General features: G+C 45.4%; 3 protein-coding genes across 10 annotated transcripts; all 3 read right to left on the bottom strand.

Moving 5' to 3' along the window:
* Positions 1-13,542: 13,542 nt before the first annotated feature.
* On the bottom strand, positions 13,543-52,623 carry LOC143767953 (uncharacterized). Of its 3 annotated transcripts, XM_077256516.1 has the most exons (8): positions 52,585-52,623; positions 29,255-29,436; positions 24,152-24,293; positions 23,843-24,022; positions 23,637-23,760; positions 23,456-23,553; positions 23,167-23,257; positions 13,543-15,011 (listed from the first exon to the last, which is right to left on the bottom strand). In XM_077256516.1, exons 3-8 carry the CDS (start codon positions 24,227-24,229, stop codon positions 13,738-13,740), a joined length of 1,845 nt encoding a protein of 614 aa, XP_077112631.1. In that variant the 5' UTR covers positions 24,230-24,293; positions 29,255-29,436; positions 52,585-52,623; the 3' UTR covers positions 13,543-13,737. The 3 variants fall into 3 exon arrangements, with proteins under 3 accessions (XP_077112631.1, XP_077112632.1, XP_077112629.1); XM_077256517.1 differs by lacking the exon at positions 29,255-29,436 and having other exon boundaries at positions 52,585-52,621; XM_077256514.1 differs by lacking the exons at positions 29,255-29,436; positions 52,585-52,623 and adding an exon at positions 26,942-27,115.
* A 78,351-nt stretch (positions 52,624-130,974) lies between these two features.
* LOC143767939 (uncharacterized) lies at positions 130,975-253,742 on the bottom strand. 6 transcript variants are annotated; one of them, XM_077256481.1, is made up of 7 exons: positions 253,555-253,742; positions 251,899-252,048; positions 251,590-251,769; positions 157,190-157,313; positions 157,009-157,106; positions 156,723-156,813; positions 130,975-134,217 (listed from the first exon to the last, which is right to left on the bottom strand). In XM_077256481.1, the coding sequence occupies exons 2-7, from the start codon at positions 251,974-251,976 to the stop codon at positions 132,437-132,439; spliced, it is 2,352 nt and encodes a 783-aa protein (XP_077112596.1). In that variant the 5' UTR covers positions 251,977-252,048; positions 253,555-253,742; the 3' UTR covers positions 130,975-132,436. The 6 variants fall into 6 exon arrangements, with proteins under 6 accessions (XP_077112596.1, XP_077112594.1, XP_077112595.1 ...); XM_077256479.1 differs by lacking the exons at positions 251,590-251,769; positions 251,899-252,048; positions 253,555-253,742 and adding exons at positions 157,819-157,998; positions 158,374-158,523; positions 173,162-173,203; XM_077256480.1 differs by lacking the exons at positions 251,590-251,769; positions 251,899-252,048; positions 253,555-253,742 and adding exons at positions 157,819-157,998; positions 158,374-158,523; positions 171,575-171,679.
* On the bottom strand, positions 201,507-247,120 carry LOC143767972 (uncharacterized). Its single transcript, XM_077256558.1, has 2 exons — positions 247,032-247,120; positions 201,507-206,404 (listed from the first exon to the last, which is right to left on the bottom strand). The coding sequence occupies exon 2, from the start codon at positions 206,370-206,372 to the stop codon at positions 205,143-205,145; it is 1,230 nt and encodes a 409-aa protein (XP_077112673.1). The 5' UTR covers positions 206,373-206,404; positions 247,032-247,120; the 3' UTR covers positions 201,507-205,142.
* Positions 253,743-288,358: the final 34,616 nt, after the last annotated feature.

Below are 288,358 nucleotides of genomic sequence, written 5' to 3'. Positions count from 1 at the left end.
GGACCAGTAGAGTCATCTCTGAGGTTCATTCTTCTGCGTTGGCAGGTCATCCTGGAATTTTTGGTACCAGGGATTTGGTGGCAAGGTCCTTCTGGTGGCCTTCCCTGTCACGAGATGTGCGAGGCTTTGTGCAGTCTTGTGACGTTTGTGCTCGGGCCAAGCCTTGTTGTTCTCGGGCTAGTGGATTGTTGTTACCCTTGCCTATCCCGAAGAGACCTTGGACGCACATCTCGATGGATTTTATTTCGGATCTGCCTGTTTCTCAGAAGATGTCTGTCATCTGGGTGGTGTGTGACCGTTTCTCTAAGATGGTCCATCTGGTTCCCTTGCCTAAGTTGCCTTCTTCTTCCGAGTTGGTTCCTCTGTTTTTTCAAAATGTTGTTCGTTTGCATGGTATTCCGGAGAATATCGTTTCTGACAGAGGGACCCAGTTCGTGTCTAGATTTTGGCGGGCATTCTGTGCTAGGATGGGCATAGATTTGTCTTTTTCGTCTGCTTTCCATCCTCAGACTAATGGCCAGACCGAGCGGACTAATCAGACCTTGGAGACATATTTGAGGTGTTTTGTGTCTGCGGATCAGGATGATTGGGTTGCTTTTTTGCCTTTGGCGGAGTTCGCCCTCAATAATCGGGCCAGCTCTGCCACCTTGGTGTCCCCGTTTTTCTGTAATTCGGGGTTTCATCCTCGATTTTCCTCCGGTCAAGTGGAATCTTCGGATTGTCCTGGAGTGGATGCTGTGGTGGAGAGGTTGCATCAGATTTGGGGGCAGGTGGTGGACAATTTGAAGTTGTCCCAGGAGAAGACTCAGCTTTTTGCCAACCGCCGTCATCGTGTTGGTCCTCGGCTCTGTGTTGGGGACTTGGTGTGGTTGTCTTCTCGTTTTGTCCCTATGAGGGTCTCTTCTCCTAAGTTTAAGCCTCGGTTCATCGGCCCGTACAAGATATTGGAGATTCTTAACCCTGTGTCCTTCCGTTTGGACCTCCCTGCATCCTTTTCTATTCATAATGTTTTTCATCGGTCATTATTGCGCAGGTATGAGGTACCGGTTGTGCCTTCCGTTGAGCCTCCTGCTCCGGTGTTGGTTGAGGGTGAGTTGGAGTACGTTGTGGAAAAGATCTTAGACTCTCGTGTTTCCAGACGGAAACTCCAATATCTGGTCAAATGGAAGGGATACGGTCAGGAGGATAATTCTTGGGTCACTGCCTCTGATGTTCATGCCTCCGATCTTGTCCGTGCCTTTCATAGGGCTCATTCTGATCGCCCTGGTGGTTCTGGTGAGGGTTCGGTGCCCCCTCCTTGAGGGGGGGGTACTGTTGTGAAATTGGATTCTGGGCTCCCCCGGTGGCCACTGGTGGAATTGAACTTGTGTGCATCATCCCCTCTGTTCACCTGCTCCCATCAGGATGTGGGAGTCGCTATATAACCTTGCTCCTCTGTCAGTTTCATGCCGGTCAACAATGTAATCAGAAGCCTTTCTGTGCATGTTCCTGCTACCAGACAACTCTCAGCTAAGTTGGACTTTTGTCCTTGTTTGTTTTTGCTTTTTGTTCCAGTTCACAGCTGCTGTTTCGTTACTGTGTCTGGAAAGCTTTTGTGATCGGAAATTGCCACTCTGGTGTTATGAGTTAATGCTAGAGTCTTAAAGTAATTTCTGGATGGTGTTTTGATAGGGTTTTCAGCTGACCATGAAAGTGCCCTTTCTGTCTTTCTGCTATCTAGTAAGCGGACCTCGATTTTGCTAAACCTATTTTCATACTACGTTTGTCATTTCGTCTTAAATCACCGCCAATATTTGTGGGGGCCTCTGTCTGCCTTTTGGGGAAATTTCTCTAGAGGTGAGCCAGGACTGTATTTTCCTCTGCCAGGATTAGTTAGTTCTCCGGCTGGCGCTGGGCATCTAGGGATAAAAAAGACGTAGGCATGCTACCCGGCTACTTCTAGTTGTGCGGCAGGTTTTAGTTCATGGTCAGTATAGTTTCCATCTTCCAAGAGCTAGTTCTCATATATGCTGGGCTATGTTCTCTCGCCATTGAGAATCATGACAGGAACCCCACCATAACATCCTTAATGGCATCAGAGAGACCCTCTCTGAAATTCGCCGCCAGGGCGCACTCATTCCACTGAGTAAGCACAGCCCATTTACGGAATTTCTGGCAGTATATTTCAGCTTCGTCTTGCCCCTGAGATAGGGACATCAAGGCCTTTTCCGCCTGAAGTTCTAACTGAGGTTCCTCATAAAGCAACCCCAAGGCCAGAAAAAACGCATCCACATTGAGCAACGCAGGATCCCCTGGAGCCAATGCAAAAGCCCAATCCTGAGGGTCGCCCCGGAGCAAGGAAATCACAATCCTGACCTGCTGAGCAGGATCTCCAGCAGAGCGAGATTTCAGGGACAAAAACAACTTGCAATTATTTTTGAAATTTTGAAAGCAAGATCTATTCCCCGAGAAAAATTCAGGCAAAGGAATTCTAGGTTCAGATATAGGAACATGAACAACAAAATCTTGTAAATTTTGAACTTTCGTGGTGAGATTATTCAAACCTGCAGCTAAACTCTGAATATCCATTTTAAACAGGTGAACACAGAGCCATTCCAGGATTAGAAGGAGAGAGAGAGAGAAAGGCTGCAATATAGGCAGACTTGCAAGAGATTCAATTACAAGCACACTCAGAACTGAAGGAAAAAAAAAAAAAAAAAAAAAAAATCTTCAGCAGACTTCTCTTTTCTCTCCTTTCTCTGTCAATTAATTTAACCCTTTGTGGCCGGTCAAACTGTTATGGTTCTCAATGGCAAGAGAACATAGCCCAGCAAACATAAGAACTAGCTCTTGGAAGGATGGAAACTAAACTGACCATGAACTAAACCTGCCGCACAACTAACAGTAGCCGGGTAGCGTAGCCTGCATTTTATCCCTAGACGCCCAGCGCCGGCCGGAGGACTAACTAATCCTGGCAGAGGAAAATATAGTCCTGGCTCACCTCTAGAGAAATTTCCCCGAAAGGCAGACAGAGGCCCCCACAAATATTGGCGGTGATTTTAGATGAAATGACAAACGTAGTATGAAAATAGGTTTAGCAAAATTGAGGTCCGCTTACTAGATAGCAGGAAGACAGAAAGGGCACTTTCATGGTCAGCTGAAAACCCTATCAAAACACCATCCTGAAATTACTTTAAGACTCTAGTATTAACTCATAACATCAGAGTGGCAATTTCAGATCACAAGAGCTTTCCAGACACAGAAACGAAACTACAGCTGTGAACTGGAACAAAATGCAAAAACAAACAAGGACTAAAGTCCAACTTAGCTGGGAGTTGTCTAGCAGCAGGAACATGCACAGAAAGGCTTCTGATTACAATGTTGACCGGCATGGAAGTGACAGAGGAGCAAGGCTAAATAGCGACTCCCACATCCTGATGGAAACAGGTGAACAGAGAGGATGATGCACACCAGTTCAATTCCACCAGTGGCCACCGGGGGAGCCCAAAATCCAATTTCACAACAGAGAAGCCTTTTATAAGAAGCAGTCCAAGGACACTCTTATGGCCTTGTGCATGTCACAGCAGATTGACTGTACCAACAAAACCAGGGCTCAAATGGTCGCTGAACTGGTGCAATTTGAAGCAGACCAAGCCAGGCCACAGAGCCCAGAGGCTGCAGAAGCCGGCTGCAGCAGAGGTCCAACCACTGAATACGGGCCCTACTGGCAACCAAGGGGGCGCAGACCTCCTCCTGCAGCTGGCTCTGCAACAATGCCCCGCAGATGACCTAGAGAGACGTCTGCAGCTGATCCAGCAATACCAGGACCGAGCCGAGCGAGAGGCCCAGGCCCAGCGTGCCGAGCGAGAGGCCCAGCGAGAGGCTGAGAGGGCCGAGCGCCAAGCCCAGCGGGAACATGAACGGGAGATGCTCCAGCAGGGGAGAATACCCTCCACCGCCCAGAGCCATGAGCCCAGCAGCGCTCAGACACCAAAGCCCCGGCCCGACCACTTTCCTGTTATGGAAAAGGATGGGGACTTGGACACTTTTCTGCGGGCCTTTGAGAAAGCCTGCAGACAGTACAAGCTGCCTACACAAGAATGGGCACGATACCTGACACCAGGGCTGAGAGGCAAAGCTCTGGAGGCGTTTGCTGCCCTCCCTCAAGAACAAGATGGTGACTATGAGGCCATCAAGCAGGCTGATAGCCAAGTACCAGCTTACACTCGAGGTGTACCGTAAGAAGTTCCGGACCCTCCAACGTGGCCCACATGACAGTTACAGTGATGTGGTGCATGGACTGGGGACCCACTTTGACCAGTGGACCCAAGGACTGTCAGTGACCACCTTTGCACAGCTGCGCGACCTGATGATCAAAGACCAGTTCTTCCATCTTTGCCCAGCTGAGGTGCGACAGTTCGTGATGGACAGAGAACCCAAAGACGTGACGAAAGCAGCGCAGATTGCCGATGCCTATGAGGCCAACCGTAGATCGGAAGTGTGGAAGCCAGTCACCTCCAGCTGGAGAGGGGGTAAGCCTGCATCCAACGCCAGTACCCCTGCCAGCCAACACACCAGAGGTCCTGTCCCCGTGGCCAACAGCCCCAGACCTACCACCGAACTTCGCCAGTGTTACCACTGCAGACAGCCTGGTCATATCAGTACCTTCTGTCCAACCAAGCAGAAGAACCCCCCAGCCAAGGCCCCAGGGCCGAATGCAGCAGTTCTTTTGGTGGGTGGTGTGGTTGGGAGGGTGTGTGACAACGTACAGCCCGTCACTGTGGGAGGTCGTGTTGCTGCAAGCCTCAAAGACACCGGGGCTGAACGAACCCTCATCCGACCCAAACTGGTGGCCCCTGAAGAAATCCTTCCGGGGAAAACCCTAACTGTCACTGGGATTGGGGGCATCAGCTGTCCCTTACCGATGGCCCGGGTTTATATTGATTGGGGTGCCGGGAGTGGGGTGAAGGAAGTGGGGCTGTCTGATAATTTGCCCACTGATGTTTTGTTGGGGACTGATTTGGGGAGGTTGGTGGCACACTTCGTCATTGACACCCCTCCCCAATCTACTAATGAGGGTAACGTTAACCCTGATGATGATGATGATGATGATGGGAGATCGCATGTGTTACCTGACCATGCTTTATCTTGTAATGATGCATCTGTTAACCATTTTTTTCCCTAGGATCGATGGTGAAAATGTTGTACCTGTGCCAACTGAATCTGATAATGATGTTTCTGTGCAAGTTGATGTGTCCATAGGTACAGGAGTGCTCAGCCACGTCGCTCTGTGGGGTGAGACGGCTGAGGAACCCCTAGCAGGGGCAAGTGTCGGTGCTACAAGAAATGGGGAGATACATGGGAACCGTGAGGAAGGTGATGTCATGCAATTGACCAGTGCCACCGAGGAAGGTAACTGGCCCATAAGTAGCAATGCTCCTGAGGTAATGGGGGTGGATGGGAAGGTAGAACCCGTAGCAGCGCGGCTGATGGGTCTGTAGAAACCCCCGGGGAGACAGCCTACGTAGCTGCTGTCACCCGCAGTCAGAGTGCCCGGAACGCAGATAACTGTCTGCCTCCCGGACCCTCCTCAGTCATCATTATGACTGAACCAGAGGTGGACCCAGAGCAGGTCCCAGAGGGCTCCCGTGGGGAAGGGACCCTGACGTCACTTCTGGCTTCCCCTAGCCAGGAGTTTCAGGCCGCTCTGCACACAGATGCGAGCCTAGAGAGTTTGAGACAACTCGCCGGGACGCCATTCTCCGAGACTGATAAGGAGAAGGTGTTCTGGGAAGGAGGAAGGTTGTACCGGGAGACAGTACCCGGAGAATCACAAAAGGAGTGGTTGAGGGAAAGACAGCTGGTCGTCCCGCAGCAATTCCGGGGTGAGTTGTTGCAGATTGCCCATGAGATCCCGCTAGCTGGACACTTCGGGATCAGCAAAACTAAGGCCCGGCTGTCTCAACACTTCTATTGGCCTAAGATGGGGACAGATGTGTCAAACTACTGCCGCTCCTGTGTCACCTGTCAAAGAGTAAGAAAGGCGGGGCCTGCTCTTAAGGCTCCCCTGATTCCTTTGCCAGTGATAGAGGAGCCTTTCCAGAGGATTGCGGTGGACATTGTGGGCCCGCTGGCCGTCTCCAGCAGCTCTGGAAAGCGATATATTCTTACTGTGGTAGACTACGCTACCCGGTACCCAGAGGCAGTAGCTCTGTCGTCAACTAGGGCAGATAAGGTGGCGGATGCCCTGTTGGCCATCTTTTCACGTGTAGGATTTCCCAGGGAAATGCTTACTGATCAAGGGACCCAATTTATGTCTCACCTAATGGAGGCTCTCTGTAAGAAAATGCAGGTGAAGCACCTGGTTTCGAGTGCGTATCACCCACAGACCAATGGCTTGTGTGAACGCTTCAATGGTACCCTCAAACAGATGCTACGCATGCTGGTTGAGACACAAGGGCGCGACTGGGAGCGGTACCTCCCACACCTGCTGTTCACTAAGGCTAGTTTCACACTAGCGTTAACTGCAATACGTCGCAAATGCGTCGTTTTTGCGAAACGCCGCATCCAGCAAAAGTTTTTGCTGGATACGTTGTTTCGTCATAGAGTAACATTAGCGACGCATTTGCGACGCATTTGCGACGCATTTCCAAACGGTGAATGCGTTTGGCGGCGTTTGGGCGTATGGTAGCGGTCCGTCGGGAGAAAAAAACGTTACATGTAACGTTTTTTGCTCCCGACGGTCCGCTTTTTCCGACCGCGCATGCGCAGTCGGAACTCCGCCCCCACCTCCCCGCACTTCCCCGCACATCACAATGGGGCAGCGGATGCGTGGGAAATATGCATCCGCTGCCCCCGTTGTGCGGCGGAGAACACACTAGCGTCGGGAACGTCGGCCCGACGCGCAGCGACGGGTTGTTCCCGACGCTAGTGTGAAAGTAGCCTTACCGAGAGGTTCCGCAGGCCTCGACGGGGTTCTCCCCCTTCGAGCTCCTGTACGGCAGGCGAGTCCGGGGACCCCTTGGGTTGGTAAGAGAATCCTGGGAAGAGGAGCCGAACCCTTCGGAAGTGTCCATAGTGGAGTATGTCATGCGCTTCCGTGACAAGATGCAGACCTTGACGCAGTTGGTGCATGACATGACGCAGGCTCAGGCTGATCAGAAGCACTGGTACGACCAGAACGCCCGGGAGCGGACCTACCACGTGGGTCAAAAGGTGTGGGTGCTGGTCCCCGTACCAATGGATAAGCTTCAGGCAGCCTGGGAGGGCCCGTACGTCGTCCACCAACAGCTCAACCCGGTCACCTACGTGGTCACGCTTGACCACGCTCGGGGTAGGCGAAAGGCCTTTCACGTCAACATGATGAAGGCACACCACGAACATGAACCTTTCGTCCTACCGGTCTGCAGCTTACCTGAAGATGGGGAGGAAGGCACCCTCCTGGACATGCTGGCCCAAGCCAAGGCCGGTGGGTCCATGGAGGACGTGGAGGTAAGTGCCTCGCTAGATGAACCACAGCGGTTGCAGTTGCAAACCACACTGGAACCCTTCCGGGTCGTGTTCTCCAACCGGCCTGGAAGGACTGAGTTAGCCGTCCACGAGGTGGACACCGGGAATCACACCCCACTACGGCGAACACCCTATCGAATCTCTGACCAGGTGCAGCAGATTATGCGCCAGGAGATCGATGAGATGTTACAGCTGGGGGTGATTCGATGGTCAAAGAGCGCGTGGGCCCCACCTGTAGTTCTCGTGCCAAAAAAGGACCGGACCACCCGGGGGCTCAACGCCATTACAGCCTCTGACGCGCACCCAATGCCGCGCATCGAGGAGCTGCTTGAGAAGTTAGCTGGTGTCAAATACCTGACAATAATGGATCTGAGTCGCGGATACTCACAGATTCCCCTGAGCCCCGAGGCGCAGGAGAAGTCCGCCTTTATCACACCCTTTGGACTGTACGAGTCCACGGTCATGCCCTTCGGCATGAAGAATGCCCCTGCCACTTTCCAGCGGATGGTCAACCTCCTGCTTCAGGGACTGGAGAAGTACGCAGTAGCATACTTGGATGACATTGCCATCTTCAGTCCCTCCTGGGATGAACACCTGCAGCATCTCGAGGAGGTGCTCAGGCGAATTCACCAAGCAGGACTGACTATCAAGCCGGGAAAGTGCCAGATGGGCATGAGGGAGGTCCACTACCTGGGGCACCGGGTAGGCGGAGGCACCCTGAAACTGGAGCCTGAGAAAGTGAGCGCGATTGTGAACTGGCCCACTCCTGGGACCAAGAAACAGGTGATGTCCTTCCTGGGCACTGCAGGGTACTATAGGTGCTTTGTGCAGCACTATAGTAGCCTGGCAAAACCTTTGACGGACCTCACCAGGAAGAAGCTACCCCACATCATCAACTGGACAGATGGCTGTGAGGGGGCCTTCCAGGCATTGAAAACAGCACTGTGTAACGCCCCTGTGTTGAAAGCAGTCGACAGCAGTCGACCGTTCTTGGTACAGACTGACACCAGCGAGTTTGGCCTTGGTGCTGTGCTCAGCCAGGTTGACTCGGAGGACCAAGAGCACCCCGTGTTGTACCTGAGCCGGAAACTTTTGCCGAGGGAAGTGGCCTACTCCACCATCGAGAAGGAGTGCCTGGCCATAGTCTGGGCCCTGCAGCGCTTGCAGCCCTACTTGTACGGTCGCACCTTCACTGTGGTAACCGACCACGACCCTCTGCGCTGGCTAAGCACCATGTGTGGAACCAATGGCAGGTTGCTACGCTGGAGCCTTGCCCTTCAGCGATTTGACTTCACCATTAAACACAAAGCGGGCAAAGAGCATTGGAATGCAGATGGCTCTCCCGCCAGGGTGAACCCACGGAGGTGCACATGGAGGCATACCGAGAGGTTCTGCCGCCGTAGCGCCCGCCAAAAGGGGGAGGTGTCACGGTATGGTATGAAATATCATAAGTTAGTTTTCTTGCTAGCATGCGGGGGCTAAACCCCCCTCTCTCTGGTTCTCTTTGCTTCCTTGTGAGTTTCTGAATCTAAGGCAGAAGGGGGTTTTATGGCCGTGCCATAAATTCCAGGCTCTGAAGAAAGTTACTCGCCCCCTCCCAAATGCTCTAGCTGGAACTGTTAGAGAAGATTCCGGAATCATGGAAGTCCTTTGTTCCATTTTTGTAAAATATTAGGCAGACGATGTAAGATAGGAAAATGGTAGATATATCTTCTTATTCTCCCTCGGTGGATCTACGCATCACTCTAAACACGGGCATCTAACTCCATCGGGTGAAGAAGTAGGGATTGCTCTGTAACTAATAGGACATATTTGATCTCATTAGAAAGCCCACGGTAATCTGAGATGAATGCTGGGTTTGTTACAACTATGATATGTTCAGTAGCAGAATTACAAGTCTTAGAAAGATTTAGCTTATACTTAGTCAGAATGTAGAGAGAGGAGGGTCTGGATAAGCCAGCCTTTCTGTGATGTCACTAGCTGCAGGTTTTAAGTTTGTGGCAGGATCCCCAGCTCAGTCTTCTTGTTATTTCCTGTGAGCCCTGAGCACGTCCAATGAGCTGGGACGTATGGTTGCCTGCAATGCAATGATCTGAGAATATGTGAGTGTTATATTTTCTTCATTTAATCCTTTTATTTTCATAATTACCTTGTACATATTTGCAATTGTCTCATTTGTAACATCTTTGTAAAATAAAATTACGCTACTGTGTTGGGTTAGCTTCGGACCCGTTTAATCGAAGCTGGTGGCAGTAATACCGTGTACTGTGCAGGCCTTTGGGTGTCACTGTAGCGACTGCGGCTTGATAATTATTGTTCCTGCCTGAGTGGGAGTAGTTTATCGCATCGCTGCAGCGTGCCCAATAGCCAGTACATAGCAGGCAGCCTTTCTGGCGATTAGTTACCCTAGGTGCAGTACCTAATCTGACCTGCAAGTAAGGGGGGCGCCAGAGAGCTGCAAGGTTTAAGTGGAACTGTAAGCGGGATATACACAAATCCCTGCAGTTCATGGTATATTGAAGAGCAGTGGGATACCTAAAATAAGCCCCTGCTGTAAACTAAGAGGTCAATAGCCTTGTGTGTATTTTTTTCATCACATTGTGGCAGTGGAGGGATAACCAAGATAAGCCCCCCTGCACATGTGATAGCCGTCTGTTGGTCTAAAGTCACCCCAATCCGTGACCTAATGGTGGCAGTGGTCAGGAATCCCTGTGGATTTCGTGACAAAATGCTGGCCGCGGCTAAGGGATCATGACAGTCACGGTGTGAATCGTGACAGTCAGAGAGGCCCAGTGCCTGCGCACTGCAGTACTTTGCTCTGCCCTCAACAGGACAAAGTACGCCTGCGCCGGAGCCACAACGTGAAGACAAGAGGACGTAATCCTATGAAGATGGGAGGCCTTGGACCGGACCGCGACGCCCATCGCAGCGGGACTGCCCCTGGGTGAGTATAATATAACCTCTTTTTCTCATCTTTCAGGATACATCGGGGACTTATCTACAGCATTACAGAATGCTTTAGATAAGCCCCTGATGCCAGTGGGCTTAGCTCAACTTCCATTTTGGGGGTGACAGGTTTCCTTTAACCAGTTTATTAACATTTCAACAAGTCGATGTAAGAATAGACACTGTTCCAATAGTCAGAGATATTTTAATTGGTCTCTCTAATAACCGCACACAGATGTAGATATAACTATCATCAAATAATTTTTAAACAGTAACGTGCTGGGATCATATTAAAAGTCTCCATCTGAAGCATAAAATTCAGTGTTAATACATTAAACTCTTCAGATTAATATGGATTTTCATTACTGTCTCTGGCTCCTTTCTCTCCCGGAAATCCACTCCTCTGCTTCCGCTGGATTCAGAAAGAAAATAAAATTACTCTCTCACCATCTACCACCATTAGCCTGGCTTGGTACGCCATTGAATAAATAATATTGGAACTTTTCAGGCGTCTCTTAGTTGATATAAATGAAGCTCTCTGTTTCTGCAAATCAGCTGAAAAATCCGGAAACCACACAGTGTGTCCTCTCCACCCCCTATGCAGCAGAGAAGGTGGCTCCCAGAAATAGATCATGAATTCGTTTTTCCACAAAGTCATAATTTTTTTGTAAGCACATTTCCATTTTATGTTCTGTCACTCGGATACATTCTGGCCAGAGCACCATTTGGTCCTCCAGACTTGAGATTCTGTCCTCCACCTGTTGAACTTTCCCAGATTTGACACGTCATTGCGGAGGAGTCCCAAATCAGCTTTAACCTCTTCAATTTTCCCAGTCAGGGAAGCTGTGCGGCTCTGAATGGCAGTTAGCAGTTGTGCGGATACCTGTTTCAGAGTGGGTTCTGAATCCATATCCTCTGGTTCTTGTGACATTGATGTCTCTCTTTGAGACAATTTGTTTAAGGGTTTCTGAATTGTCGTCAAATTCTTTCCCCTGGCGTAGCTCCTCAGCTTGACAGCTGCAGATTGTGATTTATTAGGACTCATAATGCTTTCCCCAAATTATCTATGCAATTGTCATGTCGGACGCTATTCAGACCAGGTCGTTCGACAGACAGCGGTAATTCCGCTTTTGACCACTATGTGCTCATTGGCGTCGGCTAGATTTTATCTAGCTGTTCCTGGGTTAATTTACCGATTGGAGCTCCCTACGGTGTATAAGATACACAACGTGTTCCACAGGTCTCTTCTAAAGAAGGTGGTGGGTTCTGTGGACGCGGCGCCTATGCCACCTCCAGTCTTGGTGGATGGTAACCTGGAATTTGAAGTCTCCAATCGGTAAGCTACTGGGTTAATGACGGCGGTGACCCGAAATGGACCAATAAACCGTGGACCCAATTTAAGGGACGGTATTTTGTGTCTTTGCCTTTGTTGCCTAACGAGAAGACTCTGGCTCAGGTATTTGTGCAGGAGGTGGTCAGACTTCATGGGGTTCCATCTGACATCGTGTCTGATAGAGGGTCTCAGTTTGTGACAGTAATATGAGAGTAAGTCTTATGACTGGTTATTCAGTATGAATTGATAGGATAGCGTTAGAGGTTCGGATATTAATAGTAAGAGGGTTACAAAGTCATGTCCCTACTCAATTTTGCTGAATAATTATGTGCAACAGGCACAATTCTCAAAAAGAGCACTATATGGCATCAGCGCCCTGCAGCCTGCAAGTGCATAGAGTTTTATCACACTGGCCAAGTGTCTCCAGCTTGCCCCAGGAAATCACTCCACACAATGAGGGAAGGGGGGGAAGAGAAGTTTTTTACCTTAGTCTGTAAACCCCCGTACTTCTGCTGCAGCTAGCCAGCTATCTTCCCCAGTTGTCTCAGGATCTCCTGCCTGCCTCGTCGTGTCTCTCCTCGAACTCCAATGTCTTCTCCACGTACCAGTTCCTGCCACCAGCGGTCCCACGTCTCCAGGGGACCCAGGCCTCAGCACCCAGCCCATAGGCGCTCACATCAGCCCCCTCGATGTCTTCAACTCACCCGGGAATCGACCTGCAGGTGAGTCACTGACCATGCATAGAAGATGCCTGTCAACTCCGAGCGCATTCAGCATGCCGCTGCCTCAGCTCTGCACGTGTGCAGTTTTCTGGGACAAATGCAGACTCAAATCCTTCCTGTCGGCTCCCTGGTGTCTCCTCCAGCCGTACTGAGACAGAAACCTGCCGTTTACTAGGCAGGAACCCGATGTTTGTGAAAATGATGGGGATAGCTCAGTGCTGCACGTCTGCTCTCTTCAGTGTGTTAGCCACGCCCCATCTGAGTTATTTTTGATGGTCAACAAAATATGATTTTCTAGTAATTTATTTTTCACACTCTACTGTAGGTATGATAATGGTTTCTCTCTGTGTGATATTTTTGATGTTTAAAGGGGATATCCACTACTTGGACAACCCCTTCTCACTGGAATGGAAAAGATTTATCCAGCTTCTACTCTACAATTCCAAGACATGTTTAAAGTTATGAAATCTTTATTTTTTCAAAGTTAAAATATATATTATTTTTTTCTTTCTTGGTTGAAACATGCAGGGAAAATGTATTTAAAGATCATAGAAAAGATAGGGAAAAGACTAGTAGAATTCCAAATGCTTTTTGAAAGCAAGTGCATTCTTAAACTTGGTTCACCATCTTCACTTTTTGGACACATTAAACAATAAGAGTAAGCCAGAGAGCAGCCGCAGCCTTGGCTTCCTGTTGGTGTTCAATACATCCGAAGGCAGGAACAGTGAATCAATCAGCATGGGAAAACGGGTAAAAAGGATTTTTACAGTGCTCACCAGAGTATCACAGGACCACGGGTGCCAGGTTCAATGTCGCTGGAGTCCACTTGTAAATGCAGGCAAAAAAGAAAAAAAGAGCACCAGGTGATTTCCATAAAAATTCAAATTTTGTCTTATTTAATCCATTGTTTGTGAAAAGTTAAAAACATACATGTTGCCTGCAGGAACAGTGAAGCCAGTGCTGATTCTGCGCTGGGCTTGTGTTATGTAACAACCTCACAAGAGCCCCGGGAACGTGACTGCTAAGACCCTTGAACAGCACAGGCATATAAAATGAGTATGAGTGTTTTTATTTGAAAGAGGACAAACATGAGGAATGACAAGGTGTTGTTCTAGTAATGGTCAACCCCTTTAAGAAATACAATTTTCGGTTAAAACATTTCCAACATTCTTAACATAAAAAACGCTTCTCCCCTTTGTGACTTCTCTGATGTTAAAGAGTTGATTTTAGTGTAAAACATTTCCTACATTATGAACATGAAAAAGACTTCTCCCCTGTGTGGGTTCTTTGGTGTATAACAAAACTGCATTTCTTTTTAAAACATTTGCCACATTCTGAACAGGAAAAAGGCTTCTCCCCTGTGTGGGTTCTCTGGTGCGTAACCAAAACTGATTTCTCATTAAAACATTTGCCACATTCTGAACATGAAAAAGGTTTCACCCCTGTGTGGCTTCTCTGGTGCCTAACCAAAGCCGATTTCTTTTTAAAACATTTCCCACATTCTGGACAGGAAAAAGGCTTCTCTCCTGTGTGACTTCTCTGGTGGTTAAACAAAGTTGATTTCTGATTAAAACATTTGCCACATTCTGAACAGGAAAAAGGCTTCTCCCCTGTATGGGTTCTCTGGTGCGTAACCAAACCTGATTTCTCATTAAAACATTTTCCACATTCTGAACATGAAAAAGGTTTCACCCCTGTGTGGGTTCTCTGGTGCGTAACCAAAGCCGATTTCTGTTTAAAACATTTCTCACATTCTGCACAAGAAAAAGGCTTCTCCCCTGTGTGGGTTCTCTGGTGCGTAACCAAAGCTGATTTCTCTTTAAAACATTTGCCACATTCTGAACAGGAAAAAGGTTTCACTCCTGTGTGGGTTATTTGGTGTAGAACAAGATTACATTTCTGGTTAAAACATTTCCCACATGCTGAACAGGAAAAAGGCTTCTCCCCTGTGTGGGTTCTCTGGTGCTTAACCAAAACTGATTTCTCATTAAAACATTTGCCACATTCTAAACATGAAAAAGGTTTCACCCCTGTGTGGGTTCTGTGGTGCGTAACCAAAGCTGATTTCTGTCTAAAACATTTTCCACATTCTAAACAGGAAAAAGGCTTCTCCCCTGTGTGTCTTCTTTGGTGTCTAACAAGATAAGATTTATGTTTAAAACATTTTCCACATTTGGAACAAGAAAATCTTTTCTCCACTGTGTGAATTTTTGGATGTTTAAGAAAAGACTTTTCGATGGGAAAACTGTTTCCATATTCTGGACATGAGAATGGCTTCTTTGATTTAGGAGTATTTCCGTTTTTAATGCTTATTTTGTGACTCCGATTTTCCTTAGTTATCACCAATGAATCAGAAGACAGGACCTGTTTCAAAGGATCAGATGATAGGTCTTTGCTGTGAAGGGATGATGGTATAGCTGGAGTAATGGCATTAACTTCAATTGTATCCAGTGGGATCTGAAAATCATCCGATCTAAAAATTAAAGACGTCAGCTGTTCCTCTGATCTCCCGTTACAGTCATCTGCCAAGATATAAACTAGTTATTATTTTTGAATAAAATATCTTAAATGTCATTTACCATTTCTACTTCAACTGTCTGTAAAAATGGCAAGTTATGTAAAAACATTGAATTTTTCACCAAGACAATGACAGCTCACAATCTAATAGAAAATCTTATAGGATGAACCAGTGGAGCGTGGTGTTCAACTGTTTGTTCATTCTGCCTCCCAAATATGGAACAAAAAGCCACACAGAAACATTATGTTGACGAACCTAACACCAATAAAAACTTCTATTCATCTAACAAAAAACAAGTCCCCACTCAGGTCCATCATCTGTCACTGGAAAAACAGGAGGTTTCCACCTTATTAGTGGCTCAAAGGCTCTTAAAAATTAACATGGCTTCCATTAAATAAATCCCTCAATATCCACTCTCCCAAAGTCGAATTTCCCCCTCACCTCTGAGCCTTTCAATATGCCCAAACCACATGTATTTGGCATTACTCTAGTGAGAAGAACCCACTTAATTTACGGTGTGTGTGTCTCCTGGAGCACAATCAGGGCACTATGTGTTGGGTAATAAAATGGCATATTTACATTTTTTTTCTCCTACATCCACTGTGTGCTAATTTCTGGAAATTGCCTATGGAATCAAAAATTGCCACTATTCCAATAGATTAGTTCTCTGAGGGTTATAATTTCCAAAATGGAGTCATTTTATGGGGATTCCTACAGCTCTGATTTTCTGACATTTTGTCATATTAGGGCTTCTGCAGATAATGTGTCACATCTCTTCTAGGATCTGCCCCTATGTTGTCAGCAGACTTGTCCTTGTTCATATGACTGGCTGGGCTAGAAATGGAGTAGATGTTGGTACCAGAAGCTCTGGTGACATAGGCTCGATTCAGCCACTAAGATTAGGGTGCATGGGACAAGTAGTACCTGGCAGTATGGGTGTATGTGCTGTCCAGCTGAAGTAATCTGCTCCCTTATACAGCCAATTGGATAGCACCATATTCTACGAAATCTCGAAGCATATTGAAGGAAGCTGCCAGATACAGCCTTGTTCTTCTCTGGTTCGGTCCTCTATGTTCAGTTCACGGCTTGTGTATTTGTTTCCTGTTGTGATCCCGGCCTGTTTGCTGACTACTCTTATGTCTTCTGATTTTGTATTTTCTCTGCCTTACTGATTCTGACCCGGCTACCTGACTATTGTTCTTTCCATTTCACACCACCGAACAGCAGGCAACACTGTGGGCCAAGCCAGGTGGGTCTCTATGTAAGTCCAGATCCATGTAGAGGTGTCAAGGGTAATGAGCAAGACAATCCCTGGGATTAGGAGATGGAGTAGATAGTGCCAAGCTTGTTTGTGGTGGCCATCTTTTGAGCTGATAGGTGGCCACAAACACTGCTCCTAATACTATGTGTCTGCAAGCTATTCCAGTAAGATCTGGATTCAAATAGCTAAATGGCGCTCTTTCCCTTCTCAACCCTTAAATGTGCCCAGACAGTAATGTACAACCATATATAGGGAATTGTCGGATACAAGAGAAGTTGCAAAATAATGTGTGAGGTCTATCTGTTTGCTAATACCCTTTGTGAAAGTGAAAAAATGTGGGCTTATATTTTGTGAAGAATTCTAAAATTATCACCACATGAAGTGACACACTTCAGATTTGAAAAATGGACCCTGATTAGGAACATAAAACTGGCTGCGGGAACTGGTTATCAGAGTATTTTTGGGAACTAACTACTGTAGTCAAAATCTGTGACTATAGACAATAACACATCTACTGAAATGATCAAACTCAACAATCTTCATTAGTTAAAAATGAGTGATCAGAGGTGAAACCTCTCTGGTGCAGTTACAGTATGGGGCTTGGTGGTTCTTGGTAATCTAAATTATCTTAATTTTCTGTCAGATGAGTTTCAAGAAGAAATATTAGATAGTCAAAGATAAGAGAATAGAAAGTATTAGTGCTCCCCATTTCAGGAGAGATTGTGCAGTAATCTGAATTCTTTAGGATTGAAAACAAATTGAAATTTATGACGTGGAGTGAATCCATGAAACCAAGGCTCGAGCCATGTCAACATCTTCTGCAGACGTGAATAAATGTACAGTATATTACAACCATCAGCCACGCACAGCTTAGAGATATATCATGGGACTGGTGTAATATTTTGTGTGTAGTTTATCATAATACTCCTTGAAGTTAGTTATTTTTAAAGAAATTGAAAAGTCATGATGAAGGGAAACTCTGATGTTATTGTACAGAAATTCACACTTGGCCCTGACTGCACATTTAATGTTGTTGATCATAAAAGCAAAGTATGACCAGAAAGACTGGACCTGGTCTTGTAGGGACCAATAAGAGAACATTCAGCAGCACAGAAGAGGAAGAAGGTAAGTTCATCCAATAAGATATCAGGATTCTAGGAATCCAACACCATCATTACCCTCCGCTTTCTCTTACAGGCCCATTATAATATTTTTCTTCAAGTGATTTTCTTACTTGTTAGCACATTCTACGTCATTTGGCTTTGTAGTTTACAGATCTGAGCACGTAATGGTCAGTGACTACTAATCCCAGGAGGGTAGGTGGATACTCCAGGTTATAATTTCTATAGAAAAGGATTTAATTTCACAAAGTAATTTCAACATTTCCAAATAGAGCAGAATGTGGTCTATAGGCAAAATGATGATCACACGATTGTGATACGACCAGAACAGACTATCGATAAATCAGCCACAGCTGGTGACTGAGAAGAATCTGTGACTTCTCTGCATTTAATTGTGTCTACACCATAATACTCACCATATATATTTGTATAATCTATATCCTGGCTGCTGCATTCACTCACATTCACCGCCCTTGCATAAACTCTTTACACTCCATCCATATCGGCCCCTCTGTTCTTGCCTCTCCTATGTATAGCACTCATGCTCTGTTCACATTGCTTAACAGCGCAGATCCATTCAGTCCCACCAACACAAGAGACGCTCTCACAAATCACTTAATCATCTGCTCACTCTTTCTATCCTCCTTCTCCTAGTTGCTGGAGACATCTCTCCAAACCTCGGCCCCCCATGTTATAGCCAGTCAAACCTCCCAACTGCTACACCCAGAAACCCCTCTAACCTTATTAATATTCCATGCATGCCTTCTGTCTCTTTCAATTGTGCCCTTTGGAATTCTCGCTCTGTGTGTAATAAACTCTCCTTCATTCATGACTCTTTCATTTCTAACTCTCTTAATCTCCTGGCTCTTACTGAAACCTGGATCCAGCAGTAAGACACCACCGCTGCTGCTGCTCTTTCATATGGTGGACTACACTTTTCTCATACCCCAAGTACAGACAACAGAGCAGGTGGAGGCGTTGGTCTGCTCCTTTCACCCAAATATACCTTCCAAGTTATCCCCCAAATACCCTCACTTGTCTTCCCTTCCTTTGAAGTCCATGAAGTCAGACTCTACGTCCCCTTCTCCATGCGAGTGGCGGTGGTGTATCGTCCTCCCGGCCCCTCTCATCAGTTCCTGGATCACTTTGCCACCTGGCTTCCACACTTTCTTTCCTGTGACACCCCCACCCTTATGGGTGATTTCAACATCCCCATTGCTTCTCCCCTCTCCCCATCTGCTTCTCACCTTTTATCTCTAACCTCCTCTTTTGGCCTCTCGCAGCATACTAACTCTCCAACGCATGAAGATGGAAAATCCCTTGACTTGGTCTTCTCCCGGCTTTGCTCAGTGGACGATTTCACAAACTCCCCTCTCCGCTCTCTGACCACAACCTTCTTTCATTCTGTATCAAGAACTGCCATCCCGCTCAGGTCACCCCCACTTTCCACACTTATAGAAACATACAGGCCATTAGCACCCAGAAACTTATGAAGAACTTGCAGTCCTCATTGGCCCCAATCTCCTCCATCTCATGTCCTGATTCTGCTCTGAAGCATTACAATGAAACCCTGCAAAGTGCCCTGGATGAAGCTGCACCTCCTATACATAGAACAACTTGGCACATACGGCGACAACCGTGGCACACGCTGCAAACACGTTTCCTGCAGCGGTGCTCCAGGTGCGCCGAACGTCTGTGGAGAAAATCTAATCTACCCGAAGATTTCATCCATTATAAGTTCATGCTAAAAACATACAACTCTGCCCTTCACCTCTCCAAACAAACCTATTTCAACACCCTCATCACCTCGCTGTCCAATAACCCTAAAAGTCACTTTGACACTTTCCAGTCCCTACTCAACCCAAGAGAGCAGGCCCCAACCACGGATCTCCGCGCTGACGATCTGGCCAATTACTTCAAAGAAAAAATTGACCACATTCGACAGGAAATCATCTCCCAATCTCTTCATACCATGCACTGTCCTCCCTCCCCCACTGCATCTAGTTCACTCTCTGACTTTTAACCAGTTACAGAACAAGAAGTAATCAGGCTCCTTGCATCTTCTCGCCCGACCACTTGCACCAGTGACCCCATTCCGTCACACCTCCTCCAGTCCATTTCCCCAGCTGTCACCTCTCACCTAACAAAAATATCCAACCTTTCTCTCACTTCCGGTATTTTTCCCTCCTCATTTAAGCATGGCATCATACATCCATTACTTAAAAAACCCTCCCTCGACCAAAACTGTGCTGCTAATTATAGACCTGTCTCTAACCTTCCCTTCATCTCCAATCTCCTCGAACGCCTGGTCCACTCCCGTCTTACCCGCTATCTCTCAGATAACTCTCTTCTCGACCCTCTTCAATCTGGCTTCCGCTCTTTACACTCTACTGAAACTGCCCTCACTAAAGTCTCTTATGACCTACTAACCGCTAAATCTAATGGTCACTACTCCATGCTAATTCTCTTAGATCTCTCCGCAGCATTCGATACTGTGGATCATCAGCTCCTCCTCACTATGCTCCGCTCCATCGGCCTCAAGGACACCGTTCTCTCCTGGTTCTCCTCCTATCTCTCTGACCGATACTTCACTGTATGTTTTGCTGGTTCCTCTTCCTCTCACCTTCCCCTTACTGTTGGGGTTCCTCAAGGATCAGTCCTAGGCCCCCTCCTCTTCTCTTTGTATACTGCCCCTATTGGACAAACAATCAGTAGATTTGGTTTCCAGTACCATCTCTATGCTGACGATACCCAATTATACACCTCTTCTCCTGTTATCACGCCGACCTTTTAAGAAAACACCAGTGATTGTCTTACCGCTATCTCTAACATCATGTCCTCCCTCTATCTGAAACTGAACTTGTCAAAAACTGAACTCTTCGTGTTCTCTCCCTCTACTAACCTACCTTTGCCTGACATTGCCATCTCCGTGTGCGGCTCCACCATTACTCCAAAGCAACATGCCCGCTGCCTCGGGGTCATCCTTGATTCCGAGCTTTCATACACCCCCCACATCCGATCACTGGCTCGCTCTTCTTATCTGCATCTCAAAAACATTTCTAGAATTCGCCCTTTTCTTACTTTCGACTCTGCAAAAACTCTTACTGTTTCACTTATTCATTCTCGTCTGGACTACTGTAACTCTTTACTAATTGGCCTCCCTCTTACCAAACTCTCCCCGCTCCAATCTGTCCTGAATGCTTCAGCCAGGATCATATTCCTCACCAACCGTTACACCGATGCCTCTACCTTGTGCCAGTCATTACACTGGCTACCCATCCACTCCAGAATCCAGTACAAAACTACTACCCTCATCCACAAAGCACTCCATGGCTCAGCACCACCCTACATCTCCTCTCTGGTCTCAGTCTACCACCCTACCCGTGCCCTCCGCTCCTCTAATGACCAAGTTAGCATCCTCAATAACCCGAACCTCCCACTCCCGTCTTTAAGACTTTACACGTGCTGCGCCGATTCTTTGGAATGCACTACCCAGGTTAATACGATTAATCCCCAATCCCCACAGTTTTAAGCGTGCCCTAAAAACTAATTTGTTCAGATTGTCCTACCGGCTCAACACATTAACCTAACTATCCCTGTGTGGCCTATTTAAAAAATAAAATAAAAAAAGAGATATGTATATATATATATATATATATATATATATATATATATATATATATATATATATATATATATATATATATATACACACAGTGGGGCAAAAAAGTATTTAGTCAGTCAGCAATAGTGCAAGTTCCACCACTTAAAAAGACGAGAGGCGTCTGTAATTTACATCATGGGTAGAACTCAACTATGGGAGACAAACTGAGAAAAAAAAATCCAGAAAATCACATTGACAGTTTTTTTATCATTTTATTTGCATTTTATGGTGGAAAAAAAGTATTTGGTCAGAAACAAACAATCAAGATTTCTGGCTCTCACAGACCTGTAACTTCTTCTTTAAGAGTCTCCTCTTTCCTCCACTCATTACCTGTAGTAATGGCACCTGTTTAAACTTGTTATCAGTATAAAAAGACACCTGTGCACACCCTCAAACAGTCTGACTCCAAACTCCACTATGGTGAAGACCAAAGAGCTGTCAAAGGACACCAGAAACAAAATTGCAGCCCTGCACCAGGCTGGGAAGACTGAATCTGCAATAGCCAACCAGCTTGGAGTGAAGAAATCAACAGTGGGAGCAATAATTAGAAAATGGAAGACATACAAGACCACTGATAATCTCCATCGATCTGGGGCTCCACACAAAATCTCACCCCGTGGGGTCAGAATGATCACAAGAACGGTGAGCAAAAATCCCAGAACCACGCGAGGGGACCTAGTGAATGAACTGCAGAGAGCTGGGACCAATGTAACAAGGCCTACCATAAGTAACACACTATGCCACCATAGACTCAGATCCTGCAGTGCCAGACGTGTCCCACTGCTTAAGCCAGTACATGTCCGGGCCCGTCTGAAGTTTGCTAGAGAGCATTTGGATGATCCAGAGGAGTTTTGGGAGAATGTCCTATGGTCTGATGAAACCAAACTGGAACTGTTTGGTAGAAACACAACTTGTCGTGTTTGGAGGAAAAAGAATACTGAGTTGCATCCATCAAACACCATACCTACTGTAAAGCATGGTGCTGGAAACATCATGCTTTGGGGCTGTTTCTCTGCAAAGGGGCCAGGACGACTGATCTGGGTACATGAAACAATGAATGGGGCCATGTATCGTGAGATTTTGAGTGCAAACCTCCTTCCATCAGCAAGGGCATTGAAGTTGAAACGTGGCTGGGTCTTTCAACATGACAATGATCCAAAGCACACCGCCAGGGAAACGAAGTAGTGACTTCGTAAGAAGTATTTCAAGGTCCTGGAGTGGCCTAGCCAGTCTCCAGATCTCAACCCTATAGAAAACCTTTGGAGGGAGTTGAAAGTCCATGTTGCCAAGCGAAAAGCCAAAAACATCACTGCTCTAGAGGAGATCTGCATGGAGGAATGGGCCAAAATACCAACAACAGTGTGTGGCAACCTTGTGAAGACTTACAGAAAATGTTTGACCTCTGTCATTGCCAACAAAGGCTATATTACAAAGTATTGAGATGAAATTTTGTTTCTGACCAAATACTTATTTTCCACCATAAAATGCAAATAAAATGATTAAAAAAACAGACAATGTGATTTTCTGGATTTTTTTTTCTCAGTTTGTCTCCCATAGTTGAGGTCTACCTATGATGTAAATTACAGACGCCTCTCATCTTTTTAAGTGGTGGAACTTGCACTATTGCTGACTGACTAAATACTTTTTTGCCCCACTGTATGTATATATATATATATATATATATATATATATATATATATATATATATATATATATATATATATATATATAATAAAACATAATCAGGTTCCTCGCATCATGTTCTCATGCACGTTATGCAGTTAATAGCACTCTGTGTCTGTACTGCTACATACTTAGGCAGTTAACTGGTTCATGCAGCTTTACATGAACATCCGAGCCTTACACTATGGCTGGTCCAAATAACTAAAGCAATTGTTACCATCCACCTCTCCTGTCTCCCCCTTTCCTCATAGTTTGTAAGCTTGCGAGCAGGGCCCTCATTCCTTCTGGTATCTATTTTGAACTGTGATTTCTGTTATGCTGTAATGTCTATTGTCTGTACAAGTCCCCTCTATAATTTGTAAAGCGCTGCGGAATATGTTGGCGCTATATAAATAAAAATTATTAATATTATATTATTATTTCTACTCACCTGGGTAGTCATATGTGGGAATCTCCTCTTTACACCACTCATCACCCATCACATAGATCTCTGCAGTATTAATATGGGTCAGATCTTCACCCTGAAACAAATATTGTAAAAGTCACAGACAGATGGAGAAGTCACATCTATGATCAGCTCTAATCCTGCCATCTCCACCGCTCTCATTACACAAGTATAAAACATATAATACTGGTGGATAAAACAAAGCTCAGCACAAGACCTTTACGGCCATCTACACATCATAGGGAAGATCTCATGACACCTTCTCTCCATCTACCTGATGATACTGAGGAACATTGGGATCTTCTTGTTTACAGTCCTCTGGAAGAAGAGGATGGGGACATCTCTCTGGTGTTGTCCTCTTACTGGATAGATCTGAAGGAAACACATACAAGGGCTGAATTCATTATTTACATACAGATAATTATAGGCTGTGTGCATTTAGTCCTGTCTATTACCTTGTGATGTTAGGGGTTGAGGAATCTCCATCATGATTTCCTTGTATACATCTTTGTGTCCCTCTAAATACTCCCACTCCTCCATGGAGAAATAGACAGTGACATCCTGACACCTTACAGGAACCTGACACATACAATGATACCGTCATCCCCTGATCCCTTTATAGCGCTACTGTATAATGTCCCAGCATTCCCAGCAGTGTCACCTCTCCAGTCAGCAGCTCAATCATCTTGCAGGTGAGTTCTAGGATCTTCTGGTCATTGATATCCTCATAAACCAGGGGGTTACATGGAGGCCTTAGGACTGGACTCAGGGGTCTTCCCCGTCCCTCAGACACAGGGTCCTGACAGCGCTCACTAGAGGTCTTCTTCACTACTGTGTAATTCTGGTTATGGAGAGACACATTAATAAATCTCACTACAGACATTTCCAGAGTCCTCACCTCTCCAGTTCTGTCCATCTGTTATTCTCATAGATAAGAATGATGTAATGTGACGTCATCAGAATCTCTCACCTCTCCAGTAAGCCGGAAGAGGATCTCTAGGGTAAGGTGTAATATCCTCTCCGCCATCTTGTCTCTGTCCATATCCATTCTTGATGGGTAATTCAGGAAAATTGTCTTATATAGATCTTCACTGCGAGGATCCAATATTGACCTGAATGAGAAGAAGATGAGCCGATGTAACATCATAAAAATCCTGTGTAATACAATTATTGGAGATAATAAGGGAAACACATGAGGAGATAGAACGTGTAGATGCTGTATTCTCTAGTCTTTCATGGACTGGAATATAAGTTGAATTGCTGGTTAAGACATCTCCATGCTCCCAATGACTGGCTATGTTTCTTACTGCTTCAGCAACTGATTGGCTGTAGGAATCACAAGTTCGTTGGGAATGACAAGGAAATTCAGAGACTGGCGGGGGACCCAAGCAGCAATGGTATTTTTTATTATTTTACAACATACCGCTTTCTTCCCTGACATCTACTAATAAAACCTATATATTTAGGCCACAGACAACAAGCAGTTTCTCCCTCGGAGTCGGCAGCTGAATACGTTCCTCATAGACTCATCTTCCATAACGCTAATTCTCGCCTCATTTACCGACACTGAAATCGGCATTAGCAATACTGCAGGAGATATTCATTACACAGGACATGATAAATAACTACTTCATGATGAGGACGACATCTTCATCTTCTACTACGGCTCTAGAAACAGATTTGTCCAGAGTCCGTCACTGACTCCATCACCACCAGCAGTGGCGTAACTACAAAGTTATGGGCCCCGGTGCGAACTTCCAAATGGGGCCCCCCCCGCCATAAAATTCAATGTAAGCCCCATAGAATACAATGCAGCCCCCCTCATAGTATAATGCAGCCCCTCCATACAGGGGCAGTGACAAAGACACGAGCAAATGGTGACGAGGGGGCAGAGGAGAGGGAACAAGGGGGCAAGGAAGACAGGCACTAGGGGACACATGGGGGCTAGGAGGCAGGGGAGAAGGATACAAGGAGTCTAGTGGGCAAGGGAGACTGACACAAGTGGGCAAGGGATACTGACACAAAGGGCACACGGGGACTAGTGGACAAGAGAGACTGGCACACGGGGACACGGACTAGTGGGCAAGGGAGACTGACACACGGGGAATAGTGGGCAAGGGAGACTGATACAAGGGGACTAGTGGGCAATGGAGACTGACACACGGGGACAAGGGACAAGCACAAGGGGACAAGGGAGACAGGCACAAGGGGACACATAGGGACTAGTGAGCAAGAGACTGACACAAGGGAACAAGGGATACAAGCACAAGGGGACACACAGGGACAAGTGGGAAAGGGAGACTGACACACAGGGACTAGTGGGCAAAGGAGACTGACACAAGCACAAGGGGACAAAGGAGACTGACACAAGCACAAGGGGACATAGGAGACAGGCACATGGGGACACACAGGGACTAATGGGCAAGGGAGACTGGCACACGGGGACACAAGCATAAGGGAGACAGGCTCAAGGGGACACACAGGGACTAATGGGCAAGGGAGACTGGCACACGGGGACAAGGGACACAAGCATAAGGGGACAAGGGAGACAGGCACATGGGGACACAAGCATAAGGGAGACAGGCTCAAGGGGACTCACGGCCCCCTGACCTGCCAGAGCCGCTTGCAGCTGCGACCGTAGTAGTTATGCCGCTGCCTCACACACACACATACTACAGATATCACACACACACACTACAGATATCACACACACACATCATACTACAGATATCACACACACACACACACATCAGTTATTACACACACTACAGATATCACACACACACATCATATTACAGATATCACACACATACTACAGTTATCACACACACACACTACAGATATCACACACACACATCATACTACAGATATCACACACACACACACACACACTACAGATAACACACACACACACACACACACTACAGATATCACACACACACACATCATACTACAGATATCACACACATACTACAGTTATCACACACACACTACAGATACCACACACACACACACACACACACACACACACACCAGAGATACCAGCTCATATACACAACTCACAATCTCCTCTCTGGTACAGGGGTGGCTGATGTAAACCGGCTGCAGCTCCTCAGCTTCTCCTGACTAAGGCTAGTTTCACACTAGCGTCGGGAACAACCCGTCGCTGTGCGTCGGGCCGACGTTCCCGACGCTAGTGTGGTCTCCGCCGCACAACGGGGGCAGCGGATGCATTTTTCCCACGCATCCGCTGCCCCATTGTGAGGTGCGGGGAAGTGCGGGGAGGTGGGGGCGGAGTTCCGGCCGCGCATGCGCGGTCGGAAAAAGTGGACCGTCGGGAGCAAAAAACGTTACATGTAAGGTTTTTTTCTCCCAACGGTCCACTACCACACGCCCAAGCGTCGCAAAACGGACGCGACGTTTGGCAATGTGTCGCAAATGCGTCGCTAATGTTAGTCTATGACGAAAAAACGTATCCAGCAAGAACTTTTGCTGGATGCGTATTTTCGGCAAAACGACGCATTTGCGACGTATTGCAGTTAACGCTAGTGTGAAACTAGCCTAAAGCGGCTCTGTCCCGCACCTCCCCCCTGCTCTCGCCTTCTGTCCTGGGGTTATTTTGGCTTTCTCTTAAAGGGAACCTATCACCCCGTTTTTTCCGTATGAGATAAAAATACTGTTAAATAGGGCCTGAGCTGTGCATTGCAATAGTGTATTTTGTGGACCCCGATTCCCCACCTATGCTGCCGAAATACATTACCAAAGTAGTCGTTTTCGCCTGTCAATCAGGCTGGTCTGGTCAGATGGGCGTGGTGTCTTCCCCCAGATCTTGCTTAGTTTTCCGTTGGTGGCGTAGTGGTGTGCGCATGCCCAAGGTCCCGAATCCACTGCACAGGGGAGTGAAAATAGCGTGATGTGCGACATTTCATTGGTGATCGGTGGGGGCGGCCATCTTCCTTTGGCCGCGCGTGCGCAGAAGCGGCGCTCTGCTGGCCGCGGCTTCAGGAAAATGGCCGCAGGATGCCGCGCGTGCCCAGATGGAGATCGCGGCGGCCATTTTCCTGAAGCAGAGATGCGACACCTCGTACACACCCGACTCCGCTCCGTACACACACGGCTCCGCTCCGTACACCTCGTACACACACGGCTCCGCTCCGTACACCTCGTACACACACGGCTCCGCTCCGTACACCTCGTACACACACGGCTCCGCTCCGTACACCTCGTACACACACGGCTCCGCTCCGTACACCTCGTACACACACGGCTCCGCTCCGTACACCTCGTACACACCCGGCTCCGCTCCGTACACCTCGTACACACCCGGCTCCGCTCCGTACACCTCGTACACACCCGGCTCCGCTCTGTACACCTCGTACACACCCGGCTCCGCTCCGTACACCTCGTACACACCCGGCTCCGCTCCGTACACCTCGTACACACCCGGCTCCGCTCCGTACACCTCGTACACACCCGGCTCCGCTCCGTACACCTCGTACACACCCGGCTCCGCTCCGTACACCTCGTACACACCCGGCTCCGCTCCGTACACCTCATACACACCCGGCTCCGCTCCGTACACCTCATACACACCCGGCTCCGCTCCGTACACCTCATGCACACCCAGCTCTGCTCCGTACACCTCATACACACCCGGCTCCGCTCCGTACACCTCATACACACCCGGCTCCGCTCCGTACACCTCATGCACACCCGGCTCTGCTCCGTACACCTCATACACACCCGGCTCCGCTCCGTACACCTCATGCACACCCGGCTCTGCTCCGTACACCTCATACACACCCGGCTCCGCTCTGTACACCTCATACACACCCGGCTCCGCTCTGTACACCTCATACACACACTGCTCTGCTACATCCACCCAAACCCCTCCTGACCTCACACAAAAGCTTACCCTCCTCCAGCATGATGACAAACAGCACTGCACTACTGTCCTGCACTACACGGAAGCCCTTGATCATGTGACTCCAACTCCTCCCCTCCTGTGACCTCATCACAGGTCCTGTGCGCACAGAGCAGTGGCAGTTATAGTAGTGGTGTGCGGCTCTCTGCGGTGGAGGGGCTCTGCTGCGGGTCAAGTGCAGTCCCACCCGTGATCGCGAGTGCACGCGCAGCAGGGCCTGTAAGGAAGAATTATTTAAAGGGCCGGCGGCCCATTTTGTAGCTTAGAGTTCTTAGGAGCCCGCCCAGTCTGCTGGACTGGGTGGGCCCCTAAGCACTGCGGGCCCCGTCGCAATTGCGACCCCTGCGACCGCGGTAGTTACGCCCCTGACCACCAGCCATCTATATGAAGGTTTCCCGTCTTCCCCCCACTGTAATCTTCTATCATGTTACATCTCATGTCTGATTCACACACAGAAGTTTGAGGCTTTTTATAAAAGCTTGTTTGACGTCAATATCTCCATGTACAGTGTTTTATTTTCTCTTTATATTAGTTTTTTAGCTTTTTTTGTAGGCTTCTTTATATTACATGAAAAATACCCTAAAAAAATTGGGGATGCAGGTACTGTGGAAAAATTATACTGTGTGTGTGGGGCCAAGAAACTGGCACTGTACGGTATCAAGAATGGGATAAGTGAGGATTTATTATCTAGAGGTTTGGGTGGAAGAATATTGTGTGGGACATCTTGTACTATCATAATCTGTGGGGAATACTGTGGGAACATTATACTGTGCCTGGGGGCCAAGAAAGGGGCACGGTACTATGAGAGTAATACAGGTTTCCTTGGTTCCCGTCTTTCATAGTTGGGTCGTTTGTATCTATCAGCGGAAAAGGAACAAAACCATTGTGATTCTTATAAGGAGACAACACAAAACACCCCTAAATATAACATTTTATAACAACCCCACAATCTGTGACTCTTCAGGGTAAACGCTATCTCACCATTGGATTAGGGCTGATACTATAAAGCTAAAGTGACTAAACAGACTTTCTGTCACATCCATAGTGGGGCAGTTTTCCGTGTTTGTCAGAACTGTCCGAGGATTATTAGAGGTAATAGTTCCCCCCCCCCCAATAAGAAGGGACACCTGTGGATATTGGGGTCTTTACCTGCTATATTTCTTGTGGGATTTACTTGGTGAAGTGCTGGAATGACTTTCCCACAAAGGGTTAAATGGCGTCTGTAACTTCAATGTCTTTCTATGAAGCTTCTTCTCGGGACTTTCTTTCTCTGTTTTCTCCCGTATTTCTATTACTCTCCGAAATCAGGAATGTATTAAGTCCTATAGAAACTGTGGAGAAAGAATTATTTCTAATTCTGTGTTTCCAGGATTCTTCTTGTGGGAATTGGCTGCCATATCCCCTGTGCAATATATTTCTAGGATTATTGGTTTATAATACAGTAATTCATAGGACATGAGATGGTTGTTTGTTTATGTCCCTTTTCTCTTGTTTTCTTGTGTCATGTATTATTTTTATGTAACGTATGTACATTTGTTCTGACATTTGACATCTGATGGATCTTACCGTATGTCACGGATTTGACAGGATCTTCTTCTGAATTATTTAATAGGACTTACAGGTGGAACCAGTCCTGAAAGCACAATATCCAGCAAGTATTTGCCATATATTCATGCAAATTCCCTGAAGTGTCATCAATTGTATCTAGTAAAATGTTTAAGTTTTCGTTACTCGAATCCAGTAGGTTGGAGAGGTTTGACTCGAGTACCAAGTATAATGAAAGTCAATGAGAAACTCAAAAATTTTTCCAGAAGACCTTAACAAGAGGGCAGGAAAATCGCTGAAATGGATTGAAAGAGCGCTCAAATGGAATAGGAACAGCATTGAGAAGATACCTGGACACATCTCTGACTTCGCGGTCACAGTCTGACCGGGAGTGATCTATGAAGCGTCTTTCTCAGAACAAGGCTCAAAAGGTTATCTTATATTAACCCAGTGACACGATGCGGCCAGTCAGTCACAGTAAAGCCAACATGGCTACGGCATTACCGTATATGGCAGGCAATAATACAGAAATAACATTTCAGGAGTATAAAGATCTAAATAAGAAATGTAAAAAAGAAATCAAGCTAGCAAAGTTATCCAAAGAGAAGCAAATTGCCAGCTACATTAAACTAAATCTCAAAAAATGTTTTAAATCTATTGTGATGAAACAGCTTTTTTTCTTAATTAACCAAACATCTATTTTCAGCAAGCCGGGAAGAATAGACTGTTATCTATTTGTTGACTTTTAAATTTTTGTGCTTCTTTCTTGTTGGTCAAAAAGTCTTAGTTACTCACCGGTTAACGGTGTTTTTCGGAGTCCATGACAGCACTACGGAGAGGGGATCCGCCCTTCAGGAACAGGAAACCTACAGATACATAAGGACGGCACCTCTCCCACGCATCAGTTGGTTTACAGAGCACAAGAGGACCACCAAGGTTAATAGCATACATAATAAACAATGATACAATAACTAACTATTCACTACCTGTGAATTATATAAATAAAGGAAGAGGTGTACACCCAGAACTTAAGAAGACGGGAGGGTATGTACAGGTGCTGTCATGGACTCCGAAAAACACCGTTAACCGGTGAGTAACTAAGACTTTATCGGTCGTCCATGACAGCACTACGGAGAGAATTACAGAGAGTAACTAACTAGGGAGGGACTACAGCTTGCAGCACCCTTACACCAAAGGAAAGGTCAGAAGAGGCACCCAAGTTCAATCTATAGTGGTTATAGAATGTGTTTGGGGAAGACCAAGTAGCAGCCTTACAAATTTGGTCGATCGACACCTCCAATCTTTCCGCCCACGAAGCCGCCATAGCTCTAGTGGAATGCGCTTTCAGACCTTCAGGCGCCGGCTTGCCCTTTGAGATGTATGCCAGCGAGATAGCCTCCCTGATCCATCTAGCTAAAGTAGATTTTGATGCCCTATGACCCTTCCTACTACCCTGATAGGACACAAATAGGGCATTATCTATCTTCCAGGGATCAGTTACTGCCAGATATTCCAGGATACATCTTTTTACATCTAAAGTGTGTAGCTTCCTTTCCTTATCGTTAGTAGGATTGGGGAGGAAAGATGGAAGAACTATTTCCTGTGTTCTGTGGAACCTGGACACTACTTTAGGAAGATATGCTGGATCAGGGGATAGTATCACTCTATCATCCCTAAGCTGCATGTAAGGGGGAACCCTGGATAATGCTTGGATGTCGCCTATCCTACGCGCCGATGTTAGGGCCACCAGGAAGGCTACTTTAAGGGATACATTTTTAATAGAGGCTGATGCAATTGGCTCAAACGGGGCCTCTGTCATGGCTGAGAGGACTAGGTTCAGGTCCCATGGCATGACCCTATTCTTCACCATTGGCCTAGACCGTTTTGTCGCTCTGATGAATCTGCTGACCCAGTGATTCTCAGCAATGTTGCAGCCAAAGAGGGCCCCTAAGGCTGATACCTGCACTTTAAGTGTATTTGGGGATAACCCCATATCCAACCCCTTCTGTAAGAATTCTAAAATCTGGTCTATTGGTATTGACTGACCAGCTAGTACCCCCGAGTTTTGAAGGAACTTCTTCCAGATCCTAACATAAATCTTTGTGGTGATTATTTTTCTGCTCTTCAGCAGAGTGTTAATGAGGCCCGGAGAGAACCCCCTATCCTTTAACAGCGCCCGCTCAAAATCCACGCCGTCAGATGAAGGCCAACCGCCCGAGGATGGTAGACTGGGCCCTGGGATAGGAGATCCGGGATGTCTGGCAAGACCCATGAGTCGGATATCAACATAGCCCTCAGGCATGGAAACCACGTCCTTCTGGGCCAGAAGGGGGCAATTATTATTACTGTGGCTTTGTCCTTCCTGATTTTCCTCACCACCAGAGGAAGTAGAGACAGGGGAGGAAAGGCGTAGGCTAGCCTGAAGTTCCAGTCTATGAGGAGGGCGTCTACTGACAGAGGATTTTCTCTGGGGTTGAGAGAGCAGAATTGTGCCACTTTCCTGTTTTCTTTTGTGGCAAACAGGTCTACCTCTGGTTGACCCCATCTTTCCACGATGAGGTTGAAGATGGAGTCGTTCAGGGACCTCTCTCCCTGCCTCAATGTGTTGCGGCTTAAGAAATCCGCCGTAGTGTTTTCTGCCCCTCTTATGTGAAGAGCCGTCAATGAGAGAAGATGTTGCTCTGCTAGATGGAATAGACGATCTGCTACGCACATTAAGGATTTGGAACGAGTCCCGCCTTGGTGATTTATGTATGCCACGGCGACCCGATTGTCCGAGAATACCCGCACGTGGTGGCCCTGTAGATAGACAAGGAGTGATTTAACTGCCTGTTCCACAGCCGTTAACTCCTGTAGGTTGGAAGACATTTCTATCTGATCCCGATCCCAAAGCCCCTGGACCAACGTATCCCCCATGTGAGCCCCCCACCCAGAAGGGCTAGCGTCCGAGGTGACTATACGAGTTACATTATATTCCCAGGGGACCCCAGTGGACAGGTTCTCTTGGTCTAGCCACCATCCGAGGGACATAATAGCGTCTTGGGATAGGGTCATCAGGCTCTCCAGACATCCCCCCCAACCTTTTTTGTTGTAACAGCACCTCGCCCTGAAGTATCCTCGTATGATACTGGGCCCATCGGACCGCTGGAATACAGGACGAGAGAGAGCCCAGCAGAGACATGGCTCTTCTAAGGGACATGGTGGGGTTTTTAGAGGCATTCAGCACCTGAAGGTGCAGGCGATCAATTTTCTCTTGAGGCAAACGGCATTCCTGAACCTGGGAATCCAGGGTCAGGCCTAAAAATCGCTGCACCGTCATGGGCTGTAAGCGTGATTTTTTAACATTTAGCATCCACCCCAGACGCTCCAGAGCAGACATCACTTTATGTAACTGTTCCAGACAGTGATCCGCCGTTTTACCTACGATAAGGAGATCGTCCAGGTAGGGGATTATTAGAATGTTGGACTCATGCAGGTGTGCCATAACTTCCGCCATAACTTTGGTAAACACTCGAGGGGCGACCGATATACCAAAGGGGAGGGCCCTATACTGGAAGTGTCTGATTACCCCATCCAACCTTACCGCCACCCTCAGGTATCGTTGGTGACCTGCATAAATAGGGATATGGTAATAGGCGTACTTCAAATCCAATACTACCATAAAGCAGTTTTTAAACAGCAGCTTTATTGCGGTATTAATAGTTTCCATCTTAAATGATTGGACGGTCAGGAAATTATTAAGAGCCCTAAGGTTAATAATTGTTCTGAAGGAGCCATCAGGTTTACTTATTAGGAATAGAGGAGAGTAGAATCCTCTACCCTGTTCTCCTTCCGGAACCTCTGACAGGACATTCTTATTGAGCAGATCGTGAACTTCTGCTTCCAGGGCCGCCTGTTCTTCTGGAGAGGACCTGAGTGGGGTAACTCTGAAGAAGTTCTGAGGGATGGAAGAGAACTCTAGCTGCAGACCCGTAGCTATTAACCCCAAAATCCAATCACTACTGGAGATTTTGGACCAGGCCGGGTAGAAGGCAGATAGTCTACCTCCCACCGGGGCGACTAGTCATTGGGGTGGTTTTTTGACCTCACGGGATGGCTCCTGACGTCCTCCACCTCCAAACATAAATCCAGTACCTTTCTTCTTTTTCTCATCCCATCTGCTCTGGTCTCTGGCTGGTCTCCTCCGAAAGAATCTCTTCCCTGCGAAGGGACGCCTGTAAGAGGTAGTTGGTAGATTGGGAAACTTTTTCTTCTCGTCTCCAGCTTTCTCCAGCAGTTCGTCTAGGACTGGACCAAATAGGTATTCCCCTTCGCATGGGATAGAGCACAGAAGGGATCTGGATTGAAGGTCACCCGGCCAACATTTCAGCCATAGGGCCCTGCGTGCTGCGTTTGATAGTCCGGCCGCCCTAGCCGCCATTCTTGCCGAATCCGCAGATGCGTCCGCGAGAAAGGCAGCGGCATTCTGAATTGTTGGCAGGAATTTCAACATAGAATCTCTGGAAACACCGCCTTCCAACTTAGACCCTAGCTGATCCAGCCAGACCATCATCGATCTGGCTGCACATGTTGCGGCTACAGCAGGTCTCAGGGCACCTGCCAACATCTCCCATGTCCCTTTAAGGAATGAGTCAGCCTTCTTATCGAGAGGATCCTTTAGGGAAGCCATGTCGTCGAAGGGGATAGATGATTTTTTAGACGCCTTAGACACCGCTGCGTCCAATTTCGGCGCCTTATCCCATGTATTCACCATGGGGTCCTCAAAGGGATATCTGCGTTTAAAGGCAGGTGGAAAAGAGCCTTTCTTCTCTGGTTTTTTCCATTCCCTTTTGATGAGGTTCTGGACCTTGTCATTGAGCGGAAAAGACCTACGTTTTTTAGGGTCTAGACCGCCAAACATTAGGTCCTGTGTAGAGAGTTCTGGCCTTTCATCAGCCACACCCATGGTGGATCTAACAGATTTAATTAGTTTGTCCATTTGGTCCAATGGGAAACAGAACCGGTTAGACTCCTCTTCCGAAGAGGACGCTGAGGAGACAGAGGCGTCTGACTCATTCTCCCTACTAGGGCCAGCGGACGAATCCGAATCTGAGGCGCTAGGCTCCCTTCTTCTTTTGGAAGGCTCCCGGGACAGGGATTTCAGGGAATCTTTCACCTCCTTCCTGATAATCTCCCTAAGGTTTGATGTGAAATCAGGAGACTCTTCCGCCACCTATGGGAGCGGAGAAAAAGGCTATGTAATTTATCTGGCGCTACCGCTATCAGAGTCCCCATCAATTTATTTCCTACCGTCTGCCGTACACACGACTGACAAAGTCTCTTAGGGTAGGCGTCTGGCAAAGGGCAAGCGCATAGCGCGCACTCCTTGTTTTTTGTTTTACCAGCGCTTTTTTTCCCCTATGGAAATAAACATAGGAAAAGACTGCATCAGGGTACATTCACGAAGATCTCTTACCCAGGCAGTAGCGGTAGGTACCGGATTACTGGGGGTCGGTCCAGATCCTTCTGTTAATATCTGCGACCGGGCTGGTTACTGCGTCCGCGGGCCTTCGGCTGGGGGTTCGCATGGGACTTCTCCGGGGATCTGTCCTGCTCCTGCTCCAGCAGACCGACGGCAGCTTCCGGCTCATCCATAGCTGCAGATGGGCTCACAAGCAGCCCTGCAGCGTTATGCTCGGCTATATATAGCCCACCCCCGAATCCGGAACATGTGCAGGTGTGTGGCCAGAATCTTTTCCCCCACATGCAAATCCGTGCCCCCCCCCCCCACCTCCAACCGCAGCCCCCCCACCTGCCGCATGCAGGACAGTGGTGATTTTTGCAAAAAAACCGGCCGGCATCCAACTTCCGGTTTTAGCCCCGCACCCTGCGCGTCACTTCCGGTATCGGCCTGAGGGCTCAGGAGCGCACCCGGAAGCCGGGGACAGCGTCGCCGGACCCCCTAGCCGCCCGCCGCTACACCACCGCCGCCCGTGGCCGCAGCAGAGTGGCGAAAGCGGCAGAAGCCGGCGCCCGACCCCTGGCCTGCCGACCAAAAAGGAGCGCACAGGGCGCCGCACCACACCGCACTGCACCGACGGGGACTAGAGGCGGGGAAGACCGAGGCTCAGGAGGGTGAGCGGACCCCGGGGGGGCATACTCACCTCGCTGACCACTGGGGATGGACCTCCTCCAGACGTTGCTCCACCCTGCACTGCTCACTGTCGTGGAGTCCTACCCGGACCCACCGTGGTGCTTCCAGGGACCCGCACTGCCCGAGGTAGGAGACCCCCTCGCTACCTGGGTCAGACAGCCAGCCTGGGTATTGATAGGAGAAACAAAGTCGTATCTGCAGGGAATCCTGTCCTCCAGGAACAGGAAACCAACTGATGCGTGGGAGAGGTGCCGCCCTTATGTATCTGTAGATTTCCTGTTCCTGAAGGGCGGATCCCCTCTCCGTAGTGCTGTCATGGACGACCGATAAACACAGTCTTTTGTTTGTATAAGCCTGTAATATTGACTTGTAAGTTGACATTTGATGTAACATATTGTGCTGTTATCCTGGATGACTAAATACACATGATAATTGAATAATGATGTTTTCTGATATGTTGATTACACATTGTTCAGGCCAGATAGCTTGTTGGCTTACAAAACAGAGAAGGAAAAAATAAGCAAATAGATAAATAATCAAAATAAGCAAGTTAATTTCATCACTATTCTTCCCCTTTACCTGTGAATGCTGGCTTGAATGATACTTGTTAACAATAAAAAGAGGTTAGGTGTCTCTGTAACATGAGACAGATATTCAGCCAAGACATCCAAAGAACCAAAGACTCTCTACAGGAGAGCATCAAAGACATCATAGCTTCATCACAAGGGATACAGAATTGTCATTCTACAGGATGCCAGCTTAGGTGAACATGGCCCCTGTTGAAAGAATGCAGGTTTGCTCCATTGACCATCACTGAACAATGGATACATTTTGGGAAGTCAGGATTTGGACCCTCCGGTAACTTGAGCCTCATGGATACATTTGTGAAAGCCAGGAATGGAACTCACTGGTCATCTGGCTCCATGGAGATTTTCTGAGAAGCCAGGTTTTGAATCTCGGGTTAACTGGCCTTGTACCTAAATGGACTGTCATCTTCCTAAGCTTAGGAATGCTGTTGGAGAAATCAGCACAAATAGGGGCTTATCCAATGCAAAGCGAATTGATATAATAAAATTCTACTCATCAGATGGAGCTTTTGATAAAGCATATAAAGTTATCCGCTGCAGCAGATCCACGGGTCAGCAAGTGACCATGCTGTAAATGAATAAACGGTTAATGTGGATATAATCTGCGCTGCTGAATAGATGTAGGTCCAGATGTATTTAAAATTAAGAAAGCATTATACTGCCTCTGTACAAATCCCTGGATAGACCACACATGGAGTACTATGTACAGTTTTGGGCACTGGTGCTCAGGAAGAATATGATAGAACTAGAGTGAGTACAAAGGAGGGCAACAAAATTAATAAAGCGGATGGGGAACTACAATACCCAGAGAGATTAGCAAAATTAGGATTATTTAGGCTAGAAAAAAGATGACTGAGGTGCGATCTAATAACCATGTATAAGTATATAAGGGGACAATACAAACATTTCTCCAAGGATCTGATTATACCAAGGAAGGTGACGGTCGCAAGGGGGCATTCTCTGCGTCTGGAGGAGAGAAGGTCTTTTCACCAACATAGAAGAGGATTCTTTACTATTAGGGCAGTGAGAATCTGGAATTTCATGCCTGACGAGTTGGTGATTGCAAACTCAGTCGAGGGGTTCAGAAGAGCCCTGGATGTCTTCCTGGAGCGTAACAATATTGTATCTTACAGTTATTAGGTTATTTAGAAGGACGTAGATTTGGGGATTTATTCTGACGAAATGTCTTTCTTCGGCCTTGCTAACTATGTTACTATGTAAAGCTGGTTTATTCAACACGTTTTGAAGTCTAAGCGACTTCTTCATCAGGAAATACAACACGAATACAGAGTCAGAAGTAGGATACTGTCTAAGGCTAGGTTCACATTGCGTTAAAGCAGCCCGTTCAACACATGCGTTAAGTTAACGCAGCCCGTTGAACGCAAGTGCCTACATGATATAGAGCTAGCGCAGATAGAACTAGCAGATACTCTATCTGCACTAGCGGTGATGGACCCGTAAACACTGCACCCCGCGTCCCAGGGTCCGTCACTCAATGGCGGCACATCACTAGCGCATGCCCATTTTGGGCGTGCCCTAGCGATGCGCCCGAAATAGAGCTTAATGGCAGCTTTAACGGACTGCGTTAGGCCGGTTTCACACGTCAGTGGCTCCGGTACGTGAGGTGACAGTTTCCACACGTACCGGAGCCACTGACACACGTAGACACATTAAAATCAATGCATCTGTGCAGATGTCATTGATTTTTTGCGGACCGTGTCTCCGTGTGCCAAACACGGAGACATGTCAGTGTTCGTGGGAGCGCACGTATTACACGGACCCATTAAAGTCAATGGGTCCGTGTAAAACACGTACCTCACACGGACGTTCTCCGTGTGGCGTGCAGGAGACAGCGCTACAGTAAGCGCTGTCCCCCACATGGTGCTGAAGCCGCGATTCATATCTTCTGTGCAGCAGCGTTTGCTGCATAGAAGATATGAATAATAGTGTTCAAAAAAAAGATCTATCTGTCTGCCGCCCCCCTACCCCCTGTGCGCTCCCCCGCTGTTCTGAAAATACTCACCCGCTCCCTCGTTGGCTGTCGCTGCTTCCTGTCCTGGCCGCGGCTTCTACTGTATGCTGTCACGTGGGGCCGCCGATTACAGTCATGAATATGCGGCTCCACCTCCCATAGGGGTAGAGCCGCCTATTCATGACTGTAAATGAGCGGCCCCACGTGACCGCATACAGTAGAAGCCGCGGCCAGGACAGGAAGCAGCGACAGCCAACGAGGGAGCGGGTGAGTATTTTCAGAACAGCGGGGGGGCGCACAGGGGGTGGGGGGGCACACAGGGGGTGGGGGGGCACACAGGGGGTGGGAGGGCGGGGGCAGGGCCGGCGTCAGCACCCGGCGTACCCGGGCAAGTGCCGGGGCCCTGACAAGACAGGGGGGCCCACTCACGCAGTCATAGATCCATCTGGCCGCTTTAACCCTTTCTACCCTTTCAATTTGCGCTGCCTGGCACAAGCATCTTCTCAGTCAGTGCAGGGCCAGGCACATAGGGGTTAAGGACACAGCCAGCGTGACATTGTGGGCGGAGAGAGCACGTTCTCCTGCTCTGCTCTCCTGGCTGCGTGCAGTGCTGAACTTATCAGGCAAAGGCAGATTCCGGACTGGAGGAGCTCCTACCGGCGCCTGAGTGAGTGCCATGCTATCGTTGTATGTTCTGACAGTCTGGGTGACCTGGGGCGGCCATGGGCTGGGCGGCTGCAGCTGATATATATATATATATATATATATATATATATATATATATATATATATATATATATATATATATATATATATATATATATATATATATATATATACACACACACACACACACACACACACACACACACACATACTACAGCAGCCGCCCAGCCCAGGCCCCCAGCACAGCCTGTATAGATACAGTGTATATAATATATATACAGGACAGGTGCTGGGGGCCTGGGCTGGGCGGCTGTTGAAGTATATACACTGCACAGTACCTCTCCCCTGTATATATACACCGCACAGTACCTCTCCCCTGTATATATACACCGCACAGTACCTCTCCCCTGTATATATACACCGCACAGTACCTCTCCCCTGTATATATACACCGCACAGTACCTCTCCCCTGTATATATACACCGCACAGTACCTCTCCCCTGTATATATACACCACACAGTACCTCTCCCCTCTATATATACACCGCACAGTACCTCTCCCCTGTATATATACACCGCACAGTACCTCTCCCCTCTATATATACACCGCACAGTACCTCTCCCCTGTATATATACACTGTACAGTACCACTCCTCCTGTCCTGTATATATACACTGTACAGTACCACTCCTCCTGTCCTGTATATATACACCGCACAGTACCACTCCTACTGTCCTGTATATATACACCGCGCAGTACCACTCCTCCTCTCCTGTATATATACACTGCACAGTACCACTCCTCCAGTCCTGTATATACACTGCACAGTACCACTCCTCCTGTATATATACACTGCACAGTCCCACTCCTCCTGTTCTGTATATATACACCGCACAGTACCACTCCTCCTGTCCTGTATATATACACTGTACAGTACCACCCCTCCTGTCCTGTATATATACACTGCACAGCACCACTCCTCCTGTCCTGTATATATACACTGCACAGTACCACTCCTCCTGTCCTGTATATATACACTGTACAGTACCACCCCTCCTGTCCTGTATATATACACTGCACAGTACCACCCCTCCTGTCCTGTATATATACACTGCACAGCACCACTCCTCCTGTCCTGTATATATACACTGCAGAATTTACAATAGCTTTCACTCATGTAAGTTATATATACACACACACATACTACAGCAGCCGCCCAGGCCCCCAGCACAGCCTGTATAGATACAGTGTATATAATATATATACAGGACAGGTGCTGGGGGCCTGGGCTGGGCGGCTGTTGAAGTATATACACTGCACAGTACCTCTCCCCTGTATATATACACCGCACAGTACCTCTCCCCTGTATATATACACCGCACAGTACCTCTCCCCTCTATATATACACTGCACAGTACCACTCCCCTCTATATATACACTCCGCACAGTACATCTCCCCTGTATATATACACTGTACAGTACCACTCCTCCTGTCCTGTATATACACTGCACAGTACCACTCCTCCTGTCCTGTATATATACACCGCACAGTACCACTCCTACTGTCCTGTATGTATACACCGCACAGTACCACTCCTCCTGTCCTGTATATATACACCGCACAGTACCACTCCTCCTGTCCTGTATATATACACTGTACAGTACCACTCCTCCTGTCCTGTATATATACACCGCACAGTACCACTCCTCCTGTCCTGTATATATACACTGCACAGTACCACTCCTCCTGTCCTGTATATATACACTGCACAGTACCGCTCCTCGTGTCCTGTATATATACACTACACAGTACCACTCCTCCTGTCCTGTATATATACACTGCACACTACCTCTCCTCCTGTCCTGTATATATACACTTCACAGTACCATCACGCCCCTGTATATATACCGTGCACAGTACCATCACGCCCCTGTATATATACCGTGCACAGTACCATCACTCCCCTGTGTATATACACTGCACAGTACCGCTCCTCGTGTCCTGTATATATACACTGCACAGTACCGCTCCTCGTGTCCTGTATATATACACTGCAGAATTTACAATAGCTATCACTCATGTAAGAAGTGAAATCTGGCATTGTACTATACCTATATTTCTCTGCTGTATCTGGGCATCATGAATCGTGGTATGTGTTAAAGGGGCCCACTGAGACTCTTTCGCCCGGGGCCCTCAAAAACCTGGAGCCGGCCCTGCTTGCTGGGATTTGTAGTGCTCTGCACCACCAGCAGGAGAAGTTGATACCATGGTAAAGTAGCATTTATACATTTCTGTTCCACGTTGTGTTGAAAAAAACTGAGTTTACTATTCCGTATGCTTTCCACAGTGTGTGTGTGTGTGTGTACAGTGTGTGTACAGTGTATATACAGTGTGTGTGTATGTACAGTGTATGTGTATACATTGTGTATGTATACAGTGTATGTGTGTGTAGTGTGTGTGTATACAGTGTGCATGTAAGGCTACTTTCACACTAGCGTTGTTTGGTGTACGTCGCAATGCGTTGTTTTGGAGAAAAAACGCATCCTGGAGAATTGTCTGCAGGATACATTTTTTTCTCCATAGACTTTCATTAGCGATGCATTGCGACGTATGGCCACACGTCGCATCCGTCGTGCGACGGTTGCGTCGTTTTTTGGTGGACCGTCGTCACAAAAAAAGTTCCATGTAACTTTTTTTTGTGCGTCGCGGCCGTCTTTTTCGACCGCACCCCCTCCTCCCCGGACCTTACAATAGGGAAGCGGATGCGTTGAAAAACTGCATCCACTGCCCCCTTTGTTCATTTCTTTCACAACGTGCGTCGGTACATCGGGCCGATGCATAGTGACAGCCCCGCACCGCCGCTAGTGTGAAAGCAGCCTTAGCATAGTGCTTGCAGCATGCCTTTATTTTTATGAATTACAATCTTATACAGCACCAACATATAGCACAGCACTTACTAATTCAGAAAGGACGTGTACAAAAAACGGCACATATTACAAAGTAATACAGGTTAGGCTGGATTCACATTGCGTTAATGGTGTCCGTTAGAAGGACGTTACAGAGCGGCATAAACGCGGTGTAAGATAGTCCGTTACGGCCACCATTGACACTCACGCTGTCAGAGATCCATCTGGCCATTCAATTTGTGCTGGCACAAGCATCTTCTCACTGTCAGTGCAGGGCCAGGCACATAGGGGTTAAGAAGGCAGCCAGCGTGTCAATGTTTGTGGGCAGAGAGAGCACATTCTCCTGCTCTGCTCTCCCGCCTGCCCCTCCCTGGCTGCACTCACTCACTGACTGGTGACTGCTGAACTTATCAGATTCAGGCAGCCACAGATTCTGGAGGAGCTCCTAACCGCCCTGAGTGAGTGCGATGTATCGCTGTATTCTGACAGTCTGGGGGTGACCTGGGGCGGCCACAGCTGATATACTGTATATTATATACTTCAGCAGCCGCCCAGGCCCCCAGCACCTGTCCTGTATATGTATATACTGTATCTATGTAATAGAGTGCAGGGTAGAGTATGTCACCACGGAACAGACAGACCAACTGTTGAAGGGGATTTATTAACAGGGGTAGAATTCTCCTCGCAGGGAGTAAACGGGGTTAATAGAGTCAAGTAAAACAGTAAACAGTTAAGCGGGATCAAAAGGGTTAACGAGTGTTCTTGTAACTTATCAGCCCAGGGAGATCCTGACTGGAGGGTCCTTTTACCAACATGGATACAGTCACTAGCAGGGCTTGAGATTCTGGTCTTTTCTGTGTCTCCTGGAAAGTCCGGGGTTAAGTCTCTGCAGCCTGTTCTTCTCAAAGTGAAACTGGAACCAGGAAATAACACAGTCTCTCGTCACTGCTGCAAGAGTCTCCGTAAGCCTGGCAGCTTCTCTGTAATAACGATGTCACACACACACTGGGCAGTTACTTATCTCACTCAGGGATCTTTGCTTGTCACTGCGGTCACCAGGGCTGCACTGAGTCACTGTCTCTGCACTGTCAGGGGAAGAGTCTTCTCAGATTATGGAGGCTTCCAAGTCCCCACTCTCACTCCAGCCTTAGTGCCCTCACGGGGAGCACTCTGTCATGGGGAGCGCGGCGCTGCAGCCTGCTTTTCTCTGGCACGCTGTCCCCTCTCTGGCGCGCTCTCTCTCCCGCACTTTTCTGACCACTCCCCTCTCTCTTCCCAGCAGTCCCCTGGTCCCCTCTGTCCAGGGCAGAAAGTCTTCCCCCCAACAACCCAGCTGTCTGACTAAGTGGTTCCAGGCAAGGAGCAGGGAAAGCAACCTCCTTACATCTATACAGCCTGTATGACAGTATATATAATATATATACAGGACAGGTGCTGGGGGCCTGGGCTGGGCGGCTGTTGAAATATATATACACTGCACACTACCGCTCCTCCTGTCATGTATATATACACTGTACAGTACCATCACTGCCCTGTATATATACACTGCACACTACCGCTCCTCCTGTCATGTATATATACACTGTACAGTACCATCACTGCCCTGTATATATACACTGCACACTACCGCTCCTCGTGTCCTGTATATATACACCGCACACTACCGCTCCTCGTGTCCTGTATATATACACCGCACAGTACCGCTCCTCGTGTCCTGTATATATACACTGCACAGTACCACTCCTCCTGTCCTGTATATATACACTGCACAGTACCACTCCTCCTGTCCTGTATATATACACTGCACAGTACCACTCCTCCTGTCCTGTATATATACACTGCACAGTACCACTCCTCCTGTCCTGTATATATACACTGCACAGTACCACTCCTCCTGTCCTGTATATATACACTGCACAGTACCACTCCTCCTGTCCTGTATATATACACTGCACACTACCGCTCCTCCTGTCATGTATATATACACTCACCGGCCACTTTATTAGGTACACCATGCTAGTAACGGGTTGGACCCCCTTTTGCCTTCAGAACTGCCTCAATTCTTCGTGGCATAGATTCAACAAGGTGCTGGAAGCATTCCTCAGAGATTTTGGTCCATATTGACATGATGGCATCACACAGTTGCCGCAGATTTGTCGGCTGCACATCCCAAAGATGCTCCATACAAGGCAGGATGGATCCATGCTTTCATGTTGTTTACGCCAAATTCTGACCCTACCATCCGAATGTCGCAGCAGAAATCGAGACTCATCAGACCAAGCAACGTTTTTCCAATCTTCTACTGTCCAATTTCGATGAGCTTGTACAAATTGTAGCCTCAGTTTCCTGTTCTTAGCTGAAAGGAGTGGTACCCGGTGTGGTCTTCTGCTGCTGTAGCCCATCTGCCTCAAAGTTCGACGCACTGTGCGTTCAGAGATGCTCTTAGGCCTACCTTGGTTGTAACGGGTGGCGATTTGAGTCACTGTTGCCTTTCTATCAGCTCGAACCAGTCTGCCCAATCTCCTCTGACCTCTGGCATCAACAAGGCATTTCCGCCCACAGAACTGCCGCTCACTGGATTTTTTTTCTTTTTCGGACCATTCTCTGTAAACCCTAGAGATGGTTGTGCGTGAAAATCCCAGTAGATCAGCAGTTTCTGAAATACTCAGACCAGCCCTTCTGGCACCAACAACCATGCCACGTTCAAAGGCACTCAAATCACCTTTCTTCCCCATACTGATGCTCGGTTTGAACTGCAGGAGATTGTCTTGACCATGTCTACATGCCTAAATGCACTGAGTTGCCGCCATGTGATTGGCTGATTAGAAATTAAGTGTTAACAAGAAGTTGGACAGGTGTACCCAATAAAGTGGCCGGTGAGTGTACACTGTACAGTACCATCACTGCCCTGTATATATAAACTGCACACTACCGCTCCTCGTGTCCTGTATATATACACCGCACACTACCGCTCCTCGTGTCCTGTATATATACACCGCACAGTACCACTCCTCGTGTCCTGTATATATACACTGCACAGTACCACTCCTCCTGTCCTGTATATATACACTGCACAGTACCACTCCTCCTGTCCTGTATATATACACTGCACAGTACCACTCCTCCTGTCCTGTATATATACACTGCACAGTACCACTCCTCCTGTCCTGTATATATACACTGCACAGTACCACTCCTCCTGTCCTGTATATATACATTGCACAGTACCACTCCTCCTGTCCTGTATATATACACTGCACAGTACCACTCCTCCTGTCCTGTATATATACACTGCACAGTACCACTCCTCCTGTCCTGTATATATACACTGCACAGTACCACTCCTCCTGTCCTGTTTATATACACTGCACAGTACCACTCCTCCTGTCCTGTCTATATACACTGCACAGTACCACTCCTCCTGTCCTGTCTATATACACTGCACAGTACAGTACCACTCCTCCTGTCCTGTATATATACACTGCACAGTACCACTCCTCCTGTCCTTTATATATACACTGCACAGTACCACTCCTCCTGTCCTGTATATATACACTGCACAGTACCACTCCTCCTGTCCTGTATATATACACTGCACAGTACCACTCCTCCTGTCCTGTATATATACACTGCACAGTACCACTCCTCCTGTCCTGTATATATACACTGCACAGTACCGCTCCTCCTGTCCTGTATATATACACTGCACAGTACCGCTCCTCCTGTCCTGTATATATACACTGCACAGTACCACTCCTCCTGTCCTGTATATATACACTGCACAGTACCATCACTGCCCTGTATATATTGTCACGGGGAGACTAGGTGGGCGAGAGATAATAACCCGGGCCCCTGCAATTTCCCTCAGACTAGGGAAATGCTGACTGACCCTCTACCTGAAGTTTACACTGATGGTGTGCATGTCCAGGCCTCGAACCTCACCCTGCCTCCTGTTACAACCCTAAGCTGAAAACCTTCCGCCCTCCACCCAGTGAATGCAATACACCAATACCCACAGTTAGCACAGACAAGGATAAAGGAAAATATACACCACGCCGCAGTCACTCAGGAATACACTATAAATGTGCAGGGCAAAATAAACACAAATATAGGAAGGAGTAAATAAGACAAAGGAAAATACACCACCAGCAACGATTCTCTAACAACCAGCTCTCCACTCCAGACCGAGATAACAACACAAGACAGAAGCTATAATCGGCGACGCCCATTGAACAGGAAAGCTATTTAAAGGCAATGGGCATGGCCCAGCTTCCAATCCGAGGATCAGGTAAATTAACCCCGGAACAGCTAGACAAAATCTAGCCGACGCCAATGAGCAAATAGTGGTCAAAAGCGGAACTACCGCTGTCTGTCGGACGACCTGGTGTGAACGGCGTCCGACATGACATATATACACTGCACAGAGCCACTCCTCCTGTATATATACACTGCACAGTACCACTCCTCCTGTATATATACACTGCACAGTACCACTCCTCCTGTCCTGTATATATACACTGCACAGTACCACTCCTCCTGTCCTGTATATATACACTGCACAGTACCACTCCTCCTGTCCTGTATATATACACTGCACAGTACCACTCCTCCTGTCCTGTATATATACACTGCACAGTACCACTCCTCCTGTCCTGTATATATACACTGCACAGTACCACTCCTCCTGTCCTGTATATATACACTGCACAGTACCACTCCTCCTGTCCTGTATATATACACTGCACAGTACCACTCCTCCTGTCCTGTATATATACACTGCACAGTACCACTCCTCCTGTCCTGTATATATACACTGCACAGTACCACTCCTCCTGTATATATACACCGCACACTACCACTCCTCCTGTATATATACACCGCACACTACCGCTCCTCCTGTCTTGTATATATACACTGCACAGTACCATCACTCCCCTGTATATATACACTGCACAGTACCACTCCTCGTGTCCTGTAAATATACACTGCACAGTACCACTCCTCCTGTCCTGTATATATACACTGCACAGTACCACTCCTTCTGTCCTATATATATACACTGCACAGTACCACTCCTCCTGTCCTGTATATATACACTGCACAGTACCACTCCTCTTGTATATACACTGCACAGTACCACTCCTCCTGTCCTGTATATATACACTGCACAGTACCACTCCTCCTGTATATATACACTGCACACTACCGCTCCTCCTGTCCTGTATATATACACTGCACAGCGCCACTGCTCCTGTCCTGTATATACACACTGCACAGTACCACTCCTCCTGTCCTGTATATATACACTGCACAGCGCCACTCCTCCTGTCCTGTATATATACACTGCACAGTACCACTCCTCCTGTATATATACACTGCACACTACCACTTCTCCTGTCCTGTATATATACACTGCACAGTACCACTCCTCCTGTATATATACACTGCACAGTACCGCTCCTCCTGTCCTGTATATATACACTACACCGTACCACTCCTCCTGTCCTGTATATATACACTGCACACTACCGCTCCTCCTGTCCTGTATATATACACTACACAGTACCACTCCTTCTGTCCTGTATATATACACTACACAGTACCACTCCTCCTGTCCTGTATATATACACTACACAGTACCACTCCTCCTGTCCTGTATATATACACTGCACACTACCGCTCCTCCTGTCCTGTATATATACACTGCACAGTACCATCACGCCCCTGTATATATACCGTGCACAGTACCATCACTCCCCTGTATATATACACTGCACAGTACCACTCCTCGTGTCCTGTATATATACACTGCAGAATTTTCAATAGCTATCACTCATGTAAGAAGTGAAATCTGGCATTGTACTATATCTATATTTCTCTGCTGTATCTGGGCATCATGAATCGTGGTATGTGTTAAAGGGGGGCCCACTGAGACTCTTTCGCCCGGGGCCCTCAAAAACCTGGAGCCGGCCCTGGGCGGGGGACAGATAGATCTTTCTTTTAAACACTATTATTCATATCTTCTATGCAGCAAACGCTGCTGCACAGAAGATATGAATCGCGGCTTCAGCACGATGCAGGGGACAGCGCTAAACTTTAGCGCTGTCTCCTGCACGCTCCGTGTGGTACCCACTCGGCACACGGATGGCACACGTGCGTCGCACGTATGGCCTACGTGAGCTCACGGGCAAACGGACACGGATAACTCCGGTACCGATTTTTTCCGGTACCGGAATTATCTGGACGTGTGAGACTGCCCTTACACCGCGTTATAACGCAGTTCGTCTAACGGACTGCTGAAAAGAAATGTGAACCCAGCCTTATGTATACAACGGACTGCTGAAAAGAAATGTGAACCCAGCCTTATGTATACAACGACTAAATATAATGGTAAGGAAGGTGCTCACTAAGTGAAAGGTGCTCAGGAAAAGTAGCAATAATATGAAAAACTCCGGCACACTCTTGACAATGGAAAAGTCTCTCATTCATTAATTATTTTTATTTAAAAAAACAGCGGTGAATTTTCAAAATAATATTTACTCATATTTCAAAACAACGATGGGATTTCCAAAAATATTTTTCTCACACTCCGTATGGACATAATAATAAATCCTTTCTATCTCAACGTTTCGGCTGTAAAGCCTTTTTTCAAGAGATTCAATGTCCCTCTGCAATACATGTAAACAAATATGATAAAAAAAAGTATGATAAAAAATAAATATAAGAAATAGAGCTTAATGGCAGCTTTAACGGACTGCGTTACACCGCGCTATGCCGCGGTGTAACGCAGTCCGTCTAACGGACTGCTGAAAAGAAATGTGAACCCAGCCTTATGTATACAACGGACTGCTGAAAAGAAATGTGAACCCAGCCTTATACTGTATATACAAAATTTCAAATAATGGCGCCAATGGAATCACCTGACAAATATTTAAACATTGAAATTTCATGGTATTAACCAAATTTTCCAAATTTTTCATCTTTGCACTATGGAATAGGAAAATTTGGTTAATACCATGAAATTTCAATGTTTAAATATTTTACTCAAATATACATCAATTCTTGAATATGTCATGTGCTGTATCTGTGAACTCTGACATTGTCTGTTTGTCAGGTGATGCCAATGGTGCCGTTATTTGAAATTTTGTATATAGAAGACAGTATCTTAGTCGCATAGACTTCGAAACACGTTGAATAAACCACCTTTCTTTATGAGAAATACATCTGGACCTACATCTATTCAGCAGCACAGATTATATCCACATTAACACGCTCATTCATCTTCCTAAGCTTGTCATTACCTCCTCTCTGTGTGCGTGCCACAGGTGGGGTCGTTGGCCCTGGAAGCTCTGAAGTAGCAGCTGCTCTTATCCTGGCGAGTCAGCATAAAGATGAGACTCTGTAATGTGCACCATTTTCAGTATTTTGCTGGGACTATTCTATGTATTATTTGCCTGTTTTGTGGTTAAATAAATTATTGCCACACTGTTTTACCCTCACTCTGTGCTGTCTGAGTAGTATTACGCCCATGGTAAAAGGAGAGTGGGCGTTCGTTAGGATGATCCCTAGTCCGTGTAGTTTCGTCTCGGGAACCAGAGCACCGCTGACCACCCGTTTCTCTACATTAATCAATGCCAAGGAGAAAAAAAAAAGAATTTTGGCCCCTTAAAAACGCTAACAAGATAATTGTTATAGAAGACAAAGAAAAGGCTGAAATATTAAATAGGCACTTTTCATCCATGTTCACCAACGAACCGTCTGTTTCAGTTATCATTCAACAAGGCAAAAATTTAAGTTCAACATCTGAAATAATAGTTAAACACAAAAAGAAGTACTCATGTGTCTGAGCAATTTGAACATTGGAGGATGGCTGATGTGGTACCGATATTTAAGAAAGGTAAGAAGGTGGATCCAGGTAACTACCGTCTGGTAAGTCTGACATCAATAGTGTGCAAAAATTTTGAGGACATCATATGAGATGACCTGCAGAGATATATTGCAGAGAATAATATATCTGACAACCAGCATGGACTCATGAAGGATAAGTCGTGTCTAACTAACATGCTGTATTTCTATGAGGAGGTAAGTGCAAATCTGGATGTTGGTAATGATGGGATTTATCTGGACTTTGTAAAGACGTTTGATTCTGTACCACATAACGGCCTTACACTGATGCTACAGAAGCAAGGACTGGGGGCACTATATGCAGATGGGTAAGGAATTGGGTAAATGACAGGAAACAAAGAGTTATTATCATAAATGGTACGTTCTCTAAATGGGATATAGTCAGCAGTGGATCTGTGCTAGGACCAATTCTTTTTAACCTCTTCATTAATGACCTTGCTGATGGGACTGAGAGTAAAGTGTCAGTCTTTGCTGACGACACCAAACTGTGTAGGATATTAAAATCTGACCTTGAAATTACAATAATAAAAAATGATCTGGATAAGATCAAATGAGGTTTAATATTGATAAGTAGTGTTGAGCATTCCGATACTGCAAGTATCGGGTATCGGCCGATACTTGCTGTATCGGAATTCCGATACCGAGATCCGATATTTTTGTGATATCGGGTATCGGTATCGAAACAACATTAATGTAAAAATGTGTAAAAGAGAGAATTAAAATAAAAAATATTGCTATACTCACCTCTCCGACGCAGCCTGCACCTTACCGAGGGAAGCGGCAGCGTTCTTTGTTTAAAATTCGCGCTTTTCTTTCCTTTACGTGAGTCCCGGCTTGTGATTGGTTGCGTGCCGCCCATGTGACCGGGACGCAACCAATCACAGCAAGCCGTGACGTAATTTCAGGTCCTTCAGGATTTTAAAATTACGTTCCGGCGTTGTGATTGGTTGCGTCGCAGTCACATGGGCGACGCAACCAATCACAGCAAGCCGTGACGTAATTTCAGGTCCTTAAGGATTTTAAAATTACGTCCCGGCTTTGTGATTGGTTGCGTCGCAGTCACATGGGAGACGCAACCAATCACAAGCCGTGACGTCACGGGAGGCTGGACACGCGCGCATTTTAAAATGGGCACGTGTCCAGCCTCCCGTGACGTCCCGGCTTGTGATTGGTTGCGCCGCGATCAACCAATCACAAGCCGGGAGGCTGGACACGCGCCCATTTTAAAATTTTAAAATGCGCGCGTGTCCAGCCTCCCGGCTTGTGATTGGTTGACCGCGGCGCAACCAATCACAAGCCGGGACGTCACGGGAGGCTGGACACGCGCCCATTTTAAAAAGCGCGCGTGTCCAGCCTCCCGTGACGTCACGGCTTGTGATTGGTTAATGGCGGCCATGTTGCCGGGACGCGGACCAATCACAGCAAGCCGTGACGTAATTTCGTCACGGCTTGCTGTGATTGGTCCGCGTCCCGGCAACATGGCGCCGTGACCAATCATAAGCCGGGACGTCACTGGAGGCTGGACACGCGCGCTTTTTAAAATGGGCGCGTGTCCAGCCTCCCGTGACGTCCCGGCTTGTGATTGGTTAATGGCGGCCATGTTGCCGGGACGCGGACCAATCACAGCAAGCCGTGACGTAATTTCGTCACGGCTTGCTGTGATTGGTCCGCGTCCCGGCAACATGGCGCCGTGACCAATCATAAGCCGGGACGTCACTGGAGGCTGGACACGCGCGCTTTTTAAAATGGGCGCGTGTCCAGCCTCCCGTGACGTCCCGGCTTGTGATTGGTTAATGGCGGCCATGTTGCCGGGACGCGGACCAATCACAGCAAGCCGTGACGTAATTTCGTCACGGCTTGCTGTGATTGGTCCGCGTCCCGGCAACATGGCCGCCCTGACCAAGTAAAAGCGCGAATTTTAAACAAACAACGCTGCCGGTTCCCTCGGTAAGCTCCAGGCTGCGTCGGAGAGGTGAGTATAGCGATATTTTTTATTTTAATTCTTTCTTTTACACATTTATATGGATCTCAGGGCCTGAAGGAGAGTTTCCTCTCCTTCAGACCCTGGGAACCATCAGGAATACCGTCCGATACTTGAGTCCCATTGACTTGTATTGGTATCGGGTATCGGTATCGGATTGGATCCGATACTTTGCCGGTATCGGCCGATACTTTCCGATACCGATACTTTCAAGTATCGGACGGTATCGCTCAACACTATTGATAAGTGTAGAGTAACGCACCTAGGACGGCAGACACTATAACAGCTTTTAAAAAATGGCTGGATGATTTCCTCAGTACAAGTAACACTGTGGGTTATAGATAAATTAGTGACAAAATGAACAATTGGTGGAGAAAGGTTGAACTTGATGGACCTAGGTCGTAATTCAACCCATGTAGCTATGTTTATTGGCTGTCTAACAGCCGTGAAACATACGGGGCGGGTTCTTGAGCATAGCGCCAAAGCACACATGATACTCGCTCAAGTGCCGAGCACGCTCGCTCATCACTAATATCTACATTATTGTGCTGGAGCGGAACTAGGAGAGAAATCATCACATTTTCTGAGAACTTCTTTGGGCTTCTGTCCTCTCATCCTGCAGTTTTCTGAACGGATCTAATGTGGATTTGGGAACCAGCGAAGCCGCATTCTGTCCACAGCTGTTACGTCACTGTTCGCACCAAACAGAGACCCCAAAAGAGTCTTCGTGCTGAAGGGGTTAATGTCCCCCGCGCTCAGTAATGGGGAATCTCCACCACTTACCTCCACCTTCAGAGCCGCACTCCACATATATGGCTGCTCTGTGCGCACACAGGACCTGTGATGAAGTCACATGAGGGGAGGAGTCAGGGGTCACATGATCAGGGGCCTCCTCAGTGTCAGTGAATGATATCCGGAGGGTAGACGCTATATGGAAACTTCTCCTCAGTGATGTTTCCGCCATTATTTCCCCTCACTACTGACACAATTACCTCACACCGCCTTTTCTACACAATGTTAAATGTGGACTGTAACGTATTATTTCTCTGCTTGGAGACAAATAGACCCCACACGAGGGAATTATTACCAGTTACCGGACGTCTACTACAGCTCTGGCAAAAATTGAGAGACCACCACATCAAAACCCTGTCATGGGCAGACGTGAACCCCACTGAAAACCTCTAGAATGTAATTAAGAGGATGATGGATAGTCGCAAGCCATCAAACAAAGAAGAACTGCTTAAATGTTTGCACCAGAAGCAGTGTGAAAAACTGGTGGAAAGCTGCCAAGACTCATGAAAGCTGTGATTAAAATCATGGTTATTCCACAAAATATTGATTTCTGAACTCTTCCTGAGTTAAAACATTAGTGTTGTTGTTTCTAAATGATTATGAACTTGTTTTCTTTGCATTATTTGAGGTTTGAAAGCAGTGGGTTTTTTTTTTTTGTAATATTGACCATTTTTCTTTGTCAGAAAAAAATACAAAATGTATTGCTCGGAACTTCGGAGACATGTTGTCATACGTTTATAGAGTAAAAGAACAATTTACATTTTACTTAAAAATCTATAATATAACGCTGGGAGCGTCACTCTGTCCGAAGCCTTTATAGACTGCGCAGGCGCGACACTCCTAGCGTTACATTATAGTGTCAGGAAAAAAAAATGGCGCCGGAAGGCGTGGACTGCCGGGAGCAGGGGGTCGGGAGCAGGGGGACATCGTCCACATATTTTCGCCCTGATTATGCTGTGGCACTTCATGCCACAGCAATTTATTACGTACGCCATTCCTTTCCTTTCATTGTCTTGCTCCTCCTGGTGCCGGAATCGGCGCCTGCGCAGTCCGCATTCCGGCGCCATTTTCTTGAAGACACATTGCAGTGTGTCTTCAAGAAAATGGCGCCGGAAAGCGCGGACTGCGCAGGCGCCGATTCCGGCACCAGGAGGACACAGAAATTGGCGGCGGAAATGAATCAGGTAGCGCAAGTAACAAATTGCTGTGCCATGAGGCTGTGGCACTTCATCCCACAGCTATTTGTTACTTACGCCACCTGATTCATTTTCGCCGCCATTTTCTTTCTCCTCCTGGTGCCGGAATCGGCGCCTGCGCAGTCCGCACTTTCCGGCGCCATTTTCTTGAAGACAAGATTCCGGCACCAGGAGGAGAAAGAAAATGGCGACGGAACAGAATCAGGTAGCGTCTTCACAGGATCCCGCCCTCATTACGCTGTGGCACTTCATGCCACAGCGATTTCTTACTTTTAGGACCCCTGACTCCGGCCAATGAATGTCTCCCTTCTCCTGCAATCGGCGCATGCGCAGTCCGCGCTTTCCAGCGCCATTTTGTGGGAAACCTCAGTGTGTCTTCAAGAAAATGGCGGCGTAAAGCGCAGACTGCTCAGGCGCCGATTCCTGAAGCACCAGTCTGCACAGCCGCCCGCACTCAGCACCGCCACGCACAGCCGCCCGCACTCAGCACCGCAACGCACAGCCGCCCGCACTCAGCACCGCAACGCACAGCCGCCCGCACTCACCACAGCCATGCACAGCCGCCCGCACTTACAACAGCCACGCACAGCCGCCCGCACTCACCACAGCCACGCACAGCCGCCCGCACTCAGCACCGCCACGCACAGCCGCCCGCACTCAGCACCACCACGCACAGCCGCCGGCGCTCAGCACAGCCACGCACACCCGCCGGCGCTCAGCACAGCCACGCACAGCCGCCGGCGCTCAGCACAGCCACGCACAGCCGCCGGCGCTCAGCACAGCCACGCACAGCCGCCGGCGCTCAGCACAGCCGCCGGCGCTCAGCACAGCCACCGGCACTCAGCACAGCTGCCCGCGGGCAGTAGAGCCGGAGAGAAAAAGATGGGAGCAACATATGGCAGAATGGAAACAGGAACAGGCAGAATGGGTGCAGCACATTACAACAGAATGGGGGCACAGGATGGGAGCAGCACATGACAGAATGATTGCGCACGATGGGAGCAGCACATGACAGAATGGGGGTGTAGGATGGGAGCACATGACAGGATGGGGCGCAGGATGGGAGCAGCACATGACAGAATGATTGCGCACGATGGGAGCAGCACATGACAGAATGGGGGTGTAGGATGGGAGCACATGGCAGGATGGGAGCACATGACAGGATGGGAGCACCACATGACAGATTGGGGGCACAGGATGGGAGCAGCACATGACCGAATGGGGGCACACACATGACAGGATGGAGCAGCATATGACAGGATGGGGGGCGCAGGATGGGAGCAGCACATGACAGAATGAGGACGCAGGATGGAGCAGCACATGACAGGATGGGAGAGCAAGATGGGAGCAGCACATACCAGGATGGAGACCATATACCAATATAAATGATCGCCACCCGGGCGTAGAACGGGTTGAATAGCTAGTATACCTATAAAGAGAAAAATCTGACAAACTGAACATTTTGCAGTGGTCTCTTAATTTTTTCCAGAGCTGTATGTGGCGGCATATGATTGTGCTATCGACTCCATACTAGGAGATATAATGTTGACATCTTGTTTATTTAACGCCTTCCAGGGAGGATGGCCTTAATAGACTATATTCAAAAGAGTCCGGCTAAGGGTCATATACGGCCATCCACCTCTCCAGTCGCCGTGGGTTTTTTTGTTAAAAAAAAGGATGGAGGGTTGCGTACATGCAAGAGATTTATAAAATCACGGTTCACAATCCCTGTCCTTTACCCCTTATACCTGACCTGTTTAACCAATTATCTGAAGCTAAATGGTTTTCCAAACTTGACTTGAGAGGGGCATAAAACCTTAGCCATCTGTTCCCAAAACATTATTCCTGATTAAGGGGTTACATTTCTTAGCGTTTGGCTTAGTTTTTGTTCCAGATTGAGCATCAGGCTGTCTTTTTCCTCAGGCTATCATCCAGAGATTAAAGGGAACCTGTCACCCCGTTTTTTGAAGATGAGATAAAAATAGCGTTAAATAGGGGCAGAGCTGGGCGTTACATTAGTGTCTTTGTGTGCCTTTATTACCTACCTATGCTGCCGAAATACCTTTGTAAAGTCGCCGTTTTGGGCTGTCACTCATGCTGGTCTCGTCATATGGGCGTGGTGACAATGCTGTTTCTCCCCCAGATCCTGCTCATCATTCCGTTGGTGGCGTAGTGGTGTGCGCATGTCCAACAGGCGAATCCACTGCCCAGGTGATGAAAAAGAGCGCGATCTGCGCTATTCAGCCGTTTGCCGGTGGGCGCGGCCATCTTCCTGTGGCCGCGCATGCGCAGATGGAGCGCTCTGCTGCCCGGGGCTTCAGGAAAATGACCGCCGCGATCTCCATCTGCGCACGCGCGGCATCCCGCGGCCATTTTCCTGAAGCCCCGGGCAGCAGAGCGCTCCATCTGCGCACGCGCGCTCACCGGTAAACGGCTGAATAGCGCAGATCGCGCTCTTTTTCATCACCTGGGCAGTGGATTCGCCTGTTGGACATGCGCACACCACTACGCCACCAACGGAATGATGAGCAGGATCTGGGGGAGAAACAGCATTGTCACCACACCCATATGACCAGACCAGCGTGAGTGACAGCCCAAAAGGATGACTTTACAAAGGTAGCATAGGTGGGTAATAAAGGCACACAAAAGACACTAATGTAACGCCCAGCTCTGCCCCTATTTAACGCTATTTTTATCTCATCTTCAAAAAACGGGGTGACAGGTTCCCTTTAATGTAAAAACAGAATGGACGAACCAGGAGGTACAGCAGTGTTTAACAGGTTTTGTTTCTTCTAAATATGAAGATTGGGTGGAATTTCTGCACCTTGCCAAGTTTGTTCTTAGTAACCATTCCTTTACAGCAACTGGGACCTCGCATTTTTTGCTGCAGGGGTTTTCATCCACTGTTTGGTAACTTTTCTGGGGTGCAATCCTCCATGCCAGAGGAAGAGGGATTATCTTCCAGATCAATTAAGGTCTGGAAGAAGGTCAAAAGGGGTCTTTTGGCAGCTGTCGATCGGGCCAAGAGATGTTCTAACCACAAATATAGGAAGGCTCCTGTCTTTTGGGTGCTTGTCCTCAAAAACATCTACTCTTAAAGGTCACATCTAGGATGCTTGCTCCTAAATTCAGAATATGATGGGGTAGGTGCTATGATATGGCACTTTTGCTGTGCAGGCGCCGCTGCTTTGGAGTTTGGTTGTGCCTGTACAGTTACTCCATTGTTAAACCCGACAATATTTGATGGGCTAGGTGCTGGGATTCGGCTTTCTTGCTGTGCAGGCACTGATGTTTTAATATAATATAAGACCCGTGGAAGCGCGGCAGCGCGAAACGGCCGTTGTCTTGTGGAATCACGTTTGTTCCCTGATTCGTCCTGCCTTTTGACTACATGTCATAAAAGAGAAGTGGATTTTAGCGGATGGTGAGTGCTCGCATTTTTTAATAGACTGATGTTTTAATATCTGACTGCACCTGCGCAGCCTTACCACTGTTGAATCCAGGCAGATTTGATTATGATATATACCCCAAAAAATATTTACTAAATAAATGAATCAATTATATCATATTATTTTATTAACATAAAAGGCGATATGACACAATACATAAATTAAAAAGCAATATTTTATTAAAAATAATTCAAATTAATAACAATTGAATAAATTCTGTATGTGGGGGGTGGGGCACGTCAGACTAATTGGTAAAAAATATATATATATAAAAAATACAAAATATATAATTTAAAAAAAATATATATATAGAATAATATATATAATACAATAAAGAATATAATAATTGTAAGAATTAATAATAAAATATAATGAATCTCACATGACTGGATAGAAAAAAATAAAATAATAAGGGGTAGAAAAAACAATTAACTGCAAAATCCTCTCAATATTTCATATTAAGATAAAGTGCAAATGGCAATAGTGCAATAAAGGTATATATTGGCAGCCAAATACATTCAGTATTCCATATAAAGATAAAATCCAATCTTTAAAGTGCAGTGATATATGTAAATGAAAAAAAAAAGTAAAAAGGCAAATAATACTGTGCAAAAAATAATACTCTGCAAATATACACTCACCGGCCACTTTATTAGGTACACCATGCTAGTAACGGGTTGGACCCCCTTTTGCCTTCAGAACTGCCTCAATTCTTCGTGGCATAGATTCAACAAGGTGCTGGAAGCATTCCTCAGAGATTTTGGTCCATATTGACATGATGGCATCACACAGTTGCCGCAGATTTGTCGGCTGCACATCCCAAAGATGCTCCATACAAGGCAGGATGGATCCATGCTTTCATGTTGTTTACGCCAAATTCTGACCCTACCATCCGAATGTCGCAGCAGAAATCGAGACTCATCAGACCAAGCAACGTTTTTCCAATCTTCTACTGTCCAATTTCGATGAGCTTGTACAAATTGTAGCCTCAGTTTCCTGTTCTTCGCTGAAAGGAGTGGTACCCGGTGTGGTCTTCTGCTGCTGTAGCCCATCTGCCTCAAAGTTCGACGCACTGTGCGTTCAGAGATGCTCTTAGGCCTACCTTGGTTGTAACGGGTGGCGATTTGAGTCACTGTTGCCTTTCTATCAGCTCGAACCAGTCTGCCCATTCTCCTCTGACCTCTGGCATCAACAAGGCATTTCCGCCCACAGAACTGCCGCTCACTGGATTTTTTTTCTTTTTCGGACCATTCTCTGTAAACCCTAGAGATGGTTGTGCATGAAAATCCCAGTAGATCAGCAGTTTCTGAAATACTCAGACCAGCCCTTCTGGCACTAACAACCATGCCACGTTCAAAGGCACTCAAATCACCTTTCTTCCCCATACTGATGCTCGGTTTGAACTGCAGGAGATTGTCTTGACCATGTCTACATGCCTAAATGCACTGAGTTGCCGCCATGTGATTGGCTGATTAGAAATTAAGTGTTAACAAGAAGTTGGACAGGTGTACCTAATAAAGTGGCCAGTGAGTGTATATATATATATAATACTGTGAAATAATTATATATTAATATTAGAGAGGTGAAAGTGATAGATTGTTAGTTTTTAAAAGAATAAAAAATATAAAAAAAATGTATGAAATATATATGTGTCACGAGGAGACTAGGTGGACAAGAGCTAAGAACCCGGCCCCTGCAATTTTCCTAAGACTAGGGAAATCCTGACTGACCCTCTACCTAGAGTTTACACTGATGGTGTGCATGTCTAGGCCTCGATCCTCACCCTGTCTCCTGTTTAAACCCTAGGCTGAAAACACCGCCCACCACCCAGTGAAAAGATCATACACCAATACCCACAGTTAGAATAGACAAGGATAACGGAAAATATACACCACGCCGCAGTCACACAGCAATACACTATAAATGTGCACGGCAAAATAAATACAAATATAGGAAGGAGTAAATAAGCCAAAGGGAAATACACCACCAGCAACGATACTCCAACCACTTGCTCACCGCTCCAGACCGAGATAAAAACGCACAAGACAGAAGCTATAATTGGCGATGCCCAATGTTCAGGAGAACTATTTAAAGGCAATGGGCATGGCCCAGCTTCCAATCTGAGCAACAGGTGAATTAACCCCGGACCAGCTAGATAAAATCTAGCCGACGCCAATGAGCACATAGTGGTCAAAAGCGGAATTACCGCTGTCTGTCGAACGACCTGGTCTGAACATCGTCCGACATGACAGTACCCCGCCTTCTATGAGAGACCCCAGGGCCCTCATGGTCTATAGGACCCGGCTTGTCTGGATGGCAACGGTGAAAAAACCTGACCAGCCGATCCGCATAAACGTCCGAGGCTGGTACCCAGGACCCCTCCTCAGGCCCATAACCACGCCAGTGTACCAAGTACTGTAAAGTGCGGCGCACTACACGAGAGTCAACCACCTTGGAGACTTCAAATTCCAAATTACCATCCACCAAGACTGGAGGTGGCATAGGCGCCGCATCCACAGAACCCACCACCTTCTTTAAAAGAGACCTGTGGAACACGTTGTGTATCATACACCGAAGGAAGCTCCAATCGGTACGCTACTGGGTTAATGACGGCGGTGACCCTAAATGGACCAATAAATCGTGGACCCAATTTAAGGGATGGTATATTGAGTCTTATGTTTTTTGTGGATAACGACACCCAGTCATCCACACTCAGGTCCGGACCTGGCACACGCCTACTGTCAGCCACACGTTTGTACCTAGCACCCACACTCAACAGGCGCTGTTTAACTCTCCTCCAGACTGATGACAATTGTGCTCCTAACTGGTCCTCCTCCGGAACGCCGGAAGAGCCCCTCTGACTAAAAGTACAAAATTGAGGATGTAGCCCGTAAACACAAAAAAACGGAGACTCCCCAGATGACTCCTGGCGGTGATTATTGGTGGCAAACTCAGCCAAAGGAAGAAAGGTAGACCACTCCTCCTGGTTATCAGAGACAAAGCAGCGTAAGTACTGTTCCAAATTTTGGTTCATATGCTCAGTCTGACCATTTGACTGAGGATGAAACGCCGAAGAATGAGACAACTTGATCCCCAGCCGTGAGCAAAATGCTTTCCAAAATTTTTGCCACAAACTGAGTACCCCTATCAGACACGATGTCAGACGGGACCCCGTGAAGTCTGACCACCTCCTGCACAAATACCTGAGCCAGAGTTTTAGCGTTAGGCAAAGAAGGCAAAGACACAAAATGCGACATTTTTTAAAACCGATCAACAATCACCAAAATGACCGTGTTCCCAGCTGAGGAAGGCAAATCAGTGATGAAATCCATGGAGATTTCCGTCCATGGCTTACTAGGTACCTCGAGAGGAAGTAGTGTGCCTACAGGACGGGAGCGGGGCATCTTAGCCCTAGTGCACGTGGTACAAGCTGACACGTATGATACCACGTCCTGTCGGACCTTGGGCCACCAAAACCGACGTAACACCAACTCCAAGGTACCTCTAACCCCTGGATGACCAGCCAGGACAGCATCATGATGCTCCGCCAAAACCTTTAAGCGGAGATGAAGCAGTACAAAAGATTTGTTGATGGTAAGCTCAGATGGTACCTCCTCCTGAGCCTTGGCAATCTCAGCCTCAACCTCGGTAGTGAGAGCCGAAACCACAACACCCTTTTGGAGCATAGGTACTGGATCCTCCCGAGGTTCTCCCCCCGAAAACACCTGGACAGAGCATCCGCCTTAGTGTTTTTAGACCCCGGTCTGTAAGTGACAACAAAATTGAACCGCGTGAAAAACAATGCCCAGCGAGCCTGCTTGGGGGACAGACGCTTGGCTAGCTCCAAATACAACAGATTCTTATCATCGGTAATAACAGTAACCTGATGTACCGACCCCTCTAAGAAGTGTCGCCATTCCTCAAAGGCCAACTTGATTGCCAACAATTCCCTGTTGCCGATATCGTAGTTACGTTCGGTGGACGACAGTTTCTTGGAGAAATAGGCGCATGGACGCAAATCACTCAAAGATGAGCCTTGTGATAGTACCACCCCCACACCAACCTCAGACGCATCGACTTCCACAACAAAAGGTTTTGATACGTCTGGCTGCACAAGAATGGGGGCTGAAACAAAACTGTTCTTAAGAAATTCAAATGCGCTCACAGCAGCCTCAGGCCAAACGGAGAAATTGGTACCCTTTTTAGTCATGTCAGTTAGCGGTTTAGCAATGATGGAAAAATCCTTGATAAATTTCCTATAGTAGTTAGAAAACCCAAGGAACCACTGACGTGCTTTCACATTATCAGGCCATTCCCAATGCAGCACCGCTTGCACCTTAGCGGCGTCCATTTTAAAACCAGAAGCAGACAGAATATAACCCAAGAAAGGCAACTCTTGACAAGAAAATACACATTTCTCAAGTTTAGCATACAGCTTATTCTCTCTGAGAAGCTGTAACACCTGCCTGACATGATCTAAATGAGTATCACGGTCGCAAGAATATATGAGAATGTCATCTAGGTACACGATAACGAATTTCCCCAAAACATGCGAAAACACATCATTAATGAATTGTTGGAACACTGCAGGTGCGTTAGTCAACCCAAATGGCATCACCAAATTTTCAAAATGACCCTAAGGCGTATTAAAAGCCATCTTCCACTCACCTTGACGGACTCTTATGAGGTTGTATGCCCCCTGAGGTCAAGTTTGGTAAACCATTTAGCACCTGCCACCTGATTGAACAAATCTGGTATCAGTGGCATAGGGTATGGATCACGAACCGTAATCTGGTTCAACTCCCTGAAATCCAAACACGGGCGTAATCCGCCATCTTTCTTCTTCACGAAGAAGAACCCTGCTGCCACAGGCGAGGATGAAGGCCTGATGTGCCCTTTGCTCAAACTTTCAGCAATGTAATCCTTTAATGCTTGTCTCTCCGGACCGGAGATGTTAAACATTCTTGCTTTAGGCAATTTGGCCCCTGGTTTAAATCTGATAGTACAGTCATAGGGGCGATGTGGCGGCAACTCTGAACAACCCTTCTCAGAGAACACATCCACAAAATCCAGAAGTGACTCCGGAAAGCTTGAAGTCACAGCAGACACACATGTGGCCAGGCAATTCTCCTGGCAGAACTCACTCCACTTAATTATGTCCTGAGTAGTGTTGAGCGATACCGTCCGATACTTGAAAGTATCGGTATCGGAAAGTATCGGCCGATACCGGCAAAATATCGGATCCAATCCGATACCGATACCCGATACCAATACAAGTCAATGGGACTCAGGTATCGGACGGTATTCCTGATGGTTCCCAGGGTCTGAAGGAGAGGAAACTCTCCTTCAGGCCCTGGGAACCATATAAATGTGTAAAAGAAAGAATTAAAATAAAAAATATCGCTATACTCACCTGTCCGACGCAGCCGGGACCTCGGCGATTGTAAGCGGCAGCGTTGTTTCTTTAAAATTCGCGCTTTTACTTGCTTACGTGAATTCCCGGCTTCTGATTGGTCAGGGCGGCCATGTTGCCGGGACTCGGACCAATCACAGCAAGCCGTGACGAAATTACGTCACGGCTTGCTGTGATTGGTCCGCGTCCCGGCAATATGGCGCCGTGACCAATCACAAGCCGTGACGTCACGGGAGGCTGGACACGCGCGCTTTTCAAAATAAGCGCGTGTCCAGCCTCCCGTGACGTCACGGCTTGTGATTGGTTAATGGCGGCCATGTTCCTGGGACGCGGACCAATCACAGCAAGCCGTGACGTAATTTCGTCACGGCTTGCTGTGATTGGTCCGCATCCCGGCAATATGGCGCCGTGACCAATCACAAGCCGTGACGTCACGGGAGGCTGGACACGCGCGCTTTTCAAAATAAGCGCGTGTCCAGCCTCCCGTGACGTCACGGCTTGTGATTGGTTAATGGCGGCCATGTTGCCGGGACGCGGACCAATCACAGCAAGCCGTGACGTAATTTCGTCACGGCTTGCTGTGATTGGTCCGAGTCCCGGCAACATGGCCGCCCTGACCAATCAGAAGCCGGGAATTCACGTAAGCAAGTAAAAGCGCGAATTTTAAAGAAACAACGCTGCCGCTTACAATCGCCGAGGTCCCGGCTGCGTCGGACAGGTGAGTATAGCGATTTTTTTTATTTTAATTCTTTCTTTTACACCTTTTTACATTAATGTTGTTTCGATACCGATATCCGATATTACAAAAATATCGGATCTCGGTATCGGAAATTCCGATACAGCAAGTATCGGCCGATACCCGATACTTGCAGCATCGGAATGCTCAACACTAGTCCTGAGTTTTCCAGTCAATTACCGGGTTGTGCATAGACAACCATGGAAAACCCAAAACCACCTGAGCAGGAAGATTCCTGAGCACCTTACATGTAACCTGCTCAGAATGTAGAACCCCAATGTGGAGTTTCACCTCAGCCTCAAACTCAGTAATCTCCCCCTGTGAGAGAGGAGCAGCATTAATGGTGACCATGTGGATAGGATGAGGCAGTTTTTCAATCCTAAAACCTGCTGTGCGCGCAAACTCCTCATCAATGAGATTTGTGGCTGAACCACTATCCACAAACACAGTAATTGGCAGCTCACTGCCAGCGATTATAACCTTAGCAGGGAGCATGCATTGAGAAACCACCATAGAGGATATACATAAGCTCAGATTGGTCTCCTCCACACCCTCTGAGCTTAGAAGTTTTCCGCCATTGCGTTTTTCTTAGACAGTAGAGGACAGATGTTAATAAAATGACCAGTTTTACTGCAGTAAAAACAGGCTCCCTGCTTCCTGAGCTCAGGGGCTCGACGCTTCACATGTGACACCCCTGCGATTTGCATAGGTTCCGTGAACTCACCTGCAGCGACCACACGTGAACCTAAACCCTCTCCCATAGGCGGTGTCTCATGCTCCCCTTGACGCAAACGGCGATCTATGCGGACAACCAGACTCATAGCGGAATCTAGAGAAGTAGGAGTCTCGTACATCAGAAGGGCTTTTTTAACCCTTCCAGAAACCCCATGAATAAGCTGACTCCGCAACGTTGGATCATTCCACTGTGTATCGATCGCCCAGCGATGAAATTCAGAACAGTAATCCTCTGCAACTCGCTCCCCCTGGCGAATAGCGCGTATCTTAGATTCTGCTAGAGCCATTCTGTCTGGCTCGTCGTAAATATTTCCAAGAAAGGAAAAAAAACTCTCCACAGAGTCAAATGCAGCAGAATCAGATGGCAAAGAAAACGCCCATGCTTGGGGATCCCCGCTTAACAATGACAACACCAGGCCCACACGCTGAGCCTCACTACCTGAGGAGATTGGGCGCATACGGAAATATAGTTTGCAAGCTTCACGAAAAGAAACAAATTTACTGCGTTCCCCAGCAAATTTTTCAGGCAAAGGAAACTTAGGCTCAGCAACTCTACCAGTCGCTCCAGCTTGCACATTAGATACTGCTAGTCCCTGTTGCTGCACTGCCCCCCTCAACTCAGTGACCTGTAGGGACAGCGCCTCCAACTGGCGGGTTATGAAAGTCATGGGATCCATGACAAAACAAAAAAGGAAACCCCTTTTTTTTGTTGTTTTAAAGGCCGATTATAATGTCACGAGGAGACTAGGTGGACAAGAGCTAAGAACCCGGGCCCCTCCAGTTTCCCTAAGACTAGGGAAATCCTGACTGACCCTCTACCTAGAGTTTACACTGATGGTGTGCATGTCTAGGCCTCGATCCTCGCCCTGTCTCCTGTTTAAACCCTAGGCTGAAAACACCGCACACCACCCAGTGAAAAGATCATACACCAATACCCACAGTTAGAATAGACAAGGATAACGGAAAATATACACCACGCCGCAGTCACACAGGAATACACTATAAATGCGCACGGCAAAATAAATACAAATATAGGAAGGAGTAAATAAGACAAAGGGAAATACACCACCAGCAACGATACTCCAACCACTTGCTCACCGCTCCAGACCGAGATAAAAACGCACAAGACAGAAGCTATAATCGGCGACGCCCAATGTTCAGGAGAACTATTTAAAGGCAATGGGCATGGCCCAGCTTCCAATCCGAGCAACAGGTGAATTAACCCCGGACCAGCTAGATAAAATCTAGCCGACGCCAATGAGCACATAGTGGTCAAAAGCGGAATTACCGCTGTCTGTCGAACGACCTGGTCTGAACAGCGTCCGACATGACAATATGGTGGCCACTGAATATATTATATGAAATAAAGAATAATAAATGGATATACATTAATTTAAAGGTGCATAGTGCTGAAAAAATCAATAATGGAAATATGGTTAGAAGGTGAATCTATTAAAGCATGAATCAGTGCATATAATTCATAGGTATAATAGAGGATAATGTTTATATATACATGTATCCTAAAAAAAATATATCCAGAAAAGAATATAAGGGCCAGAGGAAGAAATTACATCAGTTAGAGATAAAAAAGCCAGTCATGTGTACCAACCAAAATGACATGCCGCAACCCCCGCACACACCACTCCAACGCACGTTTCGCAACCGCTTCGTCAGGGAGTGGCGTGTGTACGGTGCGACATCATTTTATAATGCCAAAACAGCTGCCGATAATTGCAAATGAGGGACGCTATAATTATATGGCGCCGCATCAGAGCACACGTCCACTGCCGCCACAGAAGCCGGAACCGGAAGCGAGTCACCGAGTGGGGCCATAGGTCACAGTCAATGACGCGCCAGCTCAATCCTCGGCCCCCGAGACGGGGCGCACGCATGCGTGGTACAGCGCACAGCGCACCCGCAGCCATGTTTGGAATGGGATAAGGAATTATATGATAAGGGCAAGAGCGAAATAAAGTGGAGGGGATGGGTAAACAGCACAGAACATACACACAATTAAATAAAATAAAAAATAAATAAGAAATACATATGGAAACAATTAATAACTTAAAATAATTAAATTATGTAGTGTAGAACCAATATAGAAGATATTGAAAATAAATTAAATTAATTAGAAATATATGTATGGTGTATACAAACCAATATAAACATGATGAATATGAAATGATTATCTATAAATAATATAATAAATAAATAAAATAAAATATAATAAAGTGCCAAATGTGATGTGCAAAATATAAAATGAATCATAATATTAATAGTCACCAGAATATATATACGCCACATGCCAAAAATGTGCACCATATATATTGTAGCATAGCGCCTACTACGTGTCTTGGGGGACACTCGCTTGGCAGCAGAATCAAAGCACTCGGGCACGGTTTTCTATCAAAAACACAGTCTTTTAGGTTTATTTTACACTACATAAACCACAGGAACTTGGTAACAGATTAAACACCGTCTGCAAATATTCATCTTTACCACAGTTCGTCTCTGACCCCAATCAGCCTTATACACGGTTTTCAGACCATTACCCGTTGGCAACCTTCATGGGTTCCTGGACACCCCTTGGCCTCCGAGGTGCCCATACACAATGTCTCTTACTCTGACCCCGGTCAGTGTCACACGGTTCCTTCCCGTTACCTGTTGGTGCCGCACAGGTTTCCCAGATCCCTCTTCTCCACAGAGGTATCCATCAGACGTTTCTCACTCTCACACTGACTTCAGGTCAGTCCCAGGTCCTCAACACAGACCGTCCAGGTCTACGGTCTCCAGGTGCTCCCAGGGCGACTCCACTCGCCGGAGCCTCCAACACCAACCGTCCGTGCTATGTCCAGCACGCAGGCTCTCCAGCCTGGAATGGTCACTGTGTGCTTTCAGGACATCTGTCCCCACCTGGGACCGTCCAGCACACAGGCCACTCTGCAGTATCCTGTCAGGACACACGGGAGTGTGTCCACCCTGACAGACACTCACTCACTAACACTCACATTCCCATTCCACCATGTGCTCCACACACCTCCTTTACATAGGTGTAACCACACCCAGGTACCTGTCACATGGCTAGTCAGGTGAGCGTGACATCACCACAGGTCCTTGCACACCATATACATGCCTCAATGCACATCTCAAGGAGCACACACAGCGCCCCCTATCTGCCACAGGGGTCGCTATACCACAATATATATAAAGGCTAACAAACAGCATAGTAGAATCGTGTATATCTGTGTGCATATAAGCACATATACACAAACACACACAAACATATAGGGACACATGCCCACACCCATACATACACAATACATACCTGCAATAAATCACTAAAAGATACAGTATATATGAACATATAGAAAGATGTTATCTACATTACTGAAAGATATATATGTACAGATAGAAAGATGTCATCCACATTAGTGAAAGATATATCTAATATATAAAGCTGAATGTGTGTGTGTATGTGTGTGTGTATGTCCGGGATTGGCATCTGCACCGTCGCAGCTACAGCCACAAAATTTTGCACAGTCACACGTCTGGACCCCGAGAGCGTCATAGGCTATGTTGTGAGGCAAAATTTTAACCCCGCGCATTTCAATTCACCAAACAATTTTGCCCCTATCTACATAATGGGGAAAAAGTGAAAGGAAAAGTGTTGGAGGCAAATTGACAGCCAGGAGGAGAAGGCATACAGGTATATACTATATACAGGGGAGATGATATACAGCTATATATTATGTACAGGAGGAGATGACATACAGGTATATACTATATACAGGGGAGATGACATAGACGTATATACTATATACAGGAGGAGATGACATGCAGCTATATATTATATACAGGAGGAGATGACATACAGGTACAGTTAGGTCCATATATATTTGGACAGAGACAACATTTTTCTAATTTTGGTTATAGACATTACCACAATGAATTTTAAACAAAACAATTCAGATGCAGTTGAAGTTCAGACTTTCAGCTTTCATTTGAGGGTATCCACATTAAAATTGGATGAAGGGTTTAGGAGTTTCAGCTCCTTAACATGTGCCACCCTATTTTTAAAGGGACCAAAAGTAATTGGACAATTGACTCCAAGGCTATTTCATGGACAGGTGTGGGCAATCCCTTCGTTATGTCATTCTCAATTAAGCAGATAAAAGGCCTGGAGTTGATTTGAGGTGTGGTGCTTGCATTTGGAAGGTTTTGCTGTGAAGTAAACAAGCGGTCAAAGGAGCTCTTTATGCAGGTGAAACAAGCCATCCTTAAACTGCGAAAACAGATAAAACCCATGCGAGAAATTGCTACAATATTAGTTGTGGCAAAATCTACAATTTGGTACATCCTGAGAAAGAAAGAAAGCACTGGTGAACTCATCAATGCAAAAAGACCTGGGTGCCCACAGAAGACAACAGTGGTGGATGATCGCAGAATAATCTCCATGGTGAAGAGAAAGCCCTTCACAACAGCCAACCAAGTGAACAACACTCTCCAGGAGGTAGGCGTATCAATATCCAAATCTACCATAAAGAGAAGACTGCATGAAAGTATATACAGAGGGTTCACTGCACGGTGCAAGCCACTCATAAGCATCAAGAATAAAAAGGTTAGACTGGACTTTGCTAAAAAACATCTAAAAAAGCCAGCACAGTTCTGGAAGAACATTCTTTGGACAGATGAAACCAAGATCAGCCTCTACCAGAATGATGGAAAGAGAAAAGTATGGTGAAGGCGTGGTACAGCTCATGATCCAAAGCATACCACATCATCTGTAAAACCCGGCGGAGGCAGTGTGATGGCTTGGGCATGCATGGCTGCCAGTGGCACTGGGTCACTAGTGTTTATTGATGATGTGACACAGGACAGAAGCAGCCGAATGAATTCTGAGGTATTCAGAGCCATACTGTGTGCTCAGATCCAGCCAAATGCAGCCAAACTGATTGGTCGTCATTTCATACTACAGAAGGACAATGACCCAAAACATAAAGCCAAAGCAACCCAGGAGTTAATTAAAGCAAAGAAGTGGAATATTCTTGAATGGCCAAGTCAGTCACCTGATCTCAACCCAATTGAGCAGCATTTCACTTGTTAAAGAGTAAACTTCAGACAGAAAGGCCCACAAACAAACAGCAACTGAAAGTCAGTGAAGGCCTGGCAGAGCATCAAAAAGGAGGAAACACAGCGACTGGTGATGTCCTTGAGTTCAAGACTTCAGGCAGTCATTGCCAACAAAGGGTTTTCAACCAAGTACTAAAAATGAACATTTTATTTAAAATTAATGAATCTGTCCAATTACTTTTGGTCCTTTTAAAAATAGAGTGGCACATGTTAAGGAGCTGAAAGTCCTAAACCCTTCATCCAATTTTAATGTGAATACCCTCAAATGAAATCTGAAAGTCTGAACTTCAACTGCATCTGAATTGTTTTGTTTAAAATTCATTGTGGCAATGTCTATATCCAAAATTAGAAAAATGTTGTCTCTGTCCAAATATATATGGACCTAACTGTATATACTATATACAGGGGTGATGACATGCAGGTATATACTATATACAGGGGAGATGACATACAGGTATATACTACAGTATATACAGGAGGAGATGACATACAGGTATATACTATATACAGAGGAGATGACTTACAGGTATATCTAATATATAAAGCTGAATGTGTGTGTGTATGTCCGGGATTGGCATCTGCACCGTCGCAGCTACAGCCACAAAATTTTGCACAGTCACACGTCTGGACCCTGAGAGTGTCATAGGATATGTTGTGAGGCGAAATTTTAACCCCGCGCGTTCCAATTCACCAAACAATTTTGCCCCTATCTACATAATGGGGAAAAAGTGAAAGGAAAAGTGTTGGAGGCAAATTGACAGCTGCCAGATGTGAACAAGGGGGACTTAAAGAGTGAGAGCGATGGCGCCAAAGAGTATATACCGTACAGTTGCTAAGGTAGGGCCCCGACATGGGATAATCACCACACCACCACGGGGATATGAACACACACACAAAATGCGCCACACACTACCATGTGCTTGAACACATATACCACCCTCAGCACACATTTCACCACACATACACCAACCTTGCCACATAAAAGTCGAAACACAAAAGTCGCCACTCAAAACTCGCCACGCGCAAAATTTGCCACATGCAAAACTCGCCACATGCAAAACTAGGCTCACGCAAAACTTGCCACACGTGCAAAACTCACCTCATGGAAAACTCACCACATGCAAAACTAAAAATGTCGTTTATCAAAAGGCTCTCGAATAAGTAGTAGAAGATTACTTCACATTACTTGGCCAATTTAGTTAAATCTGTGTGGAGTATCTCTGGTGTTGAAATATATGTTGTGAAATGTTTCTAATAGCTTAGTTTTTGCCTTTTAATAATTACATTTCTATCTATTTGTTTTGTGTTTTTTGTGTGCAGAATACATTTTTGTTAACACATTCTATTTTGCTAACAGCAGTTATTAACCTGGGCTAAGCCGGGTAGTACAGCTAGTATAATATAAAGAGAAAATAAAACACTGTAAATGGAGATATTGATGTCAAACAACTCCTGTCTTGTTGTTCTTACAAACAAGCAAAAATAAAAGCCTCAAACTTCTGTGTGTGAATCAGACCTGAGCTCTAACGTGATAGAAGATTACAGTGCGGGGAAGACGGGAAACCTTCATATAGAGGCCGGTGGGGATGGAGTCAGTGACGGACTCTGGACAAATATGTTTCTAGAGCCGTAGTAGAAGATGAAGATGTCGTCCTCATCATGAAGTCGTTATTTCTCCTGCCACGTGTAATGAATATCTCCTGCAGTATTACTAATGCCGATTCCAGGGTCGGTAAATGAGACGAGAATTAGCGTTATGGAAGATGAGTGTGATTCCTACAGCCAATCAGTTGCTGAAGCAGTGAGAAACATAGAAAGTTATTGGGAGCATGGAGATGTCTTAGCCAGCAATTCAACTTATGTTCCAGTCCATAAAAGACTAGAGAATGCAACATCTACACGTTCTATCTCCTCCTGTGTTTCCGTTATTATCTCAAATAATTGTATTATTACACAGGATATTTATGATGTTACATCGGCTCATCTTCTTCCCATTCAGGTCTCTACAATATCAGATCCTCTCAGTGAAGATTTTCTATATAAGATAATTTTCCTGAATTACCCATCAAGGATGGATATGGACAGAGACAAGATGGGGGAGACGATATTACACCTCACCCTAGAGATCCTCTTCCGGCTTAATGGAGAGGTGAGAGATTCTGATAACGTCACATTACATCATTCTTATCTATGGGAATAACAGATGGACAGAACTGGAGAGGTGAGGACTCTGGAAATGTCTGTAGTGAGATTTATTAATGTGTCTCTCCATAACCAGGATTACACAGTAGTGAAGAAGACCTCTAGTGAGCGCTGTCAGGACCCTGTGTCTGAGGGGTGGGGAAGACCCCTGAGTCCAATCCCAAGGCCTCCATGTAACCCCCTGGTATATAAGGACATCAATGACCAGAAGATCCTAGAACTCGCCTGCAAGATGATTCAGCTGCTGACTGGAGAGGTGACACTGCTGGGAATGTTGGGACATTAGGTTCCTATAAGGTGTCAGGATGTCACTGTCTATTTCTCCATGGAGGAGTGGAAGTATTTATAGAGACACAAAGATGTGCACAAGGACATCATGATGGAGATTCCTCAACCCCTCACATCACCAGGTAATAGACAGGACTAAATATACACGGGCTATTATTATCTGTATGTAAATAATGAATTCAGTCCTTGTATGTGTTTCCTCCAGATCTATCCAGTAAGATGACAACACCAGAGAGATCCCCCCTTACTCTTTTTCCAGAGGACTGTAAACAAGAGGATCCCAATGTTCCTCAGGATCATCAGGTAGATGGAAAGAAGGTGTCAGGAGAGCTCCGCTATGATGTGTAGATGCCGGTGAAGGTCTTGTGCTCAGTCTTGTTTTGTCCCCCAGTATTATATGTTTTATACTTGTGTAATGAGAGCTGTGGAGATGGCAGGATTAGAGCTGATCATAGATGTGATTTCTCCATCTGTCTGTGACCTTTACAATATTTGTTTCAGGGTGAAGACATGACCCATATTAATACTATAGAGACATATGTGATGGGTGATGAGCGGTGTAAAGAGGAGATTCCCACATATGACTACCCAGGTGAGTAGAAACCACTAAATGCAGAGAAGTCACAGATTTTTCGATAGTCTGTTCCGGTCGTATCACAATCGCGTGATCACCATTTTGCCTCTAGACCACAACATTCTGCTCTATTTGGAAATGTTGAAATTACTTAGTGAAATTAAATCTTTTTCTATAGAACTTACAACCTGGAGTATCCACCCATCCACCTGCGATTAGTAGACACTGACCATTACCTGCCCAGATCTGTAAACTACAAAGCCAAATGACGTAGAATGTGCTAAAAAGTTAGAAAATCACTTGAAGAAAAATATTATAATGGGCCTGTAAGAGAAAGTGGAGGATAATGATGCTTTTTTGGCTTCCTAGATCCCTGATATCTTATTGGATGAATCTACGTTCTCCCCCTTCTGTGCTGCTGAATGTGCTCATATGGTCCCTACAAGACCAGGTCCATTCTTTGTGGCCAAACTTTGCTTTTATGATCGACAACATTAAATGTGCAGTCAGGGCCAAGTGGAATTTTCTGTTCAAAAACAAGTTTCACCTTCATCCTGACTTTTCAATTTCTTTAAAACCAACTAACTTCAAGGAGGATTATGATAAACTACATACAAAACATTACCCTTATCCCATGATATATCTCTAAGCTGTGCATGGCTGATGGTAGTAATGTACATTTATTCACGTCTGCAGAAGATGTTGACATGGCTCGAGCCCTGGTTTCATGGATTCACTCCACGTCATAAATTTCATTATGTTTTCAATCCTAATTCAGATTACTGCACAATCTCTCCTGAAATGGGGGGTGCTAATACTTTCTCTACTCTTATCTTTGACTATCTAACATTTCTTCTTGAAACTCATTACACAGAAAATTAAGATAATTTAGATTGCCAAGAACCACAAGGCCCATGCTGTAACTACTTCAGAGAGGTTTCACCACTAATCAATAATTTTTTAGTAATGAAGTTTGTTGAGTTTGATCATTTCAGTAGATGTGTTATTGTTTATAGTCACAGTTTTTGACCACAGTAGTTAGTTAACAAAATACTCTGATAACCAGTTCCTGCAGCCAGTTTTGTGTTCCTAATCAGGGCCCACAAGTGTCACTTCATGTGGTGATAATTTTAGAATTCTTCACAAAATATAAGCCCACATTTTTCACTGTCACAAAGGGTAATAGCAAAGAGGTGGCCCTTACAAATTATTTTACAACTTCTCTCATTTCTGACAATACCCTATATATGGTTGTACATTACTGTCTGGGCACATTTCAAGGTTGAGAAGAGAAAGAGCACCATTTAGCTATTGAATCCAGATCTTACTGGAATAGTTGGCAGACACAATGTATTAGTAGCAGTTTTTGTGGCCACCTGTAAGCCACCACAAACATACTTGGCGCTATCTACTCCATCTTTCTGATCCCAGGGATTGTCTTGCTCATCACCCTTTAAAACCACAACATGGATCTGGACTTACATAGAGACCCCCCCCCTGGCTTGGGCCACAGTGTTGCCTGCTGTTCGGTGGTGTGAAATGGGAAGAGCAATAGTCAGGTAGCCGGGTCAGAACCAGTAAGGCAGGGAAAATAGAAAATCAGAAGAGTAGTCAGCAAACAGGCCGGCATCACAACAGTAAACAAATACACGAGCCGTGAGCGGAGACTAGAGGACTGAACCAGAGGAGAGCAAGGCTGTATCTGGCAGCTACTTTCAAAATGCTTCGAGCTTTCGTAGAATATGGTGCTACCCAATTGGCTGAATCAGGGAGCAGATTACTTCAGCTGGACAGCACATACACCCAGGTGACTGGATGGTACTACTTGTCCCAGGCACCCTAATCTTAGTGGCTGAATCGAGCCTATGTCATCCAGAGCTTCTGGTACCAATGTGTACTCCATTACTAGCCCCACCTGTCTTATGAATAAGGACACTCCTTTTGACTTCATAGGAGCAGATCCTAGAAGAGCTGTGACACACCATCTGCAGAAGCTCTAATATGACAAAATTTCTGAAAATCAGAGCTGTAGGAATCCCCATAAAATGACTCCATTTTGGAAATTATAACCTCAGCGAACTAATCTATTGGAGTAGTGACAATTTTTGATTCCACAGGCACTTTCTGGAAATTGGCACACAGTCGATGTAGGAGAAAACAAAATTGCAAATATGCCATTTTATTACCCAACTCATAATGCCCTGATTGTGCTCCAGGATACACACACACCGTAAATTAAACAGGTTCTCTCACTATAGTAATGGCAAATACATGTGGTTTGGGCACACTGAAAGGCTCAGAATCGAGGGGGAAATTTGACTTGGGAGAGTGGTTATTGCTGAATTGGTTAATGGTAGCCATATTACTCAAGAAACTTTGAGACACTAATAATGTGGAAACCTCCTGTTTTTCCACTGATAGATAATGGACCTGAGTGGGGATTGGTTTTTTGTTAGATGAATAGAAGTTTTTATTGGTATTAGGTTTGTCAATGCAGCGCCCCAGAGTCCTGGTCGTTGCAGTACTTTTGCTCCGCCACTAAGGGGGGCTATGGTACGTCTGATGGCACTGAAGGAGTTCACCTGACCAGGTATCACAGACACCAATACACTTCACAGTCTGGCCTCCAGGGGGAGCTAAGAGTGCTATGTATTAGGCCACTCCTCACAATCTGGTAAAACTGGGGGTTAGATAGGAAGTTAGAGGAGAAGCTCACTGGGAATCGAACAGGCAACACCCTGTGGCAGAGGGTGTTGCAGGGAGAGACTCAGGGGGGTCCCTGTCAGGGGTGGGATCCTGACAGAGGCCTAGCGAACAGAGAGAACGTTACGGGACCGCGCCTGCACTTCATCGCGGCGGTACCCCAAGAAAGGACAAGAAGCGAGGTTTATTGTGCTGAGTGAGAAATGAGATCAACGCAACAAGGAGAAACACCAGTAGGAGTCGTGCTGTAAGACGAGGCAACATCCTACTGAGGCGCGTAGCCGGTGGCCGGAACGCCGAGGAAGTATTAGGCTCCAGGCAATACTTCAAACCTCAACAGGAGGAAAAAAAGAGGAAAAAACCTCCACTATTCTAGAAAAAACACAGAAAAACAGGCAAAGGTGCTTACCTGTCTAGGCCTCAAATCAAATGCACTCTCATGGTGCAGTGGGCCCCAAGTAAAGATGGCGACTGCACAGGTGTGGTATTACCAAATGAGACAGCCAGCCTACAGTCAGGGATTGGCCGCTGGGCACACCAGTGCAAACAATAATCTGCAGCAATGTTCACACAGAGTATGCACAGCAACTGGATCCTAGCCTATTAGTAATGCCATGTGGCGGGCTGACCAGTGCTAACTGTAATGCGTCCTGTATGAACAGAGGCCACAACTTACAAAGCCATCAGGGCCCAACTGCACCTCAAAAAGTAAAAGTAAAAAAAGTGCACAAGAACATATCGAAAAATGTAAGGTATTCGTTAATATTATGGCCACAATACATAAGCTGACAACCCACGTCACGGGTCCTCACGCTTGCCAGTCCTAGTCTAACAGCAAAAACCACAACAGGAGGAAAAAAAGAGGAAAAAACCTCCACTATTCTAGAAAAAACACAGAAAAACAGGCAAAGGTGCTTACCTGTCTAGGCCTCAAATCAAATGCACTCTCATGGTGCAGTGGGCCCCAAGTAAAGATGGCGACTGCACAGGTGTGGTATTACCAAATGAGACAGCCAGCCTACAATCAGGGATTGGCCGCTGGGCACACCAGTGCACATAATAATCTGCAGCAATGTTCACACAGAGTATGCACAGCAACTGGATCCTAGCCTATTAGTAACGCCATGTGGCGGGCTGACCAGTGCTAACTGTAATGCGTCCTGTATGAACAGAGGCCACAACTTACAAAGCCATCAGGGCCCAACTGCACCTCAAAAAGTAAAAGTAAAAAAAGTGCACAAGAACATATCGAAAAATGTAAGGTATTCGTTAATATTATGGCCACAATACATAAGCTGGCAACCCACGTCACGGGTCCTCACGCTTGCCAGTCCTAGTCTAACAGCAAAAACCACAACAGGAGGAAAAAAAGAGGAAAAAAACTCCACTATTCTAGAAAAAACACAGAAAAACAGGCAAAGGTGCTTACCTGTCTAGGCCTCAAATCAAATGCACTCTCATGGTGCAGTGGGCCCCAAGTAAAGATGGCGACTGCACAGGTGTGGTATTACCAAATGAGACAGCCAGCCTACAGTCAGGGATTGGCCGCTGGGCACACCAGTGCAAACAATAATCTGCAGCAATGTTCACACAGAGTATGCACAGCAACTGGATCCTAGCCTATTTACTTCAAACCTACGGCAGGACAGTCAGTTATAGGCGGGCTGTCTCACTCAAATCACCTAAGAAGACATAGGGGGCAACATTTGGAGAGGGGCGACACTAGGGTCCCGGAAGAGCTCCGAGCCTACCCGTCATACGGGTGCGTCCTAGCCATAGCATCTGGGGGACGAAGAAGAACATCATAATCGAGTTGTAAGGTAACTTAAGAAACAGACACAACAGTTGTGGGGACTATCCCGTAAGCACAGCAGGGGAGGACCACAACACACAAGCGCTAGAAGGTAGGCACCGATTTCCACCTGCAAAGGGAACTCTGGAGGTGCCATCGGACCGGCCGGACTTGCGCAGCTCGGTTAACCGTATTCCGCTCCATCAACATAGCGTTTCTTTGTGGCTTTTTATTCCATATTTGGGAGGTATAATGAACAAACAGTTGAACACCACACTCCACTGGTTCATCCTATGAGATTTTCTATTAGACTGTGAGCTGTCATTGTCTTGGTGAAGAATTCAACATTTTTACATAACTTGCCCTATTTACAGACAGTTTAAGTAGAAATATAAAAGACATTCAAAGATATTCTATTCAAAAATAATAATTGGTTTATATCTTGGCAGATGACTTTACCGGGAGATCAGAGGAACAGCTGACATCTTCAATGTTTTAATCAGATGATTTTGAGATCCCACTGGATACAATCGAAGTTAATGCCATTACTCCAGATATACCATCATCCCTTCACAGCAAAGACCTATCATTTGATCCTTTCAAAAAGGTCCTGTCTTCTGATTCATTGGCGACAGCTAACGATTCATTGGAGATGTCTTTTTCCTGTTCAGAATGTGGGAAATGTTTTAATCAGAAATCAGGGTTGGTTAACCACCAGAGAATTCACACAGGGGAGAAGCCTTTTTCCTCTCCGGAATGTGGGAAAGGTTTTAATAAGAAATTTAATCTTGTTATACACCAAAGTACTCACACAGGGGAGAATTTTTTTCATGTTCATAATGTAGGAAATGTTTTACACTAAAATCAACTCTTTAACATCAGAGAAGTCACAAAGGGGAGAAGCCTTTTTCATGTTCAGAATGTTGGAAATGTTTTAACCAAAAATTGTATTTCTTAAAGGGGTTGTCCATTACTAGGACAACACCTTGTCATTCCTCATGTTTGTCCTATTTCAAATAAAAACACTCATACTCATTTTGTATGCCAGTGCTGTTCAAGTGGTCTTGACCCTCACGTTCCCTGGGCTAATGTGAGGTTGTTACAGAACATGGAGCCCAGCACCGAATCAGCACTGGCTTCACTGTTCCTGCCTTAGGATGTATTGAACATCAACAGGAAGCCAAGGCTGCAGCTGCTCTCTGGCTTACTCTTATTGTTTGATATGTCCAAAAAGTAAAGACAGAGAACCAAGTTTAAAGGGAAGGTACCGCGTTTGTAGATTATTAATAAATCACCTTAATGTAGCATAACATGCTGCTATAACCAAGTTTTAAATGCATGTGAAACAGATTTCGTGTGTTATATGAGTTTAAAGAAGGCACTGGGGGCTGACATCTTGGTTTCACAGCAGTTCACGACACTATCAGTGTCATTTTACGGCACCCCATGGACATAGGAGATAATAGACCGGCGCTGACCCTATCTCTTAACATTGCAGCAGCATTAGCAGTGAGCTGGGCACGCCTCTGTGGGTTGCACAATTCACTGCTGTAGGTGTGACTAGCAGCCATTTTATTATAGCCCAGTGCTATCTGCCCAGCTCCGCTTACTCTCTATCGCAGGAGAGAAGCACTCACTGGAGCCGGAGGATGGGGAGTGCGGGTGATTTACCTCCATGCTCCTCTGTACTCCAGGCACTGGGCAGACATCCTCTGCTCTTACACGCTGCCCTCCCTGTGTGCTTCTCCTGCTCTGTCTCCGCCTCCTCACACACAGTCCCGTAGATCTCCGGTAAGCTGCATTCACAGCCTGCAGAGAGGGAGCTCTCTCTCCCATCAGTCTTTCTCAGCCATACCAATGTATCTCCCCCCTCCCTCCACATTGCCTGGCCATTCACTGCAGACCTGGAGCTCCTTCTTATCTTATTGAGGGATGAGTCACAGACAGCTCTGCTCAGATAATGCTGCTCCATACATAAACACCACATGTCTTCACTCTTCCTCCAGTCCACCATGCTGCTGAGCCCACTGTGTTCTGGTCTTTTGTAAACTCTGTAGCTGTGTTTCTGATGCAGTAACTACTGGTGATAGCAGATCACAGGGCAGTCACACACAAAATGGCTCTGCCCTGTGATGCTGCTCTTCATTCTGCCCCAGGGATATTAGACCACCCAAAAGGGGAGGGAAATGTTGATGTCAGCAGTTACTGCCCCAATTTTCCAGCTAACAGTAAAGCTGGTAAGTCTTACTATAGCTGCTTGAGGTCTAAAACGGAAAATGCTCCCCCTAGTGGTCAATATATATTTTTGTAAGAAAATATATAATATTTTTCATATAGAAATGTTTGCAAACAGTGCAAACATTGCATTAATACATTTTCTTTACTATTTTAAGCTTAATTTCACAAAAAAACAAACTACAAAAAAACTGGTGGCACCTTCCCTTTAAGAATTCACTTGCTTTCAAAAAGCATTTGGTATTCTATTAGTCTTTTACCTATGTTCCCTATGATCTTTAACCCCTTTCTGCCATCGGACAGAATAGTACATCTGATGGCAGAACCCCCGCTTTGATACTGGCTCCGGCGGTGAGCCCACATCAAAGCTGGGACATGTCAGCGCACCGCTGACCCCGTCACGTGATCGGGGGTCAGTGGTGCATCAGCATGACAACCAGGGGGTCTCCTGGATACCTCTATGGTTGTTGATGCCAGATTGCTGTGAGCACCACCCGGTTGTCGGCGCTCATAGCACTGCTGTAATTCAACTACGTAGGGGCAATCTGAGCATCGTCCCTATGTAACAGAGCTGATCAGGCTATGCCAGCTTCTAGCCTCCCATGGAGGCTATTGAAGCATGGCAAAAGTAAAAAAAAAGGTTTTTAAAAATATGAAAAAAATAAAAAAATATAGTTCAAATCACCCCCCTTTCGCCCCATTCAAAATAAAACAATAAAAAAAATCAAACCTACACATATTTGGTATCGCCGCGTTCAGAATCGCCCGATCTATCAATAAAATAAAAAGAATTGACCTGATCACTAAACAGCGTAGCGAGAAAAAAATTCAAAACGCCAGAATTAAGTTTTTTTTGGTCGCCCAGACGTTGCATTAAAATGCAATAACGGGCTATCCAAGACCGTATCTGCACCGAAATGGTATCCTTGAAAACTTCAGCTCGGCACACAAAAAAGAAGCCCAACCCAAGATTGGAGACAGTACAGGTATCGGAAAATTGAGCAATTTTTTTTTTTAGCACAGTTTGGAATATTTTTTTTACCACTTAGATAAAAAATAACCTAGACATGTTTTGGTATCTTTGAACTCATAATGACCTGGAGGATCATTATGCAGGTCAGTTTTAGCATTTAGTGAACCTAGCAAAAAAGCCAAACATAAAACAAGTATAGGATTGCACTTTGCAATTTCAACGCACTTGGAAAAACCAATGGTTCGTTCAAAAGTACAACTCGTCCCTCAAAAAATAAGCCCTCACATGGCCATATTGACTGAAAAATTAAAAAAAGTTATGGCTCTGGGAAGGAGGGGAGCGAAAAATGAAAACGCAGAACCGACGAAAGCTCTGGGGGTTAAGGGGTTAAACATGAAAATGCCACAGTAATGTTGTTTCTGGACTTTTCAGCTGATTTGCAGAAACAAAGAGCTTCATTTATTTCAATTACGAGACGCCTGAAAAGTTAAAAGGTGATTTATTTGATGGCGTACCCAGCCTGGCTGAGGGTAGTAGATGGTGAGAGGGCAATTTTCTTTCAGAATCCGATGCAAGCAGAGGAGTGGATTTCCAGGAGAGAAAGGCACCAGAAGCAGTAATGATAATGCATGCCAATATGGAAAAGTTTACCGTATGAGCACTGAATTTTATATTTCAGATGGAGATCATTGACTTGATTCCTGCAACCTGTTTAAAATTATTTTGCGATACTCATGTTTATAGCTAAGCACAAATTTTCCCCAAAGAGGACATCAAGAGATTATGCATTGAAAAGAACTCAAAATATCAATACCACACAACAAATCCTATTTGGGTATGAAAAACCAAAAAGGAAGGGTCAAGAGTATAGTTACCAAAATGTTATCAATTTATTAACCCCTTCCCGACATGTGACGGAATAGTACGTCACATGTCGGGACCCCCGCTTTGATGTGCGCTCCGGCGGTGAGCGCACATCAAAGTCGCGACATGTCAGCTGTTTTTTACAGCTGACATGTGCGCGCAATAGCGGCGGGTGAAATCGCGATCACCCGCCGCTATTAACTAGTTAAATGCCGCTGTCAAACGCAGACAGCGGCATTTAACTACCGCATCCGGCCGTGCGGCCGGATATGAGCGCATCGCCGACCCCCGTCACATGATCGGGGGTCGGCGATGCTCCTCCATTGTGGTCGGCGCTCACAGCACACCTGCATTTTAGCTACATAACAGCGATCTGATGATCGCTGTTATGTAGCAGAGCCGATCGGGCTGTGCCTGCTTCTAGCCTCCCATGGAGGCTATAGAAGCATGGCAAAAGTAAAAAAAAAAAAGTTTTTAAAAATGTGAAAAAAATAAAAAAAATAAAAAAGTTTAAATCACCCCCCTTTCGCCCCAATCAAAATAAATCAATAAAAAAAAACCCCAACCTACACATATTTGGTATCGCCGCGTTCAGAATCGCCCGATCTATCAATTAAAAAAAAGCATTAACCTGATCGCTAAATGGCGTAATGAGAAAAAAATTCGAAACGCCAGATTTACGTTTTTTTATGGTCGCCACGACATTGCATTAAAATGCAATAACGGGCGATCAAAAGAACGTATCTACACCAAAATGCTATCATTAAAAACGCCAGCTCGGCACGCAAAAAATAAGCCCTCACCTGACCCCAGATCACGAAAAATGGAGACGCTACGAGTATCGGAAAATGGCGCAATTTTGTTTTGTTTTTTGCAAAGTTTGGAATTTTTTTTCACCACTTAGGTGAAAAATAACCTAGTCATGTTAGGTGTCTATGAACTCGTAGTGACCTGGAGAATCATAATGGCAGGTCAGTTTTAGCATTTAGTGAACCTAGCAAAATAGGCAAGCAAAAAACAAATGTGGGATTGCACTTTTTTTGCAATTTCACTGCACTTGGAATTTTTTTCCCGTTTTCTAGTACACGACATGCTAAAACCAATGATGTCGTTCAAAAGTACAACTCGTCCCGCAAAAAATAAGCCCTCACATGGCCAAATTGACGGAAAAATAAAAAAGTTACGGCTCTGGGAAGGAGGGGAGCGAAAAACGGAAAAAGCTCCGGGGGTGAAGGGGTTAATGTTAAAATTATACAAAATTACTTTAATCCAGAGTAGCACTACCAAAGCAGGTAACATGGATTTTGTGAATCAAAGTGTGGCATTGTTAACAACTGAAAAAATAAATACAATAGATTGCAATTACTATGCTCTGTAATTAATGTGAGAGCACATTGAATACATAGGAGTCACCATTACCACGTTCCAAGTAGTCCCATAAGGGGTCAAACTCCAAATGGAGAGGAGACATGGATATAAATCACTCATTTGCCTCAGTGCATATTAATTAAACAGAGTATCCACAGACAAAGTGCCAGCGCCATAACTTACTTGGTATATCACAGAATTTGAGCCTGGCCCTGCCGCCTCTACGTGTGTTTCGCCCATCTTCGTCTGGAGGCGTGGCTAACAGTCATGTGTGTCAGTATATGATGGCCCACTACATCCTTATTCCATTATTTTTTAATTCATTTTGCCCATATTCATAATTATTTCCTTTTATATTTTGCCTTTTTCAGTCACCCCTCCACACTTTCATAATTTTTACCTGTAATTCATCTATTGACTCCCCTTACATGGTCAGTGCGCATGCTCGTGCCTCGCTACACCCGGGCCTTCCCGATGCACTCCACTGGCATGCATGTGATCCCCGCTGCCTAGCAGCGGGTGGATTGTTTGCATTCCATGAGTGCAGGAGTAAGTGCCGTCACGTGGTGTGGTGACGTTCACGCATGCGCCATTAATTGACCTGCATCACCAATTACTGGACCCCTCTGATGGGTACAAACCCTTCATATACTGACACACATGACTGTTAGCCACGCCTCCTGATGAAGACAGGCGAAACGCGCATAGAGGCGGCAGGCCTGGGCTCAAATTTTTGTGATATGCCAAGTAAGTTATGGCGCTGGCACTGGCACTTTGTCTATGGATACTCTGTTTAATTAATATGCACTAATATGCACTGTGGCACTTTATTTCAAATGAGTGATTTATATCCATGTCTCCTCTCCATTTCGAGTTTGACCCCTTATGGGACTACTTGGAATGTGGTAATGGTGACTCCTATGTATTCAATGTGCTCTCACATTGTTTACGGAGCATAGTAATTGCAATCTATTGTATTTATTTTTTCAGTTTTTAACAATTCCACACTTTGATTCACAAAATGCCCATGTTACCTGCTTTGGTAGGGCTACTCTGGATTAATGTAATTTTGTATAATTCCAATATTAATAAATTGATAACATTTTGGTAAATATACTCTTGACTCTTTTTGTTTTTTCATGTTTATAGCTGTTTTGGGTTATTGTAATGGCTAATTGAAATATTTCTAAAAGAGTATATACCCACATAGACTGGTTAAAATGTTAATATAAAAGATGTCTTCCCCCCCCCCGAATATATTACCTAGGAGGATTGACAGTTGTATGTATTGGAAAAATGGGATCCATGATTTGTGTATATACCTCCCCAAATTGGTACCTCTAAGAAAGGTTAATGGAAATGATTAAGAATCTGAAATGGGATGGAGACAGGCACCCATTTCTGCGGGTGCTAACGTCTCGATCCTTGGCCCAAAAGCTAAGTTACCTCTAGGGTTCAGCAAAAGCTGAGTGGTAGGACCAACAATTCTGTAGATGCCTTTTGTGAAAAAATTACTTTAGGGGTATGCATTGAATCTTTTGTAACTGTTATTAGTGGTTCGGATAGATAGAAAAGAATATAAGAGTTTCTACTTATGCCTATCCTTAAGTTTAGGGAAGTTTAAAGGCATCCCCAGTTGTATTTCTATGGCCTTTATTGGTCAATGGTTCTAGACTTAATTGCAATTTCAGATGATTATAAGCATTGCATCTATACTTTATCGTCCAAGGGTGGTCTGTATATGATGAATCTAAACACTCTAGAAGTGAATAATATCCTGTCTTTATGGCATCACTTAAACTTCTTTCATGGAACATTAGTGGGCTGGGAAATGCCAGGAAACGGAATATGGTATTCTTCCAAATAAATCGCAGGCGCTGATAATATGTCAGGAAACCCATTTAACACCAGACACTATATCCAGAATGAATAAAACTTGGGTACAACGGCAAACGCACGCCACACATACTTCCTATTCTAGAGGGGTAGTCAGTCACTATGGTGCATAAGTCACTGACATAGCTGGTTCAAGAGGTTAAAAAAGACCTGGAGGGTAGATTTATTTTTATATACGCATAAAATGATATTGTGCCTTATGTACTGCTTAATATTTACAACCCACCACCAGCCAAAATGGATATACTCCAACAGGCAGCGATTTTTGTATCACAGTACCCTGATGCCAAGATGTTACGTATGGGTGATTTTAATATGGTTCTCAATGTACATTTGGATATAATTAGCATTGGAAATTCTAGGCCTGGTAATCAAGACCCCACCGCATTACATACTTTCATAACAGAAATGGGCTGGTGTGACGCGAGTCACTATAGTAAATATTAGTCCCAGAAATGGAGAGAAAGACTAGAATACAGATAGTAAAAATATATACTACTTACAGAATAAGTATCGGGAGGTCAAACAATCTGAGGTCAGGTTCAGGAAATGGCACAGTACAACAAGGGGAAGTCAGAGACTAAATCCAATTCACAAGCCGAGGTCAGGAAAACCAGAAAGACAAGACAGTTTACAGGGAGCAGGTACAAGAGAAGTCAGGTCACAAGCAAATGGTCTAAGTCCAGGAAGAGAATCAAGTCAAGCTGGGTCAGGCACAGAGCACAAAGGGATCAGTCTTACACAGGCAGCATCAAGTGTATGATTGACACTGGATGGAGGAGCTAGCATGCTTAAGTAGAAGACTAATCAAGGAAACTGAACACAGATCATTGCAACACAGACCCAGCACAACCAAAACAGAATGACAGCCCCTACACAAAGTAACATACCAGACAGGAACAGAGTAGAGATCGTGACAGTACCCCCAGGTTTCCCAGGAAACCTCAGATGAAAGGCCTGGACCAACCGATAAGCCCTTACAGAATGAGCTGGACCCCGGACCGTTCCTCAGGTCTTTACCCCTTCCAATGTACCAGATATTGAAGGGAATTCTGGGCCATTTAGGAATCAATTATCCTTTGTACCTCATCTTCCAAGTTTCCCTCAGTAGACACCGGAGGAGGCTGGGGCAAGGAAGACAGGACAGGGGGAATAAACTCCTTCAACAACGACTTGTGGAACACATTAGGAATATGAAAAGACCGAGGGAGCTTTAGTCGGAAGGCAATTGGATTGATCACCTCCAGAATTTCATACGAACCAATGAATCTAGGACCCAAATTCAGCAGGGGCAACTGCAATCTAAAATTTTTAGAGGATAACCATACCTTATCTCCCACTTTGAAGGCGACCCCTGATGAGGCATTCCTATCGGCCTTCCGCTTCTGCTGATGCTGAGCCACCCCAATGTTCTTTTTAACCTCCCTCCAGACATCCCCCAGCTCTTGAATGGTGACATCCACCCCAGGACGCCCAGAACTTATTCTGGAGAACTCAGGATGAAACCTGTAATTACAAAAAAAGGCGAGGTCCCCAAGGATTGATTAACCCGACTATTAAAGGCAAGCTCAGCCAGAGAAAGAAATTATAACCAATTCTCCTGCTGATCGGTGACAAAACATCTTAAAATTTGCTCCAAAGACTGATTTGTCCTCTTTGTCTGACCGTTAGTTTCAGGGCAATAAGCAGAGGAAAAAGACAAATCAATCCCCAATTTTCTGCAGAAAGCCCTCCAAAATCTACAGACGAACTGTACACCCCTATCCGATATAATATTTAGAGGCATCCCATGCAATCGCACTACATGGAGAGAGTTTGAGCATTGGGTAACCCAGATAATGGGATGAAGTGAGCTTGTTTGCTGAAGCAATCAACTACCACCCAAATAGCAGTCATCCTCCCAGACAGCAGTAAATCTGAAATTAAATCCATGGACAAATTAGTCCAATGTCTTTCCGGAATTGGCAAAGAAACCATTTCCCCGGCCGGCCAGCAATGCTGTACTTTGGCGCACAAGTTTCACAAGCAGACACAAAATCTCTAATATCCTTATGCATTGCGGACCACCAAAAAGTCTAGTAACTGCCTTCTGGGTGGCAGTGACCCCAGGATGACCACTCAAAACAGAATCATGGAATTCCTGCAAAAGCGTAATCTGAGACACACAGGGGTACTGGAAGGAGCCAAGGACTGAGCACCACGAATTTCAGCTTCCAGCTCAGCGGAAACCATGGCCGCAACAATACCCTGAGGAAGAATGGAGGAAGGAGGTTCTAGAGGAGACAGAATCAAGAATACGAGACAGGGCATCTGCAGAGCCTTGAGGTCGCTGGGTTAAACCCAATTAATGATGGCCTGAACTTTCCCAGGATCCATCTTAAACCCAGAGGCTGACACAATGAAACCCAAGAATAATATTTCTTAAACAGAAAAGATACATTTTTCAATTTTAGCGAACACACAATTATCTCTCAACATTTGCAGAACCTAAATGGACATGTTTATAATGTGAATCCAGGTCAGGTGAGAAAATTAGAATATCATCCAAATAAACCGCAATAAATCTCCCAATATAATCCGAAAAATATCATTTATAAAATTTTGAAAAACCAAAGGTGCATTCGTTAGACCAAAAGGCATGACTGGATTTTCAAAGAGACTGTCAGATGTTAAAAATGCAGTCTTCCACTCATCACCCTCACGAATCCGTATCAGATTGTATGCCCCTCTGAGATCCAGTTTGGAAAACCATTTGGGCCCGGAAAGGTGATTATATAGATCGGGGTTAAGTGGAAGTGGATAAGTATTTTTAGCCATTATTTTTTTTAACCCCTTAGTGACGGAGACAAATTTTTGAAATCTGACCAGTGTCACTTTATGTTGTAATAACTCTGGAACGCTTCCAAAAATCCCAGTGATTTTGAGACTGTTTTTTCGTGACACATTATACATTTTGATAATGGTAAATTTAGGTCAATATGTTTTGTGTTTATTTATAAAAAAAATCAGAAATTTGAGAAAAATGTTAAAAAATTAGCAATTTTCAAACTTTGAATGATTATCCCTTTAATTCAGATAGTCATACCACAGCAAAATATTAATAAATAACATTTCCACATGTCTGCTGTACATCAGCACCATTTGTAAAATGTTCTTTTATTTTGTTAGCATTTTAGGAGGTTTAAAAATGTAGCAGTAATTTTAAATTTTTTCAAGGAAATTTACAAAAAATTTTTTTTTAGGGACTTTGAAGTGACTTTGAGGGTCCTATACAGTACAGACAAAGTTTGGACACACCTCATTTAAAGATTTTTCTGTTTTTTCATGATTATGAACATTATACATTCACACTGAAGGCATCAAAACTATGAATTAACACATGTGGAATTATATACAGTACAGACCAAAAGTTTGGACACAACTCATTTAAAGATTTTTCTGGATTTTCATGACCATGAACATTGTACATTCACACAGAAAGATTTTTCTTTTTTTTCATGACTATGAACATTATACATTCACACTCAAGGCATCAAAACTATAAATTAACACATGTGGAATTATATACTTAACAAAAAAGTGTGAAATAACTGAAATTATGTCTAATATTCTAGGCTCTTCAAAGTAGCCACTTTTTGATTTGATGACTGCTTTGCACACTCTTGGCATTCTCTTGATGAGCTTCAAGAGGTAGTCACTGGGAATGGTTTTAAATTCACAGGTGTGCCCTGTCAGGTTTAATAAGTGGGATTTCTTGCCTTATAAATGGGGTTGGGACCATCAGTTGTGTTGAGCATAAGTCTGATGGATACACAGCTGATAGTCCCACTGAATAGACTGTTAGAATTTGTATTATGGCAAGAAAAAAGCAGCTAAGTAAAGAAAAACGAGTGACCATCATTACTTTAAGAAATGAAGGTCAGTCAGTCTGAAAAATTGGGCAAACTTTGAAAGTGTCCCCAAGAGCAGTGGCAAAAACCAGCGCTACAAAGAAACTGGCTCACATGAGGACCGCCCCAGGAAAGGAAGACCAAGAGTCACCTCTGCTTCTGAGGATAAGTTTATCTGAGTCACCAGCCTCAGAAATCGCAGGTTAACAGCAGCTCAGATTAGAGACCAGGTCAATGCCACACAGAGTTCTAGCAGTAGACACATCGCTACAACAACTGTTAAGAGGAGACTTTGTGCAGCAGGCCTTCATGGTAAAATTAATGCTAGGAAACCACTGCTAAGGACAGGCAACAAGCAGAAGAGACTTGATTGGACTAAAGAACACAAGGAATGGACATTAGACCAGTGGAAATCTGTGCTTTGGTCTGATGAGTCTAAATTTGAGATCTTTGGTTCCGACCACTGTGTCTTTGTGTGACGCAGAAAAGGTGAACAGATGGACTCTACATGCCTGGTTCCCATCTTGAAGCATGGAGGAGGAGGTGTGATGGTGCCTTGCTGGTGACACTGTTGGGGATTTATTCAAAATTGAAGGCATACTGAGCCAGCATTGCTACCACAGCATCTTGCAGCGGCATGCTATTCCATCCGGTTTGCGTTTAGTTGGACCATCATTTATTTTTCAACAGGACAATGACCCCAAACACACCTCCAGGCTGTGTAAGGGCTATTTGACCAAGAGTGAGAGTGATGGGGTGCTACGCCAAATGACCTGGCCTCCACAGTCACCAGACCTGAACCCAATCGAGATGGTTTGGGGTGAGCTGGACCGCAGAGTGAAGGCAAAAGGGCCAACAAGTGCTAAGCAGGTGCTTATCAGGAATTAATGCAAAGTGGCATGACAGAAATGAAAATGTGTATTTTTACCACCTAAATACCACTAACTTCTGAACAGATTACAATAGCTGTCAGACTCTAAGGCCACTAATTAGTCGTGAATTGCCATGGCAAACACCAGGACCACACACTCTTTATCTAGGGGCACCAATTGGGATAAAGAGGAAGCCCCCACACTCTGTTAACCATTTATAATGATGTAGTCACTATTGACAGCAGAATCTAAGGGGTTAAACAGATTTGGATGGTGCGAACAGTGATCGTGGCTATAGTGTACAGCTGACAGCTGCTGGATTGTTACCTGTATGAGGATGCTATTCTCTTATATCTCAGGTCAGTTAAAAGAAGTAATGGCGGTCATTAAGGGGTTAATTCTCAGAAATCGAGACAGGGACAGAGACCTCCATCTTTTTTTTAACAAAAAAGAATCCGGCAGCTACCGATACCTATACTTTCGTTAATATAAACTTTCATGGCTGAGCGCTCAGGGCCAGACAAGTTACACAAGAGAGCCTTGGGTAATTTGGCATTAGGAATGAGATTAATAGCACAGTCATATGGGCGGTGAGGAGGTAATATCTCAGACTCTTTCCGAAAAGACATCTCTGAAGCCTTTCAGGTATTCCGGAAGATCCTCCAGACTAACGGAGCAAACATGCACAGGTTTAAGACATTTTTCAATACAATAAGGACCCCATTTGACAATATCTTTCCGATTCCAGTTAATAATTGGATTATACATATGCAATAAAGGAATACCAAATACAATTGTCCAAAACATAACAGGAGATTAATTCCATATGAAGAGGCCCCACCTTGAGTGTGAACTCCACCATAACTAACCGAATCAGATTTTTGAACAATGGCGTTCTATCAATAGACACAATTTCAATAGGGATTACTAGCTTACCTGTCCCTAATCCTAACTTCAGAACAAGTCCTGCATCAATGAAATTAGCAGCAGATCCGCAGTAAATAAAGGCAAATGTGAACAGACACTGTTCTTGAAAAAGAAGTTCAGCATTCAACAACACTTTATCGGAGGAGTAAAGGATTGCTTGGAACAACCTACAGCAAACAAGCCTTCAGGAACATAGGTTGTTCCAAGCCATCCTTTAAGAAATGTCCAGCTTGGCCACAATAGAGACAAATGGCATCTCCTCTCCTTAATCGTTGAGCTGGCAGCACCAACCTCCATAGTTTCTACCTCAGGTGAACGAACCGGGCCATTTGGACAAAATGGAATCTCTTGTTGTACCTCACATCTCTCCCACATCCTCCGATCCATGCGGATAGCCTGAGTCATGGCCTCCATCAAACAACCAGGTGGAGCATGTAGAGCTACAGCATCCTTTAGAAACTCCGAAAGACCCCTGAGGAATTGGCATCTGAGAGCTGCATCATTGCACAGGACCTCAGAAGACCACTGACAAAACTTGGTACAATAGTCTTCTGCTGTGCGGTTCCCCTGTGTCATGTTAATGATCCTTGTCTCTGCCACCTTGACCCTGTCAGGTTCATCATAGATCTGTCCCTGAAGTGTCAAAAAAGGTGTCCACTGAAAGAGGTTCAGGAGCATAAGAGGGTAGGGAAAATGCCCAGGTATGAAGACCCTCCCCAGCAATAGTAACATTATAATTCCCACCCGCTGTGACACATTCCCTGATGACTGGGGGCACAAGGTAAACAATAATTTACAACTCTCTTTAAAAATTCTGATCTGATCTTTTTATCCTGAAAATTTGTCAGGGAGTGCCCTAACAGGTTCAGGGGGGCTCAAAGATTCGTCAGATGGTTCAGAAGTCATAACAGCGATATGAGGAGAGAGAGACTGAGGGACAGTAAGAGTACCAGAAATCTGGCCATGTAACTGAGCCTATGAGAATGCCAGATTGTGTTGTTCAATTTTGTGTAGGCCAAATTTTGGACTAACTGAGTCAGATTCGCCCCCTGATTAACATAAACGGACCTTCATCAGTAAATGCAAAGGTCATAAACAATGTAAACAATACAACCTTATGCCATAATGTCCTAAAAGGCAAGATTTTTCATCATCCACATTCTGGCAAAAAGTACATTAAGGACTTTTCCTCATACGTTGTATACCTGGTTAGGTGTCCCTGCTGTCTATTATATGTCGGAGATACGACACAATCCGTCAAGGACTGCATCTCCAAACATAAGTCTACTACTATCAGGTTCAAAAACATGCTACTGCCATTACTATATCATTTTATCACAATGGGACATAATATCTCCCAGTAGGGTTGAGCGACCTTGCCTGTTTTAGGGTCGAGTGGTGTTTCACGAAACCCGACTATCTGAGAAGTCGAGTCGGGCGAAATCGGCCGATTACTGTGAAAATTCGGGGATCGGCCGGAACACGAAACCCAATGCACGTCAATGGGGAAAAATTCTCTCTCTCTCTCTCTCTCTCTCTCTCTCTCTCTCTCCCCTTCGTCCCGTCCCAGCAAAGAAAATCTCGTGTTACACATTGCAAATCCATACTGCGCACAAGCGCTAAAATGGCGATAGGCGTACACGCCCCTAACCCCTATGTCATCACTCTGCCCACGCTCCTTCATTGGCTGAAAAAATGGCGCTAAACGCGTCATACGAAACGCGACTTTGGCGCCAAGTTCGCGTGCCGCGTGGCCGACCCCACACAGGGATCGGGTCGGGTTTCATGAGACGCCGACTTTGCCAAAAGTCGGCGACTTATGAAAATGACCGATCCGTTTCGCTCAACCCTATCTCCCAGTTTAAATTCCAAGTAATCAAGCAGGTACCTGTACCCAGACTCGGGGGCGATCGCATGCGCTCCCTGAAGAGGAAAGAGGTATTTTGGATCCATGAATTGCAGACCCTATCACCAAGGGGTCTCAATAGGGAGCACAACTTGTTATCATTTATCTAATTCTATTTGATGTCACTTCATCCTGTTATCATTATCTTTAACTATCCTACTTATAACATTTCTTCCTTCTGTCTTATGAACTACAGTTCCTGTTTTTTCATAGTACTGAAGATCTGAATAGATCTAACATAACTATGTGTACATATATATGTGTACAAATATGTTCTTTTATATATACTCCGCTGGTATTTATTCCATCCATCCGGCTTGTTGACCATGTGCTGTTGGCTATTTCTCTTAGAGTTGTATTAAGACATTCATTTCCGTCATTAAACTTTAATTAATCAATTTGGCTTTTTCCCACAGAGCTGTTTGTACTGATCAAGTCTCACAAATCACTACCTGAATTTTCTTCCCCTTGGATTTCCCTGCATCCTCCCTCCTGCTCAACTGCCATAGGATTCTAATAGCTATCTGCAGCCAAACATTCCTTCCTCTCTCCTACACGTCCTTTTAGATCATTAGTAGTACATAACGTGTACTTCCTATCAGAGAAACGCATATATTGCCGCCCGGTGGAACGCATACGTACACTTCCTAGCAGTGGAACACATACATCGCTGCCCGGTGGAACGCATAGTCGCGTCACTTCCGGTGACACATTTCCGGTCATAGAGTGGATGCTAATCTCGCCCCCGACTATTTTGAAAGACAAAAAACAGACTGGCACATCTAGACTAGTGTGAATAGGTGCATACTAGGAGGAGCTACCTCCATATACAACATACAAAGAAAAAAGGTTGCACTCTATCATGCTAAAGTATGTCAATTTGGAATATGGGAAATTTGAATTACAATATAGCTTTGGAGGATTAGGAAAAAATATAAGGCGCTTAGCATATTAAGTAGGGACCTGCTGTAATTTTTTTTGTATACCTTGACTAGTGTTGAGCGATACCTTCCGATATCGGAAAGTATCGGTATCGGAAAGTATCGGCCGATACCGTCAAAGTATCGGCCGATACCGTCAAAGTATCGGATCTAATCCGATACCGATACCCGATCCCAATGCAAGTCAATGGGACGAAAATATCGGAATTAAAATAAACCCTTTCTTTCCTTGTAGGTTCATTCTACATGAAGGAAAACAACTAAGAATAATGTAGGATGTATTGGGGGAGGTGGCGGAGACATTAAAGGCACAGAGGTTTAGCCCAATCAAATAGAATAGCAGGAATTTTATTTTTTTTATGACGTTCGGCGTTAGAAAGATTTTGACTATGTTATTTTTTTTTTATTTTGTCAGATATTGATGTTTCACTACTTCCACGCCCTTCACCTTCTTTTTTACTTCTCCCACACTTTCTTCTTCATTATCCTCATCATCAGCTTCTTTGACATCAACTTCTTCACCTTATTCATCTTCTTCATCTTCTACCTATTATTTTTTTTGCTACATTGTTCATATATTCATTCATATTGTTCATACATTGTTCATATATTCTTTTTATTTAACTATTATTCTTCTTCATATTCAACTTCTTCATCATATTCTTATTTGTGACAGGCATTCCCGTAGTTGTTATCTATAAAAGTTTGAAGATTACACCTTCCGTTCTGCCTGTCACAAAAGAGTTACATTTGTCCGCTGTAAGGTTTCTCTTACTGAGTGTGTTGGGGGACACTCACTTGGCCGCAATATTCAAGCACACGGCACGGGTTTATAAATAAAACAGTCCATACGGTTTATTAAAGTGCCATAAACCGGGTTACGCACAGTTCATTACTTGTATCACATAGAACACAACAGGCACCAATAGTCTCTTTGGTACCTGACGGGAGCCACTGCTCCACCTTGCCGACTCTTCTAACAGCCTTTGGGTAAGCTGCCTAACGGGGATCACCAACTCGCCTGGTCAATACACAGTAGTCAGTCTAGACCTCACCGAAGGACTCCAGCTTCCCCACACTCTGTTAACACTCTTCCGGGTAAGCTGCCTAATGGGGGTCCCCAACTTGCCTGGTCGGCACCCAGTAGTCAGTCCAGACCTCACCGAAGGACTCCAGCTTCCCCACACAGTAACTGTCCCTGGCCCCGCAGATCCCGGTCCTCACCTCGTGCTATTCAGGGATCCGGTCCTCGTCGCAGGACCTCCCAACACCCAGGTAGCCAGGACCCTGCCTGGTGGCCTAGTCCGGGTATTCTTCAGGACGTCCTTCCCCAGCCGGGAACGTCCAATACCCAGGCCACCCGAAGCCAAGTCTCACGGTCTCAGGTGCTTGCAGGACCCTAGTCATTCCTAGGACAATCCAGCACCATCCGTACATCAGGTTCCTCGGTCTCAGGTGCTCACAGGACCCTAGTCATTCCTAGGACAATCCAGCACCGACCTTCTCAGGTGCTCACAGGACCCTAGTCATTCCCAGGACGATCCAGCACCTTCACCGGTCAGGTCCATACACAGGTTCCACACAGGAACCACAGAGGACCTACCGGACACACCTCTCAGCTCCACACACAGGGAGCTCACATCCACATTGACCCACACCCTGGTCACGTTACATACTGGTAACCACTCCCCTGGGTGGGAGTGTATGTGTGGCTAGTCTGACCCTCCCATCTCTCATGACTAGCCTAGTAAGTCACCCAAACTTAACTAAACACATTACACGAACTCTTGAGGGACTACAGGTCCCAGCATAACCACAATACATCAGACTTACCACGCAGACTCCCTCTGCGACACATATCGGCCATTCACAACACTGCCGATTACAGGTTCACCAGTATTACCACAACAGATACGCCTCCATGTATATCTCACAGAGCGCACAGAGCGCCCCCTAGCTGCCAAACTTTCTCTCTATACCATCACGTATCCAAGCGCATACTGGGGAGATCAAGCAGCGCCCCCTACCTGTTACAGGGGTTACTGCATCACATATATCACACCGCGTTCAGTTTGGCCTGCAGCATCAGGCTTTATCCAGGGGCACCACGAGGAGGAACGGACTCACCCCCATACACTGCTTAGTCTTCTTCTGCTTATAATTTAGATAATATATTTTGCTCTGATATTTAGTCTTATGCTTAATGTTCTTCTGCTCTTTGTTCTGCAGCCTCTTGTTCTTCTGCTTCTCGGTCTTCCAGGTCGTCGTTGTCTCCAGGGTCGTCGTCTCCGGGGTCGTCGTCATCGGGGTGGTCTTCAGGGTCATCGTCTCCAGGATCGTCGTCATCTCAGTGGTTGTCGTCTCTGGTGTCGTCGTCATCTTAGGGGTGGTCTTCCGGGTCATCGTCTTGAACTTGGAAATGTAGCAGAAGGTACAAGAAGGCTGAGAAAATGCCGAGAAACAGCTGATGGAACTGGAACTCGGATGGCTACCCGAAGGTCCAAGAGCCAATGGAACTACCGAGGACCAGCTGACGTTACTGGAACCCGGTTACTAAGCAGGACGTACCCGTGCCTGAAAGCACTACCAAGTACCACCTGACGTTGGTGGAACTCGGATACCCAGAGGGAGGCACCTAAGCCAAAGGCTCTGCCCGGAACCAGCTGACGGTACTGGAACCAGGATGGGGAGCAGAAGGTACAAGAGCAAAAGACACTGCCGAGAACCAGCTGACGGTACTGGAACCCGGATGGGTAGCCGAAGGTGCAAGAGCCAATGGAACTACCGAGGACCAGCTGACGTTACTGGAACCCGGTTACTAAGCAGGAGGTACCCATGTCTGAAAGCACTACCAAGGACCACCTGACGTTGGTGGAACTCGGATACCCAGAAGGAGGCACCTAAGCCAAAGGCTCTGCCCGGAACCAGCTGACAGTACTGGAACCAGGATGGGGAGCAGAAGGTACAAGAGCAAAAGACACTGCCGAGAACCAGCTGACGGTACTGGAACCCGGATGGGTAGCCGAAGGTGCAAGAGCCAATGGAACTACCGAGGACCAGCTGACGTTACTGGAACCCTGTTACTAAGCAGGAGGTACCCGTGCCTGAAAGCACTACCAAGGACCACCTGACGTTGGTGGAACTCGGATACCCAGAAGGAGGCACCTAAACCAAAGGCTCTGCCCGGAACCAGCTGACGGTACTGGAACCAGGATGGGGAGCAGAAGGTACAAGAGCAAAAGACACTGCCGAGAACCAGCTGATGGTACTGGAACCCAGATGGGTAGCCGAAGGTCCAAGAGCCAATGGAACTACCAAGGACCAGCTGACGTTACTGGAATCCGGTTACTAAGCAGGAGGTACCCGTGCCTGAAAGCACTACCAAGGACCACCTGACATTGGTGGAACTCGGATACCCAGAAGGAGGCACCTAAGCCAAAGGCTCTGCCCGGAACCAGCTGACGGTGCTGGAACCAGGATGGGGACCTATTCAAGCTTGTCTTCCTAGAGCCGCAACTAGCAGTGTTGGAGCAAAGGGTCAGCAGGGGGAGCAGAGTGTAGGCCGAAGCCTGTACTGGCGGCAGCTTTAGGTCTGTTGTGTCTGCGTGGCTGTTGCAGGACACGTTGCCGGCTACACAGCAGGGGAACAGCTGGCGGTGCTGAACCCCACTGACACATTGGCGAGGTGTTTGGCTCTGTGCAGCCAGCACTTCCGGACAGCAACTAGCGGTGTTGGAGCCCGGGCTCTGCAGGTGGAGCAGAGTGTAGGCCGAAGCCTAATTGAACCGATTTTAAAGGTAACCTTTAACCCCCCCTCAGGGGTTAAAAACTACAAGAGCCACAGCTTGGGCAGCAGCAATGCTGCACAAGTCAAAGGTTGCTCTTTTAATTTTGCTCCTTGCACACGCTGAAAGAAACACGTATAACATTTAGGCCCTTAAACAGTCAAACTGTTTTGGAGGCGTGAGTTCCCTTCGTAATGAGACGCAGCACAGCTGGCAAACATGCCACCTTGGTACTTGGCGCGGCCTCCTAAGCGTCGTTATTTGCTGCACAGGAGTCTGCGCTGTTGTGTTATCCCTTGGCCTTGCGCTGTTAGGGCTGCCCGTCTTCTGACATCATTTGATGTCGGCCGGTGCGGTTCGCGATGCTCATGAATCCCAGCCCCGCAGTGTCTTTACATTGTTCAAACACTGCGGGGCTGGGATTCATGGCCTTGCGCAGTACATATGTTCGCCTCTCACACTCGGGTCCTTACACCTGCTTCGGACTGTGCGGCGTCAGCTGATCCCTTATTGCATGCCACGGCCATGAAGCCGTACAGTCTGAAGAAGGCGGAAGGAGATGAGTGACAGGCGGGCGAAGATATGCACTGCTCCTGCACGTCAATCACACCCTCGCAGTCAAAATAAATAAGACACCGAGGGGCGTTGTGTCGGGCAGGGCGGCCGCAGAGGCGCAGCCAGCCAAACAATGATGTCAGAAGACAGGCAGCACTACCAAGGAGGTTGTTGCGTGTCATTACAAAGGAAAGTCACACCTGAGGGACGTTTTAATGGTCTCAGGGGACACATTTTAGACGTGTTGCGTTCGGCGTGTGCAAGGAGAATAAGTTCATTATGAGCCACCTTGCACACATGCAGCATTACTGCTGTACAAGGTGGCTGTGAAACATACAAACGCCTGGGGGAGGGGGGACAGGTTCCCTTCAATTTCAGTTCTTGTGTCTGCGTGGCTGTTGCAGGACACGTTGCCGGCTACACAGCAGGGGAACAGCTGGCGGTGCTGAACCCCACTGACACATTGGCTGGTGTTTTTCTCTGTGCAGCTAGCACATCTGGGCGCCAACTAGCGGTGTTGGAGCCCAGGGTCAGCAGGAGGAGCAGAGGGAGCATAGTGTAGGCCGAAGCCTGCACTGGCGGCAGCTTTGGGTCTGTTGTGTCTGCGTGGCTGTTGCAGGACACGTTGCCGGCTACACAGCAGGGGAACAGCTGGCGGTGCTGAACCCCACTGACACATTGGCGAGGTGTTTGGCTCTGTGCAGCTAGCACATCTGGGCGCCAACTGGCGGTGTTGGAGCCCAGGGTCAGCAGGAGGAGCAGAGGGAGCAGAGTGTAGGCCGAAGCCTGCACTGGCGGCAGCTTTGGGTCTGTTGTGTCTGCGTGGCTGTTGCAGGACACATTGCCGGCTACACAGCAGGGGAACAGCTGGCGGTGCTGAACCCCACTGATACATTGGCGAGGTGTTTGGCTCTGTGCAGCCAGCACTTCCGGACAGCAACTAGCGGTGTTGGAGCCCAGGCTCTGCAGGTGGAGCAGAGTGTAGGCCGAAGCCTAATTGAACCGATTTTAAAGGTAACCTTTAACCCCCCCTCAGGGGTTAAAAACTACAAGAGCCACAGCTTGGGCAGCAGCAATGCTGCACAAGTCAAAGGTTGCTCTTTTAATTTTGCTCCTTGCACACGCTGAAAGAAACACGTATAACATTTAGGCCCTTAAACAGTCAAACTGTTTTGGAGGCGTGAGTTCCCTTCGTAATGAGACGCAGCACAGCTGGCAAACATGCCACCTTGGTGCTTGGCGCGGCCTCCTGAGCGTCGTTATTTGCTGCACAGGAGTCTGCGCTGTCGTGTTATCCCTTGGCCTTGCGCTGTTAGCGCTGCCCGTCCTCTGACATCATTTCATGTCGGCCGGTGCGGTTCGCGAGGCTCATGAATCCCAGCCCCGCAGTGTCTTTACATTGTTCAAACACTGCGGGGCTGGGATTCATGGCCTTGCGCAGTACATAGGTTCGCCTCTCACACTCGGGTCCTTACACCTGCTTCGGACTGTGCGGCGTCAGCTGATCCCTTATCGCATGCCACGGCCATGAAGCCATACAGTCTGAAGAAGGCGGAAGGAGATGAGTGACAGGCGGGCGAAGATATGCACTGCTCCTGCACGTCAATCACACCCTCGCAGTCAAAATAAATAAGACACCGAGGGGCGTTGTGTCGGGCAGGGCGGCCGCAGAGGCGCAGCCAGCCAAACAATGATGTCAGAAGATGCGCAGCGCTAACAAGGAGGTTGTTGCGTGTCATTACAAAGGAAAGTCACACCTGAGGGACATTTTAATGGTCTCAGGGGACACATTTTAGACGTGTTGCGTTCGGCGTGTGCAAGGAGAATAAGTTTATTATGAGCCACCTTGCACACATGCAGCATTACTGCTGTACAAGGTGGCTGTGAAACATACAAACGCCTGGGGGAGGGGGGACAGGTTCCCTTCAATTTCAGTTCTTGTGTCTGCGTGGCTGTTGCAGGACACGTTGCCGGCTACACAGCAGGGGAACAGCTGGCGGTGCTGAACCCCACTGACAGAGTGGCGGGTGTTTTGCTCTGTGCAGCCAGCACTTCCGGGCGCCAACTGGCGGTGTTAGAGCCCAGGGTCAGCGGGAGGAGCAGAGTGTAGGCCGAAGCCTGCACTGGAGCAAGTTGAAAGGGAACCTTTAACCCCCCCCAGGCGTTTGTAGCTGAAAGAGCCATCTTGTACAGCACTAATGCTGGAAAAGGTAAAATTAGCTCTTTTCATTATGGTCCTTACAAACGCTGAACTTGACACTTATGAAATGTGTCCCCTTACACCGTTAAACCGTCCGGTCGGTTGCAAGCTGAAAGCAAGGACCTCCAACGTGGTGTTTTCCGAAATACTGCCTGTACCACGTGCCACGCCAGAGAGACAACGGGAGATTAGGGAGGTTAATAAGTGGCTCAAGAATTGGTGTAGGAAGGAGGGGTTTGGGTTCCTGCAGAACTGGGCCGACTTCTCAGTTGGCTACAGGCTCTACGCTAGGGACGGGCTGCACCTCAATGGGGAAGGTGCAGCTGTGCTGGGGGAGAAAATGGTTAGAAGGTTGGAGGAGTGTTTAAACTAGGGATTGGGGGGGAGGGTATTCATTTTATAGGAGGGGAAGATAGTGCAGATAGAGACCTGGGCACAAATAAGGAAGTTGGGGGTGGCGGTGGCATGGGGGGTGGGGTTAGAACAGTTAGTAATTTAAGAAAGAATAGAGGTACAGAGAGTAACATCAAGTGCATGTATACTAATGCCAGAAGCCTCGCCAACAAAATGGATGAATTAGAACTAATGTTGTTGGAGCATAATTGTGACATGGTGGGGATATCTGAGACGTGGCTGGATGAGAGCCATGACTGGGCTGTTAACTTGCAGGGCTATAGCCTTTTCAGAAATGACCGTACAGATAAGCGAGGGGGTGGGGTGTGTCTGTATGTAAAATCGACCTTAAAACCCATCCTGCGTGATAATATAGGTGAATCTAATGAAAATGTAGAGTCTCTGTGGGTGGAGATAAGGGGAGGGGGAAAAAATAATAAATTACTGATAGGGGTTTGTTATAAATCTCCAAAACTAATGGAAGCAATGGAGAATATCCTCGTAAAGCAAATAGATGAAGCTGCGACTCAAGGAGAAGTCATTATTATGGGGGACTTCAACTACCCTGAAATAGATTGGGGAACAGAAACCTGCAGTTCCAGCAAAGGTAATCGGTTTTTGACAACTATGAGAGACAATTACCTTTCACAACTGGTTCAGGACCCAACAAGGAGGGGGGCACTGCTAGACCTAATATTAACCAACAGGCCAGACCGCATATCAAATATAAGTGTTGGGGGTCACTTGGGGAATAGTGATCACAAAATAATAAGTTTTCATGTAACCTTTAATAAGATGGGTAGTAGGGGGGTGACAAGGACACTAAACTTCAGGAGGGCAAATTTCCAACGGATGAGAGAGGATCTTGGTGCAATTAACTGGGACGATATCCTGAGACACAAAAATACACAAAGAAAATGGGAGACATTTATTAGCATCCTGGATAGGACCTGTGCACAGTATATACCGTATGGGAATAAACATACTAGAAATAGGAGGAAACCAATATGGCTAAATAGAGCTGTAAGGGGCGCAATAAGGGACAAAAAGAAAGCATTTAGAGAATTAAAGGAAGTAGGTAGTGAGGAGGCATTAAATAAATACAGAAAATTAAATACATTCTGTAAAAAGCAAATCAAGGCAGCAAAGATTGAGACAGAGAGACTCATTGCCAGAGAGAGTAAAAATAATCCCAAAATATTCTTTAACTATATAAATAGTAAGAAACTAAAAAATGACAGTGTTGGCCCCCTTAAAAATAGTCTGGGTGAAATGGTGGATGAGGATGAGGAAAAAGCCAATATGCTAAATGACTTTTTTTCATCAGTATTTACAAAAGAAAATCCCATGGCAGACAAAATGACTAGTGATAAAAATTCCCCATTAAATGTCACCTGCTTAACCCAGCAGGAAGTACAGCGGCGTCTAAAAATAACTAAAATTGACAAATCTCCGGGCCCGGATGGGATACACCCCCGAGTACTGCAGGAACTAAGTACAGTCATTGATAGACCATTATTTTTAATCTTTAAAGACTCCATAATAACAGGGTCTGTACCACAGGACTGGCGTATAGCAAATGTGGTGCCAATATTCAAAAAAGGGGCAAAAACTGAACTCGGTAATTATAGGCCAGTAAGTTTAACCTCTACTGTGGGTAAAATCCTGGAGGGCATTCTAAGGGATGCTATGCTGGAGTATCTGAAGAGGAATAACCTCATGACCCAGTATCAGCACGGGTTTACTAGGGACCGTTCATGTCAGACTAATTTGATCAGCTTCTATGAAGAGGTAAGTTCAGGACTGGACCAAGGGAACCCAGTGGACGTAGTATATATGGACTTTTCCAAAGCTTTTGATACGGTGCCACACAAAAGGTTGTTACATAAAATGAGAGTAATGGGGATAGGGGAAAATATGTGTAAGTGGGTTGAGAGCTGGCTCAGGGATAGGAAACAAAGGGTGGTTATTAATGGAGCACACTCGGACTGGGTCGCGGTTAGCAGTGGGGTACCACAGGGGTCAGTATTGGGCCCTCTTCTTTTTAACATATTTATTAATGACCTTGTAGGGGGCATTCAGAGTAGAATTTCAATATTTGCAGATGACACTAAACTCTGCAGGGTAATCAATACAGGGGAGGACAATTTTATATTACAGGATGATTTATGTAAACTAGAAGCTTGGGCTGATAAATGGCAAATGAGCTTTAATGTGGATAAATGTAAGGTCATGCACTTGGGTAGAAGTAATAAGATGTATAACTATGTGCTTAATTCTAAAACTCTGGGCAAAACCGTCAATGAAAAAGACCTGGGTGTATGGGTGGATGACAAACTCATATTCAGTGGCCAGTGTCAGGCAGCTGCTACAAAGGCAAATAAAATAATGGGATGTATTAAAAGAGGCATAGATGCTCATGAGGAGAACATAATTTTACCTCTATACAAGTCACTAGTTCGACCACACTTAGAATACTGTGCACAGTTCTGGTCTCCGGTGTATAAGAAAGACATAGCTGAACTAGAGCGGGTGCAGAGAAGAGCGACCAAGGTTATTAGAGGACTGAGGGGTCTGCAATACCAAGATAGGTTATTATACTTGGGGCTATTTAGTTTGGAAAAACGAAGACTAAGGGGTGATTTTATGTTAATGTATAAATATATGAGGGGACAGTACAAAGACCTTTCTGATGATCTTTTTAATCATAGACCTGAGACAGGGACAAGGGGGCATCCTCTACGTCTGGAGGAAAGAAGGTTTAAGCATAATAACAGACGTGGATTCTTTACTGTAAGAGCAGTGAGACTATGGAACTCTCTGCCGTATGATGTTGTAATGAGTGATTCATTAATTAAATTTAAGATTGGACTGGATACCTTTCTGGAAAAGTATAATGTTACAGGGTATATACACTAGATTCCTTGATAAGGCGTTGATCCAGGGAACTAGTCTGATTGCCGTATGTGGAGTCGGGAAGGAATTTTTTTCCCCATGGTGGAGTTACTCTTTGCCACATGGGGTTTTTTTGCCTTCCCCTGGATCAATATGTTAGGGCATCTTAGGTTAGGCTATGGGTTGAACTAGATGGACTTACAGTCTTCTTTCAACCTTAATAACTATGTAACTATGTAACTATGTAACTTTCCTTTGTCATGTGATGCAGCACAGCCGTCATTCTTACCCCCTTGGCGCCATGCGCCGCCTCCTCAGCGTTGTTTGAATCTGTCCCGGAGCCTGCGCTGTTAGGTTAACCCTTGGCCATGCACACATTTTGCGCTGCCCGTCTTCTGACATCATTTGGTGTCAGGCTGGCTGCGCCTGTGCGGCCGCGCTGGACGAGATCCCGCCTCGCTGTGTCATCTAATGTAATCCCTCTGCGGACCAGGGATCCATGGGCATGAGCACTGCATATCCTCGCCTCTCACTCCCCTCCCTACGGCTTCTTCAGACTCAACAGATTCAAACAACGCTGAGGAGGCGGCGCACGGCGCCAAGGGGGTAAGAATGACGGCTGTGCTGCGTCACATGACAAAGGAAAGTTCCACCAACCGGACGGTTTAACGGTGTGAGGGGACACATTTCATAAGTGTTAGGTTCAGCATGTGCACGGAGCACCACGAAAAGAGGCACTTTTTCCTTTTGCATCATTAGTTACTGCTGCACAAGGTGGCTCTTTCAGTAACAAACGCCTGGGGGGGGGGGGGACAGGTTCCCTCAAATTTATGTTGTTGTGCCTGCGTGGCGGTCGCATGACACGTTGCCGTATACACAGCAGGGGAGCAGCAGGCATTACTGAACCCCACTAACACATTGGCGAGGTGTTTGGCTCTGTGCGGACAGCACTTCTGGACAGCAACTAGCGGTGTTGGAGCCCAGGGACAGCAGCAGGAGGAGGAGGTGGAGGAGACAGGAGGGATTGACACACACACATTGCTGGGGAACAGCTGACGTTACTGAACCCCAATAACAGAGGAGGGACTGGAGGGACTGGTGGGACAGCACTTCTGGACAGCAACTAGCAGTATTGGACCCCAGGGACAGCAGGAGGAGGAGGTGGAGGAGACAGGAGGGATTGCCACACACACAGCTGGGGAACAGCTGACGTTACTGAACCCCAATACCAGAGGAGCGACTGTTGGGACTGTGCGGACAGCACTTCTGGACGGCAACTAGCGGTGTTGGAGCCCAGGGACAGCAGCAGGAGGAGGAGGTGGAGGAGACAGGAGGGATTGACACACACACATTGCTGGGGACAGCTGATGTTACTGAACCCCAATAACAGAGGAGGGACTGGAGGGACTGGTGGGACAGCACTTCTGGACAGCAACTAGCGGTATTGGAGCCCAGGGACAGCAGGAGGAGGAGGTGGAGGAGACAGGAGGGATTGCCACACACACAGCTGGGGAACAGCTGACGTTACTGAACCCCAATAACAGAGGAGCGGCTGTTGGGACTGTGCGGACAGCACTTCTGGACAGCAACTAGCGGTGTTGGAGCCCAGGGACAGCAGCAGGAGGAGGAGGTGGAGGAGACAGGAGGGATTGACACACACACATTGCTGGGGACAGCTGACGTTACTGAACCCCAATAACAGAGGAGGGACTGGAGGGACTGGTGGGACAGCACTTCTGGACAGCAACTAGCGGTATTGGAGCCCAGGGACAGCAGGAGGAGGAGGTGGAGGAGACAGGAGGGATTGCCACACACACAGCTGGGGAACAGCTGACGTTACTGAACCCCAATAACAGAGGAGCGACTGTTGGGACTGTGCGGACAGCACTTCTGGACAGCAACTAGCGGTGTTGGAGCCCAGGGACAGCAGCAGGAGGAGGAGGTGGAGGAGACAGGAGGGATTGACACACACACATTGCTGGGGACAGCTGACGTTACTGAACCCCAATAACAGAGGAGGGACTGGTGGGACAGCACTTCTGGACAGCAACTAGAAGTATTGGAGCCCAGGGACAGCAGAAGGAGGAGGTGGAGGAGACAGGAGGGATTGCCACACACACAGCTGGGGAACAGCTGACGTTACTGAACCCCAATAACAGAGGAGCGACTGTTGGGACTGTGCGGACAGCACTTCTGGACGGCAACTAGCGGTGTTGGAGCCCAGGGACAGCAGGAGGAGGAGGTGGAGGAGACAGGAGGGATTGACACACACACATTGCTGGAGAACAGCTGACGTTACTGAACCCCAATAACAGAGGAGGGACTGGAGGGACTGGTGGGACAGCACTTCTGGACAGCAACTAGCGGTATTGGAGCCCAGGGACAGCCGCAGGAGGAGGTGAAGGAGATAGGAGGGATTGCCACACACAGCTGCGGAACAGCTGACGCTACTGAACCCCAATAACAGAGGAGCGACTGTTGGGACTGTGCGGACAGCACTTCTGGACGGCAACTAGCGGTGTTGGAGCCCAGGGACAGCAGCAGGAGGAGGAGGTGGAGGAGACAGGAGGGATTGACACACACACATTGCTGGGGAACAGCTGACGTTACTGAACCCCAATAACAGAGGAGGGACTGGAGGGACTGGTGGGACAGCACTTCTGGACAGCAACTAGCGGTATTGGAGCCCAGGGACAGCAGGAGGAGGAGGTGGAGGAGACAGGAGGGATTGCCACACACACAGCTGGGGAACAGCTGACGTTACTGAACCCCAATAACAGAGGAGCGGCTGTTGGGACTGTGCGGACAGCACTTCTGGACAGCAACTAGCGGTGTTGGAGCCCAGGGACAGCAGCAGGAGGAGGAGGTGGAGGAGACAGGAGGGATTGACACACACACATTGCTGGGGACAGCTGACGTTACTGAACCCCAATAACAGAGGAGGGACTGGAGGGACTGGTGGGACAGCACTTCTGGACAGCAACTAGCAGTATTGGAGCCCAGGGACAGCAGGAGGAGGAGGTGGAGGAGACAGGAGGGATTGCCACACACACAGCTGGGGAACAGCTGACGTTACTGAACCCCAATAACAGAGGAGCGACTGTTGGGACTGTGCGGACAGCACTTCTGGACGGCAACTAGCGGTGCTGGAGCCCAGGGACAGCAGCAGGAGGAGGAGGTGGAGGAGACAGGAGGGATTGACACACACATTGCTGGGGAACAGCTGACGTTACTGAACCCCAATAACAGAGGAGGGACTGGAGGGACTGGTGGGACAGCACTTCTGGACAGCAACTAGCGGTATTGGAGCCCAGGGACAGCAGCAGGAGGAGGTGGAGGAGATAGGAGGGATTGCCACACACACAGCTGGGGAACAGCTGACGTTACTGAACCCCAATAACAGAGGAGCGACTGTTGGGACTGTGCGGACATCACTTCTGGACGGCAACTAGCGGTGTTGGAGCCCAGGGACAGCAGCAGGAGGAGGAGGAGGTGGAGGAGACAGGAGGGATTGACACACACACATTGCTGGGGAACAGCTGACATTACTGAACCCCAATAACAGAGGAGGGACTGGTGGGACAGCAACTAGCGGTGTTGGAGCCCAGGGACAGCAGGAGGAGCAGAGGAACACAGTGTAGGCCAAAGCCTGCACTGGAGCAAGTTTAAAGGGAACCTTTAACCCCCCCCCCCCAAGGCGTTAGTAGCTGAAAGAGCCAGCTTGTGCAGCACAAAGGATGCAAAAGGAAAAGGTGGCTCTTTTCATTAAGCTCCTTGCAAACACAGAACTAAACACTTATAAAATGTGTCCCCTGATACCGTGAGACCGTCCCGGAGGTGGGACTTTCCTTCGTAATATGACGCAGCACAGCCGTCATTCCTACCCCCTTGGCGCCGTGCCCCGGCTCCTCAGCGTTGTTTGATTCCGTCCCGGAGCCTGCGCTGTTATGTTATCCCTTGGCCAGGCACACTTAGCGCTGCCCATCTTCTGACATCATTTAGTGTCAGTCTGGCTGCGCCTGTGCGGCCGCGCTGGCCGAGAGCCCGCCTCGCAGTGTCATCTAATGTAATCCCACCGCGGGCCTGGGATCCGTGGCCATGCGCAGTGCATATCCTCACCTCTCACTCCCCTCCCTACGGCTTCTTCAGACTGTGCGGCGTCACGGCCGTGGCATGCTATTAGGGATCAGCTGACGGCGCACAGTCTGAAGAAGGCGTAGGGAGATGAGTGAGAGGCGGAGATTGAGATATGCACTGCGCATGTCCATGGATCTCAGGCCCGCAGTGGAATTAAATCAGAAGACACTGCGAGGCGGGATCTCGGCCAGCGCGGCCGCACAGGCGCAGCCAGCCTGACACCAAATGATGTCAGAAGAGGGGCAGCGCTAAGTGTGCCTGGCCAAGGGATAACATAACAGCGCAGGCTTCGACACAGAATCAAACAACGCTGAGGAGCTGGCGCACGGCGCCGGGGGGGTAAGAATGATGGCTGTGCTGCGTCACATTACGAAGGAAAGTCCCACCTCCGGGACGGTTTTACGGTATCAGTGGACACATTTTATAAGTGTTAAGTTCTGCGTGTGCAAGGAGCTAAACAAAAATAGCTACCTTTTCCTTGTGCAGCATTACTGCTGCACAAGGTGGCTCTTTCAGTAACAAACGCCTTGGGGGGGGGGGACAGATTCCCTTACATTTCAGTTGTTGTGTCAGCGTGGCGGTCGCATGACACATTGCCGGCTACACAGCTGGGGATCAGCTGACGTTACTGAAACCCAATAACACTGGGTCGTATGTTTTGACTGTGCAGACGGCACTTCTGAGCCTCAACTGGCGGTGTTGGAGCCCAGGAATTAAAGTTCAGGTGGTAGAAAGATGAACACAACAGGAGACCTGGATACTGTAGACAGTCACCTAATTATTTAATCAGGAAGAGAAGTGGCAAATTCCTGCGAGATCCAGGCCTTGTTCATTTTCAGGAAAGTGAGCCGGTCAACGTTATCGGAGGATAGTCGCATGCGACGGTCAGTTAGTACACCACCTGCAGCACTAAAGACGCGTTCCGATAATACACTAGCCGCAGGGCAAGCCAGCACCTCCAATGCATACTGGCTTAGCTCTGGCCATGTATCCAGCTTTGAGACCCAAAACTTGAAAGGGGAAGAGCCGTCTGGGAGTACAGCAAGAGGGCAAGACATGTAGTCTGTCACCATCTGACGGAACCGTTGCCTCCTGCTGACTGGAGCAGTCTGTGATGGTGTAGACTTTTGTGGCGGGCACAGAAAACTGTGCCACAGTTGGGCCATACTGGTCTTGCCTTGGGCAGAGGCACTGCTTCTGCTCCCTCTTTGTGCAGAGCCTCCTCCACTGCCTGGACGAACTGAGCTGCTTTGTAATGCACTAGCAGCACTTCTCTCAGTTGGAATGGAGAAGATGATGGAATTCACCAGTGTGTCTTGGTACTCCCGCATTTTTCGCTCCCGGTTCAACGGTGTGATGAGGCTTTCTACGTTGTCCCGGTAGCGAGGATCGAGCAGGGTGAACACCCATAATCAGGCATGTTGAGAATGTGGGCGATGCGGCGGTCGTTTCTCAGGCACTGCAGCATGTAATCCACCATGTGCTGCAGACTGCCAACTGGGCAAGAAATGCTGTTCCCTGCTTGAGGCGTGATCTCTGCCCGCTCGTCATCACCCCACCCTCGCTGTACACACTGACTACTGGACAATTGTGTAACTCCCTCCTCTGGACGGATGTCTTCCTCCTCCATTGACTCCTCCTCATCCTCCTCCTCACAAAGTGTCCCCTGCCTACGCGTTTGTGAGGAACCACGTGGCGCTGATGTAGCGCCCCCACTGCCACAGGGCCGAGAGGTACCCGGTACCGGGCCTCTGAGTCTCTGCTCTGGGGTTGTCACGGTGACTAGGCCCGGTCCGTGACCCTGCCGAGGGGCGCCCAATGGATGGGGTAGTAGTTCAATGTAGATGGTGGTGATGTGGCGGTGCAGTGTAGGTCGCAGTAAATAACGAGGACACCAGGTTGCAGTCTCTTTACCTCTTTACTGAAGGCTTCAGGGTCCTAAGTCCGGACTACGGTTAACCGGGCTGCGCAAGTCCGGCCGGTCCGATGGCACCTCCAGAGTTCCCTTCGCAGGTGGAAATCTGTGCCTACCTGCTAGCGCTTGTGTGTTGTGGTCCTCCCCTGCTGTGGTTACGGGATAGTCCCCACAACTGTTGTGTCTGTTTCTCGTGTTCCCTCACAACTCGATTCTGATGTTCTTCTACGTCCCCCAGATGCTATGGTTAGGACGCACCCGCATGACGGGGAGGCTCGGAGCTCTTCCGGGACTCTAGCATCGCCCCACTCCTGTTGTTACCCCCCTTGTGTCTTCCTAGGTCAATCGGGTGAGACAGCCCCCCTATAACTGACTGTCCTGCCGTAGGTTTGAAGTATGGCCTGGAGCTCTGTACTTCCTCGGCGTTCCGGCCACCGGCTGTGCGCCTCAATAGGATGTTGCCTCGTCTTACAGCATGACTCCTACTGGTGTTTCTCCTTGTTGCGTTGATCTCGTTTCTCACTCAGCACAATATATCTCGCTTCTCGTCCTTTCTTAGGGTACCGCCGCTATATCGTGCAGGCACGGTCCCGTTACGTTCTCTCTCGGTTCGCTAGGCCTCTGTCAGGATCCCACCCCATGACAGGGACCCCCCTGAGTCTCTCCCCGCAACACCCTCTGCCACAAGGTGTTGCCTGTTCGATTCCCAGTCAGCTTTCTCTACTAACTTCCTGCCTAACCCCCAGTTTTACCAGACTGTGAGGAGTGGCCTAATGAATAGTACCCTTAGCTCCCCCTGACTGTGAAATGTATTGGTGTCTGTGATACCTGGTCAGATGAACTCCTTCAGTGCCATCAGATGTACCATAGCCCCCCTTAGCGGCGGAGCAACAGTACTGCAACGACCAGGACTCTGGGGCGCTGCACTGACTGTCCAGAAGATGATGGAAATGGTGAATCCTCATCCTCCACCTCTTCCACAACATCATCCCCTAGCGCTTGCAGTGATTTTTCAAGCAGGCAGATAAGGGGGACAGTCATGCTGACTAGTGCATCATCTGCACTCGCCACCCGCGTGGAATAATCGAAGGGACGCAAAACCTTGCCGTGCTGGAACGCCGCAAGTGAGCACACTCTAGGCGGACCTTGTGCAGCAGTGCATCAAGATCCGGATAGTCCCTGAAAAAACTCTGCACTACCAAATTGAGCACATGTGCCAGACATGGGATGTGAGTGAGGTTGCCGAGGCCCAGAGCTGCCACCAGATTTCGGCCATTATCACACACTACCATGTCTGGCTGGAGATTCGCTGGCACAAACCACACATCGCTCTCCTGCTTGATGGCATTCCAGAGCTCCTGCGCTGTGTGGCTTCGATTCCCCAAAGAAATTAATTTCAAGATGGCCTGTTGACGTTTGGCCACGGCTGTGCTCATGTCGGTCGTAACAGGTAAACGTTCATCATGGGTCCATGTGGAGGTGGACTGTGACGGCTCCTGCAGCGATGATTCTGAGGAACTGGTGTAAGAGGAGGAGTCAATGCATATAGAATGGATTCCTGCAATCCTTGGAGTGGGCAGGACACGTCCTGCGCCACTTGCACGATCTGTACCCGGCTCAACAACATTAACCCAATGGGCAGTGAGGGAAAGGTATTGCCCCTGTCCATGTTGACTGGTCCACGCATCGGTGGTGAGGTGGACCTTGCTACTGACGGCATTCAGTAGCGCGTGTTTTATGTGTCCCTCCACATGCTTGTGCAGGGCAGGGACAGCTTGCCTGCTGAAGTAAAAGCGGCTGGGCACATTGTACTGTGGGACTGCCAATGACATCAAGTCACGGAAGCTGTCAGTCTCCACCAGCCTGAATGACAGCATTTCCAGTGACAGAAGTTTGGCAATGCCTGCAGTCAGAGCCTGTGCTCGTGGGTGGTTTGACGAGAAAGGCCGCCTTTTCTCCCATGCCTGTACTACCGATGGCTGTAGACTGGGCTGGGAGTGTGTGGATGACTGGGAACGTGGTGCTGCAGGTGGAATTACAGCGGGTCTCTGGACAACAGGGCCAGAGGTTCTTCCACGGCGATCCTGGGAGGAAGCCGAACCAGCTGCGTGTGAGCTGGAGGAAGAGGCAACACGAGCTGAAGAGGTGGTAGCTGCCGCTGTTGGTTGGCCTAGCTCTTCAGTGTATTTTTCTAACTCCGCCGCGTGCCTGGTCCGCACATGTTTCCACATGTTGGAGGTATTGAGGTTGCTGACATTTCGACCTCTTTTGACTTTGTGATGACACACCTTGCATTTGACATAGCAAATGTCATCTGCAACTGTGTAAAAAAAGGACCAGGCACTGCAAGTCTTGGGACCGCCCTTTTTGGCTTTTGGAAGAGACATGCTCCTAACGGGTGCCAAAGTGGAGGCTGCAGGATCCGCAGTCTTCCTCCTCCCTCTCCCTCTTTGGCCCGTTCGGGGAATCTCTTCCTCAGAGCTGCTCCCACCACCTTCCTGTCCCTCATGCCAAGATGGGTCAAGGACCTCATCATCTACACTACCCTCTGCCACCAACTGCTCCTCCTGGGTAGTCTCAGCAGCAGAGCACGCACCAGAAAGTGGCACCTGAGTGTCATCATCAGCAGATGCGGCCTGCGATGTGGTGACCGGAGGCACTGGCCCACCCGCCTCTTCAGAGGAAGAGAGAAAAAGCTGTTGGGCATCACTGCACCCTGCCTCTTCTTCCATTTCTCCAATGCTGCTTGACTGGCCCCCTGTTTCCAAGCCAAGAGATTCAGAGAACAGAAGTAGAGACGGCTCCTGTCCTGGGCTCTCTGTCTGCCTGGGCAATTTGGCAGGTGGTGAAGAGACAGATGGGTGCTCTCCAGTGCTCTGTGTCTGAGAGGATGTGGCACTAATTGAAGTCGATGCGTTAGCTGCCATCCATCTGACAACGGCTTCAATTTGTTCTTCACGCAGCAGCGATGTACGGCGCTCTGCGACAAAGCTGCGCATGAAGGACTGTTCCCTGCTGAAAGTGGGTGCTGATGAGTCACCGGTGCCCGCAGCAGGCACAGAATCCCCACGTCCTCTCCCTGCTCCGCGCCCACACCCACGTGCCTTACTCCCTGCCTTCTTCATCTTGGTTGACTGATAAAGATAAGCAGAAAAGTACTAACGGCTTTGTGTGCTTATTCCTGAACAGCTCCTAACAGGTATAAGAAACACTAATTTTCTAAAGTGTGGACTAGACTTTAATATGAGCTAATGTGGCCTACACAAATGTTAAGTGGTGTTTGGTGAACTTTATTATTTATTTGTTTTTTGGGGGCTGAACTGACAACAGAAAGAGCTGCAGTCACACGGAGACCGTGCAGACAGCCGTAAACGGCTCTGCAAGGCCCAAAAACCCTCCTCTATGTTATCCTATGTAGTGTTTTTCCACAAGTTAGCTGGATACGGGTGGAAAGACACTAATAGGAATTTTTTGAAAAAATGTGCAGCAGCCTGCACTACTTAAAACAAAAGGAAAATTGATTTTACGGTATGACGCAGTGAAGAACCCTGAGCTGGATACAACCAGGCTATGGCTGCTCACAGACTACAGGGCGAGCTGCAGTCACACGGAGAGCGTGCAGACAGCCGTAAACGGCGCTGCAAGGCCCAAAAAACCTCCTCTACGTTATCCTATGTAGTGTTTTTCCACAAGTTAGCTGGATACGGGTGGAAAGTCACTAATAGGAATTATTAGAAAAAGTGAGCAGCAGCCTACACTACTTGAAAAAAAAAAAAAAAAAGTATGAGGCAATGAACCACCCTCCCTGAACTGAATACAACCAGCTACGGCCTATGGCTGCACACAGACTAGAGAGTGGGCTGCACTCACACACACACACACACACACACACACACACACACACACACACACACACACACACACACACACACACACACACACACACACACAGACCTTGCAGATCGCTGTGAAAACAGCACTGCAAGGCAAAAGCAAGGTGATTAGTAGGTGAACACAGCGGTTGCTAAATTAGACTTGGAAAAGAACAATGAAGCAAATCGCTATCTCTAAACTGGCCCTCAGTCAGCAAACAGCGTCCTGTCACTAACTGAATTCACAGCAGAGTGAGCGCAAAATGGCACCAGCGACTTTTAAACTGCATCATGACATCATTTCAGCAGCCAATCACAGCCTTGACAGTAGTTTCATGCCCTCCATGCTAAACAGGATGTGCCCACACTTGGAATCATTCTCATTGGCTGATTTCGTTCAAATTTGTGCAGTTTGAATCCTGGGAACTTCCGATTCCGGTATCCGATACGCAGCAAGTATCGGATCTCGGTATCGGAATTCCGATACCGCTAAGTATCGGCCAATACCCGATACTTGCGGTATCGGAATGCTCAACACTAACCTTGACTATTTTAGGCTCTCACACACACGCTGCCCTCCACCCAACAAGCGGTGGATACCGCAATGGATAGGAGCACAACTGCCACCACCCACCACCGGTAAGAACTCTTCATAATCTCCACACTATTGCTTAACCTATAATTCTACAGTGATGACATATATATATAATTTTCTACAATTATTTTTATAGACGTATTGTCAAAACAAGATTTTATGGGCATATTGCCACTATCCATCACCGGTAATACTTTTACTTCGTATTTACACTCCTTAACTTCATACCTCATCATTCTTTACACCCATATTTTTACATTATAGATTACTTTTCCTGCTGGCTGATACTCCAAGGCTTAAATAAACTTTTTTATGCACCCACAGTATAGGAGAGCCTAATATGTGATTTATTACCAAGGTCCATTACTGACATACCTACCCATTTATTATTTATTATTATATATATTTAAAGGTCATTGTTCTGGCTGTCCCCTGATTTTTGACCCGCTTTCACTCGCATATTTCCTGCCATTCTCTGGTAAGTGGGGTCATTGGCATTTTCCCTTTTTTTTGATACCATGTAGTATAAGGCTAATTTCATTTAATTGTTTCCAGCACTTATACACCTGTTCTCTTGATTGTGGACATTTCCCTTATACTGGTTCTACTTACCTCAAGCAGGTATTACCTTTATATTAAAATAAGATATATTACTCACATGTGTACATTATAGTTACTCTACATAACATTGGACTCTGCACTTACAGTGCCACTCTAACTTTTGTAGGTTTATTACCACATAGTGTTCTCTGTTGTCATGATCTGCTTAGCTTGTGGGATTAGGTAGTTCAGAGGTTAATCTGGACGGCCTCGCTCTGGGATTCTGGGAGGCTTATTATAGCCTCATTGTGGGGTCATTCCTAGCTGGGTCTCCTTGTCTAGATTTAGGACGGAGAGCTCTGTGGATCCGAATTATTTCAATGTTTTGAGGGTCTTGTTCAAGAAGAAGACCTCGGAAGATCTCCATAGCGGCTCCATTTAGAGCCTCAAACGCCACTGACTCGGGTAGACTTTTAATCCTTATATTATTTCTTCGTTCTTGGTTCTCATGGTCTTCTAATGAAGAGTGAATAAAGTGAATTAGCTCTTCTTGTGATTTGAGGCAGGTCAGCATAGCATTTGCTTGGTGTGTATGGGAAGATTGAGTTGATTATAGGGCTTCAAGCCTTTGTCCTTGTTGGGCAAGATCATGTTTGATGTCTATTAGTTCTTTCCCTATGCACTTTTGATAAGATGCGCTTAATAAAGGAGCGAGTAACAGGTTGCTCCCTGGAACTTGATCCCATGTCGGAGTCACTCTCCATGTCAGAATCTGGGTCACCTCCCCGTGTAGAACCTGTTATGCTATTAGGTTCAGCCACTGCTGAGGATAAAAAGTGCTTTTTAAATAATTTGTTTAAGTCTACCTGAGTAGTTGAGCAAGAAATTCTGGGGGTGCCTCTTGTAGTTTTAACCCCTGACTTGACCATATTGGCAATGATGTTAAGCTTTGCTTAATATAGTTCTCTGTGCCTTCCTAGACTGGCAGGGTGAGTATTCAAAATGTCATCTCTCGAGGAGTCATACTTGGAGGGTGTTACATCATTGTGACAGATCTATGCTACTGTCCTTTTAAATGTTTTTGTGTGTCTTTTCGGTGTTCAAATAAACTTTTTCTACATTTGACAATTTATCAGGTGTGCACACCATTATTTGTTTGGTCTTTTCTCCTCTTCACATCTCTCGAGGAGTCGTCTAAATATACCCAAAAATTGTTTCAAGAGATTCAGGGCATTGAGAAAGTACTTGAATAGTAAATTATTAGTTGTTTGGTGATGTGGCAAAGAGTACTGAATAAAAGCTGTCTGAGGGGGTTATTTTGTTAATATGAGAACTCTGGGTGGTATGGGAGCTCTTCCTTTAAATTTCAATATAGAGTAAAAATGGCTGTGTATAGTAAATACACAAATCGCAGCACAGCTGAGCTAAATTAGTATGTGTCCTGTATTAGACTCTGGGGTATAATAAGGCAGTCCTGCAGTAGTAGATATAGCTGCAGAATTTGTGAACAGACTTATATGTTTATAGTGATGATTTCACACACAAAGTCAGCTCTGCTAGTTGAGAAGATTAAAGCAGTGCTCATCGTTTAAGTTCTACAGCTCCGTGGGTAGTCCTCCAGGTTCATGCAGGATCACTAGAGAGAAATGACAGGCACTGGGGAGCGGTGTTGTGATCTGGACATTACCGCAGCAGTGCCAGAAGAATAACTCCCCACGGAAGTCCACAAAGGTTCTGGCGGTGTCTGGGCGGCAGCTGGTGTGATGAAGGGATGCGACTCCCAGTGGAAAGGAGGCTCCGGGCAGACCCACACCAGTTAAGTATCGCTGATTTCTCTGCTGCTGTGCCGGGTGATGGTCACTGGATCTGAAAATGGAAAGTTGACTGCCGGTCTTAGCAGCTGTCGGCGATGGAGGGATGACTCGCACTGTGGGTGATCTCCTCTTCAAGGTGGTCCCGGCGTTAGTGCAGGCGGAGCGATGGATGAAGTGAAGCCGGGCTTAGAGAAGCGGTGCTAGAAGCCGGTCTTTCTCTGCAGTCAGCGTCCAGAGGGGAATTCCTCTTCTGATGTGTACCTCTGGTTAATGGCTCCGGTGGGGACCCAGGCAGAGGGAGATGTGAGGGGGAAGTGGATCCTGCGGTGGCAAGGAGGACCCGGGCAGCTTAGCACTCGGTGAGTACCACAGATCACTTCTTTTACAAGATGGCGGATTTGGCGGGAATCCAGGCGGCCGGAGATGCTGTGAGGGAGGAAATCTCCCGGCAGGGAAGGGAACCCGGGGCAGTCTAGCACTCGGATGATTATCACTGGCTCCTGATTAGTTGCGGTATTTAAATCTTGCGCTGCAGGAGGGACACAGACTGCCCGTAGATCAAAATCTAAGATGGCGGGTCCCGCTCTCCCTCAGCAGAGCAAAAAACCACTGAAAAAATGGTGCAATAAAGTCCAAAAAATAGTATAGAAAACTTTATTAGGTATAAATATATAAACACAAGGTGTCAGGACAGTAACAGGTTAAAAATTGCAAACACAGTGTATGGAACGCATGGAGTCAGACTAAATGCCCCACAGGGGGCCTGAAGGAGGAGCAGTGCCAGAGCTCTGCAAAATGACCTCCAGCAGGCCACTAACACCCATGTGTCTGCTCAAACTGTCAGAAACAGACTGCATCAGGGTGTTATGAGGGCCTGACGTCCACAAGTGGGTGTTGTACTTACAGCCCAACACCATGCAGGGTGATTGCCATTTGTCAGAGAACACCAAGATTGGTAGATTCGACACTGGCGCCCTGAGGTCTTCACGGATGAGAGCAGGTTCACACTGAGCACATATGACAGAGTCTGGAGATGCCGTGGAGAGTGTTCTGCTGCCTGTAATATCCTCCTGCCTGACTAGTTTGGCAGTGGGTCAGTAATGGTGTGGGGTGGCCTTTCTTTTTGGGAGCCGCACAGCCCTCCATGTGTTAGCTTGAGGTTCCCTGACTGCCAGTAGGTACCAGGATGAGATCCTCAGACCCCTTGTGAGGCCATATGCAGGTGCAATGGGTCCTGGGTTCCTTCTGATGCATGACAATGCTAGGCCTCATGTGGCTGAAGTGTGTCAGCAGTTCCTGTATGATGAAGGCATTGAAACTATGGACTGGCCTGCCTGTTCCCCAGCACTGAATCCAATCGAGCACATCTGGGACATCATGTCTCATTCCATCCACCAATTCCACGTTGCACCACAGACTGTCCAGGAGTTGACGCCTTAATTAAGGTCCAGGAGGAGATCCCTCAGGATAACATCCACCGCCTCATCAGGAGCATGCCCAGGTGTTGTAGGGAGGTTATACAGGCACGTGGAGGTCACTCACACTACTGGGCATCATTTCCTTGTCTTGAGGCATTGCCATGGAAGTTGGATCAGCCTGTAATTTGATTTTCCACTTTGATTTTGAACATCATTCCAACTCCAGACCTTTGTGGGATATTAGTTGTGATTTACATTAATCATTTTTAGGTTGTATTGTTCTCAACACATTCCATTATGTAATGAATAAAGATTTGCAACCATATTTCATTCAGTGATATCTAGGATGTGGGATTTTAGTGTTAGCTTTATTTTTTTGAGCATTGTAGTATGAAGGTCCCCACTGCCCCCTGTATATAGTGGGTAACAAAGTGTCTCAAGGATAACAACGTCAATGTTTTGGAATGGCCATCACAAAGCCCTGATCTCAATCCTAGTGAAAATTTATGTGCCAAAGTGAAAAGGCAGGTGAGAGCAAGGCGACCTACAGACCTGGATCAGTGACACCAGTTATGTCAGGAGGAATGGGCCCAAATTCCAACCAACTATTGTTAGAAGCTTGTGGAAGGATATCCCAAACATTTCCTTAAGTGTGCATGTGTCTGCAGATACATGCACAGGTAGGGAAGTGATGCTCTGAAGATACACGCACAGGTAGGGACGTGATGCTCTGCAGATACACACAGGTAGGGAAGTGATGCTCTGCAGATACACGCACACGAAGGGAAGTGATGCTCTGCAGATACACGCACAGGTAGGGAATTGATGATCTGCAGATACACACACAGGTAGAGAAGTGATGCTCTGCAGATACATGCACAGGTAGGGAAGTGATGCTCTTCAGATACACACACAGGTAGGGAAGTAATGCTCTGCAGATACACGCACAGGTAGGGAAGTGATGCTCTGCAGATACACATACATGTAGGGAAGTGATACTCTGAAGATACACGCACTCGTAGGGAAGTGATGCTCTGCAGATAGATGCACAGGTAGGGAAGTGATGCTCTGCAGATACATGCACAGGTAGGGAAGTGATGCTCTGCAGGTACATGCACAAGTATAGAAGCAATGCTCTGCAGACTGCCACCCTGCGTGTCCCTGTGTGCAGTGAGGAGTGCAGCAGCCCTCCACATAGAGGTGTCAAGCTCTGCAGGAGCTGTCCACACATACCCCCACTCCCCTGACAACCCCTGTGTGTGCAGGACCTGCCATGGTGAGAGGTCGTAGCCGCTCTCCTCCCTCCCTATTAGGCTGGCTCTTTCCCAGGGACACAGAGTTCTGGTTACAGTATAGACCTCAGGTAGTGTACTTACTGACTGAGCGCGCTCCTGAATGCGCGCCTTCCACCTTCTATGCCTGCCCCACGCTACTCTGATGCACCAATCAGCATCAGGCCAATTGCAGCCTGGCAGCCAATCAAAGCACGGAGCTGCACAGCCAATGACTGGCTGCAGCTCCCCTGACACGCCCACTACACAACCCCACTGGCCTGCAGGCAGTTTGCTGTGCACAGCCATCAGGCGGCCAACCCTGCACAGCTGCTGTGGGAGCGGCCCAGGGGGCATTTGCCTCACTGCCACCCAGCCCGCCCCTACTTGATGTGACACTCTCTTAGGATACATTTTACTCTATGATGACTCTTTTGCACAAAGCCACTAGATGGAGCTACAACATTTGCCTGAATTTTTTTTAACTACATATGGTTTACACACATTATATTTTCTTGTCTAACTATATACTATTTAACATTATAAGCTGTGTATTCTTGTAGTTATTTGTATGTATACATGATTGATTACCACTTTCATCTCTGGAAAAACAATCCCCTTTAACCCCTTTCCGACATCAGGCATAAATGTACGCTGATGTCGCACTCTCTCCCTTTAATGTGTGCTCCGGCGCTGAGCCCACATTTTTGCCAGCATATGTCAGCTGTTTTGAACAGCTGACATGTGCCCCTAACAACGGCATTTAACGCTCACATCCGGCAAGCGCGACATAAAATCCCGCCCAATGGTGACCCCGTCACATGATCGCGGGTCACCAATGGGTTGGGATGACAACCAAAGGTCTCCCATAGACCTCTATGGTTGTCACTGCTGGATTGCTATGAGTGCGGCCAGCTAGCCAAAACCACATTGACTAGGGATCGTCCCGCCGAACTTATGCTCTCCTTTTAAGATAGGCAAAGTGCTACTCAGACAACACAAGTTGAGGGTAAAACAGTGTGGAAATGCTTTATTGAACCACACAACAGGCAGAAAACACATAGAACAGTCCCAGCAAATGGTGCACATCACAGAGTCTCACCTTTCCACTGACTCATCGGGATAATAGCAGCCGTGACTTCAGATCTTCCAGAGTCAGTTACTCCACCTGTGGCACACACACACAGAGAGGAGGTAACAACATGTGTAGGAAGATGACATTCCATTCAGTCCATACAAGGCCAGTTGATCCGAGGATCTCAACCTGGCTTCTCCAAACGTATCCATGGTTCAGCGATGGTTAATGGAGCAGATCTGTATTCTTCCAACCAAGGCTGAAAACCCCTAGGTTGTTTCCTATAGAATGATAGACCCGTGTCCTTTGTAATGCAAACAGTGCATTAATGCATTTTAATTACTATTTTAAGCTTAATTTCACAAAAAAACAAACTACAATAAAACTGGTGGCACCTACCCTTTAAAGAGATGTCCACTACATGGACAACTCCTCATTCCTGGTGTTTGGTTCTGTTAAAATAAAAACACTTATACAAACCTCCCATGCCGACACCATTTCAGCGGTGTTGGCACTTGCGTTCTTGGGCCTCTTTTGAGGTTTTTACGTCATGTTTGCCCTGTGCCCAATCAGCGTTGGTGTCACTGTCCCCAACTTCAGAAAAATAGAGCGTCATGAGGCAGTCAGAGACCAGCCGTGGCCCTGGCTCCCTGTTGATGTTCAATAAGTTTGAAGGCAGAGACAGCGAAGCTGCCGCTGATTGGGTGCAGGGCTCGTGTGGTGTAACAAACTCATATAAGACCTGGGAAAGCAAGTCTTGACACTGTTGAAGTGGAGCCGGCACGCTAGCAGAGTAAGAGTGTTTTTATTTTAATAAGGCCAAACATGAGGAATGAGTTCACTGAAGAAAAAAAATATATTATATATACATACTGTACATACAGTGGGGAAAAAAAATGTATTTAGTCAGCGACCAATTGTGCAAGTTCTCCCACTTAAAAAGATGAGAGAGCCCTGTAATTGACATCATGGGTAGACCAGAACTATGAGAGTCAAAATGAGAAAACAAATCCAGAAAATCACCTTATCCGATTTGGCAAGATTTCTTTTGCAAATTACGTTGGAAAATAAGTAGTCATTAACAAAAGTTCATCTCAATATTTTGTTATATATCCTTTGTTGGCAATGACAGTGGTCAAACGTTTCCTGTAAGTCTTCACAACGTTGGCCCATTCCTCCATGCAGATCTCCTCTACATTAGATGTTATGGGCCTGTGGCTGGCCAACACGGACTCCCTCCAAAGGTTTTCTATGGGGTTGAGATCTGGAAATTGGCTAGGCCACTCCTGAACATTCATATGCTTCTTACGAAGCCACTCCTTCGCTGCCCTGGCAGTGTGGTTGTACATGGATCGGTCATCCTAGTCCCTTTGCAGAGAAACATCCCCAAAGAATGATGTTGCGACCCCCATGATTCACAGTAGGTATAGTGTTCTTCGGATGCAACTCGGCATTCTGTCTCCTCCAAACACGATGAGTTTGGTTTCTACCAAACAGTTCTACTTTGGTTTCATCAGACCATACGACATGCTCCCAATACTCTTCTGGATAATCTAAATGCTCTCTAGCAAACCTCAGACAGGCCCGGACATGTACTGGCTTAAGCAGGGGGACAAGTCTGGCACTGCAGGATCTGAGTCCCTGGCGGCGTAGTGTGTTACTGACGGTAGCCTTTGTTACGATAGTCCCAGCTCTATGCAGGTCATTCACTAAGTCCTTTCTTGTGATCATTTTGACCCCAAGGGGTGAGATCTTAAGTGGAGCCCCAGATTGAGGGAGATTATCAGTGGTCTTGTATGTCTTCCATTTTCTTATTATTGCTCCCACAGTTGATTTCTTCACTCCAAGCTGCTTGGCTATTGCAGATTCAGTCTTCCCAGCCTGGTGCAGGGCTACAATTTTGTTTCTGGTGTCCTTCGACAGCTCTTTGGTCTTCACCATAGTGAAGTTTAGAATGTGACTGTTCGAAGTTGTGGACAGGTGTCTTTTATACTGATAAGTTCAAACAGGGGCCATTACTACAGGTAATGAGTGGAGGACAGAGGAAGAAGTTACAGGTCTGTGAGAGCCAGAAATCTTGCATGTTTTTATGTGACTAAATATTTATTTTCCAACATAATTTGCAAAATAAATCTTGACAAATCAGACAAGATGATTTTCTGGATTTGTTTTCTCATTTTAACTCTCATAGTTGTGGTCTACCTATGATGTCAATTACATGCCTCTCTCATCTTTTTAAGTGGGAGAACTTGCACAATTGGTCACTGACTAAATACTCCCCCCCACACTGTATATATAAAAGTTTGTCCCTTGATTAGATTCACTGACAAAAGGATAAAACTAAACTTTATTAATTCCACATGTAAAACTAACCCATATTTCACCCCCTGAAGGTCAGAAGGTGACTAATAGATAAAACATATACCCCACATCTCAGTATATAGGGTGAGGTGACGTAAACACACTCTCCATGCTTTTCATCTCTATGGATTGCGTCGTCCTCTCCAAAGTCGACTCACCAAGAGATTATTTAATATTGACCTATATTCAAGTGAGACTAGACGAAAAAAACCTAAGATCAAGTTATCTGAAACAGTCAGAACACTAGCCACATATTGGCAGACCGGAGACTTCAAATTATATACTTCGTAAGTTTATAAGCCACTCCAGTGTAAGGAATAGATGTGGTATATATTGGGCTGTCTGAAAACTGAGTCTAGTTTAGGACAATTTCCACTGTTAATAGACAGCTGTTACAATACCAAACTATGGCAGTCCCCATAAGAGAAAAAACACAATAATTATATTGTATTTTCACATACTATCTACTTCTGACTGACCGCCACTGGAGTGGCTTATAAACTTACGAAGTATATAGTTTGAAGTCTGGGATCAGCCTATATATGGTTAGTTTTCTGGCTGTTTTGGATAACATGATACATGATTTTATTTATTTTGTCTAGTCTCGCTTGAATATAGGTCAACTAGCTATTGAACCCGTTCTACGCCTGGGTGGCGAGCATTTATATTGGTATATGGTCTGAATCCTGGTATGTGCTGCTTCCATCCTGCGCCCTAATCTTGTCATGTGCTGCTACCATCTTGCGCCCCCGTCCTGTCATATGCTGCTCCCATCCTGCGCCCCCTTCCTGCACCCTCATCCTGTTTTGTACGCCTCCATCTTGTCATGTGCTACTCTCTTCCTGTGCCCTCATCCTGTCATGTGCTCTCACCCTTCACCCCAATCCTGTCATATGGTGCTTCCATCCTCGCCCCTCTCCTGTCATGTGATGCTTCCATCCTGCACCCCCATGCTGTCATGTGCTACTCCCATCCCACGCACCGATTCTTGTATGTGCTGCCCCATCCTGGTATGTGCTACTCCAATTTTGCTCCCCCATCCTGTCATGCGGTGCTCTCATCTTGTGCCATCATTCTGTAATGTGCTGCTCCCATCCTGCGCCCCATCTTGTCTTGTGCAGCTCCCAGTCTGCGCCCCCATTCTGGTATGTGCTACTCCAATTCTGCGCCCCCGTCCTGTCATGTTTTGCTCTCATCCTGCATCCCCATCCTGTCATGTAGTGCTCACATCCTGTCATGTGCTCCCATCCTGCGCCCCATTCTGTAATGTGCTACTCCCATCCTGTGCCCCCATCCTGTCATGTGCTGCTCCCATCCTGCACCCCCATCTTGTCATGTGCTGCTCCCATCCTGCGCCCCCATTCTGGTATGTGCTACTCAAATTCTGTGCCCCCATCCTGTCAAGTGGTGCTCTCTGTTGTGATCCTAATGGCAGAGGATCTCAGGGTCTTCAGCAAAGTCTGCAAACATGAAAAACTAGCTCATAGGGAGGTGGTAACTGAGCTGACCACATACCTGTTCCTAGCCCACAACTAATAGCAGCCGGGGAACGTACCTACGTTGGTTCTAGACGTCTCGTGCCAGCCGGAGATCTAACTAACCCTTTCAGAGAAAATACAGACCTCACTTGCCTCAAGAGAAAGGTACCCCAAAGTAGATACAGGCCCCCAACAAATAATAACGGTGAGGTAAGAGGAAAGGACAAACGTAAGTATGAACTAGATTCAGCAAAGAGAGGCCCACTAAATAATAGCAGAAATATAGAAAGCGGACTTATGTGGTCAGCAAAAAACCCTGCAAAAATATCCACACTGAATATCCAAGAACCCTTGCACCGACTAGACGGTGTGGGGGGAGAATATCAGCACCCTTAGAGCTTCCAGCAAAATCAGGAATCACATTATGAACGAGCTGGACAAAAAAGAGAACAATACAAATAAACAAAAAACAAAAAGCAGGACTTAGCTTATGCTGCAAAAATCAGGACCAGTAGACAGGAGTAACCAGACAAGGACTGATTACATTGATGCCAGGCAATGGACTAAGAATCCAGGAAGTTTAAATAGGAACACCCAGGGTCTTAACGAACCAGGTGACTACCAACCTGGGGAAAGAATATCCAAGAGCCATACCGCTAGTGACCACAAGAGGGAGCCAAAAAGTATAGTTCATAACAGTACCCCCCCTTTAAGGAGGGGTCACCGAACCCTCCCTACGACCACCAGGGCGATCAGGATGGGCAGCGTGAAAGGCACGAACCAAGTCGGCCGCATGAACATCAGAGGCGACCACCCAGGAATTATCCTCCTGACCATAGCCCTTCTATTTGACCAGATACTGAAGCCTCCGTCTAGAGAGACGAGAATCTAAGATCTTCTCCACCACATACTCCAACTCGCCCTCAACCAAGACCGGAGCAGGAGGGTCAACAGCAGGAACCACAGGCACAATGTACCGCCGCAACAAAGACCTATGGAACACATTGTGAATGGCAAACGACGCAGGAAGATCCAAACGAAAAGACACCGGATTAAGGACCTCCAAAATTCTATAAGGACCAATAAAGCGAGGCTTAAACTTAGGAGAGGAAACCTTCAGAGGGACAAACCGAGAAGACAACCAAACCAAATCCCCAACACGAAGTCGGGGACCCACACCGCGGCGGCGGTTGGCAAAACGCTGAGCCTTCTCCTGTGACAACTTCAAGTTGTCCACCACATGATTCCAAGTCCGCTGCAACCTATCAACCACGGAATCCACCCCAGGACAGTCAGAAGGCTCAACATGACCCGAGGAGAAACGAGGATGAAAACCAGAGTTGCAGAAAAATGGCGAAACCAAAGTAGCGGAACTAGCCCGATTATTGAGGGCAAACTCAGCCAATAGCAAGAAGGTCACCCAATCATCCTGATCCGCAGAAACAAAACATCTCAAATAAGCATCCAGCGTCTGATTAGTTCGCTCCGTTTGGCCATTAGTCTGAAAATGAAAGGCAGACGAGAACGACAGATCAATGCCCATCTTAGCACAAAAAGATCGCCAGAATCTGGACACAAACTGGGATCCTCTGTCAGACACGATATTCTCAGGAATGCCGTGCAAACGAACCACATTCTGAAAAAACAAAGGAACCAGATCGGAAGAGGAAGGCAACTTAGGTAAGGGCACCAAATGGACCATCTTGGAAAAACGATCACACACCACCCAGATGACAGACATTCCCTGAGACACCGGAAGATCTGAAATGAAATCCATGGAAATGTGTGTCCAAGGCCTCTTCGGGACGGGCAAGGGCAAAAGCAACCCGCTGGCACGAGAACAGCAAGGCTTAGCCCGAGCACAAGTCCCACAGGACTGCACAAAAGAACGCACATCCCGTGACAAGGAAGGCCACCAAAAGGACCTAGCCACCAAATCTCTGGTACCAAAAATCCCAGGATGCCCTGCCAACACCGAGGAATGAACCTCGGAAATAACTCTGCTGGTCCATTTATCAGGAACAAACAGTCTATCAGGTGGACAAGAGTCAGGTCTACCAGCCTGAAATCTCTGCAACACACGTCGCAAATCAGGAGAAATGGCCGACAAAATCACTCCCTCTTTAAGAATACCAGCCGGCTCTGAGACTCCAGGAGAGTCAGGCACAAAGCTCCTAGAGAGAGCATCAGCCTTCACATTTTTCGAACCAGGCAGGTATGAGACCACAAAGTCAAAACGGGAGAAAAACAATTACCAACGAGCCTGTCTAGGATTCAGGCGCTTAGCAGACTCGAGATACATCAGATTTTTGTGATCAGTCAAGACCACCACACGATGCTTAGCTCCCTCGAGCCAATGACGCCACTCCTCAAATGCCCACTTCATGGCCAACAACTCCCGATTACCAACATCATAGTTCCGCTCAGCAGGCGAAAACTTCCTGGAAAAGAAAGCACATGGTTTCATCACAGAGCAACCAGAGCCTTTCTGCGACAAAACAGCCCCTGCACCGATCTCAGAAGCATCCACTTCAACCTGAAAGGGAAGTGAGACATCAGGCTGGCACAAAACAGGCGCCGAAGTAAACCGGCGCTTCAGCTCCCGGAAGGCCTCAATGGCCGCAGGAGCCCAATTAGCGACATCAGAACCTTTCTTGGTCATATCCGTCAGAGGTTTAACAACGCTAGAAAAGTTAGCAATAAAACGACGGTAGAAATTAGCAAAACCCAAAAACTTCTGAAGACTCTTAACAGACGTGGGTTGAGTCCAATCATGAATAGCTCGGACCTTGACTGAGTCCATCTCCACAGCAGAAGGGGAAAAAATAAAACCCAAAAAGGAAACCTTCTGCACTCCAAAGAGACACTTTGAGCCCTTCACAAACAAAGCATTATCGCGCAAAACCTGAAACACCATCCTGACCTGCTTTACATGAGAATCCCAATCATCAGAAAAAACTAAAATGTCATCCAGATAAACAATCACAAATTTATCTAGATACTTCTGGAAGATGTCATGCATAAAGGACTGAAACACTGAAGGAGCATTAGAGAGCCCAAAAGGCATTACCAAGTACTCAAAATGACCCTCGGGCGTATTAAATGCAGTTTTCCATTCATCTCCCTGCCTAATGCGCACAAGGTTGTACGCACCACTAAGATCTATCTTGGTGAACCAACAGGCACCCTTAATCCGAGCAAACAAGTCCGACAATAGTGGCAGAGGGTATTGAAATTTAACCGTAATTTTATTCAGAAGCCGATAGTCTATACAAGGTCTCAAAGATCCATCTTTCTTGGCCACAAAAAAGAATCCCGCACCAAGAGGGGAAGAGGATGGACGAATATGTCCTTTCTCCAAAGACTCCTTTATATAAGAACGCATCGCGGCATGCTCAGGTACCGACAGATTAAATAATCGTCCCTTAGGAAACTTACTACCAGGAATCAAATCTATAGCGCAGTCACAGTCCCTATGAGGAGGAAGAACACTGGACCTGGACTCACTGAATACATCCTGATAGTCAAGCAAATACTCAGGGACTTCTGAAGGAGTGGAGGAAGCAATAGACACCGACGGGGAATCGTAATGAATTCCCTGACAACCCCAACTTGACACAGACATAGCCCTCCAATACAGAACTGGATTATGAGCCTGTAACCATGGCAGACCCAAAACGACCAAATCATGCATCTTATGCAGAACAAGAAAACGAATCACCTCCCGATGTTCAGGAGTCATGCACATGGTCACTTGTGTCCAATACTGCGGTTTATTCTCCGCCAATGGCGTAGCATCAATTCCTCTAAGAGGAATAGGATTTTCTAAAGGCTCCAGGATAAAACCACAGCGCCTGGCAAACGACAAGTCCATAAGACTCAGGGCAGCGCCTGAATCCACAAACGCCATAACAGGGTAGGAAGACAATGAGCAAATTAAAGTCACAGACAAAATAAATTTAGGCTGCAAGTTACCAATGGCGACAGGACTAACAAACTTTGTTAGGCGTTTAGAGCATGCTGATATAACATGTGTAGAATCACCACAGTAAAAACACAACCCATTCTGACGTCTATGATTTTGCCGTTCAGTTCTAGTCTGAATTCTATCACATTGCATTAAATCAGGTGCCTGTTCAGACAACACCGCCAAAGGATTAGCGGATTTGCGCTCCCGCAAACGCCGATCAATCTGAATGGCCAGCGTCATAGAATCATTCAGACTTGTAGGAATGGGAAAGCCCACCATCACATTCTTAATGGTTTCAGAAAGGCCATTTCTGAAATTTGCCGCCAGAGCACACTCATTCCACTGAGTAAGCACGGACCATTTCCAAAATTTTTGGCAATACACTTCGGCTTCATCCTGGCCCTGAGAAATAGCCAGCAAAGGCTTCTCTGCTTGAATTTCAAGATTGGGCTCCTCATAAAGCAATCCGAGCGCCAGAAAAAACACATCAATATTTGCCAATGCCGGATCTCCCGGTGCCAATGAGAAAGCCCAATCCTGAGGGTCGCCCCGCAAAAAGGAGATAACAATTTTAACTTGCTGAGCTGAGTCTCCAGACGAACGAGGTCTCAAAGATAGAAACAATTTACAATTATTCCTAAAATTCCTAAATTTAAATCGATCTCCAGAGAACAGCTCGGGAATAGGTATCTTAGGCTCTGACATAGGACTGCTAGTAACAAAATCCTGAATGCCCTGCACTCGAGCAGCAAGCTGATCCACACTAGTAATCAGAGTTTGCACATTCGTGTCTGCAGCAGAGTTTCAAGCCATTCAGAGAAAAAGGGGAAGGAAGAAAGAAAAAAGAAAAAAAAAAAAACCTCAGAACTTCTTTTCTTTTAATCCCACTTCTGCAATGCATTAACTATTCACTGGCCTGGCATACTGTTGTGATCCTAATGGCAGAGGATCTCAGGGTCTTCAGCAAAGTCTGCAAACATGAAAAACTAGCTCATAGGGAGGTGGTAACTGAGCTGACCACATACCTGATCCTTGTCCACAACTAATAGCAGCCGGGGAACGTACCTACGTTGGTTCTAGATGTCTCGCGCCAGCCGGAGATCTAACTAACCCTTTCAGAGAAAATACAGACCTCACTTGCCTCAAGAGAAAGGTACCCCAAAGTAGATACAGGCCCCCAACAAATAATAACGGTGAGGTAAGAGGAAAGGACAAACGTAAGTATGAACTAGATTCAGCAAAGAGAGGCCCACTAAATAATAGCAGAAATATAGAAAGCGGACTTATGTGGTCAGCAAAAAACCCTGCAAAAATATCCATGCTGAATATCCAAGAACCCCCGCACCGACTAGACGGTGTGGGGGGAGAATATCAGCCCCCTTAGAGCTTCCAGCAAAATCAGGAATCACATTATGAACGAGCTGGCCAAAAAAGAGAACAATACAAATAAACAAAAAACAAAAAGCAGGACTTAGCTTATGCTGCAAAAATCAGGACCAGTAGACAGGAGCAACCAGACAAGGACTGATTACATTGATCCCAGGCAATGGACTAAGAATCCAGGAAGTTTAAATAGGAACACCCAGGGTCTTAACGAACCAGGTGACTACCAACCTGGGGAAAGAATATCCAAGAGCCATACCGCTAGTGACCACAAGAGGGAGCCAAAAAGTATAGTTCATAACAGCTCTCATCCTGCATCCCCATCCTGTCATGTGGTGCTCACATCCTGTCATGTGCTGTTCCCATCCTGTACCCCCATTCTGCCATATGCTGCTCCCATCCTGCCCCCATTCTGTCATGTGCAGTAAAAAGTCACTGGCTTGCTGCACTGACATATTTTCTGCATACATTCAGAAGAAAGTGGCTGGATTGCTCCGCTGATGTAGTTTATATATACAGACCCTGTAGTATAAGGCAGCACCCCACAGGCAGACCCCGTAGTAGAAGGCAGCACCCCATTGGCAGACCCTGTAGTATAAGACAGCAATCTATAGGCAGACCCTGTAGTATAAAGCAGCAACTCATAGGCAGACCCTGTAGCATAAGGCAGCACCCCCCACAGGCAGACTCTGCAGTATAAGGCAGCACCCCCACAAACCGAGTCTGCAATAAAAGGCAGCAACCCCCACAGGCAGTCACTGTAGTTTAAGGCAGCACCCTCCACACACAACTCTGTAGTATAAGGCAGCACCCCCATCCATAGGCAGACACTGTAGTATAAGGCAGCACCCCCACAGGCAGACTCTGTACTATAAGGCAGCACCCCCCCACAAGCAGACTCTGTAGTATAAGGCAGCCCCCCAAAGGCAGACTATGTAGTATAAGGCAGCACCCCCACAGGCAGACTCTATAGTATAAGGCAGCCCCCCAAAGGCAGACTATGTAGTATAAGGCAGCACCCCCTACAGGCAGAATCTGTACTATAAGGCAGCACCCCCACACAGGCAGACTCTGTAGTATAAGGCAGCCCCCCAAAGGCAGACCCTGTAGTATAAGGCAGCACCCCACAGGCAGACCCTGTAGTAGAAGGCAGCACCCCATTGGCAGACCCTGTAGTATAAGACAACAACCTATAGGCAGACCCTGTAGTATAAAGCAGCAACTCATAGGCAGACCCTGTAGCATAAGGCAGCACCCCCCACAGGCAGACTCTGCAGTATAAGGCAGCACCCCCACAAACAGATAGACTCTGCAATATAAGGCAGCAACCCCCCACAGGCAGTCTCTGTAGTTTAAGGCAGCACCCTCCACACACAACTCTGTAGTATAAGGCAGCACCCCCATCCATAGGCAGACACTGTAGTATAAGGCAGCACCCCCCACAGGCAGACACTGTGGTATAAGGCAGCCCCCACAGGCAGACTCTTTACTATAAGGCAGCACCCCCCCACAAGCAGACTGTAGTATAAGGCAGCCCCCCAAAGGCAGACTATGTAGTATAAGGCAGCACCCCCACAGGCAGACTCTGTACTATAAGGCAGCACCCCTACACAGGCAGACCCTGTAGTATAAGGCAGCACCCCCCACAGGCAGACTGTACTATAAGGCAGCACCCCACACCCCTCAGGCAGACTCTGTAGTATAAGGCAGCACCCCGACCACAGGCAGACTCTGCAGTATAAGGCAGCACCCCCCTTCACAGGCAAACTCCGTAGAATAAAGGCAGCACCCCCCACAGGCAGACTCTGTAGTATAAGGCAGCACCCCCCACAAGCGGACACTGTAGTATAAGGCAGCAACGCCACACAGGCAGACCTTGTAGTATAAGGCAGCACCCCCCACAGGCAGACCTCTCTTCCTGGTTCCTGCTCTGCTCCTGCTTACCTCCGGACCGCGGGCGCTGGGCAGTGATGTCATCACACCCCGTCAGTGTCGTCGTTGTCAAACGCTGACAGGGGGTGATGGGAGGAGCGCAGCGCTCCTTCCCTCATCAATGCGGTCAGCTGCATCAGCAAGACGCCGATACAGCTGACCCTGTGATGACAGGCGGGGGCCCACTGATGGCACCACCCCCCTGCTCAGAGGCCCATAGCGGCCGGGAGGCAGAGCAGGGACATTGAGTCTTCCTGCTCTGCCGCAGAATGTAACTGTATCGGCGCGCTGTGTACGCCAAAAGTTACAGTAGCGTAGCTCCGGGTGAGCCACCTCTGAGCACCGGGCTTAGGGCGATGGCCCCCCTCTGCCCCTGGTAGCTACGATACTGTTGAGTAGGTAGGTTGTTGTGCCAGAGATCACGCTATACGTTCAATGCTCTGTGGGGTACAGACTGTGCAGGCACATCGCGCTTGCGCAGTCTATAAAGGCTACGGACAGAGTGACGCTCCCAGCATTATATTATAGATATTACATAAAGTCACCTGATGAGATGAGTTGCCGTTGGTGAGGAAGATGAAACCCATAGAAATGAGAGGTTTGGAGAGTGAGTGTGTATACAATACATCACCTCACCTTATATACCGAAATGTGGGGTATATGTTTTTTTTTATTAGTCATCTTCTGACTAAACTTCAGGGGGTGAATTATAGATATAGTTTTACATTTGAAATTAATAAAGTTTAGTTTTAACCTTTTGTCAGCAAACATGAGGAATGACAAGAAACAACCCCTTTAACCCCTTCATGACCTTGGGATTTTCCGTTTTTCCATGTTCGTTTTTCGCTCCCCTCCTTCCCAAAGCCATAACTTTTTTATTTTTCTGTTCATTTGGTCATGCATGTGAGGGCTTATTTTTTGTGGGACGAGTTGTACTTTTGAACGACATCATTGGTTTTACCATGTCGTGTACTAGAAAACAGTAAAAAAAACTCCAAGTGTTTTGAAATTGCAAAAAAAGTGCAGTCCCACACTTGTTTTTGTTTGGCTTTTTTGCTAAGTTCACTAAATGCTAAAATTGACCTGCCATTATGATTCTCCAGGTCATTACGAGTTCATAGACACCTAACATGACTAGGTTATTTTTTATCTAAGTGGTGAAAAAAATTCCAAACTTTGCTAAAAAAAAAAAATTGCGCCATTTTTCGATACCCATAGCGTCTGCATTTTTCATGATCTGGGGTCAGGTGAGGGCTTATTTTTTGCGTGCCAAGCTGGCGTTTTTAAGTATACCATTTCGGTGCAGATACGTTCTTTTGATCGCCCGATATTGCATTTTAATGCAATGTCGCGGCGACCAAAAAACGTAATTTTGGCGTTTTGAAATTTTTTCTCGCTACGCCATTTAGCGATCAGGTTAATGCTTTTTTTATTGATAGATCGGGCGATTCTGAGCGCGGCGATACCAAATATGTGTAGGTTTGATTATTTCTTTATTGATTTATTTTGAAAGGGGGGTGATTTAAACTTTTATATTTTTTTCACATTTTTTTCACATTTTTTTTTAACTTTTGCCATGCTTCAGTAGCCTCCATAGGAGGCTAGAAGCTGGCACAATTCGATCGGCTCTGCTGCATAGCAGCGATCTGATGTTCGCTGCTATGTAGCAGAAATGCAGGTGTGCTGTGAGCGCCGACCGCAGGGTGGCGCTCACAGCTACCGAGGATCAGTAACCATAGAGGTCTCAAGGACCTCTATGGTTACTATTCAGAAGCATCACCGACCTCCGATCATGTGACGGGGGCCGGCGATGCGCTCATTTCCGGAAGCGCCGGATAAATGCCGCTGTCTGCGTTTGACAGCGGCATTTAACTAGTTAATAGTGGCGGGTGAATCGCGATTTCACCTGCCGCTATTGCGGGCACATGTCAGCTGTTCAAAACAGCTGACATGTCCCGGCTTTGATGCGGGCTCACCGCCGGAGCCCTGCATAAAAGCCCGGTATCTGACCTCGGACATACTATCCCGTCCGAGGTTAGAAAGAGGTTAAGAAGATCCAATTTTGGTTAAAACGATTCCAACATTCTGAACATAAAGGCTTCTCCCCTATGTGACATCTCTAATGTTTATTAACAGCTGATTTCCAAGTAAAATATTTTGTACATTAAGAAAATGAAAAAGGCTTCTCTTCTGTGTGACTGCTCTGATGTCTAATAAGATTCGCTTTCCGATTAAAATATTTTCCACATTCTGAACAGGAAAAAGGCTTCTCCCCTGTGTGAGTTCTCTGGTGGCTATCAAGACTCCATTTCCGATTAAAACATTTCCCACATTCTGAACAGGAAAAAGGCTTCTCCCCTGTGTGAGTTCTCTGGTGGTTATCAAAAACCGATTTCCGGTCAAAATATTTTCCACATTCTAAACAGGAAAAAGGCTTCTCCCCTGTGTGAGTTCTCTGGTGGCAATCAAGATTCGATTTCTGATTAAAACATTTCCCACATTCTGAACAGGAAAAAGGCTTCTCCCCTGTGTGGATTCTCTGGTGCTGAACAAAATCTGATTTATAGTTAAAACATTTCCCACATTCTGAACAGGAAAAAGGCTTCTCCCCTGTGTGAGTTCTCTGGTGGTTATCAAAAACCGATTTCCGGTCAAAATATTTTCCACATTCTAAACAGGAAAAAGGCTTTTTCCTTGTGTGAGTTCTCTGGTGCCTAACAAGAATCGATTTCCGGTTAAAACATTTCCCACATTCTGAACAGGAAAAAGGCTTCTCCCCTGTATGAGTTCTCTGGTGGATATCAAGAACCCATTTCCGATTAAAACATTTCCCACATTCTGAGCAGGAAAAAGGCTTCTCCGCTGTGTGAGTTCTCTGGTGGATATCAAGAACCGATTTCAGGTTAAAACATTTTCCACACTCTGAACAAGAAAAAGTTTTCTCTCCTGTGTGAGTTCTCTGGTGGCTATCAAGAACCCATTTCCGGTTAAAACATTTCCCACATTCTGAACAGGAAAAAGGCTTCTCTCCTGTGTGGATTCTCTGGTGCTGAACACATTCTGATTTATAGTTAAAACATTTCCCACATTCTGAACAGGAAATAGGCTTCTCCCCTGTGTGAGTTCTCTGGTGGTTATCAAAAACCGATTTCCGGTCAAAATATTTTCCACATTCTAAACAGGAAAAACGCTTCTCCCCTGTGTGAGTTCTCTGGTGGCAATCAAGATTCGATTTCTGATTAAAACATTTCCCACATTCTGAACAGGAAAAAGGCTTTTCTCCTGTGTGGATTCTCTGGTGCTGAACACATTCTGATTTATAGTTAAAACATTTCCCACATTCTGAACAGGAAAAAGGCTTCTCCCCTGTGTGAATTCTCTGGTGGTTATCAAAAACCGATTTCCGGTTAAAATATTTTCCACATTCTAAACAGGAAAAAGGCTTTTTCCTTGTGTGAGTTTTCTGGTGCCTAACAAGAACCGATTTCCAGTTAAAACATTTTCCACACTCTGAACAAGAAAAAGGTTTCTCTCCTGTGTGAGCTCTCTGGTGCCTAACAAGAATCGATTTCCAGTTAAAACATTTCCCACATTCTGAACAGGGAAAAGGATTCTTCCCTGTGTGGGTTCTTTGGTGGTTAACAAAATGTGATTTCAGTGTAAAATATTTCCCACATTCTGAACATGAAAATGACTTCTTTGCTTTAGGAGCTGTTTGTTTTTTAATGCCTCTTTTGCGACTTTGATTTTCCTTAGTAGTCAGTAATGAATCAGAAGATGAGACCTGTTTCATAGGATGAGATGACAGATATTTGCTGTGATTAGATGATGGTATATTTGGAGTAATAGCAATCACTTCAGTTGTATCTTGTAGGATCTCAAGATCATCAGATTTAAAAATTGAAGATGTCAGCTGTCCCTCTGATCTCCTGGTACAGTCATCTGCTAAGATAAAAAAATATATATTTTTTTAATCAAATATCCTTGAGTTTTATAGTTTTGAACATTTCTACTTAAACTGTCCATAAAAATGGTAAGTCATGTACAAAAAACTTTAATTATTTACAAAGACAATGACAGTCCACAGTCTACTAGAAAAACTTATTGGATGAACCAGTAGTGCGTGGTGTTCAACTGTTTATTCATTCTGCCTCCCAAATATCGAACAAAAAGAAACCAATGTTATGTTATGTTGGCAAAAATAACACCAGTTCTCATCTCACAAAAAACAAGTCTCCATTCAGGTCGATCATCCATCAATGGGAACACAGAGGTTCCCACACTAATAGTGGTTCAAAGGCTGTTAAAAAGCAACAAGGTTTCCATAAACTAATCCAAAAAAATCCAATCTCACTTCTGACTTGCAGTGTGCTCAAACAACATTTAGGATACCTGTATTTAGCAATATTATACTGAGAAGAATCCACTTAATTTACAGTGTGTGTCTCCTGGAGCACAATCTGTGCACTATGTGTTGGATAATAAAATGGCAAATGTGTCATTTTCACACACAAACCTCCACTGCTTGTTAATTTCTGGAAAGTAACTGTGGAGTCAAAATATTCACTTTTCCTATAGATTATAACCCTCAGTGACTTAATTTATAAAATGGAATTTGTCCATTTCTCATCTGGGATCTGTTTCTGCTGTCTAGCTGAAGTAATCTGCTCCCTACTGTTATGCTGTCAGAATCAGGCTGCACTCAGATGTCACCCGAGTGCAGTCCTGTTTGAGTGTGACGATTCAAAGAGGGAAAACGGAGAGTGGACCAGATAGACCGCCCCCTATACAGGGAGAGTTAGGGGCAGGTGTTGTGAACTCTGTTTTCGGACTCCCTCTTGTGGTCACAGGTGGTACTGTGTGACTTTTGCTTTGGGCTCCCCCTGGTGGCTTTGTGTGTTATTCTGCTGGTCTCTGGCTACCAGCTGTCTCGTTATCCTCTGGGAGGTTCCTATATAGCTCTGTTTCACTTCCACTTGTTGCCGGCTGTCGATGTAATCAGTGCTACTCAGTTTCCTTCTGACTACCTTGCTCCCAGTCTCTCCAAGACAAGCTAAGTTTTTGTTTGCTCATTTTTGTTCATCAGTGTTCATCTTGTTTTCTTGTCCAGCTTGCTAAAATGTGATTCCCTCGCTTGCTGTTGCTCTAGTGGACTGAGTTTCTCCCCATGCACCGTTAGTTGGTGCATGGGTTCTTGAAATCTCAGGATGGATATTTTGTAAGGGTTTTTTACTGACCGCATAGATCCCTGTTCTATTTTCTGCTTTCTAGAATTAGTGGGCCTCTTTTGCTGAATCTGATTTCATCCCTGTGTATGTGCCTTCCTCTTACTTCACTGTTAATATTTGTTGGGGGCTTCTATATCTTTGGGAATTATTTCTCTGGAGGCAAGCGAGGTCTTTCTTTCTCTTTAGGGGTAGCTAGTTTCTCAGGCTGGCTCGAGACGTCTAGGAATTTTTTAGGCACGTTCACCGGCTACCTCTAGTTGTGTTGGATAGGTTCAGATTTGCGGTCAGTCCAGTTACCATCTCCCTAGAGCTTGTCCTATTTCAAGTTCTTGCTGGCCTATTTGCGATCCTCAGCCACTAGGATCACAACAGTACAGCCGGCCAACAAAGTGTTAATTGCATGGCAGAAGCAGGAGAAAAGAAGCCTTGAGAAATTTTTTTTTTTTTTTTGCTGCCGTGTCTCTAGCTGCTGTGTGGCTAGCTTCTCTCCTCCTCTTAATCTTGGTGTGGCTCTGAGTTCAGCTGCTGACATGGATGTCCAGAGTTTGGTTTCCAGTCTGGATAATCTTGCTGCTAGGGTTCAAAGTATCCAGGATTTTGTTGTTCGCAGTCCTATGTCAGAGCCTAGAATGCAGGAAATAGAAAAAAATCCAGCTCGACGAGGTGGTGAAAAAGCAAAGTCTTGGTACTTTATTCACTTCATATCAAAAAATAGAGGATAAAACAACAGCACAATATGATTAAAAAACACTATCTACGCGTTTCTGGTGACATAGCACCCTTAGTCATGATAACTTTAGTGCAGCCTGTTCTATGCTTTTATGCTGGCAACCGGTAGGCACACCGGTGCTATGGCTAATTACAGGAGGTAATCTAGTCAAAATGGAAACACATGATAGTGTGTGCAAGCTGCAATTAGTTGCACAAGACAGATAGAAAAAAAGCACAGAAAAAAAACACAACAAGCAGACTACATATATACTTTGGCTATATAAAAGGAAATACAGAATAAATATATGTCATTCCATAATAATTCGTTGTTTACAAATGAAGAATGTGGAGTTACATGACATATAATAATAAATATCCAAAAAGTTTTTAATATATCGAATTCTTTGTGAAGTAGCTGGAAGAAAATCATTAGAGCAATGTCAAAATGAAAGACCTGTTGGGTGTTTCATTTGTATGTTCCAAGATAATCATTCGAAGAGAATTTTTATTCAAAGAAGATTTTTACACAGGATCTTAAGCGATCTCTAAATCGGAGACCTATGAAGATAAATAAATTAATAAAAAAAATTTAAAAAAAATGATTTCCCCCCGGATCTCCAATTTTATATAATAGAGGTTACCCATTTTCTCATGACCACCAATTTTTTCTGCTTCAATCAAATTTATTATATTCAAATCAGCGGTGTCTCAATGGGGGCCAAGTACTCACCATCTCTCGCCAATTTGGTGATGAGCTGGTGGGAGGAGTCATATATTTACAATGAAGAGAATCCATTTAAGGACTGCATATTTTGGTACGGTAGATACACCGATGACATCATTATGGTGTGGAATTCCGATGTATCTACCGTACATAACTTAATCGACTACTTCAATAGTAATCTGTTTAATTTAAGTTTCACCGCTCGCCAGGAACACACAAGCATAGAGTTCCTGGACCTAAAACTCAAAGGTGTAAACAACATTCCTGTAGTGACATCAACTTTCAGAAAAAATACAGCGGGGAATACAATATTGAGGGCAAACAGTCACCATCCTAAGCATACAATCAAAAGCATACCTGTGGGGGAAATGGTTAGGGCAAAACGAAACTGCAGCACACAGGAAGATTATTCTAGAGAGGTTGAGGAAATTAAAGCAAGACTCACACAGAGAGGTTACAGTAAAGGGTATTTACAAAGAGCAGAAAAAATAGTGGAGAAAAAATCACAGTTTAAATCAAAACAGAATAAAAAAACAGGCTCCACTAACCCCATTACCGTTGTCTTTCAATACAGCAACCAATTTGCTTCTATCAGTAAACTGATGAGAAACAACCTAACCATTTTATGGGAAGATCCTGATATTGCGTCCATATTAAAACACGGATGCAGAATTGTGTCAAGAAAAGCACCATCATTGGGCTTTAGTTTATCACCCAGCTCTTTAAACACATCCCATGCTCAGCCTTCCAACTGGCTTAACATTAAGGGCTTCCACAAATGTGGTGCCTCAATCTGTAAAATCTGTAAATTCACACAGAAATGCTCCGACTTCACGGATGCAAATAACCAAAAAACGTACCAAATCAAAACATTCCTTAATTGTAATACCACTAACGTGGTCTACATTATGGAATGTACAATTTGCCATCTTAAGTAGGTGGGGAGCACGATACGTCCACTTAAAACAAGAATCCGTGAGCATATTTATGATGTGGAAAATGGTAACACCCATAGAAATATGTCACAAGTGTCACAACATTTTATTAACCAACATCAATCGAACCTCAACTCATTAAAAGTTTACGCAATTGAGAGGACACATAGACCATTTAGAGGAGGAGATACTGAGATTACCCTTAGAAACAGGGAGACTTGGTGGATCTTTAAGTTGGGGACCAGAATACCTCATGGTCTCAATAAGAGAAAGGATATCATGCTTTTCTATTAGTGTCATTTTCCTTAAAACGTATATAACTCCAAAAAATATTTTTTTTTTTTTTCGGATACAAGTCTTTATACACAATCGAGGTGTTTTATTAAGTATGTATACTAACAAAACATATATATATATTTTTTTAATGACAGGCATCAGCACCTTTATGGTGCTCGAACTCACCTGTCAGATCCGCAGATTTGCGATGTTCTCCTCCTCTCTGTGTAGCTGACCGCTGCTCCATTGTTGCACGTTTACTTTTGCCCCCGAATGTCTTCAATGCAGTCTATAGGTTTCTTATTCAGTAAATTAATACCTGCCTCTTTAATCAATCATTTTTTGTATGTTTATAACCATCACCATGTCAATAATTAGAAAAAAATTTTTTACACACAATCGAGCTGTTTCACTTAGTATGTATACTAACAAAATATATATATTTTTTCTTAATGACAGGCATCGGCGCCTTTATGGTGCTCAAACTCACCTGACAGATCCACAGATTTGTGATGTTCTCCTCCTCTCTGTGTAGCTGACCGCTGCTCCATTGTTTCACGCTTACTTTTGCCCCCGAATGTCTTCAATGCAGTCCATAATTTTCTTATTCAGTAAATTTATAGCTGCCTCTTCAATCATTTTCTGTATCCTTACAACTATCATCATGCCAATAATCAGAATTTTTTATTTATTTATATATCTTCATAGGTCTCCGATTTAGAGATCGCTTAAGATCCTGTGTAAAAATCTTCTTTGAATAAAAATTCTCTTCGAATGATTATCTTGGAACATACAAATGAAACACCCAACAGGTCTTTCATTTTGACATTGCTCTAATGATTTTCTTCCAGCTACTTCACAAAGAATTCGATATATTAAAAACTTTTTGGATATTTATTATTATATGTCATGTAACTCCACATTCTTCATTTATAAACAACGAATTATTATGGAATGACATATATTTATTCTGTATTTCCTTTTATATAGCCAAAGTATATATGTAGTCTGCTTGTTGTGTTTTTTTTCTGTGCTTTTTTTCTATCTGTCTTGTGCAACTAATTGCAGCTTGCACACACTATCATGTGTTTCCATTTTGACTAGATTACCTCCTGTAATTAGCCATAGCGCCGGTGTGCCTACCGGTTGCCAGCATAAAAGCATAGAACAGGCTGCACTAAAGTTATCATGACTAAGGGTGCTATGTCACCAGAAACGCGTAGATAGTGTTTTTTAATCATATTGTGCTGTTGTTTTATCCTCTATTTTTTGATATGAAGTGAATGAAGTACCAAGACTTTGCTTTTTCACCACCTCGTCGAGCTGGATTTTTTTCTATTTCCTGCATTCCTCACGCCTTGACACAGTGTTTCCGTGCTCCGAGCCTCCAGGGACTACACCTATGGTGAGCTGGATTTTTTCTTTTGTCTTCACAGAGCCTAGAATACCTATTCCGGAGTTGTTTTCCGGAGATAGATCTAGGTTCCTGAATTTTAAGAACAATTGTAAGTTGTTTCTTTCTTTGAAATCTCGTTCCTCTGGTGATTCCGTTCAGCAAGTTAAAATTATTATTTCTTTTTTGCGTGGTGACCCTCAAGATTGGGCTTTCGCATTGGCGCCAGGGGATCCTGCATTGCTCAGTGTGGATGCGTTTTTTCTGGCTCTTGGATTGCTCTATGAGGAACCTAATCTTGAGATCCAGGCTGAAAAAGCGTTATTGGCCCTCTCACAGGGGCAAGATGAAGCAGAGGTGTACTGTCAGAAATTTCGGAAGTGGTCGGTGCTTACTCAGTGGAATGAGTGTGCCCTGGCTGCAAATTTCAGGGAAGGTCTTTCTGAAGCCATTAAGAATGTCATGGTGGGGTTCCCTACGCCTGCAGGTCTGAATGAGTCAATGACTCTGGCCATTCAGATTGATCGGCGTTTACGGGAGCGCAAACCTGTGCACCATTTGGCGTTGTCTTCTGAGCAGACACCTGAGTCTATGCAATGTGATAGAATTCTGACCAGAAGTGAACGGCAAAATTATAGATGGCAAAATGGGTTGTGCTTTTACTGTGGTGACTCAGCTCATGTTATATCAGCATGCTCTAAGCGCAAAAAAGAGGTTGATAAATCGGTCACCATTGGTACTTTACAGCCTAAGTTCATTTTGTCTGTTACCCTGATTTGTTCCCTGTCATCTTACCCGGTTAATGCTTTTGTGGATTCAGGTGCTGCCCTGAGTCTGATGGATTGGTCGTTTGCCAGGCGCTGTGGTTTTGATTTGGAGCCTTTAAAATTCCCTATTCCACTAAGGGGAATTGATGCTACACCATTGGCTACGAATAAACCTCAGTACTGGACACAGGTGACCATGTGCATGACTCCTGTTCATCAGGAGGTGATTCGCTTTCTTGTACTGCATAATTTGCATGATGTTGTCGTGTTGGGTCTGCCATGGTTGCAGACTCATAATCCAGTCCTGGATTGGAAAGCAATGTCTGTGTCAAGTTGGGGTTGTCAGGGAATTCATGGTGACGCTCCTGTGGTGTCAATTGCTTCATCCACTCCTTCTGAAATCCCTGCGTTTTTGTCAGACTACCAGGATGTATTTGAGGAGCCCAAACTCAATTCTCTACCTCCTCATAGGGATTGTGATTGTGCTATAAATTTGATTCCTGGTAGTAAGTTTCCTAAGGGACGACTTTTCAATTTGTCAGTGCCGGAGCATGCTGCCATGCGGAGTTATATAAAGGAGTCTTTGGAAAAGGGACATATTCGCCCGTCCTCGTCCCCTCTTGGTGCAGGATTCTTTTTTGTGGCTAAGAAGGATGGTTCCCTGAGACCTTGTATTGATTATCGCCTTCTGAATAAAATCACGGTCAAATTTCAGTATCCTTTGCCATTGTTAACTGATTTGTTTGCTCACATTAGGGGGTCTAGTTGGTTCACCAAGATAGATCTTCGTGGTGCGTATAACCTTGTGCGTATAAAGCAGGGTGATGAATGGAAAACTGCATTTAATACGTCTGAAGGCCATTTTGAGTACTTGGTGATGCCTTTTGGACTTTCTAATGCTCCTTCAGTCTTTCAGTCCTTTATGCACGACATCTTCCGTGAATATCTGGATAAATTTATGATTGTGTATCTGGATGATATTCTGGTTTTTTCTGATGATTGGTAGTCTCATGTTAAGCAGGTCAGGATGGTGTTTCAGGTCCTGCGTGCCAATGCTTTATTTGTGAAGGGCTCAAAATGTCTTTTTGGAGTCCAGAAGATTTCTTTTTTGGGTTTCATTTTTTCTCCTTCTACTATTGAGATGGACCCAGTCAAGGTTCAGGCTATTCATGACTGGACGCAGCCTACATCTGTTAAGAGTCTTCAGAAGTTCTTGGGTTTTGCTAATTTTTACCGTCGCTTCATAGCTAATTTTTCTGGTGTTGTTAAGCCTTTGACGGATTTGACCAAGAAAGGTTCTGATATTACTAATTGGTCTTCTGCGGCTGTGGAGGCCTTTCGGGAGCTGAAGCGCCGGTTTTCTTCGGCTCCGGTCTTATGTCAGCCAGATGTCTCACTTCCCTTCCAGGTTGAGGTTGATGCTTCCGAGATTGGAGCGGGGGCTGTTTTGTCGCAGAGAAGCTCCGATGGCTCTGTGATGAAGCCATGTGCTTTCTTTTCAAGAAAGTTCTCGCCTGCCGAGCGGAATTATGATGTCGGTAATCGGGAGCTGTTGGCTATGAAGTGGGCATTTGAGGAGTGGCGACATTGGCTCGAGGGAGCCAAGCATCGTGTGGTGGTCTTGACTGATCACAAGAATTTGATTTTTCTCGAGTCAGCCAAGCGGCTGAATCCTAGACAGGCTCGTTGGTCGTTGTTTTTCTCTCGTTTTGATTTCGTGGTCTCGTACCTGCCTGGTTCGAAGAATGTGAAGGCTGATGCTCTTTCCAGGAGTTTTGTGCCTGACTCTCCTGGAGATTCTGAGCCGGCTGGTATCCTTAGAGAAGGGGTGATTTTGTCTGCCATCTCCCCAGATTTGCGACGAGTGCTGCAGGAGTTTCAGGCGGATAGACCTGACCGTTTCCACCGGAGAGACTGTTTGTCCCGGATAGATGGACCAGTAGAGTCATCTCCGAGGTTCATTCTTCGGTGTTGGCGGGTCATCCTGGAATATTTGGTACCAGAGACTTGGTGGCCAGATCCTTTTGGTGGCCTTCCTTGTCGCGGGATGTGCGTTCCTTTGTGCAGTCTTGTGGAATTTGTGCTCGGGCTAAGCCTTGCTGTTCTCGTGCCAATGGGTTGTTGTGCCTTTGCCTGTCCCGAAGAGGCCTTGGACGCACATTTCCATGGATTTTATTTCAGATCTCCCTGTCATCTGGGTGGTGTGTGATCGTTTTTCTAAGATGGTCCATTTGGTGCCCTTGCCTAAGTTGCCTTCCTCCTCCGAGTTGGTTCCTTTGTTTTTTCAAAATGTGGTTCGTTTGCACGGGATCCCTGAGAATATCGTGTCTGACAGAGGATCCCAGTTTTTGTCCAGATTCTGGCGATCTTTTTGTGCTAAGATGGGCATTGATCTGTCGTTCTCGTCTGCCTTTCATTTTCAGACTAATGGCCAAACGGAGCGAACTAATCAGACGCTGGAGGCTTATTTGAGATGTTTTGTTTCTGCGGATCAGGATGATTGGGTGACTTTTTTGCCGTTGGCCGAGTTTGCCCTTAATAATCGGGCTAGTTCTGCTACTCTGGTTTCTCCTTTTTTTTGTAATTCGGGGTTTCATCCTCGTTTTTCCTCGGGTCAGGTGGAGCCTTCTGACTGTCCTGGAGTGGATGTTGTGGTGGACAGGTTGCATCAGATTTGGAATCATGTGGTGGACAATTTGAAACTGTCACAAGAGAAGGCTCAGCTCTTTGCCAACCGCCGTCGCTGCGTGGGTCCCCGACTTCGCGTTGGGGACTTGGTGTGGTTGTCTTCTCGCTTTGTTCCTATGAAGGTCTCCTCTCCTAAGTTCAAGCCTCGGTTTATTGGTCCTTATAAGATTTTGGAAGTCCTTAACCCTGTGTCATTTCATTTGGACCTCCCAGCATCGTTTGTTATTCATAATGTGTTCCATCGGTCGTTGTTGCGGAGGTATGTGGTGCCTGTGGTTCCTCCGGTTGAGCCTCCAGCCCCGGTGCTGGTTGAGGGAGAATTGGAATACGTGGTGGAGAAGATCTTGGATTCCCGTATTTCTAGACGGAGGCTTCACTATTTGGTTAAGTGGAAGGGCTATGGTCAGGAGGATAATTCCTGGGTTGTCGCCTCTGATGTTCATGCGGCCGATTTGGTTCGTGCCTTCCATGTGGCTCATCCCAATCGCCCTGGGGGTTTTCATGAGGGTTCGGTGACCCCTCCTCAAGGGGGGGGTACTGTTGTGAACTCTGTTTTTGGATTCCCTCTTGTGGTCACAGGTGGTACTGTGTGACTTTTGCTTTGGGCTCCCCCTGGTGGCTTTGTGTGTTATTCTGCTGGTCTCTGGCTACCAGCTGTCTCGTTATCCTCTGGGAGGTTCCTATATAGCTCTGTTTCACTTCCACTTGTTGCCGGCTGTCGATGTAATCAGTGCTACTCAGTTTCCTTCTGACTACCTTGCTCCCAGTCTCTCCAAGACAAGCTAAGTTTTTGTTTGCTCATTTTTGTTCATCAGTGTTCATCTTGTTTTCTTGTCCAGCTTGCTAAAATGTGATTCCCTCGCTTGCTGTTGCTCTAGTGGACTGAGTTTCTCCCCATGCACCGTTAGTTGGTGCATGGGTTCTTGAAATCTCAGGATGGATATTTTGTAAGGGTTTTTTACTGACCGCATAGATCCCTGTTCTATTTTCTGCTTTCTAGAATTAGTGGGCCTCTTTTGCTGAATCTGATTTCATCCCTGTGTATGTGCCTTCCTCTTACTTCACCGTTAATATTTGTTGGGGGCTTCTATATCTTTGGGGATTATTTCTCTGGAGGCAAGCGAGGTCTTTCCTTCTCTTTAGGGTTAGCTAGTTTCTCAGGCTGGCTCGAGACGTCTAGGAATTTTTTAGGCACGTTCACCGGCTACCTCTAGTTGTGTTGGATAGGTTCAGATTTGCGGTCAGTCCAGTTACCATCTCCCTAGAGCTTGTCCTATTTCAAGTTCTTGCTGGTCTATTTGCGATCCTCAGCCACTAGGATCACAACAGGCAGGCCCGTGAGGGACTATCGCCACGGAAGCTGGAGGACCAGGACGGGAGAAGACCAAGAAGAGGCGGAGATAGTAGGACCACAGGATAGGTGAGTACTGCAGAGAAACAGGACTGATGGGTAAACTGCAGCAGTACAGGGACTGGCGGAGGAACTGAGGAAACGCAGAAGCTAGCAGGATACAAGAAAGACAGGATAAACCCAAAGTCAGAGGGAAAACGAACTTTACAGAGACTAAGAGCTGCCAGGAACACCTGAAGGAACAAATGATAACCAGGCACAGAGGGACGGCAGGAAGCAGTTTAAGATACCTAAAGGCAGGGTAGCACTTCCAGGTAACAGACCTCCAGAACCATAGAGAGGACAATAAGGAGGACTGACTTCTGGGTACTAGTCCTCCAGGACCATAGAGGAGACGAAGAGGAGAGCCGACAGAAGATCAGAAGTGCACACGCGCAGCACTGAACCTGGTATGCGTGCGCGCACGAGAAGCAGAGGCCGGGAGCGAGCGCGGAGGAAGAGACGCTGACTGGGGAGGCGGCAGCAGCGGTATGATACCTACTTCAGCCAATTAGAAAGTACCACACCCTACTAAAGCTCAAAGCATATTGCCAGAATCTGCCAGATACAGCGTTGTTCTCCTCTGGTTCAGTCCTCTGTGCTCAGTATGCGGCTTGTGTTTTTGCTTCCTGTTGTGACCGCGGCCCATTTACTGACTACTCTTGTGTCTTCTGATTCTGTCCCAGTTACCTGACTATTCTTCTTGCCATCTAACACCACAGAATAGCAGATAACACCATGGTCCAAGCCTAGGGGTCCCAGTGTAAGTCCAGATCCATGTAAGGGTGTTAAAGGGTGATGAGCAAGGCAATCCTTGGGATATGGAAAGCAGAGAAGATAGTACCAAGCATGTTCATGGTGGACATCTTATGAGCTGCTAGGTGACCCAATACATTGTGTCTGCAAACTATTCCAGCTAGATCTGTATTCAAATAGCTAAATGGTGCTCCTTCCCTTCTGAACACTGCCATGTGCCCGATGTAATCTATATATATAAGAGGCATCGTGATTACTCGCTAATCCCGCCTCCTGCACAGTAGCTCCGCCCCCACCACATTACCACACACAATCCCGCCCACCCACCACATTACCACACAATCCCGCCCCCACCCCATTATTACACACAATCCCGCCCCCACATAATCCCGCCCTCCACCACATAACCACACATAATCCCACCCCCCACCACATTACCACACATAATTCACCCCCCCACCACATATAATCCCCCCCCACCACATTACCACACATAATCCCACCCCCCACCACATATAATCCCGCCCCCACCACATTACCACAAATAATCCCACCCCCTGCACAGTAGCTCCGCCCCCACCCATCACTACACATAATCCCGCCCCCCCCACCACACATAATCCCACACATAATCCCTCCCCCCACATTACCACACATAATCCCGCCCCCCCACCACATTACCACATAATCCCACACATAATCCCTCCCCCCACATTACCACACAATCCCGCCCCCACCACATTACCACACATAATCCTGCCCCCCACCACATTACCACACATAATCCTGCCCCCCACCACATTACCACACATAATCCCACCCCCCACCACATATAATCCCGTCCCCATCACATTACCACAGATAATCCCACCCCCTGCACAGTAGCTCCGCCCCCACCCATCACTACACATAATCCCGCCCCACCACATTACCACACATAATCCCGCCCCCCACCACATTACCACACATAATCCCGCCCCCACCACATTACCACACACAATCCCTCCCCCCACCACATTACCACACGAGGCTCCGTCCTCACACATTACCACATGAGGCTCGGTCCCCACACATTACCACACGAGGCTCTGTCCCCACACATTACCACATGAGCCTCCGTCCTCACACATTACCACACGAGGCTCTGTCCCCACACATTACCATACAAATCCAGTTTGCTTTTGATTTTACACTGTGAATAAAATGTATTAGTATTATTCTGATTTTTAATTATTATTATTGTTATTAACTTCATTTTAAGTTACTTTACCACCTGCGTAAGCGCTATTGAATGTTGTCATTATTTACTTTAATCACTAGCAGCATTAATTAGATAGCAATGAGCATGCCGAGCGTTAGCTGGCTGGAAACAGGTAGTATTATAATAGATCATCACACGCCTCCTGTTGAAGTAACCACGAAACGCGTGTTGGGGGTGACTGCAATTGCACTGGCTTATATGCAAGTTTCCTTCACACTTTAATGTCTGCATTCTAGGTTTTCCCAATTGGCAATGTCCTCTACTAGTTTTATTTAGTTCATTGGTTTAATACCAGGATATTGATAAAAGGCCTGTATAAGGGTCTTATTGGCATTAGTGTGTAAGCTTAAAGAAATTTTCTTAAAGGTACATACCATTTATAATAATATTACACCGTACTGCAGACATTAGGGCATTTAACTTTTTTTGCCCAAGATAATTGCAGTTTTATAAAGAATACTGTCTTAACTATTTGTATTATCGTACAAAGTTTTGTTTATATTTAACGGCACTTGGCACTTTATGCATTTTATTATTTAGCTGGTGCGTTCCATTCAGTGTTGCTTGACAGCCTCTTGATTGAATTCTTTTGATACTACTATGCGACTGTTATTAATAAAAATTTAATATTTTGGATTATACTCTGGCTCTCTTTTTGGTATATTTAAGTTCTTATTGAGATATCGGTCCAAATCATAATGTTTGTTTAATGACTGGGCAATTTCATGTTAATACCATGTGCCTAGACATTAGTGTACAACAGTATATAGAGTATTGTGCGAAGTTGGAAAATAATTTGTCAGGACAATTTGTTTTCTATTATCCTTTGCGAATAATTTCAAACTTATCACCACAAAGTGACACACGTCAGATTTTAAAAATGGGGCCTAATTAGGAACAAAACTGACTGTGGCAAAATATGTATAGGTATATATATGTGTAGTGAAATATGAATAGATTTATATGTGTAACCAGCAGTAGTTTAGCATCTGTCCTGAGACTTGCAGGCCTCACAAAGGTCACAGCATATGTATCTGAGAAGGCGGTCTACTGTCTACGACCAGGGGGTCGTGTTGGGAACCAAGAAGAAAGGGAAACATTTGACAACTCCTAGCTCTTTGAAGAGAGATGTCAATTACAGCCTGACACTATCTATCCATGAGAAACTTTTTCACAGGGAATCTCAGAGGAAATAATATATTCATTGGGGGAGCGGCCGAGGTCCAATCAAAAACAATCAAGTACAATATTTACCCGAGAGGCTGGTCTAGAAATTTAACCTCCAGAGTAACACTATAAATTAGGCTTGTACGAGTACAAAGTTGTTCACATATTGGGGGTCAGCCTAGCTGATGTGTTCCAGTCCATATTCATCCTACCCTCAGGGAACAGAAAGCAGACTACAAAGTTAGCTATTTTCTGTAAGTTTTCTCCTATTATTTTTATAACCATTTTGCATATTTGTATGTCTCTTTATTACCATATTTTATACCTTTTTTATTATAATCACTGTATCGCTTTGTATTAAAGCATAAAACTTTAAGAAATTAAACCTTGAATGTTCTAAAGAATCCATAGCCTTAAACTGTGTGATCCTTATGATTGGCAGACAGTAGTAGAAATATTTCCGGGACTCATCGCCCGTGTGTTCGGTGAGTGGTGGCAGCGTGTATGAGCAGGTGTGTGGCCTGGGTCGGTGTGATTTATGCTCCCATTACAGCATAGGACAGAGGTTGAATGCTGGACAGAGAGAGGGGAGACAGATTAACCCTTGCAGGCACAACCCCAAGTCACGTGCTGAGAAGTGGGTACGTGACAAATTGGTGGCAGCACAGTGAGGGATCCGTGACAATTGGTGGCAGCACGGTGTGGATCTGTGACACTGACTATAGACAATAACACAACTACTGAAAAGATCAAACACAACAGTCTTCATCAGTAATAAATGAGTAACTAGTGGTGAAACCTCTCTGGTGTAATTATAGTATGGGGCTCGGTGACTTCAAAATCTAAACTATCGTAAGGGCCAATAGTTTCTGTCAGATGAGTTTTAAGAAGAAATATTCGGCATTCAAAGAGAACTGTATATAATAGTGCAGAGCTGAGAAATGTTAAAAGGGTGGCAGGTCAGTGAGGAATCAGCGACCTGTCATAAGCCAATACAGATGAATATGTTATCAGAGAACCACATAAAGCCCCACCCACAGCCCCGCCCCAGAGCACGAGAATCTCATAAACTGAAAACTACAAATAAAGATTAAAGATTAAGGGGCGTGGCCAGGATGCTGAGGAGAGAGGTTGCACGCTGCTGAGCTCCTGCCGGTAACGGCACAAATACCGACTTTTTCCCTACTGAACAGAGTTGGAGGCCGGAGTGGTGAAAGGAACACCCTCGGGAGAAGCGGTGACCGCGTTTGACCCGGAATACAGAGCTCCTGCAGAGTTGTGGCAGCACCGGGCTCAGCGTGCTGGAAACCGGCAGACATCAGATCTGCACGACTAATAACTCACCTGCAGTTCGGCTTCTCGGTGAGTAAAAGACAGCTGAGGGGCTGAAGGGAGTGTCTGGAGGCTGAACGCTGGGTCAGGATCCCCTGAAGCTGTGGAAGGTCTGTGGCGGGAACGGAGCAGAGGGACAGCGGCCATCTTGGGAGCCCTCAACTCGTGGAGGAGGTGGGGAAACTAGTAGTGTGCTGGAGCCATGGACCTGGATTTCTACAGCGGCTGGAGCGTCGGATGTGCCTGGCTGGAGCGGGGGTTAGCTTCTGTGGACTGCAGACTCAGAGGGTGAACATCCTCTTCCTCCCCTGCTTATGGTCCTCATAAACCACACTCTGCAGTGGAAAAGTTGAGAGCCTACGCTAGGGGGACTGGCTCAACAACAACTAAAAAATCCTTACATAAATCAAATCAAGAGGAGACATCACTCCTGCAGGAGTCCGAGGATATGGAGCCAGAACCCACCCTAAAGCAGGTCTCCGCACAACTACTGGTCGCCATTCAGAGTAGCACAGCCTCATTGACTGAGAAATTCGAAGAGGTAAAGACTGACTTGGGTCTCCTCCGAAATGATATGCCTAATTTGGGAGAGAAGGTTAGACAGGCGGAAGATAGAATTTCGACTTTGGAGGACCAAAAAGCACCCTTGCCAGAACATTTCAGAGTCATAGAACAAAAGTTGGAAATGTGTATCCAGAAACATGATGACCTGGAAAATAGATTGAGGAGAAACAATATTCGTATAATAGGATTGCCGGAGAGAGCAGAAGGGAACAATCCTAGTCTCTTTGTAAAAAAAATGGATGCGTGATCTGTTCACGGGGGCCGCCTTCTCTGCTGCCTATGCGGTGGAGCGAGCACATCGGGTGCCTGGAAAACCGAATCCTCCCGGAGCTCCTCCTAGACCTCTGCTCGCCAGATTCCTCAACTGGAAGGACAAAGATTATATTCTACAATTGGCAAGGAAAGCCCAAACAATTAAATATGAAAATACCACTGTGATGTTGTTCCCGGACTTTTCGGCGGATTTACAGAAACGGAGAGCTTCTTTTACTTCAGTAAAGAGACATCTGAAGAACTCTAATGTCATTTATTCGATAGGTTACCCAGCTAGATTGAGAGTGGTGGATGGCGACAGGGCAACTTTTTTTTCAGAACTCGGCGGAGGCAGAGGAATGGATCTCCAAGAGATAAAGATGCCAAAAGTAGTGATGATAATACATGTTAATATTGCACAGTTCATTGTAGGATGTGCGCTGAACATCATATTTCAAATGGTGATTGCTGATTGAACCTTTATACTTTTCATTCTTAATTTTTCACAATACTTGTACTTCATACTTGTGTATGTACCAGGTTAGGTAATTGAAATGATTACTTAGTATATTTTTAACACTGCTTGCTCCCATGTAGCTTTGTTGAAATGTCAATATATTGATTAATTAGATGTTGTCGCATCTTCCCCCCCTCTGAATGTTTTTTTTCCCTAGGACTAGCGTGATATATATTCATATGATTGGTTTGTCCTATATATGCAGACATCTTGGTTCCTGCTCCTTGGGAGGAACAATGGAAACTATTGAGAACTTAAAATGGAAGTGGGGCGTTCATCTTTTGCGGGTGTTAATGCCACTTTTCCTGGTCCGAAAACTCGGCTACCCTAAGAGTTTGGCAAAAGCTGGGTGGTTGGACCAACAATCTTGGTAATGTCTCTCTGTGGTGAGGAATGATGAGAGATGAAGGGGGGGGGGTGGAGAGAGCTACTTTATGGGTATGCATGTTAGGGCTAGCGGAACGCACTGAGTATAGGTAGGAAGCAACAAAGTGCAGCCCGGGGTCCATCGTGCAGAGATATCTGCTGCAAAGTAATGGTGGATAAACTGAGCTCACATGTGGGTTAAGCTTCACCCCGTGTGAACTGAAAGTGATCTCTGTTGCGCTGTACACAAAAACTATTACCCTAACTAGGGTTGTGCTTGCAAGCAAGCCGACGGCTAATTGCCCCCAATGATGCTAACTGCCTGCCTGAGTGTACAGTCCCAGCGCTACAGTCTCACACCACATTATATATATATATATATATATATATATATATATATATATATATATAGTGGTAAAGTATCCACTGGCATAAGCCAAATACCTGAGGTTTGTCGAAGGTGGGAGCCAGCCGAAACCTCTGCCTACACTGAGTTCGCTCCAACCTTCGCTCAATAAAATGAAGGTCGATGCGAGTTGATACAGCTATGAGCTACTCCAGTGTGGCGGGAGTCTCCCTAGTGGCCAAAGCGTCCTTCACATGGTCAGCCAGCCCCCTCCAAAATACCGGGATGAGGGCTTTATCCGGCTGACCATGGATGTACCCTGAGTCAATGCCAGCAGTTGGAGTGCCATATCATGGGTGACTTGAGGTCCTAAAAAGACCTGTTCCAGAGTGCTCAAAAACCGAGGAGCACTCTGCACCACATGATCGTCGCGCTTCCACAGCAGCGTAGCCCACTCCAATGCCCTGTCCGACAGAAGAGAAATAATGAATCCCACCTTTGCCCGCTCTATGGGAAAACTCGAGGTGAATACCGCACTGGCTCAGGAAACCCCTACATGACTTACTGTCACCATAGTATTTCTCTGGCAGCGGGAGGTGGGATAAGGTTGGAACAGGGGTGGCAGTGGTTAAAGTTGCTGCAGCCATGCTAGCAGCCTGTACAGCTATTGCGGTAACATCCACCGCTGAGGTTGCACACTTGAGAGCCACCAACCTGCCCTTCAGCTGGTTGTACCCCTGCAATCGCTGTTCGTCCGCCATTACTTAGCCAGACCCTGGCGGTAGAATACTGTTAGGGGTAGCGGAACACACCGAGTATAGGTAGGAAGCAACAAGGTGCATTCGCAGCCCGGGGTCCACCGTGCAGAGATATCTGCTGCAAAGTAATGGCGGATAAACTCTGAGCTCACATGTGGGTTAAGCTTCACCCCGCGTGAACTGAAATCTCTGTTGCCGCACAGAGTCGCGCTGTACACAAAAAGTATTGCCCTAAATAGGGTTGTGCTTGCAAGCAAGCCAAAGGCTGATTGCCCCCACTGATGCTAACTGCCTGCGTGTACAGTCCCAGTGCTACAGTCTCACAACACATATATATATATAGAGAGAGTGGTAAAGAAACCACTGGCATAAGCCAAATACATTTGATACTAGCGCATGGCCGTGCGGCCAAGTGAACCTTTTATAGTTGCAGCTCTTTCAGGACCTTACTGGAGGACCAATAGGAGCTGCTACAGGGCCTCAGCGTATGACCCCCGACCTCCAATGAGAGTTCCTCCTGTGGGAATGCTCAGTGTGGGCAAAGCAGGACTTAAGTCCCAGAAAAGCCTGCTCGCCGCTGGCCAGTGCTGGCTACAAAGGGAGAGCCTGGAAAGGCAGCAGTAACCCTTCGCACATTATCTGTCGGACGCTATTCACACTAGGGCATCCGACAGACAGCGGTAATTCCACATTCGTCCACTATATGCTCAGTGGTGCCGGCTAGACTTTACCCAGGTTGTCCGGGCTTAATCTAGCTGGTAATCGGGTTGGAGGCTGGGTCACGGCCATGGTCTTTAAATAGTCATTCTGGACTTTGGGCATCGCCGATTATAGCTTGTGTCTTGTGCCTGGTGATCTCGGTCTGGAGTGGTGGTCTAGGAGAAGCTGTTGGTGTATTATCCTTTGTCATATTTCTCCTTCCTATATTTGTATTTGTTTTGCCCTGTGCACATTATAGTGTTTTCCTGTGTGTCTGCGGTGTGGTGCGTTTTTAGTTTTCCCTGTCTGTGCTTTCTGTAGGGGTTGGTGTGTGGTCTTATCACTGGGTGGCGGGTGGAGGTTTCAGCATAGGACTGAAACAGGAGTCAGGGTCAGGCCTGGCGGCCCAGACAAGCACACCATCAGTGTAAATTCTGGGAGAGGGACAGACAGGGTATTCCCTAGTCTGAGGGATATCGCAGGGGCCCAGGTAATCAGCTGTAGTCTACCCAGTACCCATCGTGACAGTATAAGGCTGAGCTAGACTCTGGGACCGATGTCTCCGCTGAGCAGGCTCCACTACGGCCGATGAAGAATGGGAGACCGCAGCAGACATGGTTAAAGATTCCTCCTGTACAGCGGCGGGAACTCGACACCTAACATTGCATTAAATCTGTTATACTTGTTATTAGTGGTTCGGATAAATGGAGGAGAATATGACCAGTTCACTCATGCTTATGCTTCAGTTTAGAGACGTTCATGGGCATCTCTTGTTTTGTTTTTTGTGGCCACCGTTGATCAATAATTCTTAGTTTATTTGGAATCTCAGATAAGACTCAGCATTGCACCTATAATTTAATCTGCATAAATGGTTTGTATGTGATGGAGCTGAATGATCCAAAAGTGAATACTAACCTGTGTAAAGATTTTCTACGAAGTCTACATGGCATCCCTTAAACTCCTGTCGTGGAACATTAGAGGGTTGGGGAGTGCTAGGAAGCAGAATATGGTATTCTCTCAGATACGCCAAATGCAAGTGCAGATAATATGTCTTCAGGAGACTCATTTGACACCAGATACTGTATCCAGGACAAATAAGCCTTGGAGACAATGGCAGAAGCATGCTTCACATACGTCCTATTCCAGGGGAGTGGTTATTATGGTTCACAGGACGTTGAGGTGGTCAGTCCAAGCGATTGAGAAAGATTCAGAAGGAAGATTTATTTTTGTATATGCCTTTATAGATATGGTCCCTTTCATACTGCTCAATATCTACAACCTCCCTCCGGCCAAGATGGAAGTACTCCACCAAGCGATGGTATTTGTATCACAATATCCGGATGCTAAGATATTATGCCTGGGAGATTTCAATATGATTCTTAACCTTTATTTGGATAGAATGAGTGCTGAAAATTCTAGGCCCAGCAGCCAAGATACTACCGTGTTGGGTGCTTTTATAGCGGAGATAGGCTGGATTGATTTACAGTGTGATTCAATTAAGCCACCATTCTGACATGACAGGAAAATGAAATGGACAGTGGTTGCCTATTTTTAGTTAAATAGTAGACGGCAACCATTAGACAGTGTGAGAGAGTGAATGACAAGATAACAAAGTGCAAAAACGTGCATGATAAACACATAGTACCTCACTATAACTGTTCCCTGCTAATGCTATCAAGACTGAGATCACAGTCTTGCATCGGCACTATGCTCATTTGCTTTAACTTTATTCAGCCTGTCTGAGACTAGTCATTATGGCCACAATATTTGGGCCAAATGTTTTACACCCTGTGATAGTATTAGTTTATCTGAAGGGCTTTGTCCTAGGGTGAGTCATCGAGGAATGGGGGCACCATATCCGCTGAACAGTAGGGTGCCAACCCCCACAGCTAGGCAGGCTGACAGCATTAGCAGGGAACAGTTATAGTGAGGTACTATGTGTTTATCATGCACGTTTTTGCACTTTATGTTATCTTGGCATTCACTCTCTCACACTGTCTAATGGCTGCCTTCTTCTATTTAACTGAAAATAGGCAACCACTGTCCATTTCATTTTCCTGTCATGTCAGAACGGTGGCTCAATTGAATCACACTGTTCATAGTCGGCAGATAGGAGCATCAGGGAAAGCCGCCGGTGAGCGGGGGCGCCTATCGCGTATATATTGTAGGGTGCCAACCTCCGCTGTAAAGGTACCGTCACACTCAGCAACTTTGCAACGAGAACGACAACGATCCGTGACGTTGCAGTGTCCTGGATAGCGATCTCGTTGAGTTTGACATGCAGCAGCGATCTGGATCCCGCTGTGCCATCGCTGGTCGGCGCTAGAAGTCCAGAACTTTATTTCGTCGCCAGGTCGGCGTGTATCGTCATGTTTGACATCAAAAGCAACTTTGATAACAATGGATGTAATGGAGCTAACAACCAGCGAGAACGAGAAGTGAGTCGCCGTTACGTCACTGGATCGCTCCTGCATCGATCTGGAGTTGCTGTGTTTGACGTCTCTACAGAGACCTAAACAGCGACGCTGCAGAGATCTAGTTTAGGTCGGCTCGTTGTCTATATCGCCGCAGTGTCGCTGAGTGTGACGGTACCTTAAGACAGGGCTAATCAGCACTAACAGTGTGAGGGACAGATTCATGATTAGATGATTGTATGTTCAATGTTTTAAAGTGAACTTTAAATATTATGTTTTATCCTTAATCTGATAGGACACAAGGTTTTTGTTTTTCTAAATTTTGCGAATGGATTAAATGGTTAAATCGCATGCCGAGAGCTAATATATTGGTAAATGGCGTATTATCTGAATATTTTAATCTGGCCAGGGGGACCAGACAGGGCTGCCCACTATCCCCAATGCTCTTTGCACTGGCGATTGAAACAATTGCGCTTAAAATTAGACAAGACCATTTGGTGGAGGGAATCGACATGAATTCTAGGGTGGATAAGGTAGGATTATATGCTGATGACCTGGCACTTTTCCTGGATAAGATTGGACAGTCCCTTCCTAGAGCGATCGACCTTATTAATTGCTTTGGAGAATTGTCGGGTCTTAAAATTAATTGGAGTAAATCGATAGTTATGTCAATAGTAGATAATATAACAGTACCCGTGTTATTTGGTTTAAAAGTAGTTAAAAAATGTAAGTATTTGGGCATTGTAATTATCCAAAATCCAATGAAAGAAATCCAATGAAAGATCTTGGAGATAATATATACCCCCTCGAGGATATGATGAAAACAGGCTGTTACTTTCTTTTGGGATCACACTATTTTATTACATCCATATATATATATATATATATATATATATATATATATATATATATATATATATATATATATATTTGTATTTAATCTATGTGGTAAATGGCTACCTTTAATAAAGCATTTATATTTTGAGATACATTTTGACTCATGTTCTCCTCATATTTGATTGATCCTTTTGAGTCTGTATTTTTGATATTTTTGATTGTATATATACTGGTGAATTATATAATCAAAATTAAACCAGAGTTGCATTAATTTACGGTGGACAATTGGAGATACTGTGAGTCCTGACCAGAAGACTAGAGAAAATAATATTGCTCCCCAATAAAACGAAAAACAATGTAATTTATGACATTGAGTGAATGCATGAAACCAGGGCTCGAGCCAACACATCTCCTGCAGGCGTGAATAAATGTATATTACAGCCATGAACCATGTACAGCTCAGAGATATATCATGGCACAGGTGTGATGTCTTTTATGTAGTTTATCACAATCCATCTTGAAATTAGTTAGTTTTAATACAAACTAAAAAGTCAGGATGAAGGGAAACTCTGTTATTGTACAGAAATTCACACTTGGCCTCACTGCACATTTAATGTTGGCAATCATAAAAGTAAAGTTTGGCCAGAAAGACTGGACCTGGTATTGCAGGGACCATATGAGCACATTCGGTAAGATATCAGGGTTCTAAAAAGCCAACTGCATCATTACCTTCTGCTTTCTCTTACAGGCCCATCATAATACTTTTCTTCAAGTGATTTTCTAACTTGTCAGCACATTCTACATACGCTGTCATTCGGCTTTGTAGTTTACAGATCTAGGCAGGTAACGGTCAGCGTCTTCTAATCTCAGGGGGTAGATGGATCCTCCAGGTGGTAAGTTCTATATAAAAGGTCTTTCAATGCCCAAAGTCATTTGAACAGTTTTGGGTGGAGGAGAATGTTGTGATCACACGATTGTGATACGGCCGGACTACACCACCGATAAAGCAGCCACAGCCGGTGATTGAGAAGAATCTGTGACTTCTCTGCATTTAGTGGTTACTACTCACCTGGGTAGTCACATGTAGGAATCTCCTCTTTACACCACTCATCACCCCTCACATATGTCTCTGTAGTATTAATATGGGTCAGATCTTCACCCTGAAACAAATATTGTAAAAGTCACAGACAGATGGAAAAGTCACATCTATGATCAGCTCTAATCCTGCCATCTCCACCGTTCTCATTACACAAGTATAAAACATATAATACTGGGGGATAAAACAACACTGGACACAAGACCTTCACAGCCGTCTACACATCATAGGGGAGATCTCCTGACACCTCTCCATCTACCTGATGATCCTGAGGCACATTGGGATCTTCTTGTTTACAGTCCTGTGGAAGAAGAGGACGGGGACATCTCTCTGGTGTTGTCCTCTTACTGGATAGATCTGGAGGAAACACATACAGGGACTGAATTCATTCTTTACATACAGATAATTATAGGCCGTGTGTATTTAGTCCTGTCTATTACCTGGTGATGTGAGGGGCTGGGGAACCTCCATCATGACGTCCTTGTACAGATCTTTGTGTCCTTCTAAATACTCCCACTCCTCCATGGAGAAATAGACGGCGACATCCTGACACTTTATAGGAACCTGACACATACAATGATACCGTCATCACCCCAATCCCTTCATAAAGTTACTGTATAATGTCCCTATGCAAATTGCCTCATCAGAGAAAAAGAGGACTTAAACTCTATAACGCCACCTGTTGGAAGTAGCGATCCTACAAGTCACAATCAACCCTTTAACGACTCGTACAATATGACTTAGGATAAAAGCCAAATCAGTATCTCAATTCGCAGACACGGTGTTTCGGGCTGTTGGCCCTCGTCAGTGCGAAGCATGAGAACTAATTTGGATATGTGAGAGGCCCTGGACTAGGATCTAAGGGGTAAGGTTTCTCCTTATGGAGAGTAACATACCAGCTCTGGCTTGTCAAGGCAAGGAGGCTTATTCGCCATCCAATGCTCCTCTGGGAAATTTAACATGCAAATTGCCTCTTCTGAGAAAAAGAGGACTTGAACTCTATAGCGCCACTTGTTGGAAGTAGCGTTCCTACAAGTCACAATCGTCCCAACATTCCCAGCAGCGTCACCTCTCCAGTTAGCAGCTCAATCATCTTGTAGGCGAGTTCTAGGATCTTCTGGTCATTGATGTCCTCATGTATCAGGGGGTGAGGTGGGGCCCCCGTGATTGGACTCAGGCGTTTTCCCCATCCCTCAGACACAGGGTCCTGACAGCGTTCACTAGAGGTCTTCTTCACTACTGTGTAATCCTGGTTATGGAGAGACACATGAATAAATCTCACTACAGACATTTTCAGAGTCCTCACCTCTCCAGTTCTGTCCATCTGTTTTTCCCATAAATAAGAATTATGTAATGTGACGTCATTAGTGATGAGCGAGTATACTCGTTGCTCGGGTTTTCCCGAGCACACTCGGGTGGTCTCCGGGTATTTGTAAGTGCTCGGAGATTTAGTTTTCATCACTGCAGCTGAATGATTTACATCTGGTAGCCAGCCTGAGTACATGTGGAGGTTGGCTGGTTGCTAGGGAATCCCCACATGTATTCAAGCTGGCTAACAGATGTAAATTATTCAGCTGCGACGATGAAAACTAAATCTCCGAGCACTTGCATCAGAATCTCTCACCTCTCCAGTAAGCCGGAAGAGGATCTCTAGGGTGAGGTGTAATATCCTCTCTGCCATCTGGTCTCTGTCCATATCCATCTCTGATGGGTAAATCAGGAAAATTCTTTTATATAGAAGATCTTCACTGAGATGATCCAATATTGCAGAGACCTGAATCAGAAGAAGATGAGCTGATGTAACATCATAAAAATCCTGTGTAATAATACAATTACAGGAGAAAATAAAAAACATATGAGGAGATTTATAATTTTAAAGTATTTAGTTCTACATCTATATATTGTGGTGCAGTGACCAACGTTACAGCCAGGGGGCGCTGTGTGTGCGCTTCAAGATGCGCTTGGAGGCATAAATGTGATGAGACAAAGTCCGTCAGGAGTGTGAATGGCCGGTGTGTGTGTTGCAGAGGAAGACACTCTGCGCTGTCAGTCTGAAGTTAAGTTGGTGTGCTGGGACCTGTAGTCCCACAAGTAATTGTGTAATGCTAATGGGAGACTGGCAGGGCTAGTTATGAGATGGGAGGGTCAAACTAGCCACACACACCCATACTCCCACCCAGGGGAGTGGTTACACCTAGATAATGTGACCAGAGTGTGGGTCACGTGGGTCAGAGTGTATGGATCCGTTTGGTCCATGTGCAAGGTCCTGGACAGTCGTGTTGGAGTCTCCTGGCAGTGGAGAAGTCCTAGAAGCACCTGAGACTGTGGACCTAGTGGACGGTTAGTGTTGGGAGTCTCCTGGCAGTGGAGATGTCCTGGAAGCACTGAAGAGAGTGAGTCCTGTAATTGCCTGTGTGTTGGATTGTCCTGAAGTGGGCTGGAGTCCTGGAAGCACTGCTGATGCTATGGACTGAATGGTCAAGGGTGTTGGATTGTCCTGGGATGGACTGGAGTCCTGCAAGCACCTGGTAAGATCATGGACTGATGACCTGTGTGCTGGAAGTGCCTGTGATTGGACTTCCTGGAAGTGCATGGAAAGGCTGCATCTACAGAGCCTGAGACAGTTTCTGTGTTGGGGAAGCTACAGTTCCTACTGTGGGTCTGGACTATCCAAGGTGCCCTGGTCACAAGGACGGTGATCCCAGTGAGGCAGTTTCCCTGTGAACCAGCACTGGCAGGAGTCAGTGTGTGGAGCCGGAGCTCCTGAGAGGTAACACCTGGTATGGGAAAAACCTGTAATATACGGCAGAGACGTATCTGCCATTGGAACAGACTGTGGTGATTAATATGTTCCGTTGATGCATGTAATGAACTGTGCAGTCACCTGGTAACTGGAGAAATAAGGCGTGACTATTGAATGCTTTGTAAAGCCACACGTGTTAAAGTAACAGACTATGTGTAAGCTGGTGATGTGTAACCTGGCTTACGGCGCGGTTTATGATGCTTTAATAAACCGTACAGATTGATTTGTGGAGAAATCGTGCCTGTATGCGTTATTCCCGTGCAAAGCGAGTGTCCCCCAAGACCCGAAGTAAGGGAAACGCTACTATATATATAGATAGATTATAGAGATAGATTATATAAATATAATCGTCTCAGGTCCACTTCCGTCTGTTTCCCTGTCACAGAAATCCCGCGTCGCTGATTGGTCGAGGCTGGCTGGGCGCGACCAATCAGCGACAGGCGCAGTCTGGCCACGAAGTGGCGCGGGATTTGAACCCCGATTCGCTAATTGGTCACGCCCGGCCGGCCGAATCCTGTGTATTCATTGCATTATTCTAAAATCTTCATAAATAAACTACATACATATTCTAGAATACCCGATACGTTAGAATCGGGCCACCATCTAGTCTATTAATCAAACCTATATATTTTAGGCCACAGACAACAAGCAGTTTCCTCCTCGGAATCGGCAGCTGAATACATTTCTCATAGACTCATCTTCCATAACCCTAATTCTCGTCTCATTTACCGACACTGGAATCGGCATTAGCAATACTGCAGGAGATATTCATTACACGTGACAGGAGAAATAACTACTTCATAATGAGGACGACATCTTCATCTTCTACTACGGCTCTAGAAACATATTTGGCCAGAGTCGGTCACTGACTCCATCCCCACCGGCCTCTATATGAAGGTTTCCCGTCTTCCCCGCACTGTAATCTTCTATCACGTTATCTCTCATGTCTGATTCACACACAGAAGTTTGAGGCTTTTATAAAAGCTTTTATGTTGCCACAAACATGACGGCTGCAACAAAAACTCTGGCAGTTTAACCACTTGCTGATGTCAAAAGCAAACATGGCATCTAAGAAGATGTGACACAGTTCTGCTGAATGCCCTCCTCCCCCAAGTACTCGATAGTTTGTGTCGGCCTAGTTACTATGGTACTTATATGCCCAATAATGGTGTCTGGGCCTGCAATGTACGAAGGTCTATTGGGCCGGGCCAGACACAGTGTCCAATAAGTTACCTTTTATCGCCACCATACACAGAGTGATATCAGGGGGTTTGGGTGACTATAATGTATCTGGGGGCCTCCCGACAGATGATGTCAGGGCAGAGAAGGATCTGACATCCTGAATTTCAGAGGCTAATCAGTTTGTACTTACTGTAGATAATCCTCCACTAGAGGAGTCTGAAGGCAACTCTCTCATACAGACCACAGGAAAGCTGGAATATTCTTGTGTATGGCGGAGTCGGGAAATATAGCAGTCTGCCAAATGACCGTTCAGCCAACACTTATCTCATGTGTATGGGGCCATTAGTATTACACTGACAGGCAGTGATGATACACGGCATTACAGTAGTAAAGTGCATCACCGGAGCCATCAGAGGCTTGTATGTTGTATGACCGCACTAATCAGGGGTGTATAAGAAAAGAAAAAAATAAGTATTTACCAACCCTGGACATATGGATACGTCATCTCTTTAATGCGGCACCGAGACAGTCAAGGTGATTGCATTAAGGTTCCTGCTGATTTTCACAGCAGGGCACCGTGAGTCGTAGCACAAAAAAAGGGGATAAGTTCCAAAAGGGGATAAGAAAGGACACCATTCAGGAATGCAACGCCCTGCCCCGACAAACCTGGCCTTTGTATAAAAGAATGCTTCAAACTGCACCACACATCCATGGACTACTAAATTTATTTATCAGACTTACACAACTTGCATACACCAATGCCAACCTGATATACTACTTACGTATGCCAACCTGATGCACTCGACACTACTCACGTATGCCAACCTGATGCACTCTACACTACTCACGTATGCCAACCTGATGCACTCTACACTACTGACTTCTGAGCCCTTCTGTGCGGCGAAACAGTAGTTTTCCCCACATATGGGGTATCAGCGTACTCAACAATTTTTGAGGTCCATTTTCTCCTCTTACCCTTGTGAAAAAAAATTTGTGCATAAATGAACATTTTTTTAATGTAAAAAATTAGATTATTCTTTATTTTCACTGCTCAACGTTCAAGGTGCTCACCACACATTTAGATAAATTCCTTGGGGGCGGTCTATTTTCCAAAATTGGGTCACTGGTGAGGGGTTTCCACTGTTTAGGCACATCCTAACTGCATGCCTCATAGCTCCTTTATTGTTGTTTAGAAACAGACTTTTAATTCTTTATGTTAATTAGTTCTTCCAGGCTCTGGGGTGTGCCGTGCCTGGAAGAAAACTCTGCCTCCTGTGTTAATTTGCATACCACCCTCCTCCACGGCACGTCACAGAGATGTGCAGATGTGGCGCCAGACTCTCGTACCTGCGCTCTGCATTCACGTGATTATGCATACTTTTTCCTCACTGCTATGGGCAGTGTCTTTACCATTCATCTGCACAGGCAAGTCACTGAAGTAGCAGTGAGTCGATGGCATCTGCACAGAAGTAAGGTAAAGACACTGCCCATAGCAGAGCAGAAAAGGTATGCATAATTGCACAAGTGCAGGGCGCAGGTGTGGGATTCCAGCACAACAACTGCAAGTCACCTGGCACCATGACATGCAGGGGAGAGGGGTTATCTTTATAATTTTTTTTATATAGCACTAACATATTCCACAGAACTTTAAAATGTGCACACATTATCATCACTGCCCCCGACGGGGCTCACAATCTAAATTCCCTATCAGTGTGTCTTTGGAATGTGGGAGGAAACCAAAGTACCTGAAGGAAACCCATGCAAACATGGGGAGAACATACAAACTTCTTGCAGATGTTGTTCTTGGTGGGATTTGAATCCAGGACTCCAGCGAAAGACTGCAGTGCTAACCACTGAGCTACCATGATGCCCGGTTGTACGCAAATTAACACAGGAGGCAGTTTTCTTCCAGGCAGCACCTGCCCAGGATCCTGGAAGAACTAATTAACTTGAACGTTTTGAAGTCTATTTCTCAACAAGACAGAAGCTATGTGGCATACAGATAGCATTGTCAAAATTGCTCTATCACCTGTATGCCTATCGTAACAGCTTAAAAGCATCCCGGGGTGACAGATTGCCTTTAAAACCTTGAAAATTTCATTTTTTTTTCACAAATGCAAGTAATATCAAACAAATGTTACCGTGATCATGAAGTACAATATGTCATGAATAAACACTCTCAGAATCAGTGGGATCAATTGAAGGGTTCCAGAGTTATTACATCAAAAAGAGACACTGGTCGGAATTGTAAAATTTGGCCTGGACATGAAGGAGAAAACAGGCTTGGGGGTAAAGGGATTAAAGCACTGAAGTTCGGGCTTTGAGCTCAAGTTGGGATTCCGAAACAGTTCGGACAAAACCATCAAACCAGAACATCCACGGGCCACTCATGAGAGCCAGTTTCATCATGATTGATGGTTTTTATGACTGCACTTGATGATTGACTTTTTAGATTGACTTTGTGCTGTAAAGTAATGATGGACTGTTTTTATTTTCAGATGAGCTGTCCCTCTTAATTTTACCTTTATGTGGTAAATATGACATATTGATCTCTTATGATTACATCTCTTGGCTGAGAGTCAATGATTGAAAAATGCCAATTCTGGCCTTTTTATTTTATTTACTTAGATTTTTGTCATATGGGTTTAATAACTTTACCAGTTCACCGATCGCAACTTAATGGATGAAGCAATTCAAAATACATAATATACGTTGTGAGGCAGTGACCCCTGTTACAGCTAGGGGGTGCTGTTTTTGCTCCCGAGAATGTGCACGGAGGCATAGTGAGGCCATGAGGGGGTATTGCAGTCGCAGGTGTGGCTGTGATTACAATGGTGAAGCAGTGACTGATTAAAAGCCCTGTAGTATAGGGAGAGTGTGTCAGTGTTGGTTTTGGAAGCAGACCAAGCAGGAGACTTGTGCAGAGCTCTTTCTGTGTGGAGCAAATAGAGGGCCAGGCAGAGTCTAAAGCCTGTCACCCCAACATACACGGTGTCGTAGTTCATTCACGGCAACTGGTCGCGAACTGTCTTCATTTTTCCCAGCAGAGTACCAGAGGACTCGTTCACTTTCTGTTTGTGAGTACACTGAACAATAAACAAGACTTTATATTGAACTTTTTCCTGGGTCACTGCCATCTCACTGCACAGCAAGGTCACCTCAGCACTACAATGTCAACAAGGAAAAATAGCAGCAGAGTCCTAATATTGTGAGTGATATACTTTCACAAGCATCCAGCCAAAAAACCTCCAAAATGTAGAAAAAAAATTAGAATGGGAGCAGAACTCCAAAGGAAATAATGAAAAATTGACTTCATTCATGCAAATATATACGTTTCAGCCTCTGATTTTAATCCTTTCTCAACCATAACACAAGATACCTGGTGCACATATATGCGACAGCCCATGAGCGCTGTATTGAATCAGTGTCAACACAAACTATCCATCGACTGCAGTTTGCCAAAATGTGCATGAGTAAGATAAAATCCTTCTGAAAAAGCATCTTTTGGACAGATGAGACCATGATAGAGCTTTTTAGTAAAGCACATCATTCTACTGATTACCAAAAAAGGAATTAGGCCTACAAAGAAAAGAACACAGTACCTACAGTCAAATATGGTGAAGTGTCAAAGATGTTGGGGCTGCTTTGCTGCCTCTGGCACTAAGTGTCCTGACTGTGTGCAAGGCATCGTGAAATCTGAAGATCACCAAAGGATTTTGGGTCGCAATGTATTGCCCAGTCTCAGAAAAGCTGGGTTTGCCTCATAGGTCTTCCAGCAGGACAATGACCCCAAACGTACTTCAAGGAGTCCTAAGAAATAGATGGAAACAAGTCCCTGGAGAGTTCTGAAGTGGCAGCAATGATTCTGGGTCTAAATACCATTGAACACGTGGAGAGATCTTAGAACTGCAGTTGGGAGAAAGCGCCATCACATATGAAACATGGAGCATTTTTTAAAAGAAGATTGGTCAAAAATTCTAGCTGAGAGATGTAAGAAGCTTCTCGATGGTTATAGGAAGTGATTGATTGCAGTTATTTATTCCAAAGGCTGCAACCAAATAATAGGATGAGGGTGCTGTGAGAGCAGGACTTATATTTATCTATCCTGACTTCATTTTAGTTTCTTTCTACATGTATTTCTTTCCTTCTGAGATGGAGTCCATGATTAGATAAGGGGTCTCAGGAATGTCTTTGTCATAACAGAGACTTAGAAAAACCAAAGGAACATGAGAAGAACAAAACTTAGGGTACCTTCACACTAAAACGATTTACCAACGATCACGACCAGCGATACGACCTGGCCGTGATCGTTGGTAAGTCGTTGTGTGGTCGCTGGGGAGCTGTCACACAGACAGCTCTCTCCAGCGACCAACGATCAGGGGAACGACTTCGGCATCGTTGAAACTGTCTTCAACGATGCCGAAGTCCCCCTGCAGCACCCGGGTAACCAGGGTAAACATCGGGTTACTAAGTGCAGGGCCGCGCTTAGTAACCCGATATTTACCCTGGTTACCACTGTAAAAAAAACAAAAAAAAAAAAAAACAATACATACTCACATTCTGATGTCTGTCCCCCGCCGGCGTCCACAGGTGTTAAAACTGCTTTCGGCAGGAGCGCTGCTAATGCCGCGCTGCCGAGAGCTTCCCTGCTCTGAATTTGTCAGCGCCGGCAGTAACAGCGGTGACGTCAGCTTTACGGCTGACAGTCAGTGCAGGAAGCTCTCGGCAGCAGCGCAGCATTAGCAGCGCTCCTGCCGAAAGCAGTTTTAACCCTGTGGACGCCGGGGGACGTGACAGACATCAGAATGTGAGTATATACTGTTTTTTTTTTTAACTTTTACAATGGTAACCAGGGTAAATATCGGGTTACTAAGCGCGGCCCTGCGCTTAGTAACCCGATATTTACCCTGGTTACAAGTGAACACATCGCTGGATCGGCATCACACACGCCGATCCAGCGATGACAGCGGGTGATCAGCGACGAAATAAAGTTCTGGACTTCTAGCTCCGACCAGCGATATCACAGCGGGATCCAGATCGCTGCTGCGTGTCAAACACAACGAGATCGCTATCCAGGACGCTGCAACGTCACGGATCGTTGTCGTTCTCGTTGCAAAGTTGCTGAGTGTGAAGGTACCTTTAGGGGCTAGAATATCACCTAGACCACAAGCTGGGTGTTAACAGTGTTAACTTAAGGTACCTTCACACTGAACGATATCGCTAGCGATCCGTGACGTTGCAGCGTCCTGGCTAGCGATATCGTTGAGTTTGACAGGCAGCAGCAATCAGGATCCTGCTGTGCCATCGTTGGTCGGAGCAGAAAGGCCAGAACTTTATTTCGTCGCTGGATCTCCCGTAGACATCGCTGGATCAGTGTGTGACAATGATTCAGCGATGTCTTCACTGGTAACCAGGGTAAACATCGGGTTACTAAGCGCAGGGCCGCGCTTAGTAACTCGATGTTTACCCTGGTTACCAGAGTAAACGTAAAAAAAACCAAACACTACATACTTACATTCCGGTGTCTGTCCCTCGGCGCTGTGCTTCTCTGCACTGTGTAAGCGCCGGCCGGAAAGCAGAGCACAGCGGTGACGTCACCGCTGTGCTTTCCGGCTGGCACTTTGCCCTGCTCTCAGCTCTGCACTCTGTGGCTTTGCTCTACTCTCAGCTCTGCACTCTGTGGCTTTGCTCTGCTCTCAGCTCTGCACTCTGTGGCTTTGCTCTGCTCTTAGCTCTGCACTCTGTGGCTTTGCTCTGCTCTCGGCTCTGCACTCTGTGGCTTTGCTCTGCTCTCGGCTCTGCACTCTGTGGCTTTGCTCTGCTCTCGGCTCTGCACTCTGTGGCTTTGCTCTGCTCTCGGCTCTGCACTCTGTGGCTTTACTCTGCTCTTGGCTCCGCACTCTGCGGCTCCGCTCTGCGGCTCCGCTCCTTGGGGTTCTACCTTGCTCCGCTCCTTGCGGTTCTACCCTGCTCCACTCTTTGCGGTTCTACCCTGCTACGCTCCTTGCAGTTCTACCCTGCTCCGCTCCTTGCAGTTGTGCCTTGCTCCACTCCTTATGTCTCTGCTCTTGGCTCCGCCTCCTACGTTTCTGCTCTTAGCCCTGTCTCCTGTGGTTCTGCTTTGCATTCGCTCTTGCAGTCTTGCTCTACCTCTGTTCTGCAACAGTCTGAACAGATCCCTACCTGTTCTCAAATACCCTGCTGTCTGAACAGGTTCCTACCTGTTTTCACATACCTGCCTGTATAACGCTTCCTACCAGCCCTGCCAGTGTCCCAGCCGTGCCCGCCTGTCTGCCAGAGTGCCAGCTGTTCCCACCTGCCTGCCAGTGTCTCTGCCATACCCATCCACCTGCCAGTGTCACAACCGTGCCTGCCTGACTGTGTTCCGTCCCCTCGGTGGAATCAGCAGCCACAGCCAGACACCACCCTGGAGAGGTACCTGGTAGCTTCCTGCCGCACAAGCCTGACCTCACTATCAGAGGCTCCAGCGAACACCTAGGAAGCTACTTACTTCCGCCCCTTCCAGGGTAGTCTGGTTTGTGGCACAGTTGGGCCACACCCCCGCATGACCGTGCCAACCAATCAGGGAGCGAGCGTAACAAAATCTGGGACTCCACTAAAAGGAGATGAATCAAAATCTTCCTATCCAAAACAATCATATATCCTGACATATAATAAGACAATAAAAGGAGGGATTGGCCCAAAAAAAACAACAACTAAAACAAATCCCAGCTCACTTTCTTTCAAAAGTAACACTAAAGAAGACATTAAACCACTGAAGCCATCTGTGATACCTACAGAGGAAATGGACACCTCTAAATCGTATAAAAGAAAGGGTCTTAAGGTACCGTCACACTCAGCAACTTTGCAAAGATAACGACAACAATCCGTGACGTTGCAGCATCCTGGATAGCGATCTCGTTGTGTTTGACACGCAGCAGAGATCTGGATCCCGCTGTGCCATCGCTCGTCGGAGCTAGAAGTCCAGAACTTTATTTCGTTGCCAGGTCGGCGTGTATCGTCATGTTTGACATCAAAAGCAACGACTCCGGCTGTTTTTGACATGGAGCTAACAACCAGTGAGAACGAGAAGCGAGTCGCCATTACCTCACTGGATCACTCCTGCATCGTTCTGGAGTTGCTGTGTTTGACGTCTCTACAGCGACCTTAACAGCGACGCTCCAGCGATCTAGTTTAGGTCAGATCGTCGTCTATATCGCTGCAGCGTCGCTGAGTGTGACGGTACCTTTAGTGACCAAGAGAATAATGCTAACCCTTCTACAGATGAGTCAGATAGCCTTTCAGACGATTACTCACCTAATAGCCCAGAGAAACAGAGGATTAAAAATGATCACGCTGCCTCCATTTCCCCAATGGCAGCCCCAATTCCCTCAGTTAACCTAGATGAATATCTCGGTTCCAGTAAACAAGTTACTGAGGAATTTTTGGCTGGCCTCTTTAAAAATCCTTCAGTAACTCTATGGGAATCGAGTTTGAGACACAAACTGTCTCTCCAAGAGGTATGCAGTAGTTTCAATCAGAGGTTCAAAAAAAATGAAAAAAGGCTCACTCTGGTGGAGAACGATACCATTTATCTATCCAAACAGACCTCAAATCTGGATCTCGAAGATCGTAACAGGAGGAACAATTTAAAGATTAGAGGCATTCCAGAATCAGTTCCTCAAAATGATCTTTCAGGCTACACGAGAAACTTATTAAAAAAATCGGTACCCAATTTGTCAGATTTGGAACTAAATATCGACCGTATCCACCATCTCCCGCGTTCCCACGGGATTCCACAGGATAAACCAGGAAATACCATCCTCCGAATTCATTTTTTTGAAACCAAAGAAATTTTTTTAAAAAGTATCAGAGAGAGGGGCTCCTTTCCTGAACCATATAAAAATAGTAAGATTTTTCTCAGATTTCTCAAATGCAACCATGGACGCACGAAGGTCCTTCAAAGAAGTGACTTCAAAACTCAGAGAACTTAGGGTTCCCTATAGGTGGGGTTTCCCCACAAAGCTCCTGGTTTGGAATAACAACAAAAATTACCCAATTAACTCATCCCAAGAGGGTTCAAGGTTCATAAATTTTCTTATGGAAGAACCAGCGTTTAAGGGTAAGGGTTAGGAGGGGAAAACATTCTCTTTATATTGTCAATCAAACTCTGAACAATGGGGTCCTTGTGGGATCTTAGCCACAAATTATTGGGTTGCTTTTTTTTCCCCACATTAAGGTGAGACACCAACTGGTTTGGAGTCCTCCAGGAGAACTCCTATTGTTTGTAAGTTAAACTGTTTTGGCACACGTTAAAAGGCCAATTGCAGTCTGTAATTTTTTTTGTCCCTTTTTCCTGTACTATTAATGCATTGTCTTTTATTTGTTAATGAATATTTTGTCATACAATGTTAGGGGTCTCAATAGCCCCAATAAGAGATTTGCTGTATGGAAAGAGATTAACCACACCCATGCTGATCTTGTATGTTTGCAGGACGTTAAAATGGCAATTGACGGCCAACCAGTTTTCCAACACAAAACCTTTCCCCATGTATTCAAATCGTTGCGTTCTTCCAAACAAGCAGGCGTCATCACGATGGTAAGTAGCCCTGTCCCATTCCAGTTTGTCAAGGAGATAAACTCTTTGGGTAGGTATTATATCCTCCTATGCTTACTAAATAACAGGCCTTGCACAGTAGTGAATATACAGTATATGTCCCAAACACTAGACACATTTCATTCCTGAACAAATTACAAAAGAAAGTGAACAAAGTCAAATCCGGGGATCTTATACTGTTAGGAGATTTTAACATGGTTCCTGACAGCACTTTAGACTCCTCCTCCTCTTCCTCAGTTCACTACAAGGCACTGGCGCTAAAAAATTGGCAAGTTCAGAATGAGCTCTACAATACCTTCCGATGGTTAAATACCTTGTCAACACAAATATTCCCACTTTTCAGATGTGCATAAGACGTCGTCCCGCATAGACTTAATACTTACAAATATATTTACTCTGACCAAGGGTAAAAATATAATATTTTTGAAGAAAACTTTATCTGATCATACAATAGTGCTTGCAGAATTTCTCTTGGGCCCCTCTCCTGAATTTACTCATAGCACATTGCTTCTTGCTGACAGTGCAAAGGGCTATTTCTGTGTATGAAGCTCAGAGCATAGGTCAACACCATATAAAGGACAACACGTGGTCTGTAGGACACATATATAAATGTCTCTTAGGAGGGTGTGGGGACTTTTGTCACGTGGGGACTGTCACCTCCTGCCTTCACCATCATTTTCCATGGACATCACACAAGAAAGCAACAGCTGGTAGCCATGATGACCTTCAGATTTCACACAGACAGACGGCTTTTACCATTCAGAACTTTGGGAAAGATGAATATCGAGTGCTGATATCTACACATGGACAATCTGTTCGTAACTATTTCATCTATTTTTGGTGGTTTTTCAGTGAACAATTCAATAAACCACTACATATTTTATCAGAATATCATGACATTTTTCTTTAAGAGTAATGCACCTGGTTAAGTCCTGATTAAATAAATGTGCGAAAATAAGCATATTTAACAGCTTCACAGAAGCGTCAGATGGGACCAAAAGGGTAAATTTAATTAACATAGCTAAAACTTCAAAATCCCAAGGGGCCTTTCTGGCATTAGATGCAGAAAAGGCCTTCGACAGGTTGAACTGGTCATATCTGAAAGCGACTCTTGATAAACTTGGCTTTGATCACAAATTCCTGTCCTCAGTCTTTGCACTTAATTCAGGCCCCGATGCTACAATTTACGCCAATAACTCATTATCAGAGCCAATACCCATTTCCAACGGGACGAGACAGGTATGTCCTTTGTCACCCCTGTTGTTTGTTATTGCTATAGAGCCCCTAGCCGAAAGAATTAGAATGAATATAGAAATTCAAGGATTTAATTTGCTGTCACGTCACTTTAAATTAGGATTGTTTGTGGATAACCTTTTCCTCACGTTACTTGAACCCACAAAATCTATCAAAGCCCTTTCCCTAGAACTGGAGTTATTCTCCAAAACTTCATACTTTAAAATTAACTCCCATAAATGGAATTTACATGGGAGAGAATGGGGATAACCTATCTACGGTAGGAATCAGTATAGCAGACATGAGCAACCGTTAGGAGCAACCTGGATAATATCCTTAACACTGTTTCCCAAGATATCTCATATTTTGCGCAATCAGATCTCTCTATATTTGGAAGAATACTAACAATCAAGTCCTTTATTTTACCCAAGATCCTTTATGTTTTCAAGACCCTCCCAGTAATCCTTCCATACCATTCTATCCATAAGATCCAAAGTCTAATATGTTCTTCCATATGGAACTGTAAGAGGGCTAGGGTGTCGTTAGACATTCTCCATAAACACAAAGGTAGAGGAGGCGCAGGTTTGCCAAATGTGCACGTGTACTACTTGGCTTCATTAGTCAAGCAAAGCTGGCACTGGTTTAATAACAACAAGGTGCACCCTGCTTGGTTTTGCCTGGAGAGGGACGTCAGTAATATGGACTCTGTTCGGGAACATTTTTTCAATTTCCTGTTCCATAAATCAGAAAAGGAAACAACACATCCCATTTTTCAATCCGCAATTTTTGCCTGGAGAACATTGGTTAAACCATACAAAAACTTTAATAAAATTGAACAAGTTACGAAATTTCCTCTACACTTATTAGCTTTAATATTTAACCTCCCTCTGACCGAATCATGGAACAAATCTGGCATTAGGAGAATTGGGAATATTCACAATGGGATTAAATTCCTTACATTCAGCGAGATAAAATCTAAATACAAATTACCTTCTTCTGAACTGGTCCCTTTTATTATGCTATAGGACAGTATACAAAAACTCCTGATGGTAAAGCCTTGAATCTTGAAATCCATTCTTCACCGCTGTGCAACCTAAATAATAAAAACATTTGGAGCCGAAGTAACCTATGTGGTTACTTTATCAAGGAAAATGTTAGCTCTAAAAACGTATATATGAAGAGGTGGAAGTCCGACCTTGGTACAGACTTGGGAACTGAACAATGGGACAGCGCTACAAAAAACACATACCAGTCAAGCATATCAATGGTGTTCCATGAGTCCTATTGTAAAATAATGACAAGATGGTATCTAACGCCCATCAGATTGTCACATATAAACCAGGAACACTCTCCCTTATGTTGGAGAGACTGCGGACAACAGGGTAATCTCTTTCACTTTTTTGGGGTTGACCGAAAATAAAAAATCTCTGGTTCCAGGTATCGCGCCATATTAACTTCTTTTCTGACAACTTTGTGATCACCCCTCAAAGGGCGCTTCTTTCCCTTAACATGGAGCAATTTGACCCCTCGGTTAGATATGTCATCATACAGATCCTCCAAAACATCCAAATTCTCAGATATTTTGGACAAAATTCACCAACATAGCGCTCTGGAATGGAGATTTGCGGCTAACAATAGCAGTGTTTACAAATATTCTAAGAAATGGAAGATCTGGAACAGCAAATTTAAGGCTTAAAATTGCCATTTTGTGCCTCTTTCCTCGGAATTGTATACATTTAAGTATAACATCTACATACAACATTCTTCAAATTGCAAATCAGTATTTGTTTGTTAGAGACTGTTATTAGGTTTCTCTAATTTTATTGATCCCTTCCTCTGTCCACTGTTAACCCTTCCCTTCCCCTCCCTCATTTCCCTAATCCCGGTTTTTAATGCAAAACCTAATAAAAATATTTTAAAAAGAAAAATGAAAATATGGGACTAGTGTATGCAATATTACTGTGCAAAAAGGGAAATAATAAAAGTGCAGATGTGCTGCTAAGTGCTAAACTGATAATTATCCCAATTGTAAAAGATGTTTTTTGCTGTTATTGTGAACAGTTAAGCAAATTAAAGATTAAATGACGTCTAAAAGGCCTAAAGTTATAGATGACACATTTGCCTTTTATTTTAGGCATTTTTTACATTTTAAAAAGTACAAAAATGAAAAGGCGCTGATGAAAAAGTTTGGGCAGGCTTGGAGATGTGTGCGCTCAGATAACTTTGACCCAGGTTTCACACCTTAATTAACCTGTTAGAGCTATCGCTTGTTCACTATCATTGTTAGGAAAGGCCAGGTGATGCAAATTTCCCAGCTTTGTAAAACCCGGCCTCCTCTAACCTTGTGCAGCCATGGGTTCTAAGCAGCTGCCGAGCTCTCTGACAATGGTGGAGGCCCAGGAAGCAGGAGAAGGATATAAGAAGATAACAAAGCGTTCTCAAGTTGCCCTTTCCTCAGTTCTAAATGTTATTAAGAAATAGCAGTTAACAGGAACAGTGGAGGTCAAGATAATGTCTGGAAGACCAAGCAATATATTTCTAATATTAATGCGCCAGTAATGGGGATTCTCCACATACCTTCACTTGCAGAGCCGCACACCACATATATGGCAGTTCCGTGCGCACAGGACCTGTGATGAGGTCACAGGAGGGGAGGAGTCAGGGGTCACATGATCAGGGCCCTCAGTGTATGCAGGACTCTGCTGTGCTGGTTGTCATGGTGCTGGATGAGGGGAAGTTTATGTGTGGGGTCAGGAGGGGTTTACAGTGTGGATGTAGCAGAGCCGTGTGTACAACATATATGGAGTGAAGCTGCCTGTGTACAGGGTTTGGTCAGTGGAGCTACGTGTGTACCAGGTGTACGGTGCTGAGCCGTGTGTGTACAATATGTACAGAGCAGAGTTGTTTGTGTACAGATAGGAGCCATGTTTGTACAGAGTGGAACCGTGTGTCTACGACATGTACTGAGCAGAGTCGTGTGTGTACAACGTGTATAGAGCGGAGCTTTGTTTAATAAGTATTTTTTTTATAAAACAATGATTGGATCCATCTCAATATTCCATGTATTGTTCTCCAATATTTCCTCTCTATTATTCCTATCTGTGTTTTATCGTCTTACGTCTTTTTCCTTCTTCTTCATATTATTCTGTGTTCCGCAGCTGCAGGAGAAAATGGCGAAAGTGATGACTATCATGAAGGAGAATCTTCTCCAGGCACAGGCAAGGGTCTATGACCAACAGCGAGACTGAGGCAGTTCCAGCCCGGGAACCCCATGCTAGTGCTTTCACATGTAAAGCGCCATGGAATAAATGGCACTATAAAAAACTAGCTGTTTCCAGCCAGCTAACGCTCAGCACGCTCATTGCTATCAAATTAACGCTGCTAGTGATTAAACTAAAGTAAATGACAACATTGAATAGCGCTTACGCAGGTGGTAAATTAACTTACAATGAAGTTAATTACAATAATAATCATTAAAAATCTGAATAATACTAATAATACATTTTATTCACAGTGTAAAATCAAAAACAAACTGGATTCAGTAAGATGTGTGTTTTTTATTCATTTCAGCATTTAAACAAATTTCATAACGAACCATAAATTAAGTTAAAATTTCTCTGTAAAACACAACTAAATTGTGGGGACGGAGCCTCATGTGGTAATGTGTGAGGACGGAGTCTCATATGGTAATGTGTGGGGACAGAGACTCGTGTGGTAATGTGTGGGGACGCAGCCTCATGTGGTAATGTGTGAGGTTGGAGCCTCGTGTGATAATGTGTGGGGACGGAGCCTCATGTGGTAATGTGTGGGGACAGAGCCTCGTGTGATAATGTGTGGGGACGGAGCCTCATGTGGTAATGTGTGGGGACAGAGCCTCGTGTGATAATGTGTGGGGACGGAGCCTCATGTGGTAATGTGTGGGGACAGAGCCTCGTGTGGTAATGTGTGGGGACGCAGCCTCATGTGGTAATGTGTGGGGACAGAGCCTCGTGTGATAATGTGTGGGGACGGAGCCTCATGTGGTAATGTGTGGGGACAGAGCCTCGTGTGGTAATGTGTGGGGACGCAGCCTCATGTGGTAATGTGTGGGGACGCAGCCTCGTGTGGTAATGTGTGAGGATGGAGCCTCGTGTGGTAATGTGTGGGGACGGAGCCTCATGTGGTTATGCGGGGGGCAGAGCCTCGTGTGGTAATGTGGTGTGTAGGAACGGAGCCTCGTGTGGTTATGTGTTAGGACGGAGCCTCGTGTGATAATGTGTGGGGACGGAGCCTCGTGTGATGTGTGGGGACGGAGCCTCGTGTGGTAATGTGGGGACGGAGCCTCGTGTGTTAATGTGTGGGGATGGAGCCTCGTGTGGTAATGTGTGGGGACAGAGCCTCATGTGGTAATGTGGGGGGACGGAACCTCGTGTGGTAATGTGTGAGGACGGAGCCTTGTATGGTAATGTGTGGGGACGGAGCCTCGTGTGGTAATGTGTGAGGACGGACCCTTGTATGGTAATGTGTGGGGACAGAGCCTCATGTGGTAATGTATGGGGACGGAGCCTCGTGTGGTAATGTGAGGGGCAGGATTATGTGTGGTAATGTGGTGGGGGCGGGATTATGTGTGGTGATGGGGCAGGATTATGTGGTGGAGCAGAATAATGTGTGGTAATGTGGTGGGGGCGGGATTATCTGTGGTAATGTGGTGGAGGGCGGGATTTTTTGTGATGTGGTGGGGGGCGGAATTATCTGTGGTGATGTGGTAGGGGGGTGGGATTATGTGTGGTGATGTGGTGGGGGGGCGGGATTATGTGTGGTGATGTGGTGGGGGCGGGATTATGTGTGGTAATGTGGAGGGCAGGATTTTCTGTGGTGATGTGGTGGGGGGGCGGGATTATCTGTGGTGATGTGGGGGGCGGGATTATGTGTGGTGATGTGGTGGGGGGCGGGATTATGTGTGGTGATGTGGTGGGGGGCGAGATTATGTGTGGTGATGTGGGAGGTGGGATTATGTGTGGTGATGTGGTGGGGGCGGGATTATTTGTGGTAATGTGGTGGGGCGGGATTATGTGTGGTAATGTCATGGGGGCGGGATTATGTGTGGTAAAGTGGTGGGGGGCGGGATTATGTGTGGTAATGTGGTGGGGGCTGGATTGTGTGTGGTAATGGGGTGGGGGGCGGTATTATGTGTGGTGATGGGGTGGGGGGCGGGATTATGTGTGGTGATGTGGGGGGTGGGATTATGTGTGGTGATGTGGTGGGGGCGGGATTATCTGTGGTAATGTGGTGGGGGTGGGATTGTGTGTGGTAATGTGGTGAGGGTGGGATTATGTGTGGTGAGGGGCGGGATTATGTGTGGTAATGTGGTGGGGGCGGGATTGTGTGTGGTAATGGGGTGGGGGGCGGTATTATGTGTGGTGATGAGGTGGGGGCGGAGCTACTGGGCAGGATTAGCAAGTGTGATGTGGTGGGGGCGGGATTGTGTGTGGTGATGTGGGGGGGCGGGATTGTGTGTGGTGATGTGGGGGGGCGGGATTATGTGTGGTGATGTGGTGGAGGGGCAGGATTGTGTGATGTGGTGGGGGGCGGGATTATGTGTGGTAATGTGGTGGGGCGGGATTGTGTGTGGTAATGAGGTGGGGGCGGTATTATCTGTGATGATGGGGTGGGGGCGGAGCTACTGGACAGGGGGCGGAGCTACTGGGCAGGGGGCGGGATTAGCGAGTAATCACGATGCCTCATATATTTAGATGTATAATAATAATAAAATAATATTAGTGCTTATCTGTATGGTGGAGCAAGATCCTAGCTAAGTGGAAAGGCCCATATGAGGTGGTGGAAAAACTGGGTGAAGTTAATTACAAGGTACACGGCCGGATCGATGGAAGCCGCACCAAGTCTTATCATGTGAACTTGGTAAAACCTTAGCGAGACCAAGAATCGCTGGATGCCCCTTGCCTGGGAGCCAGTCCCAAAGTCACAGTCGACAATGTCACTGTTGCAGAGACTCTAATGCCCACCCAGAGGCAACAGTGTCAGGAGCTGTTGCAGCAGAACCATGTCCTGTTCTCAGAGCTGTCAAGGCATACTCAGGTGGTAGAGCATGACATGTTAACAGAACGGCATGTCAGGGTGAACCTAAAGCCCTATAGAATTCCGGAAGCACGTCAGGAGTTGATTTCAAATGAGGTGAAGAGGATGCTAGATCTCGAGGTGATAGGAGTCAAAAAGTGGATGATCGAGTCCAGTCATCCTCGTGCCAAAGCCTGATGGTGAGTGGCGGTTCTGCAACGACTACTGCAAGCTGAATGAAGTCTAAAGATTTGATGCATACCCGATGTCTTATGTGGACGAGAGAGACTTGGTCCTGCAAGGTATATTACAACCCTAGACCTGACGAAGGGCTATTGGCAAATCCCCATGTCCCATAGTGTCAAGGAAAAGATGGCCTTCTCGATGCTTGATGGGTGTTTTCAATACACCAGAATGACCTTCGGTCTGCAGAGGGCCCGCTAATCTTCCAGAGGGCGATGGATCGGATCCTGACTCTGCATAAGAAGTATGCCGCAGCGTACCTCGATGACATTGTGGTCTTTAGCCCTGACTGGGCTAGTCATCTGCCAAAAGTACAGATGGTTCTGGATGCTTTAAGAAATGCGGGGTTCACCATAATTCCAAAAAATATGCCAAGTACCTAGGCTATGTCGTCGGGGAGGCGAAATTAAGCTACAAATAAACAAGATTGAGGCGATTGAAGAGTGGCTGCAACCACTTCCCAAGAAGCAAGTGAGGGCGTTTCTTGGAATTGTGGGGTACTATCGGCTATTCATTCTGAGTTTCGCCATAATAGCAGCGCCATTGATAGATCTTAAAGGCACCTGTTAAAAAAGTAAAAGTGTTATTTTTTCTAAGTAAGAGCACAGTGCGGATAGAAATGAAAACAATATTGAATTGTGTGGATAAAACAAATCTTGTTTAACGTTCATTCAAAAAATGATTACAAAAATGAAGAAAAGTAAGTTCATAGCACACAAAAATATGTATTAGATTATAGAAGAGAAAACAAGCATTCATTGGTTCTTACATATGGTCTTGAAGTATGATGTGGTCCAGGTTGGAGATTCTCAAGGTATGAGAGATCTCCTGAACAAGAAATAGGTCAGCTTATATACTATTTTGACCCATAGACTTACATTGGCTTCTATTTTTCCTGTCTCATAACCACATATGGTGATCTGCCACTATATTCATAGTCTCTACCATATTAGAAGAACACTAGTAACTCATGGAATATGAATATTAGTTATTTGTACATTAACTCATTTTGAAATACTTAAGCATATAGTCTGTGACCTTTGGGAACCATTTACTATCTCCAAATAGCCACATATTGACAGTTCTTTCAAAAGTCCTATAGTTCTGACAGAGAATAGATGTATGGGCCAAAGTCCTCAGAATAACTCAGTCACCCACTAACCAGAGTCTCTGCTCATATGTTAAGTAATTTATATTTTTTATTATTGAAATATTAATATTTTGCAGTCCACCCCGATTATGATTTGAGAAATATCGTAATCAATCCTAAACTAAATTCTCTCACCATTCGTATCACATCCAGTCTTTATTCTGAAAACATTCTATCAACATCTGTTTTGAATGTCATCTGAATTTTCAAAACTATTGTAAAAATAAAAATTAAAACAGTTATATTTTTCAGTTTTAACATCTCTCTTAAAATATCATCTCCCTTTTTAATTTGTCTTTATCTTTTTATAAATGTTCTTAATTTTACATATAACTATTTGATACATTATACACAGCAAAACCACAATAATTTTAATAACAATCGGATTAGGTAATACATTTCCTGTTGCCATTTTTGCTGAAGACTGTGACCAACTAGTTACTGATTTTCCTAAAATTGTTTGTATTTGTTCCATGATGTAAAATATCTTCTGCGTAGATCACAGATGAAATAGTACAAAGTAGCAGAAATGTGATTCCCTTCAGTAGCTTTTCCTGGGAAATGTCTTCTTCTCCTGAAGGATTGATGTTGAATCCCTTCCATCAAGGACATGGGGTTTCATATTCCAGCCCTTATTGGAATCCATTTCTTCCTAAAAGAAAAGCAGTATCATTATTTTGCAATATACAATTTGCATTGATCGACATGTACCCACACTCTTTGTTGTCTGCGGGTATTTTTAACCACATTAGATGCTTGTTGTACAAGAATCATACCTTGTCCCATGGTTTCGATTATCTGAAAGGGACCTTCCCAGTTACTTTCCCATGGTCCACTCTCCCTGAAAGTTTTAATCATCATCTTGAATTTGGATTTATAGGGTGACTCCATTCTCTGCATTCTTGATGCAACTTGTGGAAGAATAGTTTTCAAGTTTTCCTGCAACAATTGCAACCATTTGGATCTTGCAACAGCTTCTTTTTGAGGTGTGGACAAAAATGGTTCATGTGGAAAAATCAATGGCATTTTTCTTCCTGTCATTAGTTCAAAAGGACTAAATTGAGTTGTGGAAGAAGTTGTTCCTCTCACACTCAACAGTACAAAAGGTACTGCAACAACCCAAGTATTGCCTTTGTCCAATAGCATCTTGGCAATTATGGATTTTATTGTTCTATTCATCCTTTCCAGCGGACTGTGGATGGTAAGGTACATGGAACTGTTGTTGTACCCCTAGAATAGTACATACTTGCATGATTTTTCCTGTAAAGTGACTTCCTCTTTCAGAGGAGATGATTCTGGGGATCCCCAAGTACAAAAGACATGATAAACTATTGCTCTAGCTGTAGACAAAGCATCATCTTTCCTGACAGGTAATATTTCAACCCATTTAGAAAAAACATCTACTACAACCAATGCATACCTGAGACCATTTTTACCTAATGGTAACGGACCAATGTAGTCGATTTGTAATGTAGACCATGGACCATCTGCAGGTGCGGTTCGGAGAAGTGGCGGTTTCTTTCCTTTTGGTTTTAGATAAATTTGGGCACAAATGAGACATGATTGAGCAATACTTTGTACAGTCTCTTCCATCTTTTCCCAGTAAAATTTCTCTCTGAGAATGCCTAACAATTTCTGTTGACCCAAGATTTCATAATTATATCTTGTGAACTCAACCTGTAGATGTTTTGGTACAACAGGACGCAACTCTCCATTTATGTCATGACACAAAACCCCGTTTTCACAAAAGGGAGGTTTTGGATCAACCCGGGAAACAAGAGATGTGTCTTTTTCTTGTTCTTCCGGAACGGATATGCATGTCTGTTCTTTGAACTGCTAAAATCTCAAGAGGTTCAGGTTGAAACACTTCTTCTGTCAGGGCTGCCTCTTTGGCTAACACATCTGTGGTTGCATTTCCAACAGATAATATATCATCAGATTTTTTATGGGCAGGGACTTTGACAATAGCAAAACAATTAGGGTTTTTTGATGCTATCTCAAAAATTTTTTCAGTGTGTCACTATGTACAAGAAACTTATTAGAAGAATCTACATAGCCTCTTTTCCTCAAACTGGCAAATAATCTGTCAGTGATCTAACAACATAGGAGCTATCAATGTAGATTACAATGGGACACTGATCATCAGCTTCGTTCAGCTGTAGTACCATTTTTACCACATCTAACTCTGCCCTTTGAGCTAAAAAATGACTTGGTAATTTGTGTTTTACAACCTGTCCTCTTTTGGGATAAAAAATGGCATATCCTGAATAATAGTTAGTGCCCATCGGAATAGAATCTGGAACCATCTACAAAAATTGGTTCATCTGTTGCCTCTGGCTTCCGTCTGAAAAGCGATGGACTAGGATCATGATAAGCCTGTAAACAATCATAAGTTTGTCCTTCATATTGCATAAACTGAGGAAGAACATATTTGGCCTTATAATCTATCTCAATTTATTTGGGAGACAATGACAATAACCAATGAGCAAATCTCTGTGACACACGTGGGATATTGTTCTCAAAGAGAAGTTTTAGTGTAGAATGAGGAGTTTGCAAAGTGATTTTGATGAACCCAACAAAGTGTTCAGTTGCTTTGACTGCACCTGCCAAGTGTCTTGCACATGTCTCAAACCCTCTTTCAACGGTTGAGAGCTTAGAAAAATAGCCCAAAATTCTCCAGTCTTCTCCCTGCACAGCAGACACAGATGTCTCTGAGGTGTGTACTTGCAAAGCAAATGGAGCCGAAGGATCTACTGTGGACAAAGCAGGTGCATTTTGTAAATTCATTTTCAATTGTTCAAATGAGGTTTGCTGTTCATCACCCCAAGGACCAAAGTAATCACTATTTCACCTTCTAAAACATCATACAAAGGCCTGGCCTTGTCTGCAAAATTTTCAATGAAGTCCCTTCAATAGTTCTAACCCTAAGACCCAAGAAATATTGCAATGCCTTGTGTGATGTTGGAATTGGTAGAGAAGCAATTGACTCTATTCTTTCCTGCAATGGCTTTCTTTTTCCTGGACTCAACAACACTCCCAAAAACCTGACCTTGGTCTGCATCAATTTGACCTTTTTGGTGTTCAATTTCAACCCTGCATCATGCAGCAGCTCAAACAATTCTGTCAGAAGAGAAACATGTGACTCTTTATCCTCAGTAGATAACAGAATATCATCAACATACTGCGAAATACAATCAGGCCTCGAAAATTGGGATAATACCTTTGCCAACGCCTGATGGAAAACACTAGGTAACAAATGTGCTCCTTGAGGGAACCTGCAAAACAGATATTGTTCATCCAGGAAAGTAAATGCAAACTTGTACTGATAACTCTTTTCAAGAGGTATACTGAAAAAAACATTACTGATGTTCAGTACAGAGAAGTATTTGGCCTTTGCATTCAGCCTTGCCATCATGTCATGAGTATCTGCAACAATGGGTGCTACATTGGGAGTATGTTTGTTAAACATCCGCAAATCCAATATCATTCGATAAGAACGTCAGATTTCAAGACACACCACAAAGGATTGTTACTTACAGAATTAGCCTTTCGGATGACACCTTGATCTAACAATTCCTGTATGATCTTTGACATAGACTCAATTGATTCTGGAGGCAATTTATACTGACGCTGAGGAGGAGGATTTTGCCCTTCCACATTTACAACAACATCCTTCATTGTACCAAACTCCTTCCTGAACTGAGCCCAATGATAAGGAAAAAGCTGTACAATTTCTGTCAATACTTCATCACCACCAGTTTCAGGCCACAGCTGATCTGATGACACAACATCATTTAAGCAAATACTTCCAACATGGCTATAATCACTAGGGTCAATGACTTCAGGTTTACAACCATTAGAATCTTTCCAGATCACTTGATTTCCTAGATCGACTACCCATCCAAATTTCTGCATAAAATCTGTGCCAAGTATATTTTGAGAATCACGACAATACCAAATGTCAATTCCTGTTTTGATAGGTATTTCCAAAGTCACATTGGTAACCAAGGTTGCTTTAGTTCCACATTTTCCACTAAAACCAACAATTGTACAAACTGATGAATCTGGTTGTAGCTTCAAATCAAGATTTGCCACACTTAATTGAGCTCCTTTATCAATAAGAAATACAAGATTCTGTCCTGCTAAATTTCCATTGATAAATGGTCTTCCACAGTCATCCAATGTAACTCGAGTCACAAATTACAATGGATGGGGTGTAGGAGTAGTCTGTAATTGTCAGAAAGATGGAGGAGATGGGAGAAGACCAATGTCCTTTTTAAAAGCACTTGGAATTCTGTCCCTGGACTCAGTCTCCTTCACTGTCATCTCTCTGATCTGTCTTATTAATGGTGCATACGGTGACTGTGTCTGTCTGATGTCAGTCTGAGTGAGTGCAGAAGAATGTACTGGAGGTGCGGAAGGTTTGGTGGATGATTTTGGCATGAGTGTTTTCCCTTCCAAGCTTACCTGTTCCTTGAGTACCTGTCTCTGATTCTGCTCTCAAGAATTTTCTGTACTGCCACTTTAAGTGTCCAGGCATTCCACAGAAATAACAATGGATATTGTTCCTTTATGTAGTATTTTTACCTCTATGATCAATGTAATCTCTGTTCTTGGATGTTACTGTGCGTCTAGGTTTCAGCTGACTGTCTTCTTCTCATGAACTACAGCTATTTTAGCCTTGACCTGATTTTGTTTCATGGATCTCCTTACTTTGTCAATAAAAACTGTTGCTTCTTCCAATGACGGCTGTGCACTAGCCAATTGCTCTGAGGCAGGATCTAAATATTTGAACTTTTTTACAAAAAATCTGATCATGGATGTTGGCTCCGGATGAGGCCTAAGATCCATCACCATCCTATAGGCCTGTTCAAATTTTACCAAAAAATGCAAATGGGTCATCATTAATATTAGTTCACAGACTTCCAAGAACATCAATTGTAGGAGTGGATTTGCCTGTAAAGAACAAATTTAATTGTCTAAGTCTGTCTTCTTTTGTACTATGTGTCAATTCATGATCCTCATTTAATCTGGATGTGGTCTGTAACCTTTTTCCCCATATGTGAGGGTAACCATACTTTGAATATCTTGTTTTTTGTTCATCATTAAGACTGAATTTATCTGTGTTTGATTCAATAATGTAGGCGTTATATAAAAAAATATTTAGAATTGAGAGTCCTCAGTGGTTGATACCTTTTAATGGCTAACTGAAAAGATGGTAACAAATTGCAAGCTTCCGAGACTACACAGGTCTCCATCAGGCATAGACTAATACAAATTCTGAAGAATCACATATTTATGCACAACAGCATAGAATAAAAAAAAAAAGGGAAAAACCATGGATAAGACAATTGACATGAAGCAGAATTACCATGGGTGATAAACAGTTATGTCCATAGATATTGGGCCAGTTCTTAGATAAGGATTGCTTTATTGGGGTCTTGTTCTGTTGTGATGACCCCACATGGTCTGAGGGGCAAGTTCCTTTGTTGATGTAAAAAGACATAAATCCGTGTGACACATTCATTCCTGCAGTTAGAGTGTCAAAGGTCGTCATCATATTCCCAGACTCTCCTGTCTTTCTGCGATTTGAAGTTACCTTTTAGTACAAGTAATTTCATGTCCATAATGTTATGATTTGGTAGACAGAAAAGTATTGCCACAGGTAGATCCATTCTTTTTTCTCTTATTGTATGGCGGTGAGAGTTCATCCTTGTTCTCAGTTTCTGCCCTGTCTCCCCTACATACAGACCCCCAGTTGGACATTTAGTACAAATAATTAGGTACACCACATTAGAAGTGACGCAGCTGAAATTACCTGGCATCTTGTACTCCTGATGTGAATTGGGGATCTTTATCTTGTCCGTGGTCATTATAAATGGACAGGTTTTACATTTTTTCTGGTTGCAAGGAAAGGTTCCTGCAGCTGTTGGAGAGGAAGGGAGCTCTTGACAATGATGCTTCTTAGATTTGGGGGCTGCCTAAAACACAGTAGTGGGGGGTCTGGAAAAATGGATTGTAAGCGGGCATCTTTTTGCAGTAAAGGTTGTAATTTCCGTGCAGCTCCCCTTAGCACCTCCAGATTTGGATTGTAGGTAACTACTAGAGGTACCCGGTTATTTTCTTTTGTAATGTAGCAGGTGAGTCCTTAATATTCTGGTCGCTCTTGTAATCTGGTTTTCAATTGTTCATGGATGGTAGCCCTGATTCAAAAAGGTCTTTCTGAGGCGACCTCAGGTCCGCCTATGTTGGCATGCATACCCTATCTTTACCATTAGGCAGGGCCGGACTGGCCATAGGGCACTTCTGGCAAATGCCAGAAGGGCCGGTGCCAGTGGTGGGCCGCTCAATCCGCCGCCCCCGCCGTCGCATTCAACTATACCGGCGTATAGACGCTCCTCTCCCATCATTCCCCGCTCTGCCTCTGACACTGCGGGTGCGCGATGACGTCATATCATCGCGCACCTGCTGTGTCCCGGGCAGACTGCAGCTGCTGAGAAAGGAGCAGGAACCAGGAAGCAACGCTGGGCACGAGGAGAGGTGAGGAGAGTTTTGTTTTTTTTCTGGACTGCCATTCTCGGAGGAGGTGAGGGGAGGAAGAGAAGAGATGTGGGCTGTATATAGTTCCCTGTGGGCTGTGCTCTGTGCTGTATACTGCTGTGGGCTGTATATAGTACTCTGTGGGCTGTGCTCTGTGCTCTATACTACTGTGGGCTGTATATAGTTCTCTGTGGGCTGTGCTCTGTGCTGTATACTACTGTGGGCTGTATATAGTTCTCTGTGGGCTGTGCTCTGTGCTGTATACTGCTGTGGGCTGTATATAGCTCTCTGTGGGCTGTGCTCTGTGCTGTATACTACTGTGGGCTGTATATAGTTCTCTGTGGGCTGTGCTCTGTGCTGTATACTGCTGTGGGCTGTATATAGTTCTCTGTGGGCTGTGCTCTGTGCTGTATACTACTGTGGGCTGTATATAGTTCTCTGTGGGCTGTGCTCTGTGCTGTATACTACTGTGGGCTGTATATAGTTCTCTGTGGGCTGTGCTCTGTGCTGTATATAGTTCTCTGTGGGCTGTATATAGCTCTCTGTGGGCTGTGCTCTGTGCTGTATACTGCTGTGGGCTGTATATAGTCCTCTGTGGGCTGTGCTCTGTGCTGTATACTACTGTGGGCTGTATATAGTTCTCTGTGGGCTGTGCTCTGTGCTGTATACTACTGTGGGCTGTATATAGCTCTCTGTGGGCTGTGCTCTGTGCTGTATACTGCTGTGGGCTGTATATAGTACTCTGTGGGCTGTGCTCTGTGCTGTATACTGCTGTGGGCTGTATATAGTACTCTGTGGGCTGTGCTCTGTGCTGTATACTGCTGTGGGCTGTATATAGTTCTCTGTGGGCTGTGCTCTGTGCTGTATACTACTGTGGGCTGTATATAGTTCTCTGTGGGCTGTGCTCTGTGCTGTATACTGCTGTGGGCTGTATATAGTTCTCTGTGGGCTGTGCTCTGTGCTGTATACTGCTGTGGGCTGTATATAGTTCTCTGTGGGCTGTGCTCTGTGCTGTATACTACTGTGGGCTGTATATAGTTCTCTGTGGGCTGTGCTCTGTGCTGTATACTGCTGTGGGCTGTATATAGTTCTCTGTGGGCTGTGCTCTGTGCTGTATACTGCTGTGGGCTGTATATAGTACTCTGTGGGCTGTGCTCTGTGCTGTATACTGCTGTGGGCTGTATATAGTTCTCTGTGGGCTGTGCTCTGTGCTGTATACTACTGTGGGCTGTATATAGTTCTCTGTGGGCTGTGCTCTGTGCTGTATACTGCTGTGGGCTGTATATAGTTCTCTGTGGGCTGTGCTCTGTGCTGTATACTACTGTGGGCTGTATATAGTTCTCTGTGGGCTGTGCTCTGTGCTGTATATAGTTCTCTGTGGGCTGTATATAGCTCTCTGTGGGCTGTGCTCTGTGCTGTATACTGCTGTGGGCTGTATATAGTTCTCTGTGGGCTGTGCTCTGTGCTGTATACTACTGTGGGCTGTATATAGTTCTCTGTGGGCTGTGCTCTGTGCTGTATACTGCTGTGGGCTGTATATAGTACTCTGTGGGCTGTGCTCTGTGCTGTATACTGCTGTGGGCTGTATATAGTTCTCTGTGGGCTGTGCTCTGTGCTGTATACTACTGTGGGCTGTATATAGTTCTCTGTGGGCTGTGCTCTGTGCTGTATACTGCTGTGGGCTGTATATAGTTCTCTGTGGGCTGTGCTCTGTGCTGTATACTACTGTGGGCTGTATATAGTTCTCTGGGGGCTGTGCTCTGTGCTGTATATAGTTCTCTGTGGGCTGTATATAGCTCTCTGTGGGCTGTGCTCTGTGCTGTATACTGCTGTGGGCTGTATATAGTTCTCTGTGGGCTGTGCTCTGTGCTGTATACTACTGTGGGCTGTATATAGTTCTCTGTGGGCTGTGCTCTGTGCTGTATACTACTGTGGGCTGTATATAGCTCTCTGTGGGCTGTGCTCTGTGCTGTATACTGCTGTGGGCTGTATATAGTACTCTGTGGGCTGTGCTCTGCTGTATACTGCTGTGGGCTGTATATAGTACTCTGTGGGCTGTGCTCTGTGCTGTATACTGCTGTGGGCTGTATATAGTTCTCTGTGGGCTGTGCTCTGTGCTGTATACTACTGTGGGCTGTATATAGTTCTCTGTGGGCTGTGCTGTATACTGCTGTGGGCTGTATATAGTTCTCTGTGGGCTGTGCTCTGTGCTGTATACTGCTGTGGGCTGTATATAGTACTCTGTGGGCTGTGCTCTGTGCTGTATACTGCTGTGGGCTGTATATAGTTCTCTGTGGGCTGTGCTCTGTGCTGTATACTACTGTGGGCTGTATATAGTTCTCTGTGGGCTGTGCTCTGTGCTGTATACTGCTGTGGGCTGTATATAGTTCTCTGTGGGCTGTGCTCTGTGCTGTATACTACTGTGGGCTGTATATAGTTCTCTGTGGGCTGTGCTCTGTGCTGTATATAGTTCTCTGTGGGCTGTATATAGCTCTCTGTGGGCTGTGCTCTGTGCTGTATACTGCTGTGGGCTGTATATAGTTCTCTGTGGGCTGTGCTCTGTGCTGTATACTACTGTGGGCTGTATATAGTTCTCTGTGGGCTGTGCTCTGTGCTGTATACTACTGTGGGCTGTATATAGCTCTCTGTGGGCTGTGCTCTGTGCTGTATACTGCTGTGGGCTGTATATAGTACTCTGTGGGCTGTGCTCTGTGCTGTATACTGCTGTGGGCTGTATATAGTTCTCTGTGGGCTGTGCTCTGTGCTGTATACTACTGTGGGCTGTATATAGTTCTCTGTGGGCTGTGCTCTGTGCTGTATACTGCTGTGGGCTGTATATAGTTCTCTGTGGGCTGTGCTCTGTGCTGTATACTACTGTGGGCTGTATATAGTTCTCTGTGGGCTGTGCTCTGTGCTGTATACTGCTGTGTGCTCTGTGCTATATATAGTACTCTGTGGGCTGTGCTCTGTGCTGTATACTACTGTGTGCTATATATAGTTCTCTGGGCTGTGCTCTGTGCTGTATACTACTGTGTGCTCTGTGCTATATATAGTACTCTGTGGGCTGTGCTCTGTGCTGTATACTACTGTGTGCTATATATAGTTCTCTGGGCTGTGCTCTGTGCTGTATACTACTGTGGGCTGTATATATTACTCTGTGGGCTGTGCTGTATACTACTGTGTGGACTGTGCTGTATACTTCTACGTGGGCTGTGCTGTATACTACTGTGTGGTCTGTGCTGAATACTGCTGTGTGGGCTGTGTTATCTACTACGCGAGCTGTGCTATAGTATGCAGGCTGTGCTGTATACTATGCGGTTTGTGCTATATAATATGCGGGCTTTGCTATATACTATGGGGAGTATATTATATTCTATGGGGGAGGCCATGTTATGTACTATGTGGCTGTGTTATATACTATTGTGGGGGTATATTATATTCTATGGGGGAGGCTGCGTTATATACTATGGGGGGCTGCATTATATTCTATGGGGGGCTACATTATATATTATGGGGAGGTGGGCTGTATTATATTCTATGGGGGTTACATACTCTGGGGTGGCTGCATTATACTCTGTGGGGTGGCTGCATTATACTCTGGGGTGGCTGCATTATACTCTGGGGTGGCTGCATTATACTCGGGTGGCTGCATTATACTCTGGGGTGGCTGCATTATACTATATGTGGGCTGCATTATACTGTATCGAGGACTATGGGGAATACGTTATACTATATGAAGAACTATGGGGTGCATTATACTATGGGAAGTGAATTGTACTACATGGATGACTGTGGCGGTGCATTATACTATATGGAGCACTATGAGGATTGTATTATGCTATATGGAGGACTATGAGGATTGTATTATGCTATATGGAGGACTATGAGGAGTGTATTATACTATATGGAGGACTATGGAGCACATTATAATATATGGAGGACTATGGGGTGTATTTTACTAAACAAGTAAAATGCTGCATATTCGGGTTGTTTTTGCTGGAACAAAAAGCCTTGTTGTCAGCAGCACATTGCCAGTGTAAACTGTAGATGTGCTGCTGAAAACATGATACTGTATGTTGATCTATTAGTGATCGTTCTGTCTCATCATTATTCCTCAGCTGGTGGAAAGAGGCCGGGAAACAAGCGTTGAACAACTTCAGTATTGTCGATCAAACTCGTTTAGCGGCCTGAACTCAGCGCACGTAAATACAACAGAAAGGCTTCTGTGTGATGTGCAATATGTTAGCTTTTGGGGCCCCATTTTAAACTTTGCCTAGGGCCCCACTTTGCCTAAAACCGGCCCTGCCTACAAGTGTACAAAGATATTATACAGTCACCATGTGACAAGTGGGCCTGTGTAACTTCAAATGCCAGGGCTGAATTTTAGTCCCAGTCCGGCCCTGCCATTAGGTACGCAGGCCATGCCTATGTATGCAGATGCTTCCACATGCGTCGTTTTGATGGTGTGGTGACCTGCGCTAAACGAGTTGCAATTTGGTGCGGTCGCCGCACCGTCAAAACGATGCATGTGGAGACATCCGCATACATCTGCATGGCCTGCATACCTAATGGTAAAGATAGCGTACGCACGTCGCATGCCGACGAAGGCGGAGATGAGAGGAGGTGTGGGAGTGGGCGGAGCTTCACAAAGGATGTACGCAGCCCTCCATCCGCAAATGCGAAACTAGCCTTACCAATGTGTTGTGTGATAGTACATGCTTTATGTGCTTGTGTTTCAGTTTTCTTAAAGACTAAATTATTGGACACTCGGACCATGTGCATGACATTTTGAAGCTTCCTTTGTAACTTTTTTACTAAAAAAAACTTATCAATTTTAAGATTCTCTGCTTCACATTGGCTATACAAACTAGACCATAATTGTGAATCTGTATGGCTATGAACAAAAACTCTATACTACTTTTCTTAGAATAATCATGAATAAAATCTAAAATCCATTTTCTCACCTATGGAATATCTTTTCCTCTCCTGGATTAATACAACCGTCAATGAATGGTCCGCTGTGTCTTTACTGACTCCTCAGACCTCCGTCTGGATGGGACACATGCAGCTCTTTATGGTTGGAGACACGAATCCTCATTGTCTGTAGATTCTGTCTGATCCTTATGACGTGAAATAGTGAAATTGCTGCACCTCGAACAACAGGTATTTAGTACCTCATCCTCCGTGTGCAAGGGAAAGGAATCCACACATATAGTACAAAAATCAGATTTGGCTGCACTCGCCAAAATGTTAGAAAAAAATAACACTTTCTTACTTTTTTTTTTTTTTTTTTAAAGTAAGAGCACGGTGAGGATAGAAAGGAACGCAATATTGAATTATGTGGATAAAACAAATCTTGTTTAATGTTTATTCAAAAAGTGATTACAAAAATGAAGAAAAGTAAGTTCATAGCACCCAAAAATAAGTATTAGATTAAAGAGAAAACAAGCATTCCGTGGTTCTTACATATGGTCTTGAAGTTGATGTGGTCCGGGTTGGAGATTCGTAAAGTATGGGAGATCTCCTGAACAAGAGTTAGGTCGGCTTATATACTATTTTGACCCATAGACTTACATTGGTTTCTATTTTTCCTGTCTCATAACAACATAAGATGATCTGCCGCTATGTTCATAGCCTCTACCGTATTAGAAGAACACTAGTAACTTGCAGAATATGAATATTAGTTATTTGTACATTACCTCATTTTGAAATGCTTAAGCATATAGCCTGTGACCTTTAAGAACCATTTACTGTCTCCAAATAGCCACATATTGACAGTTCTGACAAAAGCCCTATAGTTCTGACAAACAGAGAACAGATGTATCGGCCAAAATCCTCAGAATAACTCAGTCCCTCAATATACAGAGTATCTATTTGCTAGTTAGAACCTGCATATGTTAAGTAATCTATATTTTTTTATTATTGAAATACTAAATTTTAAAGTGGCTTACCCTCCTTCTGGAGTGTGTCAATGACTAGACATCTGTCCAGTCAGCAGTCTTCCCCATGATTGTGGAGCCTACTGAAACAGACTAAGGGACCTTTTTTGAACACTTAGAAAGCCACTGCAGGTGTTTTTATTCTAATTTCCTGCAAAATGACTTTTGGGTTTTTGTTGGCTGTAGGATACAGTCATCAACAGAAATAAACACTTGAGATAGATCACTCTAATGACTCTATATATGAGTTTCACTTTTTGCATTGAAGAACTGAAATAAATTAACTTTTTGATAATATTATAATTTAGTGAGAAGCACTTGTATGTGACTATGTAAAAAACAATTAAGAACATAAAAAAGCTTCTCCCCTGTGTGAATTCTTTTTTTTTTAATTCGTTTATTAATTCACAAATCAAAATGTACAAATTAGCATACAACCAAAATAATACATATGCATCTGTCAAAGTAGTAATAAAAGAACAGCAAATTTGTACATCAAATTGTTTGTACAATTTTAGTTTCTCAAGTCCATATAATGCAGTATGGACAATAGATTACCGTATTTTTCGGACTATAAGACGCACCGGACGATAAGACGCACCCCAAATTTTCATAATAAAAATAAGGAAAAAAAAATGTTTCAAATGGGGGTACGTCTTACAGTCCGAATTCAGCTTACCAGTGAAGGGCTCGCCACAGGTGGAGAAGTGGTCACAGGGGCCTTTCGGTGGTCCAGGCTGGTGCATTGGCCTCCAGGAAATCCCATCCCAGGCTGGTGCTCTGTGCTTGGGCAGGGGTGGAGGCTCTGTGTCCGGGGCAGGGGCTGGGCTCTGGGTGCACAGGCTGGGCTCTGGGGGCACAGGCTGTGCTGCCGGCAGTGGCTGGGCTCTGGGGCACAGGCTGTGCTGCGGGGCTGTGGCAGCGGCTCTCTGGGCTCCGACGGCATATACTTACAAATTATGCGGCAGCAGCAGCGGCGGCGGTCCCGATGCAGCCATGCTGGTGCAGCTGTGGCTGTGCTACGGGCAGAGACTGTGCTGCAGGCAGGGGCTGTGCTACAGGCAGGGGCTGTGGCAGCGGCTCTCTAGGCTCAGCGGGGGCTCAGACGGCATTTCTTCAAAGCCCGGAGGCCCCCCGCTCATCCGGCATGTTGCGGTGGCCTCCGAGAACATAGGCGCCAGGAAAATGGCCGCCGGGCCGGCGCACGCTCAGATTCAGATCTTGTTGCCGAGATCTCGCCCCGAGATCTCGGGAGACGAGATCTCGTTGACGAGATTTGAATCTGAGCGTGCGCTGGCCCGGCGGCCATTTTCCTGGTGCCTATGTTCTCGGAGCCTGAGGCCACCGCAACATGTCGGATGAGCAGGGGGCCTCCGGGCTTTGAAGAAATGCCGTCGGAGCCCCCACTGAGCCTAGAGAGCCGCTGCCACAGCCCCACAGCACAGCCCCTGCCTGCAGCACAGTCCCTGCCCGCAGCACAGCCACAGCTGCACCAGCATGGCTGCATCGGGACCGCCGCCGCTGCTGCTGCCGCATAATTTGTAAGTATATTCCGACTACAAGACGCACCCCCATTTTCCCCTTACATTTTTGGGGAAAAAAGTGCGTCTTGTAGTCCGAAAAATACGGTAATTAGCAAATAATCAGAAAATAATATTTAACCAGATATATATTTGGTAGTATATAGCTCAAAATCACACTACATAACTAATTAAACTACAATTATCCGGCTGTCAAGTATAGTTAAACAATATTAATAGTCTTGTGATGCCATAAAATAAAATTCGATGCATTCTAACCATAATATTCATGGTGGTACTAGACCTCTACGTACTAGTATAGTAAGATGAGAAGAGTTCCACCTGTCCCAAATCTTGTCAAATTTCCTAAACACCCCCTTTTCTGATATAGTGTTCTCTCTGTGGTATAGCTAAATTTACTCATTCAATCCAAGCTCTGAGAGAGGGATGTGAACCACCCATCCAACATAATGCCAACACTTCCCTGGCCAGAAAAAGTGTCTCACGCAGGAAAATCCTAGCATAATGTCCCCATGTCTCCTCATCCAACACCCCAAATAAACAGACTAGTGGACTAAAAGGACCAGGGGTTTGTATTAAGGATGTCAGCAACGATGTTACCTCGCTCCAGTAGGAAAGAATAATGGGGCAGTCCGATATCATATGTATAAAATCTGCGTCCAGTGAATGACATCTCAAACATTCTTAGGATTGGAGCCCACCCATTTAAAAAAGTCGTAACGGAGTCTGATATGATTGATATATTATATACAACTGAATCATTTTATTAATAACAGATGGGGATACCTTAATTGGAGATTCAAGAATCTCCTCCCAGTCTTCACCTTCAGCATCAGCGATGAGGCCTTCCCATTTCCCCTTAATTATCATTATAGCAGAGTCAGTTCCCACAGACATGTACGTATATAAAGAAGAAATGAGACCTTGGGGACCTTGTGATTTAAGGATGCCTATTAAAGGGAGAGATGAGATAGTTTGGGTAATATTCATATAACGTAAATACGACTGGAAAGCTGTTCTGAGCTGGAAGTAATGAAAGAATTGGGACCTCGGGATATTATATTTAGTTTGTATTTGTTCAAATGATATTAAAACATCATGATCATATAAATCTTTGACCGAGGAAAAATTATGTAAGATCAAGAAAACAGTGGATTAGTAACATTGGGAAATAAGTACTATTCCATAGCTGCATTTCAGCTATAATGTCCTTAAAGAGGATTACTTTTTTAATTTGTTTCCAAACTGACCGCGCTAATCGAAGTAGGGGCAATAATTGAGGAACATTAAGTTTGTCTGTTTCCAGGAAACCTAACAGGCAATCAACCCTTGCAGCGTGAGCTAGATGACTTTCTGAGTTGGGTAGATAATTATCAAACATCCATTTACCCAAAGCTTTAACCTGCCCGGCCAAATAGTATAAAAAGAAGTCCAGCATTGCCACTCCTCCCAATTGTTTAGACCTCTGCAAAGTATTTAATTTAAGTTTAGGTCTAGTTTTCGCACATATAAAAGACATGATCATGGAATTTACATTTGTGAAAAAGGATTTAGGAACCAATACAGCACTATGTTGTAGGGAGTAGCTAAGCTTAGGAAGTAAAATCATCGTAATTAAATTTATACGATCGGCTACAGATAACGGAAGATTACTCCAAGAGCCAAATTTAAGCTTGACCAGTTCCAATAGTGGAAGAATATTAAGCTGTAGGTCAAGGTCACTGCATTTGGATATATTAATGCCTAAGTATTTAAAATGAGACAATAGGCAATGGAGACAAGCTATCAAGGTGGGCCATTGGGCTATGAGAAAGGGGCAATAAGGCAGACTTATCCCAATTTATGTATAACCCCGAGCATTTATCAAATTAATCTATGGTAGTAATCACCTGTGACGTCTCTTCTGTCTTATCTATAAATATCACCATATAAGCCAGTAGTGTCTAAATGATCTGCTATGTTTATATCCCTAATATTTGGAGAGGACCTTATACGTATTGCCAACACCTCAATCGCAAGAGCAAAGAGGGCCGGAGAGAGGGGGCATCTCTGACGTGTTCCCCTAGATAGAGAAAACGATTCCGATACAGAGTTATTTATAATTATACGAGCTTTAGGTTTTGTGTATATTACGCCAATTCATTTTTTAAATCTAGCATCAAAACCATATTTCTGTAAACATGCAGACAATAAGGGCCATTCAAGGGAGTTAAAGGCCTTAGCCGCATCGAAGGATGCCAAAGCCCAGTTATTATCGGACACCAAAGAACTATATTGAACCACCGACTGGACCCGCCCTATATTAATAGAAGAAACCAGTCTGGTCTGGCTTTATAAGATCCAATATAACCGAGTTCAGCCTAGTGGCCAGAACCTCAGAAAAGATTTTATAATCCACGTTTACCAGCGATATGGGGCGATAAGATCCACATTCAAGGGGGTCCTTCCCTTCATTCCAAGCACAATAATATTAGCCTCATAAAAGGAGTCTGGCAAAGATCCTCCCTCCCAGATCCCTCGAAACATCTTTAAAAGAAGTGGTGCCAATATATCTCGATATTTCCTGTATAATTTCCTGGGGAATCCATCCGGTCCGCTAGCTTTCCCAGAAGCCATATCCATCATGGCACCTTCTGTCAAATCCTCTATAGTAAAATCAGCATCCAGAAAGGCCTGCTGAGTAGGACTCAACGTGGGGAATTTTAAATCTGATAATCAAAACATTCTGGGATACCAAGACCACTCCGAGAGCTATACAATGCTCTATAATAATCAAAGAAACAATGAAGTATATCCTCAGTCGAGGTTACCACTGAACCATCCAATTTTTGAATTTGGAGTATAGTATTAGACGTGTTATGCTGGCTCACCAAAAAAGCCAAAAATTTACTTGCCTGGTTCCCCAGTTCAAAGTAGGATTGACGGGTAAAAAATAGTTTGCGTTTAGATTTGGTGTCCATATATTGGGTATATAGAACTATATGAGGTCAGCCACTCAATTCTATTTTCATTAGTTTGACTAGATATGTACAGAGCTTCTGAGTCCTTCAGTCACTGTTCCATCTCATCGTCCTCCCCTGAAGTTACCCGTTTAATATAAGAAATTGTAGAAGATAAATATCATTTTAACCCCTTAACCCCCAAGGGTGGTTTGCTAATTTTTACAATTCTGACCACTGTCCCTTTATGAGGTTATAACACTGGAACGCTTCACCAGAGCCCCTGATGTGCCTAAACATTGAAACCCCCACAAGTGACACCATTTTGAAAAGTAGACACCCTAAGGAACTTATCTAGATGTGTTGGGAGAACTTTGAACCCCCAAGTATTTCACTACAGTTTATAACGCAGAACCAAGAAAATAAAAAATCATTTTTTCCCACAAAAATAGTTTTTTAGCCCCCCAATTTTTTATTTTCCCAAGGGTAACAAGAGAAATTGGGCCCCAAAAGTTGTTGTCCAATTTGTCCTGAGTACGCTGATACCCCATATTTGGGGGGAACCACCTTTGGGTGCATGGCAGAGCTCGGAAGGGAAGGAGCGCCTTTTGGAATGCAGACTTAGATGGATTGGTCTGCAGGCGTCACGTTGCATTTGCAGAGCCCCTGATGTACCCAAACAGTAGAAACCCCCAAGTGACCCCATATTGGAAACTAGACCCCCCAAGGAACTTATCTAGATGTGTTGTGAGAACTTTTAACCCCAAGTGTTTCACTATAACGCAGAGCCGTGAAAATAAAAAATAATTTCCCCCAAAAAAATGGTTTTTAACCCCCAAATTTTTATTTTCCCAAGGGTAACAAGAGAAATTGGACCCCAAACGTTGTTGTCCAATTTGTTCTGAGTACGCTGATATCCCATATGTTAAGGTAAACCCTGTTTAGGCACACGGGAGAGCTCGGAAGGGAAGGAGCACTGTTTTACTTTTTCAACGCAGAATTTGCTGGAATTGAGATCGGACGCCATGTCGCGTTTGGAAAGCCCTTGATGTGTCTAAACAGTGGTAGCCCCCAATTCTAACTGAAACCCTAACCCAAACACACCCCTAACCCTGACCCCAACCCTAACCACACCTCTAACTCCAACACATCCCTAATCCCAAACATAACCTTAACCACACCCCTAACCCTGACACACCCCTAACACTAATCCCAACCGTAAATGTAATCCAAACCCTAACTTTAGCCCCAACCCTAACTTTAGCCCCAACCCTAACCCTAACTTTAGCCTCAACCCTAACTGTAGCCCTAACCCCAACCCAACCCTAATGGAAAAATGGAAATAAATACATTTTTTAAAATTTTATTATTTTTCCCTAACTAAGTGGGTGATGAAGGGGGGTTTCATTTACTTTTATAGCGGGTTTTTCAGCGTATTTGTATGATTGGCGGCCGTCACACACTAAAAGACGCTTTTTATTTTAAAAAATAGTTTTTGCGTCTCCACATTTTGAGAGCTATAATTAAAAACAGAAATAAACACTTGAGATAGATCACTCTAATGACTCTATATATGAGTTTCACTTTTTGCATTGAAGAACTGAAATAAATTAACTTTTTGATAATATTATAATTTAGTGAGAAGCACTTGTATGTGACTATGTAAAAAACAATTAAGAACATAAAAAAGCTTCTCCCCTGTGTGAATTCTTTTTTTTTAAATTTGTTTATTAATTCACAAATCAAAATGTACAAATTAGCATACAACCAAAATAATACATATGCATCTGTCAAAGTAGTAATAAAAGAACAGCAAATTTGTACATCAAATTGTTTGAACAATTTTAGTTTCTCAAGTCCATATAATGCAGTATGGACAATAGATTAATTAGCAAATAATCAGAAAACAATATTTAACCATATATATATTTGGTAGTATATAGCTCAAAATCACACTACATAACTAATTAAACTACAATTATCCAGCTGTCAAGTATAGTTACACAATATTAATAGTCTTGTGATGCCATAAAATAGAATTCGATGCATTCTAACCATAATATTCATGGTGGTACTAGACCTCTACGTACTAGTATAGTAAGATGAGAAGAGTTCCACCTGTCCCAAATCTTGTCAAATTTCCCTAAACACCCCCTATTCTGATATAGTGTTCTCTCATACGGTATAGCTAAATTTACTAATTCAAAGAACTAAGAAAATACCACTGGAGCTTACCACTTATAGATAGGGATACAAGGGAAATATAGAAAGCAGCTGGAGATTAAAACAGGTTCTGTGTATGTACCTGTGAAAAGTGGGTATGTCAAAAGAGAATAAGATGTAATCTCTGCGCTAACCAAGTTGAAGAAGAGAATATACACCAAAACTAAAACTAAAAATGCCAAAAGATGTATAAATATAAGTATAAGGGTAATGATGGTACTCACTTATTTGGCATAGATTGCTGGTTGGTGTAGCTGTAGCAAGGACTTGACACTTGAAAGAAAGGAATATATATCCTATATACTGGAAATTAATATAATAGTATTAATAAATGTAGGTCCATGTACTATGTTGAGGCAAAAGGAAAGTACTTACAGATGGTAATAGGTGATGCTGCGTGCACTTGAAGGTTGCTTCCCAGTAAGCGACGGGCTGGAACTAGATGGATTACTGGCCCATATAGGAGCAATATAATGAGGGGCTACTGTCGTGCCTAAATAGAATGTATTAATAATACACAGCAGGATCTCCAAAAGTGATGCTTAGCGAATTATATTATATTATAGTGGAACAGCGCACTTACTTTCCAAATGTGTTGCGGAACCTCCACGTAGCAGGAATGTAACGCTGAAGTAGAAAACTGGGACCAGCCGACGGTGTCACAAGGTGCTGGTGCAGAGGGCGGCTGAGTAGGGAGCCTCTAGAGAGAGGCACACTAGTGAGCAGGAGTGCTCGGAAAGATCCGAGGAAGCGGTAATACAGCACCGGGTGCAGGGCTGGGGCTGACCGCCAACTAGGAGAAGATATTGCTGCAAGAGTGGCTGAGTGGAGAGCCACTGGGGCAAGGTATCGGCCGTGTCCCGCGCGCTCCGGCCGTGAGCAACGCTGGGATTCGGCGCGATAGGTGGGCGGGGCTAGAATGTGACGTCACAAGGTAGCGAGGATGGGTGCTCGGCAGGGATTTGACCAACGCGCTATCATAGCCCTGACGAAGAGAGGAGACACATCTCGAAACGCGTTGGTCAAATCCCTGCCGAGCACCCGTCCTCACCGGGGACGGTGGGCTACACAGGGCTCCAGGCGGCATCAGGTAATACAATAATGGTTGATTTATTTTAAGTACAAACTTGTTAGATAGCGTAGTCAAAGGTGGTTTACAGCCCCTTCGTGACTGGTGTTTGTTTCCATGGTGTGCACCTAGATTCTGGGTTATAATCTTGTTAAATAAGACACACTTTGGAGCAACTATACATGTAACACTATATGCCTGTTTCATGCCTGGTGTCTTTGTGTTTTCCCCCATATTCTGGTTTTACCCCTGTCACATCCCTTGTAATTTATATAACTGGTTTCTAATAAAAGTATACAATTTTTAAACTTTATTTATGGTTCTTGGTGGTGCGGTTTTCTTTGTTTGAGTCTTATCCCAATTTATGTATAACCCCGAGCATTTATCAATTTAATCTATGGTAGTAATCACCTGTGACGGCTCTTCTGTCTTATCTATAAATATCACCATATCATTAGCATATAAGCCGATATTGTCTAAACGATCTGCTATGTTTATACCCCTAATATTTGGAGAGGACCTTATACGTATTGCCAACACCTCAATCGCAAGAGCAAAGAGGGCCGGAGAGAGGGGGCATCTCTGACGTTTTCCCCTAGATAGAGAAAACGATTCCGATACAGAGTTGTTTATAATTATACGAGCTTTAGGTTTTGTGTATATTACGCCAATTCATTTTTTAAATCTAGCACCAAAACCATATTTCTGTAAACATGCAGACAATAAGGGCCATTCAAGGGAGTTAAAGGCCTTAGCCGCATCGAAGGATGCCAAAGCCCAGTTATTATCGGACACCAAAGAACTATATTGAACCACCGACTGGACCCGCCTTATATTAATAGAAGAAACCAGTCTGGTCTGGCTTTATAAGATCCAATATAACCGAGTTCAGCCTAGTGGCCAGAACCTCAGAAAAGATTTTATAATCCACGTTTACCAGCGATATGGGGCGATAAGATCCACATTCAAGGGGGTCCTTCCCTTCATTCCAAGCACAATAATATTAGCCTCATAAAAGGAGTCTGGCAAAGATCCTCCCTCCCAGATCCCTCGAAACATCTTTAAAAGAAGTGGTGCCAATATATCTCGATATTTCCTGTATAATTTCCTGGGGAATCCATCCGGTCCGCTAGCTTTCCCAGAAGCCATATCCATCATGGCACCTTCTGTCAAATCCTCTATAGTAAAATCAGCATCCAGAAAGGCCTGCTGAGTAGGACTCAACGTGGGGAATTTTATATCTGATAATCAAAACATTCTGGGATACCAAGACCACTCCGAGAGCTATACAATGCTCTATAATAATCAAAGAAACAATGAAGTATATCCTCAGTCGAGGTTACCACTGAACCATCCAATTTTTGAATTTGGAGTATAGTATTAGACGTGTTATGCTGGCTCACCAAAAAAGCCAAAAATTTACTTGCCTGGTTCCCCAGTTCAAAGTAGGATTGACGGGTAAAAAATAGTTTGCGTTTAGATTTGGTGTCCATATATTGGGTATATAGAACTATATGAGGTCAGCCACTCAATTCTATTTTCATTAGTTTGACTAGATATGTACAGAGCTTCTGAGTCCGTCAGTCACTGTTCTATCTTATCGTCCTCCCCTGAAGTTACCCGTTTAATATAAGAAATTGTAGAAGATAAATATCATTTTAACCCCTTAACCCCCAAGGGTGGTTTGCTAATTTTTACAATTCTGACCACTGTCCCTTTATGAGGTTATAACACTGGAACGCTTCACCAGAGCCCCTGATGTGCCTAAACATTGAAACCCCCACAAGTGACACCATTTTGAAAAGTAGACACCCTAAGGAACTTATCTAGATGTGTTGTGAGAACTTTGAACCCCCAAGTATTTCTCTACAGTTTATAACGCAGAACCAAGAAAATAAAAAATCATTTTTTCCCACAAAAATAGTTTTTTAGCCCCCCAATTTTTTATTTTCCCAAGGGTATCAAGAGAAATTGGACCCCAAAAGTTGTTGTCCAATTTGTCCTGAGTACGCTGATACCCCATATGTGGGGGGAACCACCTTTGGGTGCATGGCAGAGCTCGGAAGGGAAGGAGCGCCTTTTGGAATGCAGACTTAGATGGATTGGTCTGCAGGCGTCACGTTGCATTTGCAGAGCCCCTGATGTATCCAAACAGTAGAAACCCCCAAGTGACCCTATATTGGAAACTAGACCCCCCAAGGAACTTATCTAGATGTGTTGTGAGAACTTTTAACCCCAAGTGTTTCACTATAACGCAGAGCCGTGAAAATAAAAAATAATTTCCCCCCAAAAAATGGTTTTTAACCCCCAAATTTTTATTTTCCCAAGGGTAACAAGAGAAATTGGACCCCAAACGTTGTTGTCCAATTTGTTCTGAGTACGCTGATATCCCATATGTTAAGGTAAACCCTGTTTAGGCACACGGGAGAGCTCGGAAGGGAAGGAGCACTGTTTTACTTTTTCAACGCAGAATTTGCTGGAATTGAGATCGGACGCCATGTCGCGTTTGGAAAGCCCTTGATGTGTCTAAACAGTGGTAGCCCCCAATTCTAACTGAAACCCTAACCCAATCACACCCCTAACCCCAACCCTAACCACACCTCTAACTCCAACACATCCCTAATCCCAACCATAACCTTAACCACACCCCTAACCCTGACACACCCCTAACACTAATCCCAACCGTAAATGTAATCCAAACCCTAACTTTAGCCCCAACCCTAACTTTAGCCCCAACCCTAACCCTAACTTTAGCCTCAACCCTAACTGTAGCCCTAACCCCAACCCTAATGGGAAAATGGAAATAAATACATTTTTTAAAATTTTATTATTTTTCCCTAACTAAGTGGGTGATGAAGGGGGGTTTCATTTACTTTTATAGCGGGTTTTTCAGCGTATTTTTATGATTGGCGGCCGTCACACACTATAAGACGCTTTTTATTTTAAAAAATAGTTTTTGCGTCTCCACATTTTGAGAGCTATAATTTTTGCATCTTTTTGTCCAGAGTCATGTGAGGCCTTGCTTTTTGCTTGACGAGTTGACATTTTTATTGGTATCAATTTCGGGCACGTGACATTTCTTGATTGCTTTTTATTCCGATTTTTGTGAGGCAGAATGACCAAAAACCAGCTATTCATGAATTTCTTTGGGGGGGGGGGGGGGGGGGCATTTATACCATTCCACATTTGGTAAAATTATTATATCTTTAATTATTATATTATATCTTTTTTATGTTTTGGCGCTTTTATATGATAAAAACTATTTTATATAAAAAATAATTATTTTTGCATTGCTTTATTCTGAGGACTATAATTTTTTTTTTTTTTCATTGATGATGCTGTATGGCGGCTCGTTTTTTACGGGACAAGATGACGTTTTCAACTATACCACGGTTACTTATATCCGTATTTTTGATCGGTGTTATTCCACTTTTTGTTCGGCGGTATGATAATAAGGCGTTTTTTGCCTTTTTTTTTTTTTTTTTTTACGGTGATCACTGAAGGGGTTAAATAGTGGGACAGTTTTATAGGTTGGGTCGATACTAAATATGCGTACTTTTATTTTTTTTTAGATAAAGGAATGTATTTATTGGAACTTTTTTTTTTTATTTAGGAATTTTTTTTTTTTTCCTTGATTATTTTTTTTTTACTTTATAACATTGCCCCAGGGGGGGCATCATGTTATAGGGTCAGATCGCTGATCTGACACTTTGCAGAGCACTGTGCCAGATCAGTGATCTGACAGGCACTGCAGGGAGGCTTGCAAGCTCCTGCTCTGCGCAGGCGCTTGCAAGCCACCTCCCTGCAGGACCCAGAAGGCCCCCCGTGGCCATATTGGATCCGGGGCCTGCAGGGAGGAGGTAGGAGACCCTCGGAGTAATGTGATCACATCGCGATGCTTCCCTATACCGCCAGAACACTGCGATCATCTTGGATCGCAGTGTGCCGGGGGTTAATGTGCAGGGCGGGAGCGGTCCGTGACAGCTCCTGGCACATAGTGCCAGATGTCAGCTGCGATAGTCAGTTGACACCCGGCCGCGATCGGCCACGCTCCCCCCGTGAGCGCGGCCGATCGCATATGACATACTATCCCGTCACTGGGAATTAAGTCCCAAGTCACCTTGACGGGATAGTACGTCATATGGGATTAAGGGTTAAGCATGCCTTGAGGGTATCCCAAAACAGTTTAATATTCTGGGGTTCACGATGGGAAGAAATGAAATGATCTAATTGATCAATAGTTCTATCATTAGAACCTATTTGTTTTTTTAGCCACAATGGATTTAACTTCCAGAATATATTGTGGTTCAGTTGGCCAAATCTAATATCGGACTGTGATCTGAGATCCCTTTATTACCATGCTTTATGTCATCAACCCGCCTAGCTAATCTACTGGATCCAAATATATAGTCTATACGGGATAGAGTGCGTCTATTAGATGAGTGACAAGTATATTCCTTCATCTTAGGATGACGCAGCCTCCATAGATCTAGCCACCTACTACCCTCTATGAACAGTGCTAGCTGAGATGAAGATGGAGAAGGGGTCCCTCCCGAAGTCTCACCATCCAGCCTAAGTCTGTCAACATAATTGTCCATGACTAAATTAGTCTACCATGCATATAACGTGCGCATCCGGATAATTAAAAGCAAAGCTCATTGCCATTTGAAGAACTGAGACATTGAATGGGGGAGGATTATAAACACACAATATAACGTACCTACTTGAATTTATCAATGCATATACAAAAATAAAGCGGCTGTCAGGGTCTTTCCGAGCCTCCTTGACCTCCCACCTAACATCTCTATGTATCAATAATGATACCCCCCTTGAATAACTAGTATGGTATGTGTGAATGAACCATTGCACCCATGGCTTCTGTATGCACAGAGCTGAATCTCTGGTTAGGTGTGTTTCAACCAAAGCCACAATATAAGGGTGATAACGCTTAATCTGGGAAAATACCTTAACTCTCTTACGAGATTTGAGACCCCTCACATTCCAAGTCATACACATAATTTCAGAACCCGTTTTCTCATCCAAATATGATATACATTATAAACACATGTAAAATTTAAAGGCAGCATATAAAGACTCTTGGCAGCAGCTTCTACATAAACAACAAACAGAACTGATATAAAAAGAGATCAAAATAAAATTCAAAAATAAAGGAGCAAAGGCCCGTGCTCCTATCATGGATTGAACAAGGGGATACCCTCACTGAACACAATGTCCGGTATTGCTGTTAAACTGGACGCGAGTAGAAAAAGCTCCAATCATACACTTGTTAGGAGAGTTCAAAATTAGCTGCAAGCATATCAGAACTTCTTTTCATGAGATCCCATATGGGATCGGAACCACTTGGCTGCCTCCCCTGGATCCGTAAAAAAATATGGAAGAACCCTCATGGACAATTTGGAGTCGAGCTATATAGATCATTGAATATAGAACATTCTTTTCTCTGAGCTGCTTCTTGATCTCCATAAACTGTGCTAATTTTTTCTGGAGTTCCATAGAGAAATCAAGGAATATTGAAATCGTGGCATTATTGAATTTGATAGGACCCTTTGTTGTGCCATGCGTAGAATACATCTCTGTCTTTGCAATTGAGGAGATGTGCCAGAAAAGGTCTAGGTAGACTGCCCGGAGGAAGAGATTTTGTAGGGACCCTATGAGACCTTTCCACGGAAAATGTGGAGGAGAATTCATCTCCCAAAGTATCCTTTAGCCAACCTTCCAGGAATTGCTCAGGCTGCTGGCCTTCCGAACGCTCCAGTAATCTAATGATTCCTATGTTATTTCTATTTTTCAGATCATCTGCCTTTTGCTTCCAGGCATTTATGGAGCCAGCCACTTTTGTCAGCTTAGTTTCTATAGGTGTAAGATTGTCCTCCAAGTGGGATACTCTTGATACAACTTCTGTAATGTGCCTCCCCATGGCTTGCATATCTTGTGGGATGCACCCTACTTCATAGTGCATATCCTCTACTTTTCCAGTCAGGGTTGTTCTAGTTAAATATATGGCTTGCATTAACTGTTTGGATGCCTGTTTAAGAGTTCGATCCTCTTGGTCACCAACTTCTTTACTATCAGAAATGCGTTTTTTACACTGATTCGCAGTCTTCGCTTGTGATGGATTATTCCTGAGAGGTCATTATCAGATGGATCAAAACTTGCAAACTCTTAGTTTGTTTGCCAACCCTGAACCTTTTGAATGATTCGTGGTTAACAAATATAAAGTATAGCAAGTTGAGAAAACGTGTATTTCTAAAGTTCTCTCTTCCTCTACTTCCAGTTGCAGCAGTATTATTATAAAGCATATATACACACACACACACTTGTCCAGGCACAGTAATATAGAGGAGTGCAAACAGATCCAAGTATTTAGTAAGGTAGAGCGCTGGGTTTTATGGCAAATCTGAAACTGTTGTTCAAGTCCTGGGTAGCAGAATGAGCTATATTTCTCAGAGCTCACACTGCGCTTCCCCCTCTGTTACCTCCAGGATATAGCCGCACTGCTCCATCAGTCCCTCCAGGAGCAAAGTCCACAGCTCCATGCATCCTGCCACCAGAGTGCACAGTAGATAACCGCCGTCCTCCACAGGCCTTATGTCCCGTAGGAACTTCGTCAGAGCCTGACACACCAGAGCTGAGCGTCGCACTTCCCCAAGAGCCGGAGACCTTCAGGAGCCCAGGGGACTACACTGCTTGCAGGTAAACTCGCTCAGGGCTTTAACAAAGTTAGGATTGTGACATGATTATAGGAGTTCTGTCTGGACGCGTCCTCTCCACTCTACTACATCGCCACGCCCCCTGTGTGAATTCTTTGGTGAATTCTTCACAAAACATTTTCCTCATTCTCAACAGGAAAAGGGCTTCTCGCCTGTGTGGGTTTTCTGGTGGCTATCAAGATTCGTTTTCCTGGTAAAACATTTCCCACATTCTAAACAGGAAAAAGCCTTCTCCCCTGTGTGAGTTTTCTGGTGGCTAACAAGATTCGCTTTCTGATTAAAACATTTCCCACATTCTGAACAGGAAAAAGGCTTCTCCCCTGTGTGAGATCTATGATGTTTGACAAGAACGGATTTATCTAGAAAACATTTCCCACATTCTAAACAGGAAAAAGGCTTCTCCCCTGTGTGAGTTTTTTGGTGGGTAACAAGATGCACATTTTGGTTAAAACATTTCCCACATTCTGAACAGGAAAAAGGCTTCTCCCCTGTGTGAGATCTATGATGTCTGACAAGAGCTGGTTTATCTAGAAAACATTTCCCACATTCTAAACAGGAAAAAGGCTTCTCCCCTGTGTGAGTTTTCTGGTGGCTAACAAGATTCGCTTTCTGCTTAAAACATTTCCCACATTCTGAACAGGAAAAAGGCTTCTCCCCTGTGTGAGATCTATGATGTCTGACAAGAGCCGATTTATCTAGAAAACATTTCAAACATTCTAAACAGGAAAAAGGCTTCTCCCCTGTGTGAGTTTTTTGGTGGGTAACAAGATGCGCTTTGTGGTTAAAACATTTCCCACATTCTGAACAGGAAAAAGGCTTCTCCCCTGTGTGAGATCTATGATGTCTGATAAGACCTGATTTATCTGTAAAACATTTCCCACATTCTGAACAGGAAAAAGGCTTCTCCCCTGTGTGAGTTCTTTGGTGGGTAACAAGCTGCGCATTTCGAATAAAACATTTTCCACATTCTGAACACGAAAATGGCTTCTCCCCTGTGTGAATTCTCTGGTTACTGACAAAATTGGATTTCTGGTTAAAACATCTCCCACTCTTGGAACAAGAAAATCTATTGTCTGCTTTGTGAAAGTTTTGTTGTTTGAGAAAGGACTTTTCTAGGGGAAAACTATTTCCATATTCTAAAAATGAAAAGGTCTTCATTGCTTTAGGAGCAGTTCGTTTTTTAATGCTTGTTTTGTTACTTTGATTTTCATTAGTACTAGGTAATGAAACAGAAGACAGGACCTGTTCCAAAGGATCAGATGACAGATCTTTGCTGTGAAGGGATGATGGTATATTTGGAGTAATGGCATTCACTTCAATTGTATCCTGTGGGATCTCAAGATTATCTGATTTAAACATTGAAGAGGTCAGCTGTGTCCTGGTACGGTCATCTGCCAAGAATAAAACCAATTATTATTTTAGAATAAAATATCCTTGAATTCTATATTTTTGAACATTTCCACTTAAACGGTCTGTAAAAATGGCAAGTTATGCAAAATTATTGAATTATTCACCAAGACAATGACAGTTTACAGTTTACTAGACTGTGCTCAAAATCACATTACGCATCCATGCTTTTGGCATTACCATGCCCGGCTCCAGGTTTTTGAGGGCCCCGGGCGAAAGAGTCTCAGTGGGCCCCTCCACTTTAACACATTCCACGATTCATGATGCACAGATACAGCAGAGAATTATAGGTATAGTACAATGCCATATTTCACTTCTTAAATGACTGATAGCTATTGTAAATTCTACAATACCATAAAGCAGAGGGGTTTTATATAAGTCATCCCCCTATATGCAAATTTTTATGACCTACTCCCTCTTCCTGTTACCAGTAGGCATTTTATTGTTAGCTGAACTTGCTGCAAAGAAAAAACTGCATACATTGAATATGACAATTTTTTAATGGAAAACTTTTTAAAGTAAACATTAGAAAGTATTAACGTAGAAAATTTGTAAAAGTTCAAATTGGGTAGCATATAGCACAGCCACGTAGTATATAGCACAGCCACATAATATATAGCACAGCCATAGTATATAGCAGTCATGTAGTATATAGCACAGCCACTTAGTATATAGCACAATCACGTAGTATATAGCACAGTCACGTAATATATAGCAGTCACATAGTATATAGCACAGCCATGTAGTATGTAGCACAGCTCATGTAGTATATAGCACAGCTCATGTAGTATATAGCACAGCTCATGTAGTATATAGCACAGCCACGCAGTATATAGAACAGCCACGTAGTATAAAGCACAGCCACGTAGTATAAAGCACAGCCACGTAGTATATAGCACAGCCATGTAGTATATAGCACAGCTCATGTAGTATGTAGCACAGCCACGTAGCATATAGCACAGTCATGTACAGTTAGGTCCATATATATTTGGACAGAGACAACATTTTTCTAATTTTGGTTATAGACATTACCACAGTGAATTTTAAGCAAAACAAGTCAGATGCAGCTGAAGTTCAGACTTTCAGCTTTCATTTGAGCGTATCCACATTAAAATTGGATGAAGGGTTTAGGAGTTTCAGCTCCTTAACATGTGCCACCCTGTTTTTAAAGGGACCAAAAGTAATTGGACAATTGACTCCAAGGCTATTTCATGGACAGGTGTGGGCAATCCCTTCGTTTTGTCATTCTCAATTAAGCAGATAAAAGGCCTGGAGTTGATTTGAGGTGTGGTGCTTGCATTTGGAAGGTTTTGCTGTGACGTAAACATGCGGTCAAAGAAGCTCTCCATGCAGGTGAAACAAGCTATCCTTAAGCTGCGAAAACAGAAAAAACCCATCCGACAAATTGCTACAATATTAGGAGTGGCAAAATCTACAGTTTGGTACATCCCGAGAAAGAAAGAAAGCACTGGTGAACCCATCAATGCAAAAATACCTGGGCGCCCACAGAAGACAACAGTGGTGGATGATCGAAGAATAATCTCCATGGTGAAGAGAAACCCCTTCACAACAGCCAACCAAGTGAACAACACTCTCCTGGAGGTCGGCGTATCAATATCCAAATTTACCATAAAGAGAAGACTGCATGAAAGTAAATACAGAGGGTTCACTGCACGGTGCAAGCCACTCATAAGCATCAAGAACAAAAAGGCTAGACTGGACTTTGCTAAAAAAACATCTAAAATAGCCAGCACAGTTCTGGAAGAACATTCTTTGGACAGATGAAACTGTTGTGAATTAGACTTTTTGGCTCCCTCTTGTGGTCACTAGTGATATGACACTTTGATATTCCTTCCCTTGCTTGGTACCCACCTGGCCTCGTTAGTCCAGGGGTGTCGCTGTTTGAATTCCTGGATTCCTGGATTTTCAGTCTGGTGCCTGGCATCGTTGTAATCAGATCCTTCTGTTTGCTCCTTTCTGCTGGTCCTGGTTCTTTGCAAAATTAAGCTAAGTCCTGCTTTCTTGTTTTTGGTTATTTATTGTGCTCTTATTTTTGTCCAGCTTGTACTAAATGTGATTCCTGATACTGCTGGAAGCTCTAGGGGGCGGATGTTCTCCCCCCGTGCCGTTAGACGGTTCGGGGGTTCTTGAATATTCCGCGTGGAGTTTTTGTGAGGGTTTTTGCTGACCATATAAGTCATCTTCCTATATTCTACTATTAGTTAGTGGGCCTCTCTTTGCTAAAAACCTAGTTCATTTCTTGCGTTTGTCTTTTCTTCTTACCTCACCGTTATTATTTGTTGGGGGCTTGTATCCAACTTTTTGGGGTATTTCCTCTGGAGGCAAGAAAGGTCTTTCTTTTCCCTGCTAGGGTTAGTTAGTTCTCCGGCTGGCGCGAGACGTCTAGAATCAACGTAGGTACGTTCCCCGGCTGCTGTTATTTGTGTGCTAGGTTCAGGTATATGGTCAGCCCAGTTACCACTGCCCTATGAGCTGGGTTTTATGCTTGCAGACTTCGCTATTTGTCTTTGAGACCCCCTGCCATTGGGGTCATAACATGAAACCAAGATCAACCTCTACCGGAATGATGGAAAGAGAAAAGTATGGCGAAGGCGTGGTACAGCTCATGATCCAAAGCATACCACATCATCTGTAAAACACGGCGGAGGCAGTGTGATGGCTTGGGCATGCATGGCTGCCAGTGGCACTGGGTCACTAGTGTTTATTGATGATGTGGCACAGGACAGAAGCAGCCGAATTAATTCTGAGGTGTTCAGAGTCATACTGTGTGCTCAGATCCAGCCAAATTCAGCAAAACTGATTGGTCGCCGTTCAATACTACAGATGGACAATGACCCAAAACATAAAGCCAAAGCAACCCAGGAGTTTATTAAAGCAAAGAAGTGGAATATTCTTGAATGGCCAAGTCAGTCACCTGATCTCAACCCAATTGAGCATGCATTTCACTTGTTACAGACTAAACTTCAGACAGAAAGGCCCACAAACAAACAGCAACTGAAAACCACCACAGTGAAGGCCTGGCAGAGCATCAAAAAGGAGGAAACACAGCGTCTGGTGATGTCCATGATTTCAAGACTTCAGGCAGTCATTGCCAACAAAGGGTTTTCAACCAAGTACTAAAAATGAACATTTTATTTAAAATTATTGAATCTGTCCAATTACTTTTGGTCCCTTTAAAAACAGGGTGGCACATGTTAAGGAGCTGAAACTCCAAAACCCTTCATCCAATTTTAATGTGGATACCCTCAAATGAAAGCTGAAAGTCTGAACTTCAACTGCATCTGATATGTTTTGTTTAAAATTCATTGTGGTAATGTCTATAACCAAAATTAGAAAAATGTTGTCTCTGTCCAAATATATATGGACCTAACTGTATATAACACAGCCACGTAGTATATAACACAGGCAGCCCACATAGTGTATAACACAGGCAGCCCATGTAGTATATTGCATAGCCAGCCATGTTGTATATTGCATAGCCAGCCATGTTGTATATAGTCTACAGTCCCAGCATCTCTCAGATGCCATACTGTAGGTCTGTTTTGTGTCGGACTACAAGTCCCAGGCAAGTTGCATCCCTCCGCAATGCTTTGGGTCGGACCAGGCAGGAAGGCTCACTGCTTCACTTTCACGTCACGGTCGTAACTCACGAGTCACGCCATCACTGTCGCCCCCGACCGTTGTGGACACAGGGTGCACCCGTCACGTGCACTGACTGCTGCTCGCTGCCACGCTGGACGGTGGACCCGGACCCATGACAATTTGTGTGTGAGCGAGGATGTAGGATGATGAGCTGGTCCTCACTCTCACCCGGAAGTGACGACCGCCAGCCCGGAAGTGACTCTTCGTATCCCCATGGTGAGTATTATTGCAGCTGCGCAGAGTCAGTCCTGACTCCCAGAGCTCTGTGTGGCGCGCCTCCTGCTGCCGGGGATGTCAGCTCCAGCTCCGCCTCCAAGTCCAGGCTGGGAGTTGACTATGTAGTGACAGTCAAGCTCACTAGCACAGGGAGGCATGTAGTCCGGCTTCAGGGGGTCCCAGGAGCACATGATGCGCATCAGTGTCGGCATCAGTGTCTTACCGTTATGGGCCCCCCTGTCTCGCCAGGGCCCCGGCACTTGCCCGGGTGCTGACGCCGGCCCTGGGCATTACTATAGTGAGAAGAGACCACTTATTTTATGGCATGTGTATCTCCTGGAGCACAATCTGGGCACTATGTGTTGAGTAATAACTTGGGATATTTGCAATTTTTAAATAGAAGAAAAAAGTGAATGCCACTGAGATTAGGTGTAAAGAGTTACTTACTGGTATGGAGGGGTCCACTCTGAATCATTGGCATATTATGGGAGTGAAGTCACTAGGTGGAGGGTGCCAGGAATAAACATGTAGATAAATCCAAAATGAAGAATAAAGCAGCAACACTTCCGTTATGTGACGAAGAAACCTTAGTCCTTTATTTCCAATATAAATTCATGGACAAGGTAATCAGAGCAGGGACAGTGCAAGTAAAAGGACGACGTCCGTATTTAAAAAAAAATTTTGTAAAGGAATTTTTTGCAAAATATTTTTTCGTCTTTTCTTGTGGTTAATATGTATGATCTAGTCAATCAACAAAATTAGATATATGTTTGAATTGTCGTGTCATTTGTTAATGATGTGTTCTATATGAACTTTTTAGTTTTCTACATGGTATGTTTTAAACATATGCAAATGCTGTCACATGATCGCTTTTAAAAAGGAAATTACATGCTGCCTGACATATCTGGACCTGTGGAAGCGTGTTTAATGCGAAACGGCCGTCGTCCTTTTACTTGCACTGTCCCTGCTCTGATTACCTTGTCCATGAATTTATATTGGAAATAAAGGACTAAGGTTTCTTCGTCACATAACGGAAGTGTTGCTGCTTTTTTCTTCATTTGGATTTATCTACATGTTTATTCCTGGCAAGCACCCTCCACCTAGTGACTTCACTCCCATAATGTGCCAATGATTCAGAGTGGACCCCTCCATACCAGTAAGTAACTCTTTTCATCTAATCTCAGTGCCATTCACTTTTTTCTTCTATTTGGACTGCTATGTTTGTTTTTAAGGAATAGAGCACGAGAGAGTTTTAGAGTTGCATTATATACTGGTGGTTGTTGATTTGTTGTTTGGGGTATGGATTTTCCCAATACCTTCGATGAGGCACATGGAGTGCAAGATGGGCTGCAAATGGGACGTGCAGATGCAAGTAATTTTTTTGTTGATTGCTATAGTAAAGACGAATTGGAAGTTATCAGCACGAAATCGTTGGAATATAAAAGACAATTCCTGGCCGAGAAGGAGATAAGAATGTTTTGGACTATTGAATTCCTTAAATCTTATATAGACTGCAAAAGGGTGCCGCGGGGTTTGAGAATTTATAAAGAACCTTCTCAGTTTCATGATGACCCCGTTTTTGAAAAAGCATGGATGGCAATTCATCTTGAGTGCTCCCAAAAATTGTTACAGTTAGTAACATCACGGAATGAGCAAGAATACTCATCTACTTGTAGTGAACTTGAAAGAGCGAAAAGCGAATTATCTTCATGTTGTAATGAAGGCCAAGTCAAGAATTTCCAGAAAAAACTTGAAAGGAAATTAATTCTTACACAAATAGAAATGAAACAAAAGAAAAAAAAGAGACATTTTTAAGAGATAAACAAGATTTTGATGCAGGGCGGGTATTCACTTGGAAGCAATTCGGTAACAAAAAACAGACTGTTAATAATATCAGCGGCCGCAATAAGAATTATAAAAAGAAACCTACCACCGATGGGTGGTTTACGGATTCGGATTCAAGCGCAGCTGAGGATCCTGTGGTATCTGATGTCCCTTCGCCCAGTGGTTCATCAGCCCCTTTGGGTGAAAAAAGACTAGACGAGGAGGGAGACGCAATAAATCCGCAAAAGTAGCGCAAACAAGTCTCTTGGAAAAAATAAATACTTCAGAAAAAATAAATACTTCTGATGATATGCGCATAGTGAACTTACCTAATAAGATTCTGTCTGCTGACCATATTTCTGTGCTTTCCAAAGGTTTAAATTATTGCATTCCCACATCTTTCGATTTGACGGAGTTCAAAATCGATATGTTTAAAAGTGTGAGAAAATTGCATTTGCATAAAACATTTAGCGGAAAGAATAAAAACTATCCACAAATGGACACAAGAAATTTAGTCTCCATAGGAACGTTAGGTTTTATGGCATATCCCCCAGAAGACTTGTCTCATTTTGATTATGTAAAAATGCTTACGGATATTTCTTGCTCAGATGATAGTTTGGAGACTGTTCAGACTAATACCTTACCTGCTTTTCCTTTCACAGGTGGAGTAAAATCTAATTTTATACCTCCTTGCACACCAGGTAACGCGATTAATCTGTTCCTCGAGTTGGTAATAAAAGACATTGAGGCTCAAGTGTACCCTAATCCTGAAAAAAAATCTTTCAGAAAAACAACACAGGGCTCTGAAAGATATGCTATCATGGGATGATGTCATTTTTCGCATGTCGGATAAGGGGGGCAATATACTGTATTTTCTGCTTTGTAAGACGCACTTTATTTCCCCCAAATTTGGGGGGAAAATGGGGGTGTGTCTTTCAAAGCGGATATACCGCTTACGGTTACAGGCTGGGATGAGGGGGTGTCCGCCACCGCTGCCGCGGTTGTCCGCTGCTGCGGTTGTCCGCTGCTGCGGTTGTCCGCTGCTGCCCCGGGTGATGCTGAAGGCTCCGGTGCTGCGGGGGGCTCTGGCGACATTTTGTGAAAGACCAGAGCCCCCCGGCATTTTGTACATGCTTTCCTGTATGACTGACTCCGGGAAAATGGCCGCCGGAATCTCGGGAGATGAGATTTCAGGGCTGAGATCTTGGTCCCAAGATCTCCATCTGCGCATGCGCCGCCTCCCGGCGGCCATTTTCCCAAAGTCCACCGCACCGGAAAGCATGGACGAACTGCCGGGGGCTCTGGCCCTTTACAAAATGTTGGCAGAGCCCCCCGCAACATCAGACACAGCCCTGCAGCACCAGAGACAGCCCTGCAGCACCGGAGCCCCCCTGCAGCACCAGAACCCCCCTGCAGACCCCCTCATCCCAGCCTGCAGCACAGGAGCCCCCCCGCAGACCCCCTCATCCCAGCCTGCAGCACAGGAGCCCCCCTGCAGCACAGGAGCCCCCCTGCAGACCCCCTCATCCCAGCCTGCAGCACAGGAGCCCCCCTGCAGCACAGGAGCCCCCCTGCAGACCCCCTCATCCCAGCCTGCAGCACAGGAGCCCCCCTGCAGACCCCCTCATCCTAGCCTGCAGCAATGCTCCACTCCTGCCTCCAGCAACGACCCTGGGACCCTGATCCACCGCAGCCACAACCCCTGGTAAGCAATAAGACGCATGGATTATAAGAAGCCCTTCCAATTTATTAAAAAAAAGTTTTTTCCTATTTTTCTCAACATTTGGGGTGCGTCTTATAATCCGGAGCGTCTTACAAAGCTAAAAATACGGTAGTTATTTTGGAAAAAACATATTATATAGAAGAAGCTTTGTCCCAACTGAATCAAACTAACACCTATATACGGCTGCAAAACAACCCAATTCCTAAATATAAAAACATATTAAGGTCCTTTTTACGAAAAAACGTAGAAAATGGGGTCCTGACAAAAAAAGGAAGGTGAAAAATTATTTCCCCCATTTCCGTGTATTCCACATTGGTATACGATACCTAAAATACACAAGTCAATCTCTCAACCACCCAGAAGACCAATTGTATCTGGAGCCTTTGTCACAGTATCTCGACTGATGTTTAAAACCACTTTTACCACAAATTCCTTCTTTTGTGAGGGATTCTGGTGACTTTCTCAGAGTGTTATGTTCTATTGAGTGGCAACCAAGTTTTGCCTTAACATCAATCGATATAGAAAGTCTCTACACCAGAATCCCTCACGATCTGGGCATTATGGCAGTTAAATTTTTTTTTTACAGAATTCACATAAATCATCTGAGTTAGTCACCTTCATTTTGGAAGGTTTAGATTTTGTATTAACTCATAATGTGTTCAAATTTCTCAATCAGTGGTATTTACAAGTGGTCAGGACTGCCATGGGCACGCTCGTCGCTTGCTTTTTCGCCAATCTTTTTCTTGCGGCTTTTGAAGAAAAATGTATTACCAGTGAAAAAAATCCCTTCTTAAAACACATAAAAAGTTACATACGTTATTATTTTTATCGTCTGGGATGGTAGTAAAATTGAGTTTGATGAGTTCGTTGTATATCTTAATACCGTAAATAACGAAAACATGTGTTTTACATCATGCTTCGGGCAAGATAGTCTAAATTTTTTAGACATTGATATTAGTATTCATGGTTGCAACATTCTAACAAAAGTACACAGAAAATCTACAGCTTCTAATTCGCTGCTGCATTTCGATTCAGCTCATCCTTATTTTACTAAGAAAAGCCGGCCTTACAGCCAAATGCTTCGTTTAAGAAAAATTAATAACGATGACAGTTGTTTTCAGCAGCAAATGGATGCATTAAAAAAGCGCTTTGTCGATAGAGGTTATCCCTTATCATTGTTAAATGAATCTGAACATCGGGTTAAAAATAAAACGCAAGTCGAACTTTTGAAAAGAAAACCGCGTTCCTTGTCATCTCAGACAGCCACATCTGAGCATAAAAAGTTTTTCAATTTCTGCTTTCAACATACGCCTTTGGATAAAGCTATACATGCGTCAATTCGAAAGAATTGGCATATTTTGGCATCAGACAATGCTCTAAGGCTACGTTCACATTTGCATTGTTGGGCGCAGCGTCGGAGACGCGGCGTGACGCAACCAACAACGCATGTACACAACGCAGCGTTTTGCGACGCATGCGTTGTCATAAGATCCTACAGATCGGGACTTTCGGCGCAGAGAAAACGCTACAAGTAGTGTCCCTTCGCCCTGTCTTGTGCGTCTATATGACGCATGCGTCGTAAAACACAGTACAACGCATACGGGCGCATGTCCATGCGCCCCACATGTTAAAGATAGGGGCGCATGACGCATGCGTCGGTATGCGTTGACGACGCTGCGCCCAACAACGCAAATGTGAACGTAGCCTAAATACATGCGGTAAAATAACTCCCCGTTTTGCTTACAAAAGAACACACAATCTAACAGATCTTTTAGTAAAAAATCGTATTTCTCAATCCAATGATAACCGGTTAACTCTGAATACCCCAAAAGGAAACTTTAAATGTGGGGATTGCAGTTTTTTACAGATTGGAGTTTCTTACAGATTGGCCCTTTGCAACATAAAATAAAGGATTTGATTACTTGCAAGACAAAATATGTTGTTTACATCATGTTTTGTCCCTGCTCTCTCTTTTATATTGGGAAAACTATTAGATCGCTGAATATTAGATTTCGGGAACACTTCCATTCAGTCTCCACCGGCAAAGGTTCACCTCGTTTTATACAGCACGTTCAGACAGCACATGATTCCAATCCCCGCTGCTTGCGGTTCGCGGGTTTAGAAGTAAATGACATGCTACCTGACATATCTGGACCCGTGGAAGCATGTTTAACGCGAAACGGCCGTCGTCCTTTTACTTGCACTGTCCCTGCTCTGATTACCTTGTCCATGAATTTATATTGAAAATAAAGGACTAAGGTTTCTTCGTCACATAACGGACGTGTTTCTGCTTTTTTCTTCATTTGGATATATTTGCAATTTTCACTTTCCAACATCCACAGCTCGTGTTAATATCTGGAAACTGCCAGTGGAGTCAAAATAGTCACTATTCCTATAGATTAATTTATTGATGGTTATAACTTACAAAATGGAGTCACTTTAAAGGGATTTAATCTGCTCTGGTTTTATGCAATTTTGTCATATTAGGGATTCTGCAAATGGTGTGCCCCATTTCCTCTGCGATCTGCTCCTGCGATGTCTGCTTCAGACACCAGACGCGGCTTACTAATTCTGCAGGCGATGCTGGTAACAGAGGTGGGGTTGGAACCAGAAGCTCTTGGCGGTGCAGGCTCTTCTCAGCCACTAAGATTAGGGTGCCTGGTATCTGTAGTACCATCCAGTCTGGCAGTATGGGTGTGTGTGCATTCAGCTGCAGTAATCTCTTCCCTGTCTTAGCCAATTGGAAAGCACCACACCTTTTTTATTCAGATACATTTGTATTAACCGTAACAAGATTTACAACAGATCACATGCTCATTAATACTCGTTTTATGTTTTACAGTAAATTAACCCCCCCATGGAGACCATATCAGGAACAAACAATAATTCGTCCAAAGTTGACAATATCAACCAGAGTTCCAGTTTACCATAAGTTGTACTCTATAATACTATATACTGGTATAACCAGGGCCGTATTTGCCACTAGGCACTTGAGGGCACGTGCCTAGGGCGGGGACAATGCAGGGGGCGGCACCTGAGCACGGTTAAAAAAAAAAAAAAAATTATTTTTTTTTTAAAGTCCGGGGTCGCCCTGCCCACCCACCTCAGTCCCGGCTGCTGCGGGGGGAGGGGGTCTCAGGCGCAGGCAGGGCCGCCATCAGGGCATTACAACCCTTACTTGTGTAAGGAGCCCGGTGATCAAAGGCAAGGAGGGAGGGCCCGGACTTACTGAGACACGCAGGCAGCATGTCTGACACACTTCGGGCCCCACCTCTTTTCCTCCTGATAACCAGGCCCCAGGGACAGGGGTGGCAGCACTGTCCTGCTGGTCTGGAGGCATTAGAGCTGACACTGCATCGCTCGCTCCTCTCTGACGTGGCTGCACTCAGTGCAGCAGACGCGATTCACTAGGTGCTAGGCAGTGGCACTAGTTATGTGCAGAGCTCGGGACTGGCTCCGCCTCCGTCATCTCTCACCCTCTATCTACTCCTGAAAAAGATGGCAACAGTGACTGACCGGAGCTCTGCAGGAAGAGGCTGGAGCCAGAAAAGGTGAGCAATTCAGTGATACTGGCTCCAGAACTAGGGCTTCTGACTGGGCTGCAGGAGGGACCCCCGGGACCCCACTATTCCTGTGGGAACAAGCTGCCAGCATTGCACTAGGCTACACTGTCCCTCTAGTACTGGTTTGGAAACTGCTGTGCCTCCCTGTACTCTCATCACCTGCTGCAGTCGGGACCAGGGGAGGGGGAGGGGGTGACAAGTGTCTGTACTGGAAGAGGAAGCAGCCATCATAGTCTTCTGCTGACTGCTGCCCTGTCTGTCCACTGTCCTGGGATGATGGGGCAGGTGGTGAAGGGCCAGGCCCTGCAGCATAGGTATATATAATAGTGTGTGTATGGTAGTATGCGTATATAGCGTATGTAATATACACTGTAGTGTACAGTATATGTATTTTCTTGTTTGTAAATGAGTGTGTATGGGTATACTGCAGATGATATTTCTGTATGTAATAGTGTATCTGTAGTATATAGTGTATGGAATGTATAGTCTACAGTATGTATGTATATATATATATATATATATATATATACATACACACACACACACTATATATATATATATATATATATATATATATATATATATATATATATATATATATATATATATATATATATATATATATATATATATTAGTCTTAGTTACTCACCGGTTAACGGTGTTTTTCGGAGTCCATGACAGCACTACGGAGAGAGGGGATCCGCCCTTCAGGAACAGGAAACCTACAGATACACAAGGGCGGCACCTCTCCCACGCATCAGTTGGTTTACAGAGCACAAGAGGACCACCAAGGTTAATAGCATACATAATAAACAATGACACAAATAACTAACTATTCACTACCCGTGAAATATATAACTAAAGGAAGAGGTGTACACCCAGAACTTAAGAAGACGGGAGGGTATGTACAGGTGCTGTCATGGACTCCGAAAAACACCGTTAACCGGTGAGTAACTAAGACTTTATCGGTCGTCCATGACAGCACTACGGAGAGAATTACAGAGAGTAACTAACTAGGGAGGGACTACAGCTTGCAGCACCCTTACACCAAAAGAGAGGTCAGAAGAGGCACCCAAGTTCAATCTATAGTGGTTATAGAATGTGTTTGGGGAAGACCAAGTAGCAGCCTTACAAATTTGGTCGATCGACACCTCCAATCTTTCCGCCCACGAAGCCGCCATAGCTCTAGTGGAATGCGCTTTCAGACCTTCAGGCGCTGGCTTGCCCTTTGAGATGTATGCCAGCGAGATAGCCTCCCTGATCCATCTAGCTAAAGTAGATTTTTATGCCCTGTGACCCTTCCTACTACCCTGATAGGACACGAATAGGGCGTTATCTATCTTCCAGGGATCAGTTACTGCCAGATATTCCAGGATACATCTTTTTACATCTAAAGTGTGTAGCTTCCTTTCCTTATCGTTAGTAGGATTGGGGAGGAAAGATGGAAGAACTATTTCCTGTGTTCTGTGGAACCTGGACACTACTTTAGGAAGATATGCTGGATCAGGGGATAGTATCACTCTATCATCCCTAAGCTGCATGTAAGGGGGAACCCTGGATAATGCTTGGATGTCGCCTATCCTACGCGCCGATGTTAGGGCCACCAGGAAGGCTACTTTAAGGGATAAATTTTTAATAGAGGCTGATGCAATTGGCTCAAATGGAGCCTCTGTCATGGCTGAGAGGACTAGGTTCAGGTCCCATGGCATGACCCTATTCTTCACCATTGGCCTAGACCGTTTTGTCGCTCTGATGAATCTGCTGACCCAGTGATTCTCAGCAATGTTGCAGCCAAAGAGGGCCCCTAAGGCTGATACCTGCACTTTAAGTGTATTTGGGAATAACCCCATATCCAACCCCTTCTGTAAGAATTCTAAAATCTGGTCTATTGGTATTGACTGACCAGCTATTACCCCCGAGTTTTGAAGGAACTTCTTCCAGATCCTAACATAAATCTTTGTGGTGATTATTTTTCTGCTCTTCAGCAGAGTGTTAATGAGGCCCGGAGAGAACCCCCTATCCTTTAACAGCGCCCGCTGAAAATCCACGCCGTCAGATGAAGGCCAACCGCCCGAGGATGGTAGACTGGGCCCTGGGATAGGAGATCCGGGATGTCTGGCAAGACCCATGGGTCGGATATCGACATAGCCCTCAGGCATGGAAACCACGTTCTTCTGGGCCAGAAGGGGGAAATTAATTATCACTGTGGCTTTGTCCTTCCCGATTTTCCTCACCACCAGAGGAAGTAGAGACAGGGGAGGAAAGGCGTAGGCTAGCCTGAAGTTCCAGTCTATGAGGAGGGCGTCTACTGACAGAGGATTTTCTCTGGGGCTGAGAGAGCAGAATTGTGCCACTTTCCTGTTTTCTTTTGTGGCAAACAGGTCTACCTCTGGTTGACCCCATCTTTCCACGATGAGGTTGAAGATGGAGTCGTTTAGGGACCACTCTCCCTGCCTCAATGTGTTGCGGCTTAAGAAATCCGCCGTAGTGTTTTCTGCCCCTCTTATGTGAAGAGCCGTCAATGAGAGAAGATGTTGCTCTGCTAGATGGAATAGACGATCTGCTACGCACATTAGGGATTTGGAACGAGTCCCGCCTTGGTGATTTATGTATGCCACGGCGACCCGATTGTCCGAGAATACCCGCACGTGGTGGCCCTGTAGATAGACAAGGAGTGATTTAACTGCCTGTTCCACAGCCGTTAACTCCTGTAGGTTGGAAGACATTTCTATCTGATCCCGATCCCAAAGCCCCTGGACCAACGTATCCCCCATGTGAGCCCCCCACCCAGAAGGGCTAGCGTCCAAGGTGACTATACGAGTTACATTATATTCCCAGGGGACCCCTGTGGACAGGTTCTCTTGGTCTAGCCACCATCCGAGGGACATAATAGCGTCTTGGGATAGGGTCATCAGGCTCTCCAGACACCCCCCCAACCTTTTTTGTTGTAACAGCACCTCGCCCTGAAGTATCCTCGTATGATACTGGGCCCATCGGACCGCTGGAATACAGGACGAGAGAGAGCCCAACAGAGACATGGCTCTTCTAAGGGACATGGTGGGGTTTTTAGAGGCATTCAGCACCTGAAGGTGCAGGCGATCAATTTTCTCTTGAGGCAAACGGCATTCCTGAACCTGGGAATCCAGGGTCAGGCCTAAAAATCGCTGCACCGTCATGGGCTGTAAGCATGATTTTTTAACATTTAGCATCCACCCCAGACGCTCCAGAGCAGACATCACTTTATGTAACTGTTCCAGACAGTGATGCGCCGTTTTACCTACGATAAGGAGATCGTCCAGGTAGGGGATTATTAGAATGTTGGACTCATGCAGGTGTGCCATAACTTCCGAACTTCCGCCATAACTTTGGTAAACACTCGAGGGGCGACCGATATACCAAAGGGGAGGGCCCTATACTGGAAGTGTCTGATTACCCCATCCAACCTTACCGCAACCCTCAGGTATCGTTGGTGACCTGCATAAATAGGGATATGGTAATAGGCGTCCTTCAAATCCAATACTACCATAAAGCAGTTTTTAAACAGCAGCTTTATTGCGGTGTTAATAGTTTCCATCTTAAATGATTGGACGGTCAGGAAATTATTAAGAGCCCTAAGGTTAATAATTGTTCTGAAGGAGCCATCAGGTTTACTTATTAGGAATAGAGGAGAGTAGAATCCTCTACCCTGTTCTCCTTCCGGAACCTCTGACAGGACATTCTTATTGAGCAGGTCCTGAACTTCTGCTTCCAGGGCCGCCTGTTCTGCTGGAGAGGACCTGAGTGGGGTAACTCTGAAGAAGTTCTGAGGGATGGAAGAGAACTCTAGCCGCAGACCCGTAGCTATTAACCCCAAAATCCAATCACTACTGGAGATTTTGGACCAGGCCGGGTAGAAGGCAGATAGTCTACCTCCCACCGGGGCGACTAGTCATTGGGGTGGTTTTTTGACCTCACGGGATGGCTCCTGACGTCCTCCACCTCCAAACATAAATCCAGTACCTTTCTTCTTTTTCTCATCCCATCTGCTCTGGTCTCAGGCTGGTCTCCTCCGAAAGAATCTCTTCCCTGCGAAGGGACGCCTGTAAGAGGTAGTTGGTAGATTGGGAAACTTTTTCTTCTCGTCTCCAGCTTTCTCCAGCAGTTCGTCTAGGACTGGACCAAACAGGTATTCCCCTTCGCATGGGATAGAGCACAGACGGGATCTGGATTGAAGGTCACCCGGCCAACATTTCAGCCATAGGGCCCTGCGTGTTGCGTTTGATAGTCCGGCCGCCCTAGCCGCCATTCTTGCCGAATCCGCAGATGCGTCCGCGAGAAAGGCAGCGGCATTCTGAATTGTTGGCAGGAATTTCAACATAGAATCTCTGGAAACACCGCCTTCCAACTTAGACCCTAGCTGATCCAGCCAGACCATCATCGATCTGGCTGCACATGTTGCGGCTACAGCAGGTCTCAGGGCACCCGCCGACATCTCCCATGTCCCTTTAAGGAATGAGTCAGCCTTCTTATCGAGAGGATCCTTTAGGGAAGCCATGCCGTCGAAGGGGATAGATGATTTTTTAGACGCCTTAGACACCGCTGCGTCCAATTTCGGCGCCTTATCCCATGTATTCACCATGGGGTCCTCAAAGGGATATCTGCGTTTAAAGGCAGGTGGAAAAGAGCCTTTCTTCTCTGTTTTTTTCCATTCCCTTTTGATGAGGTTCTGGACCTTGTCATTGAGCGGAAAAGACCTACGTTTTTTTAGGGTCTAGACCGCCAAACATTAGGTCCTGTGTAGAGAGTTCTGGCCTTTCATCAGCCACACCCATGGTGGATCTAACTGATTTAATTAGTTTGTCCATTTGGTCCAATGGGAAACAGAACCGGTTAGACTCCTCTTCCGAAGAGGACGCTGAGGAGACAGAGGCGTCTGACTCATTCTCCCTACTAGGGCCAGCAGACGAATCCGAATCTGAGGCGCTAGGCTCCCTTCTTCTTTTGGAAGGCTCCCGGGACAGGGATTTCAGGGAATCTTTCACCTCCTTCCTGATAATCTCCCTAAGGTTTGATGTGAAATCAGGAGACTCTTCCGCCACCTATGGGAGCGGAGAAAAAGGCTATGTAATTTATCTGGCGCTACCGCTATCACAGTCCCCATCAATTTATTTCCTACCGTCTGCCGTACACACGACTGACAAAGTCTCTTAGGGTAGGCGTCTGGCAAAGGGCAAGCGCATAGCGCGCACTCCTTGTTTTTTGTTTTACCAGCGCTTTTTTTCCCCTACGGAAATAAACATAGGAAAAGACTGCATCAGGGTACATTCACGAAGATCTCTTACCCAGGCAGTAGCGGTAGGTACCGGATTACTGGGGGGTCGGTCCAGATCCTTCTGTTTATATCTGCGACCGGGCTGGTTACTGCGTCCGCGGGCCTTCGGCTGGGGGTTCGCATGGGACTTCGAGGATCTGTCCTGCTCCTGCTCCAGCAGACCGATGGCAGCTTCCGGCTCATCCATAGCTGCAGATGGGCTCACAAGCAGCCCTGCAGCGTTATGCTCGGCTATATATAGCCCACCCCCGAATCCAGAACATGTGCAGGTGTGTGGCCAGAATCTTCTCCTCCACCTGCAAATCCGTGCCCCCCCCCCCCCCGCCCCCGCCGCATGCAGGACAGTGGTGATTTTTGCAAAAAAAACAGGCCGGCGTCCAACTTCCGGTTTTAGCCCCGCCCCCTGCGCGTCACTTCCGGTATCGGCCTGAGGGCTCAGGAACGCACCCGGAAGCCGGGGACAGCATCGCCGGACCCCCTAGCCGCCCGCCGCTACACCACCGCCGCCCGTGGCCGCAGCACAGCGGCGAAAGCAGCAGACTGAGCGGACTCCGGGGGGGCATACTCACCTCGCTGACCACTGGGGATGGACCTCCTCCGGACGTCGCTCCACCCTGCACCGCTCACTGTCGTGGAGTCCTACCCGGACCCACCGTGGCGCTTCCAGGGACCCGCACTGCCCGAGGTAGGAGACCCCCTCGCTACCTGGGTCGGACAGCAGGCCTGGGTATTGATAGGAGAAATGAAGTCGTATCTGAAAGGAATCCTGTCCTCTCAGGAACAGGAAACCAACTGATGCGTGGGAGAGGTGCCGCCCTTATGTATCTGTAGGTTTCCTGTTCCTAAAGGGCGGATCCCCTCTCTCCGTAGTGCTGTCATGGACGACCGATAAATAAATATATATATATATATATATATATATATATATATATATATATATATATATATATATATATATATATATATATATATCCTCGTATATGTAATGGTGTATCTGTAGTATATAGTGTATGGAATGTATAGTGTACAGTATATATATATATATATATAGATCCTCGTATATATGTAATAGTGTATCTGTAGTATATAATGTATGGAATGTATAGTGTGTGTATACAGTATATCTATATATATGATCCTTGTATCTGTAGTATATAGTGTATGTAATGTACAGTATATGTATTTTCCTGTTGATAAATAAGTGTGTGAGCCTATCCTGCCTATGGTTCTAGTGTATGTGTGATCAGGCCCGAAGTAATAATTAACCCTTCCTGGCAGATTCCCATTGGACCCCTGGTGTAATAGACCCCCCTGATAAAGGATCCCCCGGAGGGTGCTGGTATATGTGGTGCTATCAGTGTACAGCAACTGTAGAGCAGCCATCTGCAGATGAGCGCTGCGCTCTGTACCCTAAAACCAGCACACAACGCGTGTATGTTCATGAATTATCGAACTCAAACAGCCTCATCTTTAACCCCCGGGGCTTTTTTCGTTTTTTGCTCCCCTCCTTCCCAGAGACATAACTTTTTTATTTTTCCATCAATATGTTCATGTGAGGGCTTGTTTTTTGCCGGACGAGTTGTATATTTGAATGACACCAATGGTTTTACTACGTTGTGTAACAGAAAACAGGAAAAAAATTCCAAGTGTGGAGAAATTGCAAAAAAAAAGTGCAATCCCACACGTGTTTTTTGTTTGGCTTTTTTACTACGTTCACTAAATGCTAAAACTGACCTGCCATTATGATTCTCCAGGTCATTACAAGTTCATAGACACCAAACATGTCTAGGTTATTGTTTTTATCTAAGTGGTGAAAAAAAAATTCCAAAATTTGCTAAAAAAATTGCGCCATTTTCCGATAACGGTAGCGTCTCCATTGTTCGTGATCTGGGGTTGGGTGAGGGCTTATTTTTTGCACGCTGAGCTGATGTTTTTAATGATACCATTTTGGTGCAGATACGTTCTCTGTTATTACATTTTAATGCAATGTCGCAGCGACCCAAAAAATGTAATTCTGGCGTTTTGATTTTTTTTCTCGCTACACCGTTTAGCAATCAGATTAATCCTTTTTTTATTGATAGATCGGGCGATTCTGAACACGGTGATACCAAATATGTGTAGGTTTGATTTTTTTTCTTTTTTTAAAATTTTGATTGGGGCGAAAGGGTGGTGGGCTTAGCGCCGGAGCACACCTCAAAGTGGGGGATGCTTCCAGCTGACGTACTATTACGTCAGCTGGCAGAAAGGGGTTAATAGCACACCTCATCTATAATGCGTGAGTAGACGTCATATACCTGTATACTGTATGTATATAAGTGAGCATTTTACAGTAGCCGCAAAATATTTTTTTCTTGAGTTGTGTGTTCTTTTAAAAAATTGCAGCGTGTCAATTCTTCCAGAGTTTTGCTGCATTTCTTTTACCTTTTTAAATGAATGCATCAAAAATGCACATAATGTGCGCAGCAGGTTTCCTGCCAACACTGCATTTTTTTTAGCAGAAAACTGGCATCCAAAAAAGCAGTATGTGAACAAGTTGAGAGCACAGGTGGGATCCAGTGTTTCTGCATTCTCATGTTTATCATTATATAATGGACGGAATAGTCCATGCAGTAAAGCCGCGGTTATTTCACTATATGTAGGTGTAGAGATGAGTGCGGTCAGGGTCCGCAGTGATTATCATGTCAGTTTTATATGGTCGCTGAGGTCTCTTTATCTTTTCACAAACTATTACATGTATGACCCAACACCACACGAGAGCCCTGGGGAAAGCAAATGCCGACACCACAGGAATGACGCCGCACGGGTGGTGAGTACAGGCTTTATTATTTTACGGGGCCGAACATTAACATCAAGAAGGGGTTGTCCTAGTAGTGGACAATCACTTTAATATATAATGCCTGTGGACCCTTTGTTGTGCACATCCTCTGTTGTTACACCTGGAAATGTGTGTATAGCGCCTGGCCTAAGCAGACACAACCTGATGTTGCCTATATGGCTACAGCTGCTGGACAAAGCCATTTACTGTGTGCCGTGCAATTCTTAGAACTGCAGCTTTCACTCGATGGTTTAAATTTATCAGTCGCATTGCAAAATCTGTATCCCAGGCCTAACTGACAACTAGGGATCACCATTCCCCTCCTAAATAAGATGCGTCCATACAGTCTGAGGCCGGTTTCACACGTCAGTGTCTCCAGTACGTGAGGTGACAGTTTCCTCACGTACCGGAGACACTGACACACGTAGACCCATTAAAATCAATGCATCTGTGCAGATGTCATTGATTTTTTGCGGACCGTGTCTCCGTGTGCCAAACACGGAGACATGTCAGTGTTCGTCAATGGGTCCGTGTAAAACACGTACCGCACACGGACGTTCTCCGTGTGCGGTCCCTGTGGCATGCAGGAGACAGCGCTACAGTAAGCACTGTCCCCCCCACATGGTGCTGAAGCCGCGATTCATATCTTCTGTGCAGCAGCGTTTGCTGCATAGAAGATATGAATAAGTGTTTAAAATACAGATCTATGTGTCCGCCGCCCCCCCACCCCCTGTGCGCCCCTCCGCTGTAAAGAAAATACTCACCCGCTCCCACGTTGGCTGTCACTCCTTCCTGGTCTGGCCGCGGCTTCTACTGTATGCGGTCACGTGGGGCCACTCATTTACAATCATGAATAGTCGGCTCCGCCCCTATGGGAGGTGGAGCCGCCTATTCATGACTGTAAATGAGCGGCCCCACGTGACCGCATGCAGTGGAAGCCGCGGCCAGACCAGGAAGGAGCGACAGCCAACGAGGGAAGCGGGTGAGTATTTTCTGAACAGCGGGGGGGGGGGGGGGGGGGCGCACAGGGGGTGGGGGGGCGGCGGACACATAGATCTGTATTTTAAACACTATTATTCATATCTTCTATGCAGCAAACTATGCTGCTGCAGGTGAAGATATGAATCGCGGCTTCAGCACGATGCAGGGGACAGCGCTAAACTTTAGCGCTGTCTCCTGCACGCTCCGTGTGGTACCCACTCGCCACACGTGTGCCGCACGTATGGCCTACGTGAGCTTACGGGCACACGGACACGGATAACTCCGGTACCGATTTTTTCCGGTACCGGAATTATCTGGACGTGTGGGACAGCCCTGATACTGTCAGCAGTGATCAGCCAAGATTAGACTGGTAGGGACACACAGATGAATGGTGTCAGCCATTTGTCAATTTATTCATGTGAAGACAAAAGAAAAAATCCAGCTCACCATAGTTGTAGTCCCTGGAGGCTCGGAGCACGGAAACACTGTGTCAAGGCGTGAGGAATGCAGGAAATAGAAAAAAATCCAGCTCAACGAGGTGGTGAAAAAGCAAAATCTTGGTACTTTATTCACTTCATATCAAAAAATAGAGGATAAAAGAACAGCACAATATAATTAAAAACACTATCTACGCGTTTCTGGTGACATAGCACCCTTAGTCATGACTCTTGTAAAGTCCACCTGCTATCTGAGCACAATATGGCCACTTTATGGGGGTAGAAATGGTTATATTAGGGTATTCTTATCTCTGACTAAAGTACAGGTGTATGTCTGTATATCTTGACCATGGAATTAGAACGTTCCCTGTCCCATCAGGGATATTTATGGCATATTGATGGGGTATATAATCTATGTTACATACATAAATGTCCCACCAGGGTCATTCAGAAATTTTCGCAGTTCCTATAGAAATGAATGGAGAGAATGGCACATGCGCTGTCATCTTCCTTTTCTGGAAGCCACCGCTGGGTCTCAATTTTTTCCGTTCAACAGTAGAACATTAATCTGACATACACTACGTGGCAGATCCTTTCAGTTCGTCATTATTATCTGTTTATTATATGGTGGTAATATTTTGTCTGGACATGGTGTGGTGGTGTTTGTCCCTTGTATGTGGTATTATTTGTTCACTATGTGATGGTAATATGTGATCTGGTTATGGTGTGGTGGTATTTGTCCCTTGTATGTAGTATTATAGGTCATTCTGTGGTGATAATATGTGGTCCAGTCATGGTGTGGCGGTATTTGTTCCTTGTATGTGGTATTATTTGTTCATTATGTGATAGGCAAATTTTCTCGGGTTCCCTCTTATTTAGCAAGCTTTCTGGATAGAGCGGGCCATTCAGCTGATCGGCTCCACAGCTGCATGTGTCACAGCTGTGTCACAGTCAAGACACATGCATGGATGGCCTGTTTGTTGTGCTCTTCATGCATGTGTCGTGACTGTCACACAGCCGCGACACATGCAGCTGCTGAGCCGAACATCTGATTGGCCCGCAGGTTCCCTCTGCAGCATGCCAAATAAGAGGTAACCTGAGCAAATTCACTTATCTCTAATGGTAATACTGTATGTGGACTTGTCATGGTGTGACAGTATTTGTCTCTTGTATATGGTATTATTGTTCATTTAAAAAAATGTATGTGACACATTCCCTTGAATAAAAATATACCTAAAAAGAGTATTGGATATTTAAATAAATTTTTAATAGGTTAGAGTATTACTGTCCCAAAAGAGTCTACCTTGCCGTGGTGGCGTATGAAAAAATCTTTTGGCCAAAACAAAAGCTGTTGGTTATGTATGTGATCTGATATTCGATGGGAACTGATAATTTGTGATTGGTGAGGACACGGTGCAGAAGTGGAGTTTTTCCAAGGGTGGGCAGTAGGATTGTGGAAGATTGGATGGGTGGAGGCGGAGCTGAGGTGTAGCCTGGGCGGAGTCTCAAGGGGGCCCTGAAAATTTTGCCAGTATGGGGCCCTGAAATTCCTGGTGGCAGCCCTGGGCGCAGGGCTGCCATCAGGGTTTTACAGCCCTGACTACTGTATGAGGCAGAAATGGGTGCTGTACCTTTAAGCAGCAGCAGGCCCAAGTGCATCATGGTCCTGACGCCGGTCATGTGACACGCTGCGCGCTCTTCTTAATGTAAGAGCACTGGAGCAGACTGCAGAGAAGCAGGTCATGTTTGTGGGAGAAGATACTGAAGTCGGCGGTGAGCAGGGAGAGGAGGCGGGCAGTGTGTGAGGACTCAGAGGAAGCTGCAGAGAGAAGTGAGGTGAGAGAGGAGACGGGAGTCTGCTGATGTGAGTGAGGAGAGGGGAGGCTGCTAAGGGGAGGAGATGAGAGGCAGGAGAGAAGGTGAGAGGCTGGTAAGGAGAAAAGATGAGAGTCTGGTAAGGAGAGGAGATGAGAGGCTGGAAAGGAGAGGGGATGAGAGGCTGGTGAGGGGAGGCTGCTGAGGAGAGGAGATGAGAGGCTGCTGATGTCAGTGAGGAGAGGGGAGGCTGCTAAGGGGAGGATATGAGAGGCTGGTAAGGAGAGGGGATGAGAGGCTGGTCTCATGCTGTATATGGGGAGGCTGTGTGGGGCTCATGCAGTATATAGGGAGCCTGTGTGAGGCTCATGCTGTATATAGGGAGGCTGTGTGGGGCTCATGCAGTATATGGGGATGAGAGGCTGGTCTCATGCTGTATATGGGGAGGCTGTGTGGGGCTCAGCTCATGCAGTATATAGGGAGGCTGTGTGGGGCTCATGCAGTATATAGGGAGGCTGTGTGAGGCTCATGCTGTATATGGGGAGGCTGTGTGGGGCTCATGCTGTATATGGGATGGCTGTGTGGGGCTCATGCTGTATATAGGGAGGCTGTGTGGGGCTCATGCTGTATATAGGGAGGCTGTGTGGGGCTCATGCTGTATATAGGGAGGCTGTGTGGGGCTCATGCTGTATATAGGGAGGCTGTGTGGGGCTCATGCTGTATATATGGAGGCTGTGTGGGGCTCATGCTGTATATGGGGAGGCTGTGTGGTGCTCATGCTGTATATGAGGGGCTGTGGGGGGTTTAAAGATATATAGGGGGTGTCAGCATACTTATTTCTGCTCAATATTAAGTGATACAATTAATATTAATTCATATTGAGTAGAATTATTTTCATGCTATTGGTTCGGCCTCCACAACAGTCATGATCTTTCATCTGGCCCCTCGGGAAAATAAATTGCCCACCCCTGATCTAGAGACATGGAGTGAGAAGCCCACAGACGATAGCAACAGATTAGTCAGTTCTCTCACTAAATTACCCATCCAGCTCTTCAAACTGTTCTCTCTGAAACATCCGAGCATTGCAGAGATAACTTCCCTGTTTGCAGTCTGAGTGATGCTGCCCGTGGTTTTGGTAGTATGAATCGACTGACAGGTTCCCCTTAAAAATCTGTCAGCCAAACCTTGCAACAGTGGCAGAATCAACTGACCATGTGCGGTGTATGAGATCCACCAGATCCTCACATGACAACCAATGGAAAGGTTTGCTAAGGCTACTTTCACATCAGCGATTTTCTCCGTTCGCGGCTGATACTGCAGTTTTTCCGCATCTGTCGCGTAACATATCACTTTAGGGGCCGGCAACTCTGCGTTCGGCCTCATTCATTCCCTATGGGACTTGTGGACATGAGCGGCACTTGAGGTGAGACAAAAAAAGCACTGCTAGCAGCATTTTTTTTTCCTGTTTTCCCGCATTTCCAGGATCGCAGCAAAACCGCAAGTGCCGCAAGTCCCATAGGGAATGAATGAGGCTGAACACAGTGTTGCCATAAGTGATCCGTTACGGATGTGGAAAAACTGCCGGATCTGCCGCAAATGTCAAATCGCTGATGTGAAAGTAGCCTAAGTCACTGCCGATAGTGTCTGCATAAGGCCGGAGACACACTGGTGCGAGAGACGGCCGAGTCTCGCTGGTTAAAAGCAAGCTGTGGCACCTGCATTCCGGAGCTGAGCGTGCAGCTCCATGTATTGCTATGGAGCCGCACGCTCCGCTCCGGAGTGCAGGTGCCACAGCTTGCTTTTAACCAGCGAGACTCGGCCGTCTCTCGCACCAGTGTGTCTCCGGCCTTAGTCATACTCGCCAATAGGGGAGGCAGCACGAAAAGTGCCTAGGGCAGCAGAAACTCTAAATACGGCCCTGGGTATAACATTAATCCTATCCAACCACAGCTGCCATAATTTATGGAAGAAATCCAGCTTGTCCCTCCTGGTGTAAATGCTTTTCTCAAGCTCAGTTATGTGGTTCATTTGAGCAATGAATTCACGTCTGGACGGAGGCTCCTCTCTAAGGCTACTTTCACACTAGCGTTAACTGCAATACGTCGCAAATGCGTCGTTTTCCCGAAAATACGCATCCAGCAAAAGTTCTTGCTGGATACGTTTTTTCGTCATAGACTAACATTAGCGACGCATTTGCGACGCATTGCCAAACGTCGCGTCCGTTTTGCGACGCTTGGGCGTGTGGTAGCGGACCGTCGGGAGAAAAAAACGTTATGTTTTTTGCTCCCGACGGTCCGCTTTTTCCGACCGCGCATGCGCGGCCGGAACTCCGCCCCCACCTCCCCGCACCTCACAATGGGGCAGCGGATGCGTGGGAAAAGTGCATCCGCTGCCCCCGTTGTGCGACGGAGACCACGCTAGCGTCGGGAACGTCGGCCCGACGCACAGCGACGGGTCTTTCCCGACGCTAGTGTGAAAGTAGCCTAACCCAATATTTTGCAATCAGTTTCCTTGCAGCAAACAATAATCTTGCAATTACAATTTTAGTCGTATCGTCAGTTAATATTTCTTCCACATACCCTAATATAGATATCAACGGATCCCTAGGGATAACGCACCCAATGCAGTTCAACACTACAATTCAATAGGAGAAAATCTGGGACAATGCCAAAGAATATGCAATATGTCCGCCTGAGATTGAGAACACCTTGGACAATCAGATTTAGACTTCGAAAGCACTACACCTTACTACAGCTTCAAGAATATTGCCAGAAGCTGCCAGATACAGCCTTGATCTCCTCTAGTTCAGTCCTCTGTGCTCAGCTCCCGGCTTGTGTATTTGTTTCCTGTTGTGACCCCGGCCTGTTTACTGACTACTCCTATGTCTCCTGAGTTAGTATTTTCTCTGGCCTCTAGGTTCTGACACGGTTATCTGTCTATTCTTCTTCCCATCTTACTCCACAGAACAGCAGGTAACACTGTGCCTCAAGTCTAGGGATCTCTGTGTAAAGGTACCTTCACACTAAGCGACTTTGCAACGATAACGATAGCGATCCGTGACATTGCAGCGTCCTGGATAGCGATATCGTTGTGTTTGACATGCAGCAGTGATCTGGATCCTGCTGTGATATCGCTGGTCGTTGCTGAAAGTCCAGAACTTTATTTGGTCGTCAGATCGGCGTGTATCGTCGTGTTTGACAGCAAAAGCAACGATGCCAGCAATGTTTTACAATGGTAACCAGGGTAAATATCGGGTTACTAAGCACAGGGCCGCGCTTAGTAACCCGATATTTACCCTGGTTACCATTGTAAAAGTGAAAAAAAAAACAGTACATACTCACCCTCTGATGTCTGTCACGCCCCCCCGGCGTCCGCGCTGCTGCTCAGAGCTTCCCGCACTGACTGAGTGCCGGCTGTAAAGTAAAAGCAGAGCACACCGCTGCGCTCTGCTTTTACTTTACGGCCGGCACTCACAGTCAGTGCGGGAAGCAGACGGCGAGGGACGTGACACCGGAATGTGAGTATGTACTGTTTTTTTTTTTTTACATTTACGATGGTAACCAGGGTAAACATCGGGTTACCTGTCTGAATAGGCCTCAATACTAATGCACAAGCAGGATGCAGCGGACCCAAATGAAATAGCAAATGCACAGGTGCAATACCTGATGAGACAGCCAGCCTTCAATAAGGGTTTGGCCGTGTGGTGCACCCGTGCACTAAGATAAAAACTGTATGTGGCGTGTTCACACAGGGAATGCAGGCATCTGGCTCCAGCCTATTAATAACGCCCTATGGCGGGCTGCCCAGTGCCAAAATGCATCCCGTGTGAACAGAGGCCACAGTGTACAGAACCAATTGGGCCCAGCTGCACCCTGCAAAAAGATATACGTGCAAAAACAAAACATATAAATATATGTAAGGTATTGGTTGATATTCTGGCCATAATATGGAAGCTGGCAACCCACGTCAAGGGTCCTTACTTATTGCCAGTCCTACACTAACATGAAAAACACCAAAAAAGGAAATCCATATTATGGCCAGAATATCAACCAATACCTTACATATATTTATATGTTTTGTTTTTGCACGTATATCTTTTTGCAGGGTGCAGCTGGGCCCAATTGGTTCTGTACACTGTGGCCTCTGTTCACACGGGATGCATTTTGGCACTGGGCAGCCCGCCATAGGGCGTTATTAATAGGCTGGAGCCAGATGCCTGCATTCCCTGTGTGAACACGCCACATACAGTTTTTATCTTAGTGCACGGGTGCACCACACGGCCAAACCCTTATTGAAGGCTGGCTGTCTCATCAGGTATTGCACCTGTGCATTTGCTATTTCATTTGGGTCCGCTGCATCCTGCTTGTGCATTAGTATTGAGGCCTATTCAGACAGGTAAGCATCTCTGCCTGTTTTTGGTGTTTTTTCTTGGATTGTTCCTTTTTTGGTGTTTTTAAACATCGGGTTACTAAGCGCGGCCCTGCGCTTAGTAACCCGATGTTTACCCTGGTTACCCGGGGACTTCGGCATCGTTGGTCGCTGGAGAGCTGTCTGTGTGACAGCTCCCCAGCGACCTCACAACGACTTACCAACGATCACGGCCAGGTCTTATCGCTGGTCGTGATCGTTGGTAAATCGTTTAGTGTGAAGGTACCTTAAGTCCAAATCCATTTAGAGGTGTTAAAGAAGTTAAAGGGTAATGGGCAAAACTGTGACTATAGACAATAACACATCTACTGAAATTATCAAGCTGAACAATCATCCTCAGGAAAAAAAAAAGCCGGATTACTTACCGGTAATGCTCTTTTAATGAGTCCACGACAGCACCCCACATGAGAGAGAGGGATCCGCCCATAGGAACAGGAAACCTACAGAATAAAATGAGGCGGTCCCCTCTCCTCCTCAGTTTAGTTTACAGAGTATTATTATTACTATTATTATTTATTTATATAGCGCCATTAATTCCATGGTGCTGTACATGAGAAGAGGTTAAATACAAAGTTATAGATATAATTTACAGTAAACAAATTTACAGTGACAGACTGTTACAGAGGGGAGTGGCCCTGTCCTTGCGGACTTACATTCTACAGTGTATAAAAAGGGAACCGCAAAAGCTTTAGTATTAATTCTTATTCAGCAACATAATCGTCTTAAACTCTATGTAACCATTATTTGTGAGCTTAAAAGAAAGAAACTGTGCATAATTAGGGAGGGTAGTAAATGGGTGCTGTCGTGGACTCATTAAAAGAGCATTAGCAGAAAGTAATCCGGCTTTTTACCCTTCGCAACGACAGCACCCCACATGAGAGATTTTCAGAGAGTCATTATCTGGGTGGGATTACTGTAGTAAGGACAGCTCTACCAAAGGTCAGGTCAGAAGATGTAGATAGATCAAGTCTATAATGGTTGTAAAAAGTAGAAGGTATAGACCAGGTTGCGGCCTTACATATTAAATGGATTGGTACATCTGCTTGTTCCGCTCAGGAGGAAGCCATGGCTCGTGTTGAATGTGCTTTTATACCCACTGGAGGAATCTCGCCCTTTGATGTATAGGCCAAGCAGTTGGCTTCTCTGATCCACCGAGATATGGTAGCTCTTGTGACCCCATGTCCTTTCTTGTGGCCCTGAAAGGAGACAAACAGAGCCCTACTCTGCCTCCATGTCTGAGACCTTTCTATATAGGTCAGGATGGCTCTTCTGACATCTAAGGTGTGGAACTTATGTTGTTCTGGAGTTACAGGGGAATCAAAAAAGGAAGGGAGAAAAATTTCCTGTGATCTGTGGTAGGTGGATGCCACCTTAGGGACGTATGAGGGGTCTGGTTTTAGGACTATTCGATCTTGAAATACTAGTAAGAAGGGTGGGTCTACTGACAGGGCCTGGATGTCGCTAACCCTTCTAGCTGAGGTTAGGGCTACCAGTAGGGCTACTTTATATGTTAGGACATTTAGAGGTATGGAATCTAGTGGCTCAAATGGGGAGCTGGTTAAGGCCTCCAGTACTAGATTTAAATCCCATGGAGGTAGATGGGGAATATGGACCGGGTTACTACGTTCACAAGACTTTATAAATCTGGAGATCCACCTATTAGCTGCTATATTGCATCCATATAGGGCTCTGTTGTGAATTCTGCTTTTGGGCTCCCTCCGGTGGTCTTAGGAGGTAATGCAGTTGTCCCTGAGTTGCAGTCCTGGGCAGGTGTTTCTGCTAATTGCAGTTCTGACTGGGGTACTTAGGCTTGCAGGATCCATTGGTCCTTGCCAGTTGTCCATTGTTTTTGGAGGTTTTGTCCTTGCCTGGTTCTTTCCTGCCTTGCTGCCAAGTCTTCAAAGATAAGTGTCTGGTTTTTGTGACACACATGCTGTGTGCTTAAGGTTTTGGCGAGCCTTTTGTGCTAGGCTGGGTATTGATTTATCTTTTTCCTCTGCATTCCATCCTCAGACAAATGGCCAAACTGAGCGAACTAATCAGACCTTGGAGACTTATTTGAGATGCTTTGTGTCTGCTGATCAGGATGATTGGGTGGCCTTTTTGCCATTGGCTGAGTTTGCCCTTAATAATCGGGCAGTTCGGCTACTTTGGTTTCGCCTTTTTTTTGTAATTTTGGTTTCCATCCTCGTTTTTCTTCTGGGCAGGTTGAGCCTTCTGACTGTCCTGGTGTGGATTCTGTGGTTGACAGGTTGCAGCAGATTTGGACTCATGTGGTAGACAATTTGGTGTTGTTTCAGGAGAAGGCTCAACGTTTTGCTAACCGTCGTCGGGGTGTTGGTTCCCGGCTTTGTGTTGGGGATCTGGTCTGGTTGTCTTCCCGTCATGTTCCTATGAAGGTTTCTTCTCCTAAGTTTAAGCCTCGGTTTATTGGTCCTTATAGGATTTCTGAGATTATTAATCCTGTGTCTTTTCGATTGGCACTTCCGGCCTCTTTTGCTATCCATAATGTCTTCCATAGATCTTTATTGCGGAAATATGTGGGGTACCCGTTGTTCCCTCTGTTGATCCTCCGGCCCCTGTGTTGGTTGATGGGGAGTTGGAGTATGTGGTTGAGAAGATTTTGGATTCTCATTTTTCGAGGCGGAAGCTTCAGTGTCTTGTCAAATGGAAGGGTTATGGCCAGGAGGATAATTCTTGGGTTTTTGCCTCTGATGTCCATTCTGCTGATTTGGTTCATGCTTTTCATCTGGCTCGTCCTGATCGGCCTGGGGGCTCTGGTGAGGGTTCGGTGACCCCTCCTCAAGGGGGGGGTACTGTTGTGAATTCTGCTTTTGGGCTCCCTCCGGTGGTAGTAGGAGGTAATGCAGATGTCCCTGAGTTGCAGTCCTGGGCAGGTGTTTCTGCTAATTGCAGTTCTGACTGGGGTACTTAGGCTTGCAGGATCCATTGGACCTTGCCAGTTGTCCATTGTTTTTGGAGGTTTTGTCCTTGCCTGGTTCTTTCCTGCCTTGCTGCCAAGTCTTCAAAGATAAGTGTCTGGTTTCTGTGACACACATGCTGTGTGCTTAACAATTTAGTGCTATTCAGTGTTTTTTTTGTCCAGCTTAGATTGTATCAGTGTTTTCTTAATCTTGCTGGATTCTCAGGAGCTGCAGATATACATTCCATGTCTTTAGTTAGATTGTGGAACTTTTTGTATTTTCTGCTGTGGATATTTTTAGAGTTTTATTACTGACCGCTTAGTATTCTGTCCTATCTTTCCCTGTTTAGGTAGATTGGCCTCTTTTGCTGAAATCTGTTTCCGCCTGTGTGTGTGCTCCTCTCCTATTCACAATCAATATTTGTGGGGGGCTGCCTATTCTTTGGGGTTCTGCTGAGGCAAGATAGTGTTTCTATTTCTATCTATAGGGGTATTTAGTCCTCCGGCTGTGTCGAGGTGTCTAGGGTCTGGTTAGGCACACCCCACGGCTACTTCTAGTTGCGGTGTTAGTTCAGGGTCTGCGGTCAGTATAGATTCCACTTCTCCTGAGAAAGTCTCATGCGGCTCCAAAGCCACCGGTTCATAACAGGGCTCCTAATGCTGAGACTTGAACTCTTAAGGTATTTACTGACAACCCTAATTCTCTGCCTTTTTGTAAGAACTCTAGGATAGGTGTCACCGGAACTTGCTCAGTGAACGGTACTGTATAAAAATTTAAGAATTTATTCCATACCCTACTATATATTAGGGTGGTAGATCTTTTTCTACTTAGTAAAAGGGTGTTTACTAGTTCCACTGAAAACCCCCTTGAACTTAATAGTTGCCTCTCAAATTCCACGCCATCAAGTGAAGACCTTTCTTCCAGGGGCCCTGGAACAGCAGCTCCTTGTCTGATGGAAGAATCCATGGGTCGCATAGACACATGGTCTGGAGACAAGAGAACCATGGTCTTTTTGGCCAAAAGGGTGCAATGAGGATTAGTCTTGCTTGTTCCCTTCTGATTTCTCTGATCACTAGTGGAATCAGAGACATCGGAGGAAAGGCGTATGCCAGTTTGAACTTCCAAGGATGGTGGAGAGAGTCCGACATGTCTGGATGATCCATGAAGTTCAGGGAAGCGAACCTTTTTACTTGTCTGTTGTCTCTTGTGGCAAACAGATCTATCTGTGGTATACCCCATGTTCTTGTTATCATTTTGAATATGGTCCTGTTTAAGGTCCATTCCCCTTGGCGTAACATGTTTCAACTGAAGTAGTCTGCTTTGATGTTTTCTACACCTCTGATGTCTAGGGCTGTTAGGGATGCGAGATAAATCTCTGCTAGCTGGAAGATGTCTGCTGCTATGGTCATCAGACTTCCTGACCTTGTACCATCTTGACGGTTCACATATGCCACTGTGGTGGAATTGTCCGAGAAAACCCTTACATGTGCTCCTTGAATCTGTGGAAGAAAATGATTTAAGGCATATTCTACCACTCTTAACTCTTTCGAATTGGAAGAACATGTTAATTCTGCCTGATCCCAGGTATCTTGGGCCAGATCATTCTCCATATGTGCACCCCACCCCATAGGGCTGGCGTCGGTAGTAATTATCTTAGAAGGGTCTATTATCCATGGTACACCCTTTGAAAGGTGCTCCATATCTAGCCACCAGGATAGGGATTCTATGACATCTTTGGAAAGAGTTAGTTTACTTTCCAGATGTTCTTCTTTTCCCTGAGCCGACAATACTTCATACTGTAATTGACGGGTATGAAATTGTGCCCATGGCACAGCTGGGATACACGAGGATAATGATCCCAGTAAGGACATAGCTTTCCTTAGTGTCATGTGTGGGTTGTCCATTGCCTCTGACACTTTTGATTGTATAGTCACTCTTTTTGACTGCGGGAGGAAGCATTTCTGACTTACGGAGTCTAGCTGGATTCCTAGAAATGTTTGAACGGTTTCTGGATTCAGCCTGGACTTTTCGAAGTTGACGATCCAACCTAACTCCTGTAGGGATGAGATCGTATTAGATAATCAAATTTTACATTGAAGTATAGAATTTCATACTACTAGAAAATCATCTAGGTAGGGTATTATCAAAGTGTCCCGTTGCCGTAGATAAGCCATCACTTTTACTATCACTTTTGTGAAGATGCGGGGAGCCATAGAAAGCCCAAATGGCATTGCTACGTACTGAAAGTGACGAACCTGTCCTGCCAGGATGACTGCTACCCTTAGGTACTGCTGATGTTCGGCATGTATGGGAAGATGATAGTAGGCATCTTTTAGGTCTATCCCGGCCATGACACATCGAGGGAACAAAAGTTTGATGGTAGAACTAATGGATTCCATTTTAAAAGTATGGTTACGCAAAAAAAATTAAATTTTTTGAGATTTATGATGGTTCTGAATGAACCATCTGGTTTATTGATCAAGAATAAAGGGGAATAGAACCCTCTCCCTTCTTGATCCTGGGGAACCTCTATTAGGACTTTTTTAGATAGAAGAGATAGGATCTCTGATTCCAGAGCCCTTTGTTTCTCCCGTCCTTTTGGTGATGTTACTATAAAAGAATCCCAAGGGATTCGATCAAACTCCAATTTTAGACCGTATTGTATAATGTCCAGAATCCATTGGCTAGATGTTATTTGTTCCCATCTGGGAAAGAAAAATTTTAATCTGCCACCCACTTCATGGTTAGCGGTATTTGTTACGCTTTGGATTATAGGATCCGCTAAACAAAGCACCTTTTTGTTTTGGATCTTTCGTCTCCCATTGCTCTCTTTGTTCAAACGGTTTGATTCTGGTAAAGGGGCGTCTTCTGAAGGCTCTCCTGTAAGATGGAAGAGATTGATTAGGGAAGCCTTTCTTTCTTTCTTTCTTTTTTCCGCTTTATTCAGGAGTTCATCCAATGTTTTCCAAAAAAGGAATTCACCCTGGCAGGGGATGGCACAAAGTTTTGCTTTTGCCTGTGCGTCCCCTTCCCAGTTTTTCAACCAGAGTGCTCGCCGGGCTGTGTTCACTATGCCGGCTGATCTGGCTGCTAGGCGTAGCGAATCCACAGAGGCATCTGCCAGGAATGCTATTGCTTCTTTAATTAGAGGGATTTTCGGTAAGATTGACTCTCTCGAAGTTCTACCTCTAATTTGTTCCTCCAGCTGTTCCATCCACACTAGTAGTGACCTTGCAGTGCAGGTACTAGAGATAGCTGGCCTGAATGCCCCCGTGTTAGCCTCCCACGATCTTTTTAGTAAGGCTTCTGCTTTACGGTCTAAGGGCTTGTTTCCACTTGCGAGAAACAAGTCCGTGTCTCGCATGTGGAAACCAAGCTCTGGTGCCGGCACTTGGGAGCGGAGCGTGCAGCCGCATAGCAACACATGGAGCTGCACGCTCCGCTCTGGAGTGCCGGCGCCAGAGCTTGGTTTTCACATGCAAGACACGGGCATGTTTCTCGCAAGTGGAAACAAGCCCTAACGGGTCTGTCAGGACCCCCGAATCCTCAACCGGTAAGACCGATTGTTTAGACGTGGAAGCGACTGCGGCATCAACCTTTGGCACCTTTGACCAGGAATTTAGTTCCTCATTGCTGAAGGGATAGCGTCTCTTAGAGGATGATGGTAGGAAACCTCTTGTATTTTGCTTATCCCATTCTTTTTTAATTATTTCTTTAATAGTGGGTATGACGGGGAAGGATCTACTTTTTTTCTGTCCTAACCCCTCAAACATGATGTCTTGAGCTGATTTTTTCCCCTTTCTCGTCTGGGCACCCCATTGTGCTCCTGACAGATTTTATTAAGTTGTCTACACTGATGTTAGGTAGACAAAGACCCTCTTCATTCTCGGATGAACTTGGCTTGGATCCAGATTCGTCCGAGGATCTATGTACATCCTCTGATTCTGAGCTTGCTGGAGATCGGGACCTGCTTGGTTGGCGGGTACTGGTGCTACTTGTATGCGCCAAACCTTGCATTTCTTACCCGGATTATGGCTCTAACATCAGAAGGAGTCATTATATTCTCCTGCCGTAAGGTTAGCACGATACATTCTGAGCACAACCTTTTGGTATAAGAATCCGGGAGGGGCTGCGCACATAAGGCACATTCCTTGTGCTTGGACTTGTGTGTCCTTTTCTTAGCCTAGAGGAAGGGGATACAGGAGGAACATATATCAGCATATAGGAAGAGGCTCTTTTAAAACTCACCCAGTGAAGCTGACAGGTACCGGTTCTGGAGGCGGATTTTTTGGCAAGTGATCCTTCTGTTTGGTGGTAGATCTCTTTTCTGGAGGTCGGCCACCACTTTTAGTGCTGCTCCTAGAGCTTCTCTCCTTGCTGGGAGAACGCTGCTCTGCTGCAGGTAGGTGTGCTTCGTCAGCCGGTGAAGCCATCTCATACACACCGGTCCGACGTCAGCGCCGCTCTTTTAAAACTGGCGCCGAATCTCCTGCCTCCCCGGACCCAACCCGGAAGTTCTCCGGCGACTTCCGGGTTAGACGCACCGCTCTCTGCACCATGCGGCGGCTGTGGATATTAAGTAGGCCGCTGCAGCGTGCGCGCACGTCCTCATGGAGCCGGGCGGACCAGCGGTGACCGGACCCGGACCATGGATGGCTGGCCAGACGAGGGGGGAGGCTGCAAGCAGGGGCTCCCCCGCCGCTGCTTCTGGAACCGCAGCCCCTGCCATTCCCACAGACACCGACGCAGGTGGGTGCATGGCCCAGGGATCCTCTTCATCTGTAGGTAAGCAGGGATTCCTATAGGAACAGGAAACCTAGACTGAGGAGGAGAAGGGACCGCCTCCTTTTATTCTGTAGGTTTCCTGTTCCTATGGGCGGATCCCTCTCTCTCATGTGGGGTGCTGTCGTGGCGAAGGGTAAAATGAGTAATGGTGAAACTTCTCTGGAGTAATTGGAGTATGGGACTCGGTGGCTCTAAGCAATATAAACTATCGTAAGGACCAATATTTTCTGTCAGATGAATGTCAAGAAGAAATATTAGACATTTAAATAGAACTTTTTATAATAGTGCAGAGCTGAGGTGTCTTAAATTTAGATTTCAGGCATTTGGTAACTGAAACCTTTTTTTAAAACACTCCCAGGGAGTTACAGACTCAGGTAAGTGAGACAGGCTAATCCCACCACAATCAAATTATCATAAAAAAATGAACTTGTAAAAAAAAAAAAAAAGTTACATCCTCAACAACATATGTATGAGGGGAGAACGCCAACACTAAACCGGAGTTGCACTCATTTATGGTGGACTACTGGAGCTACTATGAGTCCTGACCAGAAGAGTAGAGAAAGTATTAGCGCCCCCATTTCAGGAGAGATTACTGCACAATCCGAATTATTTAGGATTGAAAACATAATGTAATTTATGACGTAGAGTGAATCCATGAAACCAGGGCTCGAGCCAACACATCTCCTGCAGGCAAGCATACATTAAGGCTGCCGTCACACTAGCAGTATTTGGTCAGTATTTTACATCAGTATTTGTAGCCAAAACCAGGAGTGGAACAATTAGAGGAAAAGTATAACAGAAACATATGCTCCACTTCTGCATTCATCACCCACTCCTGGTTTTGGCTTACAAATACGGATGTAAAATACTGACCAAATACTGATAGTGTGATGGCAGCCTTACAGTGGGTACAGAAAGTATTCAGACCCCTTTAAATTGTTCACTCTTTGTTTCATTGCAGCCATTTGATAAATTCAAAAAAGTTCATTTTTCTCATTAATGTACACTCTGCACCCCATCTTGACTGAAAACAAAACAGAAATGTAGAAATTTTTGCAAATTTAATATAAAAGAAAAACTGAAGTATCACATGGTCATAAGTATTCAGACCCTTTGCTCAGACACTCATATATAAGTCACATGCTGTCCATCTCCTTGCGATCCTCCTGGAGATGGTTCTACGCCTTCATTGGAGGCCAGCTGGGTTTAATTAACCCCCGAAGCTAGGTTCACTAAATGCTGAAACTGACCTGCCATTATGATTCTCCAGGCCATTATGAGTTCATAAACATAAGGATGAATGACCTCCAGGAGATCAAAACATCCAACACCGCGGTGACACCATCACGTGTTTCTCAACGCAGTGATCCAGAACACTGCCCCCATCCCTTATGGCAAATATGCAAATGCATGTAGAAAAGCCGCGGAGACACCATCACGTGTTTCTCAACGCAACCAATGAATAGCCAGGTCTTTCACCGGGAAGGAACAACCACGGGAAGGGCAGCATCTAATAAAGGAAAACCACCTATACCAAAACATGGTATCCATCCACAGACAGCTGTTTCGGGGTATTTGCCCCTCATCAGTGTGGAGTAGGAAACTGGCTATTAGGAGCAGTGCCTAGTGAAAAGGCTATAAACATAAGGATGAGTTCATAGACACCAAACATGTCTAGGTTCTTTTTTATCAAACTGGTGAAAAAAAAAAAAAAACTTTGTTAAAAAAAAAATTGTGCAATTTTCAGATACTTGTAGTGTCTCATTTTTCGCGATCTCGGGCTGGGTGAGGGCTTATTTTTTGCGCGCCGAGCTGACTTTTTTAATGATGCCATGCTGGTGCAGATAAGATCTTTTGATCGCCCGTTACTGCATTTTAATGCAATGTCGCGGCGACCAAAAAAGAATTTGTGGCATTTAGACATTTTTTTCTAGCTACTACGTTTAGCAATCAGGTTAATCCTTTTCTTATCAGGCAATTCTGAACATGACGATACCAAATATGTGTAGGTTTGATTTTATTTTTATTGTTTTATTTTGAATGGGGCAAAAGGGGGGCAATTTGAACGTTTATATTTTTTATTTTTAAAACCTTTTTTTTGTTAAACTTTCGGCATGCTTCAATGGTCTCCTTTGGAGACTAGAAGCTGCCACAACATGATCGGCTCTGCTACATAGAGGTGATGTTCAGATGGCCTGTGTATAGTGTGTATAACGGATTTAGTCACTGGCTATAAGTGACGACCACTGGGTGGCGCTCACAGGAAGATGGCACTGACAACCATAGAGGTTTCCTGGAGACCTCAGATTGTCATGCCAACATACCGGTGACCAGTGATCACGTGACGGGGTCACCGGTGTGCGTATTTTTGGCGCGATTGCCAGAAGCGAAATTTAAATGCCGTTGTCAGAGTTTGACAGCGGCATTTAACTGGTTAATAGCCGCGGGTGGATCTCGATTCCACCCACGGCTATTGCGAGCACATGTCAGCTGTTCAAAACAGCTGACATGTCCCCAGAAAGATGTGGGCTCACCGCCGGAGCCCACATCAAAGGGAGGGAGTCAGATATCGGCGTACTATTACGCCCGATGTCGGTAAGGAGTTAAATTGATAGGACTTGATTTGGAAAGGCACACACCTGTCTATATAAGACCTCATAGCTCACAGTGCATGTCAGACCAAAAGAGAATCATGAGGTCAAAGGAACTGGCCAAGGAGCTCAGAGACAAAATTGTGGCAAGGCACAGATCTGGCCAAGGTTACAACAGAATTTCTGCAGTACTCAAGGTTCCTAAGAGGACAATGTCCTCCATAATCCTTAAATAGAAGAAGTTCGGGACCATCACAAGTCTTCCTAGACCTGGCCATCCAGCCAAACTGGGAGAAGAGCCTTGGTGAGAGAGGTAAACAAGAACCCAAAGATCGCTGTGGCTGTGCTGCAGAGATGCAGTAGAGAAATGGGAGAAAGTCAACTATCACTGCAGCCATCCACCAGTTGGGCCTTTATGGCAGAGTGGCCCGACGGAAGCCTCTCCTCAGTGCAAATGTAAATATAATTTGGCCTGCACTCTAAATTTAGATCGGGGTGCTGGTGAGACAGACCGTAAGGTCTAGTATCAGTATTATTGAAATCCACCGCACTCCCTGTGTGGAATATCTTAGAAACAAAAGGATTTTTTTTAAATTTGCTAATTTATTCAAGTGAAAAACAGAAAATCAAATGTGACAGATCAAATAGTAGGCAGTCTACTGCCTACTATTTGATCTGTCACATTTGATTTTCTGTTTTTCACTTGAATAAATTAGCAAATTTAAAAAAAATCCTTTTGTTTCTAAGATATTCCACACAGGGAGTGCGGTGGATCTCCTCAGTGCAAGACATATGAAAGCCCACATAGAGTTTGCTAAAATACACATGAAGGACTCCCAAACAATGAGAAATAAGATTCTCTGGTCTGATGCGACGATATGTGTTTTGAAAACCAGGCACTGCTCATCACCTGCTCAATACAATCCCATCAGTGAAACATGGTGGTGGCCGCATCATGCTATGGGGGTGTTTTTCAGCAGCTGCAGGGACAGGGCAACTGGTTGCAATTGAAGGAAACATGAATGCGGCCAAGTACAGAGATATCCTGGATGAAAACCTCTTCCAGAGTGTTCTGGACCTCAGACTTGGCCGAAGCTTCACCTTCCAACAAGACAATGACCCTAAGCACACAGCTAAAATAACAAAGTAGTGGCTTCTGAACAACTCTGTGACCATTCTTGACTGGCCCCGCCAGAGCCCTGACCTAAACCCAATTGAGCATCTCTGGAGAGACCTGAAAATGGCTGTTCACCAACATTCACCTTCCAACCTGACGGAACTGGAGAGGATCTGCAAGGAAGAATGGCAGAGGATCCCCAAATCCAGGTGTGAAAAACTTGTTGAATCATTCCCAAGAAGACTCATGGCTGTACTAGCTCTAAAGGTGCCTCTACTCAATACTGAGCAAAGGTTCTGAATAATTAAGACCATGTGATATTTCAGTTTTGTTTTTTTTTATAAATTTGCAAAATTTACTACATTTCTGTTTTTTTCAGTCAAGATGGGGTGCAGAGTGTACATTAATGAGAAAAAAATTGAATTTTTTTGAATTTACCAAATGGCTGCAATGAAACAGAGTGAAAAATGTAAAGGGGTCTGAATACTTTCCGTACCCACTGTATATTACAGCCATCAGCCACGTACAACTTAAAGCCATATCATGGCGCAGGTGTACTGTTTATTATGTAGTTTATCACAATCCTGTCTGAAGTTAGTCGGTTTTATAAGAAATTGTAAAATCAGGATAAAGGGAAACTCTGTTGTTATTGTACAGAAAATCACACTTGGCCTCACTGCACATTTACTGTTGTCGATCATAAAAGTGAAGTTTGGCCAGAAAGACTGGACCTGGTCTTATAGGGATCATATGATCACATTCAGCAGCACAGAAGGGAGAGAAGGTGGGTCATTTTTAGATCCCTGATATTGGATGAATCTAAGTGATCCATAATAGGATGACCAGCCAGAGACATAATATTAGGAAAGGTGTAATCTGTCTGTTTCGGCAAAAAACGTCAGCATAGGCGCGGTTTAATTAATGAATTAAGCAACTGGATCAGTGACGCCGTTCTGGAGGATATAAAACATCCACAATGTATCATTTGTATATGCCTGAGGAAGGAGCTGGTTCACATCGGAAATGGGTAGAATATTAAGGCTAAGTTCACACGTAGCAGAACTGCCACGGAAATTTCCGCGGCAATTCTGCGCCTCCTGCCGCGGGTATATCGCATGCAGAATTTGCATGCATATACCCGCAGAAAACTAGCGTTTTGCAAGCATAATTAGCTTGCAGAATGCTAGAGTTTTCCAAGCGATCTGTAGCATCGCTTGGAAAACTGTTTGACAGGTTGGTCACACTTGTCAAACATAGTGTTTGACAAGTGTGACCAACTTTTTACTATAGATGCAGCCTATGCAGCATCTATAGTAAAAGGTAGAATGTTAAAAATAATAAAAAAAAAAAAGAAAAAAAAAAAGGTTATACTCACCTCAGCGGCTTCCGTTCCTAATGCTGTGTGTTCAGGACCTTCCATTGACGTAGCGGTCACGTGACCGCGGTCATGTGACCGCGCCGTCATCGCAGGTCCTTCACACACACCACGGAAGCCGCTGAGAAGGTCGGGCCGCCAGAAGGTGAGTATATCGCTATTTTTTATTTTAAATTTTTTTTTTTTACCACTTATATGGTGCCCAGTCCGTGGAGGAGACTCTCCTCTCCTCCACCCTGGGTACCAACCGCACTTGATCTGCTTATTTCCCGCATGGTGGGCACAGCCCCGTGCGGGAAGTAAGCAGATCAATGCACTCCTAGGTGTGCGGAATCCCCACAATTCCACAATTTTAATGAACATGTTGCGTTTTTTTCTGGAATGCGATTCCGCTCAGGAAAAAAATGCAGCATGTGCACAAAAAATGCGGAATGCATTCTGTTACATAGGATGCTTAATGTTAGCATTTTTTTCGCGGTTTTATAGCGTTTTTATAGCGAAAAAAAACGCAAAAAATCTGCTACGTGTGCACACAGCCTTAAAATGAAAAGGTTTTTTTTTTTTTTGGGGGGGGGGGTTTACGTTCATTTGTTTTGATACGCAACTTTATGGCTCAGCACTTGGCAGCACTTTTCTAAGCCCTGATTTTTTTCCTTCTTCCCACATCAGGGATTTTGGAAGCCCACAGCATCATTACCCTCCGTTTTCTCTAAAAGGTTCATCATAATATTTTTCTAACTTGTCAGCACATTCTACGTACGCTGTCATTTGCCTTTGTAGTTTACAGATCTGGGCAGGTAACGGTCAGAGTCTTCTAATCTCAGGGGGTAGTTGGATCCTCCAGATTGTAAGTTCTATAGAAAAGGGCTTTCAATGCCCAAAGTCATTTGAATAGTTTTGGGTGGAGGAAAATGTTGTGGTCTAGAGGCAAATTGGTGAACACATGATTCCGATACGGCCAGACTACAACAACAATAAAGCAGCCACAGCCGGTGACTGAGAAGAATCTGTGACTTCTCTGCATTTCATGGTCACTACTCACCTGGGTAGTCATATGTAGGAATCTCCTCTTTACACCGCTCATCACCCCTCACATATGTCTCTGTAGTATTAATATGGGTCAGATCTTCACCCTGAAACAAATATTGTAAAAGTCACAGACAGATGGAGAAGTCACATCTATGATCAGCTCTAATCCTGCCATCTCCACCGTTCCCATTACACAAGTATAAAACATATAATACTGGTAACATAGTTATTAAGGTTGAAGGAAGACTTTAAGTCCATCTAGTTCAACCCATAGCCTAACCTAACATGTTGATCCAGAAGAAGGCAAAAAAAAAACATGTGGCAAAGGGTAAGCTCCACATTGGGGGAAAAAATTCCTTCCCGACCCCACATTCGGCATTCAGACTAGTTCCCTGGATCAACGCCTTATCAAGGAATCTAATATATATACCCTGTAATATTATACTTTTCCAGAAAGGTATCCAGTCCCCTCTTATATTGAAGCAATGAGTCACTCATTACAACATCATACGGCAGAGAGTTCCATAGTCTCACTGCTCTTACAGTAAAGAATCTGCGTCAGTTATTATGCTTAAACCTTCTTTCCTCCAGACGTAGAGGATGCCCCCTTGTCGCTGTCACCGGTCTATGATTAAAAAGATCATCAGAAAGGTCTTTGTACTGTCCCCTCATATATTTATACATTAAAATAAGATCACCCCTTAGTCTTCGTTTTTCCAAACTAAATAGCCCCAAGTGTAATAACCTATCTTGGTATGGCAGACCCCCCAGTCCTCTAATAACCTTGGTTGCTCTTCTCTGCACCCGCTCTAGCTCAGCTATGTCTTTCTTATACACCGGAGACCAGAACTGTGCACAGTATTCTAAGTGTGGTCGCACTAGTGACTTGTATAGAGGTAAAATTATGTTCTCCTCATGAGCATCTATGCCTCTTTTAATGCATCCCATTATTTTATTTGCCTTTGTAGCAGCTGCCTTACACTGGCCACTGAATATGAGTTTGTCATCCACCCATACACCCAGGTCTTTTTCATTGACGGTTTTGCCCAGAGTTTTAGAATTAAGCACATAATTATACATCTTATTACTTCTACCCAAGTGCATGACCTTACATTTATCCCCATTAAAGCTCATTTGCCATTTATCAGCCCAAGCTTCTAGTTTACATAAATTATCCTGTAATACAAAATTGTCCTCCCCTGTATTGACTACCCTGCAGAGTTTAGTGTCATCTGCAAATATTGAAATTCTACTCTGAATGCCCCCTACAAGGTCATTAATAAATATGTTAAAAAGAAGAGGGCCCAATACTGACCCCTGTGGTACCCCACTGCTAAGCGCAACCCAGTCCGAGTGTGCTCCATTAATAACCACCCTTTGTTTCTTATCCCTGAGCCAGCTCTCAACCCACTTACACATATTTTCCCCTATCCCCATTATTCTCATTTTATGTAACAACCTTTTGTGTGGCACCGTATCAAAAGCTTTTAAAAAGTCCATATACACTACATCTACTGGGTTCTCTTGGTCCAGTCCAGAACTTACCTCTTCATAGAAGCTGATCAGATTAGTCTGACATGAACGGTCCCTAGTAAACCCGTGCTGATACTGGGTCATGAGGTTATTCCTCTTCAGATACTCCAGTATAGCATCCCTTAGAATGCCCTCCAGGATTTTACCCACAGTAGAGGTTAAGCTTACTGGCCTATAATTTCCGAGTTCAGTTGTTGTCCCCTTTTTGAATATTGGCACCACATTTGCTATACGCCAGTCCTGTGGTACAGACCCTGTTATTATGGAATCTTTAAAGACTAAAAATAATGGTCTATCAATGACTGTACTTAATTCCTGCAGTACTCAGGGGTGTATCCCATCCGGGACTGGAGATTCGTCAATTTTAGTGATTTTTAGACGCCGCCGTATTTCCTGCTGGGTTAAGCAGGTGACACTTAATGGGGAATTTTTGTTATCACCGATCATATTGTCTGCCATGGGAATTTCTTGTGTAAGTACTGATGAAAAAGTGATTTAGCAGATTGGCTTTTTCCTCATCCTTATCCACCATTTGACCCAGACTATTTTTAAGGGGGCCAACACTATCATTTTTTAGTGTTGGATAAAGCATTCACCAGTGGTTTTCAGACTGGACGGTCGCATCTTGGCACTGTCCACTTGAAAACTATTTAGCCCCCAGACATGGATTACAGAGTGGGACAGAACGACGGACAGGTATGGTATATTGTTGTTTTTTTATGTTACTTTTATTATAGATCGAGGTCTTCGGTGGAATTAGACAATGCAGTAAGTATGGTATCATTGAGATTATAAAGGAGTCTGTGTCATTTTTTCAATTAGAGGATTTTATTCTAGCTGTGTCTTTATTTACATACTGTACTGTATAGGATTAGTAATGGATAGGTGTCTTATAGACACTTCTCCATTACTAAGCCATGGGCTTGATGTCACCTGACAATATAAAGGTGACATCAACCCCACAAATATTAGCCCCAATTGCCACCGCTACAGGGCAAGTGGGAAGACCCGGGCAAAGCACCAGAATTGGCGCATCTAATAGATGCGCCTTTTCTGGGCAGCTGTGGCCTGCTGTTTTTAGGCTGGAGGGGCCCCAAAAGCAATGACCCCTTACCAGTAAGAGAATACCAGCCCCCAGCTGTGAGCTTTAGCGAGGTAGGTTGCCAAAAATGCGGGGGACCCCATGCCTTTTTTTTTAAATTATTTATTAAAGTATTTAAAAACAAACATAGCATGGGGACCCCAGTGTGAGGATATGGCCGCTTACTAAAGACTATAGGACAAATGGACATACAGTAGAGCGGTGGTCTCCGTGCTAAGACAAAGACTTTTTCCAGCATGGAGCACCGGTTTCATCAATATCATTGTACTTTAATAGTTAATTTGCTTGCTTTATTTTATTAGTGATTTTCTTGCTCAGCAGTTCATGCTCAGGAATCAATGTTTCTATTCAGTGGCAGTCAGCAGAGGAAGACGAGCAGGCTAGAGCTTATGTGAACCTAAGGCCAGACTATCAATCTCATTTGTATGAAGGTCTCCGCTCCCATTGTACTCCCAAACCTAGGCCCATTGTGTGGTTGGGGATAGTAGACTCGGGGAGCCATCACCACGGGAGGTCTCACATACAGTCCCAGCTGATGGAATAGGCCTTGTTCTGTGAGCTAAAGGAAAATGTTTAAGGGGGCGAGAGAAAAAGACATAGGGTTGAATCAGGCAGTTTCTGGAGCGATTTCGATGGAAAAGGATCCAAGCTGGAAAGGATGGATGATCTATGGAGCTTTGGAGATTGTTGGCTGGAGGGGTATCCATGAGCTACGGTCGGGATATCCATCGTCTGGAGGAACATAGGCTGTGACTGCACACTATATCAGCTGGAGATACAAAATCTGTGGGCCAACCAAAAGTTGGGAGACAGTGGGCATCGCCTGGTATGGAGCCAGTGGAACTACCGATCTCAGATTGGGAACTTGTGGACTGAGGACATTGTATGTCCATACAATGTACCTGGATTTTTTAAACAACCATGGATGTATGGAATAAAAAAAATTAGTTGCATCGTTAACCTGCCTAGGTGATTTTTATAACCCACAACCTCAGATCTTCACACCCTCTATTCTTGATAACCAGCCTTGCTGAAGCTGAGGGTTGCAGCCCCCAGCTGTGAGTTTTGCCTCATTGGTTCAAGAAGATAGGGGGGAACTAACACCGGGATTTTCATTCATTTATTTCATTATATCGCAAGTCGCGGCTGAGGAATACCCCGATCATCCGCTCCTGCTGTCACTGTTATTAGCGGCAGCAAATGTTGGATGATGGGAGTAAGAGTCCCAAAAGCCCCCACCTGCTGTCATCGTTCAGACTTTAATATAACTCATCATTCTCTTCTGCTCCTGACGATCGCCGGCAGAGCAGGGGAGAACGATGAGAGCCGTCTTCAGCACCCGCCACCGGGGAACAGCGCTTACAGTAGCGCTTCTTCCCCGGCGGCCGTCTGTGTGGTACTGAGGCGGTACACGGATGCCACACGTGTGCCACCAGTATTACAGACACGGACACTGATATCTCCGGTATCGGTTTTTCCGTGACCGGAATTAAATGGAAGTGTGAAATCGGCCTAAGGGAGATCTCATGACACCTTCTCTCCATCTACCTGATGATCCTGAGGAACATTGGGATCTTCCTGTTTACAGTCCTGTGGAAGAAGAGGACGGGGACATCTCTCTGGTGTTGTCATCTTACTGGATAGATCTGGAGGAAACACATACAGGGACTGAATTCATTCTTTACATACAGATAATTATAGGCTAAGTGTATTTAGTCCTGTCTATTACCTGGTGATGTGAGGGGCTGGGGAACCTCCATCATGACGTCCTTGTACAGATCTTTGTGTCCTTTTAAATACTCCCACTCCTCCATGGAGAAATAGACAGCGACATCCTGACACCTTATAGGAACCTGACACATACAATGATACCGTCATCCCCCCGATCCCTTCATAGCATTACTGTATAATGTCCCAACATTCCCAGCAGGGTCACCTCTCCAGTCAGCAGCTCAATCATCTTGTAGATGAGTTCTAGGATCTTCTGGTCATTGATGTCCTCATGTATCAGGGGGTGAGGTGGAGGCCCCGTGACTGGGCTCAGGGGTCTTCCCCATCCCTCAGACACAGGGTCCTGACAGCGCTCACTAGAGGTCTTCTTCACTACTGTGTAATCCTGGTTATGGAGAGACACATTAATAAATCTCACTACAGACATTTCCAGAGTCCTCACCTCTCCAGTTCTGTCCATCTGTTATTCCCATAGATAAGAATGATGTAATGTGACATCATCAGAATCTCTCACCTCTCCAGTAAGCCGGAAGAGGATCTCTAGGGTGAGGTGTAATATCCTCTCCGCCATCTTGTCTCTGTCCATATCCATCCTTGGTGGGTAAATTAGGAAAATTTTCTTATATAGAAGATCTTCACTGAGAGGATCCGATATTGTAGAGACCTGAATGAGAAGAAGATGAGCCGATGTAACATCATAAGAATCCTGTGTAATAATACAATTACTGGAGATAATAAGGGAAACATATGAGGAGATTTATTATTTTACAGTATTTAGTTTCCTTCTTTACATCTCCTAATAAAACCTATATATTTCGGCCACAGACAACAAGCAGTTTCCTCCTCGGAGTCGGCAGCTGAATACGTTCCTCATAGACTCATCTTCCATAACGCTAATTCTCGTCTCATTTACCGACATTGGAATCCGCATTAGTAATACTGCAGGAGATATTCATAAGGCCTCTTTCACACTTCCGTCTTTTAGCTCCTGTCAAAATCCGTCGATTTTTGAAAAAACAGGATCCAGCAAATTTTTCCGCTGGATCTTGTTTTTTTCTCATAGACTTGTATTAGCGACGGATTGTGAAGGATGGCCATCCGTTTCATCCGTCGGAAAATTGCTGTCCGTCGGGCGGGGACAACGCGCAGAGGAACCTTTTTCTGTACGTCGGAAAATCGCTCAGTGACGGATCCTGCGCTTTCTGTCGTTGGCTATAATGGAAGCCCATGGACGTAGGATCCGTCGCCGACTGTCAAAAGCCGGAACCCAGCGACGGATGCTGTCTTTTGAAATTGAGCATGGGAGGAAGAATTTCCAGTCAGGGAAATTCTCTCTCACTCGCACGCTGTCTTTTTACTATTATATTATATATTATACAATTATCAATAGTAACAAGATATGTTAAAAATAATTTAAAAAAAAAAAAAAAAAAAAAAAAAAAAATCGCAATATTCTCACCTTCCGGCGTCCCCCTCAGCGTTACCGATGCGAGACCACGATGTCATCAGAGGTCATTGCACGCAAGGCATTACTGGGAACGCCAGCTGCCAGGAGCATCGGTAACGCTGCGCAGGACGCCGTAAGGTACAAATATTGTGATATTTTTTTTTTTTATTATTTTGACCTGAGTTGTGTTGTGTATGCATTTTCGCAGCGGAAAACCGCTGCGAAGACGCATACACAACAGGTGCACATAGCCTCGACGGGTCCGTCAGAAAAACGGGCCCAGTGCACCCATTTTTACAATCTGCACAGGATCCGTCATTTCAATATTTTGATGGATCCTGTACAGATTGTAAAAATGGAAGTGTGAAAGAAGCCGAACACGTGACAGGAGAAATAACGACTCCATGGTGAGGACGACATCTCCATCTCCTACTGCGGCTCTAGGAACAGATCTGTCCAGAGTCGGTCACTGACTCCATCCCCACCGGCCTCTATATGGAGGTTTCCCGTCTTCCCCGCACTGGAATCTTCCATCACGTTAGATCTCAGCTCGGAGTCACACACAGAAGTTTGAGGCTTTTATAGGAGATTGTCGGTAAGAACAAGACAGGAGATATCTGAGGCCGATGTCTCCATGTACGGGGTTTATTTCTCCAGATATGATGGTTTTCTTTGGTACTTTCCCCCATTAGAAGGGACACCGGTGGATATTGGGGTCTTTACCTGCTACAGTCCTGGGGGGATTTACTCGGTACAGTGGCCGCTGGACAAATCTCACCATCAATTCCCCTCAGACTGAAGGAACATCGCTCCTCTACTCGGCTCTATGGATCCAGGATGAAATCCACTGCGGCCCCTGCAAGAAAAGAAGGAGGAAGAGCAGAAGTTGGGGGAGACCACCGTGGCCTGAGATTTCTACGGCTGCTCTGTGCGCACAGGACCTGTGATGAGGTCACATGAGGGGAGGAGTCAGGGGTCACATGATCAGGGGCCTCAGTGTATGCAGGACTCTGCTGTGCTGGTTGTCATGGTGCTGGATGAGGGGAAGTTTCTGTGTGGGGTCAGGAGGGGTTTACAGTGTGGATGTAGCAGAGCCGTGTGTGTACGAGGTGTACGGAGCGGAGCCGTGTGTGTACGAGGTGTAGGGAGCGGAGCCGTGTGTGTTCAAGGTGTGCGGAGCGGAGCCGTGTGTGTACGAGGTGTATGGAGCGGAGCCGTGTGTGTGCGAGGTGTATGGAGCGGAGCCGTGTGTCTACGAGATGTACAGAGCGGAGCCGTGTGTACGAGGTGTACGGAGCGGAGCCGTGTGTGTACGAGGTGTACGGAGCAGAGCTATGTGAGTACAAGGTGTACGGAGCGGAGCCGTGTGTGTACGAGGTGTACGGAGCGGAGCCGTGTGTGTACGAGGTGTATAGAGCGGAGCCGTGTGTGTACGAGGTGTACGGAGCAGAGCCGTGTGTACGAGGTGTACGGAGCGGAGCCGTGTGTGTACGAGGTGTACGGAGCGGAGCCGTGTGTGTACGAGGTGTATGGAGCGGAGCCGTGTGTGCGAGGTGTATGGAGCGGAGCCGTGTGTCTACGAGATGTACAGAGCGGAGCCGTGTGTACGAGGTGTACGGAGCGGAGCTATGTGAGTACAAGGTGTATGGAGCGGAGCTATGTGAGTACGAGGTGGACGGAGCTAAGCCGTGTGTGTACGGAGCAGAGCCTGGTGTGTACTGAGCGGAGCCCTGTTTGTATGGGGTCCTGTGTACTGACCAACCGTATACCCCCAGCTTCTGTCGCAGACCCCTCTGTGTACACTGTATATACCCTATACCCTCAGCTTCGGTCACAGACCCCTCTGTGTACACTGTATACACCCGTAAACCCCCAGCTTCTGTCGCAGACCCCTCTGTGTACACCCGTATACCCCCAGCTTCGGTCACAGACCCCTCTGTGTACACTGTATACACCCGTATACAGAAAAAAGGAAATAATTCAGCTCCCCCTTATGATGGTATTCTCACAGCCTATTAGAATTTTGATCCGAGCACGGAAACGTCTCTGCTTGACGCCAGGTACTTGTGCATGAAAATGAAGGTATCCAGCTCAGGAAATAAAATCAAAAGTCTTTATTTGGAGAAATTTAAAAAGTAAGCTGCTTGACAAACCAGTGCATACCGGGGGAAGGAATGTCTTGAATAACTGGACGCGTTTCGAACACATATAGTGCTCTTGGTCCTCAGTTTCACAATGAGCAGTCTTGCCACAAGTTAAAATACGCCCCTAACAGGTGGGGAACAGAGTGAAATGATTGCTCCACAGAATGAAATTAACACTTGAATAGCATGACATGCAATGAAAAGTGCACAAAGAGGAAAAAAGCACACACCACATTCAATTACAAATAATGTTAACTATAATCAATCAATAATGCAACATAATTTCCTTCTTCAAGTTCAAACCCAGAGGTACTCGAGTATTTAATAGGTAAATCCAAAAGGCTTCCCTATCCCGCAGTTTCTTTTCTCTATCTCCACCACGTATATTCCTATGCACTTGTTCTATTGCAAATACACTGAAGTGTGCAATTTGTCTGTTGTGCGATTTTATGAAATGGTTGGATGCGTTAGATACATGATGAGTTGTGGGCTGAGTAATATCATAAAGATGCTCCCTGATCCTGTCTTTTAATCTCCTGATTGTAGAACCCACATATAATAGTTCACATGCTGAACATTCTATTATGTATACTACGTGATCTGAGTTACAATTGAGAAAAAATTTTATTTTAAACTTTTTGATTTTTTGAGCAGGAAAAAACAGAGCTTTCTTGGAGCATAAATATGTTTTGCAGAGAAATTGCCTGCATCTGAAAAACCCTGTGGTGGGCAACCAAGTAGAGAAGTTTTTTGTTTTAGTAACATCATAAAGGCTGGGGGATAACGAATTAGCTAAAGTTGGAGCACGTCTGGATACAATCCTAATACCATCTTTTAATATAGTGTCCATAACATCATCGTCTCTTAGAATGTTCACATTTCGGTGAACTATATCAGAAATTGACCTGAAATGGGTGCTATACGTAAGAACCAAAACTGGTTGTTCTGAATGGGAATTAATGTTGTGCCTTTTAATTTGATTCTGATTCTGACAATTGGAATCTGACTTAGAAATCGTTGTAATAAGTTCAGCTCTCGATTTTTTATCAACTATATTATAGGCACGGTTCACAGTCCAATCAGGATATTTCCTATTTTTAAGGTGCTATTATTATTATACATTATTATTATTATACATTTTTATAGCGCCATTTATTCCATGGCGCTTTACATGTGAAATACGGGGCAAATATAGACAAATATAGACGTCACCGCTGTGATCTGCTTTCACTTTACGGCGGCACTCAGTCAGAGCGGGAAGCAGACGACAAGGGACCTGACGGACACCGGAATGTGAGTATGTACTGTTTGGTTTTTTTTACTTTTACGATGGTAACCAGGGTAAACATCGGGTTACTAAGCGCAGGGCCGCGCTTAGTAACCCGATGTTTACCCTGGTTACCCGGGGCCTTCGGCATCGTTGATCGCTGGAGAGCTGACTGTGTGACAGCTCCCCAGCGACCACACAACGACTTACCAACGATCACGGCCAGGTCGTATCGCTGGTCGTGATCGTTGGAAAGTTGCAGAGTGTGACAGTACCCTAAGAGCACTATACGTGTTCGAAACGCGTCCAGTTATTCAAGACATTCCTTCCCCCGGTATGCACTGGTTTGTCAAGTAGCTTTTTTAATTTGTCCAAATAAATTGGACTTTTGATTTTATTTCCTGAGCTGGATACCTTCATTTTCATGCACAAGTACCTGGCGTCAAGCAGAGACGTTTCCGTGCTCGGATCAAAATTCTAATAGGCTGTGAGAATACCATCATAAGGGGGAGCTGAATCATTTTCTTTTTTCTGTTCAGTTTTCTGCTTTTTCATGCTCCCCTTATCAAAAAGTGACTAAAATATGCAGCCGTTCATTGAATAAGCTGCTGTCTTTGTCATACACAAAGAGGATATTTTGCCTTATGACTTTGAATTTGGGAAGGATGTCGCTGTCTTGTTTTTAAAATATCACTTTTAAATTTTTGTTTGCTCCAGCACATTGTTTATCTTGACTCCATTTGCATGGAGACATTAATTGATCCTTCCAGAAGAGAGCGTGCTGCACAGGTGTTTCAATCAGTGAGCAAAAATGTAGACACATCACCTGATACATTAAATACTATGCTTGCAATAAAGAAACTTTCTCTTAATGAGACACGCATCTGGTGGGATCAAACTACTCTTGAGAATTATATCTCACAGGACATTATACCAAGAGGACTAAGAATAAAGAAAATCCCAACCACGGTATATAATGATGATTTTGTGTCTGACTGGAACACCATATTATCTGAGTACTCCAAAAAACTGATGCAACTTATTGTAAAGTATGAAAATAAAGAATTGTCTACTATTAAAACTAACCTGAATAAGGATCTATTGTCTTTAAAATCTACTGTCACTGTGGAGAAATATGAAAATTTTCAAAAAGATCTAAAATCTAAGATACATTCCCTAGAAGAATCCATTATCGTAATAAAGAAAAAGAAATTTAGTAGGGATGTATTTGACTACACGAACAATCAAGTTTATGAATGGGGAAGATGAGAAAGGCAACCTACTCCACCCAGATCGATATTAAAGAAACGCACTTGCACTTTTTTTTCTTCTGCACATTGAAATCAAGTAACTTTTTCTTCTTCGGACCTAGAATCAGATGTTTTTGCAGAGTCTTCTAATAATTCTGATGATAACATGCACCAAGCAACTCATGGAAATAAATCTCAAATGAGTTATTATCACAAGCAAAAAAGATTTAATAATGTGTCAAAAAACGTACCAGGAGAAGCGGCAGGAAACACCGCAAACATTCCCTCTATATTCAAGAACTGACTGAGAAGTCATTCCAAGACGTCTCGTTAAACGTAATAAATTTGTCTTCTGTTGTTTTATCGGAAACAGAAACTAGAGTGCTATCATTAGGTTTGAACTTTGCTCCGACAAATACAGATCTAAATATTTTTTCTACTTTAAAAGACATTAATAAATTTGTCAGGGATCTGACAGTGAAAAAACATTTCTTCACAGAAGAGAAGACGCAGGTCCCAACACCAGCTTGTGTTACTAATGAGTTTACTGGAAAGTGTTTTTGGAACAAAATGGACTGTTATCTCTCATGGACTTGGATACTACTGATTAGGGTTGAGCGACCTTGACCTTTTTAGGGTCGACTCATGTTTTGCGAAACCCGACTTTTTGAAAAGTCGAGTCGGGCGAAATCGGCCGATTACTGCGAAAAGTCGAGGATCGGCCGGAACACGAAACCCTATGCACGTCAATGGGGATCTCTCTCTCTCTCTGTCCCATATTCCCCTCCGTCCCAGCACAGAAAATCTCGTGTTACACATTGCAAATCCCTACTGCGCACAAGCGATAAAATGATGATAGCCGTGCACGCCCCTAACCCCTGTGTCATCACTCTGCCCACACTCCTTCATTGGCTGAAAAAATGGCGCTAAATGTGTCATACGAAACGCGACTTTGGCGCCAAGATCGCGTACCGCATGGCCGACCCCACACAGGGATCGGGTCGGGTTTCATGAGACGCCGACTTTGCCAAAAGTCGGCGAATTATGAAAATGAACGATCCGTTTCGCTCAACCCTACTACTGATATGATTGCAAAGGACATTAATTTAATTTCCACCTTTAAAACCAGAAATCCATCTTTTTATCCGGAACATACTAGAACTGAATCCATGGAACGTTTTCAGGATAATATAGAACGGGATTTGCGTAATCTTGCATCAGAGGCTGCATCTCGTTCTCACAAATGCAATCTGTCAAAAGAAGAACGGGATGCTTTAACTAAATTAAAGACAAACACCGACATCATTATTAAGATGTCAGACAAAGGTGGATCTGTAGTGGTTCTTAATAAATCTGATTACGCAAATGCCATTCATGATATGTTATCACTTATCAGACAACGACATTTATCATTTACTTGAATCGGACTCCTCAGTAGAATTTTCCAAAATTTGCAAATGTGTGATTGATGAGGGACTCAGCCAGGGTTTTCTCACTGAAAAACAAGCTGAATATTTGCACATACAAAATCCAGTCATTCTGATTTTACATGCATTACCAAAAACGCACAAAAATACGCACCTTCTATGAGCTCCATAGTGTCAGGGACAGGATCTTTCAGTGAACACTAACCATTCCCGTATGACACAATTTTACATCCATTAGTTCAAAGAACACCTGGCTACCTGAAGGATTCTAAGGACGTACTCAGCATGTTTAGTGGGGTGGTTTGGGATCCAGAATGGTCATGGTTAACCTGTGATGTAGTTGCCCTATATACGTCCATTCCACATAGGATTGCACTGCATGCTGTCCAGTTCCATTTACATAAATATAGTGCATATGATTAGGAGTTCCAAATGTATATTATTTCAGTTCTTGCTTTTCTCTTATCTCACAAATTCTTTTTGTTTGATGGAATTTTTTTACTCCAAAACAACGGAGTTTCAATGGGAGCTAAATTTTCTCCGTCAGTAGCGAATTTGATCGTGGCATGGTGGGAGGAGCAGTACATTTTTTGCACAGATAACCCATTTTTTATCAATATTAAATGGTATTCTAGGTACATAGATGACCTGCTACTAGTGTGGCAGGGAGATCCAGTTTCTTTAGAATTATTTCAAATTTATATTAATAACAATCCTTTCAACCTTTAATTTACTTATACATTCGATAAAAAAGCATACATTTTTTTAGATTTATGTTTATCCAGTACAAATTAAACTAAAAGGTACAACATTAATTCCCGTTCAGAGCAACCAGTTTTGGTTCTTACGTATAGCACCCATTTCAGGTCAATTTCTGATATATTTCACCGAAATGTGAACATTTTAAGAGACGATGATGTTATGGACACTATATTAAAAGATGATGTTAGGATTGTATCCAGACGTGCTCCAACTTTAGCTAATTCGTTATCCCCCAGTTTTTATGATGCTACTAAAACAAAAAACTCCTCTACTTGGTTGTCCACCATAGAGTTTTTTAGATGCGGGCAATTTCTCTGCAAAACATGTTTACGCTCCAAGAAAGCATGTTTTTTCCTGCTCAAAAAAATCTAAAGAATTTTGAAATAAATAATTTTCTTAATTGCAACTCAGAGAATGTAATATACATAATAATATTCAGCATGTAATCTATTATATGTGGGTTCCACAATCAGGAGATTAAAAGACAGGATCAGGGAGCATCTTTATGATATTACTCAGCCCACAACTCATCATGTATCTAACGCATCCAACCATTTCATAAAATTGCACAACAGACAAATTGCACACTTCAGTGTATTTGCAATAGAACAAGTGCATAGGAATATACGTGGTGGAGATAGAGAAAAGAAACTGCGGGATTGGGAAGCCTTTTGGATTTACCTATTAACCCATTCCTGACCTGTGACGCCATTTAGGCATCATGAAAGTCGGTGCCAATCCGATCTGTGATGCCTATGTGGCGTCATGGCAGGATTGCGTCCCTGCAGATCGGGTGAAAGGGTTAACTGAAATTTCACCTGACCTGCAGGGACAGGGAGAGTGGTACTTGAGCCCAGGGGGGTGGATTCTTCCCCCCCCCCCTAGCTACGATCACTCTGATTGGCTGTTGAAAGTGACGTTTCACTTTCAAACAGAGCAATCGTAATATTTCACCAATGAAAATTGGTGAAATATTACAATCCAGCCATGGCCGTTGCTGCAATATCATGGGCCATGGCTGGAGACCACTATCTGCCCCCGCCACAAATCTCCCCTCCGTCCTCCTGTCCACTGCCCCTGTGCTCTGATCCCACCCCCATGCTCCGATCCCACCCCCTCATAATTACCGACCTCCGGTGTCCCGTTGTCTGTCCGTCTTCTGCATGGGCGCTGCCATCTTCCAAAATGGCGGACGCATGCGCAGTGTGCCCGACAAATCTGCCGGCCGGCAGATTCGTTCATTCATTTTGATCACTGTGATACATCATATCACAGTGATCAAAATAAAAACAAATAGTTAATAAACCCCCCCTTTATCACCCCCATAGGTAGGGAACATATTAAAATAAAAAAAATATATTTATTTTTCCACTAGGGTTAGGGTTAGAACTAGGGTTAGGGTTAGAACTAGGGTTAGAACTAGGATTAATGTTAGAACTAGGGTTACGGTTGCAATTAGGGTTAGGGTTGCAATTAGGGTTAGGGTTACGGTTAGAATTACGGTTAGAATTAGGCTATGTGCACATGGTGTGGACTTGGCTGCGGATCCGCAGCGGATTGGCCGCTGCGGAGTCGTAGCAGTTTTCCATCACATTTACAGTACCATGTAAACTTATGAAAAACCAAATCCGCTGTGCCCATGTGCGGAAAATACTGCTCGGTATTTTCTGCATGTCAATTTTTTGTGCGGATTCCGCAGCGTTTTACACTTGTTTCTGTATAGGAATCCGCTGGTGAAATCCGCACAAAAAACACTGGAAATCCGCGGTAAAAAACGCAGTGCATTTTACCTGCAGATTTTTCAAAAACGGTGCGAAAAACTCCGCACACAAATCCCCAACGTGGGCACATAGCCTTAGGGATGGATTTAGAGTTAGGGTTGGAATTAGGGTTATAGTTGGAATTAGAGTTAAGATTAGGGTTAGGGGTGTGTTGGGGTTAGGGTTAGGCTTGTGGTTAGGGTTATGGATGGGATTAGGGTTAAGGGTGTGTTGGGGTAAGGGTTGGGATTAGGGATGTGTTGGGGTTAGTGTTGGAGTTAGAATTGAGGGTTTTCCACTGTTTAGGCACATCAGGGGGTCTCCAAACGCGACATGGCGCCACTATTGATTCCAGCCAATCTTGCGTTCAAAAAGTCAACTGGTGCTCCCCTCCCTTCCGAACCCCGACGTGTGCCCAAACAGTGGTTTACCCCCACATATGGGGTACCAGCATACTCAGGACAAACTGGACAACAACTTTTGGGGTCCAATTTCTCCTGTCACCCTTGTGAAAGTAAAAAAATTGGGGGCCAAAAAATCATTTGAGGAAAGAAAAATGATATTTTTATTTTCACGGCTCTGCATTAAACTTCTGTGAAGCACTTTGGGGTTCAAAGTGCTTACCACACATCTACATAAGTTCCTTGGGGGGTCTGGTTTCCAAAATGGGGTCACTTGTGGGGGAGCTCCAATGTTTAGGCACACATGGGCTCTCCAAACGCGACATGTTGTCCGCCAACGATTGGAGCTAATTTTCCATTCAAAAAGTTAAATGGCGCTCCTTCCCTTCCGAGCCCTGCGTCCAAACAGTGGTTTACCCCACATATGAGGTATCTGTGTACTCAGGAGACATTGCCCAACAAATTTTAGGATCCATTTTATCCTGTTGCCCATGTGAAAATGAAAAAATTGAGGCTGAAAGAACTTTTTTTGTGAAAAAAAGTACTTTTTCATATTTACGGATCAATTTGTGAAGCACCTGAGGGTTTAAAGTGCTCACTATGCATCTAGATAAGTTAATTGGGGGGTCTAGGTTCCAAAATGGGGTCACTTGTGGGGGAGCTCCAATCTTTAGGCACACAGGGGCTCTGCAAACGCAACTTGGTGTCCGCTAAAGATTGGAGCCAACTTTTCAGTCAAAAAGTCAAATGGCACTCCTTCCCTTCCGAGCCGTCGTGCGCCCAAACAGTGGTTCCCCCCACATACGGGGTATCAGCGTACTCAGGACAAATTGGAACACAACTTTTGGGGTCCAGTTTCTCCTTTTATCCTTGGTAAAATAAAAAATTGTTGCTAAAAGATCATTTTTGTGACAAAAAATTTAAATGTTCATTTTTTCCTTCCATGTTGCTTCCACTGCTGTGAAACACCTGAAGGGTTAATAAACTTCTTGAATGTGGTTTTGAGCACCTTGAGGGTGCAGTTTTTAGAATGGTGTCACTTGTGGGTATTGTCAGCCATATAGACCCCTCAAACTGACTTCAAATGTGAGGTGGTCCCTAAAAAAAAGTGTTTGTAAATTTTGCTGTAAAAATAAGAAATCGCTAGTCAAAGTTTTACCCTTATAACTTCCTAGCAAAAAAAAAAAAATTGTTTTCAAAATTGTGCTGATGTAAAGTAGACATGTGGGTAATGTTATTTATTAACTATTTTGTGTCACATAACTCTCTGGTTTAACAGAATAAAAATTCTAAATTTGAAAATTGCGAAATTTTCAAAATTTTTGCCAATCTTCTTTTTTTTCCACAAATAAACGCAAAAATTATCGACCTAAATTTACCACTAACATGAAGCCCAATATGTCACGAAAAAACATTCTCAGAATCGCTACGATCCGTTGAAGCGTTCCTGACTTACTACGTCATAAAGGGACACTGGTCAGAATTGCAAAAAATGGGCAGGTCATTAAAGGGAACCTGTCACCTGAATTTGGCGGGACCGGTTTTGGGTCACATGGGCGGGGTTTTCGGGTGTTTGATTCACCCTTTCCTTACCCGCTGGCTGCATGCTGGCCGCAATATTGGATTGAAGTTCATTCTCTGTCCTCCGGAGTACACGCCTGCACAAGGCAATATCGTCTCCTGACGAAGGCAATAGCGCCGAAACGCGCGTTGGGGTGGACGCTGTCTTGGAGCCCTGGGTCCCATATTATACTCTGTAAGTTATACCTAATACTACTAGTACTGAACTACTATCACAATTCTTGTAGACCCAGTGTCTACCTTGCACTACTTGATAATCTATTTCTATATGCTAGCACATTTTACATGATTCACCTTGCTTATTACTTCACCGTAGCACTTTTTTTTTTCACTTGAGTTTAATAGTGAGCTATCATGGTTTGGAGATGCTCAATTTCTAATTTCTATTTTTAAAGATCACTTTTTTACTTGTTTGCATTTTTACTTATTTTTACTGTTGGAGAGCATTTTTCTTTTCTTTTTAGCATTGAGTAATAGGCTTCCTTTTCTTCTTTTTTATCATATTGTGCTATTCACATGCATAAACTCTAACTGTAACAGCGTCCTTTTTTCGATTAACCTGTGAATTTCCCCGTAACATTGTTTTTAACCCCTTAAGCCCCGAGGGTGGTTTGCACGTTAATGACCGGGCCAATTTTTACAATTCTGACCACTGTCCCTTTATGAGGTTATAACTCTGGAACGCTTCAACGGATCTTGGCGATTCTGACACTGTTTTCTCGTGACATATTGTACTTCATTTTAGTGGTAAAATTTCTTCGATATAACTTGTGTTTATTTGTGAAAAAAACGAATATTTGGCGAAAATTTTGAAAATTTTGCAATTTTCCAACTTTGAATTTTTATGTCCTTAAATCACAGACATATGTCACGCAAAATACTTAATAAATAACATTTCCCACATGTCTACTTTACATCAGCACAATTTTGGAACCAAAATTTTTTTTTGTGACGGAGTTATAAGGGTTAAAAGTTGACCAGCAATTTCTCATTTTTACAACACCATTTTTTTTTAGGGACCACATCTCATTTGAAGTCATTTTGAGGGGTCTATATGATAGAAAATACCCAAGTGTGACACCATTCTAAAAACTGCACCCCTCAAGGTACTCAAAACCACTTTCAAGAAGTTTATTAACCCTTCAGGTGTTTCACAGGAATTTTTGGAATGTTTAAATAAAAATGAACATTTAACTTTTTTTCACACAAAATTTATTTCAGCTCCAATTTGTTTTATTTTACCAAGGGTAACAGGAGAAAATAGACCCCAAAAGTTGTTGTACAATTTGTCCTGAGTACGCTGATACCCCATATGTGGGTGTAAACCATTGTTTCGGCGCAGGGCAGAGCTCGGAAGGGAAGGAGCACCATTTGACTTTTCAATGCAAAATTGACTGGAATTGAGATGGGACGCCATGTTGCATTTAGAGAGCCCTTGATGTGCCTAAACATTGAAACCCCTAACAAGTGACACCATTTTGGAAAGTAGACCCCCTAAGGAACTTATCTAGATGTGTGGTGAGCACTTTGACCCAACAAGTGCTTTACAGAAGTTTATAATGCAGAGCCGTAAAAATAAAAAATCATATTTTTTCACAAAAATGATCTTTTCACCCCCAATTTTTTATTTTCCCAAGGGTAAGAGAAGAAATTGGACCCCAAAAATTGTTGTGCAATTTGTCCTGAGTACACTGATACCCCATATGTGGGTGTAAACCATTGTTTGGGCGCAGGGCAGAGCTCGGAAGTGAAGGAGCGCCATTTGACTTTTCAATGCAAAATTGACTGGAATTGAGATGGGACGCCATGTTGCGTTTGGAGAGCCCCTAATGTGCCTAAACATTGAAACCCCCCACAAATGACACCATTTTGGAAAGTAGACCCCCTAAGGAACTTATCTAGATGTGTTTTGAGAGCTTTGAACCCCCAAGTGTTTCACTACAGTTTATAACGCAGAGCCGTGAAAATAATTTTTTTTTTTTTTTTTTTTCACAAAAATGAAATTTAGCCCCCAGTTTTGTATTTTCACAAGGGTATCAGGATAAATTGGACCCTAAAAGTTGTTGTCCAATTTGTCCTGAGTACGCTGATACCCCATATGTGGGGGGGAACCACTGTTTGGGCGCATGACAGAGCTCGGAAGGGAAGGAGTGCCATTTGGAATGCAGACTTAAATGGATTGGTCTGCAGGCGTCACGTTGCATTTGCAGAGCCCCTGATGTACCCAAACAGTACAAACCCCCCACAAGTGACCCCATATTGGAAACTAGACCTCCCAAGGAACTTATCTAGATGTGTTGTGAGAACTTTGAACCCCCAAGTGTTTCACTACAGTTTACAACGCAGAGCCGTGAAAATAAAACATATTTTTTTTCCCACAAAAATGATTTTTAGCCCCCCAAATTTTTATTTTCCCAAGGATAACAAGAGAACTTGGACCCCAGAATTTGTTGTTCAATTTGTCCCGAGTACGCTGATAACCCATATGTTGGGGTAAACCCCTTTTTGGACACACGGGAGAGCTCGGAAGGGAAGGAGCACTGTTTTACTTTTTCAACGCAGAATTGGCTGGAATTGAGATTGGACGCCATGTCGCGTTTGGAGAGCCCCTGATGTGCCTGAACAGTGGAAACTCCCCAATTCTACCTGAAACCCTAACCCAAACACACCCCTAACACTAATCCCAACGGTAACCCTAACCCTACCCCTAACCTCACCCCTAACCGTTTACTGAACATTTTCTGACAGTCATAAGTGCCACGTATATAAGTGCCACGTATATAAGTGCCACATATTTAAGTGCCACGTATTTAAGTGCCACGTATTTAAGTGCCACGTATTTAAGTGCCACGTATTTCAGTGCCACGTATTTCAGTGCCACGTATTTCAGTGCCACGTATTTCAGGCACTGAAAAATACGTGGCACGTAAATACTTCAGTGCCACGATATTTCAGTGCCACGATATTTCAGTGCCACGTATTTCAGTGCCACGTATTTCAGGCACTGAAAAATACGTGGCACGTATATACGTGGCACTGAAATACGTGGCACTTAAATACGTGGCACTTAAATACGTGGCACTTAAATACGTGGCACTTAAATACATGGCACTTAAATACGTGGCACTTATATACGTGGCCACTGAAATATCGTGCCACTTATATACGTATATAAACGTATATTTCAGTGCCACGTATTTCAGGTTAGGGGTAGGGTTAGGGGTAGGGTTAGGGTTAGGGGTAGGGTTAGGGTTTTTTGTTTTTTTCTTGTTTTCTTGTGTTTTTCTATAAAAACGCATGCGTTTTACCGCGTTTTCATGCATTTTTTCACACATGCGTTTTTTTTAAAAAACGCATGCAGATAAAAACGCAAGTGTGAAATCAGACTAAAAGACGCTTTTTATAGCAAAAAAGTTTTTGCGTCTCCACATTTTGAGACCTATAATTTTTCCACATTTTGGTCCACAGAGTCATGTGAGGTCTTGTTTTTTGCGGGACGAGTTGACGTTTTTATTGGTAACATTTTCGGACACGTGACCATTTTTTATCACTTTTTATTCCGATTTTTGTGAGGCAGAATAACCAAAAACCAGCTATTCATGAATTTCTTTTGGGAGAGGCGTTTATACCGTTCTGCGTTTGGTAAAATTGATAAAGCAGTTTTATTCTTCGGGTCAGTACGATTACAGCGATACCTCATTTATATCATTTTTTTATGTTTTGGCGCTTTTATACGATAAAAACTATTTTATAGAAAAAATAATTATTTTGGCATCGCTTTATTCTGAGGACTATAACTTTTTTATTTTTTTTCTGATGATGCTGTATGGCGGCTCGTTTTTTGCGGGACAAGATGACGTTTTCAGCGGTACCATGGTTATTTATATCCGTCTTTTTGATCGCGTGTTATTCCACTTTTTGTTCAGCAGTATGGTAATGAAGCGTTGTTTTTTGCCTCGTTTTTTTTTTTTTTCTTACGATGTTTACTGAAGGGGTTAACTAGTGGGGCAGTTTTATAGGTTGGGTCGTTACGGACGCGGCGATACTAAATATGTGTACTTTTATTGTTTTGTTTTTTTAATTTACATAAAGAAATGTATTTATGGGAATAATATTTTTTTTTTTATTATTATTTATTTAGGAATTTTTTTTTATTTTTTTTTTACACATGTGGAAAATTTTTTTTTTACTTTTTTACTTTGTCCCAGGGGGGGACATCACAGATCGCAGATCTGATAGTGTGCACAGCACTCTATCAGATCGGCGATCATACTTTCATCGGAGCAGGCTGCAGCTTTCATCTGCAGTCTGCTCCGACCCGGAAGTGCTCCCTGCAGGACCCGGATGCAGCCCCGCGGCCATTTTGGATCCGGGGCCTGCAGGGAGAAGACGTTCGGTACGAGGTGAGTACATCACCTTGTACCGATCGTCTCAGGGAAGCACGCAGGGAGCCCCCTCCCTGCGCGATGCTTCCCTGTACCGCCGGTACACCGCGATCATGTTTGATCGCGGTGTGCCGGGGGTTAATGTGCCGGGGGCGGTCCGTGACCGCTCCTGGCACATAGTGCCGGATGTCAGCTGCGATATGCAGCCGACACCCGGCCGCCGATCGCGTATGACGTACTATCCCGTCGGTGGTCATGGGGGCCCACCCCACCTCGACGGGATAGTACGTCAAATGTCGGGAAGGGGTTGATATTGTAACCTATTTAATAAACGTTATCTTAAGTGGATTTATGGTCATTTTTGGTGCTCCTTCTTTGGTTGTCATAGGCTGTGAGAATACCATCATAAGGGTGAGCTGAATTATTTCCTTTTTTCTGTTCAGTTTGCTGCTTTTTCGTGCTCCCCTTTTCAAAAATTGACTTTAAAATATGCAGCCATTCATTGAATAAGCTGCTTCCTTTGTCATACACAAAGAGGAGATTTTGCCTTATGACTTTGAATTTGGGAAGGATGTCGCTGTCTTGTTTTTAAAATATCACTTTTACATTTTTGTTTGCTCCAGCACATTGTTTTTCTTGACTCCATTTGCCCTCCACATGGAGACATTAATTGATCCTTCCAGAAGAGAACGTGCTGCACAGGTGCTATAGGGGTGCTGCCTTATTACAGGGTCTGCCTATAGGGGTGCTGCCTTATTACAGGGTCTGGCTATAGGGGTGATGCCTTATTACAGGGTCTGCCTATAGGGGTGCTGCCTTTATTACAGTCTGCCTATAGGGGTGCTGCCTTATTACAGTTTCTGCCTATAGGTGTGCTGCATTATTACTGAGTCTGACTATGGGGGTGCTGCCTTTTAACAGGGTCTGACTATGGGGGCTGCCTTATTACAGGGTCTGACTATGGGGGTGCTGCCTTATTACAGGGTCTGACTATGGGGATGCTGCCTTATTACAGGGTCTGCCTATGGGGGTACTGCCTCATTACAGGGTCTGCCTATGGGGGTGCTGCCTTATTACTGTGTCTGCCTTATGCTATAGAGTCTGCCTATAGCGAGTGCATTATACTATATTGTGGACTATTTGGTGCATTATGCTATATGGAGGCTATCTAGGGGGCCATCATACAGTATGGAGATTACAGTGAGGGGGTCATCATATTGTTGGGGCCATTAAACAGTTTGGGGGCTACTAAGAGGTCAGTATAGTGTGTGGGTGGTACTATACAGTGAGGAGACATTATACTGTGTTTAAGAGAGCATCACACTGTGTATAGGAGAGCTGTACAGGGGGAGACTCGGGACATTATTAAATGTAAAGTGGGCATTTATTGTTATAGGGAACTTAGGTTACTGTGACTATCAAAGGGGCACACAGGGCAATATTTTCTAGGGGGCAAAATATGGGCAATGTTTTCTAGTGCACTTGCACTCGGCATTACTATATTATAGAGGGTTCCTATAGAATTTAGAGGGCGCAGAGAACCACACAGCAGGTGCAGTAATAGGGACACACATGGCGGCAGCGGCTCAGTATTGGGGTATCAAGTGCAGTAATAGGGACACATAAGGCAGCAGAGGCTCAGTTATTGGGGTATCAGGTGGAGTAATAGGGACACATAAGGCAGCAGCGGCTCAGTATTTGGTTATCAGGTGCAGTAATAGGGACACATTCGGCAGCCGCTGCTCAGTATTTGGTTATCAGGTGCAGTAATAGGGACACATGGCAGCAGCGGCTCAGTATTGGGATATCAGGTGGAGTAATAGGGTCACATACGGCAGCAGCGGCTCAGTATTGGGGTATCAGGGGCAGTAATAGGGACACATACGGCAGCAGAGGCTCAGTATTGGGGTATCAGGGGCAGTAATAGGGACACATACGGCAGCAGAGGCTCAGTATTGGGGCATCAGGGGCAGTAATAGGGACACATATGGCAGCGGCTCAGTATTGGGGTATCAAGTGCAGTAATAGGGACACATACGGCAGCAGAGGCTCAGTATTGGGGTATCAGGTGCAGTAATAGGGTCACATGCAGCAGCAGCTCAGTATTGGGGTATCAGGTGCAGTAATAGGGACACATGGCAGCGGCTCAGTATTGGGGTATCAAGTGCAGTAATAGGGACACATACGGCAGCAGAGGCTCAGTATTGGGGTATCAGGTGCAGTAATAGGGTCACATGCAGCAGCAGCTCAGTATTGGGGTATCAAGTGCAGTAATAGGGACACATAAGGCAGCAGAGGCTCAGTATTTGGTTATCAGATGCAGTAATAGGGACACATACGGAAGCAGCGGCTCAGTAATGGGCTATCAGGTGCAGTAATAAGGACACATACGGCAGCAGCGGCTCAGTATCCTGGTATCACCAGGATGAGGAGTTTGTGCAGGTTGGACATAGATGGTGATGGGGATGGAAATATGAGCATTCAAATGTGTCTTTGTTGTAACCTCTTCAGCCGACTCCTGGCTGGAGAAGTCATGTCGGTTTGGGCCAGATGGAAAAGATGAACGATTTCATAAGAATGAACATCAGCTGTAAGTCACTATCTGTTCCTGTACTGTAATCTCCTATATGTTCTGCAGCACTGGTATCTACCACTATATGGTCACCATATGGCGGTAGTGTTGGTCTTTGTTTACTGATTTAATTTTGGTTACAGCAGGATCATCTGCTGAGGTTCCCCTATACCCATGATTAAAGTGTGCCACCATAGTAGTAATCAAGGGTTAGGGGCTCACTCAGATGGTTTGCCCTCCTGAGCTGAACCTCTAGCTACACCTCTGAGCACATGACAAGATGGAGGCGCACAAAACAGAAAGGGGGTGCAGGATGGGAGCAGCACATGACAGGATGGGGGCACAGGATGGGAGCAGCACATGACAAAATGGGGGCACAGGAGGGGGCAGCACATGACAGGATGGGGGTGCAGAATTGGAGCAGCACATACCAGGAAGGGGGCAGCACATACCATAATGGGGGTGCAGGTTGGGGGCAGTACATACCAGAATGGGGGCACAGAATGGGAGCAGCACATGACAGGATGGGGATGCAGAATGGGAGCAGCACATGACAGGATGGGGGCGCAGGATGGGAGCAGCACATGACAGAGGGGATGCAGAATGGAAGCAGCACATGACAGGATGGGGGCACAGGATGGGAGCAGCTCATGATAGAATGGGGGCTCAGGATGGGGCAGCACATTACAGAATGGGGTCACAGGATGGGGGCAACACATTGCAAAATGGGAGCAGCACACAACAGAATGGGGGCGCAGGATGGGAGCAGTACAAGACAGCATGGGGGCGCAGAATGGGAGCAGCACATGACAGAATGGGGGCGCAGGATGGGAGCAGCGCATGACAAAATGGGGTGCAGAATGGGAGCAGCACATGACCGGATGGGGGCACAGGATGGGAGCAGCTCATGACAGAATGGTAGCTCAGGATGGGGGCAACACATTGCAAAATGGGAGCAGCACACAACAGAATGGGGGCACAGGATGGGAGCAGCACATGACAGAATGGAGGCACAGGATGGGAGCAGCACATGACAGAATGGGGGCGCAGGATGCAAACAGCACATGACAGGATGGGGATGCAGGATGGGAGCACCACATGATAGGATGGGGGCGCAGAATTGGAGTAGCACATATCAGGATGGTGGCAGCACATTCCATAGTGGGGGCGCAGGATGAGAGCAGCCCATGACAGCATGGGGGTGCAGGATCTGAGCACTGTTATGACCTGGTGGTAAGGTCCACACGGAGAAGACCTGGTGATTAGGTGCACACTGTATGACCTGGTGGTTAGGTGCACACTGGATGACCTGGTGGTTAGGTGCACACAGATGACCTGGTGGTCAAAACAAAACCTGAGACAAGCTCTGAGGAGGTGGTAACTCTACTGACCGCAATCCCTAATCCTGACACCAACACTAGAAGTAGCCGTGGAGCATTCCTAACTCTCCCTAGACGCCTCTTCACAGCCTAAGAGCTAACTACCCCTAAAGATGGAAAATAGAAACCTACCTTGCCTCAGAGAAATTCCCCAAAGGAAAGGTAGCCCCCCACATATATTGACTGTGAGTTAAGAGGGAAGTAATAAACGTAGGAATGAAAACAGATTTTAGCAAAGGAGGCCACAACTATACTAGATAAAGAATAGCAAAGGGAACTGTGCGGTCAGTACAAAAACTAAAAATCCACGCAGAGTATGCAAAAAGACCTCCACACCGACTCACGGTGCGGGGGGGGGGGGCAACTCTGCACCCCAGAGCTTCCAGCTAGCAAACAAATATCATAATGGCAAGCTGGACAAGAAAAATAGCAAACACAGAGGAATAACCTCACATGCAAATGAACACAAAAATCATAAGCAAAAACTTAGCTTCTGCTGGAATGGACAGGCCATCTGAGAAATCCAAGAGAGATCTGAACCAGTCCTGAGACATTGACAGCTGGCATCAACTAACTAGCTAGCAAGGCCCAGTTAAATAGAAAACCAGCAGAAACAATGAGTGCTTCCAGCTGAGAAAGCACCATCAAGGAACAGCCGTTCCACTCAAAGCCACCAGAGGGGGCCCAAGAACAGAAATCACCAAAGTACCATTAACAGCCACAGGAGGGATTCCAAGAACGGAATTCACAACAGTACCCCCCCTTGAGGAGGGGTCACCGAACCCTCACCAGAGCCCCCAGGCCGATCAGGACGAGCCAAGTGAAAGGCACGAACCAAATCGGCAGCATGGACATCGGAGGCAACAACCCAAGAATTATCCTCCTGGCCATAACCCTTCCACTTAACCAGGTACTGAAGCTTCCGCCTCGAAATACGAGAATCCAAAATCTTCTCCACCACATACTCCAACTCGCCCTCCACCAACACCGGAGCGGGAGGATCAACGGAGGGGACCATGGGCTCCACATATCTCCGCAACAAAGATCTATGGAACACATTATGGATGGAGAAAGAAGCTGGAAGGGTCAAACGAAAGGACACAGGATTGATAATTTCAGAAATCTTATAAGGACCAATAAAACGAGGCTTGAACTTAGGAGAAGAAACCTTCATAGGAACATGACGAGAAGACAACCAGACCAAATCCCCAACGCGAAGCCGGGGACCAACACAGCGACGGCGGTTAGCAAAACGTTGAGCCTTTTCCTGAGACAGCGTTAAATTGTCCACCACATGAGTCCAGATTTGTTGCAACCTGTCCACCACAGAATCCACACCAGGACAGTCAGAAGGCTCAACCTGCCCCGAAGAAAAACAAGGATGAAAACCAAAGTTACAAAAAAAAGGCGAAACCAACGTAGCCGAACTAGCCCGATTATTAAGGGCGAACTCGGCCAACGGCAAGAAGGTCACCTAATCATCCTGATCAGCAGAAACAAAGCATCTCAAATATGTTTCTAAGGTCTGATTGGTTCGCTCAGTTTGGTCATTTGTCTGAGGATGGAACGCTGAAGAAAAAGACAAATCAATGCCGATTCTAGCACAAAAGGACCGCCAAAACCTAGAAACAAACTGGGAACCTCTGTCAGACACAATGTTCTCCGGAATGCCATGTAAACGAACCACATGCTGAAAAAATAATGGAACCAAATCAGAGGAGGAAGGCAACTTAGGCAAGGGTACCAAATGGATCATCTTAGAAAACCAGTCACAAACCACCCAGATGACAGACATCTTCTGAGAAATAGGAAGATCAGAAATAAAATCCATGGAAATATGCGTCCAAGGCCTCTCCGGGATAGGCAAGGGCAAAAGCAACCCACTGGCATGAGAACAGCAAGGCTTGGCCCGAGCACATGTCCCACAGGACTGCACAAAAGAACGCACATCCCGCGACAAGGAAGGCCACCAAAAGGATCTAGCAACCAAATCTCTGGTACCAAAAATCCCAGGATGACCAACCAACACTGAACAATGAACCTCAGAGATTACCTTACTAGTCCATCTATCAGGAACGAACAGTCTGCCCACTGGACAGCGGTCAGGTTTATCAGCCTGGAACTCCTGAAGCACCCGCCGCAGGTCAGGGGAGATGGCAGAAAGAATCACCCCCTCCTTGAGAATACCAGCCGGCTCAAGGATTCCCGGAGAATCAGGCACAAAACTCCTAGAAAGAGCATCAGCCTTCACATTCTTAGATCCCGGGAGGTATGAGACCACGAAATCAAAAAGGGAGAAAAACAAAGACCATCGAGCCTGTCTAGGATTCAATCGCTTGGCAGACTCGAGGTAAATCAGATTTTTATGATCAGTCAAGACCACCACGCGATGCCTGGCTCCCTCAAGCCAATGTCGCCACTCCTCAAATGCCCACTTCATAGCCAACAACTCCCGATTGCCAACATCATAATTACGCTCAGCAGGCGAAAATTTTCTGGAGAAGCACACGGTTTCATCGAGGAACCATCAGAACCTCTCTGAGACAAAACGGCCCCTGCCCCAATCTCAGAAGTGTCAACCTCCACCTGAAAAGGGAGAGAAACATCTGGCTGACGCAACACAGGGGCAGAAGTAAAACGACATTTAAGCTCCTGAAAGGCGTCAACGGCCGCAGGGGACCAATTCATCACATCGGCGCCTTTCTTCGTCAAATCAGTCAAAGGCTTAACCACACTGGAAAAATTAACAATGAAGCGGCGATAAAAATTAGCAAAGCCCAAAAACTTCTGAAGACTCTTCACAGATGTAGGTTGAGTCCAATCATAAATAGCCTGAACTTTAACAGGGTCCATTTCCATAGCTGAAGGAGAAAAAATGAAGCCCAAAAAAGAAACCCTCTGAACTCCAAAGAGGCATTTAGACCCCTTCACAAATAGCGCATTAGCACGAAGGACCTGAAACACCATCCTGACCTGCCTCACATGAGACTCCCAATCATCCGAAAAGACCAAAATATCATCCAAATATACAATCATGAATTTATCCAGATACTTGCGGAAGATATCATGCATAAAAGACTGAAACACAGATGGAGCATTAGAAAGACCGAAAGGCATCACTAGATACTCAAAATGGCCTTCGGGCGTATTAAACGCTGTCTTCCATTCATCGCCCTGTCTTATGCGAACAAGATTATACGCCCCTCGAAGGTCAATCTTGGTAAACCAACTAGCCCCCTTAATCCGAGCAAACAAATCAGAAAGCAAAGGTAAAGGGTACTGAAATTTGACCTTGATCTTATTGAGAAGGTGATAATCTATACAGGGTCTCAAAGAGCCATCCTTCTTGGCAACAAAAAAGAACCCCGCTCCCAATGGTGACGAAGACGGGCGAATATGCCCCTTCTCCAAGGACTCCTTTACATAACTCCGCATAGCAGCATGTTCTGGCACAGACAGATTGAAGAGTCGGCCCTTAGGGAACTTACTACCAGGAATCAAATCAATAGCGCAATCACAGTCCCTATGAGGAGGTAGAGAACTGGATTTGGGCTCGTCAAAGACATCCTGAAAATCTGACAAAAATTCAGGAACTTCAGAAGATGGGGAGGAGGAAATTGACATCAAAGGAACATCACTATGTATCCCTTGGCAACCCCAACTAGTCACAGACATCGACTTCCAATCCAGAACTGGATTATGTACCTGTAACCATGGAAAACCCAGCACAACAACATCATGCAAATTATGCAACACCAAAAAGCGAATATTTTCCTGATGTGCGGGAGCCATGTACATGGTCAATTGAGCCCAGTACTGAGGTTTATTCTTGGCCAATGGCGTAGCATCAATCCCCCTTAAGGGAATAGGGCTCTGCAAAGGCTCCAAGGAAAAACCACAGCGCCTGGCAAATTCTAAGTCCATTAAGTTCAGGGCAGCGCCAGAATCCACAAATGCCATAACAGAAAAGGACGACAATGAGCAAATCAGAGTAACAGACAAGAGAAATTTAGGCTGTACAGTACTAATGGTGACCGACCAAGCGAACCTCTTAGTACGCTTAGGACAATCAGAAATAGCATGAGTAGAGTCACCACAGTAAAAACACAGCCCATTCTGACGTCTAAGTTTTTGCTGTTCATCTCTAGTCAAAGTCCTATCGCATTGCATAGGCTCAGGACTCCGCTCAGATGACACCGCCATATGGTGCACAGTTTTGCGCTCACGCAGACGCCGATCAATCTGAATGGCCAAAGACATTGATTCGTTCAAACCAGCAGGCGTGGGGAACCCCACCATAACATCTTTAAGGGCTTCAGAAAGACCCTTTCGGAAAATTGCTGCCAGGGCATACTCATTCCATTGTGTAAGCACAGACCACTTTCTGAACTTCTGGCAATATACTTCTGCTGCTTCTTGACCCTGACACAAAGCCAGCGAAGTCTTTTCTGCGTGATCCACAGAATTGGGTTCATCATACAGCAAGCCGAGCGCTTGAAAAAATGCATCTACATTAAGCAATGCAGGATTTCCTGGCTCAAGAGAGAAAGCCCAGTCTTGCGGGTCGCCACGCAGCAAAGAAATTATAATCTTAACCTGCTGAATGGGGTCACCAGAGGAACGGGGTTTCAGAGCAAAAAACAATCTGCAATTATTTTTGAAGTTCAAAAATTTAGATCTATCCCCAGAAAACAAATCAGGAATAGGAATTCTAGGCTCTGACACCGGAGTCTGGACAACATAATCCTGGATACTCTGTACCCTTGCAGCAAGTTGATCCACACGAGAACACAAACTCTGAACGTCCATATCAGCACCTGAGTCTTGAACCACCCAGAGATTAAAGGGAAAAAAAAGACAAAACAAGCTGCAGAGAAAAAAAAATTGACTCAGGACTTCTTTTTTCCCACTTTTGAGATGCATTAACACTTTATGGCCAGCTGTACTGTTATGACCTGGTGGTAAGGTCCACACGGAGAAGACCTGGTGATTAGGTGCACACTGTATGACCTGGTGGTTAGGTGCACACTGAGATGACCTGGTGGTCAAAACAAAACCTGAGACAAGCTCTGAGGAGGTGGTAACTCTACTGACCGCAATCCCTAATCCTGACACCAACACTAGAAGTAGCCGTGGAGCGTTCCTAACTCTCCCTAGACGCCTCTTCACAGCCTAAGAGCTAACTACCCCTGAAGATGGAAAATAGAAACCTACCTTGCCTCAGAGAAATTCCCCAAAGGAAAGGTAGCCCCCCACATATATTGACTGTGAGTTAAGAGGGAAGTAACAAACGTAGGAATGAAAACAGATTTTAGCAAAGGAGGCCACAACTATACTAGATAGACAAAGAATAGCAAAGGGAACTGTGCAGTCAGTACAAAAACTAAAAATCCACGCAGAGTATGCAAAAAGACCTCCACACCGACTCACGGTGCGGGGGGGGGGGGGGGGGGGCAACTCTGCACCCCAGAGCTTCCAGCTAGCAAACAAATATCATAATGGCAAGCTGGACAAGAAAAATAGCAAACAGAGGAATAACCTCACATGCAAATGGACACAAAAATCATAAGCAAAAACTTAGCTTCTGCTGGAATGGACAGGCCATCTGAGAAATCCAAGAGAGATCTGAACCAGTCCTGAGATATTGACAGCTGGCATCAACTAACTAGCAAGGCCCAGTTAAATAGAAAACCAGCAGAAACAATGAGTGCTTCCAGCTGAGAAAGCACCATCAAGGAACAGCCGTTCCACTCAAAGCCACCAGAGGGGGCCCAAGAGCAGAAATCACCAAAGTACCATTCACAGCCACAGGAGGGATTCCAAGAACGGAATTCACAACAGAGCACCACATAACAGGATGGGGACACAGGATGGGAGCACCACATGACAGGATGGGGACGCAGGATGGGAGCACCACATGACAGGATTGGGGCGTAGGATGGGAGCGCATGACAGGATTGGGGCCTCAGGATGGGCGCACATGACAGGATGAGGGCACAGGAAGAGAGTAGCACATGGCAAGATGGAGGTACACAAAGCAAGATGAGGGCACAGGGTGGGGGCGCAGGATAGTGGCTGCACATGACAGGATTGGGGCGGAAGATGGTAGCACCACATGACAGGATTATGGCCCAGGATGGAAGCAGCACATACCAGGATGGAGACCATATACCAATATAAATGTAGAACGGGTTCAATAGCTAGTTCATTTATAAGTGTACAGTATCTATTGACCTTATAAATTGATTTCAAGTGATATATCATGAGACTGAAGTTGGCTTCTTATTCGTCAGTTTCTTATTCAGCAATTTTTTCCTTTCTCTTTTTTATAGGTTTAACAACAAAAAATAAGTAGCACAATAATAACATACAATGCAGTGAGGTGCCCTAATGTGAATACACTTAAAATCAGCTACAAAAATTATAAAATAGGCACAAAAGTGGGCATCAAAGTGGGCATCGAAGGGCGTTAATGAAAGGGTTAAATGACTTTGGGCCACTGATCTCACACTTAGAATACATAGATGGTGATGCTCCACATCAAAACCAGATATCTCCAGCCAGCCTGTCCCAAATGCGTTCTGGACATCAGAACTGCCATCAAAGTTGGCAGGCACTCGATTTTGGCAAATTGAATAAGTAGCTGGTGTTTTTAAGGGGTTAAATGACTTTAGGCCACTGATTTCACACTAAAAATTCATAGATAGTGATGCCCTTCATCAAACCCAGGTCCCGTTAGCCTGGCCCAAATGGGTTCTTGGCATCAGAACTGGCATCAAAGTGGGCAAACAGCCAATGTTCACATATTTGAATAAGTAACTGATGTTTTTCAGGGGTTAAATGACTTTTGGCCATTGATCTCACACTATGAATACACAGATAGTGATGCCCTGCAACAAACCTAGGTCCCTCCAGTTTCTCTCTCTCAATCTCTTTATACAGAGGCATGTAACCTATTTTGGGACTTAACAAGTATCCCTCATTCAGTATTTATATAAAGGGTAAAAATGGAGACAAGATCAAGTAGCATTACTTGATTATGTAAACTATTTCAATAGTTTTTCCCTTTCTGCTTTAGAAGTCAACAAACTGGCTCCATAATACAATGCATAATTAGCATATTAAGCAAACATCAGTAGTGATTAAGGATAAGCGCACAAAAAAAGTCAATATTACAGGCTTAAACAAACAAAAGTCTGTTTTCTTAACCAACCAGAAATCAATACTTAAATTTGAAAGCCAACATACAGATAATAATCTTTTATTCTTTGCTAAATATAGTCGTCTGGTTAATTAAGATATAATGATGTATGTCTTCACAATGCCAAAAGTAAAAAAAAGTTTTTAAAAATATAATATAAAAAATAGTAAAAAACCCATAAAAGTTCAAATTACACCCTTTCGCCCCATTCAAAATAAAACAATAAAAAAATCAAACATATACGTATTTGGTATCCCTGAGTTCAGAATCGCTCGTTCTATCAGTATGAAAAAGAATTAACCTGATTGCTAAACTGCGTAACGAGAAAAAAAAAGTAAAAATGTCAGAATTAAGTTTTTAGGTCACCACAACATTGCATTAAAATGCAATAATGGGCGATCAAAAGATCGTATCTGCATCAAAATTGTATTGATTAAAAATGTCAGCTCAGCACACAAAAAGTAAGCCCTCACCCAACCCGAGATCATGAAAAATGGAGACGCGACAGGTATCGGAAAATGGTGCAATTCTTTTACACTTTACCTAATAAAGATGAGTTATTTTTACAGATTTGCTTTATCCTATAAAACTCCCATATAATATTCTCACCTTGAATTTATCCTATAAAACTCCCATATAATATTCTCACCTTGAATTTATTCTATAAAACTCCCATATAATATTCCATCCTTGAACGCACGCCGCGCGCATCATGTTTTTATACAATTTGTCAATAACATATATAGTTTCTCCCTGTCTGAGTTATTTTTGATGGTCAACAAAATACGATTTTCTTGTAATTCATTTCTCACACTCTAGGTATGATAATTAGTGATGAGCGAGTGTACTCGTTGCTCGGGTTTTCCCAGCCACGCTTCGGTGGTCTCCAAGTATTTATGACTGCTCGGAGATTTAGTTTCCATCCTGGCAGCTGAATGATTTACAGCTACTATCCAGCTTGATTACATGTGGGGATTCCCTAGCAACCAGGCAACCCCCACATGTACTCTGGCTAGTAACTGTAAATCATTCAGCGGGGGCGATGAAAAACCGGATTACTTACCGGTAATACTCTTTTATAGAGCCACGACAGCACCCACTTGAGAGAGGGGATCCGCCCCTATGAACAGGAAACCCTATGGAGAGATAAAAGGGGTGATCCCCCTTGCTCCCACAGTTGGGTTACAGAGATTGCGAGGAATCGCCCACCAGTTTTAGTAGGCAATCCAATATTATTATCTTTTAGCTATCAGTGCTCTTATGAGATAATAACTATTAGGGAGGGAAGTGAAGGGGTGCTGTCGTGGCTCCATAAAGGAGTAATACCGGTAAGTAATCCGTTTTTTTCTCTTCGCCACGACAGCACCCACTTGAGAGACTTTCAGAGATAGTCATGTGGGGAGGATCATCGTGTTATGAACTGATCTACCGAAAGATAAGTCAGATGAGGAAGATAAGTCCAATCTATAGTGACTATAAAAGGTAGTAGAAGACCAAGTTGCAGCCTTACATATCAGTTCTATTGGGACTTTTGCTCTTTCAGCCCATGATGAAGCTATCGCCCGGGTAGAATGTGCCTTTACGGTTTCAGGCGGATTCTCCACTTTTGATGAATAAGCCAAGCAAATTGCTTCCTGAATCCACTGGGATAATGTGCTCTTCGTGATACCAGAACCTTTCTTATGGCCCTGGAAGGAAACAAAGAGAGCCCTGCTCTTCCTCCAGGGGCTAGTTCTGTCTAGGTAAGCTATTATAGCCCTTCTTACATCTAGTGTATGGTATTTTTCCTCTTCCTGATTTGTGGGGTTACTAAAGAAGGAAGGAAGGAAGATTTCTTGAGATCTATGGAATTTTGAACCTACTTTAGGCAAGTAAGAAGGGTCTGTTTTTAGGACAATTCTATCCTGGAATATTGACAGAAAGGGAGGATCTATTGACAATGCCTGGATGTCACTTACTCTTCTCGCTGATACTAGGGCAACGAGAAGAGCTGTTTTAAGGGAGACAAATGTTATGGTGACCGAGTGTAGTGGCTCGAATGCGTCCCCTATTAGGGCCTCTAGAACTAGAATAAGATCCCACGGTGGTATGTGGGGAATTTGGACTGGTTCTGACCTTTGGCATGCTGAAATAAATCAGGCTATCCACCTGTCTCCGGCAATACTGTGACTATACATGGCTCCTAGAGCAGAAATCTGTACCTTCAAGGTACTGACTGATAGGCCTAAGTCACGCCCTCTCTGGAGAAATTCTAAGATAGAGGATATGGGAATTTTTTTTGACAGACCTGCTGGGTAGAAGGTAAGAAATTTTTTCCATACTCTTAAATGTATAGTTGTAGTTCTTTTTCTACTTAATAAAAGGGTATCAATCAATTTTCCTGAAAAGCCTCTTCGCTTTAGTAGCTGCCTTTCAAATTCCAGGCTGTCAACCGTAGGCCCTTCACATGAGGGTGGTTGAAGAGACCCTGGGAGAGGAGGTCCTGAATCTCTTTGAGAATCCATGGATCAGAGATTAACATGGCTCTGAGGCAGGAAAACTATGGTCTCTTGGGCCAAAATGGTGCTATTAGGATTATGTTTGCTCTGTCCTCCCTTATCTTCCTGATTACGGTTGGAAGGAGTATTAATGGAGAAAATGCAAATGCTTGCCGGAATGTCCATGGAACTTGGAGGGCATCGAGCATATTGGGGTTGTCGGACAGGAATAATGAAGCAAACTTTTTGACTTGTCTGTTTCTTGTTGCAAAAAGGTCTATTTCAGGAGTGCCCTATTTCTTGGTTATCATTGTGAAGATATGATGATTGAGCACCCATTCTCCTTGGTGGAGAGTGTGACGGCTGAGAAAATCTGCCTTTGAATTGTCCACTCCTCTGACATGTTTTTAACTAAATTTTTGATTGCTGTTATTACTGGAAAGGTTGATCTTTTCCTTTCTGATAATACTGCAAACATTATATCCTGTGGTGTTTTGGGGTCTTTGGTATCCTTAATACCCATGGTGTCACAGACATATTTTACAAGATTATCAATGCTTTCTGTTGGAAAGCACGTGGCTTGTTCACCTTCCGAGGAAATACATTCCTGGGAAATATCCGTATCTCTATCTTCATTACCAGTAGAACAGTCGAATTTTGGTGAATTATATTTCTTGCTTTTACTTTCAGGAATACTCTCTGAACTACGTAAGGCCCGCAATTCGTCCCTGATAATTTGTCTGATGTCATCTGATCTTACTGAGGATTCTTCATGTAATGTGGTTTCAATACAAGTGTAACACATTCTCTTTGTATGACTATCCGGGAGGGGCTGGGTACATAAAGCACATTGTGTTTTGATTTTTCGGTTCTTTTTGCCTAGGGTGCATAGAAAAAAAGAGGGAGCAACAATCAGCTTAATAGGGTTGGATACACACTCACCCCAGTGAAGCTATCGGTCAAGGTACCGGCTGGAGAGGAGGAGATGGAGGCACAGGCTGAGAGGTGGATCAGTTGGATCTTTTCTCCTTAGTGCTTCATGTGGAGGATCTGCTGTTTGGATCGTCCGCTGCTTGTACAGCTGCGAAGTGCATTGGCTGTGTCTTCTAACGAAGGCACCGCTTAGTCCTGAGGTGATGCCATGCTTGGACGCTGGGGTATCAGCGCTGGCGTCCTTTTACACTGGAGGCCACCATCTTCTTCCTGTTGTACCCGGAAGTCTTCGTCACTTCCGGATCACGGCCATCTTACGTGCACCTGCGCACTGCCTGCTTTCCTGCGCCATCTCTCTCCTTCACTCACCCCGGAAGCTTTTGTTTCACTTCTGGGGGAACACACATCGGCCCCACACTCGCGCGTACGCCCACCGAAAGCGGCATCGTGCTTACCTGAGTACGTTTTGCCCTCCACAGGCCAGCTGAAGCATCCTCCTCCGTGAGCCAGGTGACTCCCCGATCCTGGCCTCACGGTGCCTGCCAGCAGAGGGGGAGCTGAACCAGGACCCCCGACGCTGCTTCCAGCACTGGAGCCCCTGCCGTCCTCTAAGGTAAACTGCGCAAGTGGCGTCCAGGCCAGGTATCCTCTTCTCCACGAGTTCCCTTAGGAACAGGAAACCAACTGTGGGAGTGAGGGGGACCGCCCCTTTTATCTTTCCAAAGGGTTTCCTGTTCCTAGGGGCGGATCCCCTCTCTCAAGTGGGTGCTGTCATGGGAAAGAGAAAAACTAAATCTCCGAACACTAAGAAATACTCAGAGATTACCCGAGTATGCTAGGGAAAACCCGAGCAACGAGTACACTCGCTCATCACTAATGATAATGACTAGTGATGAGCGAGTGTACTCATTGCTCGGGTTTTCCTGAGCATGCTCGGGTGACCTCCGAGTATTTATGACTGCTCGGAGATTTAGTTTTCATTGCGGCAGCTGAATGGTTTACAACTACTAGCCAGGCTGAGTACATGTGGTATTCCCTAGCAACCAGGCAACCCTCACATGTACTCAGCCTGGCTAGTAGCTGTAAACCATTCAGCCGCCGCAATAAAAACTAACTCTCCGAGCAGTCATAAATTCTCGGAGGTCACCAGAGCAACGAGTACACTCGCTCATAATTAATGACTTCCCTCTGTGTGGGATTTTTGATGTTTAAAAAGGTTGTCCACTACTTGTACAACCTCTTCTCATTCCTCATGTTTGGTCCTAATAAAATAAAAACACTTATACAAACCTCCCACACCGGAACCATTTCAGCAGTGTGGGTACTGTGGTGATACGCTACCTGAGTGTGTTGGGGAATACTCGCTTGGCAGCAGGACAAACACTTCAGGCACGATATCTCACACATAACAGTCTTATTTGGGTTTATTAAAGTGTCATAAACCACATGACGTACAGTCCATTGCATTACATTTCATTATGTCCGTGATCTCATCACGGACACCAGTCTGTTTATGCAGCAGATAAACTTCTCTGCCATATATTACAATCCTCTTGTCCGGGGTTACCTTTCAGGAGTACGACTCCTCATGCTGACAACCAGTCAGTCCCATGGTCCTCACCACATTGACCATTCAGGTCGACGGACTCCCAGTGCTTCCAGGACGACTGCAATCCCATGAGCCTCCAACACTGACCGTACATCAGGTCCACGGTCTCAGGTGCTTGCAGGACTCCAGTCCATACCAGGACAATCCAACACCGACCGTCCAGGACCTTGCATAGGAACCTCACAGCTCCATACACAGGAACCTCCCAGCTCCATACACAGGAACCTCCCAGACACATGTGACCCACACCCTGGTCACATTACATACTTGTAACCACTCCCATGGGTGGGAGTATGGGTGTGTGTGGCTAGTCTGACCCTCCCATCTCTCATGACTAGCCCTGCCAATCTCCCATAAGAACTATACAATCAGACGTGGGACTACAGGTCCCAGCGGACCAACTTACATTCAGATTGACAGCGCAGAGTGACCTCCTCTGTGACACACATACTGGTCATTTATAATCCTGCCAGACTTTCTCTCTTCACCATCATGCCTCCAAGCGCATCTTGAAGCACACACACAGCGCCCCCTGGCTGTAACGTGGGTCACTGCACCACATACCTCCCCGCTTTGTTCAACCCTATTGGGGTGGACACATGACATAAACCCGTGGTTCCGATACCGGGAACCCACGTCACCTTTGACAGGCCTCCCCCCTATGTCAGTTTGTCGGTTTTGAGCTTTAGCCCTCAAGTGACAGTCCGTCTGCGTTAGTAGATTTTTAGTCACCACCTTTTTGTTACAAGGTCTCCCTCCTATGTCACTCATCCCTGAGTCAACTGAGGTGGCACTACCGCTTTTATTAGGCTGGGTACTTCCACCCTTTTTCTTGTCCACATTTCGGGTCAAACGTGGCAGCCATCTTCCATCAACAGGGCGCAGCAGTCCTGTAAGGCGCCGTCCTTCAACCCTTAACTGCTCCATTTCCTTCAGAAATACCATACGATATTCCAGCAGAGTCCGTATTTTGCCAAGGTTCTCCTCTGTTCCCGCAACTAGGAAAGGAACCATACCCTTTTCTCGAGGTAACTGGTCTTCATGGACACCCGGTACTCTCAACTTTACCACTCCAGATTTATCCACCATTTCTTGCATGGCTTGACCATTCCTTCCAATGACTCTTTTTACCATAGAGACGGGTACCTGAAGACTCCGAGCTTTCCTCATATGCTCCAGCCGCCTAGCAGCATCTTCATTCCTCAAGTGGGCCATCCACTTTGTGCGCACATATCTCAAATGCATGTCACTCAGGGTAGCTACTCTCTTCGTTGTGACATCAGTTGTGGACAGTACCACTAACTGGCTTGTTTCCGGGGTCCAGCTGACCTTACACGCCCCCACAGCCTTCTTGAACCCTTCATGCATAGACTCCCTAGCACACGCCTCTCTCAGGTCTTCAGGTACGTCTATCACGCACTTGAACAAGGAACTCTTCTTTTCTTCTGCTGTCATTAGACACCCATCTTGTTCAGCTTTCAGAGCCAACTTCCTCTGAACATCACCAGTTTCCAGATGTTTGGCCAGGAAAGACACCTGCCGCTCCACCTTCTCCCAGGCTGCTTTATGCACAGACTGGCTTTCTTCCAGGCGACCTCTGAGCTCCGCCACCTCTTTCTCTAAGGCACTCACACGGCACTCAGCAGCCCGTCTCCGTAGCTCCTCTTGCTTTAACTGGGTTTGTAGTTCAGACCCCACTCCTTTGGTGGCCTTCTGCACTTCTTCACAAGGTGCAACTAGTACCACTTCTTTGCACCCTTTACGTCTCCAGCGATGGGAAGACTTTTTTATTTTGGTGGGGATCTTCTTTACTGTACTCCTTTGCTTCCTCAGAGTCACAGTCACCCGCATAGTCTGTGTCACACCCCACAGTATGGTGAACGCCCAAGTCACTCTCTAAGTGGGTGTCAGCTCCACAGGTTCTATTTACCACATTACAAACCGTATTGGGGCACACATCAGGTGACATCATGTCCGTAAGTTGGGCCCATCCACGACTTCCTTTGGTCACCAGTTTATCTGACCCGTCAGTTTTGGGAGGTGTTACTGCCAAAGTCGTGTCACTAAGTTTGGCCCGTCCACCATTTTCCTTGGTCACGCCCGCCTTAGGACTGTCAACTATCGGGGGTGCATTCTCTGCAACAGTTTTCACACACAGTAATCCCACAGACACTTTCCCTTTTAACCACCAGTCCCACCGGGTTTCCAAGTCTCGCCCTATTACGATAGTATACCATAAGTCCGGGACTACCCTTACTTCATGGTACAGGGACTCCTCTGTTGTGTCAATGTAGAGGCAGGCTGTCAAATGTTGTTTAACGTCCCCACCTGTGTCATTCACTCTTGTCCCTAACCCAGGTGACACAGTGCATTCAGAAGGGGTTCTCAGTAAAGTCGCTTTACTCCCTGGGTCTATCAGTCCCACCACACTTTCTCCATCCAAAGAAAAAGAGCACTGTCGTGGCAAAACATTAGCTGAGCAATTCACAGCATAGTATGGACCTGGATAGCACAACTGCGCCTGGGGCCCACTGGTCTGTGCCACCCCTTTAACTTCAGGAGGCTCCACCCCCTTTTTGACCTCTGCCCCCATTAGGGTCACCACCCCCTTAAGGGACTCTACCCCCTTTTGGACACCAACTCCCTTTTTGGATGCCGCCCCTTTTTGGGACTCCGCCCCCTTTTGGGATGCCATCCCTTTTTGGGTTTTCCGCACCATTTTTGGGACACCACCCTTTATGGACACCACCCCTTCCCTGGGGTACACCCCGTAGACTCCCCACAGTACTTTCAGGCCCCAGTTCACACAGTACACCAATGTGACTTTGGCCCTTTAAGAGTCTGCAAACAAAAAAAAATGTTTTTTTTTTTCCCCTTCAACTCTTCACCAGCTCCTGCTGGCAATCACGAGCCGCTTGTCACCTTTGTGCACCCGCCGATCCACAGCAGACCGCTTGTCACCTTCGTGACCCCGCCGAGCCACAGCAAACTTCGTGACCTCACCGAGCCACAGCAAGCTTCGTGACCTCACCGAGCCACAGCAAGCTGACTTGAGAAAAAAAACTTCACAGTCTCTCACTGACCCAGTGAGCATAGCACAGACTCCTGTCTGTTACACACGGTCCTCAGACTGTTTACTCCTCTGGCTCACATCAGCCAGTGCTGCAACATGTGCTTCTTGGACCGTTCCCGCATTCGAAACACCAAATGTGGTGATACGCTACCTGAGCGTGTTGGGAAATACTCGCTTGGCAGCAGGACAAACACTTCAGGCACGATATCTCACACATAACAGTCTTATTTGGGTTTATTAAAGTGTCATAAACCACATGACGTACAGTCCATTGCATTACATTTCATTATGTCCGTGATCTCATCACGGACACCAGTCTGTTTATGCAGCAGATAAACTTCTCTGCCATATATTACAATCCCCTTGTCCGGGGTTACCTTTCAGGAGTACGACTCCTCATGCTGACAACCAGTCAGTCCCATGGTCCTCACCACATTGACCATTCAGGTCGACGGACTCCCAGTGCTTCCAGGACGACTGCAATCTCATGAGCCTCCAACACTGACCTACATCAGGTCCACGGTCTCAGGTGCTTGCAGGACTCCAGTCCATACCAGGACAATCCAACACCGACCGTCCAGGACCTTGCACAGGAACCTCACAGCTCCATACACAGGAACCTCCCAGCTCCATACACAGGAACCTCCCAGGCACGTGACCCACTCCCTGGTCACATTACATACTTGTAACCACTCCCATGGGTGGGAGTGTGGGTGTGTGTGGCTAGTCTGACCCTCCCATCTCTCATGACTAGCCCTGCCAATCTCCCATAAGAACTATACAATCACACGTGGGACTACAGGTCCCAGCGGACCAACTTACATTCAGATTGACAGCGCAGAGTGACCTCCTCTGCGACACACATACTGGCCATTTATAATCCTGCCAGACTTTCTCTCTTCACCATCATGCCTCCAAGCGCATCTTGAAGCACACACATAGCGCCCCCTGGCTGTAACGTGGGTCACTGCACCACAGTACTTGCATTCTTGGGTCTCTTGAGGTTTTTACGTCATGTGAGCCCTGTGCCCAAACAGCGCTGACATCACTGTCCCCACCTTCAGACAAATCGAGCATCATGAGGCAGTCAGAGACCAGTCGCAGCCTTGGCTTCCTGCTGATGTTCAATATGTCCGAAGGAAGGAACAGTGAAGCTGCCACTGATTGGGCGCAGAGCTCGTGTGATGTGATAAACTCACATAAGCCCCGGAACGGTGAGTCTCAACACCGCTGAAGTGTAGCCGGCACACCAGAAGAGTATGAGTGTTTTTATTTTAATGAGGCCAAACATGAGGAATGAGTTCAC

Source organism: Ranitomeya variabilis, chromosome 4, assembly GCF_051348905.1.
Source record: "Ranitomeya variabilis isolate aRanVar5 chromosome 4, aRanVar5.hap1, whole genome shotgun sequence".
Lineage (NCBI taxonomy): Eukaryota > Metazoa > Chordata > Amphibia > Anura > Dendrobatidae > Ranitomeya > Ranitomeya variabilis.
The sequence above is the reverse complement of the archived record's forward strand: the minus strand, read 5'-3'. Positions and strand labels throughout refer to the sequence as shown.

What these genes read in the sequence shown, in the direction of transcription:
- LOC143767953 (XM_077256514.1), bottom strand. Translation starts at nt 27,105, where the DNA reads ATGTCGCACATCACGCTATTTTCACTCCCCTGTGCAGTGGATTCGGGA. An exon ending in TTGAGCTGCTGACTGGAGAG is followed by an intron (nt 23,761 to 23,842) that starts GTGACACTGCTG and finishes TGTATGTGTCAG; the next exon opens with GTTCCTGTAAGGTGTCAGGA. An exon ending in ATGTTCCTCAGTATCATCAG is followed by an intron (nt 23,258 to 23,455) that starts GTAGATGGAGAG and finishes TATTTGTTTCAG; the next exon opens with GGTGAAGATCTGACCCATAT.
- LOC143767939 (XM_077256477.1), bottom strand. Translation starts at nt 158,208, where the DNA reads ATGAAAACTAAATCTCCGAGCACTTACAAATACCCGGAGACCACCCGA. An exon ending in TTGAGCTGCTAACTGGAGAG is followed by an intron (nt 157,314 to 157,818) that starts GTGACGCTGCTG and finishes TGTATGTGTCAG; the next exon opens with GTTCCTATAAAGTGTCAGGA. An exon ending in CCAGCCCCTCACATCACCAG is followed by an intron (nt 157,107 to 157,189) that starts GTAATAGACAGG and finishes TGTTTCCTCCAG; the next exon opens with ATCTATCCAGTAAGAGGACA.
- LOC143767972 (XM_077256558.1), bottom strand. Translation starts at nt 206,372, where the DNA reads ATGTTTAAATCAGATAATCTTGAGATCCCACAGGATACAATTGAAGTG.